Raw genomic sequence first — 271,896 nt, 5'->3', positions numbered from 1 at the left:
CTTCGATGCTGGGAATCCAGGTCAGCGCTAACCCAGATAAAATCCCACTGCTCTCAAATTGAGTGGGCTCAGCCCAGCCCTGCTCCCACAGCACCGCTTTGACGTCTCCGTGCTCTGGGCACAGACCTCAGCTCTCCCCTTTACTTATTCCTGTGCCCCCAAACGTGTTCCCTGCTCCATCGGGATGAGTCGGTTGGGGTTGGGACGAGGAGAAGCGTGGTGTGCAGGTGGAAAAGCCCCGGAGGTTTGGCTGCAGCTTGTGTTTGGGCTGCGGGATGGAGCGCTGCGTGGCTGGCAGCCAGGGGCATCAGCATCAGGCGCCGCACCAAGAGCTCCTGGCTCTCTGCCTTCGTGCCAGGCGGTCCCTGCAGAGTGCCAAGATGTGGAGAAGGTCAGGGGAGCGGCGGCTGGTGCTTAAGAGGGTGCCTGATAGGGCTGACTCAGGCTCTGCTCCCTTCCCGGGGCTGTGGCAGGCGCCAGGAGCTCGGGCAAGGTGATCTGGGGCTTGCTGCAGGGAACGGGGCTGCAGCAACCCTCACCTGCATGGTTCCTGTCCCCAACCTTTCCTGGGGAAAGCATCGCTTGGAACAGCTCAGCAAAGTGTTGGGGTTTTCCCTCAGCACTCAGACCAAGCCCCAAGGGGCTGGGAGCTGGAATCCAGAGCCAGGCTTGGCCAGATCCCAAGCAAGAGCTGAGAGCATCGGGATATTGGTGCCAGCCCTGCTGCCTCTCCCAGTAAATTGCTGCATGAAACATGGGAAGCTCCACTTCTAGGGCCATGGCCCCGCTCCCTCCAGCACGGGGCTTCCTCGGGGCTTAGCTCCCGTGGTGCTGGCACCGGTATTTTGGTATTTCCTGAGGGAGAGCAGGCACCAGTGCGGGTGGGCAGAGCCTTCTTCCTCCCTCCTGCTCCCCGAGGCCATCCCAGCCCCACACCAAGCCGGGGACAGACTCGTGCCCAAGGCCCCCAACCCTGCCCCCATCCCTGTCCCCATCCCTGTCCCCATCACCAGCCCCATCACCATCCCCAGCCCTGTCCCCATCCCTGTCCCCATCCCCAGCCTCAGCCCTGTCCCTGTCCCTGTCCCCATCCCCTTCCTCTGCACACCACAGCCCCAGGGGAGGCTTTTGCAGGGGAGATTTATTCTGGTTTTTATTTTCTGGAGAGCCCTTGCCGGGCTGAACGCCTGCAGGTCCCAGCTGGCCGGTCCCCAGGGAGCCGTCGGCCAGCCCAGCCTGCGCTTAAATAAAGAATAGTAATGAGGAGAAATTGAAAGCGGCGATTTAATGATCAGAGCATCTCTTCTTGCCCATCTATCCGTCCGTCCACCTAAATATAGACATACATACATTGTCTACACACCAAATGCCAGCATCCCTGCTCAGAGCCAGCTGCCCGATTGCCACGTGAAGTGGCTGAGAGCCAAAGACAAGTATTTAAAAGCCACATTAAGCGACCGATGCCTAAAGCCCTGAAGGAAGCACTCTCTTGATAGGTGTTTATTTGTTGAAGAGAGGAAAGCAGGCCAGAAATATATATTTTTTTTTCCCCTCTGAGGTTCTGACTGCTGTGGTTTGGGGCTGGATTCGCATTTGATGTGCAGATCCCTTCCTTGTGGAAACTGTCCCTGCACATCCAGCAGTGCGGGTGGACCATGGAGGGCACAGGCTTGGCTAAAATTAGGTTGATTTAAGGTTTTTCAAGATTTTTATTTTTATTTAACACTCCCATGCAAAGGCAGCTGGGCATTCCCCATGGTATGGGGCACACAGGGGGTGCTGCAGGTTTGGGTGCTCCCGGCACCCTTGCCCCATGCCACCGCCGGCTTTGCTGCCAGGGGACAAGGGGCAGCAGGAGGGGGACACAAAGCTCCTGGTCCCCTCTCGCAGCCCTCCTGGGCTTCACCCTCACTCCAGCCTCGGTGCAAGGGCAGCTTTTAGCTCCTGGAGCACGTTACAGCCGAGCCAACCCCCGCGGCAGGAGCGGTGGGAAAGGGATGGAGCGAAAGCAGCAGACATCTGTCAGCCCTCCCCACACCACGATGGCAGGCTTGGAACCACACTGCCAGGACAAAGACAGGAATTGGGAGCAATTACAATAGCACAAGGCATGCACAGTGACCTACAAAGTGCCTGAGCCCCTGTGTGCACGGCTGAATGACCACGGGCAGGAGTGATACCGAGGCTGGAGCGCGGCGGTGCCAGCCTGTAGCCACCTCCATGGCACTGTTCTTTCCCCCATTGTAATCCAAGCTCTAGTTAAGGGCCTCACGTTGCTCCAGGAGAGGTTTAGATTGGACACTTGGAAAGATTTCTTCACAGAGAGAGTGGTCAAACATCGGGACATGGAGTCTCCATCCCTGGAGGCGTTCAAGGGGATGTGGCACCGAGGGAGGTGGTTTTGTGATGGGGCATCAGCAGCAGGCCAGGCTGAGGGCTGGGTGTGATGATCCTGAAGGCTGTGTCCAACCTAGATATGATCCTAACCAAACCCATCTTCACGAGAGGCACCAGGGCTCCCCCCTTTCCAACCAGTTGTGCCCCCTGGAGACCACCTGCCTCCAGGGAGCGATTTTTGGGGACCCCATGAAAGCAGGCAGCATCAAGGGAATCCAAGCGTCTTCCCAGGAGGCAGCACCCGCCAGCCCCATCCCCCTGCACGCACAGCCCCATTTCCAGGGGAATAAATCCGCTGATAATTGTGCTCCATTAACAGCTCGAAATATTCCCCCGCTCCCAGGGCTCCGCTAAGCGATTCCCTCGCTGCTCGCCAAGCAGCAAGCGCAGCCCCCCCGAATTCATGGCACGGCAGCGCTGTGGCCTTGAGGCTGGAGCTGTGGGCGGGTGGCAAAGGGACGTTTTCCCCTTGCCGTAGCCAAGATACCTTATGAGCAGAGCAATTTTTCTCTCGCCTCGTTCCCCTCCTTCCCTCTGTATCCAAGCGCATCCTCGGAGGGCCGGGATGAGTCACTGCAGCGGCAGCAATGTGAGGGCATCAGCACACGATTCCTCCAGGGACCTTGGGGCTCAGCAGCTCCCTTCACCGGGAGCTTTTATGCTAAGGGCAGCTCTGCTGCCCCCAGGAAATGCCAAGCGGATGGGCAGAGGACTCAGGGGACAGCCCCTGGTGGAGCTGGCTGCTGGCCCCAGCAGGTGAAGCGGGGACCGGAGGGATGCTCATGGACACATCGAGTGCCACGAGCGGAGCAGGATCGTGTCCCTCCCACCGCAGCAAACAGGAGCCCGGCCGCCCCTTCAGCCGCAATCCCTGAGCAGCAGTGGCTGCAGTTAACTCGCTAATTACATGCCCTGCACGGCCAGGCTGCTTTGCAGAGTGCAATTAATTAGCATTTGCTTCCCTGATGGTCGCTGACCCTGCCAGAGTCGGGAGTAAATTGGCTGCTGTGGGTAATGGCTTTGCTGCGCGCGGCTGGCGGCGGTGGCGCAGCTCCTGGGCAATCACTGCCTTGCAGGACGAGCTATTTATATTTCCACTTCTCAAGTCAAGGCAGCTTGCTGGAAGAATGCGGCCTCGTGTGCCAGCTGCTCGTGGCTTTTGGGCTCGTTCGGACCTTGGAGGAAAGGGGCACAGAGTTGTGGGGACACCCTGGGGCACTTTGTGCCAAAGCAGAGGGTCAGCCAGGTGCTGTGCGTGGCCAGGAGGTGCTGGGATGGTGCAAGGATGCTTTGGGGATGTTGGAGACGGGCAAACCAGGCTGGAAAACGTGCAAATATAATTTCCCTTCTGCAGCACAAACCCTGAGCTATCAGACAGGTGGGACGCAGAGCACCAGGGCATGGGAACCTCGGGGTGTGCTCCCAGCCCCTGCTCCATCCCCTCTGCCCTGCTCCTGCCCCAGGAGTCGGCGCCTGGCCTCGGGCAAACGGCACTAATTCAGAGCACATCCAGCCCCTGCTCTTCCTGGGAGCCGTGTGGCACTTCATTAGATCACTAAAGATTAATCTGCCGCTCATAATTGCCAAGTGCCTGAGAGCTCCTGGCAGGGAGGAAAACAAGTGTCAGGCGAAGAAGCCACCACGGGCTTGTTTTTGCCTTTGTTATTTAGGTCGTTTTACTGGTGCGGGGAGTGCAGGGATGGGGATTGAGCTGTCTGGGGAGAGCAAGGGGCATCTGCTTAATTTCTTGGGGTGTTTCTCTCGTTGCTGCTGGGATGTGGAGAGGGGCACAAGCTGGTCCTGGTCCTGCAGGACAAACAGCCCCCATGCACGACCACGGACCCGAAGCAAGAGCGGTTTCCATCACTGCCACCTCCGTCCCCCTGGACCCAGGAGGGAAGAGCGCGTGGCTGCGGAGGGAACGCAGAGCAGCTCATTTCCAGGGCGTTTTTTTTTGGGTTGTTCCTGGGGCTCGCTGCTCGGTTCCTCCTCCTCTGCCTCTTCAGCTGAAGGAGGGAAAAAAATATCCCTGCCGAGAGCTGTGATTTTAGGAAGGCTGAGATCAAAGCGCTCTGCAGACTCAGCAAACCTTGGCTAGGAAATAACAGGGCACCGAGTTGTCTTCGGGAAAAGTCACATCCTGTAATTTTCCATGCAGCTTGTTTCATCCTAGAAGCAAAGGTTTGGGTCCAGTTCAGTCTCCGCTGATGCATTTAATCACCAAAAGGCCTGGGGAGAGGCAGGGGGTGATTTTAGGGCACTGCATCCCCGCAGCTCAACGAACCATTTCCCTCTGCTGGATTGTAAAGGTTGCAGGTGACAGAGTGATTGTTTTTTCCTACATTTTTCAATAAAAATAAAAAAAGAAGAAGAAGAAGAAATGCCCTCCAGCCCCTGTCAGTGGCTTTGCTCCATGGGTTTGGGCTGGGGCACCCAGCCCCAGGCTGAGCACAGAGGTTGGGTGGTGGAAGCGGAGACCTTTGGGGTTTTTGGGGCTGAGCTTTGCTTTTGCCCTTGCCTGGCTGGGGCGGTGGGGGCCGTACAATGGGGAGAAAACGGGGTCGGGGGTGTGGAGCCTCTCCAGCAGGGCTGCTTTGGGCGATCACGGTGTTGTTCTTGGAGCTGCTGCAGAGCAGCTGATTCACTAAAATCAGAGCAGAACAATGAAGGAGAAGGGAAATTGCTCATCTTGCATCACAGCCCAGCGCTGGAGCAGGCACTGAGAGGCTCAGTGATTTATTTTTTTTCCTGCTTTATGCATATTTGTGCATTTTTTCAGTGCCTGGGAAGTCCTGTGTGATTGCACCGTGTCCCTCTGGCAGGTATTTAGGGACCTGCTGCACCTCCAACACCCCGGACCCATGGGTCCGGCCCCACTGAGGCCAAATCCCCGCTCCCCAAACCCAGAGTGCAGGCAGCAGGCACCTTGTGCTGGAGAAAATAGAGCTTTGGGTGCAATTAAAGCAAAAATAAAGCTCTCCTCATCCAAGCAGCTGCATGCTGGGCTGTCCCCACCCTGCACACGCGGTCCCCGCACCGCCGAGCATCCCCCTGGGGACGCCAAGGCAGGAGCAGTGCGCTTCTCCCCAGGGAGACAAATCCCCTCTCCTGACAGCAGCCAAGCAGCGAGGCCGTGCAGATAAATATTGCATGTGGCTTCGGAGAGCTGGTGAGGCAGCCAGCACCTGTGCTGGGTGGGTAATTACAGATCGATCCCTCGGCTTGATGAGGAAGCTGCTCGGCCCGGGGACGGGGCATGTCTGTGGGTACCCGTGGGGAAAAGCCTCTGGACCTTAAAGGAGAGAGGAAATGCTGCTGGAGCTGTGGGTGAACATCAGGGGGGTTTCAGCCATGCCAAGGCTCCTGAGCTGTCCCCTCCTACTGGGTGCCAGCCCCCAGGTCCTCACCCTGCACCGAAACCCCAGCGGTGCCTTAGCTCACCCCGTGTGTCTGATGGCCACCCCGAGCCCCAAAGCTGCAAATCGCAGCACGACCTCTCCAGAAACACATCTGGGGAGGGGACAAAAAGCCAAAATGGGGACAAGGGGGTGGCGGGGACATTCCCGGAGGAGCAGGGGCACCCAGACACGATTCATCCCCAGCCTCTCCAACCCGTTTCCAAGAAACCCGGGTGTGCTGCAAGCCCTGTTCGAGATCTCCCTACCTCTCTGCTCCAGCCCTGCGGCTGGGCACCCACCGGGCGCGAGGACCGGGGATGGGGTTGTCATGGAAACCGCCAGCACTGATTTTTTTTTTCTTTCTTTCTCTTTTTTCTTTTTGTCAAGGCTGGAAAAAATGCGGGGGAGAAGGGCAGCATCGCCGCCGGGATGTGCTGCAGCGTTGCGTCTCCGGAGCCGTGCTGGTCTCCAGGGATCTCAGCGCCCATCGCGGTGGTACAGCCCTGGGGGGGGATGTGATGCGTTTTTGGCTCCCCCCGGATGTGCCCCAAAATGTGAGCTGGGCAGGGCAGGGCAAGCAACAGCAGCTGGTGCCTGAAGCTGTGGCTGCAGCCCTCAAGCCCTGATAAAAAGGCAACAGGAGCGCCCGTCCCCCCAGAGCTGTGGGGTTTCTCTCCCCTTCTAAGCAGGCTGGGGGATGTGGGGGGCAGAGGGGAAAGCCCCAGGGATGTCACCTCGTGGCCCTAAGGGGGCTCAGTGGGTGACACGGACCCTGCCTGGGCTCAGATGGATCCCAAATGCCATGGGTGTGGGGAGCAGTGCTTTGGGCACCGGGTTTTTCCAGCACAGCCAGGTGCTTACAGCATCCCCCGGCTCAGGTCGGAGGCTCGGCCCTGGGGACTGTCCCCAGGAGCCACCCAGAGCCCATTGCAACCCTGCAGGCTGCCAGAGGGACCCCCACTGTCCCTTGCCCCAGTGAGTGCCCCCCAACACCCCCCAGAGCCCCAGTGACCCCCAGCCCTGTCCCCATCTCCCCCCTGCGCACCGCGGGTCCCCGTGCTCTCAGCTGGCCCCACTCCACTTCACAAAGCACCCGGCTCCCCAGGGGCCGAGCAGCTGCCCGGGGGTTATTTACAGCCCACTTCGTGCCTCCAAACGGGAATTTCGAGCAGAGCCCTTGCAATAAATCCTTTGCCTGTGTCCCCCCCCCCCCTCCCCTCCAAGGCGCTGCCGGGACGCTCGGTCACGTCCCTGCAGGACAGACGGACGCAGGTGGGTGCCAGGGCTCCGTTAGCCTCTTGGAAATTAATTTGGAGCCAGGCTCCCTCCGGTACTGCTCAGGCAGCTTTGGGGCCGAGGCAATGCCCAGAGGTAAAGCACCAGGAGGCACGGGGATGGATCCAGCACGAAGGATCCAGCCAGGAGCGAACGGCACCACGACAGCCCCCAGCTCAGCACCAGCCCTGTCTTTGTGGCCATCTTAGGGGAGTGCAAATCCTGGACTGCAAAAAAATGGGGGCAGATCCCCCATTTCTCCAAATCCAAATCCATTTCCCTAAATCCAAATCCATTTCCCCAAATCCAACTCTGTTTCCACCCGCAGTGGCCCCGGTGCTCCCTGTGCCGGTCACCGCGCCGTCCCGCTGACGTTTTATTCGCCCACCTCAATCCTGCCAGTGCCTTAATTGCAGCCACGCTTTGCAAGTGTAACTAATTGCCTCGGAGGCTTATTAATGATTTCTGCATGCTAATGAGTGCCAAAGCCCGAGGTGTTTTCCCAGGGGCTGGAGCTGGCTGACCCTTCTGGGGCTAGCAGGACCCTGGAGACGGGGCTGTGGGCACCCAAATCTGGGTGCGAGCTGCCTTGAGCTCTGCCTGGGGGTAAAAAAAACCATCGCTTTTTGGGAAACTGAGGCACCGAGCCCCCTCCAGAGAGCAGCCCTTGCTGCAGAGACAGTTCAGGCCTTTATTGCTGTAGCTGGAGGGTTTCTTCCCACTCCTCTCCCCCCATCCCTTCCTCTTCCCCGGGGACGCCGGCCGGGCACCCCGTGTGGCACGGAGCGGGGGACGCGGTGACCTCCCACCGGCACCCGGGCACCGCCGCCACCCACCCCATCTCCCCCCACCCCCTGCCACCTGCAGTTAGGGGAGGGAAACGGGGGGTTTGGGGGTGAAGCCTGGCCCTTTCCCAACCCCACAGCCATGGGGCAGCGTCCCTCCTGCCCCCCAGCCACGTGAGCCCAGGCTCCCCCCAGCCCTTCTTGTGCAGCCCAGTTCGGACCAGTCTTCTTGCTGGATGTTTCTGTGCTCCCAGTGGGCTCCCAGTACAAAGGGCTGGATTTCACTGGGGGTCTTCCACAGCAAACCCACCCAGTACTGGGTCACTTGTGGGATCCCAGTGCCGTGGAACAGGGAGCAGGGGGGCTGCTGCCACCTCCCATGTGCCGTCGCCGTGTCCCCTCCGCGCCACGTCCCCTCCAGCCCCGCCGGGCGCCGTCAGCAGAACTGCAAAAATGAAACCAAGCGTGGGGTGGGGGCACCCCGCAGGCAGCCCCCACCTCGGGCAGTTTTGGGGGGCTCTGGGAACCCCCTGGGTTGGGACCAGCCTGCTCCCTGTGGGGTGTGGGTGCTGGATGGGTCCTGGAGCACCCGGCGGTGGCACCACACCAGCACCACCACGGGGGGCTCGGGGGTGGCGGGGGGCATGGGCAGGGATGCTACAGGGGACACGGGTCCCAGGGGTAGGACAGGGGAGGGCCGGGGGGACCCAGAGCCCCCCCTCCCTGCCTCGTACAGACCTTCCAGCGGTTCCCACACTCGTTGCACAGCACGAATGTCGTCATGGGCTCGTCGGCGCTGCGCGTCTGCACCTGGGGAGGGAGCGGGCGGCCAGGTCAGAGGATGCTGATGGTGTGTCCCCCCCCAAAATAAAACAAACTACGAGCTGGGGGTCTCCTGGGTGCTCGGGGGGGCTCACCTGGTTGTAGGTGCAGTTCTTCTTCTTGCACTTGCCGCACTGGAAGAGGTCGGTGACGGTGCCGCCCGTCTTGGCCATCTGGTGCTCGCGGATGGCCTCCTGGGTCATGGCGTTGCGCAGCTCCTTCAGCTCGTCGCTGGCCATCTCCTGCCACGGGGGGGGCACGTCAGGGCCTCCCGGGGGGCTGCCAGCCGAGCTGGCACAGCCCTGGGTGCAGAGCCCCATGGTCCATCACCCACCCCATCCCTGCAGGGCGCTGATCCCGCTCGCTGGGCTCGAACCCATCCGGAGGAACAAGTCCCCCGTCCCCAGACCTGTCCCCAAGGAGCTGCAGCCCTATGGGGGGCTCCGAGGACCTCATTTGGAGACCCCATGGGGCAGGAGGAGCGGGGACCGGGACCCAAGGAGCAGGACGGGGAGGGGATTTGTGCCGTATAATGGGACCTGCACCACCAAACCAGGACCCTGCTGGCTCTCAGGCACCGAGGCAGCCTCCAGGAGGGGCCGCGGCCCCGCTGCGCACCTCGGCGGTCATGCGTGCGATGAGGCCGGGCAGGATGGCCCCGCACAGCACGTTCCTGCGCAGGTTGGGGTTCTTGGGGTCCTTCAGGTTGCTGATCCTGCTCCGCACCCGGTTGCGGTACTTCATGTCCGTGCTCTTCAGCTCCTGGAAGATATCTGGGGGCCCGTCACGGAAACCTCAGCATCGCCTGCATCCCCCCCCCAGCCAGGGGGAATCGTCTCCGGGGATGGTCCTGGCAGCAGGGGGGACCCCAAAGCTCGGAGCTGGGGGTGACTTGGAGCTGGCCCAGCGTGGCCCCATTGCCCCAAACCCCCCGGAGGGAGGCAGGTCCCAGAGCAGGGGGTTTTGGGGGGGGGCGCACAGCACCCCAGTGCCAAAGCTCCTGCCCCTGGGGTGCTCAGGGCTGCTCAGCTCCAGCCTTTCGTGGGCTCCGGGCTCCCTCTGCAGGCTGCGCGCAGGGACACCCCATGTCCTTGTCCCCACCACCCTCTGTCCCTGCCCCTGCCCCCCCCCAGGACCCCCCAGCCCCCAAAGGATACGGTCTTCGATCTCGGATGCCATCCTCTCGCAGTTGACGCCGAACTCCTTGTAGTCATCTGGGGGGCAAGGCGAGGCGGGGGGGTGGGGTGTGGGGGTGGCTCTGTGCCCCAGGGAGCCCCCAAAAAGTGGCCAAAACCTCGGCCTGCTCACCCAAGCCACCCCCTCTCCAAAATCAATCATTTTCCCCCCACCTTAAACCCGCAATGAAACCCTTTGCAACACCCACACCCAAATCCCCCACCAGAGACCCCACCAACCCCCTTTTGGGGCCGAACGCTGGGTTTTGAGGCACAGCCGGGGCTTTTCTGCCAGTCGGGGGGTGCAATTTGCTGCCCGGGTGCCCCCAGGCCTCGGAGCCCCGTTTATTTTTGTAGGGTTGCCCCCGCTGGGGCTGCCCCACGGGACACCCAGCCCAGCTTGGCCAAGGACCTTCGGGATGGAGACGGGGGGGGGGGGTCCCTGCTGCCCCTCCAAATAACTTTGTGGCTTGCTTTGCCCAGGGCTCAGCACCAATTTTGGAGGGTTCCCCTCCCCGTTTTGCCCCAGAGGAGCAGGCTACGACCCTCCCCAGCCCCCCCAATTTTGTGTGTCCCCCCCCCCCTTTGCTCACCATCCATGCGGAGCGCGGCCGTCAGCATCTCAATGCACTTGTCCCGGACTGAGTCCCCCGTCAGGTAGCAGGGGGGCAGGAGGCAGACGCTGGGCGAGAAGGGGGGGCTGCTGGGGGTCCGAGGCGTCTCCGCCTTGGCCTTGCTGCTGTTGGCCCTGGGGGGGGGCACACAGGTCGGTGTTGGGGTCCCGTGGGGACGTAGGAGGGGGTTGGAGGGGTTGGGGGGGGGTCCTACCTGTCCTCCTTGCTGTCGCTGGAGCTCCTCCGGGGGGTGGCGGGGGCGGGCGAGGGGCTGGCACCCACGGAGGCTCTCCTGGGGGGGGCACGGGGTGGGGGGGACACCAAGGATGGGGCAGAATCAGGCTGGCAGCCCCTCTCTTCCCACCCTGCCTGCGTGTCCCACGGTTGGAGCATCCCCAAATTGGGGCTGTGCCCCCCCCAGGGCCAGGTCTCCCCCCAGGGCCAGGTCCCCCCGGGGGGGGGGGCTTCTTCCTTACCTCTCCCCCGAGGGTCTCTTCTGCGGGGAGGAAGAGGAGGAGGCGGCCGAGGACCTGGAGTCGGCAGAGTCCCTCCTGCGGGAGCAGCCACGGCTCGGAGTTTGGGGACCAGGTCCTGAGCCCCATCCGCAGCCCCAAGAGGGGCTGGGGTCCTCTCCCCCCCCCCCCCGTACCCCCATCCCAGGACCCCCACCTCTCTTTCTTGCCATCCAGGGATGATTTCTTGGAGGAGGCAGAGGGGCTGCGGCCGCTGCTGGGCTCCCTTCAGGGAAACACAGGGGAAGGGGGGGACGCGCTCAGCACCCGGCACCCTCCGTGCAGCCCGGGGAGCCACATCCTGACCCCCCCTTCCCACCAAAGACCCCCCCAGCCCCACAAAGCCTCGTGGAGCCCCGCAGAGCCCCGAGCAGCGCGGGCAGGACCGCGGGTACCTCTGCGGGTTGGAGTCGGGGGGGTGGCCCTTGGGGGGGGCTGGGTGGGTGCCGGGGGTGCTGGGCTTCCTGCAGAAAGAGAGACGGGGGCGGTTTGGGGTCGGTTTTACCCTCGGGACAGCCCTCGTTTGGGTAAAAAGCACGTGGGGAAGGGGAAAAAAACGGGCAGGGGGGCTCCATCCTGGATAAACCAAGCCCTTAGGGATGGAGCCGGGGGGGTCGGAGCTGGTCCTGGCCCCGCTGGTGCCCCCCCGCTGGCCCCGTACCGCTCCTTGTGCTTCTCCTTGTGCTTCTCGGCCGGGGTCTTGGGGTGTTTGGCCGGGGGCGGGTTCGCCCCTTCGTTGGGACAGCTGGGGAAATCCAGCCGCTTCTCCTTCTCCTTCTTCTCCTTCTCCCCGTCGCCGTCCTTCTCCCTCCTCGGGGCAGCGGGGGTCTCTGCGGGAAGGCGCCGGGTCACCGGGACAGCCCGGTGGGGGTTTGGGGAGGTTTGGGGGAGGTTTTGGGAAGGTTTTGGGGAGGATTTTGCCCCTCTCACCCAGCAGCCGCTTCCAGTTCTTGATGAGGATCTTGGCCGAGGCCACCACCTCTTCGTCCGAGCAGTGCTTGCGCACCGAGTTGACCGCCACCCCGATGCGCGTGGTCTGGGGACAGGCGTTAGCGGGGCCGTCACCGGGACCCCCCCGGGACCCCCCAAACCCCCAGCACAGCCCCATCTCACCTGCAGCAGCTGGATGGTCATGGTGTAGCCGGTGAGCGACTTGAGCAGATCCAGCGCCCCTTCCTACAGCGGGGAGAGGCCACGGGAACCCTTGAGGAGCTGCGCCCCCCCCGGGACCACCCCACGGGGTCCCCAGAGGGGATGGGGCAGGCGCTCGGGGCCACGTGGCCACCCGCAAGGATGCTCCCCTAAAAAACATCCTGCTCCAACAGGGAGGGCTGAGGACACCTGAGTGTCCCCAAGGCACTGGTGGCCACATGTCACCAGCTTCACAGCCCGGCCCTTGGGTGCACGGTGCTTGTAGGGCTAAATATATCCCCGGCACGGCTCCACGCGGGGTCGTTTTCCTCCCCGGTATTTTTAGAGGTGCAGGAGCAGAGATGAGGGTGCAGGGACCCACGGCGGGGTCGTGCCACTTGTCGTGCCGGAGCTCCCAGCCTGCTGGGCGCAGGGGACACCCCCGTGCTGTGACCTGGCTCCGTTCCCCTTCCCAAAAGCGGCATAAATCAGGAGGGTTTGGGAACCACAACGACAGCCTGAGGCTGGGCAGGATCAGTCCCTTCAGCCGAGGCTGGGCGGTTGTGATCCAGGGTCCCAAAAAGCCACCAGATGGGGGGGGGACGGCAGCACCTGGGAAGCCCACACCTCCCCAGGGCAAAGTCCACCAGAAACGGTCAAATATTAACTTTAGGGGCTGGGCTCGCCCCCGTGCAACCAGTGGGCCAGGACGGGTGCTCAGCTGGCACAAAGGGAGGCAGGGACAGATCCTGCGCCCCCCCCCCCCAGCACCGAAGCCCCCTCCCCAACCCCTGCCAGTGCCGTGGCTCAGCCCCCTCCCTCCCCGTGCACGTTTACACGCACTTGTGCAAAAGGCAGGGCTGTGTCTGGGCTCGGGGGGGCTTTTCCCACCTCCCCCCAAGGGATTTTTTTTTTCCTTTGCATGGGGCTGAGCCCCTGCTGCCAGCCCCAGCCTGGTTTGGGTGCCTGTGGTCGGGCTGGGGGCCAAGCACCTGTCACCGCATTTGTCCTCTGTCCCACACCGCCACGGCCTGGGACAGGTCCCCCCCCCCGCCCCGAGCTCCCCAGACTACCACGTCCCCATGGCCTTGAGCAGGGGGGGCACAGGACAGCCCCAAATCCAAAATAAACCCCCCATGGGCACCAGCTCCAACTCCCCAAGGGTGGAGAGGCAGCACCCAGGGGTGCCCTGAGGGAGCTCAGCACCCCAGCACCCGCTCAGCCCCTCCTGGGGGGGGACATTTCTGAATTTCTGAGCCCCCTTTTTCTCTTTGCCACGTCGGGGAGCTTCGTGGCTTTCCTCCCTCGCCCTGCCCCGAGCTGCCCAAAAACGCAAGCACACCCAAATAGTGCAAATGTGGCACACGCAGGCAAACGTGGCACGCGCGTGCAAATATGGCACGCGTGCAAAATATTGCTCACGCGTGCAAATCTGGCACGTGGGTGTGCAAATCTGGCACAAGTGTGCAAATATTGCACGCGCGCCCCAGCCCGCCTTACCGTGCTCTTCCTGGCCACCATCTTATCCAACTTCTTGGCGATCCGGACCAGCTCCTCAGCGGGCCCCATGCTGGCTCCTGGAGGGGTCCTGGGCTCGGGCAGCCCCCGGTGCTTTGGGCATGGGGCAGGGGCAGGGGCAGGGAGCGGCGGCCGGGCCGGAGCGGAGCAGGGAGGGAAAAAAAAAAAGGGGAAAAGAGAAGGAAGGAAAGCAAGGGAGGAAAGCAGAAAGGAGGTGTGGCTGTCCCGGCCAGTTATAAACTCCTGCCAGGGAGGCGAAATAGCACGGGGGAGGGCTAAATATAGCCCGGAGTGAGCAGGACAAAGATTGCGGGAGCAGGGGGAGGCGCACGGCGGGGGGACGCAGCGCCCTTCGGTGCCAGCGCGCGGGGGGCTCGCGGGGACGGGGGAGCCACCAACAATGGGGTTCAAGCCATGGGGTGGCAGCGGGAGAGCCCCGGGACGTGGCTTTGGGGCTGGGCTGGGGCTGCCTGGGGCCAGAAGGCTCGACGCAACGCGCCGCCAGCGTTGCACGATGCAGAGCGCTCGGCCCAGACCGGAGGCGATGCCAGCGGTGTCCTCGTGCCAGCAGCGTCCCCGTGCCAGCAGCGGCTCTGAGATCCCCCAGAGAACCTGGCTCTGGTGCTGTGCCAGGGCTGAAGGCGCTGTGGTGGTGCTGGCACTGCCGGGACCCCCGTGGCTGGGAGCAGAACCGGGCTGGATCCATCCCGGGGAGTTTGGGGTGCTCCCTCGTGGCCGAATGCAAGGCTGGGGGGAGACCTGGCTGCACCCTCGGTCCCTGTCAGCACAGGGCCACCCGCTGCCACCCCGTCGTGTCCCCGACGGGCAGGGGATGGGGACCCCATGCACGCAGCCCACAGCTTACAAAAACGGCTGGTTTTATTAGAAATTCGAAAGGGAGAACATGAAAAACAAACACAACAGGCCACTGGCTGAGACGCGACGAACGAGACGCGGACGAGGATAAACCACAGGGGCCGGCGGCTCCTGAGGGACGGCGACACGGGGCAGCGTTGGTCCCAAAAGGGGGCTGCAGGATGGCCCCAGGAGCCCCCCCCAGGGCCGGGCGGTGACCAGCACCCGCCCGGTGAGGGACACGGGGACACGGGGACACGGGGACACGGTGCTGCCCGCGCCGACCCCAGGCACCCAAGGAGCTGTGGTCCCAGGCTGGGGGAGTTTTTAGGCATTTCCAAGCCCCGCTGCCCTGGGGGGGGCTCTCAGAGCCTGGGGAAGGGGGGCAGGATGTGGCCGCAGACCCTCCAACCCCCCCAAAATGATGAATAAAAAGCCCTTTTTTTGTTCCTGACCAATCCCCAATGCTTCACAGTTGTGGTAGAGGAGAAAACCAGGTGGTGCATCGCAGCTCCCCCCCGGAGAACGGGCACAGGGGCTCTGCGCCCACCCAGCGGAGGAGGGTGGGGGGCACCCAGCGTGCCCCCCCCAGCCCCAAATCCCTGCTGACAGGGGAGGAGAAAGCCCCCGGGATGGGCAGAGCCCACGAAAGGACGGGGAGCAGCTGGAGCGGGGTGGGCACCCAAACCTCCCCGCAGGGTGCAGGTGATGGCAGCGGGGGGGGTGGCAGCCCTTGGGCTCCCCAAAGCCACCACCCAGGGGGTTGGGGTCCCAAGCCGGGGGTCCCCACGTCCCCCGGGAGGGCAGCAGCCACACGGTCCCATACCAGGGGCTGCAGCACCCGGGGCCCCGTGGAAAGGGGCGAGGGCAGAGAGGGGCCGGGGGGGGGTCCGGCTCCAGCCCCCAGCCCGCCCCGTGCGCCCCCGGCCCCCAGGGGACGGGGACAAAATGGGCAGCGGGGGGGGACCCAGTCAGTCTTGCAAGAGGTGGACGAAGCTGGCGGGGAAGACACCGGTGCGGGAGCCGTCGCCCTCAATGAAGCCGACCTGGGGGGGCAAAGAGAGGTGTCAGGGGGTGGGGGGGGGGTCCCAGGGTGGGTGGGGAGGGGGAGGAACTCGGGGACCGATGGCCACGAGCCCTTGTGGGGTGGCACCGGCAGCCTGCGGTGACCACCGCCAGCACAGACGAGGTGGGGGGTGCCCATCTGTGGCCCCCCAAAATGAGCAGGGGGAGAAGGGGGGGGGCTGTGCCCCGGGGGGGGCTCACCCAGCTCTGCTCGTCCTCCTCCCGCGTCACCACGATCACCTCGCCCTTGGAGAAGGTCAGCTCCCGCGCCTTGTCCCCTTTGCAGTCAGCCACCGCCTTCACCCGCTTCTGCCTCCCCTTGGCCTGCACGAGGAACGGGGTCAGCAAAGGGGGGGGGGGCAGCCACCCCCCCAAACCCACCCCAGGAGCTGTGACCCCCCCCCAACACCTCCACCCACCCCCTTGGGACAAGAGCTGCAGCGATGCTTGGGCACGGAGGGGTGTCCCCAAAGCTCCCCCCCCAAAAACCACCCACCCCCTGCACTCCCCCCAAGCCCCCCCACCCCAAAATCGTGCCACCTACCGGAGCGAAGCGCCGGGGCATGGGCACGGGGGGCACCTTGCTCAGAGCGGGGTCCTCGGGGCTCTGGGGGGGGGCGGCTGAGCCGGCTTTGGTGGCCACCCCACTGATGCGCCGGTACGAGCGGGTGCTCTCCGAGCTACCGGGGGCAGCAGGGGCAGAGTCAGCCCCCCCCCGGTACCCCGTCCCCCTCCCCACGAGGTCTCAGTGCTGTTGGGTTCCCCCCCTGGGACACCCAAGGGAGCAGGGTGCCACCTACAGCCCACCGGGTGCTCACGGGGGGCGGCCCTGTGACAGCCACCAGCAGCCCCCACCCTTCCTCAAAGCGTCCCACCAAAAATCCCAAAATGGGGGGGGGGGGGAAATAAAATTTGGTAACTTCCAGGGGGTCATGGTATCGGTGTCCCCCCCAAGGGATCCGTGTCACCTCTAGGGACAGCCCCCCCTCCCCATGGTGCCCCTGTCCCCTCCTCTGTCCCCATCCCTGGGGGGGCTCCAGGCTGGCTGGGGAGGGGGGGGCATTGCTCTGACACCCCCAGGGACAATTTGGGGTTCCTCCCACCACCTCCACACAACCACCTCCCCCCCCCAACGCCTCCCCTGAGTTTTGGGGGACCCCTACCCGAACTTGACGGGGGTGACATCGGGGGCCAGGCCTCCCGGCGGGGGCTGCACGGGGGGGGGACTCAGCTCCGGCCCCCTCCGCGCGGCCCCGCTCTCCGTTTCCGAGCGGGTCTCCCAGTACGCTGCCCGCCGCGCCTCGGGGGGGCTGCGGGTGCCGGGGGGGGACGCGGCCGCACCATCCAGGGCCCCCACGGAGGAGGAGGAGGAGGAGGAAGAGGAGAGGCTGCGTTGCCCGGGGGGGGCCTCCGCCAGCCCCGAGAAGTGCGGCTCCGACGCCTGCCGGTGGAGCTCGGGGCGCTCTGGGGGGGGGACACACACGATGGGGACACCGAGGCTGGTGGCACGGGGACGTGGCCCCGTGAGCATCCCGTGGCGTGTGCCCCCCCCCTTGAGACTAACCTGTGGGGCTGGGGCCGGGTTTGGGGCGGGGGCCGCCCCGCGTGGGGTTTTTGAGGGGCAGCGGGGGGGGCATCTCCTCGCTGTGCGCCCGGCGGGGCGCGGGCCGCGAGGGCACCAGGATGGTCTCGTAGGTCTTGTTGGTGATGTCCATCCCCATGCAGCTCCAGCGGCCCTGGGGGCAGGCGGCGGCGGGGGGGGGGCTGGCGGCCAGCGGCGAGGAGCCCTTGAAGGAGCGCTGCAGGGGGCTCACCTGGGGGCACACACCCGGACACGGAGCTGTTGGGGGCCCCCCCGCACCCCCTGCAGCCCCCTTCTGCTGCCCCCTGCCCCGTCCCGTTGGTGGGGGTGCAGGGTCTGGCCCTGTCCCCCCCCCCCAATCCTTGCCACCATCCCGTGGGCACCTTCTCCTCCAGCTCGTCCTCGCTGTCGTAGGTGTACTCCTGGGGGGGCTCCCAGTCGTAGTCCACGTGGACCTGCAGCGAGAGCTTCCCCGCCTGCGCCTGCTCCAGCTGGGGGACACGGGGGTGTCAGCGGGGGGGTGGCCAGGTCCCAGGTGCCCCCCACTCCAGCATCAGCCCCCTCCCCATCCCCCTGGTCCGCCCCCACCCCCCCCCACCTACCAGCTCCTCGCACTCTGTGTGCTTCAGCCTCCTCGCCACGTCCAGCGCCGTCTCACCGGCCGCGTTCACTGCGCGAGGGAGGGATGGGGACAGATCCCGGCTGCTCCACGGGGACAGGGCTTGGCCCCAAGCCCCCCCCCTTTCCTTCCAGCCCTATATCCCAGCCCCGTACCCGTGGTGAAGGCCGCTTTGCCCTTCAGGAGCAGCTTGAGGCAGTTGGGCTGGTTGTAGAGCGCGCTGTAGTGCAAAGCCGTGTTCCCGTCCTGCGTCACCCGGTCCAGCGTCCCCCTGCGCGGAGCAGCGACAGCTCCAGAGCGTGCGAGCGCCGCTCCCCATCCTCATGGGGACACCCGAGCACCTCGGGGACATCACCGGGACACCACAAGTGGCACGACCCCAGCTGGACGTACCCGTTTTGGATGATGAAGTCCACCAGCGGCAGGGACGACCTGTCGGCGTAGCGCACGGCCACGTGCAGCGCCAGCTCGCCCGCGTCCTGCCAGTGGGGTGGGAGACCACAGCTGAGCCCAGGGACCCCAAAACACCCCACAGGCTGAGCGAATCCCTCGCGGGGGGGGGCTCCCGGAGGGCTCACCTGGCCCTCGGGGGTCACCAGGGGCTTGGCCAGGTCGTGCCCTTGGGCGAAGGCCTGCAGCAGCGCCAGGAGGTCGCGGGTGCGGATGGCGTCCCAGAGGCGGTGGGGCTCGTCGCGGCCGCCCCGCTGCACGTAGCGCCGCTCCATGTACTTGGCCACGATGTACTCCTTGCGTGCGCTCCTGCGGGGGGGGGGGAGGCATCAGCGGGCACCCCCACACCTCACACAGAGCCCCCCTCCCACAGTCGGATTTTTTGGGGGGGAAGCTCTGCGAGAGGTGCAGGTCCCGACGTCCAGGCGATGGCACCGGTGAGCCCCCAGTCCTCGGGGTGGGGATGATGGGGACACGGAGCCCCCCTCCCCAGCCCGCTCCGTGCCCCCCCCAGGCATTTAGGAACTCACATATCGCTGCTGGCCGAGGGTTTAGGGCAGTCCTGCGTGGGCAGCGTGGCCTCCATGATCTCGTTGAAGCGGGTGTTCCCCACGCTGACGGCCAGCTGTGGTGAGAGGGGCAGGGGGAGATGAGCCCTGGGCACAGAGGGGCCACCCCCCCTCCCCAAAATCCTGGCCGGGCTTGCCCTGGGATGTCCCATCTCCATCACGGAGGGATGGAGAGGGGAATCCACCGGATCCAGCCAGCACCTTGCCATCCCCCATCTCCCCCAGGGATGAGCCTTTCTCCCAGCAGCAGTTTGCTGGAGCAGGGAGCAGGTCCTGGGGGGCTGCCAGCATCTTCCCCCCCATTAGCAATCACTTCCCAGAGCCCCCCCTGCATCCTTGGAGCACCATGCTAGGGGCAGAAACCTGCAGCTGGGGGGAAACTGAGGCCAGCTGGTAAGAGACCAGGAGGGAGGAGGAGGAGGAGGGTTGAAACCTGCACCCAGGAGGTTGGGGAGCCCCCGAGAAGAGGACGATTCCCAGCAGATGCCAGACCCCCGGGATCAGGGAGCCACTTACCAGCAGCTCGGAGGTGCTGAGGACGTCCAGGGTGAGCGACTGGATGCGGGAGTAATGCACACCCAGCTCCCGGTGGATGCCGGAGCACTCGATGCACGTCAGGATGCCCAGGTTGGTGGAGAGCCACGTGGGGTCTGCAGGGCGCAGCGGGGCGGGGGGCTCAGCATCACCCCCCGGCCCCCCGCCACCTCCATCCCGCTGCATCCCACAGCCCGGATCCCCACCCTACCCGGGGCCCCGCAGTCGCAGCACTGCTTGTTGCCTGGCATGTTCTTCACCTCGCTGATCACCAGCTTGGTGAGCTCCTGCACGCCGCCGTCCGCCGCGCCGCCCGCCGAGGCTGCCCCGCCGTTGGGCTCGCCCTTGAAGGCGTTGCTCAGGGCTTCGTCCTTGCTGTTCTGCAGCACCGAGACCCACCTGGGCAGGGAGAGCAGAGCCGGGTGGCCTCGCGGGGACGCACCGGGGCCGGCACCGCACGGGGCGAGGGGTGCAGCCACGGGGGGTTTAAAAGCCCCGTGGAGTTTTGCGTGGGGTGGGGACGGCCCCTGGGTGGGCACTTACACCACGCACTCCTGCTCGTCCTCGGCTTGGAAGTGGTACGTCCTGTTGTCTGCAGGGATGGGGACGCAGGTGAGCATTTAGGAACAGAAAAAAAATGCAGAAAGGGGCCGGGACGGGGCGTTTAGGATCAATTTGCAGCAGGGTGCAGGAAGGGGCTGGAGCTACTGCTAAAAAATCCCCGCGCATCGCTCTCCCGACACCCTGCTGCCACCTCTTGTTGTCTGGAGCTCGAGGCAGCCAGCGCCTGGCAGGCTTTGTCCTTCCTCCATCAAAAAAAATCATGTGCACCCGGGATACCCACCCGGGGTCTGTCCCCAGGACCCTAAACCAGACCCTTGAGGACACGGAGCGGCGGCACTCACGCGTCACCAGGTCGAAGCATTTCTTCTCCTCGGCGTGGGGCCGCACCTGGCACGTCAGCAGGTTCAGCTTGACGGGGGGGCGGTTTATCTGCAGGGCAGGGGGACGGAGGGGGATTAAGGGAGGTCCCCAGAGGGTCGCTTTTGGGGCACGCTGAGGCTCAGCACCTCTCCGACCCCTTCCCTGCGTGTTCCCTTTGCAGAACGGGGCTGGGACCGGGGCTGCACTTTGCAGCCTCTGCCCCCAGATGGCAGCACCCCCACCCCAAAATCACTCCGAGCCCCTTTGGCCTCCTCTGCAGCCTCAACGCCCCCCTAAAATCCCCCCTAAAACCCCCACTAAAGCCCCCATCCCACCGGCACGCAGCAAACGCGGGGGGCGAGGGACCCCCTGCTAGGGACACCCCAAGCTGGGGCTTACTTTGCTGCTCGGGGCACAGGTGGGGTGCTTGGGGAAAAGCCCTACAGCCGAGGTCACGTCCCCAAAGGGCAGGGGACACGCAGCTGGGTGGGTTTTGGGGCAGCACCCAGCAGAGGATGGCAAAAAAAGGGTTCTGCAGCTCGGGGCGCACAGCCGGGTACCCCTGTGGGGTCTTGCACCGGGCGGTATGTGCCGGCAGCACCTCGGGGTGACCACGGGGATGAAGGTGCCCCCAGTCCCTCACCGTGCTGTGGGAGATGGTCAGGCAGCCGTACTTCACGCCACACTTCCTCTTCTGCCACACTTTGCGGATCCTGAGCCAGAGCAGGAGGGGTGAGGACACACCGCGCATCCCTGACCACGTCCACCCACCCCAAACCGCCCCCAGCAGCCCCTGGAGAGGCTTTGGGATTTAGGGTCGTGCTTCCTACAACTCGCTGGAGACCCCTTTGGGGCTATAAGAGTTATTTTTTCCCCCTGACCCATCCCAGCAGGATGATTTCTGCCCCCATGCCCAGGAAATAGGGTGTTTCTGCCCCCACATCACCAGCACGGCTCGGGGTGAACCTGGTGCTGGGCTCCTGGGGACCCACATTTGGGGTCAGGGGAGCACCACGTGGAGCTCAGAGCCTGCTGGACACCCGCCCACCCCAACCACCACCTCCAGGGCTCCTCCAGCCAGGGGAAAATGGGATTCTCCAAGCCTTTAGACCTCCTCAAGGCCAGAAGGGACCAACAGCACCCAAAGGTCTGCGTAACGGCCCCAAACCCTCACCCAAAGGTGTCCCCCAGGGGGCTGTGAGCTGGGGTAACGCCCGCCCTCACCCATCACTCTTCTTGTACAGGAACCCCGACTTCTCCGTCCCGTACTGCTTGTTCCCTTGGTGCTGGTGGATGCTGTAGCCGCTGCCGGAGTTCTTTCTGCTCAGATTTTCCTGAGCTCACCAGGAAAAGAAAAAAAAGGCATTTAGAAAGCAATGGGAGAGGGGCAGAAGTGGCCCAGCCCCTGGGGGACCTCGTTATGGAGTCAGAGACCTCCGTCCCCTTTGAGCATCCCTCCTGCTGTGCTCCCACGGATGTCCTCCTCCCTGTAGGTGTCCTCCCACGGATGCCCTCCTCCCTACAGATCTCCCCTCATTGATGTCCTCCTCCACCCTACAGATCTCCTCTTGTTCATCTCCTCCACCCTACAGATCTCCTCCTACAGATGTCCTCATCCCTGTAGATCTCCTCCCACAGATGTCCTCCACCCTACAGATCTCCTCTCATTGATGCCCTCCACCCTATAGATCTCCTCCCATGATGTTCTCCTCCCTATAAACCTCTTCCCATTGATGTTCTCCTCCCTATAGATCTCCTCCATGGACATCCTTCTCCCATGGATGTCCATCTCCCTATAGATGTCCTCCATGGATGTCCTCGTCCCTGTAGATCTCCTCTCATTGATGCCTTCCATCCTACAGACCTCCTTTCACTGATGCCCTCCACCCTATAGACCTCCCATTGATGTTTTCCTCCCTATAGATCTCCTCTCATCGATGTCCTTCACCCTATAGATCTCCTCCCATGGATGTCCTCATCCCATGGATGTCCTCCTCCCTACAGATCTCCTTTCACTGATGTCCTCCACCCTACAGATCTCTTCTCACTGATGCTCTCCACCCTACAGATCTCCTCCCACGGATGTCCTCCTCCCTATAGATCTCCTCTCATCGATGTCCTTCACCCTATAGTTCTCCCATTGATGTTCTCCCTATAGATCTCCTCCCATGGATGTCCATCACCCTATAGGTGTCCTCCACCCTATAGATGTCCTCTCATTGACTCATTGATACCCTCCACCTTACAGATCTCCTCTCACTGATGCTCTCCACCCTACAGATCTCCTCCTATGGATGTCCATCACCCTATAGATCTCCTCCTCCCTGTATATCTCCTCTCACTGATGTTCTCCACCCTATAGATCTCCTCCCATGGATGTCCATCACCCTATAGATCTCCTCCTCCCTGTATATCTCCTCTCATTGATGCTCTCCACCCTATAGATCTCCTCCCATGGATGTCCTCCCTACAGATCTCCTCTCACTGATGCTCTCCACCCTACAGATCTCCTCCCATGGACGTCCATCACCCTATAGATCTCCTCCCCCCTACAGATCTCCACGGACGCCCAGCTTTGCTCCTCCGCAGCCCCCCGTCCCCAGCCCATGCCACCTCCCCGCGCTCAGCCCCCTGTCACCCCTCCAGCTGCCGTCACCTCCTTGCTGTCCAGCTGCAGGATGCTGCGGAGGGAGTCGCGGGTCTGCGCCAGCTGCTTCACCTCCTCCTCCTGCGCCTGGTGGAGCTGGAAAAGGAGCGGGGACCGCGGTGTCCTGGGGGGGGGACACGGCCCGGGGGACGCGTCCCGCGTGGCGGCGGGTGGGGAGGGAGCCGGGGGACTCACCGCGTGGAGGGACACGGCGAGCTTCTCGATGAAGGGGTAGAGGTTCTGGGCAGCCTTCCAGCCGTCTTGGAAGAAACTGGGCATTGATTTCACGCCATTAAGATGCAAATGGGGAAAAACGGGGGGGAAAAAAGAGCTTATTTAGAGAAAGCGTGGTGGGGGGATGCAGCAGCCCCCGCCCCCCGCGCCCCGGGGAGCTGCTCTGGCTCTGCAGCTCCCTCGCTGCTGGGATGCTGCAAAGCCCATGTCCAGCCCGTGGGGTCCGGGTACCCCAAATATTTCGGGTGTTTGGGGCACGGGGTTGGCCTCTTGCTCGCTGCAAGCCCATCTCACTGGGGCTGAGGCCAGATCCTGGCCCCTTTGGGTCCCTTCCCCGGCTGCCAGCACACCTGTGGCCAGTGTCACCGCCCCCTCCCTGCCTCAGTTTCCCCACTTGAGAGCTGGAGTGGTGCAAGGGAAGGAGGGGAAGGAGGGGGATGTTCCCCCTGCCCCAAACGCCCTCGCTACGAGCTCTGAGGCTACCGACGGAGCCACTCGGCTGAACTCATCCCTGGAAATCCATCCAGAAACCAAATCATCGGCTCCATCCCCGGCCAAGCCCCTTCCCCCAGCCCTTACGGACACGTTTGCATCTCCTGGAGCCAAAAATCCCGACCGGACAGCGTAAGGCCCTGCCCAGCACCTTCCCCAGGAGCTTGTGGGGTCACTCAGCCCCCAGGACAGGGAGCGACGTGTCCCCAAAACCCCCCCGAGCGCTCCCAGCGGTGACAGCCACCTACTTGTGCTGGGCATGGAAAAACTTGATGAGGCTCTGCAGGAAATCCGGCCCTTGCTTCATCTGACTCTCGCTGGCTTTCAGCAGGTACTGGGGGGCAGAAGGCAGCCGGTTAGGTGGCGGGGACCAGGACCGGTCCTCGTCCCCCCCCTTCCCCGCGTGGGCAGGAGGGTTGTGACGCTGGCTCGGCTTCAAGAAGCCACGAGGTCGGCTGTGAAGGCAGCCTCCGGGGACCACCCTCAGAAAACCTGGAGCTGGAGGAGCTCCAAGCCCTGCAAAGTTCAAGGGCCGAGGCGTGCCTCCAGGGTTCCTGGCCGGGCGCGCTTCTCCCGCTGCTGAGTACTTCTGGAGTTAATAAATAACCCGAACCCGAGTCAGCTTAAGGAAAAAAAAAACTAAAAACTGAATCGTTTTGTACATCAAACCTGTCCCTCACCTGCAGGAAAAGACCCAGACCCTTGGGTTAGGAGAGCCCCATGCACAGAGAGGAGCCTGGAGCCTCCCCTGGGTGAGCGCAGCCTCAGCCCCGCACAGCTGGATGCTGGCCTCCTCCCTGCCTCCCCCCCGAAATGTTTTGGGAGAGGAGCAGAGGGGAAGGCGGCCAAGTTCCAGCTGCAGGGGCTTTCCACGGCCCGACAGCCCCAGGGTGTGCCGGAGCCCCCGAGGGACCCCACAGCTCCTCTGCCGGGGGGCCACCAGGAGTCGGGGAGCAGGATGGAGAGGGGCAGCTCCCAGCGTGGCCGAGGAGGCACATGGGGAGGAGTAAAAGGGTTTTGAGGGGGCTCTGCCCCCCTGCCACCGATACCCCGAGGTGGTGGTGACAGGGGACTGCCCTGCCCAGACCCCTGCTGGGGGTCCCGCTGCGCCCACCCACCCACGGGACCCCCCCCGGCGAGGAGCTGTGCCCCACCGAGCACCCCTGGGGTGGAAACCCATCGCGCCCCCAGCCCCGAAAGCAGCAAACACCGCGTGCACACGAGCGTGCACACACGTGCAGGAGCGTGCCAGCCCCCTGCGCCCCGCTTCCAGGCGGGTGCCCGCGCACAGGCGCTGCTGGAAGCGAGCAGCCCCTCCCGGCCGTTTCCATGCGCTGGTATTTATTTAACAGAGCTGCTATTCAAAGCACTGACTCATCTGGCCCGGCCCCAGCCAGCAGCCCCGACCCCGCTGCGGCGCTGCCTCCTCCCCGCACACCCTGCCCTTTGCACCCCGGGAGCCCCGGGGATAGGGGAGGGGATGGGGGAGAGCCCCGGGGATGGGGGGGTTGGGGGGGCTGGCACCAGGTCTCTGCCCTTTGCTTGTGCCCCTCTGTGTGTGTGGGGACCTGGGGAGCATCTCCGTTTTTGCCAGTAGGGCCAAACTGCAAAGAGAAACTGCATCTTTCAAGGGGTTTATCCAAAAGGATCGCCTTTTGCCCCAAATGCCAGCCCCTGGTTTGGCAGAGGAGGTGTAGGATCAGGACCTGGAGGACGTGGGTGCAGTGCCCGGTGCTCCCTGCAGGGTGTCCCACCTGCACCCACATCCCACGGGGGGGGGGGGACAGGAGGGTCCCCGAGCCAGGACCCCACGGGGACACACGGGGACAGACGAGTGCCCCGCGCTGCACCCACTGGGACCGCTCTGGCGCTGGGGATGGGGACTGAGCGCCCTGCACAGCTCTGGCCACAGCTGCCCCCTGCGTCCCCCCGACCCCAAAGGGTCCCGGGACCCCGGCACAGCCCCCACCTCGCACATGTGGAGCTGGAAGAGGCGCCGCTCCTTCTGCATGTCCTCGGCCAGCTCCGCCGCCGACGGTTCCGCCTGGATGACCCCCGCCAGGCGCGCGCGCTCCTTCTCCTTCTCCATCTTCCCCCTGTGGGACGGCACGGGGACGGCTCGGGGACAGCCCTGCCTGAGACTTTGGGGGACCCTGGGGACGGCCCTGCCCAAAAAGGGGTCCCTGGGGAGCTGCAGAGATGGCGGGGGGGTGGGATGGGGCAGGGGAAGCCTCCCCAAGGCTGGCGCAGAGCCGGGCTGCAGCCCTGCACCAAACACCTCTGTGCACGGGGGGATTAAGGGGATTTTGCTCCGGGCATGGGGTCGCTTACACTTTGGTCTCGTAATCCTTCCAGGCCTTTTCGATCTGCTTCTTGGAGTCCTGCAGCGAGAGGAGAGAGGGGACAGCAGCCCTTAGGGGCGGCGAAGGGATGGGCATGGAGCCAGTGGCACCAAAGCCGCGTCCCAAAAGTGAGGGCTTTGCTTTGCATCGCTGTACCAGCGCCCCGTCCCCTGCTGCGGGGACATCACCACTGCGTCTCTGCCCCTTGCTCCGTGCCACGAGCCGTGTCCCCAGGGCTGTGGCTTTTTGTCCCCACGCAGGGGCCCTGCAGCCCAGGAAGCAGGGCTGGGGACTCACCAGGCGGCCGTCCTTCAGCTGCCCCTTCAGCAGGCTGTCCAGGGGGAAGGAGACGATGTTGTTCAGGTTCTGCACCTGGGAAGGGCAGAGACGGGGACGGGGTCACCCCAGGGGCGTCCCCACATCGGGGCAGGTCGGGACGCGGGAGCTCCACGTCCTTTCCAGCCTTGGGCCCCCCTCCCCAGTAAAATCGCTGCCCCGGTAAGGGTTAAAGAGGCTGGAAACGGGGCCGGCTGCAGGCAGGGGCAGGCTGGGGCTTGCTGGAGCTGGCTGCAAGATGTCTGACGCGGGGCCCTTCCCACAAACCACATCAGCGCCGCGGCTGCCAGAACCGGAGCTGCTCCCCCCCATCGCCACCCCGGCCCCGGCCCCGTCCTCCCCGCGGCACGGCGCAGACCCCCGGCGGGCAGCCGGGATGGGACCGGGCTGGGACCACAGGGCTGGGACCTCCTGAGGTCAGGGAGGGCTTCCCAAAGTGTCCCCTCCCCGGGCTGGGGGGCCAGGGGTGTCCCCAAAAGCAGAGGGGACGCGGGAGCCTGCTCCCATCCTGGTGCCTCTCCATCTGACCCCAAACGCTGGGGTCCCCACGGGGCAGCCCCCGATGTGAGGGCTCCAGCACCCTCGTAGGGTGATCCCAGCTGGGCACCGGGGCGATGCTGGGGGCACACCTTTAGCATCGGAGAGGACGCTGCATGGCTGCAAAACCCTCCAATTCCTCTCCAAGTCTCCCGAGGGCTTTTGCTCCCCGACATCCCAGGGGGAGAAACCCATCCCCGGGGCAGGAACCGGCCCCAAAAGGCTGGGAAATGGGGCGCCCCATCCTTCCACCGCGCGTGCGGTGCCGGGATCCCGCTGGGGAGCAGCTCCCAGGGAGGATTTGGGGCAGGGGCGGCCGTTCCCACGCCTGCAGCACGTGGCACAGGGGAGGCGCAGCGCGGGCACTGCCCTCGCCCAGGGAACCGGTTCAGCTCCTTCCCCGTGACGTTTTCCCCACGGAGCCCCCCGAGCACGGGGCTCCGGCCGGGTCCGGGATGGCCCCGATGGGGAGGAGAGGAGCGGGGAGGCCCGGGCCGGGGTAACTGGGAGAGGAGGACGTGAAATCTGAAATAATTCCTGCTGGGGGAAGGGCAGCAGCAAGGAGCCTGCTCCTTCAGCAGAGCCAGAGGGTACAAATTCTCTTTTTTTTTTTTTTAGGGGGGGCTTCAAAAGGGACCGGAGGGCAGCGAGGAGCCAGCAGGGGATGCCCCAAGGCTTTGCTGCACGGCCCCAGATCCCACCCAACACAAAGCCCAGCTCTCCCCGCCAAGCTATCAAACCCCTCCAGCCTCGACAAATCGAAGCAAGAAGATGCGTTTGGAGAAAAGAGACCCCAAAAAGAGCCGTGCCCCCCCCCCCCACCCACGGCGGGGACGGCTCCAGCCGCCTCTGCTGCCTCCCGCGCGGCTGCGGCTCCCCACGGCCCCGCTGCGCGCTCAGCGTGGCTTTGATTTACTTCTTGGCAAGCAAGATCAGAGATGTGAAAAAAAAAAAAAAAAAAAAAGAAAGAAAGGGGAAAAAAAAACAAAACCAGCAGCCCCAACCGCACGGCAAATCGCAGCCCTGGTGTCCCCAGCAGAGCTGGGAGGGAGCTGGAAAATCCAGCGGAGGGGGTGTCGGGAGGCCCGCGAGCATCCCCGAGTCTGGGGTGGGATTTGGGACCTCCTGCCATGGTGGAGGGCAGCTGTGCGGGGTCTCTGCCCCAAATCCTGAGGCCTGGTGCAGATTTTCCCCAGCTTGGCCCCAGCAGGACGGGGGCAGCGGGCTGAGGTTGCTCCCCGCGGGGTCGGCGGCTCACCAGGTTCTTGAAGAGCGCGGTGACCTCGCGGGTGAAGACGGCCAGGTTGAGGAAGCCGGTGGAGAGCTCGTGGTTGTTCTGGGAGAGGTGGTTGTTGCCGAAGTTCTCCAGGGCCTCGCTGTACTGCTCCTCGTTATCCACATGGGCTGCACGGGGGGACAACAGTGGTGAGGTGGGGACGGTGGCACGGTGGCCCTGCGGGACCCCCTTCCCCAGGAGGTCCCATCACGGATCCCACCCGCACCCACGTCCCTGTCCCTTTGGAGCAGAGCAGGACACCAGCGATGCTCCTTATGCACCCCCCCCAAAACTCTCAATTTACATTTTCACCCCCTTTTCAGCCAGCTTTCAGCACCTCAGCATATTGCGAGCACCCATGTCCCCAAGGGCCACCACCCACAGATGGCACCGGGGGAGGACGTGACCGTGGCAGCCCGGGGACGCCCAACGGCTGTGGAAACCCGACTTACTGAGCCCGGAGACGTGAATGGCTTTCACATATTTCCTTATTCTCTGGAGCACGGCTTGGTCCCCGTCCAGGCTCTGCGAAAGCAAAGGAACAAACCCCCGTCAGCGCTGCCGAGGGAGGGGGGCGGCCGCTCCCCCCGCCCTGCTGGCCACACAGGGCTCCTTGGCCGGGTGCCTGCTCTGCCACACAGATGTGCGGGGCAGCAGCCAAGCTCCCGGGGACAGGAGCTGGAAGCACCCGGCCCCGTGCAGGATCGGTGCTGGGGATGCCGCAGCCCCGCGGTCCCCACGGTCCCGACCGCCCTGGGGAGGTGACACTGGAGCGAGGCGGTGGCACGGGGTGACAGGGTTGGGGGCAGCGTCTGTTTGGAAGTGAGCAGCCCCCAGCAGCTGTGAAAATGCCTCTGTGGCTCTCCCCCAGGGGTTGTTTGAAGCAGGGAGAGGAGGACGGCATCCCCGTGACGCAGCACGGATGCGCCAGCCGTGCCCAGCACGTGTCCCCCGGGATGGGCACGGCACCCGAGGCGCACAAAAGTCCCCAGCTCTACGCGTGGAAGAACCAAAACCAAAATCTGCATCCTGCCGATGCCCAGCAGGGACCTCAACGGCACAAATCCCACCCTGAGGATGGGGCACAGCTTCCTGCAACCTCTGACCCATGCAGGGTCTTGGCTGCAGCCCCCAGCCCCATTCCCCAACGCCGTCCCCGCTCTGTCCCTCGCCATGGGCACGGGGCCCTCACCACCACCATCTGCCAAGCGTGGGGGCAAACACCCCAAAACCCCAACCCCAACCCCGCTCAGGCAGCTGGGGATGCACACAGCAGGAAAGGGTTAAGGCCGCCTTGGCTGCGCTGCAGGTACCAGAGGCATGATAACAGGCTGGAAATATTCGGAGGGCGTGAACGGGGAGCAGGGCGAGGGATGAAACCGCCGAGGAATTACAATAAAGAGGCTCTCTCTCACTCTCTCTCGCTCTCTCTCGCTCTCCCAGCGAAGGTTTTCGGGCTGATGTCAAGGCCCATTTCCTGACAGCGGGGTCAGCCCGGCTCCGGCGCCTCTCTCCTCGAGGCCCCTCCTTGGACGAGGTGCTGCCCGGCAGCCTTGGCTGGGACGAGGCAGTGGGGAGGGGAGGCAGAAGCCAACCCCCCCCCCTCTTCTCGGGGGTCTCTCAGCAAGGAGGAGGATGCTGGGGTGTCCTGAAATGTCCCATGTCCATCTGTGCCCTAAATCCAGTGCCCCGGGCTCTCCAGAGCTGTGCTGCGGAGCAGAAGCTCCTCCTGCCTCGGGGGGGGGGACAGCAGATGATGCCGTGAGGCCCAAGGAAGACTTTGCCCCAGGGTGGCCTTGGTGCTGCCCGAGAGCAGCCCTGGGTGGGCAAACTGGCCAGGCACGGCCTCGGGAAGGGGAAACTGAGGCAGGGTGGGATGCTCCGGGTGCACGCAGGCACCGCTCAGCCAGGGGACGGTGCCACGGGATGGGGCAGCCCCCCAGGAGCAGGGCCCAGAAGGATGCTGGAGGTGGGGCAGCACCGAGAGGGGACCGGGGACAACCCCGAGAAGGGGTCACATCGGCACAGCCAGTGGTGGTGACAAGGGATTCCCTATGGGGACAGCGGGAGGGACAGACCCGCACCTGCACCGCAGCCGCCCGGGGACCCCGAGCACTGCTCCTCGCCCGGCTCAATGGGGGCCATTCTTCAGCCCCCCCCCTCTCCGTGCCGCCCGGGGAAGGCGCGGGGATGGGGCCGGGGGCTGGAGGCGGCGCTGCTGCCGGGGCAGGATGTGGCCACTCCGGGTGCAAAGGGCAGAGCAGGGCAGGACGCCGTGTTTACCCTGCCACGGGGCAGCGCAGGATGCGGCCGCCAGCTCCGCAGCCTCTGCCTGCTCACACCGGAGACCCTCGGGTCCCCTCCCTGTGCCTCGTCCTGATTTGATTTCTCAGCCCCACGGGATGCGGCTCCAGCCCCCAGCACCCCAAAGCCACACGAGACCCCCGGGAGGGGGCAGCCCCTTGTAATCCCAGGGGGGAAACTGAGGCACGAGGCAGCTTCGGACACCTGGGAGGACCTCGGTGGCCCCACGGCCTCCTGCCCTCAGCACCCTGCTCCGGCACAGCTTTGGGGTGCCGGGGGGGTCGCGCTGCCCCCTCCCAGCAGACACCAGCACTCAGCACCCTCAGGCTACCCAAAGCACCAGCACGGATGCGGGGCAGGGACAGGCGGTGACACAAAGCCCCAGCCCCCCCCGGCTCCCCCCTCCCAAAGCAGCCGCTGTTTATTTTCCTTGCCTGATGCTATCGCCCCGTCGAGGATCAGCCGGCGGCGCGGGGCTGGGGCTTGTTTGTTTGGATTTCCCTCTTCCCCTCCGTCGGGGCGCTGGGAGCCGAAGGCCTGGCTGCCTTTCGGCTCCCCCGAGGGTCCCCGCAGCCCCCTGGCAGACACGTGCCCCCCCGGCCCCTCTTCCCCAAAGACCCGAGCCGCTGTCAGAGGTCCCGGCACTCAGCCACGCTCGCTGGAACGTTCCCAAGCGACCCCCCCCCCCCCCAAATCCCCGTCCCCCTTCCCCTAAATTTCAGCCTCCCCAGGGAAGCCGAGCGGCCAAACGAAATTCCTGCCGCTTCCTCCTGCCTGGAGCTGCCTCCCCCTTCCCGGCCGAGAGAAAGAGCCAGAGCCAGGGGAGAGCACGTGCTGGCGGGGCCCGGGATGCTCAGCACCATCGGGTGCTGGGTTTCCAGCCTGGGGGGCTCCCTTCCCGTCGCCCCCGGGGCTCCGAGGGGGCCCGCGCTGGCCCCACAAGCTCTGGCTCCCCTTCAAAGCCATTCCTGCGCTAAGAGGAATTGGCAAAGGACGCGGGACCAGCTGGAAACAGCCTCTATTGGAGGCAGGAGCAGGGAGAGGGGGATAAATGCACCCTGCCAACCCTGCTCCAGCCCCGTCAATGCTGCTGGGGCTTCTGGGGGGGCTAAAAAACCCACCCCAGCTTTAATAGCGACGGGACCCCCCTGGGGACACCTCAACCCCCTCAGGGTGCAGCAGCTCACAGCCCTGAGCCACGGGGCCGATGCTGAGCCCAGCCCTGGGGACGGAGCCAGCCCCTGGGTAGCACCCAGAGCTGGAAACGAAACCAGCTGGAACGGCGAGGTTTTGCCCGTTTCTGCAGGCCTTGGCCCCAAGAAAATGCGTGGTGGGGCGGAGGATGGAAACGGCCGCCCCGGCTGGAGGGTCCCGAAGCAGCGGCTCAGGGTGAGCGCCAGGCTCCAAGCCCCGCACCCCCGAGCGCTCGGAGAGGGGCAGCACAAACAGCAGCCCCCCCAAAAAAAACCTTCCGGGTTCCTCTTTCCCCCAAACCATCGGCGACGACGCCGGCAGTGGCCGAGCCCTGGGCAGAAGTGAAAAATGAAAATGGGGGCGAGCTGCAGCGAGTGACACAAACCCCGCAGCGAGCGGGGCCGGCATCCCGGGGGGCTCAGAGCAAAGCGGGGCGCAGGGGGGACCCCAAGAAATAGAAACCCAAGGAGGAGAGGTGGGTGCTCGCTGCAGGGCCAGCACTGCAGGGTGCCCCAGGCTCGGGATAGGGACTCAGGGGGTGTCCCCAAGGGGAAGCGCAGCCCAAGCCTCCCCCCAGCCCCGCTCACCTCCTCCAGAGCCCCCACCGCCCCCCGGCACTTCTGCATCTTGGAGGCGAAGGCGGCGGCAGCCGGGGAGCTCAGGTCCTCGCCGGTCACGGCCAGGAACTCGGCCACGCTGATCTGCTCGGGCATGGTGCGGGCGGCACCGGGGGGGCACCGGGGCGGGGGGGGCACCGGGCGGGGGGCGCCGGGGGCTGAGCCGGGAGCGCACCGGGAGCGCACGGGGAGCGCACGGGGGGGAGCGCACCGGGGCTGTACCGGGGAAGCTGCTGAGCGTCCCGGAGCCCTGGGGGGCCGGTGGGGGGGCTGGGGGTGGCCGGGGGGTACCGGGGGCTGCCGGGGGGTGCCGGGGGGTGCCGGGGTTCCCGGGGCCCGGCTCAGCGCCCCATCCCCTGCAGGCCGGCGGGGCTGCACCGGGGAGTTTCTCCCTCTGCCCGCCCGCCCGCTCGCTCCCTCCCCGCCGCCGTGACGTGGGCAGCGCCGCCCGCCCGCCCGTTAAAGGCGAAGAGCCCCCGGTGCCCCCCCCTCGGCATTTCCCCCCCCCCAGCAGGCGCCGTCCCGGGGCACCAGCAGGGCGCGGGGGGCTCCGTCCGCGGCACCGGGGACCCCAGGGTGCAGAACCCCTCCGTGCACCCCCCCCCCGGCCTCACCCCCCCGCTGTCAGGCTGGGAGCGGAGAGGGGTGCCCAAGGCAGCCCCCCCACGCGGGGAGAGGCCCCGCGGAGCCCACGAGATGGGGGCAAAGCACGGGGTGGGGAGGGCAGCGGGGGCTGCCGTGGGCACGGAGAGGAGATGGGGACGCCCAGGGTGTCCCCAAAGGCCAGTTTGGGTGCACAAGGGCTCGGGTTTAAATCCAGATTAAATCCAGATTAAATTTCCCACCCCACCCCCCCCAAGCACTCGGCTGTCCCCGTGCCCTGCTTGGCCCTGGAGGGAGGGCTCCGAGCACAAGGAGCAGAGCTCACACGCTTTGCTCCCGTGCCTCCAGTGCTGCCCTGAGGCTCTGCTTGGAAATGTCCCCAAAAAAAAGAAGTGAGAGCAAAGGGGGAGAAGGGGTAAGGAGCAGAGGGGTGTCCGGGGGGGCTGGGGAAGGAGAATCCGGTGGGAAATAACAGGAAAGGAGATGCAGAAGAGGAGAGGGGCGGCAGGGACATGGAGGCACTTCTGGAGCACCCCCCCTTTGCCACGGAGAGGCAGCGCACGGGCTCCGTGTCCTCCTGGCCCCTTGCCTCTCCCTGGCCCATGCAGGTCCGAGGAGCTGGATTTGGGGTTCCCATTACCTGGTGATTCGCTGCAAGGACAAAAAATAAATTAATTATTTTCTTTTTTTTTTTTTTAAATGGGCCTTTGGGTTTCCCGGCAGAGGACACGAGGATGCCCTGCAGGACCCCTGCACCAAGCAGCCCCCAGCTGGGGCAGTCAGGGGGTGGCAGAGCTCCCTCCTCTTTCCTCCTTTCCCTCCTGGCTGCTCAGAGAGGGGCTCAGAGCTGGGCAGAAGGCCCAACCCAGCACCCCAAACCACAAAGACCCCCAAACCTGCCCACCTGCACCCCCCCCAGCTCCTTTCTGCTGCTCCCACAGCCCCCTGCAAGCCCCCAGACCATTTCTCTCACACTCTGTGGCTCTGGTGAGCCCCATTCCCCACAGCTCACGGTGACAACATAAAAGAAAACCCAGTAAAGAAACCCCCCCCACAGCCTGGGCCAGCACCCGGCCAGGATGGGGTGTGTGGGGCCACGAGGTGCCCTGCTATGGGGGTGAAGGTGTTTATAGGATGGGGGGGCACCACACACACAACCCCCTCAGCCCCCATCTGGCAGGCACAAGGCTCAGAGGCTGTGACTGCAGGGGAACAGGAGGAATTTGGGGGGCTCCCAAGGGGTCCTGGCTGGGACCCCCCCACCATCCGCGCACATCCTTAGGGTACGGGGGGTCCAGCCCAGGGCAGGGACTTAGAGCAGCGTGGGCCAGGTTCGGGAGCCCCCCCCTAAAACCCCACAGCCCCTTTTTTGGGGTGGCCCTGCCACCTCCTGGCCGGCCCGGGGACTGCCAGGCAGGGGGGGGACACGGCTGCGACACCGCCGGCTGCTCCGGGACGCGCAGCCCCTCGGGGATGGGGACAGGACCCGGTGCCACCCACCCTCCTCGGGGTGTCACCGTGTCACCAGCACCGTGGGCAGCACCAGGTCACAGCCCAGCAATCCTGGGGCAGGACCCTCCATAGGGGCAGCCCCACAGCCCCCAAAGCTGCCCCCTAAAGCGGGTGCGTCCGCACATCCCGACCCCAGTGCTCGTCCCACGCTCGCTGCTTTGCTCAGATCACGGCTTCAGCTCAGCCCCCTTCTGCATCCACCCACCGTGGAGCAGGATGACCTGCCAGAAATCCTAAACCCAGACTTTTTTTCCCCAAAAAAACCACCTCCCTCCCCTCCAAACACTGCAGACAGCGCCGCTTTGCTTCTTCGAGGAAACCAAGCCCCTCTGACTCCCAAGTTTTATTTCATTTCATCCCCTCCCGAGCAGAAAACACCAAGTGCCACGAGTTTTTTTTCACACCAAAACACATCCTCACCCACACCACGTCCAAGCCAAACTGCAGGAGAGCGAACTCGAGGAAGGACGACTTAAATACACTCGCTTAAAAACCCGACACTCCAAAGAAACCCTCGACAGCGCCGTGCCGAAGGTGGGTCCCGTATAAATACAGTGCAATAATTAAGGTACAATTTACAAGGGCAGGAGGAGAAGCCTGGAGGGAGGAACTCTGCCCGAAGTTCCCAAGGGGATGGGGTCGGGGCAGGATTTCCCCCCCCCCCGGCGCATCCTTGCTGCGGGATGAGGCCGTGGGGAGCACAAACCCAAGCGGCCACATCCAGCCCCAGTGCCTGGCTCCCAGGGGAAAAATCAGCGCAGGGAATGGGCTCCAGGTTGATCCCAGCATGGGGAGAGGGGGCCAGGCCTCCGCGCCCCCCAGCGAGGAAGGGGAAAGCAGTACAATTAGGGAAAAGCTTGGGTTTCTCTGTGCGGGATGCAGCTGGGAAGGAGCGAGGGGTACGCGGCGCACCCGGCTCTGCCGCTGGCACAGCCACACCGACCCCCCCAGCCTGCTCCCAGCTCCCCCCCGTCCCAGTCACCACCACCTCCTGCCCATTAAGCTCCAGTTCAGCCCCCCCCCCAGCACCGACAGCTCTCAGGGAGCCGGCACAGGCAGGAGAGGGGATGCTCCTTGCCCAGCAAGCAGTTTGCTGCCTGCTGGTTTAAGAGGTTCAGCGCCCTCCCCTCTTTAACAAGAGGTGATTTCATCTTTGCTAATATTTTTTAAGGCTATTTCAGCTCCGGGGGGGGGGAAGCACCACCTCGGTGGAGTTCCATCCATCGGCTCAAACCCCAGGAGAGCTGCACCCTGCCCCGTAATACCCAAACAAGCAGCCACCACCCCGAAGCACCAGCTGGACTGGGGAGCATCCAGAGCAGCCCCAAAATGTGACCCCACACCCAGCAAAGCCCCTTCTGGGCAGGGGTTTCTGTGCTGCCGAGGGGGCTGGGGTGCCCCTAACCCCATGCCATGCACACAAAGCCCCCCCAGGTCTGCCAGCAGCCCTCAAGCCGTGGGGGTGACGGAGGGGAGCACCAGCCCTGGGACCCCCAAACCCCCAACCAAGGCAGAGCCACGCAGGGCGCTGCGCTCTCCATCCCACCCACCTTGGGGACAGGCACGGGGGGGGGGACAGCAGGCAAAAGGGGGGTGGCATCGGGGAGCAGAGGCTCAGTTCTTCAGCAGCTCCCCCAGGTCGTACGCCTCGAAGAGGTCGCTGACGCCCTCGCCGTCCTCCAGCCCCCAGAGGTAGTCGTCCTGCTCCAGGGGGGGCGAGAAGGTGACGAAGGGGCCCGAGTCCAGGTAGGAGGGGGCGCAGGGCAGCTGGTCCTCCGTCTGCTGCAGGAGGTGCTGGGGGGAGCCCAGCAGCCCCGTCCCCACCTCCAGCAGGGAGCCGGGCCCCCCCGGGCTGGAGAGGGGCAGGGACGGGGACAAGGATGGGGCACGGTGCCCGTGGAGGGGCTGCGGGGATGCGCCGGGGGGCTCGGGGTTGTTTTGTAGGGAGGGGTGGGTGCTGCTGTCCTGCGGGGGGGGAGTGGTGGCGGAGGGGACGCCGTGCTGCTTGGTGGGGCTGTCCTCCGGGATCTCCTCGGGGCACAGGTACACCTCGATGGGGCCGTTGGTGCTCTTCAGGTGGAGCTGCAAGTTGTCCTGGCCGGGCAGAGCAGGGCTCAGGGGGCACCCAGAGCCCACCCCGCTGCCCCCAACCTGTGTGAGGTCCCAGCAGGGCATCACCCCACACCCACCACCCCTAAAGGACCCGCTCGGGGTCAAACAGCCCCATGGAGACACCCCAAAAGCGCTCGGGGCAATGCTGGGCTGCACCCGTGAGATGCCCCAGATGGCACCGCGGGGCACGGGGCGGGCACGGCAGCATCCTGGCACCGACCCCACTGCTGGGGGACAGCTCCCGGCCCCACACACACCTCGCTGAAGTCCGGCACCTCCAGCCTGGTCTCGGGGGGAGCCTTCACGGCGATCACCGTCTGCTCCTGGAAGTTGCTGATGGTGCGGAGGTCCTGGTAGGTGACGTACGCCAGCGTGGGCAGGGAGGAGGTATAGGAAAAAAATAAAAAAAAAAAGCAGGACCACGAGCGGGACGGCCCCAATTCCCCATCCCACAGCGCTGCCACCAGGCAAAGACCCCCCAAGGACACGCGGGAGAGCCATGCGGGGAAAAGGAAGGGAGAAAATAGGACTCGGAGGGGGTCCCCCAGCCCCCCGCGGCCACAAATCTCCCCGGGCAAGGATATCTCTGGTTGTCCTCGTGGTCCGTCAGCTGCCGGAGCTGCAGGGCGCAGTCCTGCAGGAGCTGCTCCAGCGCCCGCTCGCCCTTGGCCAGCTCGGCCAGCTCCCCCCGCAGCGCCTGCTGCTTGGCCGCCACCGCCGCGTCCTCGAAGATCCCCGTCCCCCTGCGGGCGGAGAGGTGAGGACCCCCCGTCCCCCGAGCCGCCCCCTCCCCAAAAAAACCGACCCCGCGCATCCAGAGCGTCGCCTACATCCACTGGATGTTGTTCTTGGACTTCTTGCGGATGAGCTGGATGCCCTCCAGCACGTTGGTGATGTCGTAGATGCGGCGCTTCTGCACCCCCAGCACCTCGGCGGCGCGGTTGAGGTCCAGCACGCCGTCGGCCGACTCGCTCAGCAGGTGGATGAACTTCTTGGTCAGCAGCCCCAGCGAGGTGTCGTAGCGCGTCTTCTCCCCGGGGGATTTGGGGGCTGCGGGGAAAGCAGAGAGCCGTGTCCCCCCCACCCCATCATTTCCTTAGCCTGGGGCGGAGGCGGCACGGGGCTGGCCACGCTGGGGTCGCTAAACCTGGTGGAATCCCCAAACTGGTGGAAAAATACCCAAGAAAGAGCCCAGATCTGCCTCCCCAGCCCGCCACCCCATCCTCCAGGGGTTTTTCTGCCCGCACAGCCCTGCGAAACGGGGGTGTCCCCCCCCCTCGGCACCCCAACTTACTCCTGGGGCTGGGGAGCTGCGCCAGGGTCCTGCCCTTCCCCTTGGGCGTGCGGAAGTCGAGGCCCTCCAGGTCCAGCTTCCGCTTGGCCTGGAGCAGGAGAGAAAAACCCGCACTGGGGCAGGGCCGGGCTCCCCCCGGAGCCCCCCCCCGGAGCATCGCGGAGCCCTGGGACCCCTCACCAGACACCAACACCCCTTATGGGAAGCGCTCCCGCTCGGCACCCCGGTGCAGGCGATGGGGCCACCAGGGATGGTTGGGGTGGGGGGGCCGGACCCCCCCACATCCTCCCAATTGCTTCCTGCCCGGGGAAGCCGCAGGGATTTCCCCTTTTCCCCTCGCCCCCAGCTCCTGGCACGGCTCCGGGGGGCCGAGCCCTGGGAACGGGAGGTGCCGGCACCCACAACTGCTGGGAGGGGGCGGCGAGAACAGATCCTGCCCCCCTCCTGCGGACCCCCCCGGGTGGTCTGAGGGGCATGGGGCTGCTCCCCAGCACCACCACCCCGCCACGGGGACCCCGCCGCCACCTGTGGGTGCCCCCAGCCACCTGCACCCAGCTGGAGCAAAGTGGGGGGGGGGGGGCAATGGAGGGAGGGGGTCCATGGGGTCCTTGGGGAGGGGACACCCTGCCAAGCAGCTCCTTGGTGTAACCCCCAAGGGACCCCCCCCCCAACCTCCAGCATCACTTTGGGACCCCAGGAAGCAGAGGGGGGGGGGCAGAGCAGAGCCGGGGGTGTCAGCAAATCGCCCCCCCCCCCCACAGCAATGCACACAAGGACCCCCCCCATCCCCTCACACAACCACGAGGACTTTCCCTGGAGAGAGGGGGGATAAAATTTGGCTCAGCAGCAGAAAGCAGCCCCCCAGTGCCCCCCCCCGGTGCCTCCCCACTCCCCCCAGAGCTCCCTATCCCCCCCCATCCCCCCCCCATCCCATACCTGCTCCCAGGCCGGGCTGTCCCACAGGGCCCCCCCCAGCACGTCCCTCATGGCAGCGGGGTCCCGGTGGCGGCTCGGCACAGCTCCGGCTCCCCGGGGAGCGCACCCAGCTCCGTGGGGAGGGGCAGGAGAGAGGCGCCGGGGGCTGTTTTCCGCCCCCCCAGGGAGCCAGGTCCCTCCCGAGCTCCTGTGGGAATTCGCTGCCTCCCCCGCACCCCCCCCCCCACACACACCCGAGCAGGTTTGCCCCAATCCCCGGCTCTGCCCCCGAGCTGCCGGCACCCCAATGGGGAACGGGGAGCGCATGGGAAACGCCTGCCCCACAGCAGACCCCGAGCAGCTGCCAGCGAGATTTGGGGTGGGAACGGGGAGGGGGGGGGGACACCCAGGGCCCCCCTCCTGCTGGAACCCAAACCCTGACCCCCCTGGACACCCCCAGCCGTGGCCACCCGCGTGTCCCCGTCACCAGGAGTGCAGGGCTTTGGCTGCTCCCCCTCTCCTGGAGCAGTGGGGAAACTGAGGCACGGAGCCGAGCCAGGAGGGGGGGGGACAACTTGGTCCCCTCGTGCAGCTGGGGGGGGGGGGCTCCAGCCAAGGCTGGGACACGGCCACCAAGGACAAAGGACAAGGGGGTCCCCTCCTGCGTCCCAGCTGCCACCCCCCCGGTCGGGCAGGATTAGGCACACGACAGCTGAGCCAGGCACAGCCAGACCCCAACGGGGGGGGGGACAGGACGGAAAGAACCAGAGCAGGCGGCCAAACCCCAAGCCCCCCACCCTTGGGGACACCGTGGGACCCCCCCAACACCACCCCCAGCCTGGGGAGGGGGCACCGCAGCGCCCCGATACGGTGCTGGGGGTGGGAAAGGAAGCGCCAGCAGGAGCCTGAGGTGTTGGGGGGGGGGGGATTAAAAAAAAAATAAAAAAAAAAAAAAAGGGGGGGTCCGGGCCCCCCGCCAGCTCCTCCTGCCAACAGCCCCGGCGCCAGGGGCTACACCCAGCGCCCAGCCCAAGCATCAGAGCAACCTCTCCCCCCGGGGGCCGCGGGCGCTCCTCCTGCCAACGCTGGGTTTCAACAGCGCCGCTGCCTTCCCCGGGCTTGCCCGGGCTCTGCCCGTCACCGCCACCCCCCCAAAAACACACACACACACCCAGGGCCCCCCCCCTTGGAGCCAGCCCCGCCACCCCCCCACGCTCCCCAGGGCGTGGGAAAAGCAGCACCCGAAGTAAAAGGGGGGTAAAGGGGGGTACGATGGGCCCAGCTGGGGGGGCACGGGGCACCCCGGGGTGCCAACACCGTTTTGGGGACGTGGTGGTGCCAAGGGTGCTGGGTCTGGCCATGGGATGCCGCCCTCCCTGCCCTTTGGGATATGGGGGGTGGGTGTTTTTTTTTTTTGCAGAGCCCCCAGCTAAAGCCAGGTTTTGGGGGGCTGGAGGTGGGGAGGGGGGGGTCAGCGCCCAGCTGTAGGATGGGGAGCTGGGAAGGATCGGGTCTGGGATGGGGACGGCAGCACCCTGGGGTACTGCTGCCCCTCTGAGGGTCTTGGGGCATCTCTGACCCCTCCAAAAACCCCAAATCCTGCACGGAGCAGGGAAGGGATGTTCCCAAATGAGAGAAGCTGAAGGGGGGTGGCACGGAGCCAGAAGGAGCCCTGGCAGCGGGGTGGGGGCCCACAGGGTGCCCACCACCCCCACGCCCATCTGCAGCACCCCAAAGTCACCCCTCCGCTGGGTGGCTGTGGGATCGGGACAGGTCAAGGAAACCCCCCAGTAAAGCTGGGGGGGTGCTGAGGGGTTCGGTGCCCCCCCGAGGGGAAAGGGCACCACTCATGGTGCTGCCACCCCCCCCCCCCCCGCCCCAGCTGCTCTTTGCACTGCCTTGCCCTGCCCGCTCGCACCGAACCCACAGCGGACTCTGAACCCCTTTTCCCCAGCACAGAGGGGGTGGGGAGGGCCGGGACCCCCCCCTCCTGCAGGCTGAGGCGCTCCCCGAGGCTCCTTGGCAGCCCTACAGAGAACCTACAGGGATCCCATATGGCCAACAGTGGGGTGGGATCGGCCCCGGCTGACACGGCTCCGAAATGGGGGGAGAGGCGTTGGCCAATTCTGGGGACCCCAAAGCAGACACCGAGGGAAACCTGGGGTCTTTTGGGGTCACGGGGGACACCCGGCCTGCCTTCCTGCAAGGGGACACGGGACCACCCGGGGTGGGCTCCTGGCCATGGCCACGGGAGGCAGCTGGGGCGAGTGTCCCTGCCTGTATGGCACGAGTCCCGCAGGCAGGTGGGAGCGGGGAGGAGGCTCCTTATCTGCTGGCCCCGGCTCTGCACACAAAGGTGCTGCTCGGGAGCGTGCCCGAGCCACCAGGGCCACGAGCCACTGCAGCGGGGTTCCCAAGAGCAGGGTCCCCAGGAGTGGGGTCTCCAGGAGCGGGGTCTCCACCTCGATGCGCACCCCGCAGCCAGCACTGGGACTGACCAGGACCCCCCAGCACAGAGCGAGGTGCCCCCAGCACCACGGGAGCCCCCCCCGGAGCTGTACAGGGTGGGGGGACGTGGGCAAGGAGCACCCCGAGCACCCCCCGGGCACAGCACCGAGCAGGGGTGGCAATGCCAAAGAGACCCCAAAAAGCCCTGCGACAACGCAGGCGCTGCGTTTGGGGGGATTTGGGGTGTTTTATGGGAAGGGGGGGCGCTGAGTGTCTCTGAATATAATCACCCCCAGCAGCACAGGGCACGGCATCCCACGCTGTGCGGAGACAAAGGCGGCCAGAAGCAGCTCCCAAAGCCGGGGAGGGGACAGGTGGCCCCATAGCCCCCCCCCGGGACGGGGCCGTGCAGAAGGCAGCAGCCAGGACAGACCCACATGGGTTTGGGGAGAGCAAAAAAAATAATAAATAAATAAAATAAAAATAAAAACTCTGCCCCCACCGCAGCGCCGTCCCCAGCTGGCACCAGGCATCAGTGCCCAGGGAAGGGGGGACAACCAAATAAATCGGGACGCTGCTGGGAGCGAGCGGGGTCTGGGATGGCTCCAGCCCCGGGGAGAACAGAGGCGCACAGTGAGGGCTGGACGCACGCCCGGGGCCGGCAGGAATTAAATGCCAGCCCCAGCTGCCAGCGGGACCGGGCAGATTTTTTTTTTTTTTGGGGGGGGGGGGGGCCCCAGGAGAAGCGGGCCCCGATACCGGGCAGCCTCAGTTTCCCCATTTGGGACCCACGGGTTGTGCGAGCGCAGCGCCTGTCACTGCTGGGTGACACGGCCCAATGGGGCTGTCACCGGCACCCCCCCCCAATAAATAAATAAATTAATTAATTAATTAATAAAAATAAATAAAACAGCCCTCGAAAAATAAAAATAAAGCAGCTCCCAGCTCGGCTCCTTCCTCCCAAGGAGGAAGAGGATGGTTTCACGTCGAGCCCCCCCCCCCCCACAAAAAAAACACCACTGCAAACCCCGGGGGAACCAAGCTTGGGCGGCGGAGCTGCAACGCCCCAGCCCCGTGTGCCCCCCCCCGGACGGGTCACGGCAGCAACCCAGAGCGGGAGGGTGGGGTGGGGGGGAAATAAATGAAAATGTTTAAAAAAAAAGCAGAAAAAGGGAGAAAAGAGGAAGGCGGGAGGCAGCCGGGGAAGTTGAGAAACGCCCGTGCCCTGCCCCCCCCCCCCCCCCCCAAGGCCCGGCGGTGCAGGGGGACCCCCAGAGGAGCTGCACGACCTGGGGGGGGGCTCCTGGCATTGCCCCCCCTCCCCTCCTTGCTCCCCACCCCATCCCCTCTTTGCACCGGGCCGGCAGCTCCCCCCCTGCCCCCCTCCCATCCCCCCGCCCCCCCCCCCCCAAAAAAAAATAATAAAATAAAGCTGGGTTGGGGGCGCAGACACCTTACCGGCAGCCGTCCCGCCGAGGCCGATCGGAGGGTCCTGAGGTGGGGGCTCTGGGGGGTGGCGAAGAGGCAGCCCCCCCCCTGCGAGGAGCCCCGGCTGCAGCAGGCTGCGGGCAGGGGGGGGCTGCACAAAGCGGAGCCCCCCCGCTCCGAGGAGCCCATGGCCGGCACGGTTTTTTTGGGGGGCCGCTGGGCAGAGGGGGGCGGGAGGGCCGCGCCCCCCCCCGGGGCTGGGGACACTCCCCGGGGCAGCCGCAGCATTGCAAAGTCCTTCCGAGAAGCCGGCCCGGGGGAGGGATTTGGGGGGGGGGGGGGGAAGAGAACCGAGCGGCTCCACGGGGCGGGGGGGTCACGGCATCACCGGCGGCTTTGATTTTTTTTTTGGGGGGGGGGGGTCGTGGGAACCCGCCGGGCGCGGACCTAAAGCACCCCGGAAAAAAAATCAAATAAAAAATTCAAAAAAAAAAAGGCGCGGGGGGGGGGCAGGAAAAAGGAAGGCGGAAAAGGCGCGCTCGGCCCTAAAAACACCGCGTTTCGCCCCAAAATCGCTGCGTTCGGCACCAAAATCACCTCGCTCGGCCCGGATGGGGCCGGAGGGGGCGCGTCCCGGTGCCCCCCCCGCGGTTGTGCCCCCCCCCTCCGTGCCGGCCGCTGCTTTTCCTCCTCGCTCTCCCCGGGTTTTTTTGGCCTTTTTTTTTTTTTTTTTTTTTAAGCGCCAAACGCCGTGCCGCGAAATTCGGATTTCCCGCGGAAAACGCCGCGCGCTGATTGGCTGCCGCCGCCACCGCCCCGCCCCGCCGCAGCCCGCGGAGCCGCGCGGCAGGGAGGGGAGGGGCCTCGTATGCAAAGTAGGGGGCGGGGCTGAATTGGCGCCACCTGCTCGGGTTATCGGCGGGTGGGGACTGGGACGGACTGGGACTGGGACACAGACGGGGACTGGGACTGGGACTGGGACAAACTGGGATGGGGTCTGGGACAGGGACTGGGAGTGGGACAGGGACTGGGATTGGGATAGACTGGGAATGGGACTGAGACTGGGACTGGGATAGGAACTGGGATAGACTGGGTTGGGAACTGGGATTGGGACTGGGACTGGGTTGGGGACTGGGACAGGTATTGGGACTGGGATAGGAACTGGGACTTGGATGGGGACTGGGACCGAGACTGGGACAGGGATGGGGACTGAGACTGGGATGGGGACTGGGATGGGAACTGGGATAGACTGGGTTGGGAACTGGGATGGGGACTAGGACTGGGACTGGGATAGGAACTGGGACAGGGATGTGGGACTGGGACTGAGACTGGGACAGGGACGGGGACTGTGCAGGCGGGGGTGTGCGGGGGGTGGGTGCTCTAACAGGGAGTCAGCAGCAGCAGATTTGGCCTCGGGATCCTAAATCTCTGTGTTTTCACCCTAAAAGAGACCCCGAGTTTCATCCATTGAGGCTGGATCCCCCACGCCCCCGCTCCAATCCCAAAGCCCCCACTCTCGGGGCTGCAGCTCAGGCACAGGGAGGAATTTCTCACCAATCCCCCCCCCCCCCCAAAAAAAAAAAATAAATCCAAGGAGCGGGGCCTGATCCTGCTGAGATTCCTGGGGGAAAATGGGAAAAACCCGTCCTGGGGCTGGAGGCAGCCCCCCCACCCCAAAATGCCAGTGTCCCAACGCGGCCCCATGAGCACCCTGCGGAGCCTCCCAGCCCTTCTGCTGATAGCGGGAGCAAAGTGCAGATCTCTGCCCCCACCGGCTGCAGGGGGGGGGGGGAATCCTCTTCTGGCCTCCCGCCCTCCGCCCACCGATGGGGTTTGTAGGAAGCACTGGTTTTGTCCAAATTCTCCCACTTTGGGGCTGGGGGAGGACTAAAAAGGACATCCTGTCTGATGGCTGGTGGTGGCCACCGGGACCCTGCCCCATGGTTAGTGGTGGCCACAGGGACCCTGGCCTGGTTGGTGGTGGTGGCCACGAGGACCCCTGTCTAGGGGTTGGTGGTGGCCCCATGGGACCCCCTGCCCGATGGTTGGTGGTAGCCATGGGACCCCTGCCTGGTGGCTGGTGGTGGCCACGGGGACCCTTGCCTGTGGTTCGTGGTGGCTATGGGACCCCTGTCTGACGGCTGGTGGTGGCCACAGGACCCCCTGCCCCATGGTTAGTGGTGGCCACGGGGACCCTGGCCTGGTTGGTGGTGGTGGCCACGAGGACCCCTGCCTGGGGATTGGTGGTGGCCACAGGGACCCCTTCCTGATGGTTCATGGTGGCCATGGGGACCCCTGCCTGGGGGTTGGTTGTGGCCACGGGCACCCCTGTCTGATAGTTGGTGGTGGCCACAGGACCCCCTGCCCCATGGCTGATGGTGGCCACAGGGACCCCCTACCTGGTGGTTGGTGGTGACCACAGGACCCCCTTCCTGATGGCTGGTGGTAGCCATGGGGATCACTGCCTGGTGGCTGGTGGTGGCCATGGGGACCCCTGCCCCATGGTTGACAGTGGCCACAGGACCCCTGTCTGATAGCTGGTGGTGGCCACAGGACCCCCTGCCCCATGGTTAGTGGTGGCCACGGGGACCCTGGCCTGGTTGGTGGTGGTGGCCACAGGGACCACTGCCCCATGGTTGATGGTGGCCACGGGGACTGCTGCCCATGGCTGGTGGTGGCCATGGGACCCCTGCCTGAGGGTCGGTTGTGAACACGGGGACCACTGCCTGGTGGCTGGTGGTGGCCACGGGGACCCCTGCCCATGGTTGACAGTGGCCACAGGACCCCCGTCTGACGGTTGGTGGTAGCCATGGGACCCCTGCCTGGTGGCTGGTGGTGGCCACAGGACCCCTGCCCGGTGGTTGGTGGCCACCCTGCTGCCACACACGGGGAGGGGCCATCGGGGTGTCCCTGTCGGTCCCCGCGGGGGGAGCAGCCCCGGAGCAGCCCCCCCGGCCCTGGCAGCGCCGCCGGCCCCGGCTCTTCCCCCTCAGCTCCTGGGGGCGGCAGCAGCGAGCTGCGGAACACGGCACGGGGACACGGGGGGACGGGGCGGGGGGACAGGGGGACAGGGGGGGATGGAGGAGGGACAGGGGGGGACAGGGGGACACAGGGGACACGGGGATGGACGAGGGACACAGGGATGCGGGGGACAGGGGGATGGAGGAGGGACAGAGGGACCCGGGGGGGGTGAGGGGACACAGGGACACGGGGATGGAGGGACACAGGGACAGGGGGACACGGGGATGGACGAGGGACACAGGGACACGGGGGGGGTGAGGGGGCACAGGGATGGAGGGAGAGAGGGACATGGGGACACAGGGATGTGGGGACACAGGGATGGGGGGACATGGGGTTGGAGGAGGGACAGAGGGAGGGACAGAAGGACAGAGGGATGAGGGGACACAGGGATGGGGGGGGACATGGGGACACAGGGATGGGGGGGCACAGAGATGGGGGGGCACAGGGACAGGGGAATGGAGGGACCTGGGGGCGCAGGGGGTGACAGAAGGGCTCGGGGTGCAGGGAGCAAGGGACAGCCGGAGGCAGACAGAGGGGTGCAGGACGGGGGGGGCACACCTGGCAGGACGGAGGGACGCGGGGACAGGGGGACACGGCGGTGGGGAGGTGCTGCAGGCCCCCAGCCCGGCTCACGGCTGCCCTCGCCACGGCTCTGAGCAGCTGGGACAGCTCGAACCCCCCCACGGCACCGCCCGGCCGGGCGAGGGACCCCAGGGGACACAGGGGGAGGAGGTCGGGGCAGGGCCGAGGGGCAAGTGGCCACCACCACCCGGCCACCAGCTGCCCCCCAGGTGCAGAACAGAAACCCTCGTGGCTTCTCCGGGGGCTGCTATGGATGAAGCCCCCCCCCAGATATGAGTGTGGGGCCTCTCTCCCCATGCGTGGTGCTTTTTGGGGTGTCCCCCCCAAAAAAAATGGAGCTGTGGGGTTTCACAGCCCCATCCCGGAGGCACCAAAAGGGACGGGAAAAGGGAAAGGCGAGGAAGGGGCAGCGGGGCTGGTGGGGGGGCGCAGCCAACGCTCACCTTCTGCGGGGGCTTCGGGGTCCTGATGAGCGAGGCTCATCCCCACCTTGGGGACAAGGGGTGACCTTGATGGGGGGGAGGCCAGGCAGTGTCCTGGGGACAACCCACAGATGTGTTCCCGGTGGTCCCAGACGTCCTGGCGGGGAGCCTGGGGGTCCCCCCCGCAGCCGCTGGGCTGTGGATGTGGCCGTGTCCCCCCTGCTGCCCCCTCCCCACCTCACCGTGCTGTGCCTTGGTGCCCACGTCCCACTGGCGCTGGTGGCCACAGGGGAGACGGGCGGTCAGGGTGGTCCTGGTGGCCCCGTGCCGGATCCGACCCCATTGTCCCCCAACCCCCCCGTGGACATCCTGGGGGGCAGCAGAGCCCCCCCACCCCTCACCCCTGTGCCCTGTGCCAGCCCTGCTAACCCCGAGGGAGGGGGCGCGGAGCCGGGAAGAACCAGAGCAGCGTCACGGAGCTGGAGGGGTTAATGCGGAGTCAGTCCCCCAAACCGGTCTGGCTCCAGTTTGAAACCAGAGGGACACTGGTGGGAAAGGAGAGGGGACGTGGGACGCGTGCCAGCGCTCCCGGAGCCAGGTTGGTCCAGTACCGCCGCCAGCCGTTCCCAGTTTCCCCAGCAGCGCCCCTCCCCTGTCCCAGTTTGCCTCCTGGAGCTGCTGCCCCTTCCTTCCGTGCGGATGGGGAAACTGAGGCACGGGGGGAGCTCGGATCCGGGTCCTGGCAAATTTGGGGGCTGCACCTGGGGAGCCTGGGGCTGCTCGGTGGTCTGGGGGGGTCGGAGGGGAGGGGGCTGCTGGGGGGCTGAGCAGGAGCCCCGAGCCCCCCCCGCCACTGCACGGGGCTTTTGTGCGTGTGGCTGTCCCTGCTGGGTGCACACGTGTGTGCACACGCGTGTGGGTGCGTGCACGCGTGGGTGGGTGCGTGCACGTGTGTGTGTGCAAGCGTGCATGTGTTCACAGGAGCTGTGCACGCACGGCTGGGTGTGCATGCATCTGCTGTGGAGGGCGTGCACACGCGTGTGAGCTGCACCCCGGCAGCAGTGCGTGTGTGTTGGTGCACGCCGTGCACGCACACGGATGTCCCAGCACAGCACGTGAGTGGCTGCCGAGCGGGGAGGGGTGCACACGTGTCTGTGCCAGCGTGCGTGTGCACACGCGCGTGCCCTCACGGGAGCGCATCCGTGTGTCTGCACGGCTGGAACCACGACCACACGCGTGTGCAAGCATGCACGCGTGTGCACACGCATGCAAAAGCACATGTGTGCACTGGCCGTGCGTGCACGGCGGCACGCGGCCAAGCACGGCTGTGTCACAATCCCGCTCCCACGCGCGGCCACGAGCACCACGGGCGTGCGAGCACCACGCCGGGCGTGCAAGCTCCCGCGTGCGCGCCCCACGAGCGAGCCCGGGCGGCGCGGGCGCGCACGAGGCCACGCGTGTGCGTGTGCTGGGTCCCAGCGCGGCGGCGGCTGGCGGCGGGCCGGGAGGCCTTGGCCGGGCCGGCAGCGGGAGGAGGAGGAGGGAAGTGCGGCTCAGACAGCGCGGCGCCAGCAAACACCTGCAAACAGCTCCGGGCACACAATGGCAAATACAGGTGGGGAACCGCGCCGCCGATTGCATCAGACTCCCGGCTGCCAAGAGCCGGCCCGGCCACCGCCACCAGCACCGGCACCCCGCTCGGGGCCGCTTTCCCAGCAGCACCCCACTTTTTTTTTTTTTATTATTATTTTTTTTTTTTTTCTCCCCCCTTTTTTCCCATCCTTTCGTTCCCCAGATGAAAGGCAGACGAGGGTTGCGGCAGTACAGCTGTAGTGGTGCCGAATGGTTTCGGGGGGACGCGGGGGGGTTGTTACGAGAAAGCTGCCCCGTAACGTCCGTCCCGGCCCCACTGGAGCAGCGGGGGCTATTTTTAGTATTTTGTCCCTTTTTTATTAAAAAAAAAAAATCAGGATTTCCAAGGAAAGCATCGGCGCCACGCCACAGCCCTGTGAAGGGAGACGGCGTGGGGGTCCCAGCAGTGGTGGCACGCAGAGGGGTTGTCCCCGACGCTGTCCCCACTGCAGGGGGTCTGGGAACCATGGGGTGGCCACAATGGGACGCGGCCACCAGGAGCTGGCACTGAGCCCATGGCGCTGCCAAACCCGGGAATCCCGGTCCCCAACAAGGGGCATGGGGAGGGGACCCCCTAAATCCCCCCCAGGCTGGGGGTGCGGGTGGCCCCGCTGTGGCATTGGGGTCTCACTGCCCATCGCTGTGGGATAATTGTTCATTTTCAGCCACACGAGCAGAAACAAGGTCCTGAGCCTCCAGCTGTGGGGACGAGAGGGCAGAGGGACACCCTGATGGGCCCCAGTCCCCCCCCTCAGTGGTCCCAGAGGTGATTTGGGGCACCCTGATGTCTGTCGGTGCCGGGTGCGGAGCCGTCCCCGTCCCATTTCCAGAGAAGGCAGCAGTGTTTTTTGGCCAGACACCCACGGCCCCACATCACCCCATGGGGTTGAGACGCTCCTGGGGGGCAGGGGGCACACGCATGGGGAGAGGTTTGCACATCTGCACGAGCCCCCCGCTGCCTTCCTCATCCTCCTCCTCCCCCCCCGAATTATCTCACCTGGAGGCTGCGGAAATTTGGGGACACCCCAGATGCCACCAGCGCCGTGCCCCTGACCCCGGGAGCAGGGGGCAGAGGTGATGGTGCTGCCGGGGGGGGGTTGAGCAGCCAGTTGCCCTCCCCGGGGAGCAGGATCCGGCCCAGCTGTGCTGCAGCCACCCCGCAGCTGAGCCAGCCCAAGGCTTGGGTCACATCTGCTTCGGGGCCAGAGGGGAACCAGAAGGCTCATATTTGGGGCGGGGGGGGGCACATTTCTGCTCCAGGCAGCCCTTCCCCAGGGCGCTGCCCCAGGGACCGGGACAGAAGGAGGGGGGCACAAAGCAGCCGCCCCCCAGGGAAGGGCAAGGCTCTGGGCAGCTGCAGCCCATTAGCACCCCTTCCTCTGGGGGGGGGTCATGTAGCCCCCAGGGCCACCCTTTGCATAGGGCTGAGCCCCAGCAGAGCTGTCCTAAACTGGGGGGGGACAAAACTTTAGAAAAGCATCTCCCCCCCCCCCAGCACTCCAGCTACACCTCCCGCTGCTCCCCGGGGCTCAGCAGCGCTGGGGGGGGGGTTGAAGGGGGGGGGGGGCGCCTCGCTCCTTCCCTATCAGATAAGGAGAGCAGCACCCAAAATAGCTGGCAGACACCTCCGCCGGGAGACAGCAGCCTTGGGTTAATTCCTCCCATACCTGAGCTGACATTTCAAAGCTATTAAACAATTAATGAGATTCCTACCGTAACCCTAGAAGTTACGATCGCAGCTCGATGGCAGCGAGGGTTTTTTTTTCCCCCCCCCCCCCCACCACCTCCCCACGCCGCGCCCCCCCCCCCCCCCCCCCAAAGGGAAGCACGGAGAACGAGGCGAGCTTTATTACGTAAAAACGGTAACTTTTATAAAAAGTTTATAAAGCAAGTACAAGGCATGTTCGCAGAAATCTCACCTTCCTGCACAAAAGGTACAAACGTTATACTCTAGTATAGAGCTCCACAATACACGAGGCCGTGGCCCCAGAGAGTTTGGTTCATATTCAAGGACCCCCCCCCCCCCCTCCCCAAACCTCCCCCCCCAACCTCTATCCCCCTATTAAACGCCTCGAAACAGGGCTCGATCGCTATAATCCAAAAATATACAGACAACCACCGCGTCTTCACCAGTCTATCGGTACAAAGTGTCTCGTTTTATAAAGCGGGCTGGAAAAAAAAGTCCTAAAGAAGCCGGGATTTTGGGAACGCCGCTCGAAAACTCGCCGAAGGGCAGCTCCTGGTCGCGGGGGAGGGACAAGGGGGGGGCAGCAGCCGCCTCTCCCCTCGCCTGGGGTCTTTTTTTTTTGGGGGGGGCGATGCACCTGGGGTCTTTTTATATTTTTTTTTTTAATTTTTTTTTTTGTCTCCGGGCGATGGAGGAGCCCAAGGGTGCTTGGGTGCAGCCGGGTGGCCCCCGTGGTGGCCGGGGGGGGCTCCGGGGGGGCCGCGGCAGGTCGCAGACAGCCTGGCGCCACGCAGGAAGCTGCTATTTACCTCCGGCCGATAACGAATCAGGAACCGACACTCGCTGCGTGTTTGCTAATTGGCACTGCTGGGGGGGGGGGGGGAGAAAGAAAGGAAGAAGAATTAAAAATAAGAATTAAATATAAAATCGGTTTGTGCGGGGCGGGGGGGAGGGATGAGGGGAGCGGGGGCAGCGCCATGCGGGGGGATCGGGGTTGGATGGGGGGGGGGGGGAGAAGGTGAGGGGTGGGTTTGGGGGATTTGGGGGACGGGGGGGATGCTCAGGGGGGTTTGGGGGTGCTGGGGGGGGGGGACACTCACCTGCTGGAGGAGGCGTTAGTGGCACAGGGCGCTCTCGTCTTTGGAGCAGAGCTCGGAGGCCAGCTCGGCCGCCTGCGGAGAGCAGGGACAGGGGTCAGGGCCACCGGGGCAGCAGGACACAGCCCCCCAAACCCACCTCTCCCTCTTTAACACCACCACCCCACACCCCGTGTACATCCACCCCCCATAACCCTTATGGGGGGACACCACAACCCCCTAAACCACCCCCTAAACCACCCGCAGCCCCGCGGCGCCCACCCCGTACCTTGAGGGACAGCAGGGTGGCCTCCGAGGACGGGTCGCGGCCCTTGGCCTCCTCCTCCAGCACGATCTGCAGGTCGAAGATGTAGTCGATGACGTGCTGGAGGATCTCCACCTGGCTCACCTTGGTGCCCTGCGGGATGCCCGGCACCAGCTCCCTCAGCTTGGAGTAGCAGTCGTTCATGTCGTACAGGAGGCTCATGGGCTCCTCCAGCGCCGGGCTCTTGTTGCTGCTGCCGCGGGCGATGGCCAAGCTCTGCTCCGACAGGCAGCACACGGCCTCGTAGCAGCTCCTGACGGACCTCACCGGGCTGATGGCTTTCATCTTGGGCTTTGGGGTTTGTTATTTTTTTGAAGGGGACGACGGGCGTTGAGGTTCTGCTGCGGGACCTGAGGTGGCGAGGCTGGGGCCTCCGAGCCCTGCGGCCTCCGAGCTCCTCCTGGACCTTCACCCCTCGGAGCTTCACCCCTCGGAGCTCCTCTTCTCGGATCCTCACCCCCTCTGCACCTCAGCTCCTTCAGCCCCCGACCCCTCAGACCTCGCTGGCGCAGTGGGGCTGGGGCAGCCCGGCTCGGGGCTATATAGGGCGCCCCTCTGGGCCCGCCCCCCGCATGCAAACCGGCCCCGGCTCCCCCCCCCAATTATGCAAACGAAGCCCTCAGACCCCTCCCACCCATGCAAATGAACCCCAAGGAACCACGCTCCCACCCCAAAATACCCCCCCCCACGAGTGACCCTTGGTGGCCAGGGTGGCCCTGTCCCCACATGTCCCCCCCACACACACACCGCCACCCCACAGCATCGCCGCAGGGCAAAACCCCAAAACCACCCCATTTTTTTTTTTGGGGGGGGGGCTCCCCCTAACTCCATTTTTCCCCCCCTTTACCCCCTTACCCCTTTGCCCCCCATCCCGGAGGATTTTCCCCTCCAGCTTTTGGGGTGGGTGATATTTCCCCCCCCCCCCGCCTTTATGCTTTTTGCCGGGCGATCCCGTAGGAAATTAGTGCCGCCCTGTTCCTCAATTCGCTTCTCATATGACCTCCAGACTTTCTGGCGTCAGGAATTATCTTGTGACCAGCAGAAAAAAATTAATTGCGGTAAAGCTGAGGTTACGATGGAGAAACCAGATTTAGGTCAGCCGCTGCGCTCCTGCGAGCGGCCGCGAGAGGTTTTTTTTCTTTTTTTTTTTTTGGAGGGGGGAGCAGAGATTTATAGGCACGGGGAGGGTGATTCCAGCACGGCCCCCCCCAGCCACCCCAAAACGCCGCTGGCTCACAAAGCCCCGAGCCGCGGGGACATCGGGGTGGCCGGGCCCCGTGGGTGTCACTGCAGAGGGTGGCGGTGGCACACGGAGGGTCTGGGGGGGGCAAAGGGCCCGCGACTCCCAGATGGTGAAAGCAAGGGGCGATGCCCCCCCCCAAAATCCTCGTTGGGGCGTTTTGGGGGAATTTCCGTAAGTTTTGGTTGCAGGGGGAGCCCAGGGAGGGGACGTCGTGTTGGGGGACACCCCGGGACCCCGCTTGCCTGGGGCTCCCAGCTCTTGTGGGGGGGGGCGAGGGGGGGGGGGGGCAGAGGCACCTGGAGCAAATTACGCTTGCCCACAGCACGAATTTATTCCAGATCTGCCCAAATCCCAGTTCGGTGGCGCTGGGTTTTGTTTCCCCCGTTCCGACCCCCCCGGGGGCTACACAGCGGGGTAAGGGGGGGTGGGCAGCAGCCCCCTGCTTCTCCCCCCAGCCCCTCGGAGACCCCAAAACCCTCAAAGCAGCAGCTTTTTTTTTTTTTTTTTTTTTTTTTTTTTGGGGGTCTTTTTGAAATTTAAAAACTTTTTTTCTTACTCCCCCCCCCCTTCATTCACCCTCCCCATAAACTTTTCCTGGGAAATCAGCTCCGGGCACGGAGCGGGCACGGGGGGAACCCAAACCCTCCTCAATCTGCTCGGGGGCAAGCAGGGAGGAGAAGAGGGACACCCCCCAAAAATAAGATCAAATAGGGTAAAAAAAAAAAAATTAAATAGCACAAAATAAAATAAGATTAAAAAATAAAATAAGATTAAAAAATAAGATAAGATAAAATAAAATAAATAAAATAAAATAAAATAAAATAAAATAAAATAAAATAAAATAAAATAAAATCAAATCAAATAAAATAAGATAAAATAAAATAAGATAAAATAAAATAAAAATAAAGTAAGATAAAATAAAATAAAATAAAATAAGATAAAATAAATATAAAATAAGATAAAATCATATGAAATGAAACGAAATGAAATGAAATAATGAAATGAAATAATAAAATGGAATAAAATGAAATGCAGTAAAATGAAAAATAAAATGAAAAAAAAATGAAAGAAAATGGAAAAAAAAAAAAGAAAAAATGCAAAAAAAAAAAAAATGAAAAAAATGAAAAAACAAACAAAAACAAAAAAAAGTAAAATAAAATAAAGCAAAATCAAGCAAAATGAAATAAAATCTGGAAAGCCCCCCGAGCCCGGCACTCGGCAGCCCCAGCCCCGCTTCCCAAGCCCCGCGCGGGCGGCCGAGGGGTCCCCGCTCCGTTCCCATGCCCGCTCCCCGCCCGCCGCCCCCCATTTCCCAGGGGGCTGAAAGGGCTGCGCCGGGGGGCTTTTGTTTGCAGGGGGTTTTGTTGGCGGCCGTTCCCACAGGCCCGGCCGGGGCGGCGGGACCCGCTGCCTTTGCCCAGCTGTGGCCCGGGCCCTCCAGCTGTGTTGATCTAACTCCCGGCCCCAGACAGCCTGGCGCCAGCCCTGTGCACGTCATGCATTCACACAGGGATGCGTGGCCAAGGCAACCTCCCCGCGCCATGGCCACGGCCCCGAGCGCGCGAGCAAGATGGTTGCGCGGGGACGTTGGCCGGCCTCGCCGCCCGGTGGCTCCCCGGCCCAAAAGGGGGACACGGGGATGTGGAGTTTTTGATTTTATTGTGATTTTTTTTTTTAATATTTTTTTTTGAATCTATGGGATCCGGCTCGCCGCCGTGGTTGGGGTGTCCTGCGTCGTGTCGGCAGCCGGGGAGGCGGATTTCTTGGCGCGGAGAAAGGGGAAAAGGAGGGAAGGGAGAAGGGGGGGGTAAAAGAGAGAGGGGGGGGAGAGAGAGAGAGAGAGAGGAGGGAAAGGGAGCGGGAATGCTCCAGAGTGCAATGATTTCATGTTGAAAAGGGCCCACACTGTGTGTTTTATTAAAAGAAAAAAAAAATGAAAAAAATTAAGGGAAAAAAAAAAAAAAAAAAAAGGAAAAGAGGCGGAGGCGAGGAGCGGCGGGCGAGAGCGGGGATTTACCCCCTGCGTGTGAACACAGTGCCCCGAAACGGCCCCAAAAAGCCCCCAAGCGTCACCCCACATCCCCCTCCCACCCTCTGCCCCCCACCACCCCCTTTTCGGGGTCATTAATCCCCCTAAATTTGCCCCTAATTTCCCCACACTCTGGGAGTTTCACAAGCAGAGGCCTGCGAGCGTTCCTGCTCCGGATCCACACTCACCACCCCCCCAAAAAAAAATAAAATAAAAAAATCCTCGTTTCTTTTTTTTTTTTACTATTATTTTTGGTGTTTTTCTCCCTAAATTAGGCCATACAGGTGGCAGGATGCGGGGCGCACAAAGCGGCGTGGAAATGGCCAGCTCCGGCCCCACTGCCCCGCTACGGGGACGGCGAGCGGGGCCCCGCTGTTTTGGGGCTCACCGGCATTTTTGGGGGAATTTCTCGAGTTCTGGAAGCCGGAGGCTGCCTGGAAGCGCTGGCTCCGGGGAAACGATTTGGCCGGGAGAGGGGAGGAACGGAGACGTGGCAAACGCCCAAGTGAGCTACAAAGGGAAGAAGGGCTCTTCCCCAGTGGTCATCTGGATCCACTTTCGGGACAAGGACGGGGGATAAATCCCGGCTCCCTGCGCTCGTCGGGGGCCCTTTGTAACCGGCCCCACTCCTCCAGCTGGGGGGCTCGGGGGGGACCCCGCGGCGCTCGATGCGGCCGCATCCATCCCTTGGGTTTTGGGGATGCTCCGCGCCGACCTGGCACAGCCCCGGCGGGCTGCTGGGGGGCACATCGGGATGCTTATGGGGCAAAAGGGATCCAGGCGTCCCCAAGCACCCCTAAAAATCCTCTTCCCACCTTGCCCCGAGGGCCGTATCCAGCCTGGTGCCACGCTGGGGCCCAAAATGCCCCAATGTGAGCGGGGGCCCAGCATTCCCATGGGGGCTGGGGCTTTGGGATGGGCACCGCTGCCCTGCTCCGGATTTCAGCCACATGAAGGAGCCCCCCAGCACCCCAAAAAGGGGCTGTGAGCCCCCCCAGCCCCGTCACTAGGAGACTGGATTCAGCCCGGGGAATGCGCAGCCCTCCCCGAGCCCTGTTTGTGCAGGGGATTAGCCCCGGGGACCCCTTTTGTCCCCCCCCCCCCGTGTTGGAGGCAGGCGCTGAGCGTCCCCTCCTGTGGCCAGGCACAGCTCGGCCCCTCCGTGCCTCAGTTTCCCCAACCTCCTCCAGAGCAAACCCCCGGGTAGGGGGGGCTGAGATCCCAAAGGGGCCTGGGGGCAGCTTGTAGAGGCCGTGGGGGTCTCTGGGGCTGGCTGGGGGGGGGTCAGGCTCCCCAGGGGATTTCGGTGCCCCCCTCGCAGCAGTCACAGCCTTCCCTCTCGCCTTCACTTGTGGACAGCCACTGACCCCTGGGGGCTCAGCCCAAAATGCTGGATTTCACCTTTTTGCCCTCATTCTGGGGAGGCTCCATCAAGAGCAGAGTCCTGAGCTGAGCACCAAGAAGGCGAAGGGACCAAATCCCCCTCCTCCAGCACCAAAACCCCCTTAAGCAGCGCCCCTTTGGGCTGACGGGCTGCTCCCCGTCCCCGTGCCGTGCCTCAGTTTCCCCTCTGTGCCCTATTCCGGCGTGGGGACACCCCATTATTTGGGGGGGGTGGTGCCAAAGCCACCCCCACACAGCCAGGTTCCCCTGCGGCACCAGCAGGAAGGATCTGTCCCCATCTCAATCCAGCTCGGGGGAAACTGAGGCACGGCCTGCGGGGCTGCTGGGGGGGTGGGCACCTCCAGGAGAAGCTCCTCCATCCCTGATCCCTCAGGAGACCCGAAATTAGGGGGTCCCTCACCCCCCCAGGAGACCCTGACCTGATTGCCTGCAGCAACGGGACATCATTAGGGACCAGAGTGAACGCAGGGAGGAATTAACTTTGTGCAGAAATCCCGGGGCAGGGAGAGGAGCGCAGCCTGCCCCTTGGGGTGTGGGGGGGGAAGCTGCGTGGCCCCAACCAGTCTGCCCAGTAGCCACCAGCTGGGGGTGGGGGGGGGCTCCACGGGGACTGGGGGGCTCCCGCAGCCCTGGAGGGCCTCGGCGGGCGGCGTTGGCTGTTCCCAGCGCCGGGATTCCCCGCAGCTGCTTCCTGCCGCCCTATCTCACGGGCGCATCTGGGGGAGCCGGGAGCGGCCGCCCCCCCCCCAGCCGCTTCCTGCGCTGCCCCCCCCCGGCCCCGGCCGCTGTTCTCACGGCCTCCCCCCAAGGCCGGCCGGAGACCCCTGGGGCCTTGTTTCCCCCCCCCCTCCCCCCAAAAAAATGCCCACCCTGGGCCTGACCCCGTAACCCCCCCCCCATGTCCCTCTCCCATCCGCATCCCTGGGGTGTTTCAGCCCCCCCCCAGGATGCTCAGAGCATCCCCAGCCCACATCCACCACACCCAAAATTCGGCCTTGCCCTCCACCCCCCCCCAAATTTCTCATTTCTTTTTCTCCTGCGCACAAAATTTTGGAGGGGGGGGGTGCAGGTGTGAGCAGCAGGGTCGGGTGCAGGTGTGGGGGGGCCATCGGGTGCCTTGGTTCAGCCCCGATCCCGCTGCCACCGGGGTGACACCAAGCACCCCCAGCCTCCCACGATATCCTCCTGGGGCTGGGGGGGGGCACCCCGATTGGGTACAGCCTCCCCCACGCCCCCCCCGGACCCCAAAAAGTCGAGGTGCTCCGGCCCCGAGTGGGGAAACTGAGGCACGGGGCGGGGGAGCAGCGCGCCAACCTGGCAGCGTTTTGGGGTCTTATGGGGGAGCGGGGGCGTTGTTGGCGTCCCCCCCCCTGCATCCCTCCATTTCTCAGCCCCCCAAAATTCCTCCCCCGGGTCCCGCCGAGCTGCAGGATGTGGCTTTGCCTCGTTCCACCCCCGGAGACCGTTACAGCTCATCACACCCGGCACCCCCCCACCCCACCCCACCCCACGCTGCCCACCCAAAATTCGCATCGCCCCGCAGGGGAAGACAAACCCCTCTCCCCCCTTCCCGACCCCCTTCCGCCGGCCCCAAATCCCACAGATCCACCCCGAAACGGGCCGAACCCCACGGCAAACCCCGTCCCACGCCCCCCCCCGGCTGCAGCCCCCGTCCCCCACGGAAAAACTCGGGGGGAAGGCGCCTTTATCGCGGCCCCATCGGCCCGCACGGGGCAGCTTTATTTTTAGCGGAGGTGAAAGGCAGCGCCACCAGCGCGAGAGCATTTTTCCACTCGCATCTGCGTTTGTACAATTTGGGTTTCCTGTCGCGGTTTCGGCGCTTTTCGAACCTGCCCCGAATTTTTTTTTATTTTTTTATTTTTTATTTTTATTTTTTATTTTTTCTCGCAGAGCCCTTCGAGTACCGGCGCGCGTCCCCGCCCCGACCTCCGTGCGCATCCGGCACCCCCAGCCCCGCTGCCTCGGAAAGGGGCAGGAGCAGCCCCCCAGGATTGGGGTGCCCAAGGAGGAATGGGTACGGGGAGGGGACCCCGGGGACCCCCCCTTCCTGTAGTGCCCCCCCCCTCCGGGGGCAGCATCCAGCGGGCCGAGTGGGGAAACTGAGGCACGAGAGGGTTTGGGGCAGCACCAGGGTCTGGGGATGGACGGATTGGGGTTTTTGGGGCGGAGGGTGGGGAAGTGATGGGGATGAAGGGGGTGAGGACGCAGGGACCAGCTGGTTCCCCCCCCCCCACAGAGCGTGCCCCCCCCCGCTTCCTCTGACACAGTTTCCATCCGCCCCAAGCAGGTGCCAGGTGAGGGGCAGGGGCAAGAAGGGCCCCCCCCCCCGCCACGTCCTCTCCTGGAGCTCCAGCCCCATAGGGACCCTTTGGGGGACCCTTTGTGTCCCCCCCCCGCATATCCCATACCCCAAAGTCCCCCCCCTACCCCAGCCCCCTCCCCAAATCCCAGCTCGTGCAGCCCCCGAGGGCTGGTTCCTCGTTGGGGCCAGGTGGTGACGGGGCACCCGGTGCCCCCCATGCCCTGGGGGGGGATCCCCTGGGAGAGGCGGCTGCCAGCGGCTGTCAAAATAAAAACAATAATAATAAAAAAAAAAAAGAGAGAGAAATACTCAATAAAACAGAAAAATCCCCAAATTTGGGCAACTTCCCCCAATCCATCACCCGGACCCCACCAGAAGCCGTGGATGCCCACGGGCTCCTTGGTGAGGATGCTGCGGGGTGAGGCTGAAGGCCACTGCCCCCCGTCCCTGTCCCCTGTCCCCTGTCCCCTGTCTCTGTCCCCCCCCCTTTCTCCTTCCCCCCCCAGCCGAGCGGTGCCGCAGCTGCGGGCCAGGTGCCGGAAGCCGACCTGCCGCCTGCTTTCTCCCCGCTTTTCTTTTCTTTTCTTTTTTCCCCCTCCACTGACCCGCTACCTTCACTTTCTACGCGAGAGGTGACGGGTGGCAGGGTGGCATCGTGTCCCACCCCCCCACCCCCCCTCCGGCACCGGTTTGGGGACGTCACCGCAGCCGGCCCTGTGCTGGGCTCGGTGCCAGCCCCTGCGGTGTGGGGACAGCACCTGTGTGTCCGTGTGTCCCCGTGTCCGTGTGTCCCCGTGTCCGTGTGTCCCTGTGACCGCGTGTCTGTGTCCATGTGTCCCTGTGTCCCTGTGACCCCGTGTCTGTGTCCCTGTGTCCCTGTCAGTGTGTTCCTGTGTCCATATGTCCCTGTGTCCCCATGTCTGTGTGCCCCTTTATCCATGTGTCCATGTCCCTGTGTCCCCGTGTCCCTGTGTCCCTGTGACCCCGTGTCTGTGTCCCTGTGTCCCTGTGTCCCTGTCTGTGTGTCCTTGTGTCCCTGTGTCCATGTGTCCCTGCATCCGTGTGTCCCCATGTCTGTGTGTCCCTGTGTCCCTGTGTCCGTCCCCAGAAACCATTTGGGACACAAACATTGTACAAGGGGGGGTGTCCCCAGGATGTCCCCAGGCTGAGGGTGGCCGGGGCACGGTGGCAGGGGACAGCGGTGACCCCGATCCCAGCGGGGGGGTGTCAGGCTGCCAGGTGTCCCCTCAGGTGCCAGCACTGCCCCGATGGCTCCGTCTGGGGGGGGGGGGGGGCACACACGGGGGCTACAGCCATGTCCCCATGTCCCCAGGTTGTCACCTGCAGCTTCGTTTCCATCCCGGCTCCTCCTGCAGACACCGAGGTGCCCCCCCCCGTGCCCGGTGTCCCCGCGTGTCCCCCCCACGCGCACCCAGCGCCGCCTCCCCCGGGGACCCCGGGGGCTCCGGGCGCGCGTGCCCGACGCGCCCCAGAGCGCGCGCACCCACGGGGCGCGCCCCCGCTGCCCTCTGCCGGGGAACGGAGGGGCTGCAGCCCCCGGAACGGCCCGCGGACACGGCCCCAAAGACCCCATAACCCGGGGACACGGCCCCAAAGACCCCATAACCCGCGGACACGGCCCCCCCCCAGTCCCCACCCCCATGGACACGACCCCCCCGAGCCCATTACCCACAAACACGGACCCCCCCTTGAGACCTGTGTCCCCATCCCGCTGTGTCCCTGTCCCCATGGGTTCCCCATCCCTGCAGGTCCCCATCCCGCTGTGTTCCTTTTCTTGTTGATCCCCAGTTCTCCTGTCCCCATCCCCGTGTCCCTCTCCCCTGTGTCCCCATATTTGTATGTCCCCAATCACCTACGTCACTCTCCCCATGGGTCCCCATCCCCTGTGTCCCCATCCCTGTGTCTCCATCCCCATGTCCCCAACCCTGAAGATGCCCATCCCCATGTCCCCATCCCTGTGTCCCCATTCCCATGTCCCCATCCCCATGTCCCCATATCTGCAGGACCCCATTCCCGTGTCCCCATCCCTATGTCCCCATCCCCGTGTCCCCATCCCCACAAGTCCCCACCACACCACAGGCCGTGGGCCAAGCAGAGAAGGGTGGGGAAGGGACTCACACACACAACCCCCCCCGGGTGGCCTCAGGGTGGCCGGGGAGGTGACAGCGCCGCGGGCTGTCCCCAGCCGTGCCACCACCGCGCTCCAGCCCCCAACCCGGGGGATGGACCCGGGACCTGCAGATATGGGGACATGGGGATGGGGACATGGGGATGGGGACATGGGGATGGGGACATGGGGATGGGGACACGGGGATGGGGTCCTGCAGATATGGGGACATGGGGATGGGGACATGGGAATGGGGACACAGAGATGGGGACATGGGGATGGGCATCTTCAGGGTTGGGGACAAGGGTATGGGGACACAGGGATGGGGACACAGGGATGGGGACAAGGGGATGGGGACAAGGGGATGGGGACACAGGGTGGTGCACAACCCCACAGAGCAGCGCACAGCCACGCAGAGGGGTGCAGAGCGATGCACGGCCGTGCACAACCACACACAATGGTGCAGGGCAGTGCCCGGCTCCACACAGCAGGGCACAAGCAAGGGAGCACAGCGGTGCTGAGCAATGCACAACCACGCACGGAGGTGCACAGTGATGCACAAGCGTGTGCAGCAGTGCACAACCACGTGCAGCAGCGCTGAGCAATGCACTACCATGCGCAGCAATGCACAATCCTGCACAGCAGCGCTAAGCAATGCACCGAACAATGCAGGACCGTGCACAGCAGTGCACAACCACGCGCAGCAATGCACACAGCAATGCACACAGCAATGCTCACAGCAATGCACACAGCGATGCACACAGCAATGCTCACAGCGATGCTCACAGCAATGCTCACAACCCCTCACAGCGCTGCACAGCCACACGCCGCGGTGCACGGGAGCCCTCCCGTGGCAGTCCCGGCTCCTCTCCGCTCCCAGCACCCGGCCGGGTCCTGCCCAGCGGTGTCACCGCACCCTCCCCACGCCACCGGGTGCTCCGACCAGCTGCAGGGCTCTCTGCATTTGCACTGCAAGCCCCTAGGGCTGATGTTTCCCCCTGCAGCAGAGCCGAGCCCCATCCCCAGGGCAGTTTGGACCCCCCCCGGCCCTGCCCCGATGTGCAGAGGCGTTGCACATTATTTACCCAAGGGTTTGTGCAGTGCCCAGCACCCGTGGGTTTTCTTTCAAGGCCCGGGTCAGCCCTTTGCTCTGCAGCCCCCCCAGCTCCCTGCCCTGCTGGGGGGACACAGGGAATTCACCTCCCCCCTGGGAGCAGGGCCATGGGGACAAACCAGGGCAGGGGGGCTTCCCCCACGGGGATGTGCAAATATTTTGCCTTTGGAAATAAATGGGAGCAGTAAAATTGCTTTTTTTTTTTTTTTTTTCATATTTTGCTGGCGTGGTCTCCAGTTATAACAGTTTTTTGCCAGTATCCGTACGTTTGCCATGCCCAGACACCTCCCCAGGGCAGCCAAACCTTCAGCAGCATCCCCCAAATTAAGGCACGTCAATACCTCTTTCTCCATCTCAGCTACCTAAATCTTTCCCTAAATCTCTGGGACACCCCCTTGGCCTCTTCCTGGTTACAAACACTCCTCACGTTGGACCCCGTTTTGGTGCCACCCTCTCAGTTTCCCTCCCCAGCAGCAGAGCACAGCCAGGCATTACACACAAATGACCCATTTTTGGCCAAACTTCAGGGAAGAGCCCCAAAGCAGCACAAATAACAGCACAGGGCCTTGCTGTGGGGTCAGTAAGGTGATGGGGCAGGTAGTTTTTTCGGAAGTAATTGCAGGCAGGGAAGGTTTTACACCAGCTTTGAAGACACACGGGGACACCGCCAGGGATTCCGCACCTTCAGCCAGCTCAGGGAGGGAAAGCAAGCGAAAAAAAACACAGAGCCTGAAATTCCTCTGGAGGAAAGGTGTAAGGAATCCCCCAAAAACAGAGGTGACCACAGCACCGCTTGGTTTGGGCAATAAGAGCAGAAAACAGGAAAGGGATGGGGCTGCTTGGAGCCAGATTTTGACCAAAGCAAGAATATATCCCGAAAAATTAACCCAAAAAAAGACAATGCTCATCTGTGGGGTGATCCCCAACCTACCCCTGAAACGGGAACAAATCCCAGCAGCAGGGCACAGCTTACACCGGGGAGGGGCTCCAAATCCCAAGAGAATGCAGCCCCAGACCCAAACATCCTCCTGCCCAGGAGGGAGCAGGGCTGGGGAAGCGACCCCCATGCACGGGGAGAGAGGTGGAGACCCCGAGCCCATCAGGCTCAGCACCGCGAGCATTAAGGGAAGGATGCAGCAGCAAACCCCGAGCTGCAGAGCAAAAGGAGAGGAAAAAAATCAGAGAGGGGAGCGCCAAAGTGAGCAGCGGACACCAGTGATGCTCAACAGGATCTCACGTTTATTATTGAGAAGTGATTAATGGTGAAAAGAAAGGCAACGCCCATTCCTCATTGGCTTAACAAGAAACTGAAGAAACATATTCACTACACATTTTACAATATTTTTTTTTTGTCCAAAAATCATTTTCCTGTAAACAAAACAAGTTTTTTTTTTTTTACCGCTGTTCTCAGCTCTCAAATCAAATTAACCCAGACTTAATCTGTAATCCGTATAATGCACAAGAACAGAACATCTCTTAGGACTCCTAGTACTTGACTTTCGAGTAACAAAGGGTCAGCGAAAAATGAACCACCTTCAAGACACAACCTCGTGGACAATTTCTGCTCAATTCTTCTTAGGCCAAAACCCCAACTTCCTCGTCGGATCCCTCCTCTTCCAGGCCGGGGGGGGTGGGGAGAAAAGAAAAAAGTTCCTCCACTTTCTGCGGTGGATGTCACAACTCGGTGTTCCAAGTGCAAATGTCAAAACCAGGGGAAGGAGGCGCGAGGGGGTGGAAGGAAGGGAAGCAGCGGGGTTTAAAAATTAGAGAAAAAAAGGCATATGCCACTTACGGACTTGAAAAATCCGAAAAAACATAGTAAAAAGACAAAAAACAAAGCGTATGCTCCAAAAATCACAACCAAAGCCAAAAGAAAGGGAACAGTTTTTTTTTTTTTTTAAACCTATGCTCTACCTAGAAGGGATTTTTTTTTTTTTTTAATTTTTATTATTATTTTAAGTCCTATGTCTTGTGAAATTCCAATACTTTTTTTTTTTTTTAAACTGCAAGTTTGTAAGAGTCACTTTGAAGTCAATGAAATTAAGAAAAAAAAAAAAAGTCCTAATTCTCTCTGGGATATTTTTGCTCTTTCCTTCTCTCTCCGAGAGATAGCCGGGACGCAACCTCTGCTGCAGTCTCTGGGGGAGGAACGGTCTTTTACTTGACACGGCCTTGGCGTTCCTGCAAAAGCAAGAAAAAAGGAAAAAAAAAAGACACCAGGTTAGCCGAGCAGCTCTTACAAAACCACCAGGGTTGAGTTTGATTCACTGGTTTCACACGGCAGCGTTTCAGCACACGGCAGGGACGTGTCTGGGGTGGGCGAGGTGAGCCTGAGACGTGCCGGTTGCTGGCAGGAGGCGCACGGGGCTCGGGGCCACCAGCTCAGCACCTGCCCCTTGAGGGATCCTCAACAGCAGAGCTCTGGGATCGCCCTGCGAGCTGAGGAGCGCTGTCTCTGCCTTCTTCCCCTGGTGTTTCACGGGCTGGAGGCTCTCCCAGCGCCTGCAGACACCGCCTGCATCCCTCCTCCAGCGCTGAACACACACAGACCCCATCCAAACACCTGCCCCGTGCCAGAGAGGCAGCACAGCACCAAATAGCCCAGACCCCAGGGTCACCGTGTCACCTGCTGGGCAGATGGCCCCGTGTCGCCGGCTCTGCTGGGCTGGAGCCAAGCCAAACCCAGCAGCCTTGCCCAGAAGCAGCTCTGACTATCCCAAGGGATTAGGAGGTGCTGCCCAGCCCACCTTCAAAGCGCTGTTCCCAGGCACCACCTCCAAAAGGAAACCTGCCAACAGCTCACGGAGCCTCCTGGAAGCAGCACCTTGTGCCAGGAGCTGGCAGCACCAAGGAGGCTCCAGCTCCAGCTCCTCTGCGCTGGGTGCTGGGGCTGCTCCGTGCCCTGCTGCCCTCCCTGAGCACGGGGACAGCCAGCCCCACACAGCGCCGTGCACAGGAGACCTGCCAGGGAGAGGGGCTGGACTCGAGCACACGCTCTCCAAGAGTATTTGCACTGCATCAGTTGATTTCACTCGGTTCTGCTCCGGTACGGCTGCCCGAACCTCCTGCAGGTGCTAAAAGATGTCAGCACTCAACTGCAAAAATCCAAGTACCGTGGTGCTGAGCAGAACGGCTCCATTCGTGGCTGTCCCCATGGTGCCCGGAGGTGCCAGCCCCAGGCAGCCCCGAGGCCAGGGCACGCTGACAGCCTGGGACAGCTCTCCTCAGATAAACGGCCTCAAAAAGTCCGACTTCCCAGAGGCAGAGGACACCCCCTCGGAAGAGGCTCTGCCAGATGTCCCCAAGCCTCCAGGCTAGAGCAGGGACGTGCCCGAACAGCTCCGTTTCGGGGTGGATCACAGCACCGCTCCTCCTCAGCCTGGTGTTCCATTTCAAAGCCTCCTCCTGCTCAGCATCGACCCAGCACCGTGCAGAGCCACCACCTCCAGCAGCACCCAGAGCCTGGCCACGCACTGGACACAGCACCAGGACAGGTGCCACAGGGCAGCAGCATCCACCACCGAGGGCACGGTGCCAGCGTCCACACCTTGGGCTCTGATCTCGTAGGACACCCTCAGGAGGAGATCCCCAAAAGCCTCCTGCTCTCCCTGGCTGCCTTCCTGCAGACCTGGGCTGTCACCTCGCTGATTTCAATAGGAGGAGCAGGAGAAGGACACCAGCACGGACACATCCCTGCCTCCCCGCAGCCGATCCGTCAGCGACCGGAGCGCAAAAGGGATCGGTGATGAGTGGGATCCGGCTGCTGTCGCTCACACAGCGCCACGGGGCTGGCAGGCACCAAGCTCTGGTTAAGCAGAAGCCCTCCGGCATCACCCTGCTCAATCCTTGTGACACATCACAGCAGTCCCAACGCCACCAGCCAGGTCCCGATGCCACCAGCCGAAGGAGCGAGCAGAGCAGGCTGAGGACAGACCCCAGCCCTGCTGTGGGGAGCCAAAGCCAACAGAGGGCTCAGGAACCTGCACCCAGAGCTGATGCCAACGGGTGATAATCCCCGAACCCTGCAGCCAGACACCGGCCCCAAGAGACCCACACAGCTCCCCGAGCTCCTGCGTCTTGCCCCACACCTCCAGCAGCCCACAGCTCTCGCTGCAGCAGCACGGTGTTTGGTTCCCCAGCTCTCCTCTCGCACCCTGGCTGTGATCCTGGCGAGGTACCGTGATGCAGAGCAGGATTTCCAGGGCCCTGTCCCCGAGGCAGGCTGCTGGCTCGGCTCGGACGTGAGGACTCGCAGCTCTCTGCTGCCTCAGACCTGCCCAGCGCAGCCACGGACGAGGCTTCGCTTCTGTTGGGTTTATCTGCTCCACAGACAGCCCCGAGGCCTGGGTTACAAACCAAAGGTGAGGTTTTCCTGCTGTGGGCATTAGGAAGCCGTGAGAGCTACAGAGAGGAGCTGCACCCGAGCCTGCCTCACACCAGAACAGCGCCCGGCTTCCAGACACGGCTGTGCCTGCACCTCCTGGTCACCAGGAGGCAAGGGGAGACCTCCAAATAAAAGCAACTCCTTGCCAGAGCAGGAGAAGACCTCCTGCTTTGCAGCTAAGAACCTGATGGAAAGCTAAGGGAGCAAAACCAACATCCACACAACCCCTAAAAGAAGAAACCAGCATCACTGGGAACGCACGGGCCAAGCAGGGACACCACGAGCAGGGCTGAGCGGGCTCCTGCTGGCTCCGGGGTGCAGGCAGCAGCCGCCGCACAGATCCCATCGAGGTGCTGGGAAGGGCAGAAATCCACCTCGTCCTCCTGCAGGGCACCCTCACTGCTCCCCACCAGTACCGGGGTGGGAAGCACGGGAAGCCTGCCACCTTTCTGCAGTCGGTGGCTCTGGGCACAACAGCTCCTCTCGTTTCCAGCTCCAATTTCCCCGTCGGGGCTCAGGGCGCTTGGCTCTGACCCATCTGCCACGCAGAAACCCTGCGGAGTGGGGAAGTAGCAGCACAGATGAAAGGAAGGGGAGCAGGTAACCAGGTAACGTCAAATTCAAGCAAACGGCATCCCACGGCACTTACAGAGGCTCCCTGAGCTCTGTGCCAAAATTTTCACCTACACCAGGCACAATAAGGTGATTTTGGGTGTTTTAAACAAAAGTTGTGTTCCTCCCCATTTGGGTCCACAAGAAGCATGTTTCGTGACTTGGGTTCCTCTACAGTCACTGCTCACACAAGGAGGATCAGCACCAGAAAATGAGCACCCTGTGCCCCTTCAGAAGCGGCAGGGCTCCCACCTGGATGGTTCAAACCCTTCAATATCTCACTTTTTGTACCCTCTGTCACACCGTGCGAGTGTCACGGTAAAGACTGACTAACCCTGTGCAGAGAATCTGGGGAGCTTTGCTGAAATCTGTGGTTCAAAAGAGCCCTTAAAAAATAGGAAAGAGCGAATAATGAAGTGACCACGTTTCCTGATGCTACTGTTCCATCCCAGGTAATAAAACAGCAGCCGAGTGTGAAGAACTGGAGGGCCTTGGGACAAAACCCAGCTGAACGCTGCAGTGAATTCGGTCTGCGTGGCTGAGATAAAGCCGATGACGCAGGTGGGAACAAACACTGCCCTAACCCCACGGCGACGGGCTCCGAGCTGCCAGTAAGGATCAGAAGCAAGGCTTGGTTTGATCCGTAGCGCTCGGAAAACACCCCCAATCAGAGCAAACACGTCCAGAACAGACCTTATCGCCGGGCCTTGCTACAGCCTGAGCTGCTCCTGGGCCCCGAGCAGCGCCTGCTCCTCTCCACCTCCACGGGAGAACTGGGAAAGGGTTCAAAAAGGGCAGCAGGGACGAGCAAAAAAAGGGCAGGAGAGTTTCTACCTGCAGAGGCACCGGGCTGCAGCTCTCGCTCCTGGAGAAGAGACGGCCAAATGGGGTGGGAGAGCAGAGCAGGCACCAGCTGCACGCTGAGAGCTTTCAGCTTCTCCTCCTGCACGAGAACGAGGTGGCAGCTTCTGCCCAGAGCACCTCATTAAGCCGAGGAACTTGCTGCCACAGCGTCCTGAGGATGCTCAAAGAAGGCATCAAAACGTGGGAGAAGGAAAGCCAGCAGGACACAACCCCTGAGCCCAGGAACTCCTGAGGCAGAAGCTGCTAAAGGCGAGGGAGCCTTAGGAGATGGAGAAACCCATGCTCGTGCTGTCCTCACAGCCATTTGCTCCTGACCACCTTACTGCTGGCTGCACGCAGAGCTGACTACCTGGAAAAAGAGCAAGGAGGCTCGAGGAACGCCTCCACGCATGCAGCAGAGCCCCGGGTCAGCCACCTCGCAACCCCCGGTGAAGATGCTCGATTTCTCCGTGCCAAGTGAGGGCTGCAGGGCCACACACAGCCGAGCCACCCGCAGCCTTCTGTGCCTGCTGCTTGAAGGGGAACACGCAGCACCACTCACCGGAGCAGTCCGAGATCTCAACTCTTGTTTTTTTTTTTTTTTTTTTTTTTCCCCTTTTTTTCCCTTAAGCTCACCAGGAGCACAGCACTCGCAGCAGCTGAACGCAAACTCAGGCTGGCTGACAGCAGCCTAAAGGTTGAGCGATGGTCGGGACTTCGTGGTGTCCTCATTATCATCACGCAATTAGGAGTTCTCTGAAGGTTTTACAGGAGGTGACACCAAGTCACGAGTAACAGCTGGGAGGACAGAGCCTTCCCCGTGCACATGGAACAGGAAGAAATCTCACTGCTTTAGTGTCAAGACTAGAAACGAGACGAAGCTGCAGGTAGATCTTGTCTCAAGTCTTCTAAGCCAATATTGCACTGTAAGAACCACTCTGCTGTTAACCACAGGAGAAAACCCTCAGCATTGTCCTTTTAATAAAACGACTAATGGTATGGAACCAGAAACAGGCTCCATCTCCAAGCTCTTCCTAGAGAACAGCTTGCAAAACCCCAGAGCTCTCCTGTGAGCTGCTCAGAGGGCCGATCACACGAGGTGTGTGCCCAGTAAGCACCTCCTGCTGGGCAGCTCAGCACTGAAGGAGCTCTGAGGGGCTCTGCCCCAGCTGGGGAAGGCCAGAGGTTATCCCAGAGGTAACATCAGCCCTCCTGAGCAGAGCCTGCCTCGGACAACTCTGCCCCAGTACGAGCAAAGCAGCGCTGGTTCACTCAGCACGCACCACAAAGGAATTGATTTAGGAACCCGTAAAGCCCCAGGACAGCCCAGCCACAACCAGGTACAAACAGGAATGTACAGGAAAATAAGAGGGCTCAAATAACTGCAACAGAAACAGTCACACAGCACCCAACATGATGCCTCCTAGCTGAGCACCAGCCACATAACACAGAAGAGAAAAGTGACTCCTTGCAGGCAGAAGTGCTGCAGAATTACAATTTTCCCCCTAACTCGGTGCATGAAGCTGCTCTTCATGTCCTGCACTGCCACAAGGAGTCTCCTAGGATCCTGGTCAGCTTTAGGTGATGTCTTGTGACCCTGCACCAGGCAGAAAGCCCGGGCAGCAGAGCAGAGCCATGCCCCACACACGGGGCTGTCACTGAACGAGAGCTGATGAGTGCTCGGCTTCAAACCCAGCTGCTTGTAGGGAGAAGCAGCCGTTCATAAAATAACCTGAACCACAGGGCCTGGATCAGCGGCTGCTAACCTCGGAGCCAGCACCTTGCTCACAGCTCCTGAAGAAAGCCACCAGCACTGACATCCCCCATTCTCTCTCCTCGCACCCCCAAACCTCCTCGCAGCTCCCAGGGAATCCGCCAGCCACACACAGCCCGGCTCAGTCGCTGAGGGAGGCACCGAGTCTTGGTTTTCCAGCCCTTCTCTTGGAGTCATCACGCTCACAGTGCAGACACTTCATACGTTGGCAGGAGGATCAGGCCGGGGCATCCTGCAGCTCGGAGCTGGAAGGAGCGAGCAGCTGCTGGTGGCCTGCTGACCTGCAGACAGAGGCTCTCCATCTGATTACCGTTCCTCAACAGCTCCTCTCCCCACCTTCAGAAGCCACAAGCTGGCTCTAACGAGATGCTGATGGAGTCAGGAGCTGGAGCAGGCTCCCTCGCTGCAGGGAAAGGGCTCCCTGCTGCTCCTGGGTCAGGGCAGGGGGAGCTGAGCCTTCCCCTCCCGTTTTCTGCTGCCCCTAAGCAAAGCAAAACGTAACTGAGCTCTGGGAGATCACCGCTAAGTGCCCCGCAGTGCTGCCAGCAGGTATGGCACACACAAAGCACTGCTGGTGGCAAACGGGGAGCAACGAGCTACAAGGGTATGCAGCAGGGGTGATGTTCACTGCTACTGATGAACACAGACACACGTACAGGACTGGGAAGGCTGGGACTAAGCTGGGGGAAAGAAGGCGTGATACCAGGCAGTGGAGGGCACTCGGTGCCTGTCCTGGTAAAAACCAGCTAAAAACCCTTCGCTAGGGTCAGGATCTGGAGCAGAAACAGCAAACAGCCTCGGGATCGCTGGATAAAAGGGACCACAAGAGTGCAAGCAGCATCCCCTTGCTGTCACAGCTGCCTGTGCCTGGATGTGCAGTGCCCACAAACCGAATCTGCTTCCCCTGCAGCCAGAAACGCTCTCCTGGGGAGATGGCAGAACCAGACACAACACAGCATCAGCCAGGACAACCAGCAGGAGAGCAGTGCAGGTGCATGCTACAGGAAATAAACCCACTCCTCCCTGCCCTCTCAGGCTACAGATGAAGAACTGAAGAGCTCTGCAGGAGGCACCAGGAGGCGTTCCCTTTCCCAGGGGCTGGGGAGCTGCCTGCTGGTGTCAGGCACAGCCCCGCTCCGTGTCCCTGCACCCTACCTGCTGTGGGGGCAGAGCCACGTGCCCCTACTGGAACTCCTTCAGCGCAGAAAGCAGCACGTTTGGGGAAGCAGCAGCCTCACGGTTCTGTTTGGAGGGGCACAGCCTCAGCACAGATCCCGACCCCGCACCGCTCGCCCCGACTCGATGCCAACTGGCCAAGGGCAGCCGGCCGCCCTGCAGGGGGGGGCAGGGCGCTTTTCATGCAATTTCCCTCCCCAAATCCCTGAAACCCGCAAGGAAAGTCCCCCAGGCCTGGCAAGGGGATGAGAGACCTGTGCTCAGCGCTGCTGGGAGCATGTTTTTTGGTTGTTCATTCACCAAACGTAAAGTCATCCTTCCCAGGAAGGAGCTGCTGACCCCCCCCCCACAAACCCTGCTGGCTTTCCAGAAGCCCTGCGCTGCTCCAGCCAGGGTCACACCGGCAGTCGGCTTCATCCCTTGGGCACAAACACCTGAACCCTTTCAAAAATGGATTTAGTAGAGCAAAGCAAGACCTCAAAAGAAACCTGAGGGCAGAGGCGAGGACAAGAGCACGATTGCAGCGCCTCCAGCACCGCTGAACCTCCCCTCACCGGCCAGAGGGAACAGCACCAACCCCCAGAGATATTTTTCATATGACTTCTGGGGACTATTTTGGGGAATTCTAGAGCAGCGACATCAGCAGGGAGCTGTAGCAAAGGATCCTGGAGGGTTCCCAGGCTTGCACAAGAGCTCGCCCATCTGCTCGGGCGGCGAGCACGGATCCAACTGCAAAGGTTTTGGCAAGCTGGGAGCCGAGTGCGACAACCCAGCCCAGCGGAGACATTTCAGCTCCAGGGGAGAGGAACGCAGGAATTACCGTGGCATCGCCACCCCAGGACTGGTGGTGGAGACAAAGAGCTCGTTGCAGTGGGATTTCCCCGACACAAAAGCAGCCTGACACACCACGGGCAGGGAGGCAGCGCCGCAGCCCCAGGAGCATTTTAACTTTCCACTGCCCCGGCTGCGCTCTCTGATTACTCTTCTTTTTCCAGGTGACTCGCTGAGGTGTCCCAACGCAGGCACAGCGTGGGGCTGGGTTTTTTTTCTGGTTCTTTTTTTTTTTTTTTTTGCCAACCACAGCCCCAGGGTGCCTGTCAGCACCCACCCTGCAGCCGCTCCTCAGCGAGGGCGCACGGCAGCGGTCACAGAAACCCCAACCCTCCCCGGGGCCGCGGCACAGAGCCCTCCGAGAGGTCAAAGCGCTGCAAGAAAAGCCCCGAAATGCTGCAAGAAAAGAGCCACTCACTTCCTCCGTGCCGGATGTCACAGGGCAGCAGCCCTCCGCATGCCCCATGGTGAGTCAGCAGCCGAAAGCAAACTTCACGAATTCCTCCTTGCCTCCTGCTCCCGGAGGAGGATTTGCAGCATTTCCATTTCCTAACGGCCACTTCTGCACTGGAGCAGCGCCGGCAGCACCGGGAGGGAGGCGCCCAACGCCTGCTGCTGCGGCCGCTTTGACCCCACCACACGGGAGCACCCCAAAAAATCCAAGGATTGCTGGGGACAGGCTGCAAGGCCCAGCTGAGGAGATGGGCAGGGATGTTTTGCATTTTAAAGGAAACTGCCAAGTCCCTATTTTTAATATCTTACTCATTTTCAAGCCCTTGTAAGCTAGCAAACAGCAAGCCACGTGCCTGGCCCCTTTCCCCCTCTGTTCTCTTCCTTCTTCCCACCCCCTTGCATCTCCCCACGACAATTTTCTTTCCGTCCCTGCCCAGATGCCGGGCAGGTGAGGACCCCGCTTCCCGCAGCACCCCCCAACGCCCACCCCGCTCACAGCCTCAGCTGAGAAAGGAGAAAGAGAAAGGCTGGATGGAGAGCAAGCAATGCTCGGATGCGAGGTCACACAGCGCATCCAGGTCCTCACAGAGAGCAAGCTCAGGTGTGAAAGGAAGAAATCCTCCTCTCCCCCTGCCCTGCGGCTCCTTCCTCCCCTACAGATTTCCTTCAGGCACTGCAAATGCTTGAGGCTCCGAGATGGGACCACCTCTGGTGATGCTGCTTATGGGGACGATGCTCCAAGTAAATACAACAAGAAATGAAGGTGTTCACTGCCGTGGTGAGCAGCTGCAGCTCCTGACTCAGTTCTCCAGCTGCTGGTGGAAGATTCCCCAGCGCTGAAGGTGCAGAGCCCACCCGAGGGCTCGACAGCCCTCCAGGAGCTGTGCCGGGGCTCAATTTTAATCACTGCTGTGATCAAATCCCAGCAGAGCCCCGCTGCAGAGCGGGTCAGCCGCAGGTGATTCTAACACGAGCGCACCCAGGCTCACCATTCAATGAATTTCCTCCCAAATCAGAGTTTGGGAACAATTTCCAGCCCTCCCCGTGAACAAACAGGGGTGACAGCAGGCTTCGGGGTGGCAGACCCATGTGGCAGGGCACGGCCACACCGTGCCAGTGCCAGCCGACCGGCCTCAGGTCCTACCCCTCGCTGCCAAAGGAACAGAACGACCCGCGCCGCCTCCACGGGAGAGGACGAGCGCTCACGGCCTTAAATTGCTGCAAGGGAGATTTAGGTTGGGCATTAGACAAAGCCTGCTGCCGGGAAGGATAATTAAGCACGGGGCTGGATTGCCCAGGGAGGGCCAGGAGCTGCTGCAAGCGGAGGTTTTACGAGCGGTGGGGAACATCTGCCAAAGCCTCCACCGCCCCCAAAGCCCCCCCTGATCTCCCACTCTGCGCCATCCCGACCCCGGAGCTGACCACGGGGTGAAAATGGGTTTTGTACAGAGCGTGGTGCTGCAAAGTCTAGGATCTGCAGCAACCGAAGGGCAGCAGACCACCAGCAGGGCCAGCACGAGCTTCCTCACCCCACTCTGCCAGGAGGCACCCAGCTCTGGCAGCACCCCTCTGCACCCCCTTGGCCAGCAGATTGCCTGTGCGAGCACACAGCCAGCCAAAAAGCCCCCCCAAAAAAACCCTGATCCCCAAAATTGCCCACACACCCCATGCCTTCAGGCCACAGACCCCATCCGCGGCACGGCAGCCCGCCTCCTGCCCCGCAGGACCCCGCCGGGCAGACCCAGGCGTTACCTTTTTGACATTTTCCTCCTCCTCCTGGCGTTTCTCATAGTGTGAGAAGTCATCGAAGATGGAGGTGGTGTGCTTGTAGGTGGCAATGATTTTCAACACCTGCTTAGCCTTTTCCAGAGGCACCTCCTGAGTGTCCCTGGAGTTGGTCACTGGTTTATTCTCGTTGTTCTCTAGGCGGATGTGCCGCAGCTGGCTGTTGGGAACGTCCTTCACAAAAATCCACCTGACATCAAAACGTCCCTTCCACTTGTCCTGGGACCACACCCCCGCGCACGTGTTGTAGTCCACAGCGGATTTCATCTCTGCTACCCCGCAGAAGTGACCGCTCCCGTTGACGCTGAACAGTAAGTAAACGGGGCCCTTCCCGTTCATGGAGCGGTAGGCGGCATCCAGTCTCTTGTTGCCGTGCTCCGTGCTGCACCAGATGTTGTATTTGATGGACCGGTGGATATCGTCCTCCGAGTAACTCTTGATGATGAACACCCGCCCGTGCTTGGGGTTCCAGTCGAAATCCTTGGGGTTGTAGTTGTTGATGGACCTCAGCTTCTCCAGGACCGGGTGAGGCTCCAACGGGGCGGACCCGGAGCCGGCCTGAGCCTGCCCCGCTCCTCCGCCACCTCCGCCGCCGCCGTCCGCCCCGTTTTGGCCGAAGCCGGTGCCGCGGTTGCGGGGGGCCACCCAGCGGGCGGGCTGCGCCCCCTGCTGCGGCACGGCCAGCGGGGTGGGCTGCGGCGGGGGCAGCGGCTGGGGCTGCTGCTGCTGCTGCCCGGCCGAAGCCTGCGCCACCACCGGCGGGCTGCCGCTCATCTGCTGCCCCACGGGCTGGGGGGACGCCTGGGGGGGCTGCTGAGCAATGGTGGGGACCAGAGCCTGCGAGGGGGCTTTGGGCACCGGCCCTTTGTTGTCCCAAGTCCCGATATCCATGTTGTGTTTGATGGGGGGCGGCGGGAGGCTGGAGCCCGCCAGCCCGTTCTTGGTCTTCAGCTTGGGCTGCTGCTTGGCCGGCTTGCTGGCGATGTCGGCCCAGGACGCGGGTTTCGGGGGAGCGATGGTGGCCGGGGGCAAGCTGCTGGAGGCCACGATGTTACTGGCCATGGAGCCGCTGCCGACGGCCGAGCCGACCACTTTGGGGACGTTGCTCGCCACCTCCGTGCTGCCCAGCTTGAGGGCGGCCATGCCCTGGTCGATGGCGTTCATGCCCGGAGCCTTGTTCAGGGTCTCGCTGGCGAAGGCGGACTGCCCGTCGATCATGGCTCCCCCCAGCGAGCTGGGGGCGTAGGCGTAGTTGCTGCTGTAGCCGGAGCTCTGAGTGGATTGTCCCTGAGAACTGTTGTTGCCCCAAGCCGAGAAGTCGATCCCGCTGGGGAAGAAGTTAAAGCCGTGCTGCCCCAGGAACGGGGTGCTGCCGAGGGCCCCCGGCTGCCCGAACATGGCATCGGGGAGGAAATGGGGCTCCCCGTTGCTCAGCTGTCCGTACGAGGTCAGGTAGGGCATGGGGGGGTCACCCCCCGTGGACCAGGCAGCCTCGCCCAGGGAGTAGGAGAAGCCGATGGAGGGGCTGTAGTAGTTGGGCAGGTAGGAATCGGACATCGCAGTGTAGGCATTGTTCTGCAAAACAGAAAGCGAGCGCTGAGCGGTTAGGACCAGCAGAAGAAGCTTCCAGGGACCAGGACTAGAAGCTGTTTTGCCTTCCTGTGCCCAACCCTCCCTGCCCTGGGGCCGGGCAGGCAAACAGGCCCGGCCCCAAAGCACCTCCAGCAGCAGCTTTGCTGCCAGATGAAGCACAAAGGCTTCGCCAGCTCCTGGTGCCAGGAGAGCACACGGTGCTCCTCACACACGGTGCAGACTGCTCGCTGGGGCTGCCTCAGAGCTCCTGCTCGGGCTGTGAATGGAGCATCTTACCTAGCACAGTGTTATCTTCTGCTTCTCCTACCTGCTAGGGAAGAGGGATTTTCTCACCTGGGAACGTACGTGTCAGAGCTCGTTCTGTTTGATGCAGGGTTTGGGGGAAGGAGGCAGAGAAGTGGAATACATGGGGTGAAGGGCACTGCCGAAATCACAAGTGTCCTCGCTGCTTCTAGCACAAGTCCCTTCCTCAAACTTACCACCCAGAACTGCTTTATCCCAACAACCCAACTGTTAAGAGTTCGAAATATTCCAAGAACTCGCAAACGAACCAGGATTTAATGCCTCATCTTTGGGATACCAGCTGCTCTGCTGCTGCAAACACATCCTAAAAACACCTGGAGATGGGGAGTGATCAATAACATCTCATCCTCATGGCGTGGTGACCACGACAGCATGAGCAAGCAGGCTGCAGAGCAGGAAAAAAAAGCTGCTCTGTGCTCCGGTCTCCCTTTTAACATCCAAATAGCCTTTAGGTTATGAAAACAAGTGCTTAATTTTACAATTAGGAAACTCTCAGACATGACTAAGATTTGCTTCCACGAACAACATCTGTCATTTCGTATTCAAAGCCGGGTCCCCCCTGGGGAGCTGTTAAAGCCTCGCTAATGGACATTATCAGCTGGTAATTTGAACCTGGGTGCAGACGGCCTGGTGCTACGCAGCCGCTCACATGCCAACCCGATGCAGATGAGATGAGAAGTTCAGTTCCCGTTTGAAAGCTTGGCTTGCAGCAGGCTCTACTCCATTTTTCGTTGAATCACATTTCCATGTGCCAAGCGGCTCCCCCAGGACTTCACGCCGTGCCCAAATCCACGGAGGCTCTCAAGATGGCTCGGGCATCCTCCAGAAATAGCTTTGCCTCTGCGCCTTCCACGGGGTTGAATGGAAGCAACAGGTTTGGGGCTAACGGGGTCAGCCTCAGCTTCCCCCAGATCAATAGGAATTAAATTCCCCCCGTTTTCAGTGTTTGGGGTGGAAGGGGGCTCTCAAGATCCCTGGTTCCAATCCCTTAATTCAAATCCATTAGCAGAGACAAAGCTTGTTTCCCTGTGTAAAACTAAAAAACTTTCTGTGCTACTTCGCAGCGTGACTGCAGGGAAGCTCTGAGCCCGTCACTCCTGCCCGTCTGCCCAGACATTACCGACATTGACTCCTATCCCAGGCACGGTTTCAGTAATTGAGGAACTCAGTCCTGCTAACCCAAACCACCCAACGGTCTTGAGGGCTCCATCTGCCCAAAAATACGAACAGCAACACTGACTCTAAGCGGTGGTTTGCAAGGCAAATGAAGGAACTTCACAAATAATTACTATTTGGAACCAGCAAAGTGCCTTGCCCTCACCTAAAAGCTGCAGGCAGCGCAGAGCAGAGCTCAGCTCCCTCTCTGCAGGCTCCTCCTTCGGAGCCAGCCGAACACCCGGCCCCCTGTCACCTCCAAACATTTCCTCGTGTGCTGCCTGACGTTGAACTTGAAGGCAGCCCGCTGCAGCCCAGGCTGGAGCAGAGGAGTTAACGAACTCCTAATTAGCAGGTGAGAGCTGGCAGCTCGGTGTGTTTGCAACAGGCCCGCTGCTGCTCACTGCCTCGATTTCCACAGCCGTGCTTCGCCATCAAGCAGCACCTCGCTCTGCTGCACTGCACTTGCACAACTGACACTGATTAGCATGCAAATAAAGCCTCATCAGCTTTTAATTCTCTCCGATGACTAAGACTTCACATACAGTTATTTCCTCAAATTCGCTATCCCTCTGCGTCTCCACCTCAGACCAGAGGCTGGGGCTTATTTACTGCTGCTGCTCAGCTTCTGGGGCTGGTTTTTGAAATGAAAAAGAGTCACTGACCGTGTACCTGAGCTCTGAAACGTGCAGCAACATCACGTCCCAGGCTGCCAGGCCAGCAACAAGCACCTGAAATAGCAGCTCTCCAGTTAAAGGCCAGGAAACTTTACAGCGTGGTTACCTCGTGCTGCTGGAGAGGGCTCAGCCAGCAGAGCTCTCGTGCTGTGCTGCAGCAGTTGGCTGAATTTGATTCGTTTCTCAGTCTCAGCTCCCTTCCCACCTTCAGAAGAGGGGCGCACACCTTCCTGCTTCTCTATCAGGAGCCTGGCTCGGCGGCTCAGCAGCTCTGGTCACCTCCAGACTCACCCCCAGGTTCTGGATTTTTATTATCAGGAGCCTCACGATACAGATGAGAGGTGACAAGAGGTGAAGAACATCACAGTGCAGTGGAAAAAAAAAGGAACCAACAACTTCAACTTACCCTAAAGTTTCAGCCAAAATCAACACAGCTGCTTTACCTCACTCCTGCTGAATTTCTAGGGTAACTGCTGTGGTTCAGCTCCTCGCTTTTAAAAAATAATTTTACCAGTTTGTGACACAAGAAGAAAAACTTTCAGATAGGTACCAAGCACACAAAATGAAGTAAAATATTGTTTTGCTTCTAATATTGCAGTTACTGTCATGCTATTTAGGAAATTTAAATGAAACTATGATCTGTAGGAAACACTTCCACTTCCAGATGGAGGTTAGAGATTGGTGATGCTGGTCTTGGGGCCAAAAAAAAAAAAAAAACAAAAAAGACTATGACCATTAAGTGATAGGGCAAGGAAAATAGCTAATTTTAGTCAAGACTTGAAAAAGTCAGCCCGCTCTCTCACCCTACACAGTTCAGGCTCATAACTTTTTAGGGAGCTGAACACAGCGAGTTACCTTCACGGACAGGCCGAATGCTGAAGGGTACTGACAGGGAACTTGGCCTCAAGTTTTTAGAGGAACTAGGAAAATACCTGTTGAATATTTAACTGAGATAGAAACCTGCTCCTGCGTTCCAACAAAACATGTGGCACCTTTATCTGAAAAAAAAAATACACTGACTAGTAAATATGATTTAAAAAAATACAGAAAGAGAGAACCGAGGCAGCTTATTTTCACTAATCACAGCAGGAGAGGGAAAAGAAGCCAAGGGAACCAACTCAGGGCCCCGCTCTGCCTACAGATGTTTATCTGTAATGCCCACTGGTAACGTCTAATCAGCTGAACTCCATCTGCTGCGTGTCGCTCTCCTGCTCCGAAGACAGACCAGTTACCAACAGAGATAATCTGAAGGAACGAGGTAAGAGGGGAAGGATCGGGAAGGGCAACTCTCCGAAGCTGGTCACAGTCTGCAGCCCAACTCTAACTCGAGCTCTAACAAAGTCTTCACAGCCTTTATCACACGAAGGTTCCGCGGGCTTTTTTTTTGGTGAAAATTTGAGGGGGAAAAAAAAAAAAAACACAACCCTTGACGTGCATTTTCAGTTTACTTGGCAGAGATAAGAGCCCCGATAGTATCCTCCCAAAGCCTCCAGAGCACAGCAGCGTTTTGTGAAGCAGTTTCACAATGCAGCAGAGTGCATCTGCTCGTAGGGGATAAAGAACCACACACAAGCAAGGAAACAAGGTCAAAACAGTAAAACTGAAAGATCAGAAACGGTAACTTGGAGACAGTTGATTGCTACTGTTAAAAAGGAGCTGAATCCAACCCTAGGGGGTCCCCACACCCCAAAAGGTTGCTAACGGCTTTAGTCCTCACCCACTGGGGGCTGTTTCTTTTTTTGCCTGGGGAGCTGCAGGTGTAAAAGCCACGTTTATCGGGCGAGCAGAATGCCCCGGGGACGGCAGACACGAGGATGCCAGCCCTGCCTCAGCAGCCAGGAGCAGCAGGAAACCACCGGGCTCCCGGCGCTTCCTGCCCGCTGCAGGTACTCTTACTCACCGGCCTGGCCTGGGGGCTCAAGTAGGGCTCAAAGTCGTCATCGTTTAAGCCATCCTTCTGGTGCACGGAGCCGTTTTGCACTGGGGGAGAGATTCGGGGCGTTACAGAGCTCTGCCACGGCCCCGCCGGGTGCTACGAGGCCGCCCTGCTGCCACAGCCCCTGCCCGAGAGCTTCCCCCAGCCCCACGCACAGAGCGCCTTCACGCTCCTGCAGCAGGCCAGCTTTTATTTCACTTATTTTATTTACTTAGCGGCCCTTCTCCCTTTCCCCGGCGGTTTTCCTCCTCCCCCAAACCCTTCAGCTCACGGCCACGCTGCCTGGGACTGTTTTAGCCGAGCACTTCCCACCCCCGAGCCCCAAGTTCCCCCGGAGTCACAAGCTCCCAACCGGACCCGGTGCCCCCCCCAGCATCCCCCTGTACCTCCCAGTGCTCCCAGTACCGCCCAGTATTCCCAGTACCCCCCCATAACCCCAGCACCATCAGATACCCCAAACCCCTCAGTATCCCCCAGCATTCCCATTACCCCCCCCGTTCCCCCCAGTGCCCCCCACACCCCCGGTACCCCCCCAGCGCTCCCAGTACCCCGTGGCCCCGCTCCCCCCCGGTTCTCCCCACACCCCCCAGTACCCCCCACACCCCCGGTACCCCCCCGGCGCCCCCCTCACCTTTATTCCCCTGCCCTTTGGGTCTCTGCGGGAGAGAAGAGCGCGGCGGTGAGCGGGGCAGGCCCAGGCCGCGGGGAGGCCGCCGCTAGGCCCCACCGGGCCGCGGCCTGCAAAAAGGGGGGGGTCGGGAAAGGGGGCGTGTGGGGAGATGGGGGGGGGGTCGGCGAGGCCCCTACCTGCTCCAGGAGGCTGCTGGCCGACATGGCGGCTCCGCGGCGGGGCTGCGGGCGGGGCGGGGCGGGGCAGCGGCGGCTTTGTCCGGGAGCGGGGCTCGGGGCGCGGCCGCCTTTGGAGGACTCCGGGCCGGCGGCGGCGGCGGCGGAAGGGGGCTGCTGGGGGGGGCGACGCTCTAGGCGAGCGGCCCCCTCCTCGCCTCCCCCCCCTCCTCCTCCTCCTCCTCCCTCTCCCTCCCTGCCCCTCTGGCCTCTGCTTCCGGTCCGCGTCTCTATGGCCCCGGGCCCGCCGCGCTCGCGCCCACACACGCGCGCGCGCGCTCCCCCCCTCCCACCCCTTTCAACCCGGCGTCACGCGGCACCGCGCGCGCGCGCGCAGGCACAATGGCGGGAGGGAGGGGGGGGGGGGGGCGTGGTGCATGCCGGGCCGGCGGAGGACCGCAGGGCGGGAGGGCCCCCAGCGCCCCCTGGTGGGAGGGGGGAGTTCTTAAAGGGCCACGCGCCCTTTAAGGTTTTTTTTTTTTTTTTTTTGGGTGAAAAAAGGCGAGTTTTAGGCTCGGCTCGCCCACCTCCCCCACGACAGCTCGCCGCTGTTTTGGCTCGTTGCGCCTAGGGGTGTGGGGGGCGTCCCCACTGTGATGCCCTCCCCGTGTTCCCCATAGGGCGCAATGGGGCCGGGGGCCCCATGGGGCTGGGGGCTGCGGGACGAGGCCCTGAGGGGCTGTGGGGTTGTGGGGTAGGGCTGGGGGCTGCACGAGGCCGGCAGAGCCCCCACAGGCTCAGTGCTTGCACCCAAGGGGGGCACAGTGTGGGCACGCAGGCCCTAATCCCAAAAACAACCCCAAAACAACCCCAACGCCCAAACCAGACCCCAAAACGAACCCAAAAAACAGTCCCCAAAACACCCCAAAAACAGCCCAAAAACACTCCAAAAAAAGCCCCCAAAGCACCCCCAAAACAGCCCCAAAACTACCTCAAAAACAGCCCCAACCCCCAAAACACCCCAAAAGCAGCTCCAAAAACAACCCCAACCCTAAAACTACCCCAAAACCAGCTCCGAAAACACCCCAAAAACAGCCCCCAAAACAGCCTCAACCCCCAAAACAGCCCCCACAACACCCCAAAACTATCCCCCAAAACACCCCAAAAACAGCCCCCCAAAACAACTCCAACCCCCAAACCAGCACCCAAAGCACCCCAAAACCACCCCAATGGTTCTTGAGGTTCAGCCCCCAGCCCCCGTGTTTTTGGGGTGTCAGCTGGGGCAGGGGGGGGCCCTGGTAGGTCGGGGAGCCCCACCAGGCCCATGGGGGAAAGGTGCAGCCGCCAGGGCCAGGCCACAGAGCCAGGGTGGCTGCCCCAAAACCCATCCCTGTCCCCCCCCAGCCCAGGCCCAGCTCCTGGGGGGGCTCTGACAAAAAGCGGGGTCCCCACACTGCCCCTCACCCCCCAGGAAGAAACCATTCAAGCCCGGTCCGATTTTTTTTTTCCTTTTAATGCAAAAAATAGCCAAACACATCTGCCGTCCCCCTGCCCACCCCCCTCCCCAGGTGTGTTTCCTTTGCTGTTGTTTTTTTTTTTGCTTAATATTTCCAGCCAAGCAGCTCCCCCCCCACCCCCCCCAGCCCTCCCAAATCTCCGCAGCTCTCCTGGCGTCCCCCCGGCTCCCCCCTTTTTTTCTTTTCTTTTTTTTTTTTTTTTCCCCCCCCCGGGGGATCCCCAAGGGCAGGAGGGACCCCGGCGAAGCGCTCGGTTACTTCAGCGCCGTCCTGCGGAGAGATCCTAGGAAGAAAGAAGAAGAAGAAAAAAAATAATAAAATAGAAAAATAAAACCACCAGACGAGTAGCGACAAGCAGGGAGCAGCCCCGGCACGCAGTGTAAACGGGAGGCGCCCCCGATCCGGAGTCCGGCTCTCCTGGGAAGCGACAGCACGACATGCTTTGTACACCCCCGCGGCACGCGGGGAGGCTGCGGGACGAAGCTCGAGCTGCTCTTGTTCTGCCTTTACGCACCAGGCTGAAAGGGGCTCGGAGGCTCCAAGCGGCTGCGGCGCCGAGCCCGGCCAGGCGAGGGAAAAGGGAAAGGGGGAAAAGTGCTGCGGGGAGAGAGCGGGGCCGGGGCTGGGCAGCTGGCGAACGGGGATAGGGGAAGGGAGAGGAAAGGAATACAAAAAAATAAAAATAGAGATATAAAAACCAACTGGTGTGGAGGAGGAGGAGAATACGGACAGCGAAGTCGGGTTGCTGTCTTCTTCCCCGAAGCAAAAATAATAATTAAAAAAAAAATAAATCCCAGTTGCGGTGACAGTGAAGAGTCCAGCAGAATTCCCTTCCCTGGGCAACGAAATAAAAACACAGATGAGGTACCTGTTCCACCCCATAGCCATCGCCCCTTCCCACAGTCCCATCGAGCTCCAGCCACTGGTTATTGTCTCTCTGAAATAAAACTGCCCGGGCCGTGGCAGGCCCGGAGGGAAGCACCATGCCCACGCCGGGCATCGGGAGCCCCGGCCCGGTTCCTCCCGGGTTGTTCAGCAGAGATCCAGTCTCTCCTCGGCCCTGCAGACAGGCAGGATTGTTCAGTGCTCCACGGAGACGGAGCCTTGTCCAGGTCTCACGTGTTTCTCCAGCTTTTTGTTTAAAAAAAAAAAAAAAAATTATATATATATATATTTTATATACAGTGCAATGAAAATATCCATGGAAACAAATGGGGTGGCCGGTAAGGATGCTTAACCAAAAAGCCCAAAATGAAACGGGTTCCCAGCTCTTCCCCAAACCGACGCTCGCCTTCCCCGCTAGTCCTCCAGGACCACAATCTCCACGTTATGGACCTGGTGCTGGTGGTCCTCCACGTCTCCCACCACCTTCTCCTCAGTCCTCAGCTCCGTCTCCAGGATCACCGCCTTGCCCTCCGCCTCGTCCGCGTCCGCCTCGGGGTCGGGCGCCGGGTCGATCTCGATGATGGTCTGCCCGTCGTCCGAGGTGCCCTCCACGGCCTGGATGGTGGAGGTGAGGCCCGACTCCATGGCCACCAGCTCCACGGGGTTCACCACCGCCGCCACGTTGGCCAAGGCGCCGCTGTCCTGCATGGCCGCCGAGCTGAGCAGCGCCAGGCTGGAGGACGGGTGGAGGGTCACCGTGTCGGAGGAGCTGGTCTTGGAGGAGGACACCACGGTGGCGTAGCGGAAGAGCTGGGAGCCGGAGGGCAAGGTGTGGACAGTCACCGGGCTGGAGCCTTGGCTGATGGTGGCCACCGGGATGTTGCCCACGGAGAACTGCTGCCCCACGGGCGCGATGGCGATGGGCGAGATGACGGTGAACTGAGGCTGCTGGATGGGGGTGGAGGGGCTGAGGACGGTGGCGGAGGCCGGGCGCTGCAGCCGGGGTCTCTTGGGGGGTTTGGGGGCGCTGACGGGCATCAGCACCACGTTCTGGATGGTTTGGGACTTCGCCTTCTGGTCCTTGGCGAGCTTCTTCTGCTCCTCCAGCTGCCGCTCCAGGTCTGCAGAGAGAGGATGGGAGCGGTGCGTGGGGCGGGGGGCAGCAAACTGGGAGCTCCCAGGACTCGAGGGCTCCACGAGCAGCCGCTGCAGCCCACGTCGGCGGCAGCAGGACCCCGACCACTCCTTCTAGCACTGCACTCAGGACCAAACTGTGCCAAGGGAGCAGCCCCGGGTCCTTGTTCTGCACCCGCTCAGCCCCTTGGCCAGCAGGCAGTGCCCGCACGAGGAACACGCGGTGCCCTGCACCACTCTGCTGCTTCCTTTATCCTCCTGCTGCCAGGAAGATGGGAGCTTTGCTGCCTGGGTGAAACCTGCTTACAAGGAGAGGACGAAGCCCCTCTGGGCAGCAGGAACAGGTTCCTGAGCCTGGCTGGGTCCTGGGGGCCTTGGACATGTGGGACAAGGACAGGACCACCCGGGGCAGCACAGACATCGCCTTGACCCTTGTCTGGGTCAGCGGGGGAAGCCAGAAGAAGCGTGGTAATCCCATTTACTCAGGGTAGTAGGGGAATAGGGCAGCCCAGCTAAGAACAGGTCCTACGGGGTGTGGAGAGGAGGGAGCTGCATCCAGGTCGGGTTGGTGGCTTCGGCTCAGGGGAAGCCACACGAGGCACTGGGTAGCTCGGCACCAGGAGCAGCAGACAGCTCAGCACTACACAGACAAGTTCATCAGCTCAGGCACAGCACCATGCTCAGAGGGCTGCAGCACAGCTCTCAGCCAGCAGCAGCACCTATGTGCTAACACCAACTGGATCGGGCTCCCAGCGCCAACACTTTGGCTGCTGCAAAGGGCTCAGCCCCACTTTGGGCTGCTGAACGCCCCCGAGCAGCTGCTCTGGGGCCACGGGCAGCTCCACTCAAGCCCTGGGATGGAAAGGGATTGATGGAGGTTTGTTTCGGGGCGATCTGGAGTGAAGAAGGACCCTAATAGGGTTCATGGGGGGTTACGTTGAGGGAAGGTTGTGTTGGTTCCCCAGAGCAGGGAGGGGACGAGGAGCCGAGGCACTGACCCTACCTGCCAGTGCGTAAAGGAACTGCTCTTCTCCTTGCTCCGTCTGGTTTTTCCTGTTGTCCAGAACCTTCTTGACTGTGTCCATCAGGCCAAATGTGTGAGCAACGTTGTTCAGGACTGCGGCATCTGTAAGGAATGTGCAAAGGGATGAGTGCCAGGTCCCACGGGGGGTAAGGGTCTCCGTCAGGTACTCGGAATGTGCTGTGATTACACCAAATTCTGTCTTTTGTTTTTTATAAAGCCATCCCTGTTCTTCCACGAGGGCTGGCTGACAAGGGCAGACCCAGCTCCCTCATCCTTCTGACATCCAAGAACTAAATAATCCCATTCACATGATAAAGAAAATGAAACAGAGATGTGTCACCCAAGCAGCTCGAAATTGCTGCAAATGAAAGCATAATTTGCAATCACAGAGATACAAACGAGATCTCCACCTACAAATCATCACCCCATGCTGCTGACAGTGTCATTAACATGCCAGCTCCACTGAAAGCTGTGCAAAATTTCTATTATAATCCACTGACTTCAATCACTCACAGCTTCCAAAAGCTGCCACCTACCAGACACGAAGATTTGCCAGCCCAAAGCTACTTTAAGGGGGGGAAAAATAAAAAATCCTGGGTAAAACGAAGTTTGTGGTTACATGGGTGTTCTCTCAGCAAGAGCATCAATAAGAAGTGCTCTCAAGCCCTGTGCTCACAGGGCCGTGTGCTGAACTGGATTAGGGCACTGATCCAAGGCAAAAATAAGCCTCAGAAAGGGAGGGGAGCTATTTTTAACCCAGATCAGTTCCTTCATCTGGTTCAGCCCCAAAACCAGTTTGTTTGGCACAAGCGAGGCCAGGACAAGAAGTGAGGGGGTAGGACCTGTTTACAGTCACTGTCGTGGAAAAAAAGTGTTTGAATGGCTCCGGTTTGCTCGGAGAATCTGCTCCAAGGAGCACCAGGAGCTGGGGACAGGCACCCCGTGGCCTCAGCACGCGGCTCCCTTTGGAGCAGCCTTCCCCACCGCAGGGGCTCCGGCTCACGACCCACCTGTCATCTGGAAGGGAGACTGGCCCAGCCTCTGCTGGACGCCTCTCAGCACTTCTTCTATCTCCTTCTGGATGTTGCACACAACCTCCTCCATTAGCCCCACGTCAGCGATTCCCTTCCAGAACATCAGCGTGTCCTCTGGCACGGGGAGAGGGGAGAAGAAGTCAACAGGCATGAGCATCGGTGGGCATTTCCCCACAAGAGGACCTTAAACCTAAGCCACGTGCAGCAAGAGTAACTTTGCAAGATGACTTCTAATTCAGCCGTTGGGGTGGATGTGACATGGAAAAAAAAAAAACAAAACAAACCAAAACCCAAAGAAACAAAAATAGATCCAGGAAGCAAGGCAGCAACAAGTTTTCAAGCAGCACCATGACCTCCAAGGCCACATTTCACTGTTTCTCTTTGTCCTCCCGAGACACAGAGCTTAAAATCTTTGAGGAAATTCTGCCTGAGCTTCTGCACTGACCCTGGGAGGGAAAGCAAGGCGCCACAGCCAGGGAAACACAGCCCGGAGGGCTGCCAGGGTACTGACACGGGCTGCTAACCACGCTGATGGCTTCAGCCTAGCTCCAGGCTGGGGGCCATTTACGTACTTTAAATAAACTAAAAACCAAAGAACCCTCAGTGTAACTAGTTACTAGCTCCGAGGAATCAGCCCCCAGGCCGGGGCTGAAGCCCCCAGCAGCAGCAGGGAGCTCTGCACGCCTGGGAAATGCTGGGATGGCCCCGGGGCTGTGGGGCAGCTCCGCCACCGCCTCCACTCCTGGGATTTCCATCTCCGCCTCGTAGCAGGCGGGCAGAGGGGGAGAAAACACCCGAGGAGCTTACCCGAGATCTCGTCTGTGTCCTTTTTCATGCCTTCCTCAGTGGCCATGGTGACGGCGGCTGTAAGCGCCGAGTTCCACTCGATCCCCTCCTCCATGCTCTCCTCCGACAGCGCGATCTGGGTGATGCTCCCTGCCAGACAGACGGCGTCAGCCCTCCCCGCAGCGCCAGCCCCGAATCCCTGCCTCGCTTTCCGCCCCCTCATCCCTCCCCGGCTCTTTTCCACTCTCATGGTCAGGTCGGTTTTGCCTGGCTTTTGTAAAGAAAAGCAGCTAAGAGCAAACGATGCCACTTCTCGATGGGCTGTGATGGGTCTGGGGCTTCTGGAGGGAGGGCCACAAACCCTCCAAAAACCAAACCAGAGCTCTGGGCTACAATTAAAAGAAAGGGATCAGAATAAAGAAGTGGGGAGCAAACAAGTCTCAGCCCAGCCACCTTTTTCCCCCTGTATCATCAGCATCAGAGATGCTCTGATCTCTCAGGAAGCGACAGGATCCAGGTCCATGCTAAATGGAAACAAATCCAACTTGATCCTCATTTTCTGGATCCATTTTGGGACACCTAAGCCAACGTTCAGCCACTGCAAGGTTTTCTCATGTAGCCACGGTGCTTTCCAGGAAATTCCCCTTAGCCTACAGACACCTCTGCCATCTCACCCGCCCAGGGCCTTATAGAGAAGTAACGATAGGGTACAGCCAGGAGCATTCTTCTCCTCTGACCTCTGCAAAGAGATCAATCCCTGCTCTGAAGCAAGGGATTAGCTGAGAACTTGTAGCTGGGGTGACCATCAAATCAGGCCTTCAGCCATCGTGCCCCATCTGCTGACGGCCAGGGGATGTGGAACAGAGCAAGAGGTCAGCGTGCCTGGACCCATCAGTATTAACCTTTGGTATAGACCCTCGGGTAGGAAACACTTCAGAAAGTGCTGCCCAGGCTCACACGGGGCTCCCAGCCAAGAGGGATCCCTCAAAGTGAGCTCCCCAGGCTGCCTCCAGCCACTGCTGCCCACCCAGAACTCCCTGCCCGATGCTGCATCAGCTCTCCAGGAGGACAGGGGAAGCGCCTTCCTCCCAGAAACCAGGGCAGCCTCCCGAACTGCCCTGCCACACCCGGGGAGAAGGTGCCGAGTGGTGTGGGAAACCCGATTTGGTAAGCCCAGGGAGGGAGAAAACACCAGGGGAAAGCTCGTGCCACTGCCAAGAGGCTTCCTACCGTCAGCGGAGGTGGGGGTCTGCACCACGCTCTGCTGGCCCGGCACTGGCGCCCGGGCGCTGCTGATCAGCAGGTCGAACTTGGTGCTCCGGCACGTGTTGGTGCAAACCTTGTCGTGCTGGTAGAAGTCGATTTGCCCCGAGTCCATCATCTTCCTGCGCGGGGAGGAGGGAGAGGAGCAGGCTCAGCTCAGGTCTCGGATGGGGGATGAAAGGGAGGGATCCACGTGGGGATAGTGCGGCCGTGGGAAGGAAGGGGGAAGGGGAACCCAGCGGCACTCTTGGCACAAAACATCTGTGGAGCTTTCAAATGGCACGCACAAACCAAGCCCCAGCTTCACACACACGTCTCCAGCTGGGGACCAGCCCCTTTCCACTTCCACCAAGCACCACGGCCCCCAGGTGAGGCTGTTTCTGTACAGGATGAGGAATCCTGCCCTGTCCACCAGGATCTCTGCCCCACAGGTGCTGCTGGCCAGGTAAGGAGAGCCCCCAGGAGATCTTTTGGGGATTGCAAGGCAGATAAAATGCCTGCTGGGGATCCTGCAGCTGCAGCGAGGAAGCCCTGAAGCTGGGCAGGGCGGCGGGCAGGTCACATACCTCAGCATGATTCCTCCGAGGCGAATGGCTCTCTTCCAGTCCTTTAGGGTTGACTTCCCAGCCAGGTGAACAAAATGCTTCGGGCTGATCAGCTGGTCATTGAACTGGCAAGGAGATAAGCACGGGCTCAGCAAACACAAGGGGGGGCATCGCTTCAGGAGACTGGCTGAGGGCACAGTCACAGCCAGGCCAGCTCACCTGAGCCCCCAGCCCTTCCCCAAAAGAGGAGCTGCTTCCCAAACCCCCACCAGCTCCAAACCCCTCAGCACAGAGTGCTTACAACCCAGCAGGGACAGTTTGCAGCACTCAAACCACACAGCCCTAGGCAGGAACAGTCCCGAAGGCTTTTGTACAGGTCATGAACCAACTCAGCTCCTTGTGCGAGCTGCAGTCATCTCAGAGATCATTCTGGGAGGCTCCCAGTACAGCAAAGAGCCGAGCAGCTTCCTGCTGCCACAGGTGAGCACTCGGGCATCCTCCTGCCCTGCCCCAGTGACCGAGCTCCCGCTGAGGGTCTCAGCAGAGTGCCCACCACAGCAGCACCCCGGGGCGCAGCCTCAGAGCACCAGCTGCTGCTTTAGCACGTTGTCAAGTGGAAAAAGGTAGCGGCAAGATCCCTCTTCTCGATGCAGCCTGCTCCCTGAGGAACTGACAGGAGCGGAATACCAGGACGCCGAGGGAAAGAGACAAGGAAGAAAAGCTCTGGCAGCTCTCACTACACTTCCCTGCCTGCCTTCAGCCCCACGTCCCTCGCCGTGTGCCAAACACAGCTCTGCTTTAGGCAGCAACCAAGAGCAGCACTGAAACGTAAGGTGGGTGAGAGGCCTTCCCCCCTAACCCACTCTTCCCTTCCTTCTCCCCATGCTACAAACATCAGCAGTGACATCCAGCACATGGCAAAGATGAAGTCACTCAGCTCCAGGACAGGGCTCAGATGGAACAAAAACTGTAAGGAAGTGCTGCAGAGGTAAAGGGCCAGACATGGGGAGTGCAGGAGAAATCTGCTGTGAAAACTCTCCTACCTTCACACACTTGACATTAATTCCCGGACAGACGAACTTCTTCCAGAGCAGGATGGCTTTGCTCTCCCCGCAGGTGATGGGGTAGGCAATCTCGATTTCCTCGTTGGTTTCAATGGTGCTGGGGTCTGAGGGAGAAAAGGCAAAAAATGAAATCTGCCACCCGAGAGGCTCAAATCCTACCAAGCACGAGCTGAGAGCTCACAAGCTGAAGACCTACACGCAGGAAACCACAAGAAGGGCTGCTCCTAGCTCAGGACCTGACCTCCTTCAGCCTTCTCCAGTTACTGCTCTAGCAGCAAGCAGAAAGAGCAAATCTGCTTCTTAATACAGCAGCACAAAGCTCATCGATTAGGAGAATGTGGGACTGGAAACCCAACACATCCGTGAGGTAGGGGGCAAGGAGAACAACCTTCACTTTGTGCAAAAAAAAGAAACATATTTCAGAGGTTTCTTGGAGCCCTGGTGTCCCTCTAGCAGAGAGATCGGCCATCTACTCCCTGTGTGCTCTCTGCACGTGCCGAGTCTTTGCTAATATTGCCAGAAGACCTGCACCCAGACAGGAAGCAGACACGAGTTAGGATTTAGTGGCAGCACCTAACGAGAGGGCGCTTTATGAGCCCTGCTATTGCTTGGGGTGGCAGGGAGCAGCTGGGGCCAGCCCGCTCAGTCCTGCTGAACGCTCAGCCCAAATCTCTACGGGTTTGGATCACCAAAAAAACAGCAACCAGAGCCCAATGTCCAGGACCCTGCGGGAGCCCTTCCCACTCACTGCAGGAGACCCAGGACCTCAGCACCCACCCGGGGACCAGCACCCACGGGGGCAGAGCCGGAGGGAAGCCCCCAGCCCCCAGCCCCCAGCTTGGTGGCCGTGTAGAGGGGGAACAACGCCCACAGCAGGCAGCAACTCACCGAGCCCTTCTTCCAGCTTGTGGATGGTGTGCGTTTCGACGGCCACCACGGCGGCGCTGGCCTCCGAGCCCTCCTGGTAAATCCTGTTGTGAAAGGGCCCACAGGTAAAGCAACCACATACGGCACGGCGCGGGGTTGAAAATCCCCCTCGTTGCTTTCTCGCCCTCGTCCTCGAGGGCCGCCCATTTTCTTTGACGGTTTTGCCATGGGCATTTTTTGGCACGCATAAAATTTCCTAACAGTCCCGGGGGCTGGGGCGGGCAGAGGTGTTGCCAGCCCTGCCATCGCACCGAGGTGCCCGCGGGGCAGGACGCGTCCCCCGACCTCTGCCTTTGATTTCTGACGCCCGCACCAACAGGAAGCGGAGCTCAGTGACCCAGGATTTCCCTTCCCTCCTGCGTGACATTCTGCAGCGCTTCGGGCGACTTCCCCCGGGGGGTTCAGGCGGGGAAGAGCCATTGTCAGGCCTGCAGCAGCCCCCTGCAAACAGCACGGGGCCGGAGCCGCCGCGTTTACACCCTGCAGCTATTCGGGATGAAGCGCCGGCCCTGCGAGGCTTCCCTCCGAAATCCTAGAGTCTTTGGGAGGATAACTAAAAACCCCGGGTGCCTGCAGGCACAAGGCAGCCTCGCAGGCTGTGTGGCACAGCCCCCCCAGGGGAATCGGCTGCGGGTTGACAAAATCCCACCCGGGGAAGGGCGCGTGGGGGGCTCGCCCCCATCCTCCCCATGGCGCAGGGACTGGCATCCTGCGGCTCCGCAGGACGGCTCTGGCCCTCGGGAGCCCGCTGACGGTGCCACACACAAAAGCTTTCCCCGCTTTCACCCGGGAAGCCTTCAGCCGGGGTTATTTTCCTCAAATAAAACCTCCGCGGGGGGCCACGAGGCGCAGCCCCCACCCCACCCCGAGCCCACCGCCCCTCGGTGCCCGACTCACCCCTGCTGCACGGGCTGGAGCTGCAGGATCACTTGGGTCTTGGTATCCTCCGGGTTCTCCCCTTCGTTGCCGTCACTTGGTACAACCACCACATCGCCCACAGGGACGCTCACCTCGGCGTTCGCCATCTCTCACATGAAGCCCAGCAGCGGGGGGCCGGGGCGCTGCGGAGGGCGAGCAGAGGCAGGGCTGCACCGCGGGAGCTGAGGGGGAAACGGCGCCGCAGCGCCCGGGCATCGTCCCCCACAGGTCCCGCTGCAGCAAACGGCACGGCTCCGGGCTGCCGGAGAGGCTCTCGGGTTCCCAAGGGGGGGGAAAATTCGCCAGCAGGGAGGCGGCAGGTGCCCAAACGTCCTCCCCAGAGGGGAGCTCGCTCCTCGGTGCTGGCTACGAGCAGCTCGTCTGGCGACGCCGTGCTGAAGGGCTCGGGGTCCCCCCAGCGCCATCTCGCTGGTAACTCGCCGAGCGAGGCCGTGTGTGAGGTTGTGGCAGCACCAGGAGAGTACGGGAGGAAGGATCCCAAAGCACGGCCTCATCCCCATGACCGGGGCAGGTCCCATCGCCCCCTGACATGGCCCTGCCCTGCCTGGGACGGGTCCCCCCCACAGCCCCACACAGCCCTCGAGGCGCTGTGTAGGGACGCACAGAGCTGGGGCTGCCCACAAATGTGCGGGATGGGATCGGCCCCGGGTGCGGGATGGGATCGGCCCCAGGATGGGCTTGGCCCTGGGATGGATTCGGCCCTGGGTGCCAGGCACTCGGCTCAGGCTCATCCTCACAGCCCTGAAAGCCACCCCGAGCCCCCACCGGCCTCCCCGGCCCCATCCAGCTCCTGCCCGGGGCTGAGCGCGGTGCTTGGGGGAAGCGGCTGCAGGGAACATGGAGCTGGTGGAGGCTGGTGGGACAAATGGGGCCGGAGTGAGGCCAGAACCGGAGTGAGACCGGAGTGAGACCAGAACCAGAGTGAGACTAGAAGCGGAGTGAGGCCAGAATTGGAGTGAGAGCGGGGTGAGGCCAGAGCCGGAGCGAAACCGGAGTGAGACCAGAATCAGGGCGAGATCAGAACAGGAGCGAGGCCAGAACCGGAGTGAGGCCGGGCGGAGGCAGGATCCGGAGTGAGACCGGAGTGACACCAGACCGAGGCCACCCACAGGACATGGCTCAGGGGGCACCTCCCTGGCTGGGGGCCACCCCCTCACCCCCATGCCCCCCCCCCATCCCCATCCCCCCGTGTCCCCCCCTCCCCTCAGGCCCCCCCCTTAGGGGATGGGGGGGGGGGGGGCGCGCCCGGTGCCCCCGCGGCGCGCGCGGGGGGCGTGGCCGCCCGGGGGAGGGGGCGTGGCCTCCGCGCTCCCCCCTCCCCTCCCTTCCCCTCCCCGCGCTCCCCCCCCCCCCCTCCCTCCCTCCCCCCGCAGGCGGACGCAGCAGCGCAATCCCCCCCCCCGCCCCCCCCCCCGCGGCGCGCGCGGCACGTACGGCGGCGGCACGCTCGCGCGCGCGGAGGGGGGGGGGGGGGGGGGAGCGCCCCCCTCCCCTCCCCGCCCCGCCCCGTCGCGCTGCCGTCGCCGCCGCCGCCGCCGCCGCGGCCTGGCCCCTGCCGGCTCCCGTAGCGCGGCGCCGGCCCGGCCCTTACCGTCGCCGAGCGGCCGAGTCCGGGGGTTGGGAGAGAGCCGGGGGGGGAGGGGAGCTCGGGGTGGGGGGGGAGGGGGGAGCGGGGCCGGGCAAGAGCTGAGCATGCGCAGTGCCCGCCGCGGCCTCGGCCGCCAGCACTTCCGGCCGCCGCCTGGCTTAAAGGGGCCGCGGCCTCCGCGCCGCTCCGTTGCTTTCACCGGGAGGCGCCGCACCGCCGAGCAGCCCCCCCGCGGTGCTCGGCGGCTCCGTGCCGTGCCCGCCTCTCTCACCCCTCCCCGGTGCTCCCCGTGCCCCCCCTGCAGCCCCGTTTCGTTGTTCCCCCCCCCCCCCCCCCAAACCCGGCTCCCTGAGCCCCCCTCAGGACATCCTCAGCTGAGTGGCGGCGCGGCCAGCCAATCGCAGCGCGGGGCCGGGCGGCGGCGGCCAATGGGAGCGAGGCGGGGGCGGGGCCGGGCGGCTCCGGTGGCGGCGGCGGGGCCGGGGCCGTGCCGAGGATGCGGGCGGGCGGCGGCGGCGGCGGGGGGGGGGCGCTGGGGCTGGCGCTGGAGCTGCTCCGCCGCTGCCTCCTGCTGGGCCCGCTCGGGCTGCGGCCGGCCGGCGGCCAGGACGGTGAGTGCGGGGCACCGGCAGCGGGACGGGCACCGGGAGCGGCACCGGGACCCCCCCCCCCAGCCCGGTTCCGTGAGTCCGTAACGGGGCCGCTGTGCCCCAGCCCGGGCTTTGGGGTTTTGGGGTGAAATTGGGGGTTTTGGGGGGATAAATTGTTTTTTTGGGGGAGAAATTGCTTTTTTGGGGGGGAGAAACCCCCCAAAATTGCCTTTTTTTGGGTAAAAGTGAGGTTTTGGGGCAAAAAATGGGGTTTTTGGCTTTTTTTTTTAGTGTTTATTTTGTGCTAAGGGTTGGGTGAGGCACCCGTTAGGGTCCCCGGGACCGGTTTCAGCCGTGCGGGCAGCGGTGGCACCGCGGGGAGGGGGCTCCCGGTTCCCCCCCCCCCCCTTCGGGATGCTCCGAGGGGGATTTGGGGAACGGGACGGGGCCCCGGTGCCCCCCCCGGTGTGTGTCCCCCCCCCGGTGTCCCCTCCCTTGTCCCCCCTGTCCCGTCCTGCCATAACTCCCCGAGCGGGACATCACGGAGCCGAAGTTCCCGGGCATCCCGAGCCTTTTTTTTTTAATTAATTCTCATGAATTGAATGAAAATCAGCCCAAAAACAGCACGGGGGGGGGGGGCACAGAGCCCCGCACCCCATCCCATGGCCCCGCTTTGGCCACCGTCCCATCCCGGGGGGGTTCCGGAGCTTCCACCATCCGCTCCCCCCCCGTGTCCCCCCCCTTTTCCTTCCCTTTCCCTGTGGGATTTTTCCTGCTGACAGGGCTGGGGATGCTCTGACCCCCCCCTTTTTTTTCCATGACCCCCCCACATTAGGGTTTCGCTCGGGGTCTTTGCCCTGCCGGCCACAGCTGTGGCTTCGCTGCCTTTTTGGGGCAAGATTCCTGCACTTTGGTTAACCCCCTCAGACAAAAGCTCCCCCCCCCAAGCCTTTAAAATTTGCATTTTTGGGCTCTTGCCCCATATCCGGGGGTGGTGAGGCTGGAAAAAAGCCCCCTTTGTAGTGGGTGACCCCCCCGGGGAGCATGGGGGGCGCGCAGCTGCTCGGTGCTGTGCAGCCCTGCGGGGTTATTCCCCCAAATCCCCCCCAAAAAATTATCCTGGGCTAGCGAAGGGGTGATGGGGGTGTCTGGGGGGGGTCACGGGGGAAACTGAGGCTGCTGCGACCCTGGGGCTGGTCCCCTGGGGGGGTTGTTCCTTTTTATATGTCCGGAAAAGTGATTTTTTCCAAACAGGAAAACATTTTTTGGAGGGGGGGTGCGCGGGTACCAGCAGGGCGTCCCCAGGGAGCTGATGCTTGATGGGGAAACTTGGGGAAACCGAGGCACGGGGCCCTGATGAGCACAACTCTCCCGATTTTGGGGCTGGGGGGGGATCCTGCTGGCTGGGGGGGGGTTTCACCGCCCCCCTTTTATCTTTCCTTAGGGGACGGCTGTGGCCACACGGTGCTGGCGGCGCGCAGCGGGACGCTGAGCTCCAGGAACTACCCGGGCACCTACCCCAACCACACGGCGTGTCGCTGGCAGCTCCGTGCCCCCCCCGGCACCTCCCTCATCCTCGTCTTCGGGGACCTCGACCTGGAGCCCTCGGAGCGCTGCGCCCGCAGCTCCCTGCTGCTCACCGACCCCGACAGCGGGGCCACCTACGGTATGGGGGGGGGGGACACTGAGGTGGTGCCACCCCGGGGTGGGGGCACGGATGGCAGATTTGGGAAGTCCCGGTGAAGGAAATGGGGGAAATTCGGCTTTTTGCCCCGTTTTTGTGCTGGAGGGGGTAGCCGAGGTGGCGCACCGGGGGTGTCGTGGCCCCAGTGGGGTGCGACCACTGCTGTGGGGTGGGAAGGAGCTGGTATAAATCCCCCCCAGTGTTCCCAGGGCTGGGATTTTTGCCCATTTTCCCCAATTTCTCACTTTTTCCACCCGCCTCGGTGTTGGCACCCCCAGGGGTGGCACCGTGTGTGCCCCAAGGTGGGGGCCCCCCAGCCCCATGGCGCTTTGGGGTCTGTACTTTGTCCCTTCCCCAGCCTGTCAGGCTGCCCCTGAGCCGTTCCCCTCACCCAGCTGTGCCCGAGCCCTGTAAATATTTAGGGGATGGTGCCTCCCCCCCCCAATGTGCACCCCAAAACCCCTTTAGGGCCTCACTGGGTTAGGAACCGCTCGCGGCCACCTCTGCGGGGGGGAAACTGAGGCACGGGGGGTGCTGGGCCCGCACCCAGGGGCTTGCACCCATGGGTGCCCGGTCCCTTAAGGCCACCCCAGCCCCTTTGCCGTTGGGATGGGGCCGGTGCCAGGTCCCGCTGACATCCCCATCCCTCTCCTGCTGCTTTTCGGGAAGGGGCTGACTCAGAGCCGGCTCCTGGCGCCCGACCAGCCCCGCGGCGAGCCCCGGCCTGACCCTGCCGCCCTCCCCCGGGGCCACGTCAGGGTCCTGAGGACCCCTCCCCATCCGTGGGGGACGTGGCACGGGGCTGGGGGGGAATTGGGGACACCTCTCGTCCTGTCGGGGCTCAGCGATGCCCCAGGACCCCTCCTGCACCCGGAGCTGCGGTTTTAATCCGGGAGATGGAGCCTGTGGGTTCATCTGGGTTACACCCGGCTGCTCCCCGGGATTTAGGGGGCGGCTTCAGCGGCCCCTGTGGAAAGGGGGGGCCAGGAACAAGGACCACAGGACCCTTTTTTGGGGCCGTGTGGGGCCGAGCCGTGCGTGCCAGCCCCGGCAGCGCTGCCTGGCGCCCACGAGGGCCGTTGTCCTCGGCGGCTCGCTGCGTCCCAGCTGGGTGCAATTAAGCAGTGAAGAGGCTCCTCGTGAGACGTTTTCCAGGAAGCAGCAGGGATTACGCAGCTGCCCAAGGTGGCGTCACCACGGGGGGGGGACCCTGGTCCAGTCCGGTCCCAAGCCCAGGGGCTTTCTGTCCCCCTCCCTGTGCCCCCTATGGCTGTGGGGACGGGGCCAGTGCCACCCCGAGCATCCTGCCCGGGGCACAGCCCCCTGCCCGAGCCCCCCGGGGAGGTGAAGCCCCAGGTCTGGGTGCTGTGCCCACCCCCCCCAGGGGACCCCAAACGCCCCCAGGGGACCCCGATCGCCCCCACGGCCCCGTCCCTTTTGCAGGGCCCTACTGCAGGGACTCTGGCCCCGCTGCCTCGCCCCTGGTGACCAACTGGAGCTCCGTGACCGTCCTGTTCAGCAGCAGCAGCCACCGCTCGGGCCGAGGCCTCCTCCTGTCCTACGCCAGCTCGCAGCACCCAGGTGGGGGGGGGGATGATTCCCCGGGGGTGTGGGGAGCTCCTCGCCCACCCCAGGGTGGCTCCTGTTGCTCCCAGCCCCCGAAATAATGCCCCCCCGGGATGCTGAGGTGGTTTTTTTCCCCTGTCTGGGGGCACGGTGGAGGCTGGGGGTGTGGAGGAGGTGATGGGGGGCAGCGGGCTGAGTTGGGGACCCCCAGATTTGGGACCCCAGCCCCAGGGAGCGAGGAGACGTCACTCCCTGTCCCCCTGAGGTGGGGACCCGGGGGTGGGGGAGAAAAACCTACAACAGGAGCAGGATTTGGGAAGGGGATGGGGTGCTCTGGGTGCCGGGGGGTCCCATGAGCCCCTCACCCAGCGGTGTCCCTGCCTTGCAGACGTGGTTTCCTGCCTGAAGAGAGGCACCCACCTGGCCCAGGAGCACACCAGGTGCGTGCCCGGCCCCCTTGGTGCCCCCCAACCAGTCCCCAGCAGCTCCCCTTGTCCCCAACCCTCTCCTGGGGCTGGGGCTGGGCTCGCTGGGGGCATCCTTGGGGTGCAGCCCCAGCTCCTCTGCCGGGGGGAGGACACGTTTTGGGGCACAAAACCACCCTGGGGCGTACGGGGGGGTGGCAGCCCTGACCCCCCCCCCCACGTTGCAGCGTGTACTGCCCTGCCGGCTGCAAGGACATCGAGGGGGACATCTGGGGCAACGCCCGCCAGGGCTACCGGGACGTACGTACAGAGCCTGCCCCCCCTTGGGGTGACACCCAGGTGTCCCCAGCACGTGGCTGGCTCCTGCCACCTCCATCCTGCTCCCGGTGGAGGACAGGGGCCGGGCTCAGCCCCCGCTGGGAGGGGGCCCGGCCGCTCTGACCCCCCCCCGGGTCCCCGCAGACCTCGGTGCTGTGCAAGGCGGCCGTGCACGCCGGGGTGATCGCGGACGAGACGGGCGGGCAGGTCAGCCTGTCCCAGGAGAAGGGGATCACGCTCTACGAGTCCGCCTTTGCCAACGGGCTCCACTCCAAAAGGTGGGTGCGGGGGGCTGCCAGCCCTCAATTTCGGAGCCCTCCCCGGCTGGGGGTGCCAGGATTTCATCCCCCAAGAGCAGGAGCAGCCCTGACGTCCCTCCCCCCCCTTCCCGCAGGGGCTCCCTCTCGGAGAAGCGTCTCCTGTTCCACAGAGGTATTTTTCCCATGAATTCAGGCCCCGCTTTGACCCGAAGCGGCGCCGCCGCCACCCGGCGTGGGGTCCCCAGCGGCAGCCGGGCCCCCAGCTGCCCCCTCCCCTTGCAGCCTGCGGCGATGCCCTGGAGGTGGCCGCCTTCAACGCCTCGTCCTGGTGGCAGGAGGTGGACGCGCTGGGGCAGGAGCGGGGCTGGGCGGCCGAGCGGGCGGCCCTGGGCACCCCCGGCCCCTCCTGGGCAGCCGAACCCGGTGCCGAGGCCGCCTGGCTGGAGCTGGACCTGGGCACCCGCAGGAACGTCACAGGTCGGTGTCCCTGGGCTGCTGGAGGGGGACAGCCACCGTCCCCGTGTGCCCCCCACCCTGCCCCAAGTGGTTGCAAATCCCCCTAAAATGCCCCAGGAGCTTTTTAGGGCTCCTTGGGCCACCTCGTGCTGCAGTTCCCCTGCTGCAGGCAGCACCCAGCCTCCCTCCCGGCTCTTTCCCGTCCCCGTTCCGTCCCCTCCCCGCCTCCCGCAGCCGCCTGTGGGGCCGAACAAGCCCACGTTGTGCTCCTGCATCCGCTGCCAGCGAGCGCCTTTTGTTCACTCGCCGCCAACGGGGGCTTTGTGCGGCGGCGCTGGAGGAAAATGGGGACATTGTGGGGCCGGGGGAGGAGGGAGGGATGCAGCCGGGGGGCTGAGCGGGGGCCGTGGGTGTTCCTGGAAGGGAGGGGGGTGGCGGTGACACGCAGGGCGCATCCTGCCCGCCAGGGATCGTCACGAAGGGCTCCGAGATGTACGACTGCTACGTGACGTCCTACGGCGTGTCCTCCAGCCGCGACGGGAGGAACTGGAGACCCTACAGGGGCAGCGGGGGCCAGGAGGACAAGGTGGGCGCGGGGGCACGGGCGGCGGGGTGGGCGCGAGCCCCCGCCCGCAGCTCCGGGGCCATCCCTGCCGCCTCCGCCAGGTGTTTGAAGGCAACGTGGACAGCCGCGGGGAGGTCTCCAACGCCTTCATCCCCCCGATCGTGACCCGCTACCTGCGTGTCACGCCCCACAGCTGGCACCAGCGCATCGCCATGAAGGTGGCCCTGCTGGGCTGCCCCATGGCGAGGGTCCGCGCCCCACGGCCCTACGGTGAGCGTCCCGCAGCCCTCACGGCCCCGTGGAGCACCCAAGGGTGGCCCTGATGCTGATGGCACCCGCTCTGCCCCGCAGCACCCAGCGACCCCCAGGATGTCCCGCTCCCCGTCCCCACCAGCCGCTTGCCCGGCCGCACACCCGTCCCCGGTGTCGCCCTGGACCCCAAGAAGGCCGGTGGGTGCCCCGTGGGGCTGTCCCCGCTCTCCTGGCTGCCTGCAGGCACTCGCCTTCACCTCCCAGTTCTGCCCGCTGTGGGCTCCTGGCACCCTTGGGTGCCCAGTGGGCACGGTGCTGATGCCACCCTCCGTCCCCAGACTCCACGCTGCTGGTGCTGCTGCTCGTCGGCGGCTTCGTGCTCGGCTCCAGCCTCCTGCTGCTGGCCTTCCTCTGCCGCAGGAGGAGGTGGGTCCCGGCCGGCAGCCCCCTCCCCAAAAGGCTCAGCCCCTCATGCTGCTGGCCGTGTCCTGGGGGGGGGCAGAAGGGACCCCGCCAGCACAGGGGGGCGCGGGGCAGCCCCTCATCCTGCTCTCCCCTCGCAGGAAGCCAGCGTTGGAGCTGAACTGTGGGATCGTGAAAGGTAACGGCCCCCACCCCATGGGGGGGCCCCAAAGGCAGGAGTGGGGGTGGCTGATTGAAGGCCTGAGCTCTCTGGATCTTTCCTGCTCAGCCCTGGAGGTGGCCCCGTCCCCGTGGGCACCCAAGGGTGGCGGTGTGTGGGAGCTGGGGGTTCTGCTCTCCGCGCAGGGTACCCCAAGCTGGAGTCGAGCCGGGTGTGCTCCCTGGGGAGCCTGCCCCCCCCCGGCTCCACGCCGCCCTCCTTCCCCGCAGCGGCCGCGCTGGGAGACCTGAGCCAGCCCCATTCACCAGGTAACGGGGACGTGGGCGTGCGGACGGGTCCTACAGCTGGGAGGAGAGGCAGAGTGAACCTGGGTACCCCCACGCTGCACCCTGGGGAGCCACCCCCCCCCCCCAACACCCTGGTGCAGCCCCCGTCCTGCATCCTGAACCCTCTGCAAAGGGAGAAATTGTTATTACACCTCCACCACTGGTGGTACTGGAGGGTGCTGGGATCCCACAGGGCTGTGCTGTCCCCATGGGGTGTGTGCCCTGCCCTGAGAGGTTCTGGCAGCCCTTGGGGGCTGTGCTGCTGCCCCCAGCCCACCCGTGACCCCGCAGCACACCTCAGCCCACCATGGAGCAGCTGGGGGTGGCTGGGTGGGCACGGGGCCCCTGCTCCTCTATGGGGCTGTCCCCTCCCTGCTGTCCCCAGCTGAGCTGTGCCTGTCCCCATACCAGAGTACGCCGAGCCTGATGTGGTGCAGGTGAGCCCCAGCGGGCAGCCGGGGCCCTCCACCTTCAAACCACCCCCGGACGAGGGCTACACCCTGCCGCTGGTCGTCAGCCACTACGCCGTGCCGGGGCAGTACCACGAGTACGCCGAGCCACTGCCGCCTGAGCCGGAATACGCCACGCCGTTCGGTGACCCCGAGCCCCTCGGCACCCGCCGCAGCCCCTGCGGTATAGCGGGGCTCCCCGCCGCCCTGAGCCGCGCTGGCTCCCCGGAATCGCCCCTGGCACGGTACGATGCGCCCACCCTGCCGCCCGGGGAGCCGCAGGGACTCAGCGGGGTGAACGCAGCCCCCCGAGGGGAGCTGCCCCCCAGCCCCCATGAGGACAGCGCCTCGCCGGAGCGTCCCCACTCGCACGTGTACCACGAGGCCTGGTGAAGGAGCGGTGCTGGGGGAGTCACTGATGGAAGGGAGGCTCAGGGCACTTGGCTGGTGAGCCTCGAGGGAGGATTTTTTTAAGAAAAACACTATTTTATTTAAATATATATTATATATATGTCTATACACGGTGCTGTGCATCGCGTGCTGGGGGTGTCGGGACGCGAAGGGTGCACAGAGCAGCAGGAAGGTGAAGTGGGGACAAAGCGGGGGGTTTAAATCGAATTGGAACCGAATTCATGCAGACACCAACCCCTTTCCTCGTTTCCTCTGTTGTTGACCGCGGGCTCTGGGGCGCCGTCACTGTCGGTTACCGGCGGCCCCGCTCGCAAAAATTGTGCTTCCGAAATCTCTTGATGTCGATTCCGCGGGGGCGGCCGAGGCCCCCCCGTGCCACGCACGGCAGAAGCCCTTTTTGGGGCCGCGCCCCGCGCCGCCGTCTCCGGAAAGCGCCCGAACCCTCTCTAGATCATGGCGACTCCATCTTCTTCTCTAATACCAGAGATAATTCCTTCTTTATTCCCCCTTTTTTCCTCAAATTTTCCTGCCTTCGGTTCATTACTTTTAACGATTTCTGCCCTTTTTCCCCTCAAAACCCCACTCTTGGTCGCCTCGCGGCGGTATGCAAATAACGCGGGGCATGACGGGATACCCCTCCCGCCTCCCTTCCCCGCGCACGCGCAGCCCGCTCGGCGCCACACGGAAGCGCTTCCGGGTGCTGCCCCCGGAAGGGCTCCGGGTGAGGCGGCGGAGGGAGCGGAGCCGGCGGCGGCGGGGCCGGGTCCGGCTGCGGGGCATGGGGAGGTACGGGGGGAACGGGGGGGGATGGAGGAGAACGGGAGGGTCTGCGGGGACCGGGGGAGGCCGAGCGCGGTGCCCCGGGGCCGGTGGCGGAGCCCTGCCGGTGCCCGGTGCCGCCGTGCCCGGTTACACGGGGCCGGGCGGGGGCTGCGGCCTCAGCTCGCGGCCTGTCCGGGTACGGAGCTGCCTCGGCCGCTAACGGGACACGGTAACTAATTATCTAATGTCCAGGACTAATGAGCCGAGGTGATAATTAACCGCCTGGCACCCGGAGCCACCCACCCGCCCTTCACACCTGGCCCAGGGGCACCGGGACTGCTCCGTGAGGAGCCCCCCGCCCCGGGAGCCCCCGCAGTGCCCTTCCCGGGGGGACCGGGCAGGGCTCAGAGCCCCCGGAGCACCCCAGGAGCTGCCTTTGGGCTTCACGCAGGGCTGGGAGCGGTGCTGAGCTGCAGAGCCGGTGCTTAACGAGCTGCAGAGGGTCTTTAGGGAGGCTGTGGGGTTAATTAAGGGTAAGGTTAATTAAGGACGTGCTCCTGCAGGGGGTGCCAGGAGCCCCTCTGCCTCCCAGCCTGAGAAGGAAACCAGCCGAGGTCCTGCTCCTGCTTCAGGATCTCAGGCGAAGCCTCGCCTCGCACTGGGCAGCACCGTGCTGCTCACCGCTGCCCCGAGCACCCCTCACACTGCAGGAAGGGCACCAGCAGCCCCCCGACCTGCTGCAACCCCCGGCACCTCCTCAGAGAGTGGGTGACACGAGAACTATCCGGTGTTCCCGTAGGAACGGGAGAGAGATGGAAGAGGAGGACGGGAGAGTAGGTTAACGCTGGCTGCTGACGGACCGGGAAGGCTCGGGGATGGCCTCTCCGTTGGCTGGGCCCACAGCAGTGGCGGATGTAATAAAAGATGTAGACACGCAGATAGCTGTAAGTAAGCGGGGGCTCGCCTCCGGGCAGCATGCAGGCGTGCGGTGGCACCTCCACGTCCCCTTGGTTTTGCCTCTGGCGATCTTGCAGGTGCCGCAAGATCGAGAAATACACGAGCAAAACAACCTCAGGCTGATAACGTGTGTCTCGGCCCCGGATCTCGGGGGGCAGAAATGGCCTCCTGCCCTGCATGGTGGGCGAGGAGTGCCTGAGGGGGTTGTAAGTGGCTGGGGGAGCAAATGGACGCGGTCAGCTGGTGTGAAAGGTGAGATGTGTGAATGAAACACGTCTGGTGCTGAGCTCCTCGCCCAGGAATGGTGTCGGGGTGAGCACAAGGGATGTTTGGGTGAACTGGAGCAGGCTGAGAGCCCGACGAGGCTTGGTCGTGATGTGAACGCTTCCAGAAGAATTCCACATCCGTAGGGGGTCGCAGAGCATGAGTCTGGGGGGTCGAAGCACTAAAACAGCCCTGGCTAAGCGTGAGTGCTGCCTTGCTTTTCCGTGTGGATTAACCCCAACTAACCAGGCTTGCTTTGAGGACGGGAAACGCCGGCTGGTGGCTGAGGGTCTTACCTGGAGCTGCCAAACGAGCCGTCGGAGTGAGAGTCGTGGCCTCGAGCGGCCGCCTCTCCCCAGCCTGTCTTCCCAAACCGCCTCCAGTGCTCATGGCACGCGGCGGCGACGGGAGGCTGAGGGCTGGCCGAGTGCCCTCGCGCAGGATTTCACGTGGCACTGCCAGAAACGAGACCTCCACCTCAGGGAGCCTGAACCCTGCGGGCTTCTGGCTTGGGCTTCTGCGGCGCAGCCTCGTCGAAGACCCGGACGCTGCTGGGCGCTGTTGGCTGTGGCCCTGGGCTCAGTCTGGGCTCTGGGCACGGCCTCACCCTTGAAGCTGCTCACGGTGCAAGCAGTGTGCGTGCAGGCAGGGCCCGGCAGGAGAAGCAGGGGGTCCATGCGGCCATGTGTAGCCCTCAGGCTTCTTGTGGCAAACTCCTCACAGACCCGGGAACATTTTCTCTTCTTCTAAGCGTTCTCCTGCCTTCTTTTTGTGTCCAGAGAGACCCAATCCATCAACCTCTGGGCCCTCCAGGACGCCTGTGGGCAAGGACCAAAGCGCCCCTTGGAATTCTTTGCTAACCCCAACAATTCTGTTTCTTCCTCCAGTTGATTGGTTCGGGTCCCCACAACCCCAAGAAGAAGCAGGACCTGGACAAGCTTTACGACCTAAAAGCTAAAGCCCAGCAGATTATGAACCAGTTTGGCCCTTCTACCTTGATCAACCTCTCCAACTTCTCCTCGATAAAGCCAGAACCGGCCAGCACCCCCCCGCAGAGCTCCATGGCCAACAGCACCACCGTGGCCAAGATGCCCGGGACGCCCAGCGGAGGAGGGCGGCTCAGTCCCGAAAGCAACCAGGTAACCTCAGCCCCGGCTGGAGGAGAGCAGGGGAGAAGCTCGGACCTGCCTGTAGCTTCACCCCTCTCCTTAAATTACTAACAAAAACCTGATAGCCCTTAAAGTATCGGTTACTGCCCCCAGCAAACGCCTCCACGTGTTTCTTCCAGCTTTCAGGCTGGGTTGGGTGCAGAAGCTTCTTCAGTCTCCAGAAAATCTGTATCAGGGCGTGACTGGGAAGGTCTTTTTAAACATGTTTTTTTTTTAAAAATGTTTAAATCATGTTTAAACATGTTTTTTTAAACATGGTTTTCCACGGTCAGGGGAACAAAAATGCAGCTTTGTAGCCCTGGTCTTACCAGCATGGTGTGGGAGGCTGCCCGAAGCTGCTGCCTCGTTGCCCATTTGCTCAGGGTCTTGTTGAGCCTTTGGCACGCACAAAATCTGTTTCTGCCCAGCAAGTACTCTGGGAGCACAGCCCGGACTCCCTGAGGTCTTTCCTGGTGCTGTCACAGCTCTGGAACAGGAACAAGTCTCCAGCACAAACACAGCCACAGCAGTTCCCCGCTGGAGCCGTGCAAGGACACCAGGAGTGGGTTCAATTCTCCTGGGTCTCCAGAGAGCCGGAGAGGTGGAGCTGGGATGTGCTGGTTCCAGGGGCAGCAGAGCAGAGCAGCCCCAGCTCTCACCTTGCTGCTGTAAGGCCCGGTGCCTCACCACGGCTCAGCAGCAGGACAATTCCTGCTCCCCAGCCCTGTTTGGGCTGTGAGGGTGCTGCCTTCTGCCCCGCAGTAACCCAGCACTCACCTGTGTGTCAGCTTTCCCTTTGAAACACTGCAGGTGAAGCACTAGAGCAACGGAAATGCTTCCTTTGTGTCCTGAGCACAGATTCAGGCACTGAAATGTTGCTTGCGTTTGCCTTTTAAGACTTCTTGTCGTGCCTTTGTCCTCTCACCAGCAGCCTCGCTTCTGCCGGGGGCATTTTAGTGCCAGCTTAGTGCAGGAGATTTGCTTCTCCTGGGCTGCTGCGCTCTGCTTTCAGTTCAGAGCGGGCTCTCGTGCTCGAAAATGACTCCTTAACACCTGATGTGTCTTATCTCTGCCGTTGGGGGCTGATACGCTGTGTCAACACGGGTGCCTCGGGGCAGTGGGGGAGCCGAGGGGGCAGCCGCTTTGCTGAAGGAGCAGCAAATCTTTCTTCTCTCACCCCCTCAGGTTTTAACCAAGAAGAAGCTGCAGGACCTGGTGCGTGAGGTGGACCCAAACGAGCAGCTGGATGAAGACGTGGAGGAAGTAGGTACCAAACCCTAGCGGGGGCTGCACAAAAAGCTGATCAAGGACTTTTCACGGCCCAGTGGCCCTTTGTCCCAGGCGTTGGGGGGAGTTGGCTCGCGTTACGCTGCTGGATGCTCCAGCCATCCGTGTCTGCTTCCCGGCACTGAGAGAGGTTTTTAAGAGCAGCAACCGTAGCGTATGCCTTTGACATGTTAGCTCCTGAGGGCTCGTTTTCATGTTTTCCACCCAGTTTCAGCTGCTCAGCACTGACAGGGCTGGTGCTTGTCCTTCTTCCGTGGCAGATGCTGTTGCAGATCGCCGACGATTTCATAGAGAGCGTGGTGACGGCTGCCTGCCAGCTCGCGCGGCATCGCAAGTCCAACACCCTGGAGGTGAAGGACGTCCAGTTGCACCTCGGTAAGGAACCTGCCCTCACCAGGGGGCTGGGAACACGCCCTGCAGCCACGGTGCTGGGGTGGAAACCCCCGAGCAGCTGCAGATTCATTGCTACCAGATAACACCCTGCTAAGTGGGGAATAAGCGGGGTGCCTGCCCCAGCCTCATCCTCTCCAAGTTTTGTTTGCACTTGTGCAGTTTGTAGCCACCCATCAGCCTCTGCTGCGGTTCCCAAGCACAGGGGCTGCATTTTCAGCGTGCTTTAATGCCGTGCAGCCCTCCAGAAAGACTTTTAGAGCTGGCCTGAGGATCAGCCCCACACAGCTGCGTGTAGCACCGGCTGCAGGCGGGTGTCCCGGTGCTGTGCGAGTGACGAGGGGGCTCCTCGGGCAGCGGGCAGCTGGGGAGGAGTGTGCTGAGCGTGCTCTCTCTTCCAGAGCGTCAGTGGAACATGTGGATCCCAGGCTTTGGTTCTGAAGAAATCAGACCCTACAAAAAAGCCTGCACTACAGAAGCTCACAAACAGGTAAGGGGCTCTCAGGAGCACACCGAGAGCCGCGTGGTGGAAGCCTGATGAGCATAGGGTGCTCCTGGGCTCCAGGCACTGCGTGAATCTGTCGCCTCTTCCAAGTGCTTTGGACTTGAAATCGCTTCCAGAGCATTCTTGTTGGTTTGTGCAGGGGATGGAGCTTGCTCTGCCTCTTGCTGGTGGTGCCGTGCTGGTTGTGCCCTGGCAGAACGGTAGCACTTGAGCACTCACCATCTGAACGGCAGCACAGGTCGGGAGGGTTAAAAAGCAACAGAGAGCTGCAGGCGGCAGCTCCTCAGCTGTCCCCTCGCGGTCCTTGAGCCCTGAAAGGAGTGAGGACACCCTGCTAACTCCTCGGGCTCCACAGGAATCGAGCCACCTCACTGCCCTGGCCTCACAGCAGCTGCAGTTCAGGCCCGTGAGAGTCTTTGACTGCAGACACTGTGGGAATAATTGCAGGTCTGCAAAGGCCATCAATGAGCACGGCGCTGGGAGCAGCTCTCGCCTTGCCTCCCCAGGCCTGATACTTGCCCTGCAGGCAGTTCAGAATCAAGGCAGGGCCTGGGGCTTCCTCCCTGGAACTCCAGAGAAGGGCTGGAGGAGGCAGAAACACAACTGAGGTACCCTGAGGGACCACCTGAGCCCAGTCCTGCAGCTGCTTCTGTCTGGGACTCAGACTGCCTGCGAGGAACCAGAGCCCCACGCTGCGTTTGCAGGCCCTCATTGCGTGCTGCAGCGTCCCAGCAGGCTGCCTGTGGTGTTCCTTGCCGATTCGCAGTGCTCCTTGCAGGCTTTGGCTCAGGTTCCTCTTTTTTTTTCTGTCTGCAGCCCGAGGCAGTGCTCGGCTGTGCTGAGAGCAATGCCGGGCGCCTGCCGTGTCTGCACACAGCTCTCGGGGTTTCCAGCTGGGGGACAGAGCCAGGCAGCTCCGTTTCTTCCCCTGAATTTTGCTTTAACTCACTTGGGGGCAGATTTTAAGCATAAGGTCAGGCTCAGGGAAGGAGGTGCCCCGCAGGAGCTGTTCAAGAGCAGGGATGTTATCGCAGCTCCCCTCCTGAAGGTGGGTTTTGGGCCACTGTTCATCCAACCACCCCCAGGGTGCTGAGCAGGGGAGCGCAGGCTCTTCCTTCTCCTCTGGCTCCGGCTGGGACCTCTCTGAGATTCAAATGGACTTGAAAGACCTGTGCGGAAACGAGTCGGGCGGTGTCCTGAGAGAACCCGGGCTAATGCTGCTCCTGCAGCGTTTTTGAGCTGCTTTGCAGCACCCTTGTCTGGGACCGGCTTCCCACGTTTTTCTCTTTCTTGTTGCAGAGAATGGCACTGATTCGCAAAACCACCAAGAAATAGCCCCTGGGAAGAGCTGGGAGATGACGCCGGTGCGTTTTGGGATATCTGCCTCTCCACTGAAGCCTCCACGATGCCATCCACGGGATATTTTTTTTAATGCTTTACAGAGAAGCATATATTTTTTATTAACGGTGCAGCAATATCTGACTTTACGAGATCTGCCAAAAAACATTCTACGCCCCCGTCCTCATTCCCTGTAAGAGCGCAACATATCTCAAAAACAAAGACTTTTATTTGTGACTTGAAAGTGGTTTATCGTATAAGTGATTATCCAAGGGACAGAGCATTTGATCTTGTGTGGGACAGTATTAGAAGCATCTGTAGAGGTTTTTGTTTCCTCCTTCCTGCCCCTACCTGCTCCAGTACTTTGTAATGTCAGTGTTTATATAAATACTTGCGTTTGTTTTACATGAATAAAGAAATTATTAATCTAAAGCCGCGGCACGGTCTTGTGCTCTGCAGACAGCGTGCGGAGGCAGTGCCAGGGAGATAACCACCGGGATCGCTTGTTCTCCACGTGTGGTGCTGGCTCTGGGAGAGCTCTCCTGGGCTTTAAAGCGAGCAGAAGGCTTTGCCTGGGCTCTGGGCAGGCGCTAAGAGGGCTGGGCGGGCACCTTGCCCCCTGCCTTGGGCTCCTTGCATCCAGCCCGGGCTGAGCGGTTTGCCCGCTGTTCGGACACTGGCACCGTTAGGACACCTGAGGATGTGGAAATGGAGGTGACTCCATGGCTGAGGATGGGAAATGAAGGGGATCTGCTGCTTTGTTGGCCTGGGACGTGAGGAAAGGCCCCGTCCCGCTGCCTGCCCTGCTCACCAGGGACGCTGCGGGTGCTGTTGGACGTGGTGAGGAGGGCGCTGGCAGAAACAGGAGGCTGCTGTGTGCTGAGCTCACTGCCAGCACCAACGGGGGAAGCCCCCTTGGTTCAAGGTCCCCGTGCTCCCTTCCAGGAGCTGCTGCCTCAGGAGCCCCCCGGGCCTGCACCAGGCAAGCACAGTCCCAGGCGAGTGCCTGGGGAGGGGAGAAGCTGCGGGGCTGGGGGCACGGAGCTGGGCAGAGCCCACTGGGCTGGATGGCACGGGGGGGGGGGTTGGGATCAGTCCTGGAGCTGTGTGCTGAGAGCTTTGGGCCCTCAGGGTGCTGTGAGGGCTGCGGTTCCTGTCTGGGTGTGGAGGCAGCTTTGGAGGAGAGGCGAGAACAGGAGTGGGGAACGCTGCCCCTCCGTGCTCCCACTCCCAGCGGCTGCCTGGGCCCGAATCGCCTCCCCTTCCCCAGGAAAACACGGGCAGGCAGCGAGGTGAGCACGGGGAGTTTAATGCGCCCTTGCAGCCCCTCCCTGCCCGATTTCTGCTTCACCTCCCGTGCATCAGCACAACCGGGCGGCTCGGAGCCCCCGTCCCTAGCACGAGCACTTCTTCCTCTTCTCCTCCTTCGTTGTGTGAGCCGGGAGCGGCGCGGGCAGGGGGCCGCTGCTCTTCACCCCATCCCACGCCTCGCAGGGGGCGAGCAGCCCGCTCTGCAGCGCCCGGTAGATGGCCAAGGTCAGCATCTGGAAGGCCTGGGCCACGTTGCTGGCGTCCTTGGCCGAGGTCTCGACGTACTGGGCGCCCAGTGAGGCCGCCAGCCGCTCGGCCTCCCTCCTGCCCACCCGGCGCTCGGCCGCCAGGTCGCTCTTGTGGCCCACCAGCAGGAAGACGACGCGGAACGGCTGCACCGTGTCCGTCACCTCGCGGTGCCACCGCCGGACGCTCTCGAAGGACGCGCGGTTGGTGAGGTCGAAGAGCAGCATCCCCCCCGCCGAGTTGCGGTAATAGGAGCGGGTCACCGACCTTGGGGGGGCGCGAGCAGAAGCGGGGTGAGCGGCGCCCGGGGCTCCCCTGGGTGCTGCCCTTCTGTCCCCGCGTCTCGCCCGAGCAGCCTCAGCCCAGCTCCTGCCCTGGGGAAGGAGCACAGGGCTCTCAAGGCACCGTAAGGGCAAGGAGAAGCTTTTGCTGTACCAACGAGCAGCTCTGGCCCCCAAGTGCTCCCGTTCCCAGCAGTGGGGCGTGGAGGCTCCCAGCAGCATGGGGAAGCCGCTTTGCCCCGCTCCCAGCAGGAGCACCCCAGTCCCACGCAATTTTGGGGTCTCACAGCCACTTCAGAGCTCAATCCAGGGCTTAGGAGGCAGCCCCAAGGGCTCCTCCTCATCGGGCAGAGGTGGGGAGAGCGCACAGCCCAACCCAAACAGCCCCCAGGGCTGGGCTCAGAGCCCCCCACCCCAAACCTGGCTCCCGATGCCTCCCCACCTCCACATCCCCCAAATCTCCAGCGCCAGACCCCACGGCTGGACCCAGACCCACCTGAACCGCTCCTGCCCGGCCGTGTCCCAGAACTGCAGCTTGACGCGCAGCCCCGGCTCCAGCTCCACGAACTGAACGTAGAAATCCACCCCCACCGTCTGGTTGACGGCGTCCAGGAAGACGCCCTCGGTGTAGCGCCGCAGCAGCGAGGATTTGCCCACCGTGGAGTCCCCCAGCATGATCACCCGGAACTGGTAGTGCCACCGCGGCTCCATGGGCGCTCGGCGGCACCGCTGCCACCCGCCGGCACCCACCGCCCCCGCGCCCGCTGCGTGCTCGGGCAGGGTGCTGCCGCTCCTCCCGCTGCGCCCGGGGCACGGGAGGCGTTCCTGCCCCGGCAGGGGGTGCTGGGTGCCGGGGTGAGGGTGTGTGCGGGGGGTCCCTTCTCCTCCTTTTTTTTGCTCCTTTCCATCCCGCTGGAGGCACTGGGGGTATTGGTGGGGTGGGTGGGGGTGACCCCCCCCTGCAGTGACCCCCTCCTCAGGGCTCCACGCCGGTGCTCCAGCACTCGGAAGAGCTTTTTTAATGCAGAAGGCAGCTGGTTTATTAAAAACACCCCTGGAGGGGGGGGATTATTGTTTCCACAGCCCCCAAACCAAGGCTGGAAGCGCAAACCAACGTGGGAACACAGCCCCAGGGGGTGAGCTCCAGGCAAAAAACAGGGCAGCGGCTCCTCAGCTCCATCCCCATTTCGGGGGGTCCCGTCCCCATTAGCACCAGCAGCGCCCCTGGGGCTCGCCCCGTGCCAGGGGCCGGGGGCGGCTGGGGCTGGGGATGAGCCTGACGGCGCCGCAGTCATGGGGTGGGGCGAGGGCCCCGCGGCCCAGCGCCCGCAGGATGCCCCCGGCCAGCGTCTCGAAGGCCAGCTCCACGTTGCGGTTGCTGCGGGCCGAGGTCTCCACGAAGTCCATGCCCAGGGAGGCCGCCAGGCGCGCGGCCTCCTCGGCCGACACGGCTCGCTCGGCCGCCAGGTCGCTCTTCTGGCCCACCAGGACGAAGGCGGCGGCGCGGTCGCCGGCGGCCTCGCGGTACCACTCGGGGACGCGCTCGAAGGACGCCCGGTTGGTGAGGTCGAAGACCAGCAGCACGCCCGCGGCGCTCCGGTAGAAGGACCTGGTGATGGACCTGGGCACGGCAGGGATGTGGGTGCTCAGCACCCCCTGTGCCTGCTCCGGGATAAATGGGGCCGGGGGGATATCCCCCAGCACCCCGAAAGGCTCCCGGGGATGGGGTGGAGCAGGACCCTGATGAACCCAGCCCTTTCGCAGCCCGTTTGAGCCTCCTTGGCCATCCCAGGCTGATGCAATCAGGGAGGTGATCGCCTAACCCCAAGCCCGGTCCCCTTGGCTCTCCCCTGAGCCCAGCGGTGGCTTTGCTGCCAGCTCGGCAAGGAGCTGCCACGGCCCCAAAAAGTGTCCCCGTCGCGGAGAGCCCTCACTGCCCGTCCCCGTCCACCCCGGGCCTTTCCCAACGGGGACTTTGCTCCCGCTGCAGCCTCCTCGAGCGAAACCCGAAGCAAAACACCGCAGACCCCAGGCACTGGGGGACAGGGACGTGCCTCTCAGAAGGGGCTGCTGGGGCAGGGAGGTCCCAGGATCCATCCCCAGGTGCGTTTTTGGGGGATTTGTCTGATCACACCGGGGTGCCCCAGCTTCCTGGGGTGGGGGCGAGCCAGCCGGGTCCCCGTCCCCGTCCCCACCTCACCTGAACCTCTCCTGGCCGGCCGTGTCCCACAGCTGCAGCTTGGCCCTGCCGGCGGGCGGCAGCGGGACGGTGCGGCTGTAGAAATCCACGCCAACAGTGGGGCAGGGCACGGCCCCCCCCGGCCCCTCGGCGTAGCAGCGCAGCAGCGACGACTTCCCCACGGCCGCGTCCCCCAGCACGATGACACGGAACTGGTAGTGGCCCCCCGTGTCGGGGACGTGGGGGTCCGGGGGGGCACCCAGCGCCGTCCCCATGCCAGCAGCTGGGCTGGGGGAGAAGGGATCCATGGGGCTGGACGGATCCCGGCCCCAGGGGCTTTGCTGTGCTGGTGGGACCGGGGCCAGGTCTCCACCCTTGTCCCCACCCCGCAGCACTGTCCCTGGGGACAGGGACGGAGCCGTCCTGCCCTCGCACCCACCCCGGGACAAACAAAGCAGAGGAGGAGGAGGAGGAGGAGGGAGAGGCTGCCACGCTGTGAGCAGCCCCAGGGGCACAGCCCGGGGGGTGTTTGGTTGTTTGCTCCTTGCAGCTGTCCTTGTCACCTGCCACTGAGCACAGAGAACAGCCCAGAGGTGGAGGAGGCTGCGGGCAGGAGCTGGGGCCGTGCCCCAGGGATGGGAGGGGCTGGAGACTCTCTTGCACCCCCAGCACTCCCCCCCACCCACTCGGGTCACTCCCATGCCACTCCCTGCACCAGGTCACTGCTGTCCTCCCGCTGGTGGCAGCTTACAGACAGGAACAGCTCTTTTCATCCCCAAATTGCTCTCCACAAAGCACCCAACTGTGGGCACAGCTTCAGCACCGCCTTTCAGTGGCACCTTTGTCTTAAAGCAGGCGGCTCCCTCCCCTCTGGCACCCCAGCAGCTGGGGGAAAGGAAAGGGAAGCGCCACTGGGCTGCTGCCCCAGCTCCACTGCGCCTTCACCTTCTGCACCCAGATGCGTTCTGAGGAGCCCCGAGCTGTGCTCCCCTGCACCACACTGGGCTCAGGACACTCAGCAGGCATCACAAACCCCAGACACAAACACAGACACGGCAGGAGCTTTGGGTGACCGCCTTTATTTAACCCCAGTATTCCACGCAGTCTCAACTACTCACTTATTTTAAGTATTTCAAATATTCCCAATCCTCCCCCCAAAGCTCTTTTTCTGCGAAAACTCCCTGGAAGGGATCATTCTTCCACAGCGAGCACACAAACGGCAACTTCAGCAGCACCAGAACCTGCAAGGTTCCTGCTGCCTGCGGTGCACAGCTCCGGGTGCAGAGCAGCAGCTGCCCCAGCTGGGGGAGCTCACGGCTCACCGAGGAGCTGGGATCCCGTCACACACAACTGCAGCGGCTTCGGGAGCAGGATGCTGAAATCTGAGACACCGAAACCTCACTCGGCTCCAAAAAAACCTGGGGAGGGAAGAAAAAAGCCCGGTCAGAAGGAAGCTCAGCCTGATGCAGTGCACAGGGGGTCAGCTCCTGCTGGAGCCTGGCCTCAGCCCCATATCCGCAGGACTCATCCAGCAGTCTCCCAACAAAGGCATCATCACCGACCAGGCTGAGCTCATCCCACAGGGACTCTGCCCTGAAGGTATCAGGCCACCCAATTACAGGCTGCACTAATTAATTTGATCATTCCCACCTGCAGAGCCCCAGCAGGCTGCCACCTCCAGCACAGGCCGAGCTGCCCCCAGCAAGCACTGCTGAGATCCCCCTCAAAACCACCAAACATCTGATCGCTCACAAAGCCACTCACCCAATCCACATCCCACTTTCTTCATGATTTCGGCCTTCAGCAAACTGATTCCCTTCACCGAGAGGGGCTCACAAGCTCTCAGCCTCTTCCACTGAGGGAATAATTCCTGAAAGAGACAATGGAGTCACTGGTGGGCACCTGAAGTTGGTGGGCTGCTGGGCGCAGAGAATTAATGCTTCAATTCAAATCCAGCCCCTGTGAAACCAGCCCAGGAACCCTGATTGCATCTCTGGCCTCTACGCCAGACGCATTTCCCCGTTCTCCTGACTCCCACTCCCACCCCAGCTCCCGCCAGGGGAACACGCTGACACTGTCATCAAACTGGCCCCTCTCAGAGCTGGGCTGGACCAGCAAAAAGGCCAAGACCAGTTTGAATTTTCCTTTTCCTCCTTTTTTGACCACAAGACCGGTATCCAGATCTGATGGGAAAGGGATCTGGAGGGACAGGCTGCCGAGCTCTGACGAGGGCGCACGCTCTCACCTCGTGTCCTTCCCGGCAGGCAGGGCATCAGCTGGGCGAGCTCGGGAACATCGAGGAGCCCTGAAACACATCACAACAACATATCACAACTGCTTCGTGAGTACACGCCGCTGACACAGCCAGCCCACAAACCCAAGCCCCTGTGAGGGAGAAGCCCCCTCAAAAATATCTGAAAACGTATAGGAAGGGCGAGTGACAGCAACAGGCAGAAGAGGCCCAGCAGTCAAAGACCTTCCCCTTGCTCTTGCATGTCGTTGGAGACCTGCAGCTATTTCAGAGCCACAACTCTTGGTTTAACATGCACAGGACGTAAAAACCGACCTGTTTTGGCAAAACCTGCCACAGCTGGAGAAAGAAGCAACAAACGCATCAAAAGCAAAGTCATCTACTGGCTTTGGATCAAATTCGATCCTCAGTTCTGCCACTAGGGCCAAGGGATGCTGGAGAAATCCTCCTTCTACGCCTACTATACATGATTTTGGTAAGAGCAGGAAATAAGGGGAGTTCACAGATCTTAACGACTGCAGGGAATATTTTAACAAGCCCACCAGTGGGAAATCCTCCCCTGCAGGGCCTCATCAACGGAACAAGCCCTGCAAGGGATCCAAGGATCCTCCTGCAGGGGACCTGTAGCACCTGGAACAGGAACCGCCTTCAGAAATATCTGCGAGCAGAGGGCTGGGCAGTGCTGCTGCCCTGAGGACGGGAGGCAGCGAGGGCAGTGAGCCCCGCTGCCAGCAGTGGGGGCAGCCTGCAGGGCCCGGATCACACCACTCACCTGCCTGGTGCTGCGGGGCCACCTCCCACGCTGCAGACCACAGCAATCTTGAACTCCAGGTAAATTCTTATGGAGAAAAAAATAAACATTTTAAAGCAGCAGAACAGCAGCAACACCCCCACCTCCCATTCCCCTCGCAGCGAGGCCCCTGGGGCGCCCCTCCGGGCCCCGCGCTCCCCTCAGGCCGTGTATTTCCCCCTCATGTTGCCGGGCAGCTACGGAGGCTCCAACTGCTCGGCGACCGTCGAGGAAAACGGGTGGCTCTGGGCTCCTTTTTGACTGCATCTGCCACGGCATCGAGGCAGAGGCAGCTTCGATAGGGCCGGGCAGGCTCCAGTCTTCCTCCCCCCTCCCCTCCGGGCCTGGTTTTTACCTCCTCCAGGGGCAGGCCGGCGGCCATGTCACCCCGCATCCGCGCCGCCCGCCATCCGAGCGCCCCCAGCCGCCGCCGCCCGGTAGCCGAGCCCCCGAGGCAGCGATGCGGCGGGGCAGGACGGAGGAAAAGCGCCGGGAGCGGGCGGATGGCGGCGGATGGCGCCCAGGCCGCAGCCCTCAGCCTCCGCCGCCATCACAGGGAAAGGCCGAGGGCGGGCGGCCGCGCGTCTTTTATAGGGAGAGAGCGCGGGCGCTGATTGGCTGCTGCGGCCGGGCGCTGCCGCTGCGCCTGCTGGGAGTTGTAGTCCGGGGACCCCCCCGCCCCCCCACCCGCCGCCATGCCAGGCCCTGCTGCTCCCCCAACCCAACGTGCCCCAAACCGCCAGCAGCCGGGGTGGGAGGGGGAAACCTCACCCCAGCGCTGCAGGACCTGCGTTTCCAAGCCCTGAACTTGCACTGGGGGCAAGCTGTGCTGTGCCACCCGCCTCCTGCACGACCCCCCAGCTCCCTGGCACTGACACACAAATTTCTCTCTCGTCCGCCCCTGAGGCGTGTGCCAGGGGCTGCTCGTTGCAAGGTGAAGCAGCTGCTGCAGTTCTCCTGCTCCATGTTTCTGGAAGGCCAAGGGGCACACCCCACCCTCAGGGAATGGAATAAAAGGTTCTTGGAAGCCAGAGCCTATCTATCTGCCAAGGCAATCCCTCTGTCACATTCCTGGCTCCCGATCTGTAATTAGTGGAAAGGGTTTAAAAGGAGAGCACCTACCCGCTGATTGGAAGGGACTGATGAAGTTTCTGCTGGTACGGATGCTGAAGGCACGGCCACCATGAAGAATCTGGTCGAAAAGCTGGATCTTAGAGCAAAAGCTTTGTGTCCTGCCCCTGAGCCCTAGAGAAAGGGCAAAAAAAAAAAAAAAAAAAAAAAAAGCAGACAGAGAACAATACTTAGGTTTTAACCTGTTCTGAGCAAAATCCACAGATCAGAAATTCACATCACCCTTTCAAACCAGTAACCCCTCACCACAGACATGCCAGATTACTGGCAAAATAAGCCTGGCACCCATTTAAAGCAGAGGTCTGGAAATGAGCCCCAAACCTTCCATGAGCAAGCTCTTCTAAAAACAGTTCTTGTCAAAGCTGCTGGGACAGGTCACAAGCAGGTGGCCCCAGACTCCACAGCCCCTGCAGCTGTTCTGCTAAGTCACAAGGCATTCCCTGGGGACCCAAATTCTTCCTGGGACAACAGCTCACGAAAACTGAAGCTAGAAACTTCCCGCTCAAATCCTGAGACAAATTGGGAGTTCATTGTAGGAAAAAAAAAGAAGAAGAAAAAGAAAGAAAAAGACAACACTGGTAAACATCAGGTGTTCAGGAAGTAAGTGGGGAAAATCCCCAAAGATCAATATGAAATCCAGACACTGCTCAGTAGACCTCAGCTCATCACAGTCTGAGCACGAAGACCGATGGAGGAACAATGCAGAGCAGTGAAAATCCTGCTGCAGTGCTCAACTGTATGGTCACAAGGCCCTGATGGAACCTCCACTTGTGGTTTGGAGCCTTACATCAACCTGCAGGGGGAGAGCAGATGCTGGAAGAGGCTGCAGCTCCTTCACTGGACACGTGGGAGCAGAGTAAGCCGCAGGGAAGCTCTCTATAAAAAAGCAAGCACCCAGTACTGGTGCACTTGGCTTGCTGGTCCTGGGCACTGAGGGACAAGACAAGCCCTGGCCATGCAACAGCTCTCAATCTGCAGCATTTTAACTGCTTTATCTGCAGAAGAAGCATGAAATTGGCTGAGAGAAATGGAGCACGTACCAAGCAGTACGCTCAAAGACCACCTTGCAACACTTACTGCACCTGTTAAAACCATCTGGGCTGGGAAATGACTGCTAAGAAAGAAAAGAGCAATAAAACTTGATGAAAAAAAAAAGGAGATACCTACTGAAGAGATGTCCTGAACAACCAAAAAGGTAAAGAAAGCGTTGTCAGTGCCTTTTTTTCTGAGCTAGTTTTATCAGCATTCAAATGTAGCTATTGCATTTAAAACGTGCAGCCCATCCTGTCATAAAATTAATTTCTTGTCTAAGTAAATCCCAAGTTAAATCCAGAAACTGGAGTATCCAGTACGGTTTACAAGCGGCACTGGGAGATTGCTAGTCTGGAAGGTAAAAATTCCTCTCTGATCTCATTTAGCAGAAGCTGGGGATTAGCAAGGCAGTAATGAGGAAACCAACAGCACTTAAAGATCAGAGTACAACATCTCCCTTTCTCAAAAGGGATTTTGAAGGATCTGAAGGGCGCTCAGCACCTCTTGGCAGCGTGTGCGACATGAACCTGTCTCCTGAAACTGGCCCAAATAACAGGGATTTTCTTTAGGCAGGCACAGAGGAAACATCACTGCAGGTGCCTGCTCAGACCCCGTACCTTGCACACGCTTGGTAACCAAGAGGTTTCACGCCCCTCGCCTTCACGCCACTGGAAGCCGGTCAGAATTTCCCCCAGGCTGTCCCCGGTGCTGGCTTTTAATTAACCACTCGGTAATGACAACAGGATACCCTGCAAGCCTGGCAGCTTATGGTTTGGCAATCGCCACTCAATGCCCGACAGGAGGAACACCCACCTCGCTGCAGCTCCACGGTTGGCTGAACTTTTTCCAGTCTCCGTGACTCAAATTGTCATCCAAGAGCCCCTGCAATTTAAAGAATAATCTACACTGGATCATCACAGCTCAGCCACGTAATGCCATAAGGATGTTTAAGTCATTTCTGTGAGTAAATGCTGCACGCTGAAAGGCAGAATGCTTCGGAATCTAAATCACAGATTTTGATGCAATTTACAAGAATTACATAATCTCAGTGAGCTGTGCTATCACCTGCCTCGGATTTCTTGCCTTTAGCACATAAAGATAAAAAGCAGAATTTACCTTACTACATGGAGTCCTCATCTTTCACCCTGCATTATACCAGATGGTAATTAGTCAGGGCTTTTCCTGTAGCCATCCACAAGAAATGAAATCCCACACTCTGTTTGACTTGGATTCCAAAACAAACCCTGCACATCCAGGTGACTGGCTGTTTTGTAACTCCACATAAAAGTCTCCTCTGTGCTCCAGGTGCTGCAACAGTGGCCAGGAGCTGAAAGTGAACGTTAAGATGGGTAAGTGATACACGAAAAAAAAAAAAGTGCGGAGAGATTACCAGCTCAACAGAACATTGGCAGAGATTCACAAACAACCCCAAAAGGCTGGCAGGGATGATTAAAACCCCACGCCTACAAAGTAACGCGAGGGAGGATGCTTTCTCATCTCACCAGCCTGGTGCTGCACCTCTCCCATCCGTAACACAGCAGGGAGAGGAAGCTGCCTCCTGTCTCACTCACCCCAATTCCCTGGGTGGGGGAGCAGTTCGATTTTACCCGTCTCTCCAGGGTAATTCCCAGCTTTGATAGACAGCTGTAAGAATTTGTTTTCCTCTCCTAATGCCCTGGGCTTTTCCTGCCCCCCTTCCCTGTTGCTGGGGGCTGCCTCTCCCTTCCTCAGCCAGCAGAGAGGGATCGGCCTCACGCATTAAGGGAGCGTGGCCCAAACACTCCCATCAACCTCCTTCCTAAAAAGAAATGCACGAGCTGTTTTAAGCCCTGTAGCACCCTTAAAGAGGCCTCAGTGGGTAATCTCTGTTGGCCTCTGTATTCCCAAATTGTTCTCCCCATAGGGGCCTGAGGGTCTGTATGTCAGAGCTATCCTGGAAGCTTGGGATGCCACTAATGACGGATCAGACCACTACCAACTTTCTGTGACAAAACCAGAAGACAGCAAAATGATTTTGCCCCAGGGTCACTGTCTGTGAGGGGTGCTACTCTGTGATAACCTGTCCCACTGTCCTTTACACAGTGCTGCTTCCCTTCGTCCTCCATCTCCTGCAATTATCGGCTCTGTGACAGCTGTCAGGCAGCAGCGTAGCTCACGGAGCTTAGATGGATGTGGCTTACCCATCCATTAGGGAGTATTAAACAGGACAGCAGCGCTGGCCAGCCACAGAACAGCAACACAAAAAGTAATCGTGGCTTCAGGTCACCTCCTGCAGCGAGTGAGGAGGGCTGCTTTATAAAAGCAAAAGTTTGGGGGGGATAGAGAACAGCAGGTCAAAAAGGGAACGAAGGGCACACAGAGTAGCACTCCTGTAGCACAGTAACAGAACGATCCAGAAAGCGTGTCACTGCAGAACACAAAAACCTCCTTTACATCACCTCCAGAACACCACTCTATTGAGGGGCATCGTTTTGTTCAGTGCTCAGCACCGCCGAGTAGCTCCATCCGAAGAAAAAAGCGCTCTGCTCTCTTCCACCTCTCTGCTGCCTTTCAAACACTGCACCGGGAACATTCATTTCCTTAAATTCAGAGTAACTCAAGGTTAGGACACTGTCTGCAGCCCACAGCAGTCAAAAACATAGCAGGAGGAAAAACTTCACAGCGGGTGAGAACGCAGGGGTCCAGCACTTGGCACTCTTAGCACTTGTTCAGAAATTTGCTTAATCCAGAGTACGTTACCACCAGCCTCATATCCACGGTACGTTTACCATTGCAGTTGATAAAAAGACCACAGACTGACAAATATATCATAATTATGGACACAAACAAAGGCGTAGTAGAAGTAGGTTTTATGAAAGTATTTAAATTTTGTGGCAAATCTCTGCATCAACATGGGGAGGGAGGCAACTTAGTGCTTTGCAGTAGCAATTCCAGTTACCAAACTATTTCTTGGACAGACATTTATTACAGGTAGTTTATCTGTTCCTGTTTCTCAAAGAGTTTAAGGCACAAAAGCCTGAAAAGGGCTTATAACACGTACATAAGTGCTATCATTTTCGCTGTCACCTCTAACGCAACATAATATTAGCTTAAATATATTGCTCGTCCATCCAGCTTATACAACATCCAGTAGAAAAATGCTTTCCAAGTTAGCAACAATTTGTTGCACAAAATATAGATTGCTCTGACCCGTTTTTGCTGCAAGATCTTCAGTTTCACCATATACACTCTGACAAGACAGTGGAAGACGCTGTGAAACCGTAACATCATCACGAGACCATCAAGGCCTGTCCACAATGAGAAAGGCATGATACACAGAGTAACATTTAAACAAGGTTGTTGGGAAAAGCGTTCTAAACTGCTCGACTGCTGAGGAATTATTTCCTCACAGATGGGTGGAGAGGCAAGCCAAACACGCTAGAGACCACCTGGTGGAAGGCATCGGTCTGTAGTAGAGTTATAAAACTCCTTCCTGTCTTTGCTTTCCAAAATGCTCTTCAGGCAGATTGCTTCAGAACACCAAGCTATAAGCTCGCTAGCTCAAGATCACAGCTTAGATTAAGCAGAACACAAACTTTCATCGACACAGTTCTTTCCCATACTCAGTTTACAGCAACCTTACCCAGTCACTAGAAAGCTTCTGAGACATTTTAGCGGTATCTGACAGTGACTCTTCGAAAATAAACAAACACATTTATGGGAGTTGGATCAAGTGACTAAAGACAGTTAAATGGGCATCCAAACAGAAAGGGGGGCAGGAACCAAAATGCAGAGTGTAATTTTACTTAAAAGACCAACTTTTTTATTGTACGTTGGAGTGGAGTCTTTCCCCTGTGCCATCTGGTTGAAAGTTTATAAATTACAAGTATTAAGAGTTCACTTCAAGACAAAAGGAATAAAACTGCTGCAGTTCTAACTTCCACCACGAATCAAAGTTACCATGATGCTCCTACGACACTCATGTCGTACAGGCAACGCCACAGGCCTCCTGTACTTCGAGTAACAGACCTGGGTGCACAAAGGGCCACCCCTCACTACCGCAGGATCCAGGTGCAGCGTAACAGTCCGGAGCGCACTGGCGGGTTTGTCACACAGTCAGTGCCTCAGCAACGAGGCTATAACATGGCTGGAATCTCTGACGAGACAGTGTCCAAAGGCTGCCAATGACAGTCCATCAAGGCATCGTAGAGCTCTTCGCTCTGTTCCATAAACTGTTTATTTGCTTCGTGGACGTCCAACTGAGGCGTCGGGTCTGAAGGAAGAAAGACAGACAAACAGGTCACACACTAAATGCGTTAGAAAAAAAACCCACCCCATAAATATGGTAGTTTTATGAGAAAAATGTGGAGGGAGTCCCAAAACATTCCCATCACTCGCCCAGTCATGAGCCTGACTAGAACAGCCCTGGTAAACCTTTGTGCAATGGGATAAGAGCTAACAGGGTGCAGGTATGTCCCTCTTGCCAGTGGTGATTGCCCCCCTAGCAGAGTCAACAGAGAGAACGCATACCTGCACCTCGCAGCCCGGTGTAGCCACTTAAACTGCCCAAGAAGGCACCGGACTGCAAAGGGGAGCAGCGGAGGCGCAGGCACACGTTCCGGTCTGCTCCCTCCGCTACGGGGTCAGAGTGGATGGCTGGGGACGGGAGCGTCCTACGCTGCTGCAACAAGAGTCACCAGAGCTCGTCTGCCAAAGCCTCGAACATCTCAAAGCATTTCACAGTTAGTAACCACAGAAGTGCCAGTGAATTAAGCCATGAACACGTCCCCTGTTTTACAGCTGGAAGAAATGTCTGTAAAGCATTTTGGGGCAGGAGGGCGACCCAGTGGGTACCATTCTGCTGCTGCCAACGTATACTTAACATTTTGCAAAAATTGACTCATTGCATTACCCACCCCTCCCGTAGGATTTAAAGCTCACCTAACAAACTGTTCCAATCACTTAGGTCAGTACGCAAGTACCAGAGTGCAAAGAAAGTAGCTAAGTGAATGGAAAAACTACAAAGCGCATCTGGAATAAAATGCTTGTAAACATGTTTGGGTTTAGCTACATCATGTTGCAACACATCACAGGGAAACACAATTAAGAAAAGAGCGATGCACTGGCAAAACATTATTTCAGCTTCCTACAAATTTCAACATATTAGTACATAGGAAATTTAATCAACGAGCAAAAGACACCCCAGAGATATTCTAATTCCAGCACTGGCGTATTAGTTTCAGCAGAAAGGAAAGCTCTCGTGTAATGCCTTTAAAAGCCAGCGAGGGCTTTCTCATTGACACCATTACTTATAGCCACAGATCATAAACAGGGTCTAGCTGCTTTCTACTTCCACTGTTTTTCATTTTTTTTTGTTTTTAAGAGAACAGTAAGATACACTACATCGTGCATACTCCATTCAAGACAGAAATTTGGAATTACTAGTACAAAATAAGTATTTCTTGAGTGAATAAATGAAAACAGCTCATATGTACATGTATATTTAAAACCACAATATGTTTTAGTGGTTCATTTCAACTAATGACTGCTAAAACAAATATTTTACCAGTATGCTAACTGATATTATTTGTTTTTAAAACAATAAGCACGGTTTAAGTAGCCTGGACTCTAAATAACAAGAATCTATATACAATATAATCTTGTATATTGTAGAAGACCAATATCTGTATTTTCAGGGCAAAGGAGATGTGAACATTACACCACAACTGGTCTCAATGCCAGTGAAGTCAATTTGTTTCAGCCCTGACACTGTCTAGACTAAGAACAGCAACTGTAAAATAAGGTTTCAAGCCAGGTGATAGGGACCAGCAAATTTTCTCAGACCTCAAATTTACTCAAAGACAAAGGTATATTATACATTGAATTTAGGGGCCAATTTGAGAAAGACTCTCCATCTGCAATCAGTGCAAAGGAAATACACAACTTCAATAAAGAACTGAAGAAACATACCTTCCAATGCATCCTCGCCAACTTCTTCATATGACTGCAAAGACAAAAAAAAGCCCTTAGGACAGCAGATACTATTTTTATTTCAAACAAACATCACCTGTTGATTACTACTGTCATACGCTGACTTTTATAACTGACTGATTACAACACAGTTCTTCACGCACAAGCCCTCCGATCCACTCCCAGGGGGAGATCACACACTGAACTTCTAACAGAGGCAGCAGTTCTTGAAATTCCTGTGGTGCAGTGGGTGGCTGTCTTGATCTGTTTTATCCTCTAAACCAAGGCCTATGAAGGATCCCAGTAGTCAATCTCAGCACTGGCTGTCCAATTGCCCATATAAAGGAAAACCTTCTACCATGGCAACTGTATTTAGAGCCCCCTTATACCCCACAGACCTTTCTACCCACCCAGTCCTAGCAACAACCCCTACACATGACAACATCGCAGGCCAGGGTCTGCTGAACAGTTCTGCTTCCTCATCAAGTAGCTGTATTAAAACAGAAGAGCTTGAAGATAACGTGCCTACTAGAGTTTAGAAAGCTGTTTTGTGCTGATGGATCACTGCAGAGGGAGCGCTCTGCCCTGTCCTACCTGCATTGTGCTCTGCGTGTAGCCGTACTGGGGGTAGCTGTAGCTGTAACTGCCCGTGTTCTGGTCGTAGCCCCACTGGGCGTAGTAGTTGTGATATTGTTGGTAATACTGGTTATAATTATAGCTGTACATCTGATTGTACTCCATTGGTTTCACACGATTACTTGAAAAAAACAAAGCGGGAATAAGTTACAAATAATGCAGAGCAACTATGAAAAAGCAGAAGTGAAATAGCTTAAGGTACAGAGGGTTTATTCTAGCATGCAAATTTCATTCTTTACAATACGTTCACTATTTATTGTGGTAATTTTTATCATTTGCATAAATGTGCAGAAAGAAAGAAGTGGTTTATACTTAACCCCCTTTCCTGTATTCATATTCATTAATAAAATAAACACTGCTTTCATTCTTTATGAGTAATTTAGTATCACCTCCTGGCTTTGGGAAGGGAAGAGTTTGGGACTACAGGTCTCAGCTTAGAATATCCTGAGCCATGATCCAGATTCTTGGGTCCCTTTTTCTTTCTGACAAATGAGAGGTACTACTCTGCAGCCTCCTGAAACGAGATACTGAGTCTTACTTTACATGAAGAGCTAAAGACTTAGAGCCTTGCAAAAGAACTGGGGTTTCTTTTGGTGAGAATGGTCCAAAATCTCTCCCTTCTGCCACTGTCACAAAGCCTAAGCAACAACGGGTTGTCCCCATTCTCACTGAATTGGATGGTCTTCAATGCAAATAGTTTAAAGAGCTCATAAGTAAAAAGGACTACAAGTAATTAAAATGTATCTGTTTAATAGCCTGTCAGCTAACTAAAATTCTCTTTCCTTGGCATAAAGAGGCAGCAGTCCCAAGAAATTGGGAATCCCACCTAATTATCAGGATTTGAAATAATGAGATGACAAATGTAGCTTGCAAATGAGAATGTCACACGCAAAGCTTTATCTAATGATGAAATCAGTGAGAAGTAGGAAGAGGGAAACATCAGTCTTCTTACCACAGTACATTCCCTTTTCCCTTCCTTATCCCCCCAAGACTTCTGAGGTCACTGAAAATCTAAATATTATTCAAATAGGGAGCAATTACTATTATGTGTATTACCCTAGTGCTACGAGCCCCAAGTCAGACCAGGATCTCATTGTATCAGGTTCTGAACAAACACAGAAAAAAAAGTTAATCCCTGCCCCAAAAATCAGTAGACATTGTAATAGAATCAGCAAGGTAATTGAGCTTTGCTATCCAGAAGTCAATAAGCAGATTTAGATTATTTCAATGCAAAGGAACATATACTTCAAAAATAAACACATTTAAATACAGTGTGTGTATGTGTGTGCATTTAATAATGTATATAATTAAAAATAGTCTAAAATGTCTAGTCTTGATCTAACGTTATAATTTTTTGATTCCTCTGCATTCTGACACTCCAGCTAGTCTACTATATTTGTGTGTATTCCTTCACTTTGTGATGGAAACATCCAGGATGTGCACCCAAATCACCAAAAATTATTAAAAAATGCACGTGTTTTTGTAAGATACTGCTCTTAAATCTGACATCTGTCTGCTCTTATACTCACGCTTTTGGTATAGCCACACTCAAGCGTACAGGTTTAGAGCCCAACCCCACGGCTCCTTGACACTCTGTCAGCGCTCTTTTCTGTTCCAGTTCATCCGTGAATTTCACAAACCCGTAACCTCTGCAGAGATACGGAATAATTTGTATCAAGCAAAAGCAAAAAAAAAAAAAAAGCCATGCTGCTTGTTTTTTTAACATTTACAGTGAAATCTAAATTGGTTTTGAAAAACACAGCAAATAAAACGCTTGCGCTAGGGCTTTTAGGAGAGATTAAATGATTCCCTGTTCCAGTTGTTTTGCATTGTTTGCAGAATGTTTGACACATGTCTGAGCTTCGGGAGCACTTTCAAGAGCTTCAGAAAAGTAAACTAAACCTTGTGCCAGTGGATTCTGGGGAACTTGAAGTGAGCTGACACAAGACGTGTTGAAATGCATGAACAGACAGCAGCAAAGCCTCAAATCTATATTGGGAGGATACCGATAATCTGAACGGTTGCAAGTCAGCACAGGATCGACAAGACATTGGCATCATCGCCATACCTAAAACTGCCCCATGAGGAAGGAAAACTTCGCCTTTCCATAGGATTGAGCAGGATGCACTTTCTAATCAAGTCCTTTTTCCAACACAAAGCTATTCAAGCAGGCTTTCTGTCATTCCCAACAACCACACGATCCTGTCAGCGTTCTCAACAGTGGACTCAAAAACAAGCTCCTAACATCAAGTTGCTAAAACCTGCTGACAGCACAACTTGAGCAGGGTAACGTGCAGCCAGCATGCCCTCACCTCTGCAGCGATGCTCCCCTGCAGCACTAACAGCAGGGTGTACGTTAGCCAGAGAAGAGACACCAATTCCCCCCAGCCCCAAAAGTCCTTTGCGTGGGATTTGATGCTGTAGTGAGTCAGAAGCAACGCAACAGCATCCAAGGGGCAGTGCCAGGATCCCAGGATGGGATGGGCCGCCTCACGCAGCAGAAAGATCAAAGACTTAGGTGTGGGAGGGAAAGAGGAATCCATCTAGGTGAAGGAAAGAGGTTGGGAGGGAAAGGGCTTGCCTACCCGGGGAAAAGAACGAGCCGTAAGCGAGGGTGTAAATTTACAGCGTATTATCTATTCTGTGGGAACAATGAAATGCAAAATAACACACACAATAATTCTGAAAGTGGCATCACCTAGCATTCATAGTACGGCCACACTGGAAGCTATTACAGAGCAGTCAGTGCTCCAGAAAATGCAACGAGCTACACAGACAAGTCCAAATGCATATTTACATATACGTATGTGCGTGCGTGTATGTATGCTCCCGATATAGAAGCCCAAATCAAAGCTCAGACTTGTCTATATACAAACTAGATAATTAAGCAAGAGCAAAACTCTCCATGGGTACCCATTCTGTTTAAAATTGGTTATCCTAGTTTAACTTGCCCTCTGTGAAAGCACTGTGGTGAATTTAACCAGTGTAAATCACATTTAGGTGTTCACACACATCAGTGTGTTCGTTTCTAAGCTGCTACAAAGACTCCCGTAGCCTTTCAGACAGGACCAGAAGTGTTGAAGTGAAGCCATGAATATTGCCAGTTCCAAACTAGAGCTGGATGGAGAGTTAGATGTAGTGCACTGTTGGCTGGGTGCAGCAAGGCAGAGAGCCATCCTTTCAACATTTTGGGATTATTTTTTTTTTCCATATCAGTGGCTAAACCAGATTTTGTAAAGAAAGAAAGAAAGAAACAAACAAAAACCCACAAATCCCCTGCCAAAAATAACCCCAACAATGAGTCATTTCTATGAGGTCAGGACCTCCCTGGCAGACATTCTGTCCTGTCCCAGCAGATAAGAGGAGACCCCCAGCCTGCACCCATGGCATGAAGCAAGGAACAGGCAGAGTACTGCAGCACCAGGCTCCAAGGTCCTCTCCTGCCTGTGCTGGAGGTGCTGGGAGGAGCCTTCCTGAGCCTGGAAGGGCCTGGGCTTCACCAGGCACGTCCACAAACCCCAAGATCCTCTCTCGCACCACACTAGCACCTGCATTGCCTCAGCTTTGAGTAACTGCACAAGTCACAACAAAGCCCTGGCAGCAACAGCCCAGGGGAGCCTGCTGTGCTCTTCCCAGCAATACGTAAATCCCCATCCCTTCCCCAGCTACCACAGGTCACCTTTCCTTGACATCTGCACCTAGGAACTGTTCCCAAAGCCACCTAACAGCCCAACATCCGTCACCGACCACCTATTTTGCACCACGTACAGCAAAACAGGAGCTGGAGGAGGCACCTGGGCACAGCTGGTCTCAGGCGAGGTGGCAGTAACAGCACAGAGAGTGACAGAGCAGCTCTGCAAGAGGTTCGGCTTGGATGTAAGGGAGAACTTCATTACTAGAGAGCTGTTGCAGCACTGGAACAGGCTGCCTGGGCAAGTTGTATTATCTCATCCTGGGAGATTTTCCAGGCTGCACAATTCATGGCTGACCTGATCTTGTGTTGGCAGCAGCCCTGCTCAGAGTGGGAAGTTGGACAAGACACCTCCAGACATTCCTTCAGAGCAATGTATTGAAGAGTGAGAAACCCTTACGTGAGACTGAGGGAGATCTACGGCCACAACACACGGGCATTGTGTCAGAACACTGTGTGTCACTGAAGCCATGTTCTGTTCTGAAAAATAAGGATGCTGGCTAACTGGTGGACCAACTGAGTGATCTCTCTTCTAAGAAAAGAGTTTCATTTTCTGCTATTTAGAAAATGTTTGGTTAAGATTAAGAAAACCAGGGTTTTGACATCTGTTTTTGATGAGACATTTCCAGTGAAGACGAACAATACAGCTACTAACTACACGACAATGAATCATAGTTTTGTTCGCCCTACCCCATGTGAAACAAAAAACTGTAAAGCTTCCATAAGAATGGAACTCAACAGCCGAAAGGCTGCAAAAGCAAAATTCTACCTGAAAGTCCAGGAACCAGTGTCTATAGATCACTTAGACATTTTTTAGCATTTTCAGAAGTGCAGTAACATACTGCCAACACACAAGGAGCCCAACGACAGAAGAGTGACAATATGCCACAGTGACCTACCAAAACCCAAACACTGCAGAGTGAAAATCCAAGAACACTGTATTTTTAGCAGGTATGGGATCTACTAAAATCTAAACTTATATAATTAATATTTTTCCCTTGCTGCATTACATCTTTCCTATTGCTGCATGTGAAGTGAAAGAAAAGAATGAATAAAACATAACTTACTTGGATACTCCTGCCTGGTCCAAAACAACTTTTCCACCTCTACACGATGGATAAACTTTAACAAAAAATTCATATAACATGCCATCATCCACATCAGGAGTCAGATCTCCCACGAAAAGGGAATATTCTGGACTAAAGAAATCAAAAGAAAACTTCTTCAGCACAAATACACACACACAACGCGCTGAGCGACAGCTAACATTGAGCCTACGAATTTGACTTCAGAGAGAAGTGATATTAAAGGACATCTACTTGATATTGCTTTGTATTTAAAGGTAATTCCATCTTTTAGTTCTCAGAGGATATTAAACTGGGCACCGTATAGGAATTTCTAACACAGCAAGGAAACATTATTGTATTGTTTATAAATCTGCTATTTCCTACATACTGATCTTAACTTATAATATATAAATTAGATACTTTGATGTTAAAAAGTTTTAATATTTAAAAAGACACTCCTGACAAACCAGCTGAGCCACAAAAAAAGAAAAGCATAAAACTGACAGGTGGTCTAAGTTAACCTCTCTCTGCTAAAGGCTCACGGAGCAAGTTGCTGGGGCCAGAAAGGTTGTGCTATCCATCTGTAACACACGACTACTTCCAGAGCAAATAGAACCACAAGAATTAGTTACCAGCTGTAAATCTCATTCCTTGCCCCACCTGTCATGCCCTGATTCTAATCTCAAGTTGTTATTTTTTTTAAAGATTCATAAATAATCATCTAAAATAAAAATATAATTGCAGAGATATGACTAACACTGCCCTTGGAAATTGCAGGACTGTGTTGTTTTCACCCTAGTACACACCTGCCTGAACATCTCCTCGTGTTATTATTAATTCAACTGTGTAAGCGTTTCTGGGCAGGCATTATGAAAGGTATTCACACCACCCAACTTCAGAAGCCTAATTTAGCCCATTCACCTCCTTACACACCTTTCACTGTCAAGGGAGAAAGATGGGCTCCTCCAGAGGGCAATTCCGAGCGCCTCTCCCTCTCTGCTGACTGCGGTGGTACTCTAGCCAGTTAAGCCAGGTGGTGCGAAACCACTGCATCTATACCCAGGTGCCAAACACATTCATGGCATTATACGGTGCCAGCGTGCTGCAGCATCACGAATATTTATAGTGTGTCCCAAGACGGTTTAATGTAACCCACATTTTTAATTGTGGGATTTACTTATCTGGCACTGCTCGACAAAATGGTGCAAGATTTGGTTCTATGCATCCCATGAATTCTCTCCTGTCCAAATCTGCTAGCTGTGCATCTTGTCCAGCAGTGATGAACTTGTGGGTTTACATATTTTGAATACTCTTTGCAAGGTAATTGATAAGGAGACATTAAACAGGCAAAACTAATATTTGAATATTGAGTGTTTACCTGTTATCGGGCTGTTTTCCATACGTTGCATAATTCAATTTAAATCGCTTTGCCTGAAACAAGGCAAAAATGAATCCATACATTCAAATGTTTCCATGTGAATCCAAACAATTAGGAAAAAATACAAGAAGCTAACTTTATGTACTTTTAAAAAATGTAATACTGACAGATGTTCGGCGCTGTCAGGCCAGTCAGTTAAGGTATCAAGAACAACATTTTTGTTTTACTTCAGTACAGCTATAAAATGAAAATCAGCAAACAACCTGCACCAAGAGGCTTGGGCTGTCTTTACTTTAACAGTTTATAAAGCTAGTGAAAGACGGGTGGACCTTATGTAGCATCAAATTTTTATTTCTTTACAGAAGGAAGGAAAACTGAGGTACTAACAGCAAATATTAAATGACTTCTTATTTTAAGGTCTTAAACTGAAATGATAGCACACGTAGTTGGACATTTGTGAATTACAAGAATACTGACAGGGCAGAATCTGCCACACTGGAAAATGGAATCAATCCCTGATTCTAGAAGCATGCCTAAATAGTCTGCTCTGGATGATGCATCTGGATGATGCACTTATTTATTTGGGGGGAAAAAAAGGGGGAGGGGGTCATCTGAAAGACTTACCTGTTGTTTGATAGTGGAGGCCTCCCTAAACTTTGCACTTAATCTTTTTTTTTTAAAAAAAACAAACATTCCCCAGGAGCCTAGATTTGTGTCACTGGCACATCTGGATCTCATAGCCCCCATCCTGTCAGGTTTCAACCCACCTCACATTTAAATTTGACCAAGATCTAAGGAGCTGAAGATCTTCTACCTCAAAATCCTGCGGGTCTCAGTCCCAGAGGCACTCTTACGTGATGCTCAGCACACAGTGACCCAAGCAGGCTCACTGCAGAGTGCAATGGTAACTGCTATTTTCTTCCAAAACATGTCTGACAGAGGAAGAAGCAAAGGGTTGCACTCCTTTACAAGAATACTGGTTTCATAACTCACCGGGCAGTGGAAGACCTAAGCTGGATTCCCTTGTCAGTATGAGGGGCTTCAAAACCATTTTTCTATCTCCCAACAGGCTTCCAAAGCAGACATCCCTCTGTACTACACAGTGGCATAGCATCAAAGAATTCAATTTGGTCAAAGAAAGCAAGCCTACTGTGAGTCCATAACCTAGAGATCAGAACGTTTGTTTAGTACAGTGGAGAGCCTAGAGTGCTCCTGTGCCTTGCACGATGCATTCCCTCAAAGATAGCGTAAATAATTCTTGGGAAATAGAGCAAAGACTTAACTCTAGGCTATAATCATGTTCCTTGCATGCTTGCATTCACTGGTGCACAGTGGTACACAACTCTTTCTGTGGACCATTTACAAGCTTAGTTTCTTAACATAAAATTGAGATTCCATTCTAAAACACTTTGATCTTTTTCTTTGGATCTAGTTCTTCACTGCAATACTTCGGGTTTAAAATCAATGAAAAAACTGAGAGTATTTCCACTCTCACAGGAACTGGGGACACTAATTCTGTAAGAGAAAGACAATAAGAGCACCACAGCTCTCTGTTAGTCCTTTGGCAGATTCAGGATTTAAAAATAAATAAAAGAGTGAGCCACATTCAGTTCTCTGCAAGCAAGAGAAAAAGTATCTAAACGCAAGAGATGAGCTGGACAGCTGCCTGCTGAGGGCACTGGTTTAGGCTGCCTACACTGGGGCTCTGTCTGACATCCATAATTCCCTCCATGCATTATGGAAATCATCCCTCCAAACAACACTACATTTTGAATTAAACTCTGGATAAACGCCAGCATTTCCAAAACCAAACTTCAATCATCGTCTTCTCACAGGAGCTGTTCTCGTTCTCTCTCTGGTGGCTACGGAAGGCATCTAGGAAGATTACCTTCCTTTAGTCAGGGCCTCTGACTTGCAGTATATGGGTTATTAAATGGGACAGGAGAGGACCTCCAAGCCTCTTACCTACCCCTTTTGACAGGGGATGTCATCCTCTTAGGAAGGCTGATGAAATAGTTCAAGGAACACCACCTGAACTTCCCAGTTTCCAAATCAGTGCATTAACTACTCTGAAACAGACGTCCATTTACCTTAACATATCAACTGTCATAGAGGTGATTCTAGAGCTGCTTTATGAACCAGTCATCCCAGCTACTGCAGCCAAATTCTGTGGGTACAACGGACAGCTGTGTCAGCCATCCCATTTTAATATTCTACACATTCAAGCCAACACCCTAAAATTAGCCTCTATGACTATTCCTCCTCTTCTTCCTAACGACCTAGCTTTTAGGTACCTGAGACATTTGGTATGCGTTGCAATTATAAAATGGACTAGCTCTTTCTCCACTGTAAATGGGTTTGAATAACTTTTCTTTGCTAAGGGCCAAGAATAATGCAAGGCTTGAAAGTCACTTTTCTCTTGCAAATCAGTGTTACGCAAAACTCAGTGTAAACTTGCAAGTTCAGCTTGTGCATACATCACAACGTACAAACTATAGGAAATGCATATGGAACTACAAATGGAGACAGAAGGACTGTGGTACGTATACTCAACCTATTTTTTCCTTGATCTTCTCTGGTTTCTCATCAGTCCAACTTTGGTAACAGTAGAAAGGCTCAGAAATAGAAAAACACACCACAACATTTCTATACCTGGATATTATCCAGACATTCAAACAAAAATTAACATTTTTTTCAATAATTATCTGAGTAAGAACATAACAGCTTTATGTTCATTAACTTAAGTGTAAAGAAAAGAACAATACCACTTTGCTAACTAGTTGTATGTAATCATTATTCAAAATACAGTTTCTACCTCTATTTCTTCACAATTTGCTTTTCTACTGGCTGATTTGATTTACTTACCGGTGTAGCGCCAGGAAGCGGTTTTCCATTGATTTTGTGTAAACACTTCTCTGCAGTAGCTAGATCTGCAAATTCTACAAAGCAATAGCCTGCTGGAATTCTGAACACAGACACAGGAGAGGAGAGAAAAGGATTTCAGATTTAAAACATTTGAGGAGGACTACTATATTTTCAGATAACTGCTAGGAAATTTGCTATAGCAGCGATATATGGGACAATTTCCTTTTCAAAGTATAAACGTTAGCTACCAAGCAGAACCTAGCACAGTAATCTTGGATCTTCACTGAAGTGATAGCCCCTACTTACCAGTAAGTCAGGTCAACATAAGGACACAGAAAATACTTTTGCTCAGTTATTCCTTTTCCTCCTTTCACAGACTCTAACTTTTCCCACCCAAATTAAAGCAACCATCAACGAAATTACAGCATTTACAAAAACACAAGACTACGTTATCCTGCGTACAGTCACCCATTCTAAACGAACTCAAAAGGTCTTCATGTGGCTCTTTCTAAGTCAGACTTCCCACCTCTGCTAGCATCATGTAGCTGCACTAGTGCAATGATTAACAGACTCGTCACTGAAGTCTTCATTCAGCCCAGAACACGTAATTCCCTGATGGACTGTATGCCATACGTGGGCCATTCTGAAGGAGTGCTGAAGCACTGCAGGATGGTTCACTGATGGGGAGGTCGAAGAGCCAGCAACTTCCTCCCCATTGCTATCATCAATACCCTCATATTGTTGGCAGCAATGGTGAAAAGCTGAAAGGGAAAATCACTCTCGTACGGACAGGACCACAGCGATGCCACGTAAAGGGCAAACAGTTCAATCCAAATGTAGAGATGCAGTGGCAGAACGAATTGAGAACAAGCAGAAAGAGTTACCCTGTCAACCTGTTTCGAATGATTTTTACACTCAGTACAAGCTCTCCCATGGTGGCAAAGGCTCTTGAAACAAAGTTTTCATCCATATACGGCTCCAGCTACAAAAGCAAAAAAATAAGTTAGATCAGGGCAACTACAAAAAGGAGAATATATGTGTCAATGTCACCCTAAGCAGTTAAAACATTATTGAGAAGTATTTTACCCTTACACTTCAAAAAGAAGACTCATTTAAGAGGGTCGATGCCACTCAAAACCAGCAGGCATGCATGAACCAGGCTCAACAGTCTGCAAAGTGGAACCCAAGAGACAGCATGAATTTCAGAGAACAGGGAGCTTTCACAGAAGGACAAAAGCCACTCAGAGACATACAGCAACAAACTGAGCGTTCACTACACAGGAGCAGGGGGGTAAGGAGATGGCGAGCTCCTTCTCTCTATGCAAACGGAGGTTGGGCCAGCACTGACAGTACACAGCTGCGGCACAGCCCGGGGTGCTGTGACGAACGGGTGGCGTGTGTCAGGTAACACAGCCCCCATCGAGCTCGGGTCGGGGTTTGCAGAGCCGTGCCAACCTCACGCGACCACGGAGCTCCGTGGGGCAGCACTGGGAGTCCTCTAGTCGCAGCCCGCAGCAGGTCTGTGGGTGCAGTGATTGTGTTGTGGGGTGCACGCGGGAAGGCAGCACGGTGTGTAAGAGGGGTGTGATGTGGCTGCGGTCCTGTGCGAATGATGCCGTGTGTGAGTGCAGGTGTCTGCATGGTGTAAGTGGCTGAAAAGCACGAAATGGCACTGCAAGTTGGACTGAATCCACGATGAAGGTCCTGGGACACGTTTAGTGGGTGAGATTGCTGGGAGGGTGAGGGTTGGACCAGATGACCTCGAAGGTCTTTTCCAACCTTAATGATTCTGGGGTTCTAAAAGGACGCCTCCGTGTAACACAAAGTGGCACGGGAAAGAAGAGAACAGAAATGAGGATTGTGTGTGATGCCCGTGGGACAGGCAGCACCGTGTGGGACAAGCAACAGGGGTACGGTGGCTGTGTTTGTGAGTGAAAAGAGGGATTGTGCATGCATGGAGTTCACTCTGGCATCACGGGGGTGGGGTGGAAGAGGTGAAGAGGTGTGGGGAAAATACAAACAGCTCCGTGTGAGTACAAATACCTATGGCCTTGTGGTGACAGCCCTGCAGCATGCCTGTGTGCCTGTCAGGTACTGGGTGTTTCCTACACTCGTGTGCACGAGGAAACGTGCAGACTCGTGTGGTCTCTGTGTGCACCTGACAACAGGCAGCCGTGCTGCCTTGCACGTGCAAAAGTTGGCAGATGCCCTGCTGAGGAGCGAGTGTGAAACACCAATGGCTTTTCCACGTGCAAGTCACCGGAGGTAGCCCTGCTCTGTAGGGACGGGCTGTGCGGGTGTCCCTGTGGTGCGTGTGTGTCCACGAAAGGCAGGCTCGTAGAGGCAACAGGTGGTGGCTGCTGGGGTCTGCACGTTCGTGTTCCAGAGAGTTTGTGAGAGGGGTGGCTGAAGGAGATGCTGTGGAGAGGCTGGAGGTGTCCCTTTGTGTGTAGCATGAACACGAGTGCAGAGCTGTGAGTGTGTCGGTGCTGTGAGCGTGTCCCCTGAAGCTTGTGAGCACACAGGTGCCTAGCAGCAAGTCAGCCACAGGCTTGTGAGTGTGTGAGCGCCCGCGAGACCGCAAACACGACAGCGTGAGTGCATGGAGGGACCTGACACCAGCGCGAGGGACACTGGTGCAAGTGCCACGAGCGTGGCTGCGCCCACAGCTGTGGGGCACACGAGGGTCCCTGCGGGGGTGTGCGCCTGCCCACGAGCCTGGCTGTGTGTGAGGTGCCTCCGGGTGTGCGTGTCAGCCGGCGTGTGTGTGTGTGTGTGTGGCCGGCTTGGAAGCTTGTGTGTGTCAGTCAGGGTGAGTGTCGGTGTGTGCGCCTGTGTGAGGGTGTCAGTGTGAGGGTGTCGCCGGGGGTGTCAGGGTGGGTGTCAGGGAGCGTGAGGGTGTCACTGTGCGTGTCAGTCAGTGCGAGTGTGCGGGACTCTGTGTGTGTGTGTCAGTCTGTCAGCGTGAGCTTGCGGGACTGCATGTCTGTCAGTCCGTCAGCACGAGGGTGCGGGACTGCGTGTGTCCGTCTGTCCGTCCGTCTGTCTGTCTGTCAGTGCGAGCGAGCGTGCGGGACTGTGCCTGTCAGTCAGTCAGTGCGAGCATGTGGGACTGCGTGTATGTCCGTCAGTCAGTCAGTCTGTGTGTCAGTCAGTCTGTGTGTCAGTCAGTCTGTCTGTCTGTCAGTCAGTCTGTCTGTCTGTCAGTCAGTGCCAGCATGCGGGACTGCCTGTGTCCGTCAGTCCGTCAGTGTCAGTCAGTGCGGGGCTGTGTCAGTCAGTGCCAGCGTGCGGGACTGCTGTGTGTCCGTCAGTCTGTCCGCCCGTCAGTGCTCCCCAGCCCCCGGCAGTGCCCGCAGCCCCGGCTCCCTCCTCCTCCTCCTCCTCCTCCTCCTCCTCCTCCTCCTCCTCCTCCTCCTCCTCCTCCTCTCCCCCCGCCGCACAAAGCCCCGCGCGGGTCCCGGCCGGACACTCACGTCCCCCATCCAGAGGCTGGCGGCCATGCTGCTCCCGCAGGCCCCGGGGCGGGCTCGGCGGGGCCGCGGCTTCGCCCTCCCGGCTCGGCCCCGCCGCTCGCCGTGCCCGCGGCCCTGCTCCGCCGCCGCGCTGCCCCCGCCGCCGCCTCCTCCGCGGCGCCCGGCGGGCGGAGAGAGCGGCGCCCCCGCCGCCACGGGCGGCCCCGGCCCGCGGCAGCGGCCCCTGGCGGCAGGAGGAGCGAGGCAGGGCGGGCGGGGGGCGCAAGATGGAGGCGGGCGGCACCGGGGGAGGGAGGGAGGCAGCGGGGAGGGAGCGGGGATACGGGGAGGGAGCGGGGGGCCGGGGGAGGGATCGGCTCCAGGGGGAGGGGTTGGGGTCGCCGGGAGGTGGGTTGAGGACACCGGGAGGTGGTTTTGGGGCTCCAGGGGTAGGGTTGCGGCTCTAGAGGGAGGTTTGGGGTCAGAGGTGGTTTTGGGACACCAGGAGGAGGGTTTGAGGGTCTGGGAGGAGGGTTGAGGACATCAGGAGGTGGTTTTGGGGCTCCAGAGGCAGAGTTGGGGCTCTGGAAGGAGATTTGGGGACACCGGGAGGTGGTTTTGGGACGCTAGGAGGAGGGTATGAGGCGCCGGGAGGAGGGTTTGAGGCTCCAGGAGGTGGGTTGAGGACACCAGGAGGTGGTTTTGGGGCACCAGGAGGTGGTTTTGGGGCTCCAGGGACAGGGTTGGGGCTTCTAGAGGGAGGTTTGGGGACACTGGGAGGTGGTTTTGGGATGCCGGGAGGAGGGCTTGAGGCTCCAGGAGGTGGGTTGAGGACACCAGGAGGTGGTTTTGGGGTTCCAGGGGCAGGGTTGGGGCTCTGGAAGGAGGTTTTGGGGGTGCCAAGAGAAGGATGGGGATACCAGGAGGTGGTTTTGGGGCACCCTGAGGAGAGTTTGAGGCTCCAGGAGGAGGGTTTGGGGCTTTAGGGGGTGGTTTGGAGTGGCAGGAGGTGGTTTTGGGGCACCGGGAGGAGGCTTTAGAGCACCAGGGGGAGGGTTTGGGGTGCTGGGATGTGGTTTTTGGGGTGTCAGGAGGAGGTTTTGGGACTCCAGGAGTAGGGTTGGGGATGCCAGGAAGTGGTTTTTGGGGTCTAGGGGGAGGATTTGGGGTAGTGAGAGGTTTTGTGGTGCTGAATTGAGGGTTTGAGGCTCAAGGAGGAGGTTTTGGGGCATTGTGATGAGAGTTCAGGGTGCCAGGAGGAGGGTTTGGGATGCCAGGAGCAGGTTTGGGGCACCAGTTGGGGTCCCAGCCCTGTGAGGACGCCTGAGGTGAGGGGCAGGCCTGGGTGGAAGGGGGCGAGATGGGGCCCAGGGCTGGAGCTGAGGAGGAGGAGGAGGAGGAGAGGGCTGAGGGGACCAGGAGATGGGGTGAGGCCATGGTGTGAGTGGGATGAGTGCAGGAGCACAGGACAAAGGGGGCACGGAGGCTCTTCCTGCAAAGGGAACGTGAGTTTCCAGCCCCTTCAGTAGTAGACCATGGCAAGAAAATGGGTATGACAAACTCCAGAGTTTCATGTGTGAAGACAAATACAGCAAACCTCAAAATTTCCTCATTAAAAAATCAATCTTTTTCTGAGACGGGGGTTGAATTCTTTTCAGCTCTCTAAACTGTCAGCCCAGGCCCCCACGCAGCATGGGATTGCCTTAAAAAATTGTGAGGCTTTTAACCAGAGAAAAGAATTAATTACTTTGTATAATTGTACACTAGATTGTGCTGTGCAAAAATATCATGGAAACTCATTGCATATCTCAAATAACTTGGTCTTAAAGGGATAACATTCCTGCCATTGTGTTGTTTTAAAAGCACTTCGGTCAATTTTTCAAGGTTTTCTTGAAAGAGTCATGGGAGGTATATGGAATAATAAACGGTATGGAAGGTTGTGGGTGGGTGACTCAGACCGCTTCTGTTGGTGCTGGCCCATGGTTTACAAAGCAGGACACTTGTTGGTAATGCCAGCAGGAGGCCAAAGGCTTGGTGTGGTTTATTGGGGTGAGGAGATGTCTGAGCAGCCATAGCCCCTGCTCCCTCCGTCCTGCTGTAGGACTGGCAGGGCAGAATCACCTCTGAATCCCACGTGGAGCAGCTGTCTTGGCCAAATGGGGGCTGCCCCTGGGTGCAGTGTCTGTGAGGTCAAATGCTGCCTCTTCACTCAACAGTTGTGAGATTTGGGCTTTGAAGTCATCACTCCAGCATGTGGGGTTGGATTGGGTATGGTGTGACCCTCCCTCTTCTCTGGTTTACTTTGCCAGGCTTTCGGCATCAAAGGTGGCAGTTCCTGGAGCAAATAAGACCACTGGTTATGATGGAGCAGAGGTAAGTGCACCCAGAGGATCGAGGGCTGCGTGCCAGTGAGCTGGTTGGTATTTTGATGCTGCCAAACACAGCATTTGTAGTTGCAGGAGCTTCTTGTGAGCCTTGTACCCTCTTATGGAAAGGCAGGCATTGGGCATAGCTGCTGAAGCACTGGCTGTGGTTGTGCAGTCCCTGCAGCATGCCATAAATCGAGCTGATGATGACAGGGACAATCCAAACCCTCTGTACAATGCTTTTGTAGTTTCTGGGTCTCGGCGAGCAGAGGTGGTGTTGCTCTGTTGCTTGCAGCCCGTGAGAGGGCAGCACAGGACCACGGGTTGTTGGCTGAGGGTTTTAAGGTGGTGAAATTTGGCATCCTTAAGCCTGATGTGAGCAGCACAGAGCAGAGGAGCTAATCCTCTGAAACTTCTTGTGAAGCAAAGTGTGAATGTTCACTTAAACCTTGCTCCAGAACATTCTCATTCCAGAATAATGTGTGAAATCGACCAAGAAAAGTTGAAATTGAAAGAAAAGTTGATTATGACGTTTTTTCCTGCAGATGAAAGGTGTAATAAACGTCGACTCTTACTACATTTTTGCAGGAGACTGAAAATCGTCTATCTTCATACTGGGTAGGATCTGTATCTCTGTCATCATTCTGTAATATGGCCAGTACTTAATACTCCAGAATATTAGCTGTTTAGAAACCATGAGTGTGTACAAATCAGATTAAAAACATGTTTACAGCTTGATTTATTTGTTTTCTGATTTTTGAACCTCTAGGGCATCGTCAGGTCATGTTACCAAACTCTTTCCTACAACATTGCAAAATCTGGCAGAAAATCAAGACAGCTATCAAGACCCACCACGGCTAAAACTAAGTTGAATAAAGACATTCAGTTGCCAACTAGCACTCTTTGTGCCTAGGTGTCACTTGCGATCCCTTCACACACTCATCCTCTTTGGAGTCCCTGCTGTGACTGCCTTTCAGGTGTCAGCTTTCAGGATTTTTTTTTCAACATGGCAATTCATCCGCTGGTTAGCACTGAGCTCTGCTTTGCAGAGCCCAAAAAGCTGTTGCTTGTTCTGTTATTACCTTACAGCTACCCAAAGCCAGTAGTTTGGTCTTTGTCACTTGATGAAGTGAGTCCAGTGTCTTTAATAACTCCTTTCCATTTTTCTTTCCAGCTGAGTAATACAGAACTTGCTTTTTCCTGGGATAATCCATAGAGATGGATATTGGGCAATGAAAGTGCAAGAGGAAGCCAGGATCATGTGATCGTGTTGGACTGGGAGAAGGTAAGAATTTTATATTCTGTCCCATGTCTGAAGTGATTGCTGTTTATGCGCCTAACCTTGTGAAAGAGCAAAAACACTGCCAGAAGAATATTACCTGAAAAACTGTTTATTTCCCCTTAAAAACTTGAGAACTGGCAAAGAGGCAGCTGCTTATAATAGAAAGACACGGGGATTCCTCTGTGCTGTGTGTGGATGTCAGCTGCCAGTAGCTGAAACATCTGTATGCCTTGTCACCTCTGCTGGGACAGTAATGATTTCATGCTTCGAGGACTTGGTCCTGAAAATCGCTGAGCATATTCTGACTGACGTTTACTGTGATCCACTGGAGGTGTGATCCTTGAGCCCCCCAAAAGACTGGGCGATGCTGGCAGTCTGCTTCTTAGCTGGATGCTCTAGGAGCTTAGCTTGCTGAAGGGCTGGATCCGATGAGCTTCAGAGCTCTGTTACCTCTCAAGAACTTTGACTGGAGTTAAGGGCCTCCTGGGAGGCACTGAGTGGTCTCAGCTTTTAAAATTAATGGGTTTGAGCATGAGAATCTGGCCTGGGAGATTTTAATTTGAATCTGCTATTTTTAGCTTGAGCCTGAAACTGACTCAAATAGTTTTTCTGCTTTTGGTACTGTACATTACTGTGTTAGAGCCTTCCCTGTCGGTCTCACAGGTGCCAAGTCCATCCTCAGTCCTCAACAACTGTAGCCAATGGACTGAGATCAGGGATGAATTTGGCCAGGGATAGTTGAAATAATAAAGCCGATAAAAAATAAAGATATATAAAGCAAAAGCTTGAGCTTGGAATGGCTTCTGAGATTCTGAATGTAATTTAAGTAATCCAGGAGAAAATATGCAGTGAAATCTGTTTTCCATTATTGCATGAGATGGCATGTCTTAAATTTTGATCAAGCACAGGGTTTTTTATATGATGAAGATAACAGCTTAAAATGGTGTATAGGTCTGGGATTTTCTTGTCAATAAAATACTTACAAATTATTGTAGACTTGTCATTCTTATTTATTTATTGATGAAAGTTGTTGTTCCGATCTTGATCTCACAGCAAGTAAAAATAATTTATGACCGAGTTCTAGCTGCCAGTGGTATTCTTAAAGGAAGTGGTAGTCAAAGCTCATTACTGATCTGTGTTTGTCCGCAGCTTTTCTTAGCCAGACCCTGTTTGTTGTACATCAGCACTGTGCAGTGGCAGAGACCTGATGTTCTTCCAGAGACAGGTTTGCCCGTCTGTTCACAGTGTTTGGTGTGGCAGAGTGCATCCGAGTGAAAGTGGGAAGGCTCTTGGAGTACTTACGGTACAGTATTGCTGAGTATTCCTTGTATTTAAGGAAATGTGAAGAAGCTTAAGTGATAGCGGTACCAGCAAAATGTGAACATGGCACTATGGGTTTTGTAAGATTGCCCAACAAAGGGATGACTGAAGAGGACAGGGACACTCCATTCTTGTTCCTCTAGAGGAATGTCTGTCAAGCTGCGAAGTTACGGGTGGCTTCTGAGCTGAGTGGCTGTGAGCAACAACATACAGATTTCAGTCTGGAGAATACTTGTGCACATCAACAAGCAAGCAGGGCTAGAGGAATTTATTCCCAGGTCCGTCAGTCTTCCCTTCTATGAGCAGATGTGCTCCCCTTGCTAGTTTTGCATTCCTTTTCCCACACCATCGTTTGATCCCTGTCCCTTTGTAGTTTGTATCCACTTCATATCTTTGCTGAGGGATGTCCTTACTCATTCCTCCGAGGGAGTTTCTTTGGAGGCCTCATCTGTCCACACAGGGATCAAGTAATAGACCACTGAGCCTCACTAAGCCACAATTCAGCAGGGGCCATCTAGGACTGTGGGTGTCATTAACTAGGAATAGGGTCAGAAAATAAGGCTGGTTCTTATTTTTAACATTGGTACTACAGGGAATTCTCCTGCAGGGAATTTCTGAAGATGTCAGTAAGTCAAAGGAGCGTTCCGGATGTTCACAGTATTAATTTACTAGCTGGCAGGGCTCATTTGTTTACATCCTCCATAAGCATCTCATGGGGCAGACTTAATCCTGGTTTTGGATGTTTGATTGAGAACAACTCTGGGGGCATCTCCCAGGATGTTTGTGTTCCATATGCAGTCAGTTGTGGGATCTTTGCCACTGATGTTTTAAGGTAAAATAAACAAACAAGCTTCAGGGCCTTTTGCACCCTGTTGGTGATGCTGTGTAGTTCTAAAAGTGGCTAAGCCAAAGACTTGATATGAGCACTAATGATGTTGCTGAAAACACAAGAGCCAGCCTGTTTAAAATTGTTGCTGTCTGCTTTGAAGGCAACAGCAAACCCTGCTGGGCCTTCAAATGTGGTGTCTGAATGGGCCCAGCACAGGGGGAGGACAGTGCATCAGCAGGCAGGGGAGGAAGGGGAGGAAAGGGAGGCTGAGCAGCATGGCCAGTGGGTATCACCCTGTAATGGGAGAGGTGATGGGTGCCTGAGGGTGTCTGTCTTGGACATGGCATGGGTGGAAGGTGGCAGTGCCAGTTTACCAGTCTCCTGTGCACAGCTCTGTGTGTGTAGTGCAGTGCAGCACGTGTGGGAGAAGATCCACTCCCTGTTGTAGTTTCTAATTGAAGTGCTTCAAGCAGATGCCTAGTGTTAACGGGGCTAAATCAGGACTTGAATGTTGTTTCTCTCAATCCCTACCATAAAGTGCAGATAACAACACTTTCATGGGTTTCAGTCTAACCATGCTCCAAGCAGGGTGGGAGGTGTTCAGTTTAATCTTCACTGAGCATGTGTCTTTTGTGCTCTGTTACTGTAAGTTAAGATCTGGAACTTGGTGGACACATGGAGCAGAGGCAAAGCTGGGCATCGAGTGGAAGACCAGAATCGCAGAATCATGGAATATCCAGAGCTGGAGGGGACCCACAAGGATCATCGGGTCCTGTCTATGTCATATCTGGCTCGATTTGGCGCTCTTTGTTACCTGCAGTCTGAAAACAGTACTGAAAACAGCAGCAACTGGAGTTTGCTTGGACCTTGTGCCTAACCCCACAAAAGGCCGTTGATTAGAAAAGCAACATGTGTGTCGTTGTGGCATGTGAAGGACTCATGAGGATAATTTCTGGAGCAGTTACAAATCTTATCCTTGCTTGGATGCTGCTGGAGAACCAACAAAGAGGCTTCTCAGGGAACTGGCAGAGCTCACTTGTCTTTTGTGTCTCTCCAGGAGCTTGTGTAGGTGAATTGGCATTTACTGCTGGTACATTTCTTCCTAAAACTAAAAGATACATGAGGTTCTCCCGACAACTGTTCCAACAGCAAGGAAAACCAGCGTGGGTTTGTAAATAAAGGTGGGGAGTAGCTCAGTAGTGGCACAGGAGAGAAGGATGTGGAGGTTTCAGTGGACCACAAGCTGAATATGATTCAACAGTTGGTGCTTTGTGGAAACAACTCGTTTCATTCTGGCATGTCTTAGCAGGAAAGTCACGTGAGGCACAGGGACAGTAATTAATCATGCCACTCCAGTGGGCAGCGGTGCTCCCAGCTTGGAGCATGGTGTTTTAAGAAGGGAAGTACACACAGGAGACCAAAGGAGAACACGAAGAACAACCAGAGGTCTAAAACTCTAGACCTAGGGAGGAAGCTGAAGGAGCTGGGTTTATTTAATCCAGGAATCAAAGATGAAGGGTAGGGTTTGCTAAAGACAGTCTTCCAGTGAGTGAAAGGTAAGAGGGCTGACTCAGTTCTCCTCTAACTCTGCGGTGGGTAGGATAGGAAGGCTGCTTAACTTCCAACAAAGCACATTTCAGTGAGCTTTTTTTGTAGAAGGTTTCTTCTTATTAGGCAGTAGGCTTCATATGGGAATTTGTGTGTGGTTTTTATAACCCCCTGAGTATGGCATACATATGCTTGATAATACATGGGGGGGTTGGAGCTTTCCTTTGGGGCTGGGAACAATTGCTCCTCCTGCGTGCTTGGAACACAGGCACGCTCAGTGACATGGAGAAGCAGCAAGCTTGAATGGGTGGGAAAGGTGTGCTGGCATGGTTCTGGTGCACAGAAACATTGATGCCATGTGCTAATCTCCCATCCACTCCTGTGGTATTTTAGGTTTACAGTATAGCAATGCAATTGTCTATCCAGAATAAACTAGAATAAACAAAAGCTGACCATTTCCATGAATGAGACAATCATGGGTACAATTACTAAAGAGACAGTCTCAAGGGAATTTTGTAAGGATTCACACCATATTTACACCTGAAACTTCAAAAATAAACCAGTTCTAATGAATGAGAAAGGGAAAGGGAGATGAGATGGTATTCATACCTCTTCTAGGATGGGATACTTGTGTTTTTGCATCCTGCAGGGTACATTAAATCTGCAAGGCTGCTCCGAGACTGTGTAAGTGTAGTGAACACTATAGATGCTGAAATTCCCTGGATTTGATAGAGCAGGATCCATTTTTGGAGCAGAACATTCTCTCCCTCTACCCAAAGAGGCTGCTTGAACTGATTCTCTCAGGGAGCAGAAAGCCTGTAGCCACTTAGATCTCCTCCTGGTTGCCAACAGTGCCATTTACCTAGAGCTTCTTTGTTAGTGATGGTTGAGTGCTGAAAGCTTCAGAAAAATCAGTCAAACATTTAGATTGCTTCTCTGATTAAAAAACAAAACAAAACAAAAAACACAACAGGATCAGGAAATTAGGTTGGAATTCTTGAAGAGTCTTCTAAGTTTAAAAAAAATAAAACCTTGTTATCTGAACTCTTTGACTTGGAGTGGCATGCTCTCAGAAGTAAACTTCATAGTCTGCTTATTTCTCTTCAAAAGGTTTTCATCAGGTCCTAGTACTGGGACAGAAATGGAATGAGAAGATTTCCTTGAGCTTGCTCTTGTTTTGGTGAGTGTTGACCTTAAAGGAAGGTAGAGGTCCTCTCTCTTTCCACTTAAAAGCTTAATATGGGAGGGTTTTCATAGGCTTGAGTTCTGCAGCCAGGGTTCAGCTCTTGTGTTTGTTTTCTTATTTTTAGTTTTTAATTTCAACCCAGGCAGTTTCTCCTACTTTAATGTTCCTGGTATTGAAGATAACTTGAGATAGCTTAAAACCCTCTGTAGGAGTTTTCCAGGTACTCTTGGCTTTGATGAAAGAGAGCTGGTGCCCATATAAAAGCATCCAGGGAAAAATGATTCGTGTCCTTCTTCTGTGTGGTAGAGGGGCTAACAGTGCCACCGTTGCTGCATCTGGCACACGGTGAACAACTTCGATCTCATCACTTGCCTTTGAACCACTTGCAAGCCCTCAAGCTCTTTGCTCCTGCATTGAGTGCTGCTGCTTTCGGAGCTCACCCCTGCGAGCTCAGCACAAGCCTCTAGACCTAAGGAAATAAAGCCAAAAGGCTCATAAAGGTGTCTGGTTTTAAAGTTGCCATGACCCATGATGAAGCCCTTCCTCTTGCCTCCAGGGCCTGGAAAGTTAACCGTGGACAACCCCAGCTTGTAGGGTGATGAGGATGTGCAGGTCACGTTGCTGGGCGGTGTGCTGCTAATACTGGAGTCAGAATCCTTCCTAAAGAGCTGCAAATCTTGGCCAATCATTCCCAGTGCTTTGAGTATCACAGGTATTATTGAAATCTGGAGAACTTTGAGCAGTGAGTAGATCTTTGATTTATCAACACATGGTTCCACGGGGGAGGCAGAGATGAAAGGCGGATGGATTCAGTCATTTCAACCACCCTATTGTTCTCCTGTTTACAGCGAGTTGCTGCTTCTTGGACAAGGTGGGAAGAGTCTGTGGGATTTAGTTCTTTAACAAAAGCATCCTTTCTCCACAATGTTAATTACTCATTTGTGCCAAATGGGGAATGAGAAACAGAGTTTAAGGATCTAATTAACATTTGCTTCTCCTTTCAACAGATCAGTCTTTACACTCATAAGCTCTGCGATAAAACTATTTTATTTTAGTTTCCAGTCATCTGAGAATCTTCCAGCCTCCACAGAATCACAGAATCTGAATTTTCAGGTTAGAAAACAACTCAAAAAGCAAAGCTAGAAATAATACCCTGCTTTTTTTTTTTTTCAGAAAGGACAAATATTCATATACATTTTTTTTTTTTTTTTTTTTTTTTTTTTTTTTTAGCCTGGCAGTGATTACTGTACAGGCTTGAAGAAGTCCCTGTTAACATTAAAGCTCCTTCACCACTCTTTTGTTCTGACAAACCTATAGTGGGCACAGTTTAAAAATATATGTATTTTATCCTCGTTTGGCTTATTCCCATACAGTAATAGGTAACATAAGGCACCATTATAGCAATAGGACTGTGTCTAAGTAAGGCAGTGTTATCTTTACCAACACAGGCTGGCATAATTAAAGTAGTGTTGAAAATGCATAGGTTAGGGTTATTGCTTTGGATATATATCAAGGAATGTTACTTTTTTTTTTTTTTTTTTTTTTTAATAAAAAAGCATTTCTTCTCAGAAATAAAGACTACAGGGTTTGATTCAAAGTTCTTAATTTCGGAAAGCATTCTGAGGTTTTCTAAAGGTGCCATATTTAGTCATAGAAATAACAAAATGAAAAATACATAAGAGTATTTATAGTAAGAATAATGAAGATTTATAGGGTAACGATAGTTGTAGTGCTCCTAGCCTAGGAACTCTATATGGAACGGAGTGATTGAATGTTTGGCTTCTAAAAAGAGGAAAAAAAAAAAAAAAAGAAAAAAAAAAAGAAAAAAAAAATAAAAAAAAAAGCACACAACAAAAAACAGATGAATAATGGAAAACAAATCCTTTCTCTGGTGAAAAGCCAAACCTGTGTTTTGAAAATTAAATGTTTTTTTGGGTTAAGCAGTGAAAAAATGGACTTGATCTTTGCAACAGCTTGGATTTATTATTGGAACCATTTGGCTGTGCCATAGAGGAGAGGAATTTTCTGGTAATTAGAGCAAGAAGCTGGGAGTCAGAAGCAGTAGGGTCTGTTTCTGGCTCGGGCACTAGCACGCTATGTAGCCTTGGGAAACATGCTGCCTCATTTGTACCTTGGCTTTCCCATCTATAAAATGGGGCTAAGGAAATAATTCAAGCTCACAAATTGCATGCACTAATTAAAGAACATTTCCACAGCACCTTCAGGTCTTTACTGCTACAGAATGGATTTGCACAAGCATGCACCTCAAACCCTTTTGAAAAATCCTGCCCCAGACATTTACACACCCGATTGCCCAGATTCCTAAACCCATGTGTGGGCATCTAATTGAAAACGGCCCGATTTCCAGAAGTTTGTCTGCTGATGAAGAGGAACGCGCTGGGGAATGTTTCCTCTGCAAACAGAGGGATCCCGGGACTGCCTCCCAGCAGGATCCTGCCACTCGCCCGGACCAATTTCACAGCCCCCCGGCTCCCCAGCCTTGACCCCCAGTCCCCGTGGGCTGTTCCTACAGAGGCAGGTGGGGAACCATCGGCTTGCTCAGCGCCTGCAGCTGGGTCTCCAGGGGGTGCGGAAAGGCTCCTCACCCTGCTGGCTTCCTGAGGAAAGCAGCAGTCAGGATTAATTTGAGTAATAGCTGCGCATCCTTGCAGGAGCTGCCACCGGTGTCCCCGAGGCCCCGTATCTGATTTGGCTCGGGGCTCCCAGCGGTTCGGTTTCTGAGCCACCAGCTGTCAGCCTTAGAGCTACTCGGCTGCCCCTGCCTTCGGACGATGCCGTGGTGGGTGAGTAAAAGGAATGCCGTTCGCCTTGGACGCTGTCCCTCCCCACGGCAGAGGAAATGTGCACTGACAAGGCAGGAAATTCTCGCGAACCACAAGGACCTGGAACTTGCCTGCCGGCTTCCTGTGGGCCTTACCCGACTTTCAGCCTGGGTGTTTAAAGATTATTAATAGCGCTAGTTGCGTTAACAGGTTTATGTTTTTCTCCTTCTGTCAACGAGGTTGTTTCTTCGTGTGCGACCTGCTGGCTGGTTTTGTTCCAAGCAGCCAGGGGAGGACCCAGGAACGTGGCGGTGTGGTGGCACGGCGATGCCTTCGAGCTGATGGGCAGCCAGGCGGGGATTTCGCCTCGTGGAAGGCTCTCGGTCATGAGTGGACAGACTCTGAAGCCTCCTCTGCAAAACAAATAGCTCCAAACTGGGACAGGCTCAGGATTTTGTTTCACAAGTATTCCTTTTCAGCAGCGGTGCGCTTCTGGACGCAGCCACTTTCTCCTTGCTGTGGCTGCTCGTTCCTGTCCCTGCACTGCTCCCTTCTCTCATCCTCTTGTAACCTCTGCATGGCTGCGGGGTGGCCCAGTGAGGGAATTGACCTCAACTTAAACAGAAAAAAAGCACAAAATCCCCTTTTAAATTTTTTCTTTTTTTTTTTTTTTCTTTATTTCAGCTCAGTTCCCTAATCCATATTGGAGCTGCAGAAACAAGTCTTAGAGACCATGAGGGGTGGAAATATGGAAGCTGCTTAAGCAAAACCAGCAGCTTGTGCAACTAGAGGCGAAGCTGAAGCTCTCTTTTGCCCTGCCCTTGAGTCATGAGGACCTCAAAGTGAGTTTTGGCTGCAGCAGCGAGCAAGACATATGTGTGTGGTTGGGAGTTTGTGTCCAAGGAGACAGTCTGTGTCTTCAGTGTTTGGTCACTGGGTAGAAAGCTCTGCTATTTGTTGGGCATGAAAGCTCTGCCATGGTCAACAAGCTCACAGACTGGCTCTAAGTTTGCAGGAAAAAAGGGTTGTAAGGAGACTGCAAAGTGCCAGGTTCTCTACATTTCAGAAGGAATGTGAATTTTTAAACTAAGTCCTGCATGTTCAAGGATCAGTGCTTCACTTTTTATTCTTTAAGGCATATCTTTGTGCAACGTGGCAACGTGTGCTTTGTGCAACACGGCAAATAGGAGAAACTGGCCATCATTCTAGGCAGAGTATGGGACAAATCTGACCATGGTGCAACATGCGACAATGTTTTGGTGGGTCAGGTTCTCCTGAACCTCCTAACGTCTCTGGGGGACACGCATTCAGACACAGGGAAGAGCAGACCTAGTTTTTAAGTGTGCTCGGTGCTTCCAGCAAATGTGATTTCATCTTCTGCTTTCTTCTTCAGCTGCTCGTGCTTGGTGCCTACCACAACAGATCTGCAGCTGGCGTACAGGCAGCTACTCTGCAGTGTTTGGAGGAAAGGTGAATTTTACCTAGTGAAGCAAAGGAAGGAGATTTGGGAACACTTGTGCAGCTGACAGCACACAGAACAAGGAGGGCAGGCTGTCCTCCACAATGTCTGCACTGCCATTCGCAAAGAGTTAAACAGGGCTTATGGGGTGACTGGATGGTGGGCTGGTTCTCTCCTGAGCAGACTTTTTCACATGAAGAAGTACAGAGATGAGTAAGAGTTCAGCTTTGTTTATTCCAGATTTATTTTGGAGTGTAAAATGTATTGTAAACAACTTTCTTCATAGAAAAGTATGTGCATGAAGCCTGTTCTGATTTATTTTTTCTGTTGTTCAGATTTAGCCCAAAGTGGTCCTAGTTTTCCCCAAATGTTACTGCTTTTAAAAATAAGCCCAACATGTAATTTCACTTACTGTATGCCTTGTGTTTGTCACGCAGAACAATAGCCCCAGCAGAACACTAGCTCCAAACGGCCACCCTGAATCTGAGCTAGCAGTGCTTCCAGTGCAGTCAGAGCAAGAACCCTTAACCCTGAGCAACACAAACAGATCTGGGATTCCTCCCTTGGTCTGGACCCCCCAATTCCCTTTACTGGGTGCCTGGGACACGAGCTTGCTTTGTTCATCCTTCCTGTCCATTGTGTGGGGTGTGAGGAAGGGGAGATCAGAGGCATTCTTTTCTTATGATCCGGCTGAATCTCTTTTTGTTGATTTCATAATGCATGGCAGAGCAACTCTAGCTCCCTCCTGGGACCAAGCTCAACCCATCAGGCTTCCTTTCTCCTGACATCTCTGCTGACCTTCATTTCACTTTTAACTGCTCTGTCAACTCGACAGCCCCAGCGTGTTCCCTGACCTTGCAGCATCACTGCAGAAGTCTCTGAGAGTGACTGGGCAGCCTGGTGGTGGTGGACTGGCAGCACCGAGGCCTGAAGCATGTGAGTGTTCCTTAGAGGTCAGATTTTGGATCCATCTGTTGCTCGTTTCGTCCCAATTAACTGCTGAGATCAGCTAAGGTCCCACCCAATATGATAAGGCTTAGAGCTGCAGAATACTCCTGGAATATACCTACATGTAGCCAGGCTGCTTGTGCAGTGATGGCAGGTCACTGCTTCCTGCTGGTGCCACGCTGGGGGTGCTTGTCCACCTCTCCTCCCTCAGTCACCTCCCCTGGTAGTTAGTTCTGCCTCAGCCTTCCCTCTGCAGCTAACTGTGTGACACAAAGAAGAGGTCTTCTCGACCTTCCTGAGCGTTTCTCTGTCCTTCCTTGCCCTCTGCTCTCATGTTGCATTCTCCTCTCCCCAGGAAGGCAGCTCCCAGCCAGCCTTGCTTTGTCTCCGTTTGAAAAGGGTCATGCAGAGCCCCGGCAGTGCCAGGGGATCTCTCCAGTGCTGTTATTCCCATCACAGAAGTGGATCAAGGTTATTTGTGTTTCTTTTTCACCTTATTTCTCCTGGAATGTTTCTTACAAAAGTTCCTTGTTTTGCAGAATAGACACCATCCACCTCTTCAACCACTCTCTTGGCCATCTCTTCTATTTCCATAATGTGAGCCCTCCTGTCCTGAAACCCTCCTTAGCAATGGTCAGGATGCCTAAAAAGACCTGGACTTGTGATTTCTGTTGTCAAATGTCATGGAAAGAGAGGGTGTGACAGGTAACTCTTGGCGTGGCCCCTCCAGGAGTGCAGATCCAGCTAGCAACAAAGTGAGGATGGAACTTTAATTTCCAGGAATGGCTTTGGTAAGAAAGAGGAAAACTTATTGTGTTTAATTTCTTGGTTTTGTCTAAAGATTGCAAAGCATTTTATTGGATAACACTTGACTATTTTGCATATATGGGAAAATGGGGCGCAAAGGAAAATTACTGGGGCCAGATGATGGCTGTTTTAGGGGGGGTTGCCTATGGAGCAAGCCAGAGTCTACCACTTCTTCTGTGCCAGGTCCATGAATCCTATTTGCTTGTGTGAAAGCTGTGAATCACGCTGAAACTTTCGCACTCCACAAGTCTAATCAGAGCTGTCCCGAGGCTAAGGGCTGAGTGCATCAGAGAGTGTTGGAGCTGAGTAAAAACATTAAGGAGGAAGAGAGGTGGGTGGCTGCTTCTCGTGTGTGTTTTCCTCTAGCCAGACTTAGACTTGTGTGATCTCCTTGATTCCTGTGGGTGAGTCTTGTCTTACACTGCTGTACGTGAAAGGAGGCCTGGATCCCCTACTGGGACTGCTGAACAGTCCCCAGGGCTGGCAGTCCTGCACACTTTCAGGCCTCCTGCCTATAATTGCCTCTCAGGGATAATATTACCCACACTGTGTGGTACAGAAGATCTTGTGAATGTGTTGCAGTGCCTGCACCGAACACCCACCTCCTGTACACTGCAGATCTGAACCCTGGGGCTTCTCTGGAATCCCACATCTTTGCCCTCTTTGGTCCATGTAGAAGTTCAGGAGCAAGTGAACTCTGAGCACATCACCTTGGCTCTGTCTGAAACCAATAGCTGGGACCTGTGGGACAAACTGGACAGCAGGAGCTCAGTCTTTTCCTGTTCTGTTGGCTGTGTGGAAAGGAAACCTTTATCCTGCCACGGCAGGCTTTGCATGGCTGGCGAGATGCGTGTGGACCGGGAAATCGCATTCCTCTAATGCATTGAGGACAGGTGGTTGGTGCCAGAAGCAGGATGCTGGGTTTATCAGGCCACTGGGCTGACTCTGGACAACAATCCCTGTGTTCCCCAGCCTGACCGATCAGTGAAATCTTTTGTCTGATCTCAGCACTGCTTTTAGCAGCTGGCTCCGGGGAGAAGGGAGGAACAACCTCCTGCAGAGCCGGGCCCTACAAAGCAGCCTGTGTGGGATGGAGGGTCCCCTGCTCGAAGGGGGGTGCGTGTGTGTGTGTGTGTGCACGCGTGCAGCGGGGGGAGCACTTCTGGCAAGCACTGAGCTTGTCCAAATAAACAAAGGCTAAAAACAGCCCGGCCTCGGCCTCTTGAGAAACCCTGCAGCAGATGTTGCCAGTGACTGTAGGTCCTTGTTGGGAATCCCGTGGATAATCATTGACAGCAGGGAAACACATGGCAGCATACGGCAAGGCAGAGAGGGCCCTCTTTGTTCACTGAAATCACTGGAATATCTGTCTTGTCAGGGCTGGTGAAAAGGCAGTGCCTGGTTCAGGCTCTGAGCGGGGAGCGAGCGGAGCTGCCTTCGCTCTTGGCTCGCTCGGACGCTTGCTGTGTGGCCCTGAGCAAGTTGCCTCCTTCCTCTCTGGTTCCTCCTGTTGCACTCTGAGGTCAGTGATAGAAAGCTGCTTCCCCGGGGGGGTTGTGGCCAAGCTTTTAAACTTTGCAAGGTGCTTTGTGGCTGGGAAGCACCGTGTGCACAATTGGTAAATGTTCAATACTGGCGTACCATTCACACGCGGTTCAAAAGAGGAGCAAGGCTGAGAAGTCCGGCTGAAAGGCCAGCTGGTTACAAGGCTGCTTGTTTTGCCACCAGTGAAAATGAGAAATGAAGCAAGGAGAAAAAGAGGCCGGCTGGGTACCATGAGAGATCAGACTGGAACACGCTTGGACTCTCTTCCATGAAATGCTTTTCCCCCTTTTTGCTGCACTGTGAGTTTGTTTTTTTGGCTCTGCTACTCGGTGATTTGTGTTCCCCCCTGGGTCTGTGTGCAGTACCCACATCAGTCCCGTCACACCTGAACACCACCCACCAGCCTGGTCGGTGACAAGGTCTTCTAACCGTTGTCTGAAATGATGTTTTATGGGTCGGGAGCATCCCCAGGGACACAGAAAAGCCTTTTGTGTGAGAGAGGAGAGAGAAAGCAGATGTGAATCGGTGTGTTAGTGGAAATTTCTTACAGGGGGCGTCCACAAAGAAGGAACATGGACAGGTGCTGCTGTAAAAATACACAGCTGCACATCTGGGCCTCAGAAACACAACAAGCTGGCACCAGCACCTTTCTCAAAACAGGCTTTTCTCTTCTGCTTCATTTTTTATTCCTTCTTGATGCTTTTCCAGCCTCCCTCACAGGAGCTTATAATCTGTCTACTTTATCATTTATCATGCCTTCTAGGCTCAGACTCGCCGCAACTCACACCCTCTGAATGAAGCAGCAGCAGATTGTTCCCATCTGATCCCATTCCTCCTAATGCTGAGAAGTTATAATCAAGATAAAAAGTCACATAAATGGTAAACATGCCAAGAAGCACCGAAAGGAGAGTGTATGGAGCTAAGGGGAAAAGACAGGACTGTTTCATGTGATTGGCAGTCAAGCTAGGAGTATGTGGTGGGAATTACCTCCTGACAATGACTGTGCCAGTTTCACCATGGCATGGTGTTGTCTTTTGAGGTCTTCTGATTTGTACCAGCACATGTGAAAGGATGCTTGGAGTCTGCCTGCTCAGTGTGAAAGTCAGTGATTGAGTGATTCTTCACAAGCTGCTTGTCTAGCATCAACAGAGTGATACATCACAAGTCTGAGAATACCCAAAATCAGTGGCTGCTAGTGAGAATGTAGGGTTTGGGTCAAATCTTGTCTTCACTGCTGCTTACCATGTCACCCTGGAAATAGTTGTTTCTCTCTTGTCTGTGAAAAGGGAGGCACTTACTGCTTTTGGACAGTGCATTGAGAGCTTGGATATGGCCGTTTCATGTTTTTTGGAAAGCCTGGCAGCCCCCTTTAGCTGGGTAGTGCTGGTCACAGAAATCCATCGGTCAGAGACGTGGGGTTAATGCAGTGGGAGCTAGGCACCTTGGGTGGAAAGTCAAATAGGTGCTACTTTTCTAAAAACCTGAACTTTGAAGTTGACAAGGGAACTGTAGGAAAGTGACCTATTCTGCAGAAAATGCTTTTCTTCTCTGACTTCTCACACAAGTTTTTATTGATCAGATCTGAATGACTTCGGTAGTGCAAAGAGGCTCCCGCAGTTCTTAGGCATTTTAGAAAGCCTCAACGGTGCCTGCTTGTAAACTCTATTCATACAGAAGTGCATCAGCAAACAGCCCTTTCTGGTTCTCTCACAACACAACCTTTCTTCTCATAAAGGAGGAATAGGAACTGATTATCTCCTTACCTGCTGTGGTCACGTTACACCACAGATCTGTCGATTCAAGCAAGTTATTCTTTATTTACGTTAACCCAAACCACAACTGGCCTACAAAACCTAGAATATGTTTTTTTTCTGCTAGATCTCCTGTTGTCCTGGTTGTCCCAGTGACTGGTTAGAAGCTTTTCTGGTGGGGTGCTGGGGAGGAGAGATATCACTCCAGAGCAACCCGCGTTTTGAAATATCTTGGCTCTGGTTTGCCTCGGAAGGTTATAAATACTGTTCCCAGGACAAACATTCTCCATGTCTGAGAGCTAATGAGCCAAACAGCTGCTCTGAGGCTATCCACCTCTGACACCAGTAAACACTAAGCCATGTGAAAAAGATTTTAACATGCCCAGACGCTCCGGTATAGGAGGTTGTGTGTGTGTCTAGAACGCAGCTTTCTTGCCACATCCATTTTGCACCTTCAAAGGAAAAGCCCTTTACTGACCATCCTCGACACCTGTAACCGTCAGAACAAAACCAGTACAGACCATAATCTCTTGGACACCGGTGCAAATCCAGCTGTTTTCAATAAAGTGCACTGTGTTTACGGAAGGAAGAGAGCATAAAGTGTCACAAACATCTCTCTTAGGAAAGTATGCGCTTTTTGTAAGGGGCCGTCTGAACTGTGCCCCATGCAGATGGTATTCACCGATATCCTCTGGCTGTCTGAGCAGCTTCAGGTCCAAAGCACCAGTAAATCCACTTTAACTGGCTGACTAAACTGGGTTTATGGCTGCTTTGCACCAGCAGAACAATGAAAGGTGTCCTGGCTCATGCTGACGCATCTGAGCTAAAGCATAAAAGAATTTGTAAACAGGATCTGGGAAGCGTTTGAAGAATCAAATAACTTTGTCTGTAAATTTATATCAACACAACACAACCGTCCAGGATTCGCTTCAGAAGTGGCATAAACAGGAGCCTTAACCATATGTCAAACCCAAATTGGTCAGAAAAAATGTGCAGGTGATGTTAAAGTCTGTCTTGAAGTCCTGAGGAGCTGGATGAGTGTGCAAGTATGAACATTTTGTGTAGAAATTTCTGCTTCTCAGCCATGCAGGATCACCAGGATCACCAGGCCTTAATTCCAAGACTTTTTCCCATTAGATGCTTTCCATCTCCCAGATTCTAACCAGTGGTAAATCTGGCCCACTGAAAATAAGCTAAATACATTTGCAACTAACTGTACATAACCAGATCTAGGAAAGCAAGAGCTTTGTTATCGGGTGGATCTCAAAACTGCATCTGATTCTGGTTTCAGCAGTAGCTGCATAAGCCCAGAAGAAGCTCCTTTGACTCTGCCTGAGCTCCTGGCACCAGCGGGAGCAGCAACAGTTGTATTCAGGGGCACCCATTCCTGATCCGGGGCTGTGGGAACCATTCTTTCTGCCTCATGCCTGAGTCATGTTGACTTAAACCCAGATGACTTTTCAGTTCAGGCGGTGTCAAGGCAAAGTTGTGAACGGGACCTTTTCATTCATGTTCCCAGTAAGCATGTATCTTCTTAAAATGAAAAAAAAAATAAACTAGGTCAGTTGAGCGCATTAAATAGTTCTGTCTCTCTTGTTCTGGGCTTTAAAAAATGTCCCAGTTGCTTAAGTGAAAATTGCTGTGACTTAGAGAAATGCGTCCCAAGGCTCCTCGTTTCTTTGTCTGCCTGTCATTAATCTTTGTAAAAGTCTTTCTCTAAGAAATTTACTTGGTCAGTTTGCTTTTAGTAACTCGGGGTTGGATGCTGATCGTAGTTCCTCTGCTCTCATCTGGCATTAGTCTGGTGAAGTAAGTGGAGTGACTCAGGATTTATAGCTGTGTAAATGGGAGCAGAGGCGATCATTTGAAACCTGCTTGGTTCTTTAGCATCTGGAGATCATCATATATTTATTAAAAAAACAGAAAACAAACATCTAGTGATAACTGCTCTTTGAATCCCAGTCTTGACATTCTGTCTAACAGGGAGACGGGGTAAGGGTGGGAAGAGAACAAAAGCAGTGGGGGGTAAAGGAATTAAGAAATCTGGCCTTCATATGCTCATAGACATGGGCAGGATACATTCCTATTCTGGGTTTTCTGTGCTTCTGACCCCTTGGATTCAAGGGAATTGCTTCTGATTTACACCCATTTGAGTGGAACAGAATCATTCCCTTTCCTTCAGCAAAACAAACATTTGTTACTTGGAAAGAAAAACAGAGGAATCTCAAAATGTGACCCACAGCTGAGCGGAAATTCTCAGTAATGCAAGAATTTGGGTTTTTCTAGTTTGTAAACAAAGAAGGAGGGAGTGTGTTGATGGATGCCATGGGGACTGCGGCGGGGCAGTTCGTGGGGCTGTGTAACCAGGAGTCATCCTGCCACGGGCACAGCGGTTCCAGCGAGGTGCTGCAGGTATGGGGAGGAGCAGGATGCTCCAACAGAGGTGGGCTTTGAGCTCTGGGGATGCAGACAGCAGCTTCTCTGCTGGCTCTGAGCCCCCAGTCAGGCCACAACCTTGATCATACAGCCCCAGCTGCTAGAAGAAACGGAGCTCCAGTGCTGAACTGAAGGTAGGTAGGGGTCTAAAGATGCAGACAAATGCTTAGGATAATTTCCAAAAGCACCCTAGCAGCTCGAGTGCCAAAAGCCTTAGGGGAATTGAAGTGAGATCCTCAACTGGTGGAAACTGGTGTAGCTCCTCCCAGGGCTGACCTCTGGTCAGTCTTCGCTAGCTTTCTCCAGGTCCAAGGTTCCCACAGCTCTCATAAATATACTCCATGGTCACCTATACTGAACCATTTTGCCTTGCTTCCCCTCCATAAATACACCAGCACTATTTTGAAATGCCAGCTTAACCTGAGCTGAGCCGCAGAGCTCCCTGACTCAGGAGCTGTCAGCCAGGTATGGAGAACCCAGCACAGCTTCCCTGCTCCAAGAGAAAAGAAATACACATGCACATTCACACGCACACTGCTTGCTTAGCACAGTCCATTAAACTCAGCATGAACCCCAGGCCCAGCCGTAACCCATGATATTTATGACTATCTTCCTGTAAAGGACGTGGAAGAAGAATACATCTGCTGTGGAGCCCCTACCCTCCCTCCCCTTCGCTCATATCTCACACGTGTAATCTCAGCACTGGTTCATGTAGCTGGGGCTGGCAGAGCAGGGTCAGCTCCTGGCTGCTTCTCTGTTCTGCGTTGGAAAGGACAGGACAGGAGAAATGCTTTTGTCCTCCATCCTACGGCCTGGGGAAGGCCCAAACCCCAGTAGGAGCATATCAGTAGGACTCTCCCACTGAAGCCTGGCTCCAGCAGGGGCTGCAGCCATGCTAGCTGCTGGCCTAGGAGATGTTGCTGGCTCTGCACAAAGCAGGGGGAGATGTGTGGCCAGACCTGCTGCAGCCCCCAGCAGGATGCTCTTTTTTCTAGCAGCAGAGGCTGCAGCACAGAGGCTGCTGCAAGGGCTGTTGTTGTCCAATGCCTTTTCCCTGAGAAAAGGGCAAGCGTATAATACTGAGGAAGAGTTGTTACAATTTACCAGTCTGCATGACACAAATATGCTTCTTGCAGTTAAATTTTACAGTATCCTGAGGAGGGAGTGTGAAGAAACTCGGGCATTGATGGTTGCTGACTGTTCTTACTTCAGCTCTGCAGGTGCCATCCAAAATCCCAAGGTTTGCACTGCCCAATTTGCTCTTTCCTGGGGCAGAACAACCCAGGGTGCTCCCAGATTAGGAGCCCATGTCCTGTACATGGAACAGCGTGCCAAGGAGCCCCAGCTGCAGATGTGTCTCTTGGGGAATAGAAAGGACCTGTTTCTGATCTTGTATTTAGGAGAGGCTTGAGTGGTACAGAGACCGTGCTGAGGTGGTGGTGGTGCTGAAGAGATCAGGACCAGACCTGTTGTCCCCCTGTAGCTTCCCTCTGCCAGGAACCAATGGGAGATGGGAGACGTTGCAGGAATGTGCAAACAGGAACACCCACATTCATAAAGGAGCTCAACCACCACCAAATGAAACTATCAGCCTTGCAAGAAGATGGGAGTTGCCAAACCCTGACCTCATTTAGCGGCCTCATCTGAGAGACTCCAGTGACAAGATTATTTTAAGGTGCCTTTTCCTGTGCTGCTGTGTCCTGCCTCCCAGCTACAAGGCAGCCTGCCCATGCCAAGCACGCTGTGAGTGTGTCCCACCCTGCTGCTTCTCTGCTGTGCCACTCACCTGCCTCAAGGGTATTCACAGGGCATGACAACTTCAGGAAGCAGCTCAAGGAGACAGAAAACCCTTTCATAGCATCTCCTTCCCATCCCTGCTGTGCCCCACGTCACTTAGGAGTCACTGGCATAGATCAAGGGCTCTCCCTTTTGTCTGGTAAGTCACTGTGTGGAAGGCTTGGAACAAGCCTCTGCAGGGACAGGGATGGGGTAGCGCTAAAGGGTCTGCTCCTTTTGAATGAGCTGCAAAGAGCTTCCCAACTGTCCAATTAAAATAACCCTGGGACAAAAATAGGATGAGAGAGTGCTACTTTAAAAACAAAGCGATTAAGCAAAGCCTATCCCTTCCCCTTCCCGGAGGCTCCTATGGAAGTGGCAGCTTTTGAGCCAGAAATCACTGCTGGGTTGGGTATTTCTGGCATTCGAACCCAAGGCAAGCGATGACCTCCCAGTGCTGGCTCTGGAGGAGAGGCTGCACCGAGCGATGGCAGCAGATGAGACCAGGCTTGCAGGCACTGACACGTCTCCCCTCAAGGCTAATCTTGCCATAGCCTGTGGAAGAGCAGAAATAAGATTGTGAGTGTGGGAAAGAGCCGAGCAGATGTTGGCAGGAGCTGCAGCAGCAGCCAGCCAAGCCTGGTGGGGGGCCGTGCAGCAAGCACCATTTCGGGCCTTGAGATGGCAAAGGGAGAATGGGTTTGGTCTTGGGCTCACGGATTTGGGTCTAACACCATGTCCCTGAAAACTAGTGCTGACATAGCTGCATGGCTGTGGGACCCCTGGCAGGTAAGGGTGAGGCTGCCTGCCTGCTGTTAGCAGCACTCCTACCAGGGATCCTGGGGTCGCAGGTTGGAGAGCTGCTGCTGCTGAGAATGCACACGGCCAGGAGCTGAGCAGTTGTGTTTGGAGTGTAAAAGCCTTGCCGATCACAACAGTGCTGCTATAAATGTGCTTCTCTATCTCAGAACTCTTTGCTTGAGCTGCAGGATGACTGTCCTTAAAGTTACACTCAAAATACCCAGGGAATGAGTGCTGGGTACATAACTTCAGAAGTTCATCCTGCAGGGAACATGGCACTTGAGCTCCGCTGCCAGCTGAAATCATTCTCGGGTGAAACCAGGGGCTAACATAATCACTGCGGTTGTCACAGGAATGCCAGGGGTAAACTTCTGGCTTCAGTTACATCAGCGCAGCAGCAAATTAACCTCCTGCTTCTGTTCCTGAGGTCCCTTTGTTGCGGGTGATTTTCCTGCCACAACATTCTTCCTTTCAACTCTTATTTTAGCTCATGTGAAGGATGAAAGAGGGTCTTGCAGCCTGGTCATGAGGCTGGTTCTTTGGGATTCCCTCTTGCCTCAGCACTGCCTGGGCTCTTCCCTTGCCTCTTTGAGTGATGTCCCTTTGAAACATACCTAGGGCTTAAAATAGTCTCGCAAGCTCTTCCCTGTGCTCATTCTGGAAAAGCAAATAGCCTTTGTGCCAGCATGGGAATTTGTCTGATTCCTTTTTTTTCTCCAAACTCTGGTCACAGGATAGCAATACAGACTAAGCTGACATATTATTCTGAGAAGAATTTGAAAAGCTGGAAATAATTTTGTTCCCTTTGTTCTAGGAAAGGGATCCACATGGCTCTGCCAGCCCTCCTTGTTTGGGGCAGAATGAACGGGTTGCGAGGCTTGCTGGCGTTCGAGCCGCGTCCTGGTCCTTGCTGTTTCCTCTGGAGGAAGATGAGCACAGCAGAGGAGGAACAAACTTCACCAGTCAAGGGGGCTTGCACAGGGACAGCATGTTTCAGTGCTTTAGCAGAAAGGCAGTGGCATTGGTGAGTCTGTGCAGTCGGTTATTTATTTCCCCACGTGGAACATCAGGGACAAATAGAGCTCTGACGGTTAATGCCAGAGTTGAGAACATTTCTGTGGTTTTTGAAGGTGTTGAGTGCCAAGTGGCCAAGAGCTGCCCTGGCAGGAAAACTCTTTTTTCCTTACCTCCCTGAAACACGGCCAGGCTCCATCGTTTTCATTTTTCCTATCCCCCTTTTTTGAGGTCAGGAAACTTTGGGCTCAAAATTTTAATAATTTTAGAATCCCCAATAACTGTTTTTTAACAAAGCCTCTTGACCTAACAGATTGGCCTATCTCTGCCAGGCAGGTCATTAATTTCCAGTCTAATGCACCAGGGAGAACATTGTGAAATGACTGCATAAAGAGGCATTAGAGTAAAGATGATTCGGGGCTATTTGCCTGGCAAAGAAACGGAACTAGCTACGGCTTTTCTTTTACCTGACTCATGACTGTATTGCAGGGGTCAGATTGTAAAAACAAGTGGACTTTATTCACCTACAGCCTGCTTTCAGACCCATCTCTGTGCACCTCTGATGCCAGAATGACATCACGCTTCTGGGAGTGAAACAATTTAAACTATAGAGATGAAAATTACAGGTTTCAATGACTTCCTTAAAAAAATAGCAACAACAACAACAGACTGGGGCTTTGTAAAACTGCTTTGAAAGTGGCTGTTGCTGCATCTCTGGTGTAAAATGGTAAAACCTCTGAGTAGTCCATCAGGGTGGTTGTTTTACCATCAACAGAGTATTTTAAAGGTTATGGTAAAAGCCATACTGCATAAAAAGGCTCTGAATTTAAAGGGTTTTAAGCAGGTTTGTAACAGTAATGCCGTTGTGCCTATACATAAAAGGGTATGAAAAATGCAGCATTTGTAGGCAGAACTAATAGCGTTTCACTGCTAGCTAATAAAACTGTCACCTCTAAATACACCAAGGGGGATTCTACCATTACACGAGTTTCTGGGGAAGGAGCTAGGGGACAATTGTTTGGGACAGGGGGCTAGGGGAGGGGAGAAGCAGCAGGTTGTGCTGAGAAGCAGCAGGCACCATGCAACATACAGGCAAGCAGAGGGTGAGCACTGCATGGCACTGACTCTGCTCCCATCAAAGCTCCACTTTCAGCAGGTTGCAGCCTGCTGAAAAACATCATCTTCCTCAGCTTGTGTAAGTTCAGGCTGTCTGAAGGCAGCGATGGCTGCAAATACAGCCTCTTTCCTTATCATTTTTTTTGGTAAAATTATGTCATTTTTTTATAACAAGTCTGTTCATGAAGCTTTCAACTCGTGTCTTTTTTAAACGTTTGTGATAGGAAATTTCTAAAAAATCTACTAGTGAGAAAACAAATGAAAAAAAAAGCACACAACACAATTGTGACAGACCGACCTCACTGGTGTGTGACTGTGAGGAAAGTAAAGAATTAGGAACATGTAAGTGAAAGTCTGACACCACAATTCACAACTTATTTTGCATCACTGTGTCTGCGTATAACTTACTGCAGGCTCTGCAGATCTTTGGAGGAAGATCAAGTTCTGTAATTAGCAGTGAAATAGTTGGCTTAGAGCTAATTGAAAGGTGTCTGCATTCCAAGGCTAACACTCCCTTCAGCTGGGAGAAGTCTCTGCCTCCCTCAAGGTGCGAGACTTGTGTTAACGCTGGCTCACAATTACAGCCCCAAGGGCTAGAAAGCTAATTAGGCTTGGTGCTGGGATTCATTTCTGCCATGCAGGGACAGGCTGGGGGGAGCCCTGCTGGGCCTGAACTTGCGGACCCCACTGACCCCATGCCTCTGACGCCTGCCCCTCTTCTGCGTTGGGATCAGCTGCAAGAGAAACCAAATAACCCAAGGGTCCCCTCCAACCTAAACCATTCAGCGATTCCCTATAACAGGGAAAAGGGGCAGGATCCTACTGGAATCACAACCCCTGCCGAGGGAGGCACAGTCCCACAGGCCGCTCACCCCACCAGACCCCTCCTCAGGGGCCTGTGGCCGCCTGTCGGGCTGGGTGAGGTGGGCGGCTGGGGGAGATTTGGGGAGACCCCTTCAGTTCAGAAGAGCTGATCTGAGGGGACAAGTCCTGGGTTTTCAGGGCAGAGATCCCTGGAGCTTAGGTGATGGCAGAGCTCTTAGTGACCGTGCTCACTGCACAGTCAGGGGGTTGCAGGGCCGGTGATTAATGCAGTAGCTAAAAAATAGACCTCTTTAGCACCCTCTCTTTCATAAGCCCTATTATCTTGAGCAAGTCCTTTTGTGCCCCATCTGTAGAATTCCAGTGAGGACCAAATCCTATAAGGACGGAGTGCTCCTCAGGTACGTCAGAGGTGTGCACCGCAGAAGTCCTCTAGACCAAAAGGCCTCCTTAAATGAGCCTGCCCGAGTCTGCCTTAACTATACCCTCCCTCCCTGCATTTTTCCTTCAGGATAATTAAGCATGCAGTAAGTTAAGAAGTGGAAAAACCCCAGGAAGCATCTCTTTCACAGGTGGGTGCAGCTGACTCTTTCCTCCTGGGGCCTCTTCCTCCTGTGGATCTGTGCAAGCCAAAAGCCTGGGCACAAACACTCCTGGCCATGGCCGTGGTTCACAACCGTACCCAAATTTCACAGGTAGCAGGGGTCTCAGAAGATAACTGGTTAATTTGCTACCCAGTGGAGACCTGTGCTTGCCTGCAGGTGATGGATATGTTGTTGTTGCACCCTGCCAAAACTGGGGCATGGAGAAATTGCCCTTGCCTTTGCATTGCCCATGAGGTCTGGTTTTCTTGGTGGACCATTGACCGTGTTTTTGGGCCCTGGGGCACTGCCTGTACCAGCATGCTGTGGTGCTGAGCTTGTCCTGGTGCCCACACTGCCTCTGGGTGTGGGCTGCAGCTACAGCCAGGGCCAGAGCAGCCCAGGTTGAGCAGCGAGGCTGCAGCAGGGCTGCCGGTCCTACTGCCAGGGTGTCCATAAACTTCTGCCCTCCTGGATGAAGGGAGATGTCCTCTGCTCACAGCTGTAGCTAGCAAAAGCGTCACCCCTTCTGTAGCCAGGATCCTTCAAGGAAAATAAAATATGGTAATATTTGGGAAAGTGTTTTTTTTTGCTGTGTGTACAGCAGGTTGCAGCCGGCCGGGAGGCAGAGCACACAAGCTGGACAGAGGAGCCCTCATTTCAGGATCCTGATCATTATTTGCATTATTTGGGTGAAATCCTCCTGCCTGTGTTATGCAAGAAGTCGGGTCAGCTAGCTGCGGTGGTCCTAGCTGGCCTGAGAGCCTCCCAGCTGGCTGTGTCCTGGGTCGGGGCGAAAGGCCAGATTTCTCACAAGAGCAGAAATGGGGCAAAAGGGAGGGAGATGAATGTCAAGTGCTCCGATTCAAACCCAAGGCCTGCTTTTCTTTTCTTTCTAAGAGCTCAATGCCTGTGGTATGCTCCTGTGGGGTGACTTTTGGTTGCAGTTACGTCCTTAAGGTGGTGACTGTCTTACTCTTCACCTGTTTTGAATGGTGTTATGCATCGATCGATGGGGTTCAGTGTCGTTCCTGGTAGCCCCCTGGGTGCCCTTGGTTTTGTGCTCCGTGGTAAGCTGCAGAGGTGGCTATGTGCCTCCTGCTGTGATCAGGCTTCAGGGGGGCTTTTTGTCTGGCAAGCTCTGTACCTAAGCACCATCTCTTTCTGAACTTGTGATGCCAAGGGGGGTTTTATATATTTACTTCCTTTATAAAGACATCGAGAAGCACTCCACCCATCCCAAGTTTTGTGACCTTCAGTAGGCTTTGATTTCGGAGTAAATCCTCAAATACAAAGGAGTGTTCCTCCCAGCACTAAAATAACTGGAGACTTTATCAGTGAACTCTGCAGCCAGGGACAAAGTTTGTGCTATGCTCCGCTCCCATAGAAGATGGGCACAACAGCATGCCCTCAGGCCAAAGGATCTGGCAGGGGAGGCTGAGAGGGGAATCCTAGCCCTGCAGAAGCCACAGGGTGTTGCCTGTGCGGTTGGGATCTCATCCCACGGCTGTGCTGAAGCAGGGAGGGAAGGCTTTTCCTGCCCTTTCCATCCTCGGGGCAGGGTAGCCTTTCCCACCCAGGCTGGAGTCGGATGTGCTGCAGCATTTAGCCTTTCCTGAGCTCTGGTGCTGCCTTCGTGTGCTGCTTTCTCATGATAATTCACACTGACATCGTGGTACAGTTGATGCATATGGAGCACAGGAGCTGGATGGGGCCATCAGAAGGCAGCTCAGGAGCTTTGGTCTTCCTCCACTGATTATAAGAAGAGCCTAGAGAGATTAGACTTCTCTTGTAGATGCCTTAATTAAGTGCGGAAGGATTAGGTGGCACGAATCTGATCCCAAATGTCTCTCTAGGCTGGGGCTGAAATAGCACTGAAATTGAACTGCAGTGCAGGTCCGGAAGGGACCACGTCTGTCAACAGGTCTTAGGGGGCCAAGTGCAGCCCAAAAGCATTCAGAGATGGCTCATCCTGTCCCACAGCACGTAGACCTGCAGAACTCCCAAACCTTGCAGCAAATTTAGGGCTTTGACAAATGTTGATGAATTTGGGGGCTATAATCAGTAATATGCCACAGGTGGAGAAATTATCAGGCAGAAGGCAGGAACAAGTGCCCAGCCAATCCTAGGACATGCATTTTTATCCCCAGAGTACAGAAGAAGGCAAAAACCCCAGGGACAGGACTCCTCCGTGGTCCCAGATCTGGCAATCTCTTTAAGCTGACCATGTGAGCAGGATGCATCAAGCTGGCACCAGTGGCTGGGTATTGAACAATGAAATGAAATTCGTGTGTTTCAGGCCATCTCGTCAGATGAATCTCACCACCTCTGCTAGGCCAAATTTGATACAGCTTCAGTGAGGCTGGGAATGTTAAGAGGGCCAAGTCAGAGCGATTGCCTGTGATCCACTCCATCAGTGGCTTATGCTCAGACCAGGCAGCCATGAGAATAGAAACCGTCCTGGAAGAAGCAGTCCTGAGAGCCACCAGCGTGTCCTATGGGTGACTGAAGGGCTGGGAGTCAGGTGACAGTCCTGGTGGACTGGGTGAGCACCATGCCCTTTGCTGTGCTGCTTGCTCTGTTTTTTTATTTTGGTATCCGCAGGGAGAGTGACACTGGGAGAGATCAGAGCAAAAAAAAAAAAAAAAAAAAAAAAAGGAAAATCTGCATGTTTTGCCCTAATTTTATTCTTTAAGCTTATGTGATGTTTAGCAATTATCTAAATGTCATCCTCTTTAATTATTGTGAATTCAGGAGAGCCACTGGCTGGGCAGGGTGAATGAGCCCAGAGTGTAACAAGGTGAATTAAACACCCAGTATTCTTTGCTCGGGGGAGATTTTAAGCAGGGTTGACATCTTCATCCCTTCACCTGAAGCAGCTCATGCAAGAAGAGGAGCTGGAAATCAGTGTTAGCTTGGGTGTTTTCTCCCTTTGATCATTTGGAGTCACTCAGCCCTCGTGTTCTTCTCTTGGCTCCTGGCAGGTGACATCCTCACTGGGGTGAGCAGTTCAGCTGCTAGCACCAGGGTGAGCTTGGGTTGTCCCAGTGCCCTAAGAAAGCATTGGGCCACGAGCACAGGATGCTCCCAGGGATCTCCAGCTAACATTATCCATGTCCTGCTGCTCCCTGACCTTTTTTTCATTTTACAGTCAAAAGGTGCCTTGGTGTTAGACTTGGTCTGGGATCTGAGAGGCAACGTGGGCTTTTTCATCCCCACAAATCCTCGTTGGGAGGGTTCTGGCACTGTGCCTGGCGCTTTGCAGTGAAGAGCCTGGGGCAAGGTGTTGGTTCCGTAACCCTCTAAAGGACCACGGGTGTCCTGCCCTTGTCTCTGAGCAGGGACGGGCACAGCAGGCTGGCAACGGCAGAGCTAAAGTGGCTTGAAGGCGGAGCACGACTGCAGCTCAGGACTGTTCGCTTTTGTTACCGTCCTGGAAAAGTGAAAGCAGTCAGGTGGATGATGATGAGTGGCTTGGTAAGGGCGTTTTATAATTGAATTATTCTTCAGTTTTGTTGTAGGTTGGAAACTTAATCTACCATTGTTGGTCCAGTACTGAGTATTCTCCTCAAAGCTCCTGACAGGTGAGTGACTATTACGGCTTTGCTCAAACAGTTCATTTGAGGTCATGCAGCAGGTTTATGTCCAGAGCAGAATTTGGAAAATCCCAGCTCAAGGTGAAATTTTTGCTTCTTGGGCGAGGACCAATATATGGATCGATCTATACATTAAGCACTGTCCTTTCAAAAATGCTCAAATATAACACCTTCAAGTGCCCCATACCTCTTGGAGTTCAGCTGTGGTTAATGTTCTTGCCGTGTGAGATGAGAACAGAGGTGTGTAGCACTTTATCCCTGTCTTATTTATGAGCTGTGGGAGAACATCTTGCAAAATGTGAGCAGCTAATTTTAGGCAGCAACATAGTTCAAGGTGCCAAGCCTTCCAAAAAGGGAAGGAATGTATATCCAGCTAGACAGCCTTTAGCTCCGAGCTGCTCTAGGGCACTGGACATTTCCGTGCCCCCAGGACATTAAATCTCCTGTGTTCAGACATTATCTTTAGTTGTGATGTGAGAGGTAGCTGTTAGGGAGGTGGTTGTGAAATCCCTTGTCTTACAGAAGAGGAAAAGGAGGTGCATCCGAGGTGCTTTGCACCCTGCTAATGCTTTCCAGCCCCAAATCCCCAGGAGCTTTCCAAGTGTTAATTAATTAAGAGTCAGAGTTGTCTGATTTCAGCAGTGGACAAACAGCAGCGTAGGGAGTGGGGAAGCTGAGCTGATTTGCACACAGACGTAAAGGGACTGGAATAAAACACAGGGCTCGACTGCCAGCTAACATGCCCTATACATGGAGAGGGGGAAGAAGGAGGCTGAATGTATACATGTAGGACCTGCTACACGGTCCCTGTAGTTTTCTTTGTCTTCTGTCCTACTTCCCAGCACACTCTGCTTGGACATGGTAGGGACTCTATGGCACAGCACGTTCTGTGTATGCTCCTGCCCTCTGCTTTATGTTGGCCCAAAGTAAGCCAGTACACAGTTCTGGCATCACTTCTGCCCTGGGAAGGTCCCCGAGCCAGAGGCACAACTCCGTCTTTTAAGGCTACTCCGTGGGCAGTGCAAGGATCGCTGTCCGGTACCCAACCTGCTCTGTCCCATCCCAGGCCAGCGAGGACTAAGAGTGCCCTCTGCTGCACTCCTTCTCCTCGTCTTTTCATGGCAGCGTTGTGCTTGCTATTTGAGAATAAACAAACCAACTGTTTGGTACACAGAGCAGCTCTTTCATATTCTAAAGGTCTTTTTGTGCAGGTGCTGCAGAAGCCAGGTTCTGTATTTCAGCAGCAAACAGAAAGGATCATGCCCTGAGATAAGACTGTGTGCTATCCCGCATCAGTCCTGAGGTGCAAATAAAGTGCTACAGGGAACTGCTGGCCTTTATCAACAACCTTCACCCTGTAGCTTTTCATTGCCTCGTAAAACAAACTGCTCCTCGCTGCAGGAGTCCAGACATCTGTCTTCATGGTCATGAAGCTTTCATTTCTCGAAGCTGGTGGCAGCAAGCGCTGGTGATGCGCAGTCAGATGTGGTACCTACTTGCTGCTCACAGTGCTGAAATTTCCATCTCTCTCTCCTGTTCAAAGGGGGAAAAAGAAATGTGAGCCCTAAAGCTGTCCTTATTCAAGTTCCCAGCTCTTGCAGCCAAAAAAGAATGGATGTAAGTAGGGGAAGGAGGGGGGAGCTCAAGAAAGCTGTCCCAGGCTTCATACTTCTGGAGTTAGAGGGATAAATAAAAAAAATAATAACCCTGCTTTTACTGGGCTGTGATTTACCCATGTGGAAAGTAACCGATCCGCAGGCTCTGCCGGCAGCCCCGTAACTGCCAGGGCCACAGGAATCTGCTCGTGTTCCCTGGAATTTGGACATTTTTTGTTGCACCCATTTCGGGTTGCTTTCCAGATTGTCACTCAAGTGCAGGGCACGCCCCCTCCAGGAGGCTATTTAAAGAGAAGCTGATGTGCAACTTTCTCCAAAGAGAGACGAGAAACTCCGAAGGAGAAGGGAGTGAGAGTGAGCGAGTCAGCCGGCAGCCCGAATCCCCTCCCTTGACTCGGGATGTCCGGCAGCGTGGGGACGGTGACCTGGACCCTGTTCCTCCTCCTCCTCGCACCTGGCTGGGTACGTATCGCCCTGCAGCCTCTCCGTTTGCTCTCTGGGCATTGCAGCTTCTTGCTTCGATGCGTGTGAGCACTTCAGGCTGAGTACCCCTCTGCAGCTGCCACCTGCCTCCAGAGGTTTCCCAGAGCGTGGCTGTGCAAACGCGCAGCACAAATCATCGCTCTCAGGGCTGCCCCGTGCGTGACACCCGGCACCTCAGGATCTCTGAGCTCCTGGCAATCGAGGGTGGGTTTTGTTTTGCTTCACTCCCCGGAGCTAGCAGCCAGCCCTGGTTTACGAGAGGGAAGGATTGAACAGAGAGAGGTGAGATCGCTGGGTTTACAGCACTGCAAGGAATAGCCTCATCCCCGTTTCTTACCATCATCATCCTCTCCCAGCTGCCACTGAATCTACCCATTTGTCCCTGAAAGCAGTGATCTGAGGAGGAAATTAGACTGCAGCCTCTCCGGGGCAGGGGTTCTGTCTGTTTTTTTGTGTAAAAGTGCTTGCACAGAGCAGCTGATTCTGCTTACGACGTTCGTGTGCTACTACAGCGCCAGTAATATCAGGAACATTGCCGCAGTCATTAATGTCCTCGTTAGCATGAGATCTAAATTGCAGTAAGTGCCTTTCAGATTGAGGAAGAAGTCAGGTTCACAGGCAGAGCCGCTGCTTCGCCAGGCTGCTTGTGCTGATAGCTGCGGTAACGTCTGGCTGATTAGCTCTGATTGCTCCTGGCAGCGCTCAGCAACGTGCCAGCCCCTGTCCTTCCGGGAGGGGTGTCCTGGGCACCTGGCACAGCTGAGATCTGAGGGTAATTTCTGCTTTTTGGGGTCATCCTCTTGTTTCTTGCACTGGCAGCATCGTGCCAGACATATAAACACCAGCAGTGGATCGCGTGGCTGTGTCACTTCATCGCTGATCAAGGATGCTGTCACTTGCCCTAAACCTGCTGCTGGGTGTTCAGAGGTGAGCGCAGAACCAGGGCGCTGGCAGTTAGGTTTGGCTCAGCCTGGGCAAGTCTCCGTGCCTCTGCTCTCTGCTCACAACACTGGGGTCGTGGTTCTTACCCCTGGGAAGGGGCTGTGCACGGGGCGCTGCCGCAACCTGGGAAGGTGCCTTGAGCCCTGTGGTGCAGGGAAGGCAGGTGTTATCCCTGATAATTGGGTGTTTGCAGTACGTGAATAGCTGTGTTTTGACTGCTTGTTCTATACCAGGCTTGGAGTGTGAAAGGGAACCAATTATGTGTTTATTGCATTACTTCTACCTCGCAGCATTAACCCCTGGCTCCCAAGGTGCTTTTCAAGCAGCCAGCTCAGCTTTGAAATGCTGCTTCCCAGCCCTTCGAAGGCAGTCGTGAACCCAAATTTTAGAAATGCTCTTTGGTTTGGACCTCTGGGCTGGTTCCCTGGGCTCGTACAGACATAGAAGAGGACTGAGAAGCCATCCCTGGCGGTGCCACTGAACTGCTGCAGCGGTGTGAGCTCATGTCCCCCAGCTCACACCTTCAGGATGTAGGGGAGAGGTTTTAGGTGAATATGAAGCAGGAGGCACGTTCTCACCTCTTTTCCCCCCAGGTATCTGGGTTCAGCCCACAGGGCAGGCAGGAAGCTTGTCCTGACTCAGCTGAGCGGATGGGACGTGGGAGGAGTGGTGGGAACACGTGGAGCACAGACACGGGATTTCTCTGGCCAGGATGAGTTTAATCCCACTGGGGCTTGACCATCGCTTAGGGTCCCATGAGTGGCAGATTCACACGTGATGTTTGAGATCCACATGAGAGCTGCCAGCAAAGCCAGGAGCAGCGAGTCAATATTCTGAGCTTTAGCCCTAACTCCATAGCCTTGGTCTGTAATCCTGGTCCCACTGCTCTTCAAGTTCCCAGAAATATATTCTCAACAGAAACAAGATCAAGGCTGTTGTCAATCTGAAGTTAGTGGTGGTAAAAGGGTGTAGTTTTAGGGACAGACCCTTCTGCAGAGGGGCATGAAATGTCAGGTCTTTAGGTGGAATCCCTCCGCACCCAGGTGCTAGCTTAATGGTTGGACTGGGTGATCCTGGAGGTCTTTTCCAACCTTAATGGTCCCACGATTCCATGAGGTGTTGGTCTTCGGGTTGGTAGCAGAGCCTGAATGTGAGTGCCTGCAGTTCTTTGGGAGCGTTTGGGTGGTTTCCACGCAGTATTGAAACGACTCCTGGAAGCAGCCCTTGAAAATCATACAGGCTGGAGAGTGCTCCGTGGAAATGCAATATAAGCCATCGTTTAGGCTCCTTGAAATTGCTGTGAAAGCAAATTAAGTAATGGAGAACTCTAGGAAGTTGGTTCAACGTTGACTTTCTCCCAGCTGCTCCCAGCTCGAGAAGTTCCCCTGGCCAGCCAGCTATTCAGTGCTCGCAGTTGGGAGCGCACGAGCCAAAAAAGATTTCAGCTCATTCTCTGCTCTCCTGGGCCTGTGAGAGGAGTTATAAATAGCACGAGCTGACTTTGCTCAGCAATAAAACAAGCAAACAGGAGTCCCAACACACCCTGAGGCCAGGTGGACGGGGTGAGGAAAACAGCCCCAGCTGAGCTGACTGGTAGGAAAATCTCTAAATAATGAAAAAAGCCCCACAAATGTGGCCAAAATGGGCATTTTAAGCCGTGCTTTTGTGCCTGGGTGGGGAAATGAGGCACAGAAGAGGTAGGGGTGCAGTCTGGCAGCAGGTCTCTGATGCATCTGGGGTCTGAACCCAGATGTCCTTGTGCTGAGAGCAGCCGGAATGCAAGGAGCAAGCGGAGCTGCTTGTAAACAGGAGGTAGAGCCAGGTGGGCTGGCTGCTTTGGGTGACTTCTCAGAGGAAATAAACAGCACCAACGATGATTAATGAAGGCAAGAAAGAAAGCTCGGTTGGGTTTAATCCCATCGGATTCTTTGTTGTCCTGAAAGAGGTTGTTTTGCTTTGGCTTTCAGTAGGAGAGATATTTTGAGAGTGTTCCTTTATATGGCCTGTGGCTGACATCACGCTGGAAAATGCTTGTTGTCGTCGTTTTTTTTCAGTGCATGAATTGCATCTTAATATAGGCCCCGTGTTAGGAATGCTTTGCCTCTTGTATGATCTCATGTGCCCCCCACCCACTCATTCATGGTTAAATAACACGTCCTCTTGGCAGCTCCAGCAGCCCCATACATGAAGAACAGTAGGGAAGCAGTTCTGTATTTTTAGCGTCTTTTAATGCACTTCAGCAGCTGGGGAGGGCTCCAGATGACATGCCAGCTCGCAGCAAGAGGTCCGAGCACTGCAGTCTGAGAACAGCTGGGCTGCAGGCAGGAGAGGCTTAGTTCCAAAATACTTTGCACCAGGGGTTTTCAAGAATTGTGCTGGTTCCCTCTGAGCAGGGTAAGGCTCTGGGAGGTCTTGTGAGCGGAGATTTAGGCTGATCCCTTTCCTGTGCCACACTCTGCCGATTGTTGCAGAAGTGTAAAGCAGCTGGCATCTCCTGCCCCGTGTGATCTCAAGTCAGAACAGCTGCTTTGGGCAGCAGTCAAACAGCTGGAAAAGCTTTACTACTGGTATTGGTGACAAACAATATCCAAGGAAGCTGTTTCGCAGGCAAGGGCTGGATAGGGCATAGCAAGTGCAAGCAGAGCTGCACCAAGATGGTTTTTGCCTCCTGGCTCTCTCTGATCCAGGTGTCCGTCCTCTCCCAGTGGCTGCAGCCCCTTCCTGGCTGGACATTTTCGTCCTGTTGGGCTCCCTCCTCTTCACCCACCCTGTTTGCAGCTCTGCGCACAGATGCATGCGTTGTGCTTGAACTCACAGTGATGCAGGACCCCAAAATGTCCCGCAGGTGTCAGCTGCCACCACCTGCACACACGGGCTGTGCCAGCCCTGCGGCAGCTCCCCAGGGCAGCGCTGAGGGTTGGGGCCCTTGCATCCCTCCGAAACTACCCGGGGAGCTGGAGTGGGCAGAAGCTGAACAGGGAACCAGGGTTAGCACCCAGATTTTTCCGAGGAGGTGTAAGAGGAGCCCACAGGCCGTATGCTCTGCACCTTTCACAGCTGTGGTTTTGGTTCTTGCCCCAGTCTGGGGATGTGCAGAGCTGAGCCTGGTGTTTGCTCTCCGAGCTGATTCAGGACAAGGAGCCCCAGAGCGAGGCACTGGAGAGCCCCTGGGATTTCTGCAGAAGGCAGCCCTCCTCCAGCCATGGTCGTGTCTCTGTTCAGGGTCTGGAGTGGCCCAAAAGCCAAGGGTGGGCTCCAGCGGGTGGGCAGCCCCTGGGAAATGCTCCAAGCAGGGCCCCAGGGTCCCACAGAGGGTTGCCTGAGTGTGCTCCCTGCAAAGGGGAGAGGAGAGCACTCTTCTGGGAATACCGAAGACAGCGCAGGATCCAGGGGGCAAAATGGGACTCGGGCGCCTTTGGTTTGGTTTTCAGTCCTGCTGGCTGACTTTGGGCAAGGCCTTGCTCTCCGTGCCTCACTTTTCTCATTTTTGGGCTGGACCTACTGGTGCCACTGCAGAGCGCTTTGGTGTCTCCTCCAGGGCAGGCTGTGTAAGAACTGCTCGCTGCTCCTGCTCCTGCTTACTCTTTTATCACTTCCAAGGCAGCGGGGGCTGAGCTGCGTGTGGGACTCCTGCCTGGCTGGCTTGTGGGAAACTCACTCTCTCCATGGCTTGTCTGCCCTCCAGGTAGAACCGCAGGCCTGCACGTACCCCTGCCAGTGTCCCTCGCAGCCTCTGCAGTGCCCTGCTGGCACCAGCCACGTGTTGGATGCCTGCGGTTGCTGCAAGGTGTGTGCCAGGCAGCTTGGCGAGCTCTGTTCCCTTCAGAAGCCCTGCGATCATCACAAAGGACTCTACTGCGACTTCTCCAAAATCCACAGAGGCAGCGGGATCTGCTTAGGTGAGAGACGTTCGTTCTGTTGTTGTGCAGTTTTCCTGTGGCCCCTGCAGCCCCCCCAGAAAGCCTCCGGCGCTCAGAATTTCCTGCAGCTCTTGGGGACCGATACGCACACAAACTACTTCCTTCTGCAACGAAGGACATTTCCAAAGGCACGACTGGGGACCTGGGGCTCTCCTCTGTCCCTGGGATGTGATGGGAGAGCCTCTAACCCTGTAGTGCCTGCGGGTAAATATCAGCCAGCTGGGCTTTTGCTGGGAAGTGCTGCTGCTTGCAATATCTCACCCCAAATCTCACTGCCTTGCGCTGGAGATTGGCATTTTGCACTCAACTGCCTACGTGCAAGAGGCGTAACACATTTCTGGCTTGAGCACCTGGGTGGAAATAGCTGAGCAGGTCATTTGTAAAACAGAGCACACGTGGAACCTGAGAGTCACCGAGCCAGGTAAACACAAACACAGACCTGTTCTCCCCAAGCTAATCCTGGTGCCGCTTCTCAGCACAGAAAGAATTGCTGCTCTGGTTGTTCAGTAGCTATTTTTAAAGCATGCAGAAATGTATTTTGGTATAGAAGGAAAAAATGTGTTCTGTCAGTCTCCTGGTCTTTGTTTAAAACCAAGACTTACCTGCCTGTCTCTGCCAGGTGCTGACTTTTTTTCTTTTTAATTCAAGCTTTTCAAAATAGTCAGGAACACCCAAGGGCAGGAAGGTCGGTGGGAACGCTTTGGGAAGTGTTCGGCCACGGCACGTGGCTTCTGTGGAGGTGCTCAGACATTGACCTGAGGTGGGGCAGTTGGGAGTTCTGGGGGAACCACACTGTCCTGCAATGCCAGGATCACATACAATCATTCCTTTTTACCTGAATTAATGAATATAACTATAATGAAGGTGTTTTCTCCTTCCTTTTGAGATGTTTTGGTAAGTTATGTGTCATGTCCTGCCCTGGTTATTGTGATCTTTAGAAGCCACGTGAGCTTCCTTGTGCTGTCTGTAGGCATTGGTACACCAAAGAGCTGATGACTGAACCTCAATAAGCCCAACTCAATAAGCTCAATAAGCCAAGTCTGATAATACCCAGTGGATGTAAACTGCCTAATTAAGGCTGGAAATGAAGCATGTGTTTGTAGCAGGAAAGGTATCTGAATCACTGGGATGATTTACTTGTGTGTGGAGAAGGCCCCATCTCAAAGACTTTGCATGAAGCCTGGATGTTTTTCTTAAAAAAAAAAAAAAAAAGAAAAAAATGCTTCCTATTCCTGTGAGGTAGGGGCTTGATGCACAGATCTCAGAGTGAGAGCCCCGGCTCTCTGCTCTGTAAAAAATCAGACTTGAAGGTCACAATGGTCTTTCTTGCCTCTAAATGAGAAATTAAGATCTTCATGGCGAAAATCCCAGGTGGATACGGAGCAGGACATCTCCTCTCCCTAAATTGGACCGAGGATTTGGGCTGTGTCCTTGGGCGATATTTTTGTGACGTCCACGCAGCTCTCTTGGAGGATGGGGAATTGTGGAGGCAGCGAAGGCAGGTGAAGCTGGAGTGATGACTGCAATGAATGGTAGGATCGGGCTGTGTGAGTAGAGGAGAGAGGGCTTGGAGGAATCCAAATAGGAAGATACAGGGGGAGCAGGAGGAGCAGAGAGGTGTCTCCGTGGCTGGATGTGGTGTGTGGACGTGGGCAGTGCCAGTGGTGCCAAACGGAGCTGGTGAATAGCAAAGAGCCCCCTCTGCCACTGCTGCCATCCCTTTTGGTGCTTCATCACGTTGGGTCAAGGGGAAGGCGAGGTCACCGTAGGGTAGGAGGAGGCATGACGGAACGATTGGGTTCCGAAAACATCATAAAATCCCCGAGCCACGCTTGGGTGGGGAGGGAGCGGCATCAGCGGCTCCTCGGGGAGGGAGAGGGCTTGGGCTAAACAAGTGAGAGAGGGCTTAAAAATAAGTCTGAATGGCCCCGCAGAGGGAAAGTGGATGGCTTCCACTCCGATGGAAAAAGTGAGGGGGTTGAAACTTCTCGGTAAGAGCACAGGAGTATTTTTATACCAATGGCACCGAAAAGAGCTGCGAGTTGAGATCCAGCGCTGGTGAGAAACGAGGCAGTAGCAAACCAGGAGGATTTGTGTCCCCTCGAGGACGAGGAGAGATGGAAAGAGGCTCATTGTTTGGGCCAAACACTTGGTCGGAGACAACGTTCTGTTCCACGGGCAAGCAGGACTAAGAGGAAAATAGATCGGGTTTCCTGGTAAGCCTCCTCAAGCCGCCAAGAATCCTTCTTTTTGGTAACTTCCCAATAAATGTTTGCATGGATTTTTTTTTAAGGGGTCAGAATCGCAGAAAGCGGCAGCCGACTATCCAAAAGCAGGATTTCTGTCCTGTGAACAACTTCTGAGATTTCGACATTTTGCTTCAGACTGAAGGCAAAAACAAAAACAAAAAACAAAAACAAAACAAACAAACAAACAAAAAAAAACCCAACACATTAAAAAATACCAAAACTTCCTGTGAATTATTTAGAATACTTGTTTGGCTGTGCCAGAACTTTCTAATTCGGTTATATCAAAATATTTCATCTTGATATTTATAGTATCTAAAATAATTACCCAAGGAAAAGGTTTCCCACGATGGATACTGTCCAATAAGTATTTTGGTTCAGACACGAGCTATTGTAAGAGCATAAAGGAAATCTTTGGTATCGAGTGGAAATGCTTCAGTTGTTTCTCATTGGAAACATTCACAAACTTGGTCTGTGCCTGTGAAGCTTTTAATCAAATCACAATTTTCTGCTGGAAAACTTTGACTGGAAAACTTTGGGCTAATACAAATGTAAGAACCCGTGAGCGCTGTTCACACCCACAGACTGAGGATCGCTCCTGTGCGTAAGATGTCATCGTGATTCCTTTTTTCTCATTTAAGCTTTACCGGGAAGGAGTGAAAAAATTCAGAGAAGGGCTGGTGGGGAGAGGTCTGGAGATCGGAGTGAACAGAGAGAAAGAGAAAAGTTGTGGGAGGAAGGAAGACCACCAGAGGGGCCCCAAAGGTCATCAGCTCAGCGTGTTGCTTTCCTTTGGTGGATGTGGGAGAACGGCTCTTAGGAGAAGCCCGTTGCCTTTTGGCCTCTTAAGAACAGCAAGGGGCAGAGCTGCTGGCTCCCGTGCCATGAGGAATGCACCTTGCACAACGCCACGGGCTGGGCACTCTGAGCCCCACGGGAGGACCTCTGAGGGCTGTAAAGAGAAAGTGCCCCTTGGTGGCTCGTCCAAGTGGGGGACAGGGTCTGGTGGAGCGCTTTGGGCGGTCTGGCACAGCTGGAGCCACTTCCACAAATCAGCCTCAGTAACATCCTGGGGTCAGGGAGCCAAACACTCAACGTGCCAGTTGTGCTGCAGCCAGCCCCGGGGTCACAAAGTCGGGGAGGGGTCTGCACGTGGGGCTTGCCCCTCGCCAGCAGCCCCTTAACCCCCGAGGCAGAGGCCGTGCTGCCAGCCCCCAGCATCGGCTCAGCTTCTCCTCTTCCTCTTCCTCCAGCTCATGAGGGTGCGACGTGCGACCTGCTGGGCAAGATCTACCACAACGGGGAGAGCTTCCAGCCCACCTGCAAGCTGCAGTGCATCTGCATGGACGGCGCCATCGGCTGCATCCCCCTGTGCTCCGACGACCTGCGGCTGCCGTCCCCCGAGTGCCCCAACCCCCGGCGGGTGAAGTTCCGCAATAAATGCTGCGAGGAGTGGATCTGCGAGGAGGGCAGCGAGGAAAACCGCTTCGAAACAGCCATGGCAGGTGAGAGATGGGCTGGTGTGACTGGGGCAGGAGAGGTTTGCTGGAGGGTCGAGGCAGGGCCGAGCTGCCTTCACTCACGTCTTGCTTACAGCTGGTGGTGACAGCTCATCCCCTGGCACAAAGCGAGCAGTCTCCTACTCATTGTCCTCCAGAGCTGCCAGGCATCTGCTGGGGATGGGTGGCTCCTGTAGCACCCTGGCATCTTGCAGCACCAAGAGCAGCAGAGGGAAAGTCAGGCCTCAGAGGAGCTGTAAGATGGCAGGATTGAGCCAGCCTCCCCAGCCACGTTCCCAGTTAGCTTCATCTGTTCCAGGCTGAGGGATGGTGGCGCAGCCTTCTGGGTGTGTGGCTGTGTTGTGGGCACAAGGCGCTGAACTCCAGAGCTGCTGAGCCCTTAATGGCACCCAGGGGAGGCTCACACATCCCCTGATACTGCAGCAGAACTGGCTGCCATCAGACTGGGGTAGGAGCTGTCCCTGTGCTCGCCTCTGAGCTCCTTCTGCCAAGAGCTGAGCGCCTCCTGGGGTGGGTCAGTGCCAGCTGCTCACCTTTGCTGCTGTCCCTGAAGAGCTGGACCAGGCTGGGAGCAGCCACGGTCCTCTGCCCGGCTGTGTGCCGCGCTTTGTCCTCAGCCCTGAACCTTGCCTTGTGTCTCTTCCTCTTGGCTCAGTCTTCAGGGAGGACCCAGCACGCAAGCCGGAGCTGAACAACGTGCAGGAGAACTGCTTGGTGCAGACCACCGAGTGGAGCGCCTGCTCCAAGAGCTGCGGCATGGGCATCTCTGCGCGGGTCACCACCAACAACCCCCAGTGCCGCCTGGAGAAGGAGACCCGGCTCTGCATGGTCCGGCCCTGCGACTTCCCCATGGAGAAAACCAAGGTAGCGGCTCGGGGAGTGGGGACACGGCACCAGGAGTGCCAGGGAGCACCTGGTTAGGTGCTTGGAAAGCGTAAGCCTGTCCCCTGGGGGCTGCTCCACCGTCTCTGTGCCTTCCTGCCCAGAGACAGACAGCGCCCAGGGCTAGGTGGGCTTTTTGTCACGTTCCCGTTAGCCCATTTGTTGCTGCTCTCTCTCCCTAGAAGGGGAAGAAGTGCGTGCGGACCCCGAAGCCACGCCAGAGCCTCCACTTCGAGTTTTCGGGCTGCACCAGCACCCGTTCCTACCGGCCCAAGTTCTGCGGCAGCTGCACGGACGGCCGCTGCTGCACCCCGTACGTCACCAGCACGGTGGAGGTGGAGTTCCGCTGCCCCGAGGGGGACTTCTTCCAGAGGAAGATGATGTTCATCAAGATGTGCTCCTGCCACTACGACTGCCCGCGAGACAACGACATCTTCCTGGCCACCTACCACCGGAGGATGATCGGAGACCACGTCAAGACGGAGCGGCAGTAGCCCCCCCCGTGCCAGACCCACGGGCCGAGGTGTCAAGAGGGCTCTGCAGTGCTTTCGTGGCTGTGTCCCGGGACATTGCAGCCTCTTCCCCCTCTGTGAGGGGCTGTGCTCTTCATGGCAGCGCCGTTCGCCACCAGCAGTCCCGGTGGCCGTGCTGACAAGCCAGGGTGCGTGGGGGAACAGCCCCTCCTGTCCCAGGCCGCTGAGCTGCAGCCCGTGGTTGCCCAAAGGTCGGCGAGGGAACTGGAAACAGGCTCGAGCTGCAAACTTGATCCATGTTCCCACAGACGAGACGGGAGAGCGGATCAAAGCCGCACGGCTCCAGCCTGTCTCCAGCTGCGAGCATGCTGGGTACAGTTCCCCGTGGCCGCTGGCCTGCCCAAACCGTGGCAAACCCAGAGAATGAGACGGGGGAGGTCCGGGAGGCCTGAGCTAGCGCAGGGCTCTGCAGCCTCTCTTCCAGCAGAGCGGGGCTCTGGTGGGTGTGGATGCGAAGCGTCTTGGTGAGGAACGTGGTCCTGGCCCCGTGCTGAGCTCCTGCTGAGCCTTTCATTTATTTTTGGCTAATTGGACCCAACAAGTTGGGAAAAGCTCCCTCCCATCCCTCTGCCCACCTTTCCCCCTCCCACCTGCTTTCCCATCAGCAGCTTTGTTCCACACCAGTTTGCTCCCGGAGAGGCCGGATCCTCCACTGGTGACCTGCTCTCCGGGCAGCTCCAGGCTCTTTTTTTCTTTCTTGTACAATTCCTTTAGCCTCATGCGCCCATGAGGACGACAGCAAAGAGGCAGAAGGGAGCAGTGAGCTGTGCAGTGTCCTTGCAGGAGCCCAGGTGTGGCTCGGGGCCTCCTTCTGAAGATCTGAGCCCAGGAAGGATTTCCTTTGGAGAAAAAAGGAAATTGCTCACCCCTCTCCCTGGTGCCTGTTTCAGACCCAAGGAGCTCTTCCAGGATGGGGGTGAGCCAGGCTGCCTGTCTGAAGCGTGTCCCCTGTGGGGGCAGCTCACGGCAGATCTCAGCGCAGCGAGGAGCATTTCTGTGGTCCCAGTCTGTGATCACTTCGGAGGTGGCTGGGGGAGCCGGGCTTTGCTGGCTCGTCCATGCCCAGCGGGGCTGTGGCTGCGTTTTGGCTCTGGGCTCTGCTGCCTGTGGGTCAGGAGCTGGAGCAGCACGGTTCAGCTCATCTCCCTGGGGGGGTCTCAGGGCCAGTGTTTGTAAACAGAGCGTGTCTCTGGAGTTAGACAGTGACAGGGCCAGTCCTTGGTGCTGGGATTCTCCCCCTCTGGGTTCGGTGCTCACCACGGCCCTGTGGGACCAGCCACCGGCATCCCCATGAGCCCGCGGCCAGGCTGAGGCTGCCCCGTGCATCTGGGCAGCTGCGGCGCTGAGCCCTGCCCCACCACTGCTCCCGTTTTGGGGCAGAACTCGGTGCCAGAGGACAATCCGAGCTGCTCACAGATGCTGCCCTTCGCAGCCCGTAACGCATCACCCTGACTTGGCCACCAAAACACCGCCGCGAGGCCAGCGCCCCACATCAGCCCCTCGCCTCGCTCTCAGCCTGCAGAAGCTCACGAGCCTTCAGCCTCCCGTTACGTGTAATCAGTTATAACTGTAAATAATTCCCCTGATGGTTCCTGAGGTTGTTTCTTCTCTTTGTAAAGCTCTTTGTACAGTTTTTGTACCCTGTTATCACAACCGTGCTTGGGGCCTCTTCGTGATGGAGATTTTCCCCTTGCCCTCCAGTTTGGCTCTTGACTTTTCTCCTGCTGTTTACACGGCTTCTGAGCGTAAAACTAAGCCGAGGCTGCATCTCACTCACCGCTAATAAATCTATTTTGTATATCCCTGGCAGCATCCCTCGGGGCATGGCCCCAGCCCCTGGCCCTGCTGGGATCGGTGCCCTGGTGCCCTCAGGGCTGGCAGCAGAGGGGTTGGTGGGGAGCCGGGGGGGTCCCGTTCCTCCTCCCAAAACGCAGCGGTGCTGGGGGCAGTGCCACGGGCACCTGGGGGGTCCCCAAAGTGCAGCTGCTGCTCTAGGGGTGATGAGCGGAGCCCGCCCTTCGCCGCTTAACGACCTGAAGCCCTTAATACCCGGTTAAAAATAACCCCGGCAGCAGATGTGCGCAGAAATCGGTGATAATGGGGCCAGAACGCGAGGGGGTTGTGGCGGCTTAGCGGCTCAGGGCTGCTGGCTCTGCCCCCTCCCAGCCTCCCTTCGCTGCTGGGGTGGGCCTGGGGCTCCCTGGGGACGAGCCCCCTGCACCCCAACTGCGTGCCCTTGCTCCTGCTGGACCTGGCCTTTATGGTTGGGGGATCCCAGAGAGGAGGTGCTGCCATGGGGGCTTTTTCTAATTTATTTTTTTTTATTACCGCACTGAGTCTCCTAAGAACCAGGGGGGACACCAGGACCCCCAGGGGCAGCACTCCCAGCCCTGGGGCTGAGCTCCCCATGGGCAGGGCTGGGAGCGAGGTTCTGGAGGCTGCTGGGGTCCAGGCACCCAGTGTGGCCTCTGTCCCCCACAGCCCAGTGGCAGCACGAGGCCAGCTCTGGGGTTGTCCCGGGGCCCCACCACCCCTTATCAGCCCTTATCGCCTGCTGCCTGGGTGGCCGCGATAACCAGGGCAGGGCCCGGGGTGGCTGCTGGGGATAAGGCAGGGTTTGGGGGGAGAGGGCAGGGTTTTTTTTGGGGAAAAGGCAGGGTTTGGGGGTAAGGCAGGGCTTGGGGGGGTAAGGCAGGGTTTTTGGGGGTCCTCGCCCTGCCGAGGAATGAGCAGCTGAGGCTGAGCCTCGGCCCTGTGCTGCAACAACCAGAAATCACTAAAAATGAGCCCAAAACCACCCCGAGCCCAGTGCCCTGGCAGAGGCCGGAGCTGGGAGGCCGCCGCCGGGCCCCCACGTGGGGAGGTGCCGGGGGGACCCCGGGGGAGACCCAGGGGGGATCCCCGCGCGCTCCGCTCCTTATATGGTTCGGCGACGTCACGGCGGCGCTCGGAGCCCCGCGCCCCTCTCGGGGACACCCCCCCCACCCCTCGCGCCGTGACGTCACAGCGCCACCTGCACGCCCCGCCCACTGCAGCGCCGCGGCGGCGGCTCCGCCCCCTTGGGTGTCGTGGGCGGGGCGTGCGGCGGAGGGGGCGGGGCCCGGCGGCGCGGGAAGGCGTGGCGCGCCGTGACGTCACGGGGGGCGGGGCCGGCGGCGCAGGTGGAGGCAGCGCGGAGCGGAGCGGCCCCGGGCCGGTAACGGCGGGGACGGGGGGGGGGGGGGTCCGGGAACAGGGGGGGGGTTGGGAGGGACCGGGGGGGTCCGGGGCCGGAGGGGGCCGTGGGGTGCCCGAGGGGTGCCCCCTGTGGTGGGGGGGTCCCCGGTGGGGCCGGGCCGGGCGCGGGGTGGGAGCTGCGGGTGGGTCCCGGTGAGCGCGGGGAGATCCCGGGGGTGCCGGGGGCAGCCCCACGACCCCTCCCCAAACTCAGGGTCCCCCCCTCGGCGTCCTTCCCCTGCCCGGCTCCGGCTGCACAGCGCTGCCCCCCCCGGCACCCTCCTATCTATGCCCGTAACCGGGTGCCCGGTGCCCCCCCGGTGCCCCCCCGGTGTCCCGGTCCCGCTGCCTGCCCTCGAGCCCCGCCGCCCGGTTTGTCCCGGGTTGCTTCGCCTCCCCGCTTCCCCTTCCAGGCCGCGCTGTCCCCTCCCCGTGTCCCGCCGGTCCCTGTTCCCCCCCCCCCCCCCCGCCGCCAGCCCCACGGCTCCTCCGTGCGCGGGGCCGTTCCCGTGGCCGTGCCCGGTGGGGGCTCTCCGGGGCCCGTCGCTATCTTTAGGGCTGTGTTGCAATGGGGGGGGGTGTGCCTTGGCTCGCCGCTGCGCCGCAGCCGCCTCCGTGCCGCGGGGTTGCCTCACGCCCAGGCTCTCCCCCAGGGCCGGTGTCGGGGTGCCCGGTGCTGCGTGGGGACCGGGCGGTGCTGGGCCCTGCTCGGCACGGGGCTGGTGGCAGGGAGCTGGTGCCGTGCCCTGCGTCGGGTCACGCTGTGCGGAGAGGAGCCTTGCCACGGGGCCGTGACTTGGCACGGGGCACGCTCGTGTCCCCTTGCACCAAGGTGGGGAGAGCTGGGGGGCACGGCCGGGATGGGGAGGCTGGAGGGGCAGGGATCCCTGCCAGCCCTCTGCTTCCCTGCGCTGATGCGAGTTGGGGTCGTGCAAGGTGCTCCCCGAAACCCTCCCTGCCCTCTGCTGTGCTGGCCTTGAGGCTTTAGCAGAGGCACGGCCGGGGCCGGTGCTGCTGCTCCCCTCCGTGTCCTCTTTCCGCTGGGTAACCGGGTTAGTCGTGGGAGTAACTTGCGACCGTGCCAGAGTTTCAGGTGACACGGGGCTGAGGTTCCCTGTGCTGTGTAATCCTGCCCTCACCCTGTGTGTGCCCACGGGTGTGCAGCTCCGCTGTGCCTGCCCCCCCAGGCAGAGCTCAGGTAGGGTGGGAGCGGGGCCCTTTGCCCCCCTCGGGTGCGCGGCTCCTCTCCGAGTGCCGGGTCCTGCTCAGAGACGTTCTCCCCCAGCTTAGCTCAGCGCCGTGGTCCCTCCTGTTCCTCACCCGACGCTGGGCACGTGCTGCCTCTGCGAGTCGTGATGGAAACGGGGAGTTAGCAGCAGCGAGAAGTTCCTCCGCGCATCCAACTCCTTCCCCACGGCTGGGCTCGAGCTGTTCTGCCGGCGGCTCGAGCCTCCCCCAGCTGCACGCTGTGCTTTCCCCTTCCCTTAACAGCATCTCCAGGCCTTCTCCAGAGGGTTTGAAACCCTGCCGAGACGGAAAGTGCCTTCTCATCCGCGGCGGGGCCGCTCTGCGACGTGCTCGGAGTGGCCGCCGCCTCCCGGCGCGCAGCCTGGCTGCTGCGGGAACTGCCTGCGAGCTGCGGCGCTGCGCCCTGCGTCCCCGGCTGCTGCTGGTCGGGAGGGCGAGCGGTGTCAGTGGTTCTCCGAGACAGAGGTCACAGATCAGATACCCAACAGCTTTTTTCTGAGCTTCTTCTGTGGCCGTTCCCCGGGAGGAGAGCGGGCTGCTGGTGGTCTTTACCCCACAGGGCAGCATCCTGCTTTTGGGGCGGCGTTTTAACTTTCACGGCTGGCTGTGGGAAGGGGCTGAAAGCTGCGAGTTTGGGGTTAAAGGCAGCTCTTGGCCATGCTGGGTGCTGTGGGCTGGAGGTGTGGGAGCTGCCTGCAGCGTGAGTCAGGAGGGGGGATGGACTCACCCACCACCACCTGGAGGCTTCCCGTTCCCTGTGCTGCCCAGAAAGGCTCCGGGTCCCCCAGCGGTCCCTTCTGTGCCTTTTGCTTCCTCCAGTGACTTGTGCGGGGCTGAGTCAGGCCTCGCAGGGAGGTGCTGCAGCCTGCTTGCTCAGCTGGGACCGGCACAGGGGCAGCTGGCCCTGGGGATGTCCCCTTGGTGCTGGCTGTGACGCTAAAGGCTCAACTCTCTGACCTTGCAGTCCCCTACACCCCGAGCATTGGGACCAAGCTGCCCAGTCCCATCCCATCAGGGTGGGCTCTTTGGGTCTCCGTGCCCCAAGGCTTGCAGGGTCCATACTAAGCAGCCGGCTCATCTGCCTGCTTTTCCCCACTAGAGGCTGCTGATGAACAGAACATTTTCTTTCCTTGGCTCTGATGGAGCAGCGGGGGCTTGAGTTTGCAGGGCTGAGCGGGTGGCGGCTGCCCGGAGCATCCCGGCCTGGGCTTTGCTGCTGATTCACCCTGGAGATGCGGCCGGGTCCAGGGGCACAGCTGCTCCCCTGTCAGGCCCACAATAGATCTCTGAACTTCATTAGGTCTCAATTAGGCAAATGCCTGGGGTACGATGACATTGCCGGGAGGAGCCGCAGCTAATGGGATCTTGCTGTGATGCCAGCTCGGTCCCTCTGCCTCGGGGGTGCCTCCAGGCTTTTCCCAGCTGGTCGCGGCAGGGCGCTGAGCGTGCAACGAGCTGAGCCTTTGGGTTGTTTCCTGCAGGACACGTGCAGCGATAACCACTCACCCCTCCGGTGGATCCCCACTGGCAGCAAAGCCGAGGGTTGGCTGCGTGTCGGGAGGATCACGTCGCCCCGGGCACAGCGCGGCGGAGCTGCCGCGTGGCCACGGAGGAGGTTCATCTTCCAGGGCAGCTCCTTGGGACCTTGTGCTTGGGCAGGCTACTAGGAAGGCAAACCCAGACCCCGGGAAGGTGATTAATTACGTAGCAATTACATGTGAAATGAAAAGTGATGCTAGCTGAGGTGGAGGGTGCCCGAGCAGGGATCCCAGCAGTGGGCATTGCGCGAGCCCCCGCCGTGCGGTGCCAGCTGGCCTCAGCAAGGCAAGGCAGCGCTTTACATAACCTGGCACTTGCAAAACAAGCTCGAAGGCCTGGAAAATCCTCCTGCTATTGTTGCTGCTCTGAGTTTGCTGAACTTCCTGGTTGGGTCTGCAGCTCTGATTCTTTTCTTTATTTTTTGGGGCTGCAATGGGGAGAGCTGCGCTTAGTGGAAAGAAAAGGGGTTGTGGCGTTTAATCCACGCCTGGCTCCTTAGATGAAACTATTTTTGTTGCTCACAAGAGGTTTTGAGCAGCTGCTCGCAGCTTTATAGGGCTGCAGAGGACTCTTCGTCTATCCAATTAGCATGGTTTGTCTGCTGTCCCCTCCCGATACCCCTGGAGAAAAGCCTGAACCATCGGCCGTGCCTGCGGAGCGCCGGGAGCGGTGCACGCACAGGCACCAGCTGGGCCCCCGTGCTGAGCCTGGTCGGGTGCAGAAAAGGCCTGGGGAAATGGGTTTTTGTCACCCAAGCCTCAGCCTGCTGTCCTCGGGGAGGGAAGGCTCTGGAGCTGTCCCTTGCTGGGGGTTTTGAGGAGGGGAGGTTGGAAGGGAGCTTGGAAAGCGACCCAGCCCTGCTCCAGCTCGTGGGCTCAGCGGCACCCAGCCCCTCAGGAGTGGTTCGGGTTGCAGGGCCTGCCCCTGCTCTTCCCTTGGCTCATCCTAACGCCCTTTGCCAGCACAAATAAAGCCACTGACGTCCTCTGCGCTATTCAATTAAATTAATGAATCCTATTAAAATGCTCTCTGCTCCTGTTTGTACATGGGTGACTAAGGAACCGGCGTTTCCCTGCAGCTCCTGAGAAAGTCTTGTTTGGTGGCAAGGGACGAGGCTAAGCTCCTGCTGGTCCATTTAGCAAGCGCCCAGTTTTGGCATCCCAGTAGGCAGCAAAACAGGAGGAACCGAGGCCTGACGGCACAAACACATCCCCTGATCAGAGGCAGCCTCTAGCTCCCCTCGTGTAGGTAACTACATCTGGCCACGCTTGACCTGAGTGGGATTTGAGCAGGGGGCATGAGGCTGGATGCGTGCTGCGAGTCTCCAGAGGGACCCCGCTGCCACGGCGGTGTGTTGGAGGTGTTGCAGCCTCCTGGGAGGTGCAGAGCAGCTCGGAGCTTGCTCGCAGCCTGGCAAACCCGGTATCGGTGCTGAGCCCTGCTTGGCGTGGCTGGGAGCTGCAGTGGAGCAGTGCCCGGAGCATCGTTGCAGCCCTTGGCTGTTACAGCAGCTGCATCAAAGCCTTTAAAGGCTGCCTCTGCGAGCTGGCCCCTGCTTGGTCGCTGTCCCCAGATTGCAGCGATGGTTTAGCTGCTTGCCAGGCAGCACCGGCCTTTAGGGGCTTGTATTTCTGTACCTGCTCTCTAAAAGTCCTTGGAGATGGGGTAAGCATTTCTTGGCATTTCAAAACCCAGGGGAGCTCTCCCCCTGAATTAGGGGCTTGTATCAGGGCGAGTGCCCGTCCTGAGTCTCCTCTGTGCATCTGCACGAGCTGGAGGGCCAAACAGACAAGGAGCAGAGGCAGAAGCTGGCCCGGCCCTGAGCCACGTTGGGCTGGAACGTGACTCGGTGCGGCCGTGCTGGTGCTGAGCTGGAGGCACGCGTGCCCGCCGTGGAGATCAGCCTCCCCCGTATGGCGCGGGGCGGCTGCCTCCAATCTGCGGCCGCGAGGCCCCGCTGCAGGCTGGCAGATGGGGTCGGTGCCGCCTGGGGATTTCCTTGGATGCAGAGCGAGGGCTTTTAATAGGAAATGCAGCGGGGTGAGCCGTTGCCTAACCCGAGAGCTGTCCCTGAGATGTACCGCCTGGCGGCTGGGCGAGAAGCGCGCTCCTTCCCGACTGTTCGCCTGGTTTTGAGGGAAAATAAAATGGGTTTGGAGCTGGCGCTGGGGATGGCAGCGGGCTCGGGGCTGTCCCCCCACCGGAGGCAGCCTGGCACGTGTTACCCGGATCAGGAATGCTGCTCAGCCCCGTGTGCTGGTCCGATCCTTGCCGGGTGTGCAGTGCTGACAGATTCCTTCTAGGAACGGCGGCGGGGCCCCTCTGGGTTTCCCTGGCCGCCTGCTGCCAGCCCGCAGCGCCCCAGGGAAGCCCTCGTGGTCACACGCAGCTCATGGTGCTCTTTGATCCATCCAAGCTGGCTTTTGGTGGGAGAGCACAAAGCGAGCCAAGCACAGGATGGGTCCATGCTCCTTTTTCCTGGTGCTGGAGCTTTTCCCGCAGCGCTGCAGCAGGAGGCAGATGTGGCTCTGCAGCTGCCTGGCTCTGGCAGTTTCCATCTCGCTTCCCCTGCAACTGCCTTCGAATTTCCCGGCTCTCTGTTCCCTGTGCTGCTGAATTTGGGGCTGTTGGAGCTCAGCAAAGCTCGGTGACCGTATCCCAGCGCTGCACTCGAACCACCTGGCAGTGCTGGGATGGATGAAGAAGCTCATTTGCGCGGGGCTGTTAATTCTCCATGTTTTAATCTCCGTGACCATCTGTGTTCATGCCTGGGCCGGGGAGACGGGAGCTCTTGGGATTTATTCCAGGAGGCCAAGGCGGAGAGGACTGTTTATTCTGTGTCTGTTGAAAACTGCCCCGGGTCAGCGCAGGACAGCCTCATTAGCTCTGGGAGCAGTTGTGCTGCCCCTTCAGGCGAGGAAGCCTCCACGTGTCAGCGTCTGTCCCCAAAACGCATGTACTGAAGATGGGGGTCTGCACGAATGCTTTCCAATGAGGCTCTGAGACGGTGCCGAGGGGACTGTGAGGTCTCTCCAGGTCAGGCTGCGTTGGTCTGGGAGAGGCAGCGTGCTGAAACACCTCCTGGCCATCCTAAAAGCCCAGCCTCGGGCTGCAGCAGCCTCTGGGGTGTGAGCCTGCCCTGCCAGCAGCTGCTGCAGCCCCTGCCCCGGTGAGCACCACGGCTGGAGCTCGGCTTTGGGCTTTAGGAGCTCCTGCTGAGACTGAGCTCCTCGGACAGGAGCGCTCACCCGTAGCTCCAAAACCAGGTACCGGTACCTACAGGTGGGCTGCAGCAGCCTCTCCAAAGAGACCCGTGCAGGCTGCTGCTGCCAGAAGGTTTTTAGCAAGCAATGCCCAAAGTCCTCCTCCTTTTGGGTTCTCAACCCATGGGCTGAGGCTCTGCAGCGGCTCACAGGAGCCACACTGGGCTCCTGGTGACTGTGGGCCCTGTGTGTGGCACGGGCAGAGGCTGCTGCAGGGCCCGGCTCTGTCGAGGAGCACCCGTCCCGTGGGGCTGCCACCGACACACGAACCCAGAGGGAACGGTCCCTGCCCTGTAATTAAGCTCTTCTGCTCCTGTTCACCCTGCTAATGAGCAGTCTTGCGGGTGTGCTCCTTGCAGCCACGGTGCTCTGGGTCCCACGTGTGGCTCGGAAACTGGAGGTGGCTTTCAGAGAGACATCTGCAGGGGGTGAATCCACATCTCCATCTCCATCCCATTGGGGCAATTCGTGCAGGCTGGGAACCTTGGACTTCAAAGCCTTCTCCCTAACTGTACCTTAACAGACTGCACCCTTGCGTGCTGTAAATTTCTCTGCCAACGTACACCTTGCCTCTTGCTGTGGGGAAAACCCTTCCTGCTGGCGAGATGGGCAAGGTGGAGGTGATTCCCAGCCTTCAGTTGAAGGCCCGAGGCTGCCTCTGGAAAGGAGAGCTCTTCACCTACTCGCCAGGCTCTCCACACCAATGGATAATAACCCTTAAGAATAAATCCTTAAAAACAGCCAATGCCTCAGCTCCGAGTCCTCCTGCTCCAGCTGTTGGGGGCTTCAGTCTCGCTGGAGATGACAGCCCAGGGACCTTCAGCATGGTGTGGTGGCTGTGATGTCCCACGGACACATCCCGAAGGGCAAGCATGAACTTCTGTGTGTCCCTCTGGCGTGGCATCGTGCTGAGCATCCCGTGCATGCCCTGAGCTCTGCTGTGTGTGCCCGTGGCTGTGCCTCGTGTCTGAGCAGCTCCTTGGCTGGGCCGTGGGGGGCTGAGGACCGAGCCACATTTCGGAGCCCCTGGTGGGCCCCGGCGTGTGCCACCGGAGCACGCAGCCCGGCTGGCTGTGGCCGAGGGACCCGTTGCTCTCTTGGATCTCTTCATTTAGTTAATGATCCTTTTGTTGAGAGGATTAGGGTTTAGAGGCCTCTGGCAGCGCGTTAATTAAATTAGGTCTGTGGGTGTTTTGTTGAGTTTTTAAAGCCCACTAGAGGGCTCAGCTGAAGCCCTTTGGAGTTGGGGCCGGAGGCACGCTGTGCGTCCACCCCCTGCCTGGTGAGGTCTAAAAGAGAAGTTATGCAAGGCTGGAGGAACTGCACGGCCCCAGAGACGCCGGTCTGCAGCCTCGGCCAGAGCTCTCCCCTGCTCCAGCTCGGCCGTGCCGGGGCCGTGCCGCCCCGCGCACCTCCTGGTGCCGGACACGGGACGTCGGCGTCACCGCTCGCTGCATTATCAGCGTTAAGTAACGCCAGGCTGATTTTTTTTTTTTTTTAATTTTTTTTTCCCCTTCCCTGCTTCGTGTTTACATTTCTAAGAAGTGGCCCAACGTGAACGTCCGGTTCCACCTTCTGTTCTGGGAAAAGTCAGACGCTCAAGTTCGCTTACGCGAACGCTGCCGCGGCGCTCGTGTCGAGTACAGGTGTGAGCTCTGGCTGGGCGGCTGGAGGGATTTTTCTGGCGTGTTTGGGGGTTTTTGCGTTTGGCTGGAACTGTTTATTAACCAGTGTCTCTTCTTTTTTCTCTCCCATCCACTGCCCCATGATGGATTGCGGTGCCTCGCCGTGGTCTGCCCGGCTGCCTCATCTCTGGGTAAGTACCTGCCTCGTTAGAGCAACGGGGGGAAGCAGCTGGAAGGAATCACTTGGGCTTAAATAACGAACCCACTTGTTCCTTCTGCCTTAAACTCTACTGATCACTTGGGCTTAAATAATGAGCCCAGTTGTTCCTTCCGTCTTAAACTCTGGAGTGTTGGGGTGTCTGTTAACAAAGAATGGGGTTTATCGTGTGTGTGTATGTGCATATGTGTTAACGTTTTGGGTGCTTACAAGCATTTCATCTAGCAATTTCCAGGGTCTTTGTAGGATGTAGAAGCCCCCAGCAGCAGTTGTTCTTGCCAGCCTGGCCTGCTGGGCGCTGACCCCGTGCTGGCAGCACGCTAAGCACCAGCAAGCGAGGAAATGGAAGTGAAAATTGTCCTGGTAGCGGAAAGCAGCACTCGCTGTTTCTCCCCAGATTCCTCCTGAGAGCTGCTGATGGTAAATCTGTGCTGTGGTTGTGTAAGAGGCTCTCTGAGGGCTGGAGCCCAGCTCTGGGCTGGCTTCCCCTCTGCAAACCTGCAGATGTGCGTGCAGGGTACAGGGAGCAGCCCGAGGCCCTTCTGGCAGGAGAGGAAGGGAAATGCACGTCGAGCTTGGAGCAGTGGGCACTGATGTTTGCGGCAGGCATTCGTGGAGATCTTTCTCTGCGTGGTGGAAAACCATCTTGGTGGGGTTGATTCCTGTGGCTTTGCAGCAGGGGGTCGATGCCTACCCCTGCGCCTGGCTGCGAGGTGCTGTTAAAACCTAAAATAACAAAATAAAGGCGGGTGTGTGCGGAGGAGGAAAGGAAGGAGCCTCTTTGGGTACAGCTGGTTCTCTGGACGCGGTGAGATTATCTCTGGAGGCTTTCGAAGTTTTTAACTGACTTCTTCTTTCAGAAGTGCAAAACATCCCACTGCTAAGCTTCCCCCTTTCCTGCCTGTCTCTCCCCACCCGCTGTGGTATCGCCTCCTCTCCCAGCGGCGGAAAGGACCGAGTGTGTGCAGAGCAGCTCCGCTCCTGCCCCGCCGCTCGGTACGCTGCCAGCCACTGGTGAGACTTGAAGGGAAGGCAGGGAAGGTGCTGGGAACAGATTGCTTTATTCTTAACTCAGCATTATTACACCGTGCCTCACAGGGGAGGGCAGGAGATGAATCAAATCCAAGTATAAACCTGTTGTTCGTACCCAGAAGTAAGTGAAGCCCTATATTTAGAAGCCGAGTGGCTGTCTCCTGTTCTGAATGAGCTGTTCTTTGCTACCAAGCCTCTGAGAGAAGGATAATTAATTAACCAGAGAATCTGCCTTGATCAGAGGTGCCGAGCTCCCATCCAACCCCCGAGCAGTCATTTGAATGCAGAACAGCACGCCCCCGCACAAAAGGCTTACCTGCAGGCTGGCTTCGTGCCGGCCAGGAGCCGGCATCTGGGGCAAAATGCAAGTGGCTGTGACTGCACGAGGGGACACAGATCTTCAGGACACGCTCAGCACAGTGTGACAGCCTGCCAGTACCTCGCAGCTGTGTTTTTTTGCTCAGGTCTGCCTGGTTTACCTACTCACCTGCAGCGGGACGTGGTGAATGCAGCACCCTGCGTGCATCTCGTGTGCCCTGCATCAGGAGTGCAGCAGGGACCGTGCAGGGCAGTACTGCTACTGCAGAGCTGTTTGAGAAGGCAAAGCTTTGAAAAATACAGTGTCCTTGATGGTTGGTGCAGAGTGAAGCTGATTTTGGTCCTGTTCTGGTGTAGATCTCTGTGTGTGAATGGTGAAATATCTTGTCTGTGGTCAGGGGTGAATTTCTTCCCTGGGGACAGCTGAACAACCCCTGCTTTGCTCTCCCTGGAGCAGTCTCCCTGAGTTCTGTCTGCATGAGCAGTCTGTTGCTCACCGTGTACTGCACAGAGGGCAGAGGCTTTCTGTTTCCCTGCTGCTTATAAGCTTTTGGGGTTTTGACCCTGATACTGGATGAAATCTGCTGCTTGATGAGCACTTGGTCTTAATCTTGGTCAGCAAGCAAGAAGGCCAAGTGGTACTTTGTTAGAGATGGCAAAGATAAAGGTTGCGTGGTCCAGTTTCACTGGATCAGGGGTAGCCCTGACCTTCACCCAGCAGAGAAATCAGCCGGCTCAGGTTGCCTTTCCATCTTTAAGCCTGGCTTACCTCTGAGGTAAACGTAAAATGCATGGGAGCTGTAGGGAGGGAATCTTCTCTCCTAGCCTGGTAAGAGCGTTGGGTATTGATCCTAAAAGTAACACACCAGCAGCCTCTGTGAAGCTTCTTCCATGCTGCGAGGAGCTGGAGGGCAGAAACCACGGCGAAAAATGCTGAGGATGCAAGTGCAAGAGGAGCCTGCGATGTCTGAGGCTGCGTGCTTGACCTTCAAGCTAAGATTCACATACGTTGCCATCATGTGAAGCCTGTCAGGAAATCCTAAGTGAGGTCAGGGGTGATGCAAGCTGTCTGGGAAAAAAAATGTTCAGAGCTGTTTGTCATAAGGGAGGTGATAAGCACAGCGGGGCTGCTGCCTGCCTGCTGCTGGGCCGTGTCCTGTACGTTGGCACTGGTGATACTGGGAGCTGTATGGTGGGATCTCAGTGTTTATCTGCTTAGGAAATAATTTGTCTCTTGCTTAATTACTGGGTATTCTTCTCCTTGAGAAGTTTATTGCTATATGGAGCTGCTGAACAGACGTTGTGTTCAACAAATTTGGGATTTTCCATGATTTTTATTTCCAGTGTAGCTCAAAGAGGAAGAACAAATCAGATCTCCTGCTTTTCTGCCTTCCAGTGACATTTTCTGCTTTGAATCTCTCCTGGAAACGTGGCAGCAGGGTATCCCTTTCCCTGTCCCCCTCTGTCAGGAGAGACTATCAGAATCCCAAGCGGTGTCAGGTTCTGGGGCTGGCTTAGCTCGGTGGTTTTACTTCAGCGCTTTGTAAGGCAGTGAAATCGTTCTCATTGTGGTGTTCAGAATAGCAGTGCTGCCTTCTGAATTACCATCTAATTAAATGAAAGCGAAAACTCAAAGCAAGTGGGCTTTCTGTGTGCCTTGTTGCATAAGAAAAGCTGTTTTCGTTGACCTAAAAATCAACACTGAAAAGCAGCCGAAACAGGGATGCTTTCCCCCGGCCCTGTGGGCAGCGCGTAGCAGTTGCCACTGTTCTTGGAGAGCCATTCATGTGGTGGCAGCTGCGAGCCCTCTTCAAAACAGTTACTCCTTTGAGACTTGCTTCCCTTGTACTTGATGGTTGCAGGAACCCTGCTGTGGAGACAAATAATTAGAAATAAAAGATGGCAGCTTAATGATTTTGAGCTCCTTTCTGATGCAGTCCGTGGTGGAGGCAGAACGCAGGGGTGAGGGCTGGTTCCGTGCATCCCCGAGCGGCTGCTGCACCTCGCTCAGATTTACTGCATGCCCTGTGTTATCCTGCAGCTGTGCCTCCGTGGACCTGCAAAATGCTCTGAGCTAACGGAGCTGTGTGATTTATTTTGGTAACAAACCTTTCTCACAGAGGACGGCTCTCAGCAATTAGCCGTGGCAGTGGCAGCAGCCCAAATGAAGCACGGCTCCTGCCCCTTCCTCCGAGTCTCTCCACACGTACCCACAGCTTTCCTCGAGTTCCAGTTTCCCCTTTCCCCCTGCCCCCAGTACATGGGTTCTGCCCATAAATCTGAACAGCTTGGGGCTTTCTTTATAAAACAAACGTGGAAATATACGACCTTAAATGAAGTCTCAAAACGCCTTATTTTGTAAAGCTCCAGAAAAACTGGCAGCAGTGCGATGCTATCCTCTGGGATTTTGTCTTATTGATATTAATCTTTTTGAAGCCGGTATCCATGACTGCCAGTTTCAAAGGTTAATACGCCACGTTTCAACCAAGCCGAGAAGTCTTTTTTATTTGTGATATGGAAATGTGCACCAATTAATCACTGCGCACCTGCAGAAATGCCTCTCTCAGCAGACGCTGGCTATGCTGTATTAGGTCGTGGGATCATCTGTGGAAAGGACTCGGGGTGACGAATCTGATCCAGTTAGTAGCTTAAGACAAACCCTGCAAGGTCCAAGGAGATAGCAGGTAGGGGAAGCAGCGCTGGACGAGGCGGTGCAGAGCTTTAGCTTGTGAGCAGGGAGGCAGCCTGTGCTCTGCTCAGAAGCTGTGTTTGCTCTCCGTAGCAAAGTTCTTTGGTTAAATAAATGTTGGCTCTTGCCAGATATCCCTCGCTGTCCGCAGGTCCAGCCCCATCGCGAACTGCAGTCAGGTGTCTAGAGCTGGGTTCGCACTAGGAGAAATTCATTGCAGGAGTTTGCCACCTGGCCTCCTGGTTACACGGGGTGCGTAGAGCAGACGAGGGCTCTGACTTACTGCTAGATCGACGCCGCTCTTACATAAATGCTGAGCTAGGAACATCAGCTAGAAACATCGCTGCCCTCCGCCAGCTGCACCAAGGAGCTCGGGGTGTCTGGGAGCCGAGCGATGCTCTCCCCGGGTCGGGAGAGCAGCAGCACGGAGTCAAATCCGCGCTGTCAGCAACCTTTTGTGAAAGCTTCACCTACCCGGGTGCCTTCCCGGTGTTATTTAACCAGGGCAGAGCCTCTCCGTGCTGCAGCCTGACTCCTCAGCCGTGCGGGGAGTGCATCAGCCGCTGACGTCCTTTGTTTGTGGTGTGGCTCTTCTGTCTCCCTGCCTGAGCTCTGGTCCCTAGGTGGCACTAACTGTTATTTTTGGGTTTATTTCAACAAAGGCTGCATAGCTGAGCTTGTCCCCTGCTGAAGCCACAGCTGCGGCTCCGGCCGAGCTGTTGGTGCTTGGTGGAGGAGGCTGGCACAGGGGCTCCAACATCCCCCTGCTGCCCAAACTCCGGGGTTTCCAGCAGCATCTCCTGGAATTTATTTGGGGCATCGAGCACTGCCTATGAGCACGCTCCTCTATTTTTGGTTGTCTTCTTTCCACTAAGACTGTTAGGCAATGGAAGATTGGTGAATGCTTGAAATGCCGCTGTCTCTCTTGCACTGTTTGTTTCTTGGGCTGTTTCTGGAGTTCGGGCTCATGCCACACCGATTCTGCCTTTTCCTGAGCCTGTGCTAGCTGTATTCACAGCATGGCTTCTAATCTATTCCCCAGGGGTTTTAAGCACTTTCTAGATACTCTAAGTGCAGCCTCTTGTATGTTTAACACTTCCTAACCAAACTGAAGGGGGAAAATATTTCTCTCTCAACATAGAAACATTCATCGTATGAAAACTTGATCCTGCGATCTGCAGCTGACCTCCTCTAATCTTTATGCGGTGCATCTTGGCAGAACCGTGCTTTACACGCTGCCTCTGAGCCCTGGAACAAGGCTGACTTTCCAGGGAGCTGTTCCCTGTCCTGGCACGCAGCCTGGGGAGAGCTGCTGCTCCTCTTCGTCTGCCTTATTCCTCCTCCTCCTTGGAGCGAGGCTGCTGCGTAGCAAGACACGGACTCAGATGAACATGAACTTCATGCAAATCAATGAAACCCATGATGGGAGCTTAAATGAACCAGGTTCTGGGTGGGATAGGAGTCCCAGGGTGTACAGGCTTCGCTGTCTGCCGTTCCCCTCTGCCTTCCCCGTCTCCCCAGAGGGCACCCACGTAACCCAGCCCGGTTCCAAGCAGCCACAGCGGCTCAGCAACTGGCTTCTCGTCCCCACAAGCAAGAACATGTGCTTTTTGTTTTGCAACAACAGCCTTTAAATGGCACAGCTCCTGTAACTGAGAGGGGAAAAAAAGGGGAAAACTCTCCGGTAGGGGACCACACAGAAAAAAAAGGCTATGGAGAAGCAGCAGGATTTAGCAAAACTCGGGACTAGCTGCCAGAACGCCGAGTGGGCTCACAATACCAGGCACTGAGTCCGTTTAACTACGGAGGGTGCTGTTTGTCCCTCTGATAGCCTGCTCAACAATGAATTGACTGTTGGGTTTGGAGAGGGAGGGTGCCACGGCAGGCTGGTGGAGATTTAATCTCGGTGGCAATACCTGATGGGGAGCGGGCTGCGCGTGGATGCGCCGGGCTGCCTTGGCTGCGCACACGCTTTGCAGCAGCTTCTGTGTCTTTGGGAGCGTTTCTCGAGTTTGCAGTTCAGTCAGTCGGAGGCAAATTGCTAGAAGGCTTTTTCTGGCGCTGAATCCTGCTGTGCCTCCCGCTTCGCATGCTAAAATTGAGAGGTGAGCACTTGAGAAAGGCAGCGCTAGCTGAAGCGCCCCTTCCTTCTGGGTGAATTATTTACCTGAGCTATCTTTGGTCCCGATCGCTGTTTTACACGAAAACAAAGCTCGTGAAGTTGAAGGCAGATTTCCTTTACACCTCATTCTCGCTGTCTGCTATCGGCCAGATCTGCACTGCTGATGGTGACAGCAAATCTCAGAAGAGGAGCCAAGGGCAGAGGGCCAGTGCTGGCACAACCGAGCCACCTGCTCTCCTCCCACCTTGTTTGCTCTTGTGAAATGGCCGCTGCCGCCTTTGAGACGCTCACTGGCTAGCAAAGTGTGTGAACGTAGCACGTAAACCCAGTGAGCCTATTGTGTGTACGCATGGACATACAATGTGCACACCACCAGCTCGCTTGGAGCAGTGGTGGATAAATCATTCCCCTGACCAGCTTAATTTCTTTGTTTTTCTAGGGCTTGGAGTAATCCCGAATGTTTCTCTTCACCCTAAATTCTGCTTGCTTTGGGGGAGGGAAAACCAATACCAGAGCGATGCTCGGTTCCTTTGTTCAGACTGGGAATTCCTTGTTTAGAGAAGCTCCTCGGGGTAAGGAGAGCCCCGTGCAGTTTATTATTGGTGGCAGTAATGGTTTTAACACAGCGTTCACCGGCACTGCCATAAATTGGGAGCCCCGTTTTATAACTGTGCATTAATGCACGAATCCGACCAGCCGTGCACCCTGCGGGGGCCCTACAGAGTATCGGATCACCTTACAAAGGATTTTTTTTTATGAAGAACTTAGCTCAGCTGGTGTTAATCTGGTGTCTAGATGCTGCTAAGATGCTGGAGCGTGGATTTCGGAGCTGCGTGCCCATTAAATGACCAGAGGGCAGGGTCCCCTGCCTCCTCCTGTTGTGACCCTCTGGATTGGCACTGACCAAGTCCCTGAGGATCCGAGCACTCGCAAAACGGCCTTTCAGCTTTCAAGGAATGGCTTCTGCCTTAGAGACTACAAATGCATGCCTAAAATGAATATAATTCCTTTCCTGATTCCTATATGCAGCAGCCGAATACCAAGAAATCCTGACTTATTAAAATAATTCTCGGTCTCTAAGTGACTCTTACAAAGTGACCTAAACCAGCTGCAACTGGGAGAGTTCTTTAAATATTTGCAATCTTGGCTTGGCACAGGGCAAACTGTGCTTATAGGGAAGAATTTAAGAAATTTCCATTACTTCCTATGGGATTTCAGAGGTCAGTTTGGGGCTGTGTAGGAAGGAAGAAGCTAGAAGCTAACCCAGAAATTCACAGCACAAGCGTGGTGTTGACGGTGGTGCTTCCATATGCAGAAGAGGTTGTGTGTGTGGTTTTATATTGTTTTTTTTTATTTTTTTTTCTGCTCCCAGTGGAAGAGCTGCTATGGCCTAGGTTCAAATCCCCCTGCCCCAAAATGGTTTTCTCCTTGAAGCCCTTTTGGCCTCGAGTTGTTGGGGGAGATTCAGGTTGGAGCTGAGCCATTTCTCCTCATGAGGAGCGCTCGGGCGCTGGGACGGTGCCGCCGTTACCGTGCAGGGCACTGAGGGGCACGGGGCCCGCTCCCACCGAGAACTACAGGCGGGCACCGCCGCCTCCAGCCCCTCGCTGCCCGTTTCGGGCCGTTTCCAGTCAGCTCCCAGCGGAAAATCGCCCCCCTTCTTGGACCCCCCCCCCCCCCCCCCGCCCTAGCCGTGTGCGCGCCCCCTGCCCGCCCCTGCCGGGCTCCGCGCCCTGCGCGGCCCGGCCTGAGGGGAGAGCGCGCGGAGGGGGGGCTAAGAGGGGGGGGGGGGAAGAGGGGGCGCTCCCGCTCCCCCCGCCCTCCCCGCCAGCCGCCCTTTCCGTTGCACCAATCACAGGGCGCCGCTGGCGTCCCGCCCCCTGGGCTCGGCCAATGGGAACTTACTACAGTGTTGTGGGTGGGGGCGGGGCCGGGGGCAGAGCCACCGGGCGGGCGGGCGGGCGAGCGGCTCCCGGCGGGGCTCGGCTGGGTTCGGAAGGAGCTCGGCTCGGTTCGGTTCGGTTCGGCTCGGCGGGGCTCGGAGCCGCTCGGCTGGGTTCGGAGGGACTCGGCTCGCTTCGGCGGGGCTCGGGGCGGCCCCGAAGGCGCTGCGCGAGAAGCGGCGGGGGCGGCCGCGCGCGCGCTGCCGGCGGGCGGGTAAGTCAGCGCGCGCGGGAGCGGGAGCGCGCGCGCGCGCGCGGCGTACCCCGGGGGGGGCGCGCCCGGGTTTGGCGCGGCGGGAGCGCGCGCGCGCGCGGGCTGTCTGCCTGCCGCAACGCCTGCCTGCACGTGCGGGGGCGCGCGCGCGCGCTCGCGTTGTAAAGGTCCCCCCGGCGTGTGCGCGGGTGGCGTGCACGGGGCGCGCGCGCGGACCTTTACCGCGGGGGCGCGCGTGTCATGGAGGGGGACGAGGGGCTGGGGGGGTTATTGGGGTCGGGGGCGTCAGGGGGGGGTTATTGGGGCCAGGGGGTGTCAGTGGGATTGGGGGTACCAGGAGGTGTTATTGGGGTCAGGGGCTGTTATTAGGGCTAGGGATGCTATTGGGGTCAGGGATGTTATTGGGGTCAGGGGGTGTTATTGGGACTGGGGAGTACCAGGGGGTGTCATTGGGGCCAGGGGTGTTATTAGGGCTGGGGGTGTTATTGGGGCTGGGGTCCCAGCCCGCAGGCAAGCTGCACGTCCCTGCCCACCCCATTGCCCACCCCATTGCCCACCCCAACACAGCTGGGTGGCAGGGTGGCAAGGGGCAGGCAGCCGCCCCCCGCTCTGGGAGCACCGCGGTGTCCCTGTGAGTTGGATACCGGGAAGGGGCAGTGTCGGGGTCTGCCCCAGTCCTGGGTTGTTTCTCAGGTTATTCCTGGGGATATTGCTAAAAACACAGGGCAGCAAAAAAAAAATCCTATTTGTGAACAGCAGCGCGATGCTAGCTTTTGTATTCCCTCGCTTTTTAGTGTTTAGGGTTTTAAGGCTTTCCTAACTGAACGGGTTTTGTTCGTGAGTTATGGGGGATGTGTGGGGACGCTGTCCCGTGGAGGCTCCTCCTGACCACTCACTTCTCATTTCACAGCCCCACTGAAAGAAAATAGTGTAAAAAGGTAAAAAGGCTCAGTGCCGTCCTGGAAGGGCTGGCAGCACGGGGCTGAGCCCCCTGTGGTGTTGTGGTGGTGCCGTAATGGGGTCAGGAATTCATTAAAGGTTTTCCTGCGATGTTTTGGGGCGGTGGCTAACGGGGCTGATCTCCTTGCTGGGCACCCCGTGCACATGACATTTATTTTAATGTCCAGCATGGATGGTGCTGACCTGTGGCAATTTGAGGTGTGTTTCCGCGATGGTTTTGGGGATGTTTGGTGGGATTTGAGCGGTGGCTGACACCGAAACCTTCCGCAATAGGGCTGGGATCCTGGGCAGACCTAACCCGCTCCTGAAGGCGGCACCAGGACGAGCGCAGGGATCCTTACCGTTAAACCTAGTCCGTGACACACAGCTCTGAGCTTTGTTCCCTAACGAAAATACCCAAATTGCTGCTTGCGTGAGGCCGGGTGAGAGGAACAGGAGGGACCTGTGCTGGAATCGCCCCCAGCAGCGCGAAGCCGATCCCTGCTGGGGGCAGTGGGGGGCAGCCCCCTGCCCGGCACCGCTGCTTGGATGGGGAAGGAGCCCTCACAGCCCCTTCCCGAGCGCTTTGGGCTCCTCCTGCTTCAGCCAATTCTGCTCCGAGCCGACCGCTCACATCTCCAGGAGGGCGCCTGCCAGCTGCCCGCGTGCACGGATGCAGCGTTTCAGGTTGCTTTTTGGAAAGCGGCGCAAAAAAATCCACCCTGCCGCTCCGTTTGCTGCTCGTGGAGTGGATATTTAAATGCTGGGATGTCAGGCAGGAGGCACTTTGCTTCCCTGTAAAGCCTTTATGAACCCATCCAGCACCCGTCGAAGCACTGCTGTGCCGGAGGGGCTCGTGGGCTTGGAGCCGTGGGGCGCTCGGCGGCTCTGTGATTTGGGTGCTGGGGCTGCCCTAAGGCCGGGTGTGCGGGCACGGTGCTGATGGACGGTGCTGGTCCCACTTTGGGGTTTCTGCTGGGGGCTGCTCAGTGTCCCCGGGGAGCCTTGGGTGGCTGGAGTTGCAGGAATTTGGTAATTTGGCCTCTGTTGGATGGGAACCTTTTGGTTTTGGGCACTGGGTGCGTGCTGTGGAGCAGGTGGGGTTGTAGTGAGAGGGCTCTGCAGCATCCCGTTATCAGTTCTGGTTATGAATCCCGTTTTGTGCTTTTAAACTCAGTTTCAGGTTTACCAGCTTCTTCTTAACCACGTTTCATCCCGATGCCACCTCCCCAGCGTTGAGAAATGCCGCCTGCGCGCATCCAGGCTCGGATTTTGTTTTTGTCTCCTGCATCCCCCTGGGGAAGCCGCCGGCACCGCTTTGTATCCCGCGTGGCTCACCAGCAGGGCTCGGCGACGCCTTGCAGCGGTCGCTCCGCTTCCTCGGGGCTCAGTTTTGGCCGTAATCCCGTGTAGACAGCCCAGGGGGGCCGTACGGAGCGGGTCCACCTCGGGCCCCTCACCTTTTGGCTGCGGGCCCTTAAGATGCAGAGGGCTGGAGGCTGCGGCACGGCGGGGATTTGCCCTCCACCAGCGGGTGGATTATGCGGGGAGGTCCGCGGTTAATCCAGATTACCGTCCCTGGGCTCTTTACGCTCGGACGTTGTTTACGCTCGCTGCGTGTTCGCAGGAATTGTGGCTTGTGTAACGCCGGCGACCCAAACAATCCTAATTCTGCGGAATCCCTCTCTTTTTTTGCTTGTTTTTAAAATTAATTATTTTCACGGTGAGGAAAAGAGTTTGGGCATTGGGTGCGTGGCGCAGGCGATGAGTCTCATCCGGATCGTGATCCAGATCCCTGTGTAAACGCGTTCCAGGTGTGCTCAGAGCACACATAGTGCACAGCACCCGCACTTGGGAGCTCCGGGAGGGTACCGGGCACCCCTGGGTGCTTGCACCCGAATTAGCTGCTGGGTGCTTGCACCCGAATTAGCCGGCCCCGAATTACGGCTGCAGCTCGGGGCCTGGTTTGAGCGCAGCAGATTTGGGCGAGTTGGCCGTTTCTGTGAAAAACACAATTCTCCTGAACTCGCGGGTCGCCGGTTGTAGGCTGATTATTTCCCCCCCTTCCCCGCCCCGCGTAATGCGTGTGTGTGAGAGAGATAATTAAAAGCTTTTCGTTAAATAAATGACTAAGCTGCTCACGCGGCTTTGCGGCCGGATCGCCGAGTCCAAGACCCTCGGAGGCAGAAGATGGGACGGGGCTTTTACCCACGGGGCTGCCACCAGCGGGGACAATTCTGGCTCGTTTTGTGCAGCACCCTAAGCTTTATTTATTTCCCAGTGTCCCAGCTGGGCCCCAAAACCAGGGCTGATAATTCCTGCCCGTGTTCCCCTGCGATGCCGGCGTGCACGGGCAGCAAAACCGAGCGGTGATATTTGGGGTTTGCTCGAGAGACGGTGGGGGTATTTAGGGAGAGGCCACAGCACAAACGTTGAGGGCCGTGGTTCGCTTTTATCCCTTTGACGTGATGGAATATTTTATGTTCATGCCCCAGTTTTCTGCTTCTTTTCACCCAGAAAATGGGAAGCGTGCGGGCAGCGGCCGCTCCCGGCAGCCTCGTTTGTCGCTGGCAGGGCTCGTGGGAGGGTAACATCAAATGGTCGGGTCCGCATTCAGCAGCCTGAGCTAGGAAATGTTTTAAACACCGAATTGTGCTCGCACGTGGCTGTCTAGTCCTGCTCGTGGTGCTGGGCATGGAGCTTGTTGGAGAGGGGCTCAGGGTGGGTGTGTTTGGGGCAATAAATCCCATATTCACACCCTAAAGGTGCCTCAGCACAGGCTGAAGGCAGAGGATGTGCTCCCAAGCTTCTTGTAGGAGGCAGGACAAGGATTGCTGGCAAGGAAACGGCGCTTTGGGGGTGCTCAGGAGCAAGGGCTGGAGCAGAGGTGGGGGCACCGTCCCCATCCCCTGCCCTGCTGCTGCTTTTAGCTCCAGCTGCCCACTTGAAAGTGAGCACGTGAAGTCAGAAGCCAGGAAGGAGACGAGGAATAAACACGTGGAAGATGGCAGCAGGACACCCAAGTTGTGCTACAGCTGCTGAAATAACTCCTCTGGGTGCAGATCAGGAGCTTTTGGGGTTTGAGGAGGTGCCCGGCTGCAGGGAAAGCGACTGTTTTCAGCAAGACTTCGGATATCTGGCTTCTAAGGAGGGTTTAAGGGCTTCTGTGCTTTCTTGGGGAGGAGGAACAGCCAGGAGGAGCAGATAATTTGGGAGATAAAAATATAGATTCAGTATTTGTTGCTTTTCCCTGGGTTTCCCTGTTCAGCCAGCCCCCGCGGTGTGTGCAGACGTGGAGAGGGCTCCTGCCGGTGCTCGGGGTGCGGAGCGGTCACACAGACCGGCTGCCTTCAGCCCTCGGGGGGGTCCTGAAAAATAATTCAGTGGGAGGTGAGGCCAGGAGGAGTCCCGGGAGCGGCTGCATGGAGAAGGGCTGGGTGCTGAGCTCCCTGGTCGCCCTCCTGGTGTGTGTGCCGTGTTGGAGGAAGAAGCTCCTCTGGAGCCGGGTTGTTGTGGAGCTTTTTGTTTTGTCTCGTGTGCGGCTGCTTCCCCCCTGGCCACCGGGATGCTCGCTGCAACAAACGCTTCCTCTGTTTATTTACGTGCCGTGCTATCAGCTCTGAGCTCCTGCCTGTCTGTGTCTCCTTCCCCTTCCCTTCCTCTTCCTCGTCCCTTCCCCAGGAATTGGCTGAAATCCCCTCCTTGGCCACGGGGATGGGGGCTGCCGGGCACTTTGCTCTCCTGCTCATCCAAGGACCGATGTTTCTCCCCACCTGCGTGCTGGACCAAGCTTTTTCTGTCTCATTTAGCATCTCAGGTGGGACAGTTCAGCTCAGTGCCCGTCCCTTCCTGCCAGCCCCGGGTACATCGTGGCTCCTCAGCTCCACAAAAAGCTCCTGAAAATGGTGTTTGATTTCACCTGACCCGCTGATGACACGTGGTGATCCTCCTCCTGTAACACCGTGGGTTATTGAATGGGGGGAAGGCTCTGGCGAGGCAGGGAGGCTTGCAATTAAAGTGAGATTTAATATTTTGCTTTTTCTGCAGCTCGATTTCTCCTTTAAGGCTGCTGCTGGGAGCGGCTGGGAGTTGTTTTTTGGTGAGGTCTCATCATACATAGCTGAGAATTGCAAAAACCCCACAGCCCCGATTCTGCCCCGCGCTGTCACCCTTCCAACCAGGGCTTTGTCCTGGGCATGGCAAGCAGGAGCGCAAGGAAACACGGAGCTGTGCCCCGTTGGTGCACTACCCATGAGATCAGCTAAAAAACGCGGGTAGGTCGGCGCTTTGGAAGCGGTTTCACCTTCTGAAACTTGTGACTCTAGCAAAAAAAAAAACCAAACAAGTGGTGGTTGGTGAGAGTGAAACCGAAGGCTGATCAGTTGTAGCTCCAGCAGCACTTTGACTTCACCACTAGAAAAACATCAGGGGGCAGGCGGGGAGCCCCCCCTGCACCAAAACCACCTGTCAGAAACGTGGTGAGTTTCTGCTGGGGTGGAGAGGACGCAGAGCGACCCTGCAGCCGTGCGTCCTCCTGTGTGGGTCTGGGAGCTTTTGGTGCTGCTTTGGGAAGCAGGGCTTGTAAGTTGGTGCTCTCTTTTAAAGGAAAATCAGTCTCTGCTGCTTCAAGCAGTGAATTATATATATTTTTTTTAATGCAAATGGGAAATAACTCTGACTCAGAGCAGTGCAAACATTTGGCTTCTGAGTGGCTACTTTGTCGTGCATGTGATGGGCCCACGTGGCACCTTGCGTGGTGCCTTCTGGCTCTGTGTCCTGTACGCAGGCTGCCTTCCTGCAAGGAGAAGGGGTGCTGCAGGGTAGCAGGCAGACTCTTCATACTAAATATATTCAGGGTTAGAAAGACACCTTGTGCTGTCCTAAGTACTCAGCTGAACCATCCCAAATGTGGGCTGGCAGCAGAATCGAAGCGCGGAGAGGAGCCCTTGACGTTCTCCATCTTTTTCCCCTTTCCTAGAAGGCTGGCGCTGCCCTGGCCTGACGTCATTGGGAGTGAATTTAGCACTGAAAGTGCAAAAAAGCACCACCCAAAGTGAAACACACATTTTCCAGGATTATCAACACAAAAATTAGAAGGTGGCTGTGGCAGTGGCTTGCAGCTCTTTGGCAGGGGTGGCACTGCCCCGGCGCTGCGCAATGGGCGGCTGCCTGCGGAGCTGCAGGAAAAGAGAGCAAAGTTGATGAAATCTTGACATCTGCCTTGAAAATGCTTTGTTTTCTCAGAGTCCTGCAAAAGAACGTCTTATGCCTGGGTGTGTGTTAAGTCTGAGTAAGGCAAGTTGCAAAATCTCTCCCTGTGCTGGTGACACTGACACGTGCCATGCGGTCCCCGTGCTCCTTCCCAAGCCTGCTCTGGCTCCGAGCACCCCGGCTGCTGCTTGTGCTGGCAGCCCAGGCTCGGTCCTTGGTGGCCAGGAGGGCTCCTTGCTCGCCTGGTGGCCCGCGAGCCCCCAGGGCTTTGTCCCGATGTGGGCCCCTTTGAAGCGGTGCCACCGACCCCGCGTGCGGCGAGCGCTCTCTGTAATTACTGTGGGCTCTTTAGTGCTGAGTAATTGGGAGCAGTAATTGGATGGTAGCTTAAGAGCGGGAGGTTAAACAAAACAAACAGGCTCAGGAGGGGAATGACAGCAGGTAAAATGGCCAGGAAATGGTAAAAAATGGCCAATCCTGGCCTGGTGCCGCTGCCCCCAGCCTGGCACTCACCGTGTGCTCTGCCAGCGAGCGCAGCGATGCCGCGATGCGCAGCCCTGGGGCCTGGCTCCACCACCCCCCCAGGACAGCAATGGGGAGGTGAGGCCTTTAGGAATCCCCTTTGCTTAGGAATAAGGTAATGGGATATTCTTAACGGGGAGCTTTAATTCATCAGAGCAGTTTCTGTGATCTCTGTAGCGTGAGTGATGGAAACAAGCCGGGGCTGTGCGTGCGCGAGCTGAAGTCACAGCTCCGAAACGAGCCATCAGCACGGCGAGGGATGCTCAGTGCTACGCAGCACAGCAAGGGGAGCTCGGTTCTACGTTTGTGTGTCTCATCTTTTTCCTCCTGTTACGAAGCCACCCTCCTGGCCGCTGTGCTGGCCACGCAGAGCAGCCGGCTTCCTGGAGGTGGGGACGTGCCCGGCGCCCAGACCTCATTTGCCTCTTCGTTATTTTCGTCTTGTGGAACCGCTGCCGAGGAATGAGTACCGCCCGCCTTCAGCTCCTGCAGCTTATAAAGAGAACCTGAAGCTGTCGCCGGCGAGGAAATGCAAAAGAGGAGGCTTCAGAAGGCGTTTAAAAGCAAAAAGCCGGCCGGCACGAGCTGGCTGCCTGGTGGCAGCTGGGTGAGCTCACGGTCGCGTTTTGCTCTCTCTACTTTTTCGCCCTGGCTACGTTTGAAGGGTCTCCTGAGCGCGGTTTTAGCCCTGACAATGCTATCCATGGAGCTTGCAGAAAAGAGGATTTGGGTGGCATTTGCTTCCCTTGTGCTCCCTGAATGCGGCTTTCAGTGATATTGTTGTGCGGCTCCTGCCGTCAGCAGCTCGCATGTCTGGCGGGCACCCACAGCCCTTCCCCAGCACAATTTGAGCTGCGGTTCCTCTGCTCGGTGCCTTCCCTCTGCAAACGGGACAAGACCAGCGAGTCCAAAACCCTGGTGATATTCTTAATTTGCTGGGCGTTTTGGTGCTTGCTGCATGTCTGAGCCCTCCATGGGTCCATGGCTCTCAGCTGGATGAAGACGTGTCAGGCTCAGAAAGGCTTCAGCCGGGCGTGAGGCAATTGCACAACTGGGATTTAAATATGAAAAAGGGAAAAAATAAGCAGAGCTGCTCCAAAAAGCCACAGGCAGCCGTTAATACTGAATTTGCATTGCTGGGTGCATACGTGTGCACGCAAGCATGCACACTTTGAGTAGGGTAAGGATTATTGGGGACCTAACTTGTAAAACAAGTAGCAGTAGGACACTGAGTTGCATGCCCAAGATGGGTGGCTTGGCCAGAAAGCAGTGTTAGTGTCAGTTGACAGCAATCACAACGATTTATTTTAATGAGGAGATATTTAACCTGTCGTGTTCTCTTTTCTCCATCTGCTTTCCCCTGCTAAAGGAGTATTTTTGTCCGGCACGTCTCGTCATTATTATTAATTTAATACTGCGGTCTTTAAGAAGTTGTGTGCCATTTGCTGCTGTCTCCTCAGCCTGATCCTGGCCGGGAGCATCCCCACACCAGTGGAGCAGGGAAAGCTGCTTCGATCCCCAAAGCTGAGCCTGGGTTTCTCCAGCACACACCTGTGGTCTGCCTGCGAGCCTCTGAGCTTGCCCCGGGGCTCTCTTTGGTGTGTTTGGGGACCTCAAGCTTCTCCTGGTTCAGTGTTTAATGCGAAATGAGAGTGGGGAGAACAAAGCAGGGAACAATTTCCCGAGAGAGGAGCGGTGCAGGAGGCAGAGCAGGTCGAGGGCTGCTGACTGCCAGGGTGGGAGGTGAGTTTTAGCCCTTCTTGTCTATAGGGCAGCCTGCGGGCTCCTGCTCGGGTGCTGTTGGGATCAGCAGCAGAATTGAGCATGGCTGGAGAGGATGCTGCTGCGACGTGTTATACGGGAACGAGGGGCCAGGAGCACGATGCTTAGTGCTGGTGCTGTCCTCCTGGTGCCCTGCACTGCGAGGAGGGGAATTGGAGAAGCAAAAAGGCTGCTCCAGAACCTCAGACATCGCAGGGCCGGTGTTTGTTCGGGGCTGCCCTGGACTCAAAACCTCCGTGAGGCTCTCTCCTTCCCGTGCACACCCAGCGAGCTCAGAAGGGAAGGCAGCAGCCGACAAGCAGCCCTTGTAATGTGGACTCAAAATGTGTCTGGGACTCTGTCCCTGCAGTCACTCGGAGCGAGCAGAGCTTCCTTTTCCTTCCTGCAGTCTCAGGAAGGCAGCGCTGGGGCACGTTTCCTCCCTGCAAACAACTGCAGCACCTGCGGGCTGGGGGACCGGTGCCAGAGATGAGCAAAGTGGGCGCTGTGCAGGGGAGCGGGGCTGCTCACTGGGGTCCCCAGCAGTGGCAAACACCTGCAGCATCCCGTTATCTTCCTCTGCGTGTCTTTAATCAGCGCTCCCCCTCTTCCCCAGGTGATGTTTAATGTCCTATTTCCCATGGCTGGTAGGACAGGCTGCCTGCTGGAGCCCAGCTGCCGTGTCCCTGGAGCGATGAATGCATTAGGGCACGCGTTGGGCGCAGTAATTCAAAGCAGGACCCCCATGGAATAACGGCCTGATGGCCCCGTGGGCAGGCAGGAGGTGGCGGCGTAATTATTTTGGGTTCGGCAGCAGGAGCGGGGTAATTGAGTGCTCACAGGCACTCGCCCTCCCAGGGGATCAAAGGGATTCCTGGCAGCTGAGCAACTGCAATGGAAGCACCATTGTGAACCTAGAGACCGGCTACCAAAAGGCAACGCACCAAAATAACCGAGTTAGACCCCAAAATGTTGCCCCTCTGTCCCGTGAGCCAATATCGAGGGCGCTGCCTGAAATTGCAGCTTTTCCCCTGCCAGCTTCCAGCAGCCGCACCCCCGCTGTGCTGCTGGGGCTTTTTTAGTGCTGTTTTAGGACTTCGATCCTGCCCTAAAAGAGGTGAGTGTGTAGGGACAGCTGCCCCTGGGGTGCTCTGAGGGTGTCTGGGGACAGCACCCCGAGGGCTGCCGGCGGCGCCGCGTGGGAACCCGGCTGCGATCCAGAGGCTGGAAGCGGCTGTTTGCAAACGCCTTGCATCAGCTGTGGCACTGGATGTAATTAAGGAATGAAAACTGCCGCACACCCCCTAATTAAGGGGATTAAAAGCGAAAGCTGCCTGATTTCACTGCCGGCTGGGAAAAAAAAAAAAAAAAACAACAACAAACAAACACTGGTGGGGATGGCTGCGAGGCCAGGGCTCCACACGGGTCTGCTGCAGCCACTGAGTGCCAAAAGGAGAGGCTGTGGGGAGAGGGGCAGGACGGGGCTGTGCTAATTTGGGCCTAATTGGCTCTTGAGCACGGGAGGATTCAGTTACTCACTGCTCTGCGGCCCTCCCGGTGGGGTTCTGTTCCCAGGGGGGGTTCAGGCAGCACCAGCTGTGCATGGAAGGGGCCGGTTGTGGTTTTGGGATCGGGGAGGCTCTGGGCACCTTGAGGGCTCTTCCTATTCCTTGTGCTACAGAAACACCTCGGTGCCCATTGCCTGACTCGTTCTGGAGCACTTTTACTTCCATTTATATTCCTCTTGGGGATCGGGGAGGTTTGGGTAGCGATATCTTCTTTGTGCAAACTTGAACCCGAACGCCGCGGTGCAGCCTCGGGGTGGGTGGGTGAGTGTCCCGCTGCCTCCCCCAGCCCCAAAACCCATCGCCAGCCCTCGGGGTGGGGACAACCTGAATTTGTCTCGATCAAACCGAATCCACACCTCGAGGCTTTACAGACAGCTTCTGGCTCCCGAATTCCCCCACCTGGTGCCCAAAGGTGTGTCCCTGCTCCGGGTCTGTCCCTCCTGCGTTCCCCGTGCTTGTGGCACCGCAGCAGTGGGGAGCTGCTTGGGGTTTTGTTGGGCAACTCCAAGGAGCTTTTTGGTGTTTTTAAAGCTAAGCTTCCACGGTCATGGAAGTTTTCAAGTGGCAAGGTTGAGGCTCTTTCTGTGATGCTCTGCAGCTCAGGGGTTGCGATGGGAGCGGCTTTCTCCTCCCTGCTGAGGTTTTCCTGCCCCGTGCTGCTGTGTGCGGGGCTGAGCCCTGCAAGGAGAAGCCCTCAGAAGAGGTAAACGGCCGAAGGGTGGTGGCTGCCTGACTCAAAGCCTCTTGCAGCAGCACAGTTCCTGCGGTGCTGTGCACCCACCCAGCGAAACTCAGCCAGGTGAATCTCCCTGGGTGCTGACTCACTCCCTTGGGGCTTGACCAAGCTTTTATAGCCATCATTCTTGTCCCCAGGGCTGGGTCTCTCCCCAGCCTCTGGCTCCAGAGCGGAGGTCTTCCTCCCTCCAGCCTTCCTCCAGGCCAGCACATCCCCTCCGTGCCCCTGAGCATCCTCGGTCCCTGCGTTAAGCCTTACAGGTACGATGTTTGGGGCTCGCTCACGATTGCAGCGAAACAAATTCTTGGCTGCCCCATGGTTGTGGTGAACACACCGGGGCAAAACACAGAAATAAGTTGAGCCTGGCGGCTTGGGTGCTGGTGTGAGCTGCCAAATTGCTCTGAACAGCAACAAAGCTGCCCTGCTGCTGCTGCTGGTGCCTCTGAGCAGCCCTGGAAAGCCTGGCCATGGCTCTTGCTGGGGTAAGGAGCAGCCTCTGCACCAAACGTCTCGGCTCTCTGTGGTGTTGGAAGGAGGAGAAGCAGAAGCTGCTTTACAAGGGAGGAGGTCTCAGAACCAGCTTAGGGTCGCGTCGTGCTGCCTCGTTGAAATACCTGCACGCCCCGTGGCAGGCGTGGAACAGCAGTGGCGTGAAGCCCGTGCTGAGGATGCTTTCGGGTTGCTTTACTGGGGCTGGGCAGGAGGTGAGCCCGGAGTGACTCAGGACGTGCCAGCCCTGCTTTCATACTTGACATTTCTTCTATTTACTCTTACCGTGACCAGTTATTGTCCCTTTTAAAAAATTTCGGGCGTTCCACGAGGGCGAGGCTTTGGAGGAAGACGCAGCGTGCTGCAGAAGGATGACCACAGCTCGGGCAGCTCTCCGTAACATCCACGGTGTGCACGAGCTGGGGCTGCGTCCGTCCTGCCCCTGGTGCTCGGTGCCCGCTCGTGGGGCTGTCGGAGCAGCGTGCGGGTCCCTCCCCGGTTCCAATTATAGCCACGCTAGGAAAACAACCAAAGGCAAACCGGCACAAGCAGAAAGTGTTTGTACCCTGTGCTGGAAGCTGTAAGGAAGGAAAACGAGCCCTGTTATGTTAAACCTCGAGTGTAAATGAGGCACAGTGTGAGTAAACACATCTGTGTTAAGGCAGGGAAAAAAAAAAAAAAACCCTCATGAATAATGCATGCAAAACCCCTTCTATTGGCTCGATTGAGATGTGTGGCTTATTTCTGTTTAACTGGTGCCTTAGGAAGTATCCTGCTGCAGGAGGAGGAGGAGGAGGAGGAGGGCTGCTGCCACGCGTGGAGCCGCCGCGGGTTGGCTGTGCCGTTTCTCCCGTGCAAAGTGGGTCTGGGATGGGGTGGGAGTGGGAACAAGGACATCCTAAACCCAGCTCCTGACTCCAGTGTAGCAAAGCCAGGTTGTCCTCGGCTTTGCTTGCTTGGAGCACTCTCCCAAGCACAGGTCCTGCTGCCGTGCGCCTCGGTGCTTTTTCTTTTTGCCGAGATTTCTGGTGCCAGCCCCGTGCTGTGCGTGCTGGGTCCCCCCCATGGGACGCAGCAGCCTGGGCGCTATCGGCAAGGTGCAGGCGGCGGGTGCTGGAGCTGCCTTGGGTGGGGACGGGTGCTCGGGTCCCTCCCTTCCTCCCCGAGGACGGGCAGATACCGGAGGCTGCCGCAGAGCTGGGTTTCAGCTCAGCGACCGCCCCGAGCTGGGCTGGCCGCTTCCTTTGTAGGGTTTAGTGCGCCTGGGCGGCTCGCAGAATTGTTTCTGTGCAGGGTTTCTGCCTCGTGTTCGAGGCAAAGGGGGGTTGGTTCTGCTTTACCCTCTATGTAGGGCTGGGAGAGCCCCGAGAGTTGTTCCTACATGATGGGAAGCAATGCTTGTGGTGCCCGTTCCCAGGTCCCTCTGTTTTGGGTCCGACTGTTCCAAGTTTGAGTCAGTTTTTACGCATCCCAAATGGGCATACCCTGCCAAACCCGCTGTCGTTGACCTCAAGCACATGTCTTCATTTAAATTTCGGGGTTTGCTGATGAGCCACTCTTCTGGATCTCGTGTGACATCCAGGTCTGTGGCAACCCAGAGGGTGTTTGGGGATCCGGGGTTGGTGCTGCGGCTCCGCTCGCTTGTAATGCACGCCCCTAATGCGCCGTTTAGTCCGGTCATTCCGTAAGCCCGCTATTCAGCTTGACAGAAATGATTTGCTTCCAGCAGATGGTAAGCTACTATTTTTTGCCCTCATTTAAATAGGAAAGCTGTACGGCACCAGAAGATGAAAGAAGGGCACGGTGCTGCCGCCGTGCAGTAGATTACGAGGGCTGGGCTGGTGAGAATTAAATCCGGGCGGTTATAATGGACCATCTGCGGTGTGCCTCTGCCTTCTTCCCCTGCTCGTAGAGCCCGCGGCACCTCGTCCTACTGCTGGGGTGGGAGTAGGGCCGGCCGGGCCACAGCATCCCTTTGTTAGCACCCAGCGTATCAGCACAAGGAGATGATGCGCATTGGCTCTGTACAGTGCCCATGCTAATTATTCTCCTAATCAAGTATGATAAAAAGAATTTTGCAGACAGTTTTTTATAGCTTGGCTTTGCCAGACCTATTTGTCCCATAGCCTTCAGTGGCAGCTCTGTGGAGGTTCAGCTTCAAATCTCTAGAGGTGTTTACTGGGAGGCATCTGAATTTCTTATTTTATTTGGAAAGAAAAGCACACTGAGTCCTCTGCTACGTTTTCTTAATCGTATTACAAATCATCTATAGGATGCATTGCTCAAACACGTGTTCTGCTCGAGGTGAGTGCAGTTTCAGTGCCTGTCTCCCACCTGAAAACACCTTTTACATGTGTGTGCCTCGCTGCATGTGCACCAGGTCCCCGGGAGCTGCGTGCTCAGCCCGAGCCCCGTGTCTCACAGCGCGCAGTTGCACCTCTTGTGAAACGGGAAAGAATGTGCTTCAAAAAGAGCCTGCTGTTGCTGCAACTATTGGATTTTTTTGGGTCTATTTTTAGCAGAAATTTCTCGCTGACAATTTCTCACTGTCTCCAGTTCTCGCCGGAGCAGGAGCGTTCGGTGGAGCCGCACGTTTCGGGGCAGGGAGGCGGAGGCAGTGCGCTCAGGCAGCACGGGTGCGGTTATCTGGTGCGCACCGCTGCGAAACGTTCGCCTTCTGAGAAGGGAGTGTGCCTGGCTGCAGGCCTTCCTCTCTCTTTGAAAGGCAAAACCACCCAGGATTGGGTCACAGGAACGGTGGGAGCTGTTTTCTTCTGGGCTTGGGAGCAGGACTTAGGTGTTACTCCTGGTTGGAGCAGCGAGCGTGCTGTAGCTTATTCATGCGCCTAGATGCGGGAGGCTGGAGCGCGCTGTCAGGTAAGGATGCTGAGGGATGTGTATCTGACCACAGTTGTTTCTCTGAGCCACTGAAACTTGTCAGCAAAGGACCCAAACGAGCAGCACGGTTATTTCCAGAGAGCTAACACACCGTCACCTAATGACGGCTTTCTGGGAGCGAAGCGAGTGGTTTTGCATCCCTGGGGCTGGAAGGCTTTCTCGGCAGGGATCTGTTGAGCAACTCCAAAATGTGCATTTCAGATAAATTGTCAGCCTGTTGCCTCCAGCATGTGTGCAGGGTGCTCTCTGTCCCGCTCCAAAGACCTAAAGCAGGTGTGAGACCGCAGCTGGACTGTGCTGAGCTAAAATGGTGCCGTAAGGGAGGGCTCTGCTCCCGGGAGATGCCAACAAAGTGTGCTGTGCTGCCTTAGGCTGTTGGCCCCGGCCGCAGCCTCACACGTGTGGCCACAATTGCAATCCCACGTGTTTCGGGTCGTTGGAAGGCAGCAAACTCTTACGTGACTAATGCAGAAGCTGTCTCGGCTTTTTCTGGGCTGGAGGTGAGGGGAAGAGGAAGAAAGGAGAGGTATGAGGGAGTGTGCCCGTGGATGGGACGGACCCGAGCACCGCCTTTGCTCTGCTGGGAGTTTTCTTCTGACGTCTGCAAGAGCACGGTGTGGGGCTGGACCTGAGCTCTGATATCCTCTGCTCCTCAAATGCTGCTGAGCATGGACTCAAACCACAGATATTAGGAACAGGATCAGCAGTTAGGCTTTTTACTCACTTTAAGCCTCAAGTTTATTTTGCTTAAAGGAGAGAAGTGACTCTGCAGGAGAAAGCAAGCTTGCAGAGGCACCGTGTGCTCCCCCCAGCGATGCTGCAGGGCCTTGGGTAGAAAGAAGGAGGTGAGCTGGGAGGCTGGGGAGGTCAGAGGGTGTCTGGGGGGTTGGAGGATCTGCTGTGCAGGGGACGGGAGGTTCATAAAACCTGCTCCGAGTGCCTTTAATTACGTTTTCTTCAGATTGCTTCCTGTTGCTGAAGACTTCCTGTCTGAAGCAGGATGTTCTTAAACATCAAAATGCTTACATACGAATACGTACTTGAACTCTTTTCTGAAGCGAGCAGATATCTACTCAGAAATCTCCAAAGGCAGCGTGTCCGTTTTGCTGTGCTTTGCTCATTTCCGTAGCATTAAGCGCTGTCTCTCCGTTAGACTTGTGATGATCCCGCTATTCAGTCTGTCTGGCTTCAAACCCTCATCCTCTCCCAAAACCCTCCCCCAAAACCCAGCAGTGAGAGATGTGATGGGGCAGAGCGGGAGGTGAGCAGCACGGCAATGTGCAGTGAGCAGGAGGACCAGGTCCCTCTGCCGCCGGTATCGCAGAGCTCCTGGGGCTCCTGCGGGGGCTGCACAACTGCCTGGTGGAACAGCAATGGAAGAAAATGGATTTTTAAAACCTGCTTGTGGTTTGAGTGGGCATGCCTTGTCCAAATAGCGAGCAGAAAAGCAGCAGAGCAGGAACCTGGCTCTTCAGGCCAGCTCTGCTGTGGGTGTCCTGCTACGTAGTGAACATCTCCATACCACAGAGGTTGAAGGAACAGTTTTTTTAAGTGGTATGGCCCCTCGGTTATGTGCCCTGCTTACAAATTCCATTGCTTTCGTTTGAAAGCTCAAGAAACCCTTTCTGAACGTAAAGCTTCAAAGGGAGAGAAGCAGCGGGCAGCGCGCTCAGGTCATGCCGCAGGACGTTCGGCTGCACCCGGTGAGTTCTCAGTGCTGGCATCTCGCTGCCACATGAAATGTTTATTGGGAAGGGAAATGCTCCTACGTGCCCGTCACCGCATCCCCAGCCCAGGGAAGGGGATTTGGCTGAAGGAAGCCGAGCTCTGACGCGATTCCTGGGGTGCAGAGGAAAGACGTGGGGATGTTTGTTGGTCCCCAGCGAGTCCCACCTTCCAGCGCTGGGATGAGTGCCGTCCGCAGTGTGCCGCGGTTGCTGCTTTGAAATCCAAGCAAGTAAACAGGCTTGTTCCAGGAATGTTAGCATTTAAAGGGAGCAAACTACGTCCAGAGGAAGTGTTTGTTTGTGGGCTGTCCCTTCTGTTTGCCTCAGTTGCTGAGGCCTGCTCTGCCAGGCCCCCTCCCTTCGCTCCGCATTTTGCCTTTTTGTTTTTAAGAGAGCAGCGCGCTTCGAGTGTGTGTTTGGATAACGATTCTTACAAATGCATTTATTCAAAATAAACACAGTGGGAAGTAACTACAAAGCAGCCTGTCTGGGCAGCTGGTGCATGAGGGATCTCACCGTTTATTGCATGCTCGTGCTGGGGCAGTAACACGGCCGTATGCGCTGGTGCTGCGGGAGCTTTGCCCTCTCCATTGGCCATGTCAATTGAGTGTGTTGTCCCATGGGCTCAGGGTGACAAATGTAGTCTGTTATCCCTTGCACTGCCTTGTGACGTCTACCCAGTCGTTTTTGGAGAGCTGTTGAGGGTGTGAATTGAATTCCTGGTGGTGTGATGGCAGTGCGACTCCACAGGCTGTTGCTGAGCTGGCAGTGAGCAGCGTGCTCTCCAGGTATCCTACGGCACCGAGAGCTGCACGAGCCAAGGGCCTGAACGCCCTCATGTCTCGTGTGTGGTTTGGATGAAATTGCTTTTCCTTCTTGCCGATGTTTCTGGGTTAGTCTGTGCTGCTTCCCCCAGGGGACGAGGCAGCTCAGCGCTGCGGGGCTTTGCCTTCCCCAGGCAGCGAGCAGCAGGTGTGACGCAGCCGCTCCGAGGGCGGCGGTGGGAGCCGGCTGGGTGCTGCGTCTGCCGTAGCTTTTTGTTTGATTTGGATTTCACGGCTTTCTCGGAGAGCCTGTTCTGCGATAATCTTGCAAAAACAAACTCCTGCAAGACTTCCGCGAAGGGTGACCTAACGTCCAACTCACCACATTTTGGAGAATGACCTGCCCGTGCTGTCACTACACTGTGCCGCCCTGTTTTCCACCGTGCAAAGCTCTGGAGTATGAGAAGTGCTGAAGTGTGGCTTTCCACAGATATGTCTTCGGTCAACTCAGAGCTGTGGCATGCCTGGGGTTTGGCAGCACCTTTTCCCTTGCAGCATCCTGGCTGCATCAGGTGCACGCAGATGCGCTCGACTGCGGCCACGTGCAGGGTGGCTACTCTCATGCCATTTTCTCTCTGCATGTAGAAAGCTGCTGCTTCAGTGCCTTCCACCTCTCCGTGCTTGGAAAAAAATCTTGCTCCCAGGAAAGCTCACTGAGGGGAGGATCATGCGTAGGTTTCAGAGCCCCTGTCCCAAATCTAACGTGGCTCCAAAGCACACTGCTGGGTGCACAGATCCATCACTGCTGCCTCTTGGGCCCCAGCAGGCTTTCCAAAGAAAAAAAGCCTGAAAAAAAGCCTTTTTTTTCCTTGTAAAAAAAGAATCCCTGCTAAACTCAGGGAATTTACTTGTCTGGAGAAGTACAGCCAGAGCAGGTCCCTAATGCTGCTTTCTTTATAAACCACAGCTTTAGAAATAGTATTAAGCTTCTGCATTAAATGCAGGGGAAGAGTGCTTTGGAAAGCTGGGAAGGCTTTTGTCTTCCAAACACTCCGGTTATTTTGGCAATTAGTACGAATTAATTTAAAATTGTCGAATGCAATAATTATGTAGGAGGGTGACATCTCAAAACGTTTCTTAAGTGCGTGTTTTGAGCAAATGTTTGTGCGCTGAGGGCTGGGCTGGGGGATTGGGAGGCGTATTGGATTATATGCTATTTGCTCTGCGTAAGCAGTGGCAATTTATTGCTGCAGATACATGTGATGCAACGCGCAAAGATTAGTTCTATCCCCTCTAAAGCATGATTATTTTGGGTCCTCTTTATACCTTAAATAGATACTCCTCTCATGTGATTTCCATCTTTTTGTGTCAACAGCCCAGGCTAAAGTTGAAATAAACATTGCATCAGCTTAACGACGCGGCCTCTGAAGAAATCTGCTCTCCATTATGGGGATTGTTTGGAAGCCTTTTAATCGGAAATTTTTCAGATGCTCGATGGTGCGGCACAAAGGTCTTGTGAATCCCGAAGCCTGCTTGGCTTTGCCGGATCTGTCCCACGTAGACCAGCGGAGTTGCAGCAGGGCAGTGGTTCTGAGCAGAGCCTTTTCCCTGTTTTGTGTCCCTCTTCTTGGTTCCTTGTGAGGTTCTGCAGCCTGTTTTAGGGACATTTGGAAGAGAGCAACGGCTTTTGTTGGTTGAGAAGGGCTACAGAGCTGGTGAGGGGTCTGGAGCACAAGTCCTGTGAAGAGCGGCTGAGGGAACTGGGGGTGTTTGGGCTGGAGCAGAGGAGGCTCAGGGAGACCTCATTGCTCTCTGCAGCTGCCTGGAAGGAAGGGGTGGGGAGCTGGGGTCGGCCTCTGCTCACAGGGAACTGTGACAGGAGCAGAGGGAACGGCCTTGAGTTGTGCTAGGGGAGGCTCAGGCTGGAAATGAGGAGACATTTCTCCTCAGCAAAAGTGCTCAGGCGTTGGGACGGGTTGCCCAGGGAGGTGGGGGAGTCCCCGTCCCTGGGGGTGTTCAGGGAGAGGTTGGACGTGGTGTCTGGGGACAGGGTCAGTGGGTGGTGGTGGTAAGGGGGATGGTTGGACCAGGTGAGCTTGGAGGTCCTTTCCAATCTTAATAGTTCTAGGATTTTAGACTTAATAATGACTCTTCTTGGCTGTGTGGGGTTTGTCTCAAGTGGCGGCTTCCTTTTGCAGTTGTGGCGAAGGTTGCTGCAAGCCCCTGTGGGCTGTGTGGGATTTTTGCAGGGCTTGGTAGGAGGAAAATTGTGGGGTCTCGTGCGTGTTCTCATCTGCTCTGCTCTTACAGGCGGTACTGCAGTGGGGTGAAGGACCTGGAGTGGGAGAGGGCCTTGGGACAGCCAAAGGGTGGAAGATGTGTGGGCAACCACTGTGTGTGGTGGAGATGCTTCTGTCAAAGCAAACCTGAGTGGAAGGAGGGATTTGTTTGTTCCTAATTGCTTAGGGCTGGGGTTGGCAGGACGGGGTGGTGTGCCTGGAGAGTGTGGTGTGTCTGTGCTGCTCGGTCTGACTGGCTTTATGCCCGCTCCAATGTCCTGCTGCTTGACACCTTTGGTACCTCTCCCACAGCGCCACCATGACAACAGAGAAGGGCCCAGCGGCAGACACCGAGAGTTCAGAGCAGCAGCAAGCGAAGGAGGAGGAGGAAGGAGCCGCCGAAACACCCAAGGGAGAGGCCTCTCCGGAGGAAGGGGCTCAGCAGGCCGCCGAGGGGCAGAAGCAGAAGGCCTCTGGTGGCGATACGCAGGAGGAGCCGGGCAAGAAGGAGCGCCGTGCCACCGAGGGCCGCGGCCTCTCCCGCCTCTTCTCCTCCTTTCTCAGGAGGCCCAAGTCTCAGGTGTCCGAAGAGGACAAAGACCCCGATGCACCCACAGAGGGCGGAGGTGACCAGAAAGACGTGGGGTTAGGAGCCAGCCCTGATGAAGAGATCCTGGTGAAGGCCCCGATTGCAGCTCCCGAGCCTGAGCTGAAAACTGACCCATCGCTCGATCTCCATTCCTTAAGCAGCGCCGAAACACAGGTAACACACCCTGCTCGATGTGGCGCGCTTCCTTCTGTTCTTGTCAATCTATCTTTTCAGACAAAACCATAAAAAAATCTTATTCTCTGATAGTAAGGTAGATTAGAAAATCCCATGAGATGCTGAAAGGGCTCGTCATCTCCTTGTGCTGCATAGCATGCTCCTGTATCAGAGCATAGTGCAAAATTCCTATTCCTGAAATTGTAACAACACTTCAAAGCATACATTAAAGTACCCCGTACTGACTCTTTACCCTGCTGAACATGGAAATTCCCCCAGGGACTTGGATTTGAATTTGTTATTCACGACAGTATTTCTTATTTGGGTATGCTTGGTATGTCCAGAAGGCAGGTCAGTGTTGTGAGGTGAGGACTGCAAGAGAAAGTGAACCTGGGAAAGGGTTTTGTGAGCTTCGAGGAGTGTAAGTGGGGCATTTCAGGACTTGGTCATCTGCTCAGTCTGGGCTGTTGCTGAGCCTGCCAAATACAAATATTTTCTGCTTATGCATCATGTAGACAGGGATTTTTGCATAGCACGTGTGGTGAGCCCAGCTCTTAGTAGCTTTCTGATTTCTGCTCTTTAAAGCCAGGGTTGTTTTTCATGTAAGATTTAAAGTTTTTAAAGCCGGGTAGAAAGTGAGGCAGAGACACCAGTGGTGAGACATGCACAAAGCAGCAGCTGGTTATTGATCTGGGGGCCTCTGGTTATTGATTTGGCTGGCCTCTCTTATTCGTTGGTGGGCATCTTGGTTAGCTGCAGCCCTGCCATCACTAGTGTGGCTGCATGGAGCTAGAGGAGGTGATTGCTACTTCTTGTGAGACGGGGATTTCCTAAAACCCAGCCAACCTGTGTGTATTGTTGGAGTCCCAGAGTGACAGCAAGTTTATGGTAACATCTGCATTTTTTTCCCTGCTGCCCTTAGGTTTTGGATGGTCTCCAGTGGGGTGTTAGATTTGAACTGCAAACTCTAGGTTTTTACTAACTTTTTGAGAAATACTTTACAGGTTGGTATTGTCAACAGTAGGCAGCTGTAAATCCACTGCCTTAAAATTGCAAAGTCGTAGAGAAGGCTGTAGGTAACGTGTTTCTGTTTTCCCTGATTTCCGAGCCTTTGAAAAATACAGGCTGATCTTTGCTAGTGCTTTGTACCTTTCAGAATTGGGACATGGTGGGGAGCTGGAAATTTGCAGGCAATTTCAGCCCTGAAGAGGCCTCTTCAAGAGGGGATGCATGATTTCTTTCTCTTTTTAGCTTTGATTTGCTTTTGCTCTATGCACAAGTGAGCATGCACGGAGAGAAAACCCACCACCTTCCTTCAGCAAGCGCCGTCTGTTTCAGACGAAGCACTTGTTTTTGTTAGTTCTTATTTTAGATTGACGTTAGTGGCTTTTTGAACTGTGACACTCGGCAGATATTTCTGCCGTGAAAGCATTTGCGAGGTGCTGCCTCTTTGATAAATGCTGACCAGCAGGCATTACGAGCTTTGACTGATTCTCTGCTCCCGATTATCCTGGCCCTGCTGGAACAGAAGTCAGCAGCTTGTGGACATTATTTAGGTTTCAAACACTGGAGCCGGCGCTGGCTGTGTGCAGTTGTGCCTGGGTGTGATTTCATGAGATGCGATGGGCTGAATTAACGGCTCACTGCAGGCTGAAAAGACAGGGTTTTGCTCTCCCTTCCTCTGCCACGGCTGCGTGCTCCGGCTGCATTGAGCCACTTCCAGCACTTGTCAAATCCTGCTATGAACTTATTTAACCCGCTGAAATGGCAGTAAAAAAAAAAAAAAGCTTCCTTCCTCCTTCTGTCCCCAAACCGCGTCTTTTTCTGCAAGTTTAGTGAATTCAGCTGGCTCATAAAGTGCTTCGGTGGGCAAAAGGGGAGGCCGTCAGGGGTGTGAAGGCTGCCTTCCCCTTTCGGTGGCCATGAACTGTTGGGTCAGCTCAGAGGGCCACAAAATCTCAGTGCCAGTGTCCCTTGTACCGCTGTTACTGTGCTGAGCACTGTGTGTTGGAGCAAAGCAAATCTTCCTGGGTGACAGCGGGAGCAGAGGGGCACCCTGTGGCTGTTGGCTCTTCTGGCAGTGGAGGCATGAGGTCTCTAGCCTAGGACAGAAAACACTTGCTAATCCAAAAGGCACAGTCATTAAGGCCATGAAGATTTGCATGATCTAACCTGCCCTAATTTCTCTAATCAGCCCTTTGTTTTTTTTTACATCTTTTATTAAATGAAGAGTTGAGAATGACTTGAAGGGCTTTAAAAATTGCCACCACGCAGCGCACTTGTTACCCTGCCCACCCAAGCTGCTGCTCCAGGTCCTGGGCTACACATTTAGGCCAGATAACTAATTCCGGGGTGCAGTGCTCGTTTCTTGTGATGGCTTTTTGTTTGACACATCTAATTGGCGACTTGGATGTGCTGGGGTTTTCAGCCTGCGCAGGAGGAGAGGAGGGAAGACCAGGAGCCGGACAGCAGAGACCTGGAGGGCAAGGAAGGAGGAGAAGCAAAGGAGGAGTGCACCAAGCCAGAGCCCAAACAGGAGACTCCAGAGACCAAAGCCGACAAGGATTTGAAAGCTGCCCAGAGAGCTGTAAAGAGACACAGAAACATGTACTGCAAAGTCGTCTTGCTGGATGACACCATCTTTGAGTGTGCTGTGGATGTAAGTACATTCAGGGGTTGTTTCTTCTCTTTTCCCTTTCTCTTCTCCTCCTTGAAAACCACCACAAACACTATTTAATAGGGGTCTAATTTGCTGCCAGTGAATTACATGACAGGCTTTACTGCAGAACAATCTTGCTGTAAGCTATAATAACTTATTTAGTGTGCTGTAAAAATCTCTCTGTGCCTAGGAGCCTTTTTTGTTTATAGCTCTGGAACTTGCAGGGTACGTTGCTTTGTAAAGGTGGAAGTTTAAAAAAAAGTTACTGCATTTGCTGTTCATCTTTTTGCTCATTTTTATCCCAGAGTTTAGTTTATTGCGTTAGGTTGGGATTGTCTAAATATTTTCTGCCCCTTTCATTTGAATAAAACCTGTTGTCATGTTGATTTGTGCTTTCTGTTCACCCAGAGCACCTTTGCCGATCAGGCTGCTGGCTAACACATCTCCTGCAGGTGGATGTAAAGACAAACAGGCTGCATTTAGCTTGGAGCTGAATATATTTGGAGTAAACAATTTAAAATCATTATGTTGACTTACAGCACCGCAAAACCCTTCATCTGAGAGCTTTTATTTTGCTTTATTTTGTGCATTCTCTCGCGGGGCTGTCTTGCTGTCAGGGCAATAAAAAGCTCGCAGAAATCCCTATTTCAGTATCGAAGCACTTGCCCGGAATATTAATAATCCAGTATTTACCACTCGAGCCTGCTTCCAGCTTGTTTTTCTCCATCCCGCTAGCTCTGTGGGCTGCGGGAGGGTATCGGGGCGTGGGGCTCCCTGTGGAAGCGGTTACCTTGGGTGATCCTGGGCAAGTAGGTCAGCAGTTTGTGTAACAGCGCGGCTATTGTCGCTGCGTGGGATCGGCGCCCAGCGCTACCAAAGCCCAGGATGTTTACTGGAGATATCAGGCTCAGCCCCCCAAAAAGCAAATTGTCCTCCAAAAGGCTGGTGCGGCAGCGGTGGCTCTCGGCCCTGCGGCCCCAGTTGGTTTGTCGTGGTGTTGTGAGTGTGTTTGGCAGCTCCCCTACAGCACTGATCCAGCTCTGTCGTGTTCTGGGTGCCGTCACATCGCATGCGGTGTCCCTGGTGCGCTGCTATGGGTCTGGAGCATCCCGTGAGGCACCGAGGAGCAGATGGGCAGGGGGCTGCTATGCAGCGAGAAGCTCTTGACTTGTCGAGTACCCTTGGCTTTAATGCCAATGTAATCCCGCTGTAGCATTTGGAGAAGTAATTTATGAAGATGTAATTGGGAAGGAATTGCAAAGGTGTAGGCAAAGACCAGCACAAATGCCTTTATTCGAAAAGAATGAGTGCTTTCAAACCTTCTGTCCCACTGACAGCCATAGAAGGCTTTTAATTCCTACATGTCCTTAAGTGCCAGTTCACCGAGAAAGCTCCCAGGCTGACGCATGCAGCGTGTTAACGGGGGAGCTGCAGCGTGTGCACTGACAGCCCTACAGCCGAAGGACCACAGGAAGACACGGCCGTGGGCTTTGATCAGTAGCCATGCAAACACAGCTTGAGCTGCCTGCACAAGCGATGCATTAGTAAAGCTTATTTTGCGTCACTGGAGCTGCACTTTCCTTGTAGCAAAGCCACCAATAGAATTAGCTGCTTGTGGTTACCATAGTTTTTGCGCCTCAGGGACGTTTTCCTTCATGCTGTGGACTAAAAGGGTATCTGCTCCGAGGGCCAGCTCCTTCACTTCACTTCTGCAGGATTCTGAAAGAAAAGAGGAGATGAGAAATGCTCAAAGAGTGTTTCTGGAGGCGAGAAGTAGTGTGCTAAGCGGGCAAAGCTGGGGAAGCTGGGTTGCCAGCAGCAGCTCGGGTTGAGGAAAGGGTGGAAACGAGGGCCTTTTGTTCTGAGCCCGTGATTCTTTTGTGAGCCTGCTTCGCCAAGTTGCCCCCAAAAAAACAATGCCCCAAATGGGGGCTGTCAGGGTGGGTTGGAGCAGCAGCTTCATCCCTCACACTGCTCATCCTTTGATCAGTGCCTGATTGTCTGAGAGCCTGGGGCTGGGAGCTGCCTGTTCTTTAGGTGTGCTTTGGGAGGGGAAAACCACACAAATCCTCTGGTTTTGGGGTTGTTAGAGAAGCATGGCTCTGGAGGGGCTTTGGATGTGGAGCTGGTGGGAGCAGGAAGAGCTGCTGCAGATCTCATTGCTTCTCAGTTTGGATATTGTAAAGAAGGAAGCCTTATAGGAAAGAGCAGCCAGAAGCAGCCAGGACATGGGATTTTGAGCTAGTCAGGACTTTTTCCCTTCATGGTAGCATCCAGTGTGGTTTTATGTTCCCTTTTTGCAGGCAAAGAGCAGCCTGCGCTAAAAAATGTTTTTTGTGTATTTGCAGAAACATGCCAAGGGGCAGGATCTACTCAAGAAAGTCTGTGACCACCTCAATCTCTTGGAAGAAGACTACTTTGGTTTGGCCATATGGGACACGCCGACCTCCAGGGTAAGAAGTTGCTGGTTTATGGTCTGCACCTGGGTGGATTCAGCTCTGTGCAAGGCTCCATGGACGAGGTGGTGCATAAGCTGCTGATGCTCTTCTTCAAACTACTTTGATCCCCTCCCCAGGAAAGGACTAAGAGGACTTTAAGAATAGATTAGCACTGCTTAGATGGCAGAAGGTGGACCTAAATGTTGACACGCTGCAGGGGGACTTCAGTGCTGGAGCCTGTGTTCACTGAAGGCATGCGGCTGAGCAGGCAGCAGCAGTAAAACTGCGGTGGTTTGGGCACGGAGCAGTCATTGCACGTGCCTTAGGTGTTCGTTTAAAGTCTCTGCAGGCGTGGAGTGTGGTCCCCAAAGAGGCTTTGGGTTTGCTTTCTCTTCCTTCTCTGACTTGCGACTGCCTTCCTCCTGCTTTGGTAACAAATCCGGGAGTTGGATGAATTCATGCTGTATTTATTTTACCCTGGGTGGCCTCCTTCTCTGATACAGAGCCAGCAAATGTTGCCATTCTTAATAATGACTGGTTCGGGGGATTCTCTGGGTGGTAATACTGCACTGCACTGGTAGCTTTAGCACCTTCGTAATGGGAACACAGGCAGGGGAGTGGGAGTGAATCAAGGCTTAAAATGTGCAGCGAGTGAGCTCGCAGCAACTGCTGGCTCCCAGCATGGATTCAGCTCCTGCTGCCTGCGTGCCAGCCAAAGGCAGGCACTGGGAGGACTTCTGGGCTGAGATCTGGGCCTTGGGTTGTTCTTTTTTATTATTTTGTTTTGTTTTGTATAGATTCTCAATTGGAAGACACGAATGTGTAAGGACAGTGATGAGTTCCAGCAGCAAAGTGCACATCCCTTTTCTATGACTGTTTTGCCCTCGAAAAGGGAGAGCATGGCAGGAGGAGCGCTGAGTGCCAGCTGCCGACCCGGCACCGGTGTCAGCGTTCGGAGGATTTGGTTCTGAACCGAGGCTTTGCCCTGCAAAACAGAACACGTGCAGCTTTTCATACCAAAACTCTGACTCATATGGTTTTAGTTTAAGGGCTTTGTTTGGTTAGACCTGAGCAGTGTCTTATCTTTTAAACCCCTGGTTATGCTTTAACTCGAGCAATTACTCAAGTTCTGTTTAATAAAGCTAGCCAAAAGTGTGTGAAATTGAAAACAAGGGGCCACCTTCACGTCCTCTAGACCAGCTACGTTGATCCATGCTCTGACTGTTCACCTATAGCTTCGCTTATGGGCAAGGTTACAGTGGCTGCAATATATATTAGTTGTTAAAAGGCTCAATAATTGGAAATATGGATTTTTAATCCAGGCGAAACACGGCTCGATTTGTCCTGTTTGTGCTGGGGGCAGCGTGCTGCCACATCTCCCGGAGCCGTGTGCCGCCGATCGCTCACAGGAGCGCCGCGATTCTTCTGAAGGCAGCCACGTGCACTTCCTTCGCCCCCGCTTGACGTGAGCTGAGAGGCTGTGCAGCTTTTTAACCGTAGAGACTGAAAACAGACAGTTCTGTCAGGTTTGTGTGTCAGAGCCGGCAGAGGAGGAAGGAAAAGAGCTGTGCATGGGGTTAGCTCCAGTGCAGAGCAAGCTGCTTGCCTGGAGACTGTTCTGTTGTGATGGGGGAAAACACTGTGGGGTTTTCTGTTGTGTTTTTTTTCCTTTTTTAAATCTTTCTGGTTACACGTCATTGAACTTGAAAACCTCAAGCTCCATCTCTCTCTGTAACTTCAAAACCCTGACATCGAGTTACTGCTTGGCTGGTAGAAGTGATCGTGATAGGAAGTCAACAGAGGAGCTTGTGCAGCTGTGCTGAGCAGGCAGGGAGATGCACGTCTATATTCATGGGCAGGGAGAGGTGGTGTGCAGGTTTTCCTGTACTTAGGCAATAAACCTTCCTGCGGACAGGCAATCCAGGCAGGAATTACAGAGGGTGAAAGTGGAAGGAGCAGCTGCTTGGTGCTGAAGCAGTCGTGGTTCTGGTACGTGCATGGAGATTCTCTGCTTAAAAGAGTGGCTGTGACTGGAAAGCAAGCGGGCCTGATACGTCTGCCTATAGGAGTGATAGGAGCTGGAGCTCCTATCACTGGTTTTATAGGTTAGAGGAGCAAGCACATAAAAAGATAAGATAACATCTAAGTATCGCTGTCTCCCTGCCATCAAGCTGAATGTCCTTCTAGTCAGGAAAGATTAGCTGGGAGGATTCAGTGAGTCAGTTCTTTCACCTCAGGAGACCTGGACATCCAAATCCTGTTCAGACCTCACAAAAACGACCGTGGTGGTTGCCTGTAGCTTCTCCAGGGGGCTGGGAGCTTCATGCCAGCCCCTCCGGGGAGCAAATTGTGGCCTCTGCAAAGGACAGGCTCAGCTTTGGCATGCCAGGTGTTGCTCTGACCGTGCTGGCAAAAACAGGAGTGGTTTTCTGAGGCTGATGTTGCACCAGCATCCCACAAAACCCCAAATTACAGAGGGGGAAAAAAAGGATGTATTTCTAAATTTGTAGCTGAGATAATTACTAGCAACTTGAGTCATACTTAAAAGAGACTAAGTTTATGTCACGCTCCCCAGCTGCTGGATGTTTTCACTCCTCTTTCAGCAATTAGGTTGTTAAAGAACGTAGCTAATAATGGAAAGTCTTGGCGACCTTTGTTCTGAATAGGGCAAGTATGTGGATAGGGTGCCTAAAATGAATGCATGTGTCCAATTTGTCTGGTTTTAAAGGTCTCTGAGAAAAAATGTGTTGCACAAGTGCCCCTCTTGGCTGGATGTGGCTGAGACCGTGCCCGCTGGTATGTGCTTGCTGCCTTTTATGCTGCAATATTAGTAAAAGCAGGATCTGACAGGGCAGAATATGCTGGGCAGAGTTGCCTTGGATGCTGTTGCTTTGTTGTTAGGAGCCGCCATAAATTCCTTCACTTAAATCCTTTTCTGTAAAGAGCATCCATGTGGTGTGGGATGCTCATCAGCTGCGTGTGCTGAGCCTCTGAATTACGAGTCACCTCGATGGAGAGGACAGCTTCAGATTGGACCCATGTTCCTTGTTCCTCTCCTATGAGTACTTCGTACGTGAGGGATTGGAAATACACACAGGGACTGCAGACTGGAGTAAAAGTTTCAGAAAATGCTGTATATCTTCAGTTTCCATGGCTGCGTTCATGTCAAACGTTGTCGCCTTGCTGTATTTTTAGCGAGTTGCAGTTTGCTGTGGTGTTTCTGTAACGTCTGTTAAACTGTGAATGTTTTTATCCTCTTACAGACATGGCTGGATCCTGCCAAAGAAATAAAAAAACAGGTTCATGGTAAGTAGATCAAATTTATCATGTGGGTGTGTGTGGCTTCTCTCCCTTCCCTGAGTGTGTGTGGTTCTGGGTGCAGTCCTGAGTGCCCAGGGATCGGTGAGAGTTCAAGTCAGGGTGTCTGGCAGTGATCAGCTCAAGTTCAAGCAGTCTGTGCTTCCTTTCCCTTCTTCTTCAGTACTTGGCGATGCTCTAGAATTAAGGAAAAGTGTCATTTCCATGCAAAAACATAGCCAGGGATGTATTTGTCCTGTGCAAATCCACGCTGTCCTCACTACCATGCAGCACTGAAATAGGATGGGAAAGCAGATGTCAGTGGGCACCATTTAAAGCCAAAAGGAGCTGGGGAGAGCCTGAGCAAAGCTGCATGCTGGAGCAAGGTTTTGTGGACTCCGAGGCTGTTTCGGAGCCCAAATTGGGGTACTGGAATGATAAACAGAGGGCTCGAGTAGCATCAGGACAAATGCCAGATGCTCTCTGGAGTATTTTAAGTTCTGCTAGCACTGAATCAGTTCAAGACGAGGGCAGTGTCAAAGTTAAATAAACTCTAGAGGCTTTTGTTTTGTTTCAGGAACAAGCCTAAGGTCTGACAGCCTCACAAGTAAAGCTCTGCTCTCTGTACGCGTGGTGGGGGCGCAGGACGAGGCGTGTCAGCACTGCCTGGGGGGGAAATGCTGCAGGGCCGTGGAGTAGGAAAAGCTCCTGCTTTTATCAGCTTCTCTTTGAGTCAATAACAGGATGTGTGTAAAGGGCATGAGCTGCTCCTGCCTTGCAGTGCAGTGCAGGTAAAATTCAGCAAATATGGGTAACAAACAACCTGCTGTACGATCCGTCCCTCTGAGGTGCTTTAAATGGCACCTTACTGGAGTTTGCTTGAAGAAGCCGTGTTGGTGTACATGCACAGGGAGCCAGTCTCTGTGTCTCCCTTGAATTGCACAGGAAAACTCTGCTGCCTAAGCTGTCTTCTTGAAATAACTTGTGTTGAACTCTGTGTAACGAAAGCAAGGTGCCCTGTGTTCAATGCCGTTTGTGGTGTTGCCTAAGAAGTAGATCCATGAATCGTGTGGTTGCGATTTTGATCAATCTCCTAGCAAGTTAACAGCAAGGGTATCTTGTCTTCTGAAATAAATATTTTGAGCTACACTGCTGAAGGGCACAGCAGGGGAGAGCTGCGACTGAAAATTAGTTCTGGAGTTTAACGGGTCTGCCAGGATGATTTCTGTGGCTAAACGTGATTACTCTTTTCGGGGAAGAGAGGGAGCCTTGGCTTGAACTCTTCAAAAAGAGTTAAGGATTAACTCTCAAGAAAGATAAAAAAAATTGGTAGCTTTACTGTCCTGCTTAAAAGAGCAGGCAGGGGGCATTTCCACCACAGGCAAGCAGTTCTCAGTCGGCCGTTCCTACACCAGCATGCGATTTACACGCACACTGTTAAATATCAGTCCCAAAGCTGCACTTGTGTGGTTGCTGGGAGGGGTGATGGAGAGCTGCATTTTAGGTATACGTGGCCGTGTACACAAGTAAGTCGTGCAGTGTGTTGTTTAGCTAGACAGAGGCTAACCATACCACAAATAATGTCTATTGTAGATATAATTAAGGGAGCCCTCGCTCCATTTAACGTGTGCAGCATTGCAGTACGAGGCTTGCAGCAAGCTTTATTGGAGTATTTAGGTCTCGAGTTGTCAAGCTCTTCCTGTCGCAGCGCTCACTGTTTCATCCAGAGACTGGTGCTTGCATGGTGCTGAGGTTCAGCTGTGGTCCAACCACACGACCACAGCGCATTAGGCTGTTGAGTGGATTAGCACATCTGTTCCTTATGAGAAATTTGAAAATTGGGTCAAGTGATAAAATACCAATTCATTAACCTATGGCACATGTCCGACCTCTTTGCGTGAATCTTTTCTTTTAATCAGTGAAAAAATATTTGAGTAAGTTAGCCTCTTAGCAATGGATTTATTTCTTTTTCCACAAGTTGTGACATCTTTCACGTGTACTTGTCTGCCCTGCTTTGTTTGTTTGTGCGTGTTTCCTAGCTCTTGTAAATGAAATCATGTCTTACACCGTCTGCTTATGCAGCAGCAGGCTGTGTGAGTGAGCAGCATTTAAAATCAGTATTAGCATCTGAGAGCTGGATATTGTGAAGCTGTTCTGGTGGGCTTGTTTTTCTCCAATTTTGTTTTGTAATTTCAGGAGGCCCCTGGGATTTCACCTTCAATGTCAAGTTTTATCCACCAGATCCCGCACAACTGACAGAGGATATAACGAGGTGAGTTCCCTGCTAATTGTGCTACCAGACAGTGAGCTTACTGAGCAAAGTTGTGATCACTTTTGGGAAACCACAGCAACTGGAAGATTGAGTAGAAATTGTTAATACTGAAGCATTTTTCCACCCTTCAACAGGATGATCAATGTCTTGAGGAACTGTTTGGAGGGGTTATTGTTGTTTGGTTTTAGTGGTTGTGTGTGTGGGGATGCTTCCTCTCTTCACTGAAGTCCACCTGCATAAAGCAGTGTCATTGATAATCCTGGCACGTGTATATTTGAATACAAAAGTACACTTCTGTTTTAAAATAATTTCTTCTGATAGTAAGTGTCCTCTGCTTCTTTTCCAGAGTGGAGGTGACCTTAGGTCCTTCTGTCCTCCGTGCTCTTGACTGTGTTGAATGTTGCTCCATAATTAAAAATACATGTTAGAGACAAACAGCATGCTTCATACATCAGCAGTATAAAAAAGATGATGTTCAGTGCTTGGGAACAAGTTTCTTAAGGTTACTATGTTCTCTATAAATAGTTTTTTTCATTTTTTATTCCCCAAAGGTATTACTTGTGTCTTCAGCTTCGACAAGACATCGTTACGGGGCGGCTGCCTTGTTCCTTTGCGACTTTGGCTCTGCTGGGCTCGTACACAGTGCAGTCCGAATTGGGAGACTATGACCCTGATCTACACAGCGCAGATTATATCAGTGAATTTAAATTGGCCCCAAACCAGACTAAAGAGCTTGAAGAGAAGGTTATGGAACTTCATAAAACATACAGGTGAGGTACAATGGCTGGAGAATTCGTTTGTGCACGGCAGCATGAAGGCAGCAGGTGGAATAATGGGGCTTTCTTGTATTTTTCCCACCTCTGCTGTATGGGTTTGCTTTCATGCTGCACCAGTTTTTATGGCAGCAGCTTTAGCAGTAAGGTGTGAATTTTCAGCTACTGAGAAAATCAGCTAATCTGAAAAGATTTCATAGTTTAGAGTTATAACAGAATCCTTCCAGTATATAGAATTCTTTCTTCCTGCTTGAAGAAAAAAACATGCTTTTAGTTTAGTTTTGTTTTTTAACAGGTGTTCCATGTGGGAGCTCCTTTTCAACAGTATCCATGAAAATGGGTTTTACTTCATGTGAAAATTCAAGTTTGTTTCTTTTAACCTTGTTCTTTGTCTTTTCATATTTTTGCTCTTAGATTTATATAATTTTTGGATTGTAATCTGGTTGGAACAGATCCTGTCTCTTTGTGTAGCCTGCAGCATGTTTGGGGTTTTCTGCTCCTCATTAAGTAGCGTGTTATAATGTGGAAATATTCCAGATAATGCTCGAGGTATGAAGCTGCAGTCACGCTGTCCTCCTCATGTTTCTGAGTGCGGCAGTGACCTGGGCAGATGTGTCTTGGCCTGGTGAGGTTAGAAGATTCCTGGGAGTCCTTCTGATATTAGATTTGAGAGTCATAAAAGCAGAACCTCTTCCTCATCTTATTTTGAGCTTGTTTTTCTAGATGCTCTCAAGTGCTCTGATTGCAGAAGCTCCGCAGAGCTTAGTGACATGGGGAGCATCCGTGGCCTGCCAGCAGCTTCTGCACAATTCACAGTTCACAGTTCAGATCGGTCCATCTGGGCTTTGGGGGAAAAAAAAACATAAAACTGCTCCCAGATACTGAGGCCTTGTGGAGCCCCTTGACCTGCAGAAAGCTGCTGGTTGTGACACTAATAACGAGAGCAGAGCAGAGCAGAGACCTTCTCGCGGGCACATGGAAGCTAATAACCTAAGTGCAGCACTGGAGGGTGGACAGAGGCCCTGGCTGTTACCAAAGCTACAATTAACACCTCACTCAACCCCGCAAATCGATACTCTAAATTGATTCCTCTCCATTTGCACCGAGAGGAGAGGAAATGAGGGAAAATAAGTACTGGGCCACTGACAGGCTTCATGACTTGAAGTCAAAGGCCGTCAGCTGTCCTGGAAGTGGCAGATCGCATTGCTGAATTATTCATGGCTGCATTACAAGGCTGCTTCACAGTATGGGATGTAGATTTATTTAATGAACTTGTGTGTGCAGGAGGAAGGTTATAATCTGTCCCCACTTCATTTCTCGTCCATATTCTAACGTTAAACTGTCAGAGGGTTTCCAGTGGAAAACCTACCTGCTGAGCTATGCTCTGTCTCTTGCTGCTTTATTTGCAAAGCACAAAGCGTGTGCTGGAGATGGTCACTGCTCCCAGGTCCTGCACAGGGCACTGTCCTCACTGTGCTCATTGTCCAGCACCACTAAATACCTCTATTTGCATTGCCCACGAGATGTATGCGGGTGTTCAGTAAGAAAGACATCAAAGCCGCGAACAAAATGAAATGTATGCAACTGAATACTCCCCCAGCAGAGCTGTTGGAGGCACCTTGCACAACAGAAACTTATTAACAAGGGCGCTTCAATAACACCGATAATAGCCTCCATTATCAGGATGTTTCTCTTAAGGGAAGTTCTGATGTGTTGCCTCTCCTGCAGACAGGGTACCATCTGTTCCCAGAAAACGGCTCATTCATCTAGTCTGTCCCAGCAGGAATCTCTGCTAAGTGATTTCAGCTGTCCTTGCCTTTCCTTTGGAGAACAATAGCTGGGTTTGGGAAGGTCCCAAGGCAGTACTTCTAGGTGCACACTACGTGTCACCCCTTGCCTTCAGCTTAATTGGTGTTTCTTCCACAGCATCAGGTTTTGTACCCTGCACTTCCTTGCCACAGAGCTTGCTTTCAAGGCTGGTGTCTGTAGTGCTCCGCGGAAATACGGTGCATGTGTTCATGAGGATGTCTCAAAGCACAAATTTGTGCATTCTGAGTAACTTAATAATTAATCATCTGGGCACAGATTTGTTTGTGTTCAAAGCAAAAGATCTAACGAGTAAATGGTTCTGTGAAGTCTGATGCGTCCCGTCTTAACTCTCCATGTATGAGAATACCAAGCCCTTCCTCTCTTTCCCCAGATCCATGACTCCAGCCCAAGCAGATCTGGAATTTCTTGAGAATGCAAAAAAGCTGTCCATGTACGGAGTTGACCTTCACCAAGCCAAGGTGAGAATGAGTGTGTGTGCACCAACTGTAGATGTTGTAAATTGACCGTTCTTCCCTTGGTAGGAGCAAGTTTACCCATTTCAGGAAGCCTTCTTTGAAGGATATAGGAATTAAGCTGGCTACTGTTACAAAAGCATAGACACAGAAAAGAAATGCTCCAAGCATTGTTGCAAGCATTGTAAGAGAAGTGATTCTTCCTGATTGTTCATTATTTAAATATTATAGGAAGCTTTACAAAGCTGCTGATGTACACGGCTCCTTGCTCTGAGGAGCCTGCAAGGTGAGCCACTCCCTGTGAGGTGAGGCACTGCTCTGAGGGACATGCAGGGTAGGCTCCAGGCACAGCCCCTTGAGCAAACAGCATCACAGAAGGGAGGAGACTGCAAGAAATGTGAAGGAAAAGCAAGTCTGGCCCTGGCTGCATAAGGAGCTGAAAATGGGAGTCTGGGAGATGGGGGGATGAATTAAGAGCTTCATGGAAAGACAAAATAATTTGAAGTAATTTGGAGGACAAACATTTACCTGAAACTTGTAACCCTGACACTGGTCTCCACTTAAATCTTCCTTTTCTTTCTCAGGACTTGGAAGGAGTGGATATCACTCTGGGAGTCTGTTCCAGTGGCCTTCTTGTTTACAAAGATAAGCTGAGAATCAACCGCTTTCCTTGGCCCAAAGTCCTGAAGATTTCCTACAAACGCAGCAGCTTCTTTATTAAGATTCGGCCAGGGGAGGTACGTTGTGACTTCCTTGGGTTGTTTTGTTCAACTACCTTCTGATTATCACCAACTAAACAAACTGGAAGGTAGCAAGCTTCCTGCTGAGTGGGCATTTTACACTCTCCTGTGTTTCTTTTCTTGACTTGGTGGCAAGTTCCGCTCTTCAAGTTGAGTGCAACTTTGCTGGAGTGCTAAAAGAAACGGTGGAAGCTTTAAGGTGTCATCCAGCACCACCTCCTGGCACAGCGTGGTATTCCCACATCCAGGCTGAAAGCAGTTCCCAGCTGAAATTGATAGAGGACTTCCTCGTTTTTTGGAAACATGGCAATTCAAAGGCTTTTTGTCTTGCTTTTACTTAAAACAACAACAACAAGGAAGCAAATACACATCCAGCGCAGTGCTCTTGGGCAAGAGCTGCAGGCAGGGCAGGTCAATGGGCTGAGGACTGGGCTTCTTGCCACATTTACTTCTTGCTAAACCTAAATAACTTGTGTTTTCTGCAGCAAGAACAGTACGAAAGTACAATTGGATTCAAGTTACCGAGTTACCGGGCAGCAAAGAAGCTGTGGAAAGTTTGTGTTGAGCATCACACGTTTTTCAGGTGAGTTTTCTAAGTCACAGGCTTGTCTTTGTCAGTGTCGACTAAGTAATGCTGTAGGTGAAAGCGGAAAATGAACACTCATTCAGTGTTCCTTAGCGTTCAGCAACAACTAGAGTGAAATAATTGCAGGGAAAATTTGTTGCAGTAAATTTATAGGCAGCTTCTATGTGAGGTCTTCTGTTTTATGTAGAGTTGGTGATTATTGTTGGTACATGTTGTTTCGTTAATTGAGCATATACAGAGACTGCTTTAAAATTAAAATAATACAAATGTCTTTTAATTTCCCTTGACGTGCTGCTTCCTAGATCTGGAGGCATGCTTTTAAAACGTGCGTGTGTGGTTTTCAGGCTGACTTCCACCGAGGCCATCCCCAAGAGCAGGTTCCTGGCGCTGGGCTCCAAGTTCCGCTACAGCGGCCGGACGCAGGCGCAGACCAGGCAGGCGAGTGCCATGATCGACAGACCCGCGCCCCAGTTTGAGAGGACAGCGAGCAAGCGGGCCTCCAGGAGCCTCGACGGAGGTTGGTGCCTGGCGCTTCGTCGCTTTCCAGCAACGTCCTGGCTGGATCCAGCACGATGCTGCTCACTTGCTGTGTGTCTGACTCTTGCTTTGATGAGAGGTGAAAGGTGATTTAGTGGATTTAGAGTTTTGACTACTTTGAAAATTTTTAAGTACTACTTAAATACTACTAGATTGCATTCTTTATTTAAAAAAGAAAACAAAAGTATAACTTCTCACTTTAATACCTGGATATAAAAGATAAACTTTTCACTTTAATACCTGGATATAAAAGATAAACCAAATAGTACCACCAAGAAGTGGCTGACAAAAATGGAGCATGGATGTAGGTGGGTGTTGAAGGTTTATTGCAAAGTTCTGGTATTTCCTCGTTCAACCTCAGCATGTTTTCCTCTTAGCAAATCAGGAATTAACCTCTACCAGGATGTTTGTTTAATGTAGCTTCTTAAATTACATTGTTTTCCTCAAGGGGGAGAGTTTTGCCACTCCTGTTTGAAACTTTGTTGGTGTCTGTTAAAGGGATGCTAATATTGGAGCTGGTGGCACATCTATTAGGTGTGCTCTTCCCTGACATTTCTAAACGGTAGCAGCAGACTAGAGGAGACGAGGTGTGAAAGGGGGAGTGCGTGAGTTGGTTGCCCGTGAGCTGGGTCGTGGGGTGCTTGTAAAATCAGGACCCGGGGCTGCAATCCCGTGCCTGAATGTCAGAGCATGGAAAGAGCAGCCTGTGAATGTAACGCTTCTGTCCGGGTTGAAGTCTGCAGCCTTTCTCCATCTGCTGTGTGGGCAGTTGTTAACATGTGCGCCATTTCTTCAGCTAAACGTGCGACTCAAAAAGTTGAGTTCAGAGCCGTAGAGGAAGAGAAGCAGGAGGAGGTGGTGGTGGTTGAGGTTCCCGAACCAAAACCCGCGGATCAGTTCCGAGAGAAGCCAGGTATAGCGGTGGTGGCTACAACTCTCCGCAGCGCCTTTCCTATCCTTTCCCCACTGAGACGCCTTTACATGCTTGTTCCTGACAACTCTGAAAAGTTTCACCAAACCTGGCGGCTTTCTTTTTCGTTTCTTTGCAAGAAGAGTTTCGCAGCCAGAGGATGGGCAGCTCTGGGAGACTTGTTAAATTTCTGCCTTGCACCTGGCTAGACAGCAATTTGGGGAGGTGGGGGAATGTTTAGGATGTACTGGCACTTAAGACCTGTCTCCTTAGTAAATTTTGGTGGTTTTATAAATGCGGATTAGAAAATTTCAAATTTCTTTACCTGTGATCCTGAAACTTCTTGTAAAGCTTCTGAAAGACTTCATCCCTGGAACTGCTTGCAATTTTTAAGCCTATTTTGGTTTCTGTTGGTGGTTTTGGGAAATGCCTTCCATTTTGCTACATGGAGCCTAGATTTCTCTTAAGATAGGTATTATTAATAAATATTAATGCCCTCTAAACAGAGGTCTGTAGGTACAACAGGATATTTGAATATTAATGAGTGTATCAGCAGTCGTGGTGTCAAATATTTACTTTCTTCCTCACTTAAATAGGGAATGCCTGTGGTGTGTTAGGACTGGAGATAATTCATATGCAAATGCATTGTGTGTTTTTCTGCTTCCCTTCTTCTACCTTGAAGGTTTTACAGTGTGCTTGTGACATTACTGCTTTTCTGGTCTGAAATCTAGATCAAGGTTTCCTTGAGTGACGTGGCTGACTCCTCTACCTCTGTCTCCCTCTCTATTCCTACTAGTCAGCATAGCCTGGCAGTGAAAGCCTGTTGCTGTAAAAGCAGAAGATGGAAAGTTAGGATTTAAGACTCCAGGACAGATGGCTGCATGTCCTTAATTTTCAGATTTGAGAGCTGGGAGCGAGTGAGGTGCTTGAGACCGGTTTTCCTGTCCCCCCCATAGCTCAGCTCTGTCCCTGCCTAGGAAAGAAGCTCGCAAAGCTTGTTCACGTTGCTTTTAACTCTCACCTAATCCACTGCTGGGACTGGCAGTGCTAGAAGGGCTGACAGACAGTTGCACTGTGGAGAATTATTACTAATCAACCTGGTATAGAAACTTGTTGCTGTTCTCAGACACTGCCTGGGCGAGGAATCTCCGCTCCCTGTCTCCTGCTGTGTGTCCGTGCCGGTCTCCAGACGCTTCACTAATGCATGCAAAACTCTTTCTAGCCAAGCACACGCTTGAAAATTTTGAAATGAAACCCATTGCAGAGGAGGAAGAGGAGGAGGAGGAGAAGGTAGAGGTGGCTCAGGTTCCCGTTGCCAAGCCAAAGCCGCCAGAACCGTTGCAGAAGCGGTCAGGTACAGCCGCAGCAGCGCGGTGTCGGCCGCCCGTGCTGCATCCTGCGGGGTTGAAGTGGTTGAAGTGCTGTAGGACACAGGCTGTGCTGTTTGCAGTGGTGTTAACGCCAGTAAAATCGCAGCCTGGCTTTGCAGGTGTGCTGGGCCCTGCTGCTGTAACCCTGGAGTGTTTCCTACCAGGGTTTGCCTCTGCGTGAAACGCGAGTGGAGTGTCGTGCGGTGGCTTGGCTGTGTGCTGGAATTAACGGCAGCTTAACGTGTGGTGGCCTTCTAACACTCCTGGGTTGCTGTCCCTAAAAATCAGGCTGTGGGGGTCACTTCCACTCCGCTCCTCCCCAGCTGGGTTTTCTTTCAGCAGCTTCGCAGCTACACCCCCATCATAACTCTAAGCAAGGTCGGTTGTTACAGAAAGAGGAGACTGAAGGTGTGGAGGGGGTAACCATGAACTTCACCTGGTTTTGTGGATGTTACGGCAAACACTGAACCACTCCCTGCACTTGGTACCTTCTGCAGCAGAGCACACAGCAGCGACTGTGTTAGCCCCGAACCTGAGCACATCTGAGAGTCTCCTACTGCAGCCACCCCTTCTTCTGACTCACCTCCTTCATCCTTTTTCCTCCTCTTGATACTTTTCTTCCCATTTTCTTGACCAGGATGTTAAAGATCGATATTTTAAGTCGTGTACTTTGGAGTAGTGCATTGTACTGTGTTTAAATCCAGAGCAGCATATCAGAAGAGCTAGAGGTAGGTAATCAAGTAAACCTAACTAGAGTAACGCAGTTCTGGCCAGAACACAGCTCATTGTTGAATGGCAAAGGAAAAGCTGGGTGCCTTTTACCATTTTTGCCATGTCTCGATGCTCTGAAGCACTGTGAAAGAAGCACAAGTCCCTAAAAAGAGGTAGCCTTGCAGGTTTACTGGTGGCTTTGTTTCCCTTTCTGTATGGTCTTCAAGGTGCCATTTTAACACACACACAACATTTTTAGCCAAACATGTTCTTGGCAATGTTGAGATAAGCCCATTTGAAGAAGAGGAAGAAAAATTGGTGGTGATGGGAGAATTAGAGCAGGTCCTGCAGGAGCTGGGTACCACCACAACGGCTGTTCCCACAGCATGGTTCGTGTGTCATCTTCTAAGCCTGACCGGCTGCCATCTCGCAGCCCCTGTGTACGACCTGTCTGGCAGCTGTCACCGCTTCTGGGGCATAAATAACACCAAGATGTTGGGCTGATTGCCTTTGTGAAAGGATAACAAAATACCTGGTGCACGGAAATGTGCTGAAGAATGGCAGAGAGGATGCAGGGAGTGGTGGTGTCTTGGGCTTCTAGTGTGGATTGCAGGAAGACCTGGTGTCCAGGAGCTTGTTTTAAAAGTGGAATTTTGGTCTGATTTACAATTATGATTTCTTTTTTAATGCCCAATTTTCTGATGTCGTTGGCTAGCTGGATGGACACTAGTAACCTAGTATTGGCTGTGGTAGTTCACACAGTGTGCCTTTTCCTTTATAAACTATGACTCTGTAAATATGACTAGGTATATTTTTAGTGGAATGGCCCAAAAAGCAGCATCAGGAGAGCTAAATACTTTATCGTGTCTATAGATAAGCAGTGTGAATTACTTGCGGGCTGGCTTTCTTGCCTAGGATTAGCTTGAATATTGCTGGAAGTGTCAGCTCTGAGATCAGAAGCGTGTCTGGGAAGTCAGAACTCACGGAAGGAAGGAGGCAGTTGATTTTGTGCATACCTAGTGCTCTTGTTTAAGACAGTCATCCTCTTGAAAGATGATTTCTTTGAAGCATGTTGTTAATTTCTGCATTTTCACCGATTTGGAGATAATGGATATCTTCTCAGAGTGGTGTCGTGTGCTGCAGCAGGAGTTACCCATCTCAGACCACAGCGTGAGTCTGCTTTGAAGGCCACCTGGACGTTGCTGTAAAGTTTTATGGAGAAATGCTTGTAGTGTTCGTTGTAGTAGTTTCTTCTTTGGATTGCTGAAAAGTTTGGGGAAATGGGACAAAAAACGGTGTTGCTCTTCTAGAAACCATCCGTTTCTGGTTGAGGACATCCAAAGGAGGTCAGGAATTCACCACAGCTCTTAAGTGTTTCTATTTTGAAGGTTGCATCGTAATGGACTTCTGTTCCGATTGTGTCTGAAAGACCCAGGAATCAATGGCACAACGTCAAAAATAGATTAGCCTTTCTGGCGTGGCTTCTCTGCAGAGTGCAAGCTTGCTTTTTGTAAACCATCTCGTGTTGGGTTTTATTTTATTTTATTTCAACCATAAGGAAAATAATCTCAACTTTCCCATACTAAACGCACAAGCTGCTTTGCTCAACATCTTCTTTCTTTTTCCCCCCTTTTCCCCCTTCCCCCTCCTCCCTTCCTCTTGAAACTACGGCACTGTAATTTGGGAAGACTTTGCATGGAGCTTTGCCCACTCTGAACCTTGTTGCTGTCTCTCTCCCCCTCAGCAGTGGCAGTGATAACACCCGAGAGGAGCCCCCGGCCCACCTCCGCCCCAGCCATTGCCCAGAGCCACCTCGCTGAAGCTGTTCCAGCTAAGCCCGATGCGAAGGAAGCCATCGCTGTGTCCAAAGCAGAAAAGGAAGCAGTGAAAGCTGAGACCAAGCGTGAGGAGATCCCACCAGAGAGAGCCAAGGCAGAGCCAGCTGATGCATCCAAGGTATGGCAGTCTGGGCTCTCTTTGGAAGAGGCTGGTACCAGGCTGGAGCCGCAGCTCAAAACCAGCCCGAGCAGCAGCTCTGGGCGCCTTCCCTTCCTCTGTGATGAGAAAGGGGATTCCTCACCCAGGCAGTGGATGGGAGGGAGATACGGGGACGTGGGGCCGAGGGAATTCCCAGCCCTGCCCCTCAGGATACAAAGAGAAGGATGTCCACGTGAAGGCAGGGTGGTTCTGCCTTTGGTAGTTCCAGCCTAAACCCATCTTGCTGATACATCACTTAAAAAATGGGCAAGAATTGCACACATTGATATTTGAGTTCATGGTACTTGAATTTTGGGGCTCACCCTTTGCTAAGCTGTCTGCTGTTTGCTGGTATGACAGCAGGAGGGATTCCAGTGAAAGCACTGACACAGACCAGGTCCGCAGCCAAGCATCTAAACATTTAATTTTTTTAAATTAATATGCTTTCCCTGGATGTTTCTGAAAACTAGGCAGAAACTTCCATTGCTAACGGTGCTGTTCAGACCTTGAAGGGGAGTTATTTAAATGAATTTTTTTAAAGAATGCTCACGCTTTCCACAGATGTCTGAGACCTCTGCTGGTGTTGATATGATACTGATACTGTGTATTGGTATTAAGTCAAAATGATGTATAAAAAAATTGTTCATATTACAGTGTCCTTAATATTCTGCAAATGTTATTGACTGGAAGCTTTCAGTGTTGCAGCCAAGGTGCATGCCTTGAGTTACGATTTCCACATTACCCAGAAGTTCAGTTGTTCTCTGCATTACTGGAGCCACATTTTTCCTGTGACATGTTCTGCATATGGTCTTGTATGCATAAAAGCCATTAGATGTATGGTCTTGTGTGCCATACTCCCTGGGAGATCGCTGTCAGTTAGGGCTGGGAAGTGGAGGTGAAGAAAGGACAGCTGCTTTAAAAAATTTCTTGGCCTGCATGGCCAGTTATTTCTAAATAAAAATGCTGAAGGAGATCTTCAGGACATTGCTTTGAGTATCCCTGTTCCTGCACGGCTGCTGACCCTCCCTAGCGTTAAACTGAGAATAAGTATGTTTTATTCATCCCGTTTCCCTTATTACAGGTCTGTGGGTTTCTTTTTTCTTAAATGCTTAAATTTTGTGTTGTTTTTTTTTTCCTTTAAATGTAGTTGGGGGGGGGAAATTGTGGATTTGAACGTGCCAAATTTACCCTGTTTCTCAAATGTAGCTGTATCACTTCTTTTAACACCCCCCGATGCTTTCACCTTCAGAGTATTTGGCAATCCAGTTTCCCTAAAACACATTCCTTAAAATGTTAAGACAATCTGGGCTCTCTACTCACGGTCAGTAAAGAACTAAATTTGTGCTGCTGGGTTCATTTTAAAGATAGGTCTCTTCTTACTGACCGTATGACCGTATCACAGTATCTGTGTGTAACATCTCATTTGCTGGTTTTGAGAAGTTCTGTGTTGATCTGAACAAGTTGCTTTTGGTACCGGTCTCCCTGGGAGATCCAGCTGCAAATGAGGTCTTAAAACATCGCCTGACAAATCTAACGCAAGTGGGAAGCCAGCCTTCAGGAGCACTAGAGAGCACTAGCTGCAAATGCAAATACTTCTCAAGCTGAAAGAATTGTTTCGACTGTGCTGTTGAACTAACAGACTGACGGAGAGCTGCGGTGTTATTAACTCCTTCTGGCAGGCTGCATGTTGGTTTTTGCATGTTCACCCAGCATCTCAAAACCAACCTGATGCAGCTGTGTTTTGAAACTAAATTGTCTCTTGGAAAAAAAAAAGTCTACTAACAAGAAATGTTTTTACCAATTTATTTCTTAAATGTAGGTGAGGAAAACGCACATTGAGGTCACAGTACCCACTACGAATGGTGACCAGCCCCAGGTTTGTGCCGATAATTCAGTTAGGTTGCTCACATTTTTGAAGGTTCAACATGGTTAAATGAACCAACAATTTTTGTTTTTTTGTTTTTTTTTATCACTGCCACACAGCAGCAGCCTGCAGAAAAAGAGGAAGAACTGATAAGAATGAGGAAGGTTAGCCATTTTCCACTTTCACCAAACAAATTTGCCATATCATTCATGCATACGTAACCGATTTAAAAAGACAGTGCTCCAATTTCTTCACGTGCTTTGGGTTGGGTTTTTGTTTTTTGTTGTTTTTAAACTGCAACTATCAAATACTTGATTTCAAAGTGAATGGCTTTTTCCCATAGACAGTCTGATTGCTAAAATTTGCATGTTGAATGTTAGAGAGAAACATATACCTATAAACCTATATGACCTGTAAAGTTTATGTTTGCTTCTCTGGAACAAATTTAGTTAGAAACCAAAGAAAACCGTTCAGTCTGCATTCCCGGAAATGCAAAAAAAAAAAAAAATTAATTAATACTTTTTTTGTACTGATTGAGTAATAGGGGAAAAATTCAAGATGGGAAAGGTGTTTTAAGTATAGTTACTATGCACATTGAGACCGTGTAAAAAATTGCACATAGAGCACCAAACCAGCCTAGTACACTGTGGCGGGCATGCATCACTATCAGGAATATGAAGTTTTGACTTCGTGCAAGGCTTCCACAGCAGCACAGTGAGCTGTCTCTTTGTGGAGAGCAGTCTAAATCAATGCAAAAGCCGATGAAACACTGGGAGCTGTCTCTTTAAAGGACCCATTGCATTTTCCCATTCTCATGAGCCCCAACTTCCATTTCCTGGTGGTGACTCGGTGCAGGCGTTCTTGTGGCTCCGTGGCCCATCCCACACCGGCACAGCGCTGCGCTCCAAACGTTGAGTTAACTTTTTAATTTGCCAATTTGTGAATCCCGCAAGAACAACATTTTAATTTTTTGTGCTTTTCTTTTTTTTGTTCCCCCTTTTCTTTCATTTTCACAGAAAAGATCAAAGAGACTAGATGGTGAAAACATTTATATCAGGCATAGCAATTTAATGTTGGAGGTTTGTATGAACTTGAAGCTTTTTTCAGTTGCGTTTGCCTAGACCTTCTGCATTCTGTGTTGAACTTTTTCTTCCTCTTCTGCTGCTGCCGCCTTTGTTTTTGCATGCCATTGCATGAAAGACTTTTTTTTAAGTACGCTTTTGCATGCTGACAGTAAACATGACAATGCACAAGCATTCTTCCTTCTACCTCTTCTGACTTTCATTCTCTCATACTTACCCAAAATATATGATTGGCAGAGCCGTGTGCTCAGCCTGCTCTGTTCTTAGACCCGTGGGTGATGAGCTGGGTGCTCCTATCGGCACGAATTGTGGTGGGAGTGCTCGTCTGCAAGTCTCTCCTAGCCTGAAATAAATGATTTTCTTGCGAGCAAAGACAGACTATAAAAAAGTAAATTAAATTTCAGTGACCACCACGGCCTTCAGGCCACTGGGCCAGCCACGTTGCTTAAAGCAGAGGCACGAACCAGCCCATCTTTCAGCTGGGGCCACGTGGGACAGTCGCTGTGATCCTCCTGCGACCTCCCTCTTGCCTTGCAGCATCCCCAGCAATAGCTTGGTGCTGAGCCCCTGGGGCTGGCCTGGTGGCTCTGGGCGATGTGTGGCTGCAAAGCTGTTCCCTTTGGCACTGGGAGCCCTTCACCCTTGGTTCCACCCAAGCACAGTCTCAGAACAGAACGTGCCAATCATATATTTTCCTACACACCGTGTTACAGAAGACGTTTGTGGCTTCTGGTACTCTGTTCCTGCCTTACGTGTTTCTACTCAACCTTGCAGCACCAGCAGCTGGTAGGGTTTCCCTGTTGGTATCTCTCAAAAGTTGAAGTGTACTAACTGCCTTCTCCTAATCTGAATTTTAAACGTTTTGCAGCTTTGGGTTTTTTTTTTTTTTGACTGCTACAATTTAAGCTTTCGGACACGAGCGAGCGGTCAGCAGACGGGCAGAGTTCGGCCACCGCCGGCGCGCTGCGAAGACTGTGCCTGTCGCTTTCTTTAGGCCAACGCGAGCAGCTCCTTCTCCCCTCCTCCACGCAGAGCTTTTACCTACACGTTGCTCCTAAGTGGCTTTTTCCTATCAGTGTGGCATTGGGCTCTGCTCCCGCGCCCGCCTCCACCCGGTTCTGTTGCAGGTGCTCCTGCCCTCGCCTAGAAGAGGGCTGGCCCCGGCGCCTCCCCCCTTTGCTCCTTTTTACTCCCTGCATTTGGCAGATTGGGTGACTTCCAGCACAACTGCTTGCAGAGAAGTACTCCACACTCACTGCTGCTTGGTTTTATGGAAAGCCATTTAATGCCCAGTGCTCAGCAACCCGTGCTCCGTGGTCTTAGGAAAAGGCAAAAAGACGAGGGAGAGCTTAATGCTCCGAGAGCTTGTTCCTTAAGATGCTTTTTGAGACTGGTTGTGGCTTCACGTGTCACTCCGGGGCTTTAGCTTCTCTGCAGACTCTCAGGACCAGCTCGTGGCAGGCAGGCGAGGGGCTTTCTCTTCTCTCAGCCAGGGGCAGCCAGAGGGCTCCTGGACCCACGCAGAGGTCCCAGCGGCCGACTTTACCGCGGTGTCCTCAGCAGACCTATTCGTGCTTCTTCTAATGAGCAAGCACTTGCCTCGTGCTTTTATCTGGGACAGATGCCAAAGCTGTTGTTTCCCCAGCACCGTGCCAAAAAGAGCAAATGTTGTTAATGAGGTGGTTGGGGCTATAACCCCGTAAACTGAAGGTGGCGTGTCCTGGGTACGCTGCAGGAATGCAGGTATCGGGGTGGGGTGGAGGGGGGCTTCCTTTAGGGATGCATTTGCTTCCAGAAGCACTTGTTCTCCCATCTTCTAAAATCTATGGGCTGAGTCACAACTAAAAGCATAAAAAGAGCGAAATCTGCCAGTGATGCTTCTACTGACCTTACTTTCCCCTTTTCTAATGAGTGAGGCTTGCTGCTTTTTGGCACTGTCCAGAAAAGTTGTTGTTTGGCTTAAGCCTATTTTATGCAAAAGCTTCGTTTTAAACCAACTGTTTTGCTTGCAAGGAAAGGCTATTTCTGAACACATCAGTCGAACTGAGCTGACTTGCCTTGAAGTCTGTGCATTTATGCTGTAAACTGGCATTGCAGAGTAGAAATCTGGCTCTTTCCAGATGAATAATTTCAGCAGGAGTTTCCCGATTGATCCAGCATAAAGCAAATTCTCAGCTCAATTGTAGAGGTCTGCCCTCTCATCTTCAGTTCTGAAGTCTAAAGCTCTTATGATAGCTCCTGGAGATGAGAGGAGAAAAAAAAATAAAGTGATGGGGGTGTTCTGGGACCACGGATAACTTCTGATAAGATGACAGAATAGATAAAAAGAGAATGAGTGAAATTGGAAAAAAGTTCCTTAACTTTAACTGCATTTGTACCCTTGAAAAGTCAGGCTAGCAAAGGGAAAAGAAAGCAAACCCACCCAATTTAGAAGCCTGAAATTGAAGAACCCAAACAAACTTAGTCTTGCAATTCAGTAAATCCCACGTGCCGAAATCCCACGAGCTAACAACTCGGCTGTCATCTGTTTCGGTGTAGCTTGAGCTGAAGTGACGGCAAGTCTCGCTCCTGGCAGACACCCCGCTGTGCTGGTTGCAGATTTGCTCACTACAAGACGAGAAAGGAGAGAGGACGTTCCCTTGGTGTGTTTACAGTGTGAGCACAATTGATGGAAGTCGGCAACATCTCTGCTGAGTGCAGCTTTGCTATGTGGCAGCGTAGGCAACTGTAGGTGCCTGTCTCTGTGCCTCCCCATTCATTCTGTCCTTTCGCTACCAGGATCTAGATAAGACCCAGGAAGAAATTAAGAAGCACCACGCCAACATCAGCGAGTTGAAGAAGAACTTCATGGAGTCTGTCCCGGAGCCTCGGCCGAGTGAATGGGACAAACGTTTGTCCACTCACTCCCCCTTCCGAACGCTGAACGTCAACGGGCAGATTCCCACGGGAGCGGACGGAGTGAGTACCCTGAGGCCGCGCGGGGGGAGGCTCGCTGCGTGCCCTAACGTGCTGCATCCAGGGACGGCCTCGCGAGCTCAGGTCGAGCCTCAGCTCCCCGGAGCTTTGGTTCCATCTGAGGTGACTTTTAACATGCCTAATGGTCTCAGAGAGAATGACTGCTTTAGTTTTAGTACCGTAAAACGTGATTTATTTTTGTGAATTGTATAAAAACGTGGGAGTTCTTCACCTGGTTTCGATAATGCTTTTCCTAGCGTTGCTGTCATCCATGCTGATAGCATATTTCACATGGTTTGACTTATTCCTGGTGTCCCCCAACCCCTCAAAGCCCTAAATTGAAGGGAACATTGCAGGTAATGCAGTGCAGGAACATTTGCATGCCATCAGTTTCAAATGTCGCTGCAATCTCCAGTTAATCCAGTCACTGGGTTTAGTCTTGCACTGGGATCTGCGAGTGCACACAGGTGTGAGGTGTGCTGCGATGAGAGCAGGGCTGTTCCTACCTGATGGAAGGCTTTCTCCTTGCAGAAGCACTGCCTGTACGTCAGTAGCCACATACATTCACAGTCCCCTCACTAATTTCCTCCAAAAAAAACCAGACTTTTCAAAGAAATGGAGATGGAGCAGCAGAGATGTCTGCCAGCTTGTTTCTTCTTTGATAATAGGCAGCTTCTCTCTTTATATTAATACTGGCGCTTCCTGGCTCAGATTTGAAGCTTGTGAGTGAAAGTGGTAATCAGTCCCTTAAATAATGAATGAGATTTTCATTAAAACTGAAAAATTGAATCCTGACTGCAGCAAAGGCAGTCGCAGAATCTCTCCTGCTTTAACCCTAGCTTCTCCCCTTCCTGCCCACAGCTCTGCAGATAAGCTTCCAGGTGCTCTTCATCCCACTGCAAGGGTGGCGTTTGTTAAACAGAAATAATCTTGCAGAGGATGGAGGGTTATCAGGATGGATATGAGGGGCTTTAGTAGCCAAGTTTACAACAGACTCCTCAAAGCATAAAGGCCATGAAAATTGTAGGGATTTTTTTCCTGTTATCAAAACAATTTCCCTCCCACACCCGCCAAATTAACTTGTTGTCATCCTTGGAATTAGCCTGTATAGCACCTGGATGAACTTCACCCTTTGGTTGCTGTCTTTTAGTGCAATTTCTGCAGGAATTGGCAAAGCAGGGCACAGCAGAGCGACACAGAGCTCTGCCTGCTGTACCAAGTGTTTTATGGAGTGCAGGTGGAACAGAGCAGGGGCTCTCAAGCTCAGCAGCTGCAGTTTGAGAAAGAAATTCTTGGTTATTCAGGAGAAATCCTTGCATGGTGATGGCATGTGGGGTCTTAGGGGGCTGCTGTGCACAATACTGGATTGATGTGGGCTGGGAAGGCTGCAGTGCACCACAGTGACATGAAGATTGGGGTCAGCCCTTGATTTGCATTTCTGGAAATTCACTCTGCCTCTTAATATGCTCCTTTGAAGCAGCCTCATCTCTGCGATGGAGGTGGACACATTATGCCGTGAACTTCCAGAAATGCATCTTTGAGATGACACCTACCGGGAAGGAATTTTTACGTGACCTGCACATCAGTGTATGATGTTTAGGGCTGGTGAATAATGCAAAGCAATCCTATTTCTGCTGCTCATGGTGGTATCACAACCCTGCTGTGGTGGTGAAGGGGTGTTCTGCCAGGGGCTGCTTTTCTGCTGTTCCCGTATGTTTTACTGCAAGACAACTGAATCTTACACGCTTTGTGTGTCCAGGTCAAGAAAGTCACTGTCCTATCTTCTGAGAGACAGGTTGGTGGGCTTGAGGTAAAGCTGCTGTTCGGATATGTGCTGCTGAACCAGATTTTTGCTATTGCAATGGCACCGAGCAAAAACTCGAGAGCAGCTGCTGGATAACATTTTTCTTTTGGCTACATGGAGTAGTTTCATAACTCACAGCCTAACACTTGAGAGGACTTTTTGCACTGCTGCAGCTTTTGCAGCTTTCAATTTGCTTCCTTTGGTGCATGGCTGGTTGGAAAAAAGCTGCATGAAAGATGTAACCGTATATTCGGAGAGAAAAGCAATTATGAAAGATTAACTGTACCCTGTTCTTTTTATGTTGTCTTTCTTTCCGTTTTTGTTTTAATGATCATGTTACTCTTGCATTTTATATTTTCTTTTGCTGCCCAGTCTCCCAGCTACTTTCTCCCTGATACTCAGCACTTAGGGGTGTGCAAAGAACCAGTCCCAAAATACCGCACTGATCAGAGGAGGCTAGCTCAGCTGAGAGAGCTTAGAGCCAAGTTCTTTCTTTCTTAGGTGCACTTGGGTTTGACCACAGCTGCGGACCTGAAGGGCTGGAGAGCCACTTGGACAGGTCGCAGCAACACTTCCCACAATCTTGTCTTTCTCCAGCGAAAGTGCTAGAGCCCTTGCATGATCCCGTGTGATGATTTATTCATTCTGGGTTTTCACATTCTCGAGGCTCCAGAAACAAAAGTGCTAAAACGCAGAGCGAGATTTCAGAGCTTTGGAGCACTCGTGCTGGCAGCCTGCCTGTTCCACGCTCGGGATTTCTAAGATGTAAAAGTTTTTCACTTGTTCCAGTAGAATTTTCAAAAATTGAAATTTTGATACTCTTGTCAGAACTTTCAAAAGATAATTTTGTACCTGCACTGAAGTCTAAATGTTATTTAACAAAAGCTATTTTTTAAGGGCACTGTAGAATAGGAAGTTGTCAGAGACCACGTTTTGTACTACACCATTTCTCTTGGTGATGCCACAAAGCTCCCTTTCTGCCGAACCATTGCAATTCCAAACACCCTTCAGTAGGCTTCAACCATGCGCTTTTCTTGGAGGGCAGTTGCAAAACACACGTGGATCGTGATGCAGGGATCCATGAGCCCTGTAAGAGAACCATATTTTGCAGCTCGGGTGGCAGGGTGATTCGAGCTCTAAATAATAATAAATAAATAAATAAAAACTCTGCTTTTAAGAGCAGTCGATTAGCACGTTGACAGGAAGACTGTCCGAAAACTTTGCACACCTCCAAGTGTCACGTTGGGCACTTTCCATCTGTCATTTTTGTTCATCTCTCTCTGTCTTTCTTGATCTCCTACCACGAAAGCAGACACAGGAACGTCCTCTGTTAGTACAGGATGAAGACAAACTAAAAAAGCAGGAGATACCTACTGAGACAGCCTTTCCCCGGCAAGCAAGTGAAGAAACTCTTCCAAAGGTTTCTATTCCAATTCCTGAAGAGCAGAAATCCCTCAAAAAGTGTCAGCTGTACTCTAGTATTTTTCCTTCTCCGCGTATTCCCTTTATGATGTCTTTTCTTGTGGTGATAGCACTGACTATTTGGTGGCTGCTCTTTCTCTGAGTGGGAACAGGGTCACACTGAAACCTCAAGACCAAAGCTCCTGAATCTCTTGGCCGTAGCCTCTGCTGCATCTTCCTTGTCCTGGTCTTTGATCTCCGTGGTTTGCTGTCCCGGGGAGGGACGTCCTGCAACGCTAGCGTTAATCCCTCTGTCTTTATTGTGTAGCTGTGATCCGGGGCCTGGCAGGAGTGGTAATGGATTCCCAGATCTATTTTGACATTTCCTAGAGCTCTGCGCACAAAAACGAATTCTCTAAATCGTGTCCCCAATTCCAGAGGCTTCAGCTGTAAGAGGGCAGACTGAGAACATAAATCCATGGCAGGGGGTGTTTGCCTCTGCAGCCCTTCTCGACTTAATGTAGCAATTGCTGAAGACTTCTTTTAAGCTCGTTGCTTTGAACGTAAGCTGTTCACAAGCAGAGGAGCATTTGATAGTGATCCAAAAGCCTGAAGAGGCTTCACAGCAATGTGCTGAATCTAATCCATAACCACTCCTTTTCTAGGAAACAGATTGGCATTTAAATAAAAAGTGTTGATTGTCAGTGCTGCTATTAGTGTTAACTTAGGGACAGGCAACTTTTTGATTTTCCCAGTGGGAAGCCTTCTGCAAAGCATCAGCTTCCCTCTCGCACCCGAGTTCTCATTTCAAAGAAAATCCATCGCGTTGTAGGAGAAAATCCATTAGCAGGAACTACTTATTGTAAACATAGATTAATCATTTTTTCTGAACCTGGTGGTCTTGGTGCACTTCAGATGTGTTTTTTAACTTGTTGTGAGCTAACTGAAGCATGTTTGCTTAGGTCACAGGAATGGAATAACCTGTTACACGTCGCCTTGTTAGCATGTTGACTTTCCCACTGTTCGGTTCACCCCAGCGTGTAAAAAGACAATTGTGCTCAGGACACGGTTCTAACGTTAAAGCCATCAATTGTTTTGACTTCCTTAACAAAACCGTTGCATGCCGCTTGTTGTTTATTGCCTACAAATGTAAATGTCTGGAAAATGCTCTTGTTTATCCAAGTTAACTTGATAGTGAATGCGATCGAGCTGCGAAAGATGCGAGAGGAGTTGCTCTGCCAGGCTGAGCACAAGAGGTTTGCGAGCTGGAGGGCAGATGGGACTTTGTGTCTAAGGGGTTTCTTTTCTGTATATAGCAATTATGGGACTGAGCTGAGCCAACCGCTTCTCCTTCCAGTAGTAATGTGCTTTCTGTTGCTTTCTCTAGAGTAGTGGTGTAGAAGCAGTTACTTCTGAGAACAGCCACCAGTGCCAGCAGTGTTGGCAGCTGCTCCAACAGCATAGAAGAGAAAGGAGTAGAACTCTATTACAGGGACTAAAAAGTGTGAATATATATAAATATGTGTATTTATAACCCTTTATAGGTCTGTATCTGTGTGAACAGTGTACTTTAGGAAGCTAGCAAATACGCTTACAGGAAAAAGACGCAAGGCAATTAAGGTTTGTGCGTAACTTGGCATGTGCTGCCTGGTCGGAAGGATCCTAGCATATCACGGACTATTTGAGCTGTCTCTTACTCTCAGTGTGTAGGCTGAGGCTCTCTAAACTCTGTCTCAGAAATTTAGGTTGCAAGTGGAACCCTTCGTTTTGATCTCCCAGGAATCTTTCTGATCCGACCACTCTGTCCCCAGATCTCGTAACGTGCTCCGATGAGTTCACCAGTTTGTGCCTTTAGGACTTTGTTTTCTCTGAATGCTGATTTTCCTCGGAAAGTATTCTTCCCTTTTTAATACACTGCCTTTGATACACAGTCTTCCTCTTTCAGCAGTAGAAATAGCAGAAGGAAATGGGTTGTTCAGTGCTGTATGGCTACAGGTGTGGTGCAGCTGGATGGAGAGCTGCCTGCCTCCTGCCTGTGCAGCAGCCGTGGCTGCTCGGTTCCAGCAGGGTTCCAGCACTGCTCGGGATGCCCGTGGATGAGATTCAGGAACATTATCTTGAGAAAGCGGGCCTTGGAGAGGAGAGGTAGGAAAGCTAAAGAAGGATGCTGAGGTGCCACATGCAATGCAGAAGATGCAGGATGGAAGAAGCTTTCCAAAAAGTTTACCCTTCAAAAATTGGAGCAGACATAACGAAAAGCAGGGACAATTTGTCCTCCACAGCACGACGTGGGGAGGGAAGGGACAGGGGATGTTCAGCTCCTTCTCTTTCCTTTTTCTGTCTATATTTCAGGGAGAAGAACAGCTTAAACATGAACCTTTTAAAAAGCCATTGCTCAGGTTAGCTGTCACGGTGCTGTTTGAGGATTGCTGCATTGAGCACTCTGGGTTACTGCGCACCAACCAATGACAAATTCCTTGAAGCCATAACAGTGGCTTTTGCAAAGCCCTGGTTTCTGCAGCTCTCTACCATTTCCAAAGGACCTGAAGTCTAAAATCTTTGCCCAGAGCAATGTTTGAACATAAGCATTGCTCAAGATAATCTTATCACAGAGTGATGAGAGATGCGCTCTGTTGGTCACTGCAACACAATTATTTAATTAATTAACATGGTCTCTCTCTCACTTTTCCCTTTTTTAATTTTGAGATAAGGCTGGTTATCAGCAAAAAAAAAAAATTAAACTTCACATTCTGAGAATGCTCAGGAACATTTTTGGAATTTATAGAGCAGTTATCACTGAAGAGTATAAAGAAACTGAACAAACTCTTTATATTTCTATGGCAGTGTAGAGGCCAGTTATCTATATTCATTCAGGTGGATATGATCTTTAATGGCAGGGAAAGACTGTAGCTTATCAGGAACAGAAATGTCATCTTGCCCGTGGCAACCTTCCTAGGGTCTCGTTTTTGTGCGTTAGGTATCTTGGGCACGTTTGTGCTGTGCTGGTTGATTCCCAATTTCCCTGTTTTTTCCTGACGTCCACTCAGGTTGCTCGGTGTTGTGCAGGGGAGACTTGACACGATCTGGCTTAGTTCAAGGGCAGAGGTCTCAGGTTTTCCTAAAGGAACTAACGTGTACTTTGCTCCCTTCTTCCTCAGGAACAAACAGGCTGCAATGCAGGCTGCAAAACAGCACCATGCAGTGCTTGTGGAGGTAGGATTAAAAACCCCTGGTTGTGCGTGCTGCAGTTCTGCCCTGTTGCACAACTCGGTCATTTCTTCCAAAGGGAAGCTGAAAATGTCTGCAGCATGTAACTTCATCCAGATCTTCAAGGGAAATCCTGATCCTTCAGTGTGACCTGCTGCAGAAATGACATCTCGGTGACTCTGCCATGCCAGTGGCTTAACCACTAGAAGACTGCCAGCGGTTTGCTGTTAATTAGACTTCCCCAGTGCTTTGCAGTCTGACTGCTCTGCTGCAGGGACACTTTGGTGCTTCCACCTGGATTCCAGCCAGCAGCTGGAGTAAGGGACCAGCCGAGGTTCAGTCCCTTCAGCTTTTTCCATCGCACAGCCTGTGGTTGGCTCTGTGCTTACTTTCTATTCCGAATCTTCTTGTCCTGACAGCAACTTTTCTGATCTCCAGATAAAATGCAGAATGGTTTCTTAGGCTTTCATGCTTTGAGAAACGGTGAATATTTAGAAGCAGCAAGTGCACCTGAGCCTGACCGATGGCTTCAAACTTGGCTTCAGCTCTGAGGCTGCATTAGGTAGTGGGCTCTGTATAGGATGTTCGCTGGTGATATCGAAGAGGCATGCAGTACTGTAAAACAAAATCCACCTTTTCTTTTCCATTGTTAGAAGATAACAGAGAGAATAGGGTAGACAGCTGGTATTGTCTGCATCTCCTGTCGTGTGCTGCTTTGCTTTTCAACCCAGTGGGTTGATCAAAGATGAACTGAGTCTCTACAGGAAGGTTGTGTTAGGATTCGGAGTTGAGCATAAGACCAGTTCTCCTTCCATACAGTCTGTGCAGTAACTGGGGATGGCTCTAAAGAGGAGGAATTCAATATTTGTGTCTAGCCCTGAAATAAGGAGAGGTTTCCTTGGCATTCCTCGTTTGCAGGACTGGCCTTGCCCTGTCTGCACCTCGGGGCTCCTCAGGAAGGTTTTAGGTGAAGCCTCTTTTGTCAGCGGTGGGAATTTGTCACTCTGAGATTATCCCACTGTTTCACTGGGTTTTCTTCTTCTTTTGTGGTCATGAGTTGATCACACCTGTTCTGACGTAACCGACTGAGGTAGGATGCTTCCCAGAAAAGCTTATCCCAAGGAACAGTTAGCGATTGATTTCAAAGCGTTTTGGTCTATGCTCTCTAGTGCTGGTGATGTGGGAGACCCTGCCCGTGGTGTTTTCCTGGTGTCCCTGCTTGCATCTCTTGGTTTGTAAAGCTGGAGGGAAGGCCTGCAGGCTGTGGGTGAAGGCTGTCCTAGGAGCCTTGGTTTGTGCCACCTTGTGACCTTCTAGCAGTGGTACATGGTTGTGTTGGATCAGTTTGTGGGGACTAAAAATACTTTCTTTTTTAACGACAATGCTCTCTTTTGGAACACTTTTTTGGCTTTGTATTTTTTCTCAGATTTTTCTTTGTAAATATGTACATTTATCATTAATAAATGTTATTGCAAATCAGATTCTTCTTTCCACTGCTTATTAACAAAAAAGGCTTATGACCTGTGCTGTGACTTGGACTAACTCTCGTATTGCTTTCTCAAGCCAGGCACCATCAGACCCTGAGCTGTTAGCAGCTGCCCCATGTGGTGGGATTCAGGTGGGGTCTGAGAGCCAGCACCTGGCTTGCAGCTGGACACAGCTGTGCGAGCTTCATCCTGATGTGCAGAGGAGCGTGCAGGCTCAGAAAGAGGCCAGGATAATTTGATTCAGGATTAAATCTGTCTCGGTTAAGAGCTTTGTTTGCAGAGGAGCCAAAAGGTCCAGCCCTCTGATAAATAATGCAATGCTAACTTCTCACTCTTGAGGCTGACTGGTAGGTAAAATAGTTTGCAGAAAGTCTTTGGAGAGCAGCAGTGTCGCAGGTCCTGTGTTTCTGTGCTGCTCCTTTGCCAGTAGCTGCAGTAACGCCGAGGGGTTTCATGCGCTGCTGTTCGGTGAGGATCGTCCTGTGCCGCTGTGCCACTGTGAATTCCCTGTGCTGCACATGGTGCCCTGCAGCTTTGAGAGCCTTTCCCTGTGGCATTGTATTAATTTGAGGAGAAAAATGCTCCCTTCTGGTTTTGTGAGTGAAGAAACCGCATTCCTAATGAACCCCTGCCTTTCTGCTCGGTGGCACAATGCAAGTCTCACATGAATTGGAGCTGGTTGGAGCTGCCCAGGTTGTGACCATGGCTAGAGGCCATAGAGAGAGACATTTTAAATTTTAACTCCCAACTTTTCTTCTGTGAGATTATTTACTTTTGGCTGAACTGTTCAGCTTACTCTCTCTTGCTCTGAGCAGTCATGGAGAAGCAAGCCTGGCCGTGCCGGAGCAGCACCAGCTCTGCTGTGCCCTCCCGATGAGCCTGCATCAGAGCAGAGCCCAAACGTTGCCAAACGAGGCAGGCAAAATGCAGCAGTACAGAAGTGGTGTCGGTTATAAGCCCTGACAGTGTCCTCACTCTGTTTTCCATTGCTGCAGCTAAACCAAATCCGAGGCAGCGTTTGGAATGCCACCCGCAGCTTTTTCTCTGCTGAGGGAATTTGAGCCAAGCAAAACACGGCTCTGTGTGAGGGGGGCTGGCACCTGGAGGGATGGGAAGGGTGGAGGGAAGAGGGAAGTGCTTTTGGAAGTGTCTTCTTCAGCAGCTGGATTGTGGAAACTTAAGCATCAATCTGGAGGTTGTTTCATCTTGCAAAGTAGTTGATGCAGTGCACTGGAAGGGGCTGCTGTGTCATGTAATTTCTTGGGATTCTTGTTCGTGACAGCAATATAACCCTTTCATTAAGCTTAAAGCATGATCTGTATTTTCTAGCCTTACCTTTAACTTCAGTTAAATTCTCTTTTCTCTTTCTGCTGTCTGACCGGGCTGGTCAGGACGTTGCAATCAGATCAATGGCAATCGAAAAACCTGCCCAAAAATGCAAATCCGTGGGTAATGGCAGTCATTTTCAAATGCCAAGCTTTTGTTGAATGGCTTCTAAACTTTTTTACTTCTATGTTTAAGGCAAAGAAATTCTCTAAGACGTAGCAGGTACTGTAAAATAAGGATATCTTGTTTTGTGCTTTATAATACTTTTTACTCAAGTACTTTGACAGCTGTGAGATTGAGCGTTCATCATTTGATCTGGGATTTCTTACTGGTGAGTGTGGCTTGCTGCAAAAGCAACTTCATCTACTCGTGCATCTGTAGACGTCACAGTGAGCCTGTTAGCTTCTGTGCATACTTGTTTGGGGATAACCTAATAACATGCACCAGCGTTAGCTGCTGCAACGCCCTGCTGAAGAAGAAGGCAATGGAAAATGCTAATTAGGATTTATAGCATTGGATGTGGTTGTTGTATGGAGTTAGCACGCATTGCCATTTAATATTTTTAATAATTTTTATTACTTGTCTTTGGTAATTGACAGGTTGACTTCATTTTGGCGATCCTTAAGTTTCCAGTGAGACAGGAATCTCTTTGGGGCTGAGGATAATCGAAGTGTTGCAGGGAGAAGGGCAGCAGAGCAGCATGCTAGCACGGGCTGCAGCAGCAGTCCTGCAGGAGTTCTGCTGGGAGAGGAAAGATGCAGAGCAAGGAAATGGAAATTGTCCTTGGCAGTGCGAGGAGCGTGGTCAGGGCAGCTGGTTCGTGTGGTTATATCCCCATCCGAAATAGCAGGTTCTCTAAAAAAAAAATAATAATAATAAAAAAATATATAATTAAAAAAATACAGGCAACCATAACTTTATGCAAAAATACTTCAAAAATAATCCTTTCAGTATCTGGTATCAAAGCCTGTTATTAATTTATCCCCAGTCTGAGTTACCGTGTGCCACTTTTTACACTACAACTTTAAATAAGCTGTGTGCTCAGTATTTGCCAACATCGGGTGCACCAAGATTTGTATTTAGCAGGGTAAAGTTTTAGTTGCATTCGTGTTTGGTTGATTTTTTTTTTCTTCTGGGGCACTGCATCCTGTCCTGTATTTTCTTTACACTGCGTATGGCTTATGCAAGTAGTCTGCTTCGTGTTTGATTTAGGTGTACCTGGTTTGGTTTTGTTTCTCTGGAAATGAGTAGTTTGCAGCCCAGGTACTCCCAGGTTTCATGGGTCTCAAGTAGAACTTGGAACTCTGAGCCTTGAAAGTAGGAATGCTTTTGCATTTGCAAATTGAAAAAAAAAATCTTGATAAGATCAGAATTTGTTACAGATGTTGAAATTCCTGGAGAGCTGGGTTGGTGGTTTGCTTTTGGTGTGCAATGATCGTTTTTAGCCTACGTGTAAGCTGCATTTTGAAATATAGGTACAAACATAGTTGTATTAAAAAAAAATAAAGGGGAAAAGAAAAAGTGTGTATAAATAGATAATTACATGTGGAAAGAAATAGCTTTTAATTAGTTTGTCTTCTTAATGGTGGCATAGGAAGGCAAGAAAAAAGTGCTTCTGGTCAGTTGATCTTATCAGGATTTCCTTCTGTCTTTATAGTCTGCATGTTTATTGCTGCACTGTGCTCTATCGAAGAGCAGTATATCCACACCACAGGCTTCATTCAAGCTTTTCTGCTCCTCCGTGCTTTTACTATGCAAGATGCTTCTCAAATGCAAATTACTTTCTGTGTATGAAAGGGAGTTGGGAGGTTGTTTTTATTGTATGCAAATGTTTGTCTCTTAAACAGCCCCGTGTTTTTATAGCTGCTTAATCTGCTTTGTTTTAACTGTGGATTTCGTTCTGCCTCTTGGCCGAAGTAGTGCCCTAGCTGGTATGTAAGGAAATCTTGTTCCTAAGGCATTTATTTGCCATTAAACTGCAGAAGACGTAATATATCTTCTCAAGATGCCCTGCTTACTTTGCAAGCTGTGACATACAGAATTAGGAGACATCAGGCACATTGTCAGAGACATTGACAGCACATGAATCCAGGTTTTAAAGCATGGTTAAGTCATGGGAATTCGAACTTCATAACCTCAGTTCGTTCTCTGTTCTGGGAAACATTGCAGTATAGTATCTTGTGTCAGGCAAAATGAGGGTAGGATCTGTGTGTACCTTATGGAGGAGAACATATGGAAGTGGTTTTCATTCAGAAATAGCACTCCCATATGTGTGTAGTCTGATCTGATCATCACAGTGCTAATTGCTGTAACTTCACTCCTATTAAATGCATTTTCCTAAGCAATAGCCCAGGAACTTAACAGAGGCCAAGAGGCTGGAAATCCTAAAGGACAGAAATCTTACAGGTAATCTATCATAACATAAAGAACCTGACATAAGGAACGTTAAAGAACAGAACAAACAGAAGCTGGGCACGGAAAAGTTCCTGGAGGAATGTTGGAGGAGTCCTTTCTTGAAATGTTACTAAAAAAAGCATCTGTTTGTTCCTACATAAAGCAGTTACAATTCCTAAAATACTATTGAACTGTGTCACTAGATGAGGACAGTCAGGGTGAAAGCTTCTGGTGTACAGAAGATGCATTGTACCAAATAACCCACAGGCTTCAGATCCTGTATTTTAAGTGCACATTACTTTTTTTTTGGTTGCCCAGAGAATCTTTGTAATAGAAAATGATGCAACAGTTTTTGTTCATCTTAATACCATCACAGAATTAGGATAAAAGTTGACGATGACAGAATTGCCATACTTTAATGAAAATTTAATCACTGTTTTTGGACGTACAGATATGTGGCTGTTTTTATACAAAGTTCCCAGAAATCATCCATGAGGCTGTCAATTATTGATAAGAAGCAGTAATTAGCACTGATTGAAGTGGCGTCCTTCTGGGTTCTTTCCTCCTTGTTGCCTGACGCTGGATGAGGCAGCAGTTTTGGTATGTCTAAAATAGCACGTGTCGATAACTGCTATTCTGCCCTGCCTTAAAGGCAGCTTTCCATGCCAATAAGGAGAGAAACACAATTTCTAGGGTATGGCAGGATTGGAGCCATCATTCACAGCTTGTGCCAAAAATGCTGCTTCTCTCTGAGAATTAGTGTGTATTAAGTACTCATCACTTGGGCAAACAGCTGATTTTTGCTAAAGCTTTTTGTCTTGTTCATGTTTTAACCCTTCTCTTCTCTTTTGTCACTGTTGCTTCCCTTCTGGCTAGAGGGCTCCCAGAGATGTGCAAAGACCTAGTTGAGAACTTGCTAAGGAGCTGAATGGAAGGCAGCATAGCACCAGCCTTAGCTAAACCCTCGGGTTTGGCACTCTTCTAAAATACCTCAGGTGCTATAGACATGCTTGCTTGCTTCTCAGAAGGCTGGGTTGCTTTATTACCAATCTTCTCAACCGTGCACCATCACAAATACCAATTGTGGTGTACCTTCAGGAGGTTTAGCTATGGCAAAGGTTTCCCTGCACCAACTGCTTTGCGATAAAGTATGTCACAAATATTTCAGTAGCCCCAAATAACTGGTTAAGTGCAGCTGAGAACTGCACGCTTGGTGGTGATGGGGTCAGCACACATCACTGTCAACGTCTGGCTTTCCAGTTTCAAGCCCCAATTCTTTATTCCTCAGCTGAAAACTTTTGTGCTAAGCTGTGCAGGTTCGTGGAGCTGGCTTGTCTAGAAGAAGCAGTACCATTTCTTTCAGCTGACCAGGCTGCATCACCAGCTCAGGACCCTCTTGGTAACAGAATCAGTTGATTTCAATACCAATTCTTGCAATAATTTTGCCATTACGACTTTTTGCAGGCATGGTTGTGTTATCCTAGAGACTGCAGCAGCAAACAGGGTGCTCAGAGGTGTGTTCCCAGGTGACAGGAAGACAGCAAAGCACAGGCTCTGCAGATTGGTCGTGCACAATAATTCTGGGTTTATTCTCTTGCTCTCCATGTGCAAATTAAAACACAACACGAAATATTTCAAAGAGTTGAAAGCAGCATTGGTGTATGGTTTCAGTGTAGCTGGTGAGTTTTGTTGCACCTGTGAATTTTGGATGTGCACAAAGGCCCCTGCTTGCTACACTGAAATTATTCCTGCTTCCAAACTGGGCAAAAACTGTGAAGTGATGGTTCTTCATTTAGGTGTAGAGTGTCGTTTTAATGTTAATTCCTTAAACCTTCAGACCATGGGTTACTAATGCACCAGGAGGGCTGTGGCAGTAAATCCACCGGATACATCGTGTGTCACAAAGGCTGTCAAGCTCTGAAATGTTCAAGACCCGCTGCTGTTGCATGCATTACTGGAGATGTGATGTATTATAAGAGACCGATGTTTTGTCTTGATGCTTCATGACCTTCTGTTCTCCCTAACTCTCTCTTTCTCTCTCTCTCTCTGGCCTTTTTGTGTATTCGTTTCTTTTTAGAATATGAGTGACTTTCTCTCCAGAGAGGATGTGGCTGCAGTGCCAGAGAGGAAAAGTGTTAACACTGGCTTTGAATGGGAGGGCCCAAAGCAGTTGGTAGCTTTTAGTGAGACCCAAATGCCACCCGCCTCAGAGCCTTCTCCGAGCCGTGACTTTGGCGCTTCCTCCATAAGCAGCGAGGAGGAGAAGGACGAGGAGGAGGAGGAGGAGGCGGAGAAGGAGAAGGAGAAGGAGGAGGCTGCCCCCAGCCTCCCTGAGGGCCAGGAGGACCCGAGCTGCGCCGAGGGGCTTTGTGCAGCCGTGGAAAAGCAGGCGGCTGACTCAGAGCTGCCTGAGCTGGAGCCTGCAGCAGTCCCTGCTGCCCCTTCGCCGCAGCCCTGGGGAAGAGAGGAGGTGGCAGAGGATGGCGAAGACAATTTTGTGGGAGAGCCGCTTAGAAAGCTAAATGGCGAGCGGCCCGACTCGAGCGTTAATAACGGGCTGCCGGCGGTCATTCGCTGCTTCCAGGTAGTGAGCCCCGACGCCTGCTCTCTCCCAAACCTCCCTGTTTGGCTTTGGGCTGGGACCCCAAACAAACACTGCAGCAAGCAGATGCCACGCACCCACAAAGAGGAGTTTCGCTTACTTGGCCTCTTTCTTGGAGCTAATTATCCGGTTAACCTCCCGCAGTCACTGCACATGAGCCCCTCTCAATTTATTTTTGCATTAAATACAAGGCTTGCCTCGGCGCAACGCCGTTTGCCTTTCTTCGATGAAAGTGTCCCGGCACATCCCCCAAAAGGGAATCGTTTAGGCTCCAGGGGCGTGTAATTTTAGCTCCTTAAGGATTTTGCTGTCTCCTGCTGCACTGCAAGGCTGAGCCGTAGTGCAGCAGAGCAAATTTGAAGCGCTGTCAAGTGCGCTTTCACATCGCAACCGTGGGCTTTGACGTCCCTTTCTGCTCCCCACCGTGGGAGATATTTTTGCCTGCTTCAGTGTTGCTGACGGTCAGTCGCTTACGTTCGATAGAGGTGTCCGTTCACCCCGCTAACAATCACGGTGGCATCTGTCAGGCTGGGGCCGGTGAGCAGAGCTGGAGTGATCTGGGAAAGCACCGTGGGTCTGAACTAACTCTGTCTTCCTTTGGATGATTATCAGGTGGTGGAACAACTGATTTCTCTCCCCCCCACCCCGTTTCTCTTCCGAGATGTCACCTTTCTGTTTTGTCTGACATTGATTTAATAAAAGTTAAAGACCTAGGAAGTGATGAGGGTTTTTAGTAAGGGTTTCCCTTGTAGCCAGGATAAAGCTTCTCAGCTGTGAGCAAGTCTTCATTTGTCCAGGGTTTGTGATAATCTTAATATACCAGTAAACGAGGGTCATCTCTTACTGGCAGCTGGCAATGGGCTTCTAGTAATTAGAAAGTTAATGATCAGTGGAGACAGTTTCCTCACGGTATTGTGACACACGGCTTAAAGCCTTAATGCCTTTGTTGGGCTGCCTTGAGACCGCGGCATTTGGGAGGGTCCAGAGGATTTCTGTCTGTTTAATCCTCACACGTGATCTTTGACTTTGGAAGTGTGTCGTACCAGAGGCTTAGAAATAAAGACTCCGGGCTGACGTGGGTTCCCGCAGTGCTTTTATCAGATCAGTGTCAGAACATTTGGCAGCCACACAGTTCTGTGGGAACGCTTCCTGGGTGTTCACTGAGCTGTTTTTAACCTGTTCCATAGCCGCCCCTAGTGAAGACACAGACAGTCACCATCTCCGACGTGTCCAATGCTGTCAAAAGCGAAATTCCAACAAAAGAAGTCCCCATCGTTCACACGGAGACTAAGACCATCACCTACGAAGCTGCACAGGTAAGGTGTGTTTGGATTAATTTTCCAGGGGCTTAATTAAACTCATCCAAATGTATCTGAACCCTTTGGGTGAGGCAGGAGCCCCGTCTGTTACCACCTGCCTTTCTCTGAACGTCCGAGGTGCAGCACAGAGGTGAACGAATCCCGTGGACAGTATTTGCAGGTGCATCTGATGTTTTTAGTGTGGCAGTGTTTTTATTATCCCTGGAGAGTAATTACTTTTCCAGGATGTGTAATTAGCTTTTCAAGAGCTGTAATTACTTTTTCGAGGTGTGTGTTTGCAAACAGAATTTATCTGCAGCCACTGGTCGCTTTGGGATGTGGATTAGGCTCTGCAGAGCTGGCCTGAGTTGGCCTTTTTTCTGCAAGAGATGGTTTGGCTTGTTTTCCCCAGCTCTCCTTGCTGTTTATGCCTCTTCAGAACTTTGTTTATAAATGAGTTTGAAAATGTTTGAAGATTGTCCCTGAGGCTTCAGCACTGAAACAGGTGTTGAAAAACAAAAATATTGCAGAAAGCCATAATCGGAGTGGGTATGTCTGCAGTGACTGGAAACTGGAAATGCTAGTGGAGCAATACCGGCATATGCAGGTATGGTTTCACTGCTAAGGTCAATTTTAATCTTCAGTATAAAATAGATTTTATTTGTGTATTGAGAATTTGGATTCTTTGTTAGCTTGGTTTTGTCCGAACTGTGGTTGTTCAAAGCAGCCCATGGTGCTGGTGTGTAGTGACTGTAGGGCATGGTGATTAGGTTCAGGTTTGGATACCCCGTGGCCCACTTGTGTATGATTTGGGATTCCTGAGGAGGGCAGAATACTCTCAGGGCACCGAGGAATAGAACAAGGCTGAGCACCAACACTTCTGCTGCCTATGGTGTGCATTGGACATAGCAGCTGGCCCTGTGGAAGGGTCTAGCTCTCGCTGGGTGCTTAGAGAAGCATCTCCAAAATTGTGCTCTTAATGGTTTAAAAGAAAAAAGACGTTGGTACTTGGAGATACTCTTTATGCTTCTGTGTAGCTCAGATGTTCATGTGGTGTCAATTGTCCCCAAGCCCAGGAGCACAGCAAGCTTTTGGGCATCTGTGTGGGACAGCAGCATGTTGCCTGATTTCTCAGCAGGTGAAAAGAAGGGTAGAGGAGCTTTGTTCTGGTTACTGCTGTTACTCCAGGGAAAAGACAACTAAAAGGGAATTTCCAGGGCTGGGAGAAGTCAGCCGTGCATGGGCTGTGGTGTGCCATTAGTTTTCTCCTGGCCTGTGGACAATGGTCCCACCTTGTGGTAACTCCAGGTACCGGCTGCTCATGGATATTGTTCCTTCCCTCCTAGGGAGACAAGGACAGCAGAGCCAGGGCAGATTAGCAAAGAGGACTTTGGGATTTTTAGGCAGACCTTGAGAAGTCAAGTTGTGCAAACTGGGAACCAAGTAACCAGCTGCAAAACCAATAGTGTGTAGTTCGGCAGTAGCTTAAGTCAGTGCTTCTGCAGAGCTTGAAGTAAGTGATGTACAAGGTGGTGGCAGGAAGGAAAAAGGGTAGGGGAAAAAAAATTCCTTCCAAATCAAATGTTGCTTGGAAGTACAGCCCAGTGGGAAGTAGCTCCTCCTGCACCACTGCTGGTGGGTCCAAGAGGCTGAGTCTCCAGAGAACCAAGAGGGGTCCTGTGCAGCTGAGAGCAGTGCAGCCAACTGCAGATCGGGTCCTTTCATCTCATAAATCCTGCAGTCTGCTTTTGAGATGAGTTTTTATCCTCAGGTTGCACCCTGCTCTGTTGACGTGAAGCCTTGTTTCTGTCCACGCTGCCTATGGAGGCTGACGGGCTCTTCTTTTGTCTCCCACAGACGGATGGTGGCAATGGAGATTTAGACCCTGGCATCCTGCTCACTGCCCAAACCATCACCTCAGAAACCACCAGCAGCACCACCACCACGCAGATCACTAAGGTAACAGCCAGGGAACGCGATAAAACAGTGACGACAAAAATAAAACAATAAAGTAAAACAACAACATGACAGAGCATAGGGTTGAGTAATAGGAAAAAAAAAGTTTAAGCTCCGGTTCCTTTAAAAAAATAAAAAAAGAGATTAATATCTATAACAAAGCCCAAGGATCCCAGAACTGCCTCTGATGCATTAAGACTGTAGGCTATGTGTTAAGTGGAGTCAGGTCTGGACATGGCTCTAGCCATCCCTTGGGACAGCAGGAGAGAAATGTACTGAGTCAAAGCTCCTCACCGGCTCAGTTACAAGAGGAGATCATTGAATACCTGACAGCTTTTCTTTATGAGTGGTGGCAGTTTTCCTCCGTGATGCTGATACTGTGGTATGCCAGCAGTATTTGGTAATGCTATTTTTGGATACCATCTTTAGACAGGCAGCCCCAGTGCGCTTGTATTCCTGTTCACTTCTCGACTAACAGTAGTATTTCCTCTGTGCTAGACTGTAAAAGGTGGCATTTCAGAGACGCGGATTGAAAAGAGGATTGTCATCACAGGAGATGCAGATGTAGACCACGACCAGGTAGGAGCTTGGACGCATTCCAAAAGAGCTTTTCAGAGTTGGCACAAACCAGACAGCCAGACTGCCTTTCTGAAGATAACTTTTAACAGAAAACAAGCTAGGGACATTTTTCTGGAGTAGAAATAAAGCTTCAAAACTGATTTCAATAATAAATTCCTTTTTGACTGCACGCAGTTTCATAGCTGGACCAGCAAAGGTTAATTCTGCTCCGAAGCTGGTATTGGCACAATTTTTTAATACAAGAGTTGTTTTGGAAAAATGCGATTTAAAAATATCTGCAAGAATGTGAAATAAAGGTTTTCCTTGACATCTGGATTATCTGCATACATTTTCTAAGAACTTTGAAGCAGGATTGCTGCAGTGTAGTGCCAGACGTCACTGCATAGCCCTCAGCACCACCCGTGCTTAGCACTGGGTAGGAGATGCCTGCATTAAATCTCGCAGGCTTTATATGAAAGCCTTTGTGATGAGTCAGCCTCACTGGCCTCTAGCATGTGTTGGAAGTGATGATTTTGTCATCAGAGAATTATACTTTGAATTTAATTTTAGTTGCAAGTATCATGGGCCTGGAAAATATTTGTACGACAAGAACTAGTTAATTAATTCTGACAGAAGATGTCTGAGAACAGCCTCAATGTGCTAGTCACACTTGCTGGAAGAATAAACAGTTGGCTTAATTGCTCCCATCTATCTTCTAGGATGGGGCAGCTGAGAGATGTGATGTATTCTTAGAAAACCATCCTGCCTTTCACAAATAACCCAGTGCCACTGCAAGTTGTCCTCTCCGCAGGACCCAGCTCGTGCTGCGGTGGCACATTGCCCGCTGCGTGCCAGGACTCCCCAGCACAGCCCGATGGCACGCTTGCTCTGCTTGAAGTTCATGGCCAGGCTTTAATTCCCATAGTGTCGATGTGTGTGGATCCAAAATTACCCAATGATTGCAGCAGTTTCCTCCTTGCCTTGTGTTCTCACTGGGACCAGGAGTCTTCAGGACCTGTTAATTCTCAGCTCAGCGCAATGCACAGCATTTATTCCTGCCGTGCCTTTACTCCTAGGAGGAATTAAGTATTTGCAGCCTGCTTAAGCAGAAAGCCACGTTTCCTTCCAAACTGTGCAGCTGAAGTGGTTTTGCTTTTCTTTTTCTCTCCCTGGAGTTAGAAAGCGTCTCGTGAGCTCGAGCACCCTCGCTGGCGTGCGGGCTCTGGCACCTCTCTGACGTGTGGTCTCTTGCCTCTTGCAGGTGCTAGCGCAGGCCATAAAAGCAGCGAAGGAGCAGCACCCGGACATGTCGGTGACCAAAGTGGTCGTGCACCAGGAGACCGAGATTGCAGAGGAGTAGCAAGGCTGTGTAAGTAGGGGACAATGCACAAAGAAAGGGCAGGTGCTGTTTTCTCCTTGGGGCAGGTAGCTGGAGCTCAGTGCAAGTGCTGTTTGGCTCAATGTGGTCAAAATTTACCTAAAATTATTATTGTTCACTGATGGCTCCTGCTCAGACTGTTCCTACTAAATCATTTAAGGCTGATGTAGCAGTCACAAATGCAGACTAATCCTGCAGTGGAAGTCAGCCAAAAAAAAAAGGTCTAAAAGAAGCTACGTGTGTGATGAGGCTGCTGGATCTCACCGGCCACCTCCAATACCTCAGGAGCACCCTGACTGTCACAGAGACCCCTGCCCGTGTCAGCTCCGGGCAGTGGGGCCACCCCATCCTGCTGCTCCTGACGTGCTCTGAAGGTCACTTTGCAGCTTGGTGGTTTGGGGAAAGAGTCTGGGGACTCCAGCTCCATCTGTGTGCCCGTGGTGTTGGTGCCCTTGTGCAGACAAAGCTGCTGCTCACAGGCTTGGGAAGTGGAACGGGAACAAGTTAGGTGAGAGGAAAGAGCAAGTCATTTAACGGGCACTGTGGTTTCACCTTTTAACTCTCTACAAACTCTAACAAAAATGACAGGGGTTTTCTAAGGGCTCCTGGAGCTGCAGCTCTCAACATTGGCCCTTTGGGGAAAGGCGCTGAGCCTGGCCTCTGTGCCACTGGCAGTAGCCCATCTTTTATTCTCAGCTCTCCGATGGCTTCAGGGAAGTGTGTTCAGCTCTTTCACAGAGAGTTGGTTGCTAGAAGCTGTAACTTACTGTGTTTCTCTTCCTAGGAAGCGTTCCTTCCAGACAACACCAGGAAAAAGAAACCCAGCAAAACTACAGAAAAACTACCTGGAGCACAAAGACCTCGGATTTACAAGACTTTACACTCAGAGACTGAACATTCATATCATTTATTAGGAGTTGCGCTTTGACATTTTACTTGTGATTTTCCAGAATCCACTGGATCCTCTTGGATATAGTTCTTTTTTATATATATATTGTGACAAACAGTATGCCATATTTCTAACTGTACTGAATATTTTTTACAGGTTTTCAATTTTGCATTCCCTCTCACGCATAGCCTCTTCAGATACAGGCCCAAACATGAACTGCAGGGCTCAAAGGGTTGGTTTTGTGTTCCTTTTGTTTTTAAGTCTTATTCCCTCAGCCTTGTCAGGTATAATGGAGATAAGCCACACCAACACATAGCCCGAGCGCAGAATCTGTGCTCGTGTTCATAAAGCAATGGGTCCTTCTGCCAGAAGAGTCAGTTTAAAAGGTCAGACTTGAGTTTGTGCAGCATTTCCACTTGCCTCTTGATTTTTAGCTCTAGGGAGTTTGAGACTCCAGCCAGGATACGGGGGCACCCAGAGCTTCTACCTTCACTTTGAGTTTCCTTACCTTTGGGTTTCGGACCCCGATGTTTGAACGCAGTAGGGTTGTGTGGTGTAGCGTATGCACACAGATTAATAGTTGGCTAGATTTAAGGAATACTGGAAGTTGCTTCGAGTATCTTATACTGTGAATTCTAGAGCTTTAAGGGGACTGTGATAGGCACCTCACCTTCCTCCTGTGCATCTCTGCCTGTTTGTGTTTTCTAGATGCCATTATATTAAAAAGCCCTTAGAAGTGTGTGTTTAAGGTGTTTGGACTCTGAATGCTATTAAGGTAGGCTTATGCGGCATTCACAGTAACTGAGTTTTTTCAGTGTCATAGTTTTTCACTTGTTGGTGTTAATTTTGTTGATTTTTAAATGTGTTTTTTTGTGTGTAAGTCATGGGTTGGGTGTTTTTTTTTTTCTCCCCTTTGCCAGTGCTTATTTAAAGCTAAACACATTACCCATATATCAGGGCAAGGTGTTATATCCTACTACCATTTAATTTAAAATCCTTTAGACAATCCTTCCCTAGGCCTGCAAGCTGTATGTGGAGAGGCTGAACAAGCAACTGGGAGGTGTCAGGTGTTGCTGGTTGTGATAAAGCCAATCCAGCACACGTGGGAAGTGCTGACACCCCCTCTTGGTTTAAGGGTCTGTACTTCGTTTGGATTTGTGACCGCCTTGCTGGAATGAAATACCAGGGCTGGCATCTGCATCTTTGGGCTTAGCTTACAGACCGCATACAAAATGTCTTTTTTTTAAAAAAAAAAAAGAAAAATAAAGTGCATAGTGCTTGTTTAGTTGACACTCCAGCCATCTGAACCACACAAATCCACATTATGGCCTCTTCCTGCAGTCACTGCTGGAGTGTCCTGCAGGGGCTGTCACCAGCCAGGTGGCGATGACCCCAAAACTCACCGCTTCTCCCCGCCTGCCCCTCGGGCTGGGTGCACTTCCCTCCACCGCTCCGGGGCTGAGCGCTCGCTGCTGCTTCCTGAGCTTCGTGGGCATGCCCTGGTTTCTCCTTCCAGCACTTAAAAAGGAAAAGAAAAAAGGAAAAAAATTGTAAAGTCTGCCCAGACACTTGTGAAGACTTTGAGGTTGTGATTATTTTATTTTTTTATGTAGTGTGGCACATTGGTAGCTGAGGGCGTGGAGTGCTTCGCTGCTGCTCCTCAGTCGAGGACGGGAAGAAAATGGCAATAAAAAAAGCTCTCTGCTATTTTAAATTTGAATAATTTCTTTCAGAAGTCACTGGATTTAGCTCAGGCTGCAAGGACTTGCTGTTTAGCCAAAAAAACAGCCTTCGAACTACACTGTGGCTGAGTGTAGCTTCTCAGGTTCAGGTGCAATTTTAATTAAGCTGTCAGTATTGACTGGAGCCCATGCTGAAAACACTGGAGCTGCTGGATTCTTGCTTTCCTTGAACCTTGCTGGTCTCGGGTGCCCCTGGGTCTGCAGCCTTCCCATCCTGGTGGCTGCGCGGGGGGCTCGGTGCCCTCCTGCACTGCTTTGCCTCTGCATGCAGGCACCTTCTCCTCGCTGCGAGCACCCCAAGCAGCAGGAATTAGGGAGCCCAGTGCTCCACAGCTGCAGTGCGGAGATCACGTCTTCCTCTTCATGCCTGCACAGCCCTCTGCTTCCTTTCCTGCACCACAGACCCTTTACTAGGTCAGTGTCTCTGCTCTGTCCTGGGCGTAGTTGGGTAACTCTTGCCTTAAACACCCTTCGCACTGAGCAGCTGTCTGGTGATGCCCATTTTCTAGGATTTTATTTTATTTTTTGCCACTCGCTCCTTCCTTCTCACCCCGTAGCCGCTCACTGATGGGTAAATGGGCAGTAAAGGGCAGAGCAGCCATTAAGAGGATTTCTGAGCTCTCCCAGACAAAGCCAGGGGTGAATTAAGTTTGTCCGTAGCACTTAAAGGCACTTGGCAGGCACAAGCATTTAGGGGGACGTGGGGCACGGCTGATGCTTGGCCCTTGGTGTTCAGCTGGGGGTCCTGAGCCCTGACCAGAGCAAAGCACCCTGAATGGGAGCTTTCTAGGCTGCAAAACCCACTGCCACCAGCGGCAGCTCCTTACCCAAAGGGCTGCAGGAACGTGTGCTTACCGTGGCTGCACATGCCCCTTTTTTTAAGTGGGCATAGAATAGAATAACCCTTTTTTTCTATTTTTTTTCTTGGATTTTGGGTGGCTGTTTCCATGTTGCTCGCACTCACACTCCCCCCTTTTAAGTTCCTGCTTTTTTCGCCTGTTCCAAACCAGTTGGCCCCGGGGTCCTCCTTGGGGCGAGTGCGCTCGCTGGAGCAGCCTTTAGCCATGCTCATTGGGCATCAGCTGACATTTCCCTGACATTTTCCCCGGATCTGACCCCATGGCAGGGGTACCCTCTCCCACAGCCACCCCAGCCCAGCTGGATGGAGCAGTCACAGCCTGGGCAGAAGAGAAAAGCTCCCTGCAGCTGCAGCCCCCCAGAGCAGGCTGCCCCCAGGCACCCCCTCCTCCTACACCGCGCTTTTAAGAACTTGGCTCCTGGCGCGCTGCGTTAGTCCCAGGGACAAAACAACCCGGTAAGGTCTATTTTTATGAACGTTCCCAGCTCTTCCCACTCTACAAATTCACCCGGAGACTGTCTTGATTGTATAATATACATTATATGGAAGCTATTTATATATGAATGAATGTTTTTATAGAAAGGAAGGCGAGGAGCTCGTGACCTGGTCGCATCCATTAAACTGGAAGGGCAGCGCCGGCTGCCGCACAGCAAGCTCTGAACAGCAGTGGTGTTATCACAGGACCGACTGATTTCTGGTTTTAATAAACTGTGGTTTGCTGATTTCCTAATTGTACAATTACCTTAAGAGGTGGTAGTGCCCCGACCTTAGAGATTAAACTTGTAAAAAAAAAAAAAAAAAAAAAAAAAGATTTAGTTGAGAATATGAAGGAGCTTTGTAAAGTTTTTTTAAGGCAATTGTGAATTGTCTAGGCTAGCTGTTTACATTCTTCTTTATAAAAATAGGGACTTTTAAAATTGGCAAATCTTTATAGATTAATAGCGATGGGAGCTGTTATTTTGGACTTTCACAGTAAATCAAAGGGAAAGTGGCCGTAGCATTTAGACAGACGTAAGTGTTCAGTATTGCTTCTTGTATTGCATTTTTCAATAAATTTTCAAACAAAACCGTCTCCCTGCCTCCGAAGCCTTCTTCTTCCTCCTCCCTTTGTCCAGCAATCTGTTCCCAGCCCAGAGCTGGGGCAATTTGCTTTTCCAGCCCCTTGCCCCCCAGGCTCAGGCCGGTGCCGTCCCGCTGCTGTGCGCCGCAGCCGCTAGAGCTCTCCCGCGCTCCGTGCCCACCGCGGCTGCTCCCAGCGGCTGGAGCAGCTCCCAGCCAGGCACGTGCTGGGGCACAATGGTTGTAACGGAGCCTGTTGTCATCAAGGATCACCTCTTTCACTAAAGCATCACCGTTTAATATCAAAACCGCCCGTGGAGCTCGGGGTGAGCGCAGGTGACAGCTTCTGCTAAGCGACCGCTGCCAAACCCAGAGCAAATGTGATGGAACCAGAGCAGGGAAAGTGGCTAATAATGATTTTTTGGGGCCTATCTCATTTTTCTGGCTGCAGCAGCTTTCTCTAGGAGCAAGAGATGTACTGACAAGAATGCTGACGGGGCACCTTGGCCGCTAGCCCAAAGAAGAGACCAAAAGCCCATTGCTGCAGGCGGGATGGGGCTGGCACCTGCGGGATCAAGCACTGAGCGCTCCCCGCAGGGCCTGGGGTTGCTTTTGCTGGCTCCTAACCAGGCACAAAATTGCATCCCCGTGCCTCAGTTTCCCCACCAGGCAGGAAAGGTTTGCATAACCCTGTTGCCACAAGCGTGAGTGACAACGTGGCCGTGAAGTCAAACCTCTCTCACCCAAATCTGCCACGCTGCGCTGACAGCGTGCGCTTGGCCGCGGGGCCAGGATGCTTTCAAGCCACTCCAAGTTTTACATCGCAGTGAGCTGGAGGCAGAATTAAAAAAGGAGCCGTAGAAGCCAGCCACAGAGTTGGGTAACAGCCACTGCTGGAGCTGGCTCCCCCACGATGTGTCAGGGTGCCTCAACTTAGGGAGCGCAGCGAGGCAGAGCCAAGACGCGTGTTGGTTCACCCAGAGCTCCAGCCGCAGGCTCCTCGCTTTGTCCAACCCCATTAGGGTCACGAGGTATGGCAGCACGCCGAAATGCTCCTTAAATAACCCCATCCCAGGAGCGGGGGATGCAGAGGACTGCAGCAAATCCCCCAGCACGATGCAGCCAGAAGCCGGCACGGTGCCGGGGGGCAGTCGGCACCCAGCCCACCCCCATCACCCCTGTCCCCATGGGGCTGCCAGCCAGGAGATGCATTGGGCTCAGAATATGGGGCAAAGCTGGCAAAACCTGGAATTGCATCCAGCTGGGGAAGTTAAAACTTGGCCTGGAGATGGGGCTCTGCTTCCCTTTAGCCCCTGCCTCAGTTTCCCTCCCACAAAGGCAGGGAGCTCGCCCAAGCCCTGCGGTGTGTTGTTGCCTGGCTGCAAGTGGGGGGGAAAAACAACAGGCAAACAAACACCATGGAAATCTGAAGAGATGCAAATAAAAAGGGAAAAACAAACCCGTCCCAACAACAGAGCCCCCCAGGGGCCCCACAGCAAGGAGAACGGCCCCATCTCGGGGCTCCCATCCATTTGGAGGAGCCAAAAGCGCCGCTCCCCCATTCCCAGCCCCTGCCCTGGTCCCGCTGGGAGCAGAAAGTTCCCACTCGCACCCCAGCTTGGGATATTTTTAGGCTGTGCCTTCAGTTTCGGGGGCCGTGGCGGCCGCTGCTTTCCCGTGGGTCAGGTCACGGGGCCGGGGTTGGGGCCGCTCTCAGGGCCAGCGTGCCCAGGCCCTGCTCTGCTCCGCAGGGTCGCTGCTGTCAGTTCAGAGGAACCAGGAGGGATTTAGGTCCCATTTAGGATCCACAGCCCCTTCCCCTGCCCAGGACCAGGGCACTGGGACAGGCTTGCACCCCAATATTCACATTTCAGCAAGGAGGATAGGGCTGAAGACCTGCCCTTCGTGCCCTGCTGGGTGCCCCGCTGGGCTTCTAAAGGCTAAAAGTGGAGGAGCTGCATCTGCAGGAGCTGGTGGGGCTGAGCCCTGAGCCTTGGCCTCCATAGCTGGGGAAACTGAGGCACAGGGGGGTAAGGCCTTGTGATGCCCTGGCCCCCTTCTCTCCATCACCCCGAAGATTTGGGGGAACAGAGCATCCCCATGGCCCTGCAGAGCGCCCAGGACCAAGCCAGCCCCAGGAAGCCTCCAACAGCTCCAGGAGGCCTCACTCCAGTGCTCACCAGTACCACCCAGTGGCTCCATATTGGGCTTCCCAAACACCGCAGCCCTGACGTCGCGTTGCTCCATCACCAGCACCATCTCTCCTCCAAAAACCCACAGAGCTGGGAAAATGGTCTGATTGTCCCACAGTGCCCAGAGTTCCTCGTGCTGCTCCCCACCAGGGTATGGCCAAGTGACATTTGGGGACCCCAGCCTTGCAGCCTGGGTGTCCCCAACGTGTAGGTGCAGCTCCAGCACCCACAGGGCACCTCAGATGGTCGTGGTGGTTGGGTCCTCCAGACCTTTCTCCTGTGGGACACTCTCGGGGGTAAAGGAAAGCAAAAAGGAGATCTTCTAGGTCACAGAATTCTGGAAATTTTGTATTTGCGATCCAAAGGCTGGGGAAAACAAACCCCAAGCCCCAGGATAAATAAATTGGTTTCCAACCCAAGCCTGGATGTTTGGATTCGATAACACGTGGCTGGACGGGGACCTCCAGCACCATGGGGAGGGGGCGATGAGGAAGCAGAGCAGTTAACGAACCCCTCAAAGCTAATGATCCCGTGGGGGATAAAGGGTCCTCCAGGAGGGAGCCAGCACAGCACCACACACCTACCGAGCTTTTCCAGACAGGCTGTCCTGGGATGGGAATTGTTGCCCCAAACCCATGTTTCCAGCCCTTAAAGCCCCAAGCCACAGCCTGCTGCGTGCCAGGCATCTCCGTACACAGCTGCCCTGCAGCTCAGCACCTCCACGGGCATCCCCTTTGGTGATGGAGGGGCTGCAACGGCTGGCCCCATGGGGGTCACCCCCCACACTTTGGGTCTGGGGGCATCTGGCAAGAGAGGGGGAAGTGGTAGGGAGTAGGTAGGGGGGAGGCTGAGCCAGCCGGTGCCACCAGCACGGGTCCCGGGCACGCAGCAGCGGCTTTGTCCTCCCCCTGGTTCTCCCACAGCACGAGCAGTGCTCCCTGCTGGGCTCCAAACCACAGCCCCAGAGATTTGGGCTCCAGCTCCACCGCGTTCGAGTGCCGGTGGACAGCCAGCAGCCAGCACAGCAATGGGCTGGTGGCAGATTTGGGCTTCAGAGCTCTCAGCTCAGCCCTTTCCACCCAGCAGATCCCACAGAAGGCCTGTGGGTGCCCCTGAGCCCCATCAGGCCACCCCAAACCTATAAAGGGACCCCCGTGGTTAACCAGCAGGGGCTCTCCACCAAAAAGGACCGCGCCACTGCTCGGTGCACAAAGCGATGCCCCGAGCCCCGTGCGCAAAGCCCCACGGCTTTATCTTCCCTGCGCAGTGCCTATACAAGGAGATTTATAGCACAGCACTCTCCCTAAATAATGCACCAGCACTTGAATTCCCTGGCTGTACTACAAGTGCACCACTGCTAGCAGAGAGCTTTCCTTCGCATAGGCTTTAAATCTCTTTTTTTTTAAAAAAAAAAAAAAAAAAAAAAAAAAGATAGGAAGGACTCACCAGCCAGGCAGTCGTGGTTGTTGCTTCATTCGGAGAGGAGCAGGAGGGGAAATGGCTGCGGACGAGCCCCGGGGCAGCAGCGGGGTGGGCAGCAGCTGAGCACCTCCAGGTGCTGGGGTGGGCGCAGCTGTGGGCGATGCCACCCAGCCGGGGGCTCCCCGGCTGCATCCTCCCCACCGCACCTCCCAGGCACAAAACGCAGCCTTTTCCCCCAGCCTCTTTTCCAGGTTTTGTCCATTTTTGTCCCAAATTATGGCTGGGCAAGAAGGAAGCGCCCAGCATCACCTTGTGTAGCACGGGAGGCTTTCGGGACGGGTTAACTTCGTGGCAAGGGGACGGGGAAGCGCTGCTGCAGCAAGAAAACACCAACGCTGGGTCCCAAAGCAGAGATGGAGGTGGGGGACGTGCAGGGGATGCTCCCCAGGGATAGAGCACAGGGCTCCTCGCTGTGCCGCGTTAACCAAGAAGGCAGTTGTGCACTTGGAGCATCTCCTTTGCAGCTGGGAATTGCCACTCCATGGGGCAGCCCTGGTTGGGGATGGATGCCCAGGAGGGAAGGAAGGAGCAGCCGAGCCCAGCCCGCAGCACCCACCCAGGGCCGGGTTTGTCCTCGAGTTTCTGGCTGCTGCTTTCCGACGCACGGCTCCTGGGCCCGGCACTGAGTTTGGCTGCAGCTGCTTCCACGCGAAGGAAAAGTTATTTTCAGACCATTGCAGCCTCCTGGCATGTCCCCGCACTGCCGCTGCAGGGCAGGCCCCCTCGGTGACTTCTTGTTTGTTTGCTTATTGCATTGAACCCGTGCCTAAATCGTTTGGAGAGTAAGTGGCAGCATAAAAGCCGGGATCGCAGCCAGGGCAACCCCGGGGCAGCGCTGCAGGAACCCAAACCCCGAGCCCCTTTCTGCTTCCCCGCGGCCCTGGGGGAGCCTGTGTGCGACACCCCGGGGGGGTCCCCGTGCAGTGTGGGACATCGCGCTGCAGGTGTATGTGGGGCTTAGGGGGTGCTTTGCAGCAAAAAGGGGTAAGAGAGGGTGAAGCGTTCGAAAAACAAGGTGGAAATTCAAATGAAAAAGTAAAAGAAAAAAAAAAAAAAAAGCAATGAAACAAGCCATGCCAAATTTCCAAAGGGGGAAAAAGAAACATGGCATGGAAAACCCTGACTGGTCTAAAACCGGTCGTTTGCATCCTTTAGGCTTTAATCTGCTTTTTCCCAGCCCTGGTGCCAAGCGCTATCGCTAATGAGGGGTGAGGTGCCAGCTGATGAAAGCTTGGACAAGCGACAGCTCCAGGCCTGCTATCCCCTCATCCCGCTGCCCTGTCCCTGTCCCCAGCGCTGCACAA

The 271,896-nt window shown here is 55.5% G+C and overlaps 13 protein-coding genes, 2 long non-coding RNA genes and 5 other non-coding genes across 49 annotated transcripts; 5 read left to right on the top strand and 15 right to left on the bottom strand.

Moving 5' to 3' along the window:
- Positions 1-8,246: 8,246 nt before the first annotated feature.
- TCEA3 (transcription elongation factor A3) lies at positions 8,247-13,678 on the bottom strand. Its single transcript, XM_032202360.1, has 14 exons — positions 13,610-13,678; positions 12,092-12,154; positions 11,909-12,014; positions 11,640-11,808; positions 11,374-11,442; positions 11,136-11,204; positions 10,943-11,017; positions 10,681-10,758; positions 10,446-10,600; positions 9,835-9,891; positions 9,296-9,450; positions 8,773-8,919; positions 8,594-8,665; positions 8,247-8,300 (listed from the first exon to the last, which is right to left on the bottom strand). The coding sequence occupies exons 1-14, from the start codon at positions 13,676-13,678 to the stop codon at positions 8,292-8,294; spliced, it is 1,293 nt and encodes a 430-aa protein (XP_032058251.1). The 3' UTR covers positions 8,247-8,291.
- Positions 13,679-15,430: 1,752 nt separating this feature from the next.
- ASAP3 (ArfGAP with SH3 domain, ankyrin repeat and PH domain 3) lies at positions 15,431-32,300 on the bottom strand. The gene is made up of 26 exons (XM_032202428.1): positions 32,175-32,300; positions 28,542-28,614; positions 28,072-28,217; positions 26,238-26,312; positions 25,930-25,979; positions 25,568-25,694; positions 23,847-23,932; positions 23,068-23,143; positions 22,882-22,968; positions 21,450-21,559; positions 20,869-20,938; positions 20,207-20,294; positions 19,845-19,893; positions 19,513-19,700; positions 19,284-19,417; positions 18,729-18,823; positions 18,327-18,507; positions 18,142-18,227; positions 17,904-18,019; positions 17,732-17,799; positions 17,513-17,620; positions 17,112-17,361; positions 16,711-17,011; positions 16,092-16,227; positions 15,749-15,871; positions 15,431-15,528 (listed from the first exon to the last, which is right to left on the bottom strand). Exons 1-26 carry the CDS (start codon positions 32,298-32,300, stop codon positions 15,454-15,456), a joined length of 3,024 nt encoding a protein of 1,007 aa, XP_032058319.1. The 3' UTR covers positions 15,431-15,453.
- Positions 32,301-35,933: 3,633 nt separating this feature from the next.
- LOC116498201 (transcription factor E2F2-like) lies at positions 35,934-42,705 on the bottom strand. The gene is made up of 6 exons (XM_032202460.1): positions 42,547-42,705; positions 37,726-37,813; positions 37,262-37,481; positions 37,016-37,174; positions 36,689-36,803; positions 35,934-36,413 (listed from the first exon to the last, which is right to left on the bottom strand). Exons 1-6 carry the CDS (start codon positions 42,703-42,705, stop codon positions 35,934-35,936), a joined length of 1,221 nt encoding a protein of 406 aa, XP_032058351.1.
- Positions 42,706-50,528: 7,823 nt separating this feature from the next.
- Positions 50,529-51,760, bottom strand: ID3 (inhibitor of DNA binding 3, HLH protein). 2 transcript variants are annotated; one of them, XM_032202180.1, is made up of 3 exons: positions 51,226-51,760; positions 50,961-51,032; positions 50,529-50,727 (listed from the first exon to the last, which is right to left on the bottom strand). In XM_032202180.1, the coding sequence occupies exons 1-2, from the start codon at positions 51,544-51,546 to the stop codon at positions 50,976-50,978; spliced, it is 378 nt and encodes a 125-aa protein (XP_032058071.1). In that variant the 5' UTR covers positions 51,547-51,760; the 3' UTR covers positions 50,529-50,727; positions 50,961-50,975. The 2 variants fall into 2 exon arrangements, with proteins under 2 accessions (XP_032058071.1, XP_032058073.1); XM_032202182.1 differs by having other exon boundaries at positions 50,529-50,724.
- Positions 51,761-63,478: 11,718 nt separating this feature from the next.
- On the bottom strand, positions 63,479-79,858 carry YTHDF2 (YTH N6-methyladenosine RNA binding protein 2). The gene is made up of 5 exons (XM_032202369.1): positions 79,832-79,858; positions 79,656-79,680; positions 78,989-79,068; positions 73,328-74,935; positions 63,479-63,683 (listed from the first exon to the last, which is right to left on the bottom strand). Exons 1-5 carry the CDS (start codon positions 79,856-79,858, stop codon positions 63,660-63,662), a joined length of 1,764 nt encoding a protein of 587 aa, XP_032058260.1. The 3' UTR covers positions 63,479-63,659.
- A 2,661-nt stretch (positions 79,859-82,519) lies between these two features.
- GMEB1 (glucocorticoid modulatory element binding protein 1) lies at positions 82,520-92,558 on the bottom strand. The gene is made up of 10 exons (XM_032202450.1): positions 92,520-92,558; positions 90,887-91,050; positions 89,951-90,033; positions 89,042-89,166; positions 88,020-88,123; positions 87,421-87,575; positions 86,212-86,340; positions 85,381-85,518; positions 84,350-84,472; positions 82,520-83,333 (listed from the first exon to the last, which is right to left on the bottom strand). The coding sequence occupies exons 2-10, from the start codon at positions 91,012-91,014 to the stop codon at positions 82,627-82,629; spliced, it is 1,692 nt and encodes a 563-aa protein (XP_032058341.1). The 5' UTR covers positions 91,015-91,050; positions 92,520-92,558; the 3' UTR covers positions 82,520-82,626.
- A 484-nt stretch (positions 92,559-93,042) lies between these two features.
- Positions 93,043-100,540, top strand: LOC116498227 (discoidin, CUB and LCCL domain-containing protein 1-like; the record flags this gene model as incomplete). The annotated part of the gene is made up of 15 exons (XM_032202485.1): positions 93,043-93,127; positions 94,551-94,772; positions 96,234-96,371; positions 96,745-96,796; positions 97,009-97,081; positions 97,244-97,377; positions 97,494-97,531; positions 97,642-97,836; positions 98,283-98,401; positions 98,482-98,650; positions 98,732-98,830; positions 98,971-99,058; positions 99,196-99,233; positions 99,401-99,523; positions 99,953-100,540. Coding segments are annotated over 15 exons (2,004 nt in total), but the record flags the coding sequence as incomplete, so codon positions are not given.
- Positions 100,541-100,673: 133 nt separating this feature from the next.
- On the bottom strand, positions 100,674-100,800 carry LOC116498242. Its single transcript, XR_004254165.1, has one exon. It is a non-coding gene; the product is annotated as a U11 spliceosomal RNA (small nuclear RNA).
- A 337-nt stretch (positions 100,801-101,137) lies between these two features.
- TAF12 (TATA-box binding protein associated factor 12) lies at positions 101,138-107,484 on the top strand. Of its 2 annotated transcripts, none has more exons than XM_032202188.1 (6): positions 101,138-101,187; positions 103,272-103,523; positions 104,718-104,795; positions 105,080-105,194; positions 105,611-105,699; positions 107,014-107,484. In XM_032202188.1, the coding sequence occupies exons 2-6, from the start codon at positions 103,356-103,358 to the stop codon at positions 107,047-107,049; spliced, it is 486 nt and encodes a 161-aa protein (XP_032058079.1). In that variant the 5' UTR covers positions 101,138-101,187; positions 103,272-103,355; the 3' UTR covers positions 107,050-107,484. The 2 variants fall into 2 exon arrangements, with proteins under 2 accessions (XP_032058079.1, XP_032058078.1); XM_032202187.1 differs by lacking the exon at positions 101,138-101,187 and adding an exon at positions 102,011-102,107.
- A 962-nt stretch (positions 107,485-108,446) lies between these two features.
- Positions 108,447-109,601, bottom strand: LOC116498200 (ras-related protein Rab-39A-like). The gene is made up of 2 exons (XM_032202458.1): positions 109,387-109,601; positions 108,447-108,876 (listed from the first exon to the last, which is right to left on the bottom strand). The coding sequence occupies exons 1-2, from the start codon at positions 109,599-109,601 to the stop codon at positions 108,447-108,449; spliced, it is 645 nt and encodes a 214-aa protein (XP_032058349.1).
- A 495-nt stretch (positions 109,602-110,096) lies between these two features.
- Positions 110,097-111,344, bottom strand: LOC116498199 (ras-related protein Rab-42-like). The gene is made up of 2 exons (XM_032202457.1): positions 111,091-111,344; positions 110,097-110,511 (listed from the first exon to the last, which is right to left on the bottom strand). Exons 1-2 carry the CDS (start codon positions 111,342-111,344, stop codon positions 110,097-110,099), a joined length of 669 nt encoding a protein of 222 aa, XP_032058348.1.
- Positions 111,345-112,132: 788 nt separating this feature from the next.
- Positions 112,133-114,554, bottom strand: LOC116498077. Its single transcript, XR_004254154.1, has 5 exons — positions 114,466-114,554; positions 114,093-114,158; positions 113,315-113,374; positions 112,834-112,939; positions 112,133-112,487 (listed from the first exon to the last, which is right to left on the bottom strand). It is a non-coding gene; the product is annotated as an uncharacterized LOC116498077 (long non-coding RNA).
- Positions 112,565-112,635, bottom strand: LOC116498244. Its single transcript, XR_004254167.1, has one exon. It is a non-coding gene; the product is annotated as a small nucleolar RNA SNORD99 (small nucleolar RNA).
- Positions 113,160-113,277, bottom strand: LOC116498238. The gene has a single exon (XR_004254161.1). It is a non-coding gene; the product is annotated as a small nucleolar RNA SNORA61 (small nucleolar RNA).
- On the bottom strand, positions 113,490-113,618 carry LOC116498248. Its single transcript, XR_004254171.1, has one exon. It is a non-coding gene; the product is annotated as a small nucleolar RNA SNORA44 (small nucleolar RNA).
- Positions 114,277-114,420, bottom strand: LOC116498247. Its single transcript, XR_004254170.1, has one exon. It is a non-coding gene; the product is annotated as a small nucleolar RNA SNORA16B/SNORA16A family (small nucleolar RNA).
- Positions 114,555-120,052: 5,498 nt separating the features above from the next.
- TRNAU1AP (tRNA selenocysteine 1 associated protein 1) lies at positions 120,053-135,373 on the bottom strand. 2 transcript variants are annotated; one of them, XM_032202311.1, is made up of 10 exons: positions 135,336-135,373; positions 132,952-133,028; positions 132,744-132,841; positions 131,860-131,959; positions 128,995-129,047; positions 127,617-127,748; positions 124,388-124,507; positions 122,817-122,979; positions 122,223-122,256; positions 120,053-120,525 (listed from the first exon to the last, which is right to left on the bottom strand). In XM_032202311.1, the coding sequence occupies exons 3-10, from the start codon at positions 132,827-132,829 to the stop codon at positions 120,389-120,391; spliced, it is 825 nt and encodes a 274-aa protein (XP_032058202.1). In that variant the 5' UTR covers positions 132,830-132,841; positions 132,952-133,028; positions 135,336-135,373; the 3' UTR covers positions 120,053-120,388. The 2 variants fall into 2 exon arrangements, with proteins under 2 accessions (XP_032058202.1, XP_032058201.1); XM_032202310.1 differs by lacking the exon at positions 132,952-133,028 and having other exon boundaries at positions 135,336-135,362.
- Positions 135,374-137,538: 2,165 nt separating this feature from the next.
- LOC116498182 lies at positions 137,539-147,372 on the top strand. Its single transcript, XR_004254157.1, has 3 exons — positions 137,539-137,687; positions 138,855-138,965; positions 147,313-147,372. It is a non-coding gene; the product is annotated as an uncharacterized LOC116498182 (long non-coding RNA).
- Positions 147,373-167,226: 19,854 nt separating this feature from the next.
- Positions 167,227-179,222, top strand: LOC116498123 (CCN family member 2-like). The gene is made up of 5 exons (XM_032202365.1): positions 167,227-167,358; positions 172,007-172,220; positions 175,741-175,992; positions 176,663-176,871; positions 177,072-179,222. Exons 1-5 carry the CDS (start codon positions 167,296-167,298, stop codon positions 177,381-177,383), a joined length of 1,050 nt encoding a protein of 349 aa, XP_032058256.1. The 5' UTR covers positions 167,227-167,295; the 3' UTR covers positions 177,384-179,222.
- Positions 179,223-216,059: 36,837 nt separating this feature from the next.
- EPB41 (erythrocyte membrane protein band 4.1) lies at positions 216,060-266,646 on the top strand. 27 transcript variants are annotated; one of them, XM_032202232.1, is made up of 21 exons: positions 216,060-216,505; positions 218,934-219,164; positions 221,513-221,617; positions 224,866-224,908; positions 227,096-227,171; positions 227,723-227,941; positions 230,145-230,232; positions 230,811-230,963; positions 231,452-231,549; positions 231,897-232,069; positions 232,886-233,002; positions 236,825-237,036; positions 238,877-238,933; positions 239,044-239,085; positions 239,938-240,000; positions 242,782-242,961; positions 258,367-258,495; positions 260,335-260,436; positions 260,932-261,012; positions 262,253-262,360; positions 263,154-266,646. In XM_032202232.1, the coding sequence occupies exons 1-20, from the start codon at positions 216,062-216,064 to the stop codon at positions 262,349-262,351; spliced, it is 2,712 nt and encodes a 903-aa protein (XP_032058123.1). In that variant the 5' UTR covers positions 216,060-216,061; the 3' UTR covers positions 262,352-262,360; positions 263,154-266,646. The 27 variants fall into 27 exon arrangements, with proteins under 27 accessions (XP_032058123.1, XP_032058122.1, XP_032058132.1 ...); XM_032202231.1 differs by having other exon boundaries at positions 239,041-239,085; XM_032202241.1 differs by lacking the exon at positions 232,886-233,002.
- Positions 266,647-271,896: the final 5,250 nt, after the last annotated feature.

Source organism: Aythya fuligula, chromosome 23 (genome assembly GCF_009819795.1).
Source record: "Aythya fuligula isolate bAytFul2 chromosome 23, bAytFul2.pri, whole genome shotgun sequence".
NCBI classification, from domain to species: Eukaryota; Metazoa; Chordata; class Aves; order Anseriformes; family Anatidae; genus Aythya; species Aythya fuligula.
Note: the sequence above shows the minus strand (reverse complement) of the source record. Positions and strands in the feature narration are given on the sequence as shown.

Coding starts and splice junctions, on each gene's coding strand:
- TCEA3 (XM_032202360.1), bottom strand. CDS start 13,678: ATGGGGCCCGCTGAGGAGCTGGTCCGGATCGCCAAGAAGTTGGATAAG. Junction 11,205..11,373: donor CCCGACTCCAACCCGCAGAG/GTACCCGCGGTC, acceptor GTTTCCCTGAAG/GGAGCCCAGCAGCGGCCGCA. Junction 11,018..11,135: donor CTGGATGGCAAGAAAGAGAG/GTGGGGGTCCTG, acceptor CTGCTCCCGCAG/GAGGGACTCTGCCGACTCCA.
- ASAP3 (XM_032202428.1), bottom strand. CDS start 32,300: ATGCCCGAGCAGATCAGCGTGGCCGAGTTCCTGGCCGTGACCGGCGAG. Junction 25,980..26,237: donor AGCTGAAGGACGGCCGCCTG/GTGAGTCCCCAG, acceptor CTCTCGCTGCAG/GACTCCAAGAAGCAGATCGA. Junction 17,362..17,512: donor AGGACGAGCTGGAGGAGAAG/GTGCCCACGGGA, acceptor GTGTGCCCCCAG/GTGAGCCCCCTGCAGCGCTC.
- LOC116498201 (XM_032202460.1), bottom strand. CDS start 42,705: ATGGGCTCCTCGGAGCGGGGGGGCTCCGCTTTGTGCAGCCCCCCCCTG. Junction 36,804..37,015: donor GACCACGAGGACAACCAGAG/ATATCCTTGCCC, acceptor CTCCCTGCCCAC/GCTGGCGTACGTCACCTACC. Junction 36,414..36,688: donor AGGTGCCGGACTTCAGCGAG/GTGTGTGTGGGG, acceptor CTGCCCGGCCAG/GACAACTTGCAGCTCCACCT.
- ID3 (XM_032202180.1), bottom strand. CDS start 51,546: ATGAAAGCCATCAGCCCGGTGAGGTCCGTCAGGAGCTGCTACGAGGCC. Junction 51,033..51,225: donor CCACCCTGCTGTCCCTCAAG/GTACGGGGTGGG, acceptor TGCTCTCCGCAG/GCGGCCGAGCTGGCCTCCGA.
- YTHDF2 (XM_032202369.1), bottom strand. CDS start 79,858: ATGTCGGCCAGCAGCCTCCTGGAGCAG. Junction 79,069..79,655: donor CAAAGGGCAGGGGAATAAAG/GTGAGGGGGGCG, acceptor TCTCTCCCCCAG/TGCAAAACGGCTCCGTGCAC. Junction 74,936..78,988: donor TGAGCCCCCAGGCCAGGCCG/GTGAGTAAGAGT, acceptor TCTGTTTTGCAG/AACAATGCCTACACTGCGAT.
- GMEB1 (XM_032202450.1), bottom strand. CDS start 91,014: ATGGCGAACGCCGAGGTGAGCGTCCCTGTGGGCGATGTGGTGGTTGTA. Junction 86,341..87,420: donor GACCCCCACCTCCGCTGACG/GTAGGAAGCCTC, acceptor TCTGTCTGGCAG/GGAGCATCACCCAGATCGCG. Junction 83,334..84,349: donor GTTCCTTTACGCACTGGCAG/GTAGGGTCAGTG, acceptor CTCTCTCTGCAG/ACCTGGAGCGGCAGCTGGAG.
- TAF12 (XM_032202187.1), top strand. CDS start 102,039: ATGGCCTCTCCGTTGGCTGGGCCCACAGCAGTGGCGGATGTAATAAAA. Junction 102,108..103,271: donor ATGTAGACACGCAGATAGCT/GTAAGTAAGCGG, acceptor TTCTTCCTCCAG/TTGATTGGTTCGGGTCCCCA. Junction 105,700..107,013: donor CTACAGAAGCTCACAAACAG/GTAAGGGGCTCT, acceptor TTCTTGTTGCAG/AGAATGGCACTGATTCGCAA.
- LOC116498200 (XM_032202458.1), bottom strand. CDS start 109,601: ATGGAGCCGCGGTGGCACTACCAGTTCCGGGTGATCATGCTGGGGGAC. Junction 108,877..109,386: donor GCCGGGCAGGAGCGGTTCAG/GTGGGTCTGGGT, acceptor CGCCCCCCCAAG/GTCGGTGACCCGCTCCTATT.
- LOC116498199 (XM_032202457.1), bottom strand. CDS start 111,344: ATGGGGACGGCGCTGGGTGCCCCCCCGGACCCCCACGTCCCCGACACG. Junction 110,512..111,090: donor GCCGGCCAGGAGAGGTTCAG/GTGAGGTGGGGA, acceptor TGCCGTGCCCAG/GTCCATCACCAGGTCCTTCT.
- TRNAU1AP (XM_032202310.1), bottom strand. CDS start 135,362: ATGGCCGCCAGCCTCTGGATGGGGGAC. Junction 129,048..131,859: donor CGCTTCCTGGCGCTACACCG/GTAAGTAAATCA, acceptor GCCTTGTTTCAG/GCAAAGCGATTTAAATTGAA. Junction 122,980..124,387: donor AGTGTGGCTATACCAAAAGC/GTGAGTATAAGA, acceptor GTTTTTTTCAAG/TAATCGTGTGAAACCAATGG.
- LOC116498123 (XM_032202365.1), top strand. CDS start 167,296: ATGTCCGGCAGCGTGGGGACGGTGACCTGGACCCTGTTCCTCCTCCTC. Junction 167,359..172,006: donor TCCTCCTCGCACCTGGCTGG/GTACGTATCGCC, acceptor TCTGCCCTCCAG/GTAGAACCGCAGGCCTGCAC. Junction 175,993..176,662: donor CTTCGAAACAGCCATGGCAG/GTGAGAGATGGG, acceptor CTCTTGGCTCAG/TCTTCAGGGAGGACCCAGCA.
- EPB41 (XM_032202231.1), top strand. CDS start 216,062: ATGACAACAGAGAAGGGCCCAGCGGCAGACACCGAGAGTTCAGAGCAG. Junction 237,037..238,876: donor AGCCAGCTGATGCATCCAAG/GTATGGCAGTCT, acceptor TCTTAAATGTAG/GTGAGGAAAACGCACATTGA. Junction 242,962..258,366: donor TTCCCACGGGAGCGGACGGA/GTGAGTACCCTG, acceptor CCTGTTCCATAG/CCGCCCCTAGTGAAGACACA.